Genomic DNA, 229,368 nt, shown 5'->3' on the forward strand with positions numbered 1-229,368 from the left:
AAGAAGTTTTTTCTTCATCAGCGGGGTCCATGGGGATCTGTTTAGGCACCTCAGACTATTGAGGGTAAGTTTCTTATTCATGGTTTGCATAGACGTGTTTTATTTGATACGGGTGCTACACACTCATTTGTAGCTAGGACTTTTGTTACTTTTTCTGGGATGAGGACGAGGATATGCACTAGACCTCAGGGTATTTCTACACCATTGGGTGATACAGCTGTTATACATGAGAGTGATGGGCCTGTGACACTAGATATTGGCAGACTCAGATTTCTAGCCAATCTATTGGTCCTGGACATGCACACTTATGATGTGATACTTGGGATGGATTGGTTGTCTCACTACCATGCCCAAGTTGTTTGTTTTGATAGATCTATTATTTTTACCATACCTGGTCAGGATATGTATGTAGTAGCTATGCCACGTTCTAAAGGGGGCGGTAGCACCTATTTGTTCCATGTGGAGGAGGAAAATGAGGAGGGGATTACTGTGTCATTGGATAACATACCGATTGTACAGGATTTCCCGGATGTATTTCAGGATATTCCAGGGTTGCCACCTAGTCGCGAGATCGATTTTGTGATAGACTTAGCTCCAGGCACTGCGCCTATTGCTAGGGCACCCTATAGGATGGCACCGGTAGAGATGAGAGAGCTGAGGGATCAGATTCAGCAGTTACTCTGCCAGGGTTTTATTCGTAGGAGTACATCACCTTGGGGAGCACCGGTTCTGTTTGTGAAGAAGAAGGATGGTTCGCTTCGCCTGTGTATTGATTACAGGGAGTTGAACAAGGTTACTATTCGTAACAAGTACCCTCTACCCAGGATCGATGATTTGTTTGATCAGTTAAGGGGAGCCACATATTTCTCCAAGATTGATCTGCGTTCTGGGTATCATCAGCTAAGGGTTAGGGAGCAGGATATTCCTAAAACAGCATTTCTCACGAGATATGGTTCTTATGAGTTTCATGTCATGCCATTTGGGACGACTAATGCACCTGCAATGTTCATGGACTTAATGAACAGAGTCTTCCGGGCTTATTTGGATCAGTTTGTTATTGTCTTTATTGATGACATCTTGATCTATTCTCGGTCGGAGGACGATCATGCTAGACATCTTCGCATAGTCTTGCAGACGCTTCGTGAGCACCAGTTATATGCCAAGTTCAAGAAGTGTGAATTTTGGCAGCGGGAGGTGAAATTTCTGGGTCACGTGGTGTCAGAAAAGGGGATAGCAGTGGATCCGGCCAAGGTTTCAGCGGTGGTTGAGTGGGGACAGCCTACATCACCTACTGAGATTCGGAATTTTCTCGGTTTGGCAGGATATTACAGGAGATTCATCCAGGGGTTCTCCAAGATAGCAGGACCACTCACTCATCTGACCAAGAAGGGTATACAGTTCGTGTGGGATGAACACTGTCAGCGAGCTTTTGATGAGCTGAAAAGGAAGCTAACTTCTGCACCGGTTCTGGCTACTCCGCAGAGCGGGATAGAGTATTTTGTTTACACGGATGCTTTGTTGCAGGGTCTTGGATGTGTCTTGATGCAGGAGGAGCGACCGATTTCTTATGGATCCCGGAAGCTTAAGCCTCATGAGATGAACTACCCAACACATGATTTGGAGTTGGCAGCTGTAGTTTTTGCTTTGCGCATTTAGAGGCATTATCTGTTGGGTGAGTCCTTTAGATTATTTAGTGATCACAAGAGTTTGCAGTACTTGTTCACTCGGAGGGAGTTGAATATGAGACAGCGCAGATGGTTGGAGTTTGTCAAAGACAATCATTTTTCTATACAGTATCATCCAGAGAAAGCGAATGTAGTGGCAGATGCACTCAGTCGCCGACCTGTTGGTAGCCTTTCTGCTTTATTCACCACTGAGTGGAATTCTTTGAGGAATGTGGATGAGTTGTCGGATGCTTTTATGGCATGCATGGTAGTTACGCTTTCTATCATTCGTAAGGTTTTACAAGCACAACTCACCGATCAGCAGTGTGTCGATAAGGTCGCAGAGATAGCTTCCGGAGAGATTTCATTCTACTATGTTGGGGCTGATGGAGGTTTAAGGTACAAGGGACGGTTAGTTGTACCTTCTGCTGATGGTTTGAGGAAGGATGTGATGACTGAGACTCACCACTCTGAGTTCTCTGTTCATCCAGGAGGCGATAAGATGTATCAAGATATGAAGCGGCAATTTTGGTGGGCAAGTATGAAGAGGGACATTGCTCTTTTTGTTTCTCAGTGTAGTACTTGTCAGATGGTTAAGATTGATCATCAGAGGCCGTCAGGAGCTCTACTGCCATTACCAATTCCGGAGTGGAAATGGGAGAGCATATCTATGGATTTTGTAGAAGGGTTGCCAAATTCTTTCAAGGGGCATAATTCCATATGGGTCATTGTGGATAGGTTGACCAAGTCAGCTCATTTCTTGCCTATTTGCACTGACTACACTTCGGAGCAGTTGGCAAGGCTTTACATTTCAGAGATTGTGAAGCTACATGGCATTCCATTGTCTATTATATCGGACAGGGATTCGAGCTTTGTATCTAGATTTTGGAAGAGTTTTCAGCAGGCTTTAGGTACGGAGTTACACCTTAGTACTGCTTATCATCCTCAGACTGACGGACAGACTGAGAGGGTGAATCAGATTATGGAAGATATGCTTCGGTCGTGTGTTCTGGATTTCAAGGGCCACTGGGAGGAATATTTGCCACTTGTGGAGTTTGCTTATAACAATAGTTTCCAGAAGACTATTGGTATGGCACCATTTGCGGCATTGTACGGTCGACCGTGTCGGTCACCTATTTGTTGGATGGAGGTTGGAGAAAATCGATTTTTAGGTCCTGAGTTCATCAAGGACACCTCTGAAAAGATTGCTCTTATTCGAGATCGCATGCGTACTGCCTAAAGTAGGCAGAAGAGCTATGCTGATAGTCGCACTCGTGCTTTGGAGTTTCGGGTTGGGGATCAGGTTCTTCTCAAAGTATCTCCTATGAAGGGTGTTATGCGCTTTGGGAAGAAAGGGAAATTGTCACCGTGGTTTGTCGGTCCATTCATGATTACGGATCGAATTGGAACTGTCACTTATCGGTTGGCAATTTCGGATAATTTGGATCGCGTCCATAATGTGTTCCATGTTTCCATGTTGCGAAAATTTCTGCGAGATGAGGATCAGTATCAGCATATCGATGTTGGGGAGATTGAGTTGCAGCCGGATGCAACTTATGTGGAGCCACCGTGTCGTCTTGTCGACCGTCGGGATCAGATCCTTCGTAATAAGGTTATTCCTTTAGTTCGTGTGCCGTGGAGTCATCACAATGAGGCTGAATCCACTTGGGAACGGGAGGATGTCATTCGCTCGCAGTTTCCTGGATTACTAGAAGAAGGTAAGAGCGAATTCCGAGGACGGAATTCCTTTTGTTAGGGGGAAAGAATGTAATACCCCTAATTTTAAAAGGACAGTTCTGGAATTTAATTGTTGTATTTAATTGTATTTTATTTTATTATGTGTCATTTTATTGGATTATTTGCTTGCATTCTTGACTTAATTGATTTAGTTAGACTATTTGTTTTAATTGCCTTATTTGGTTAGTTGTATAATTGATTTAGTTTTAATTGCCTTATTTGGTTAATTGTATAATTGATTTATTTGTTTTAAATTGTCGTGATACTTAGGTGGTTTTAAATTAATCATTTAATCATTAAAAAATTAGAGTTTAATTTTTTTATATGAAATCATGTGTTGGGCCGATCACATTAGGGCTCAGTAGATAATTATACGTGGATTAGGGTTTTGGGAGTAGGCCTATAAAAAAAAACTCTGTTATGCCTTAGCTTAGGGTTTTGGTAAGAGCATAACACAAAACAGTTAAACGTAGGGATAGGTTGTGACAACAGTGAGATACAGAGGGAGAAACATAGAGAAGGATTGCAGAGGCAGAGGATTAGAGGTTCAATCTGAAACTCAAAGGCAAGTTTCTGTTCCGCTCTATTCTCTTTAATCTGTGTTCTGTACATGCGTAGCAAGACTCCAGGAATTAAAATCAGACTTAATTGCATCTTTTCTGCATCTGTAATTAGTGTTTAATTGCATGGAAGTAAATCTGTTAATAGTTGTTTAAAAAAAAAATTCAATCTGAAACTTAACTGCCGTTGTGAAACAACTTATGTTTTAAATGCAATTTGTGTTTTAAATTCATGTCTTGATTTAATATCATTGTGTATGACTAATCTGGAAGAGGATGGGACTTTCAAACATGGATAAAACTAAGTTCAGAGATTTGAATTCACCGGAGTCAGAGAAGACGAGAAGAGAACAGGCTATGGCTCTTAGGGGTGAGAGCAGGCTCAAAAAAACGGAAGGAGCCTGCTCACATAAAGCTAGAGCCGGCTCTCTAGGGTTGAGAGCCGGCTCCCAAGGGTGGGGAGCCGGCTCTCCTTGCCTAAAGAGCAGGCTCATCAATTTCTAGAGCCTGCTCTCTCCTATTTGTGCGTCTATTTTGGATTTTAAGGATTGTTTGGTTAGGACTGATTTTTAAAGCTATCTTAAAGCTACTGGAAGGTGAATTTCACTGATAAAAACTTGTAAAATATTAGTGAAACATTAATTTATAAATTGATTTAATCAAGGAATAACATTCAGTTAGGAAAACTAGTAATCTTCACACTGTCTGGTGGGTTTTATGTTACTGGAATTTGGCAGAGTGTATATATATAATTTAATTATGTATAATCATATATTTTTCCAGCGTAATAAGTATAGTGAATTAATTATGTTTAACTATACTTGAGTTGGATTTACATTGGATACTCAAACGGTTGTAGTTGTATCGTTTTATTGACTGATTTAGACAATAAACTATGTATTGGACTGTGGAATTTCTGTATTATATAATTTACTGTTTTATTGTATTTATACAGAAGTATAAGAATTGTAAGTGCGTGAAACTATCTGTTCTTGATTTGGAATGAATTGATAGGGTTGTTTATAAACTCTATCAATCTAAGGATTTTGTGGAGGATTGGAATACTACGACTTGTATTAGCATTTTAAAAGATTAAAATGTGATATTTGGATTCTGTAATAATTCTTATTGTCTTGGTATATGTTTTAAATGGTATTGATACATATTATGGATAATAGTTGATGATTATTTAATGTTGTTATCAACTATGTTAACCGGAGGATGGTATGTACTGGTATGGGACGGTGACATACTAGGTATGAACTAGATCAAACACTAAGTTCTATCTAACTTGGATTAAGGCATGGATTAATCATAATGGTTAAGTCCATCACCTACATACGTCATATCGATTGTGAATTGAGTGACTTACTATGGATTCAGGATGTAGTGTATACATGTATCAGACCCTTATACAGGTGGATGGTATTATGTATTAGGAGGAGTACGAACTTTATATATATAATGTATGAAGCCGTGGAATGACCTTGAGTGTCATGTCCATGGTTAGGGCGCGTATATTGCCTAGGATGGATAACTGGACATAGGTGTTGTTCCCTGATAGGTCTAGGTACTCATGCCCACCTTAGGGTGCGTATTCGCATGTTGCCTTCTATTCAGGCTGAGACAAACCTATTGGACTAGCGAGCATCCTATTAGTGTGTACTATATAGATATGGACTACTCTAGATATTGTTGAGTCTTCCTAGGATGTATCTGCGTATCGGATTACTGTTTGGATTGTAGTAGATCAGGACTTGCATGTGGGCCTGACCCACTCCTTCATTTTTCAGGTGTTCGTCAGTTCCAGGGTTAGACCTTGGACGTGCAGAGCCGATACAGCTACTTATTTCTCCCACTACGTAGGGATCTACTTTATGTTAGTTTTAGTTTTATTTCTGTTATTTCAGTTTCGGAGTGAGAAGTTTAATAAACGGTCCAATTGATGGATTCCCAAGTTGTAAACTTATGGAGATTTGGATTATCAGTTTTGGATGTTTATTTTAAGGATATTATTTTAGTTCCTTTCAGCTTCTATTGTTTTTATTTCTTAAATCAATTTTGTATTCCGTGTTTGATTTAAAATATTAATTGTTTGATATCCCTCGGGTTTGGGCCTGGGCCTGATCAACCCGTGTCTCGGATCCGAAGGGTATCACAGTTGGTATCAGAGTACTCCAGGTTCAAGTGTTTATAGGATTCTATCGTATAAGACTTCCGCCTAGCGTTCTCTATTGTTTAGAGCTTAAGTTTAGGATTCATTGTATTCTTTTACGGTCCTACTAAGTTGTACTGATGTCTGTTTTATATGTTAACAGCATGGTTAACGCAAGAACTAGACGGAATAATCAGCAGCGAAGGGAAGAGGCACGTAGGCAGCAGGACCTCCTGCGGCGTCAGCAGATGGAGGAAGAGGTTCAGCAGACTCCAGATCAGGGCAGGCATCTAGAGATTCCTCCTCACCTCAATGATTTTGTTGCTCGGGCTATAGAAGCCGGGATAACAGCTGCACTACGGAATCAACCACCGGTTCAGCATGCACCTGTTCTAGCACCGGTTGTTCAGACTAATACTTGGGAGACGGCTAAGAGTTCTTTCACAAAGGGGAGTCCACCTGTGTTTTCAGGCTCCACCGATGCGAAAGCAGCTCACCAATGGAAACAGGATATAGAGCGACATCTTCGACTGGTCCAGTGCACGGACGTTCAGAAGCAGATGCTTGCTACTTTCAAACTGGTTAGGGATGCACTACAGTGGTGGGAGTCAGTTACCACCGTAGAGGAGAGGATGAGTTTGACTTATGAGCAGTTCAGTACTCGCTTTGATGAGAAGTACTTTCCCTATGCAGTTAGGGCGACTATGAAGACTGAATTTCTTAATCTGCAGCAAGGGAATATGACGGTGGCAGAGTATGAGCAGCAGTTCACGCATTTGTCTCTTTTTGCTCCAGAGGAGGTGGATACAGAGGAAAAGAAGCGTAATAGTTTTCTTAAGGGGCTGATGTGGTCCATCAAGCGAGCTATTACAGGGAGTCCAGCTTACACTACCTATGCTCAGGTGGTGGACGTTGCTTTATAACAGTATCAGTTGACTATGGACATCAGACAAGCTCGTGGTGAGAAGCGGGGTGATAAAGACTCTACTAATCAGTCAGCTGAAAAGGGGAATGGCAATGGTCACCGGCAGAATGATAACGGCAAGTTCCAGGGACAACAGCCTTGGAAGAAGCACAAGAGTGGTTCAGATGCTCACTTGAATGGGGCACCTATTCAGAGGCAACATAATGGGGGACCACAGGCAGGACAGGGTCAGCCACAGACTAACCGACAGAGGAGGCCATTTGGTACTTTCCAGGGTAGTTGTTACACTTGTGGAGAGTATAGTCATACCACCAGGCAGTGTCCTAAAGTAGGACAGGGACAGTATGTGCAGCAGGGACAGAGGGCGCCAGTGCCTCTACCAGCTCCACAAGTTCCACGGATTCAGGGACAGACACATCTGGCTTTACTGGCACCACCGCAGACTCAGGGACAGGCACCACAGCAGTTGCATTATGGCAGGGTGTATAGCCCCATGCCACAGGATGTTCAGGCACCTTAGACTATTGAGGGTAAGTTTCTTATTCATGGTTTGCATGGACGTGTTTTATTTGATACGGGTGCTATACACTCATTTGTAGCTAGGACTTTTGTTGCTTTGTCTAGGATGATGACGAGGGTATGCACTAGACCTCAGGGTATTTCTACACCATTGGGTGATACAGCTATTATGATACCCCTCGGATCCGAGACACGGGTTGATCAGGCCCAGGCCCAAACCCAAGGGAATATCAAACAATTAAAGTATTTTAAAACGAGCACAGATGACAAAAAGAACAATAAAGATAGAATAAAACTGAAAGAAACATTAATTATAAAATCCTCCATGTATAACTGAAAATTGAAACTCCAATCCTCCAAAACTTCAAAGTTACAACTTGGGAATCCACTGATGGACCCCTAACTAAAAGTTCAACTGAGAATGAAACTGAAAATAGATAATACTAGAAACATCGAGAGAAGTCCTACGTAATCAGATGAAAGTGAGACTGTCCTCGACAAGCACGATCAAGCTCTAAGGCTGGAACCGTCCTGTACCTGAAAAGAATAATAAAGGAGTGGGTAAGACCCACGAGCAAGTTCTAATCTAACTGCAATCCATACAGTGACCCGATACGCAGATACACCGTAGACACCTCACAATATCTATCTAGTCCATACGTATAAATATATCCACACTAAGGGACATTCACTAGTCTATAATAGGGGTCTCAACCTGAATAGAAGGCAACATGCGAATACGCACCCAAAGGTGGGCATGAGTACCTAGACCTAACAGGGTACACCTCAACCTATTATAACCAGCTACGCATCCACTGCATATACGCACCCTAACCAACAAGTCTGAGACTCAAGCTCAACTCGTGGTACCATAAACATATATATAAAATCCGTCCAAATCCAGGGTAAGCAGTTTAACAATTTATTAAACTGACATACAATAAACCAATTAGTTAGTCACTCAACTTATTCAGTGGATATGACTTAACTACCATCCTTTAATCCAGGAAGTCATCCAACTTGGTTACAGCTGATCTGACTTAGTCACAATTAGGATTCGATATCTTAAAATCCATTCCATTAATCCATTAGGTTAGGTCTTAGCGTTTTGAAGCTAAACCATCCCTAGTATGCCACCGTCCTATACCGGTGCATATAATCCTCCATATCAATGCCAATTACAATATAGAAATCATAATTTAGTAAATTACATTCCAAAACATTATCCAAATAATTGCAGGAAGATATTTGATGTTCTAGCAATTAAAAATCCAAACGATAATCCATATCATTGCAGAAAGTATTTACTATTTCAACAATTAGCCTCCAAAGCATGCATAGATCAACTTCAATACATCAATGACCCTATAATGTATTTAGAACAATTTATAAACATATTAGATCCCACTGGAATGCTCAAAAATAAGCTTGAGCAATTAAGTCTTCTTCCATCCCTTAATCGTGTACAATGTGCATAAATTTTATACAGTTTGTTCCGTTAATTTAGAGGTAAACTTTAATCAATTAAAAGACCTCTTAATACCCAAAGTTAACTTCTTCATCACTATGGCAAGTCCCAATATTTTTTTTTTTAAACAGTTCCCCCACACAACAGCTTCAAACAGTGCATTAAACACCTTCTATAAGCAAACTGAGCGAGAACAGGTTATGAACAAAAGGGGAGCCGGCTCCAATTTTTATTGGAGCCTGCTCTACTTGGGTAGAGCCGGCTCTACACTTCCTAGAGCCGGCTCTACACTAGGGGGGAGCCGGCTCCCTCCTCCATGGAGCCGGCTCTCTCCCTCTCTGAGAGCCGTCTGTCCGTCTGTGACTTCTGCGACCTTCTTCTTTAACGCCGGCCGCTTCCCATCCATTTTATTTAGTTTTAGACTGTTCCCAAGGGTCCTAACTATGTCCAATATAATCCCCATGGAGTGTTTACAACAGTTGAAATCAAAAACAAAAACTACAAGTTCCACAGACAAATCACGCTTAGGAAAACAACTACTGTAATGAACTTAAAAAAAGCCATCACCGAATTCATTCAAGGCAAAGATAAGGTTAAATTGACATATAAAAACATGCTTAATTCAATTATTGATCCATTAGAACCATAGAGTATGTCTAGGTGCACAGAACACAGGCCAACGGGAAAGAGGAAGAAAAGAACTTGCCTGAAGTTTTGGACTCAAAACTTGTCGCCGTCTTCCCAATTTCCGGTAACCACTGCAACACTGTATAGCCTCCTAATACCTCCTTGGTCCTCTCTGTACACTTCCTCTTAAGCCTCACTCTGTTTTCCCCACAACTGCTCTCTGTTTCTCTCTCTGTATCTTTGGTACGTGAATAGGGTTTTTTTTCCAACCCTTGATACAGAGTAACCATATATATATAGGCGTAAAAAAATAAACTCTAATCCGTGTTTAATCAGAGACAGAGCCCTAATTCTAAACCTAGTCGGCCCATGAAACTACCTTTGTTACGGCTTACCTAAATGTGAAATTTCCAACCCCAAAGTTAACTGTAACTTAACACCGCATTAAATAAAAAAACAATTAAATAATTAAATCCGCTTAACTAATTAATTCCAATTAAAAACCCAATTAAATAATTAAAAACACTTAATTCAATTTAAAACACATGACACATAGGTAAACAACAATTAAACCAAATAATCACATAAAACAATTTAATTCAAATTTCAAATAACCAATTAAATAAAAATGCGATAAAGATAATAAAATAAATTAAAAGGCAATACAATAAATATGTTGAAAATGCCGAGACTATCCTTTTTAAAATTAGGGGTATTACATTCTTCCCCCCTAACAAAAGGAATCCCGTCCTCGGAATTCGCTCTGACCTTATTCCAATATTTCAGGAAACTGCGAGCGAATGACATCCTCCCGTTCCCAAGTGGACTCAGCCTCATTGTGATGACTCCACTGCACACGAACCAAAGGGATAACCTTATTGCGAAGGATTTGATCCCGACGGTCAACAATACGATATGGTGGCTCCAAATAAGTTGCATCCGGCTGCAACTCAATCTCCCCAACATCAATATGCTGATACCGATCCTCATCGCGCAGAAATTTCCGCAACATGGACACATGGAATACGTTGTGTACGCGGTCCAAATTATCCGGCAGTGCCAACCGATAAGCAACAGCTCCAACCCGATCCGTAATCATGCATGGACCGACAAACCGCGGAGACAACTTCCCTTTCTTCGCAAAGCGCATAACACCCTTCATAGGAGATACTTTAAGAAGAACCTGATCCCCAACCTGAAACTCCAAAGCACGAGTGCGACGATCAGCATAGCTCTTCTGCCTACTTTGGGCAGTACGCATGCGATCTCGAATAAGAGCAATCTTTTCAGAGGTATCCTTGATGAACTCAGGACCTAAGAATCGATTCTCTCCAACCTCCATCCAACAAACAGGTGATCGACACGGTCGACCGTATAACGCCTCAAAAGGTGCCATCCCAATAGTCTTCTGGAAACTATTGTTATAAGCAAACTCCACAAGTGGCAAATATTCCTCCCAGTGGCCCTTGAAATCCAGAACACACGACCGAAGCATATCTTCCATAATCTGATTCACCCTCTCAGTCTGTCCGTCAGTCTGAGGATGATAAGCAGTACTAAGGTGTAACTCCGTACCTAAAGCCTGCTGAAAACTCTTCCAAAATCTAGATACAAAGCTCGAATCCCTGTCCGATATAATAGACAATGGAATGCCATGTAGCTTCACAATCTCTGAAATGTAAAGCCTCGCCAACTGCTCCGAAGTGTAGTCAGTGCAAATAGGCAAGAAATGAGCTGACTTGGTCAACCTATCCACAATGACCCATATGGAATTATGCCCCTTGAAAGAATTTGGCAACCCTTCCACAAAATCCATAGATATGCTCTCCCATTTCCACTCTGGAATTGGTAGTGACTGTAGAGCTCCTGGTGGCCTCTGATGATCAATCTTAACCATCTGACAAGTACTCCACTGAGAAACAAAAAGAGCAATGTCCCTCTTCATACCTGCCCACCAAAACTGCCGCTTCATATCTTGATACATCTTATCGCCTCCTGGATGAACAGAGAACTCAGAGTGATGAGTCTCAGTCATCACATCCTTCCTCAAATTATCAGCAGAAGGTACCACTAGCCGTCCCTTGTACCTTAAACCTCCATCAGCCCCAACATAGTAGAATGGAACCTCTCCGGAAGCTATCTCTGTGACCTTGTTGACACATTGCTGATCAGTGAGTTGTGCTTGTAAAATCTTACGAATGATGGAAGGTGTAACTACCATGCAAGCCATAAAAGTATCTGACAACTCATCTACATTCTTCAAAGCATTCCACTCAGTAGTGAATAGAGCAGAAAGACTACCAACAAGTCGGCGACTGAGTGCATCCGCCACCACATTCGCTTTCCCTGGATGGTACTGTATAGAAAAATGATAGTCTTTTACAAACTCCAACCATCTGCGCTGTCTCATATTCAGCTCCCGCTGAGTGAACAAGTACTGCAAACTCTTGTGATCACTGAATAATCTGAAGGACTCACCCAACAGATAATGCCTCCAAATACGCAAGGCAAAGACTACTGCTGCCAATTCCAAATCATGTGTTGGATTATTAAGCTCATGAGGCTTAAGTTTCTGAGATCCATAAGAAATCGGTCGCTCCTCCTGCATCAATACACATCCAAGACCCTGCAACGATGCATCCGTGTAAACGAGATACTCTATCCCGCTCTGCGGAGTAGCCAGAACCGGTGTAGAAGTCAGCTTCCTTTTCAGCTCATCAAAAGCTCGCTAACAGTGTTCATCCCACACGAACTGTACACCCTTCTTGGTTAGATGAGTGAGTGGTCCTGCTATCTTGGAGAACCCCTGGATGAATCTCCTGTAATATCCTGCCAGGCCAAGAAAACTCCGAATCTCAGTAGGTGATGTAGGCTGTCCCCACTCAACCACCGCTGAAACCTTGGCCGGATCCACTGCTATCCCCTTTTCTGACACCACGTGACCCAGAAATTTCACCTCCTGCTGCCAAAATTCACACTTCTCGAACTTGGCATATAACTGGTGCTCACGAAGCATCTGCAAGACTATGCGAAGATGTCTAGCATGATCGTCCTCCGACCGAGAATAGATCAAGATGTCATCAATAAAGACAATAACAAACTGATCCAAATAAGCCCGGAAGACTCTATTCATTAAGTCCATGAACACTGCTGGTGCATTAGTCGTCCCAAACGACATAACACGAAACTCATAAGAACCATATCTCGTGAGAAACGCTGTCTTAGGAACATCCTGCTCCCTAACCCTCAGCTGATGATACCCAGAACGCAGATCAATATTGGAGAAGTATGTGGCTCCCCTTAACTGATCAAACAAGTCATCAATCCTGGGCAAAGGATACTTGTTACGAATCGTAACCTTGTTCAACTCCCTGTAATCTATACACAGACGAAGCGAACCATCCTTCTTCTTCACAAACAGAACCGGTGCTCCCCAAGGTGATGTACTCCTACGAATAAAACCCTGGCTGAGTAACTGCTGAATTTGATCCCTCAGCTCTCTCATCTCTACCGGTGCCATTCTATAGGGTGCCCTAGCAATAGGCGCAGTGCCTGGAGCTAAGTCTATCACAAAATCAATCTCGCGACTAGGTGGCAACCCTGGAATCTCCTGAAATACATCCGGGAAATCCTGTACAATTGGTATGTTATCCAATGACACAGTAATCCCCTCGTCCTTTTCCTCCTCCACATGGAACAAATAGGTGCTACCGCCTCCTTTAGAACGTGGCATAGCTACTACGTACATATCCTGACCAGGTATGGTAAAAATAATAGATCTATCAAAATAATCAACTTGGGCATGGTAGTGAGACAACCAATCCATCCCAAGTATCACATCATAAGTGTGCATGTCCAGGACCAGTAGAATGGCTAGAAATCTGAGTCTGCCAATATCTAGTGTCACAGGCCCATCACTCTCATGTATAATAGCTGTATCACCCAATGGTGTAGAAATACCCTGAGGTCTGGTGCATACCCTCGTCCTCATCCCAGATAAAGCAACAAAAGTCCTAGCTACAAATGAGTGTGTAGCACCCGTATCAATTAAAACACGTCCATGTAAACCATGAATAGGAAACTTACCCTCAATAGTCTGAGGTGCCTGAACATCCTGTGGCTTGGGGTTATACACCCTGCCATAATGCAACTGCTATAGTGCATGTCCCTGAGTTTGCGGCGGTGCCGGTAAAGGCAGATGTGTCTGTCCCTGAATCTGTGGAACCTGTGGAGCTGGTAGAGGCACTGGTGCCCTCTGTCCCTGCTGCACATACTGTCTCTGTCCCTGTCCTGCTTTAGGACACTGCCTGGTGGTATGACCATACTCTCCATAAGTGTAACAACTACCCTGGAAAGTACCAAATGGCCTCCTCTGTCGGTTAGCCTGTGGCTGACCCTGTCCTGCCTGTGGTCCTCCATTCTGTTGCCTCTGAATAGGTGCCCCATTCCGGTGAGCATCTGAACCACTCTTGTGCTTTTTCCAAGGCTGTTGCCCTTGGAACTTGCCTTTGTCATTCTGCCGGTGACCATTGCCGTTCCCCTTTTCAGCTGACTGATTAGTAGAGTCTTTATCACCCCGCTTCTCACCACGAGCCTGTCTGATGTCCACAGTCAACTGATACTGTTGTAGCGCGGCGTCTACCACCCGAGCATAGGTAGTATAGGCTGGACTACCTGTAATAGCTCTCTTGATAGACCACATCAGTCCCTTGACAAAACTGTTGCGCTTCTTCTCCTCTGTATCCACCTCCTCCGGTGCAAAGAGAGACAAGCGTGTGAACTGCTGCTCATACTCTGCCACTGTCATGTTTCCCTGCTGCAGACTTAGAAACTCGGTCTTCATAGCTGCCCTGACTGCATAGGGAAAATATTTTTCCTCAAAGCGAGCACTGAACTCATCATAAGTCAATGTCATCCTCTCCTCTGGGGTGGTAACTGACTCCCACCACTGTAGTGCATCCCCAACTAACTTGAAAGTAGCAAGCATCTGCTTCTGAACCTCCGTGCACTGAACCAAACGAAGATGACGCTCAATGTTCTGCTTCCACTGGCGAGCTGCTCTCGCATCGGTGGAGCCTGAGAACACAGGTGGACTCCCCTTTGTGAAAGAGCTCCTAGCCTTTCCCCAAGAATCCGTCTGAACTACTGGTGCTGGTACAGGTGCCTGCTGAACTTGTGGTTGGTTCCGGAGTGCAGCTGTTACCCCAGCCTCTATAGCCCGAGCAACAAGGTCATTGAGGTGTGGAGGAATCTCTGAATCTCTGTCCCGACCCTGAGTCTGTTGAACTTCCTCCTGCTCCTCCTGAAACCCTGGCATTTGCTGCTCTTTTTCCATTTGCCGACGTTGCAGACGTTCCTGCTGTCTACGTGCCGCTCTCCTCCGTCGACTGTTCATGTTCTGTCCTCTTCCAGTGTTGACCATGCTGTTAACATAGAAAGACAGACATCAGTACGAGTTTAAACGAACCGTAAAAGAATTCAACGAATCCTAAACATGAGCTCTATAAAAAAAAAATGCTACGCGGAAGTCTTAATACGAAACGTCCTAGAGACACTTGAACTTGGAGTGCTCTGATACCAACTGGTAATACCCCTAATTTTAAAAAGGATAGTCTCGGCATTTTCAACATATTTATTGTATTGCCTTTTAATTTATTTTATTAGCTTTATCGCATTTTTATTTAATTGGTTATTTGAAATTTGAATTAAATTATTTTATGTGATTATTTGGTTTAATTGTTGTTTACCTATGTGTCATGTGTTTTAAATTGAATTAAGTGTTTTTAATTATTTAATTGGGTTTTTAATTGGAATTAATTAGTTAAGCGGATTTAATTATTTAATTGTTTTTTTATTTAATGCTGTGTTAAGTTACAGTTAACTTTGGGGTTGGAAATTTCACATTTAGGTAAGCCGTAACAAAGGTAGTTTCATGGGCCGACTAGGTTTAGAATTAGGGCTCTGTCTCTTATTAAACACGGATTAGGGTTTATGTTTTTACGCCTATATATATATGGTTACTCTGTATCAAGGGTTGGAAAAAAAACCCTATTCACGTACCAAAGATACAGAGAGAGAAACAGAGAGTAGTTGTGGGGAAAACAGAGTGAGGCTTAAGAGGAAGTGTACAGAGAGGACCAAGGAGGTATTAGGAGGCTAGACAGTGTTGCAGTGGTTATCGGACGTTGGGAAGACGGCGACAAGTTTTGAGTCCAAAACTTCAGGCAAGTTCTTTTCTTCCTCTTTCCCGTTAGCCTGTGTTCTGTGCACCTAGACATACTCTAGGGTTCTAATGGATCAATAATTGAATTAAGCATGTTTTTATATGTCAATTTAACCTTATCTTTGCCTTGAATGAATTCGGTGATGGTTTTTTTTAAGTTCATTACAGTAGTTGTTTTCCTAAGCGTGATTTGTCTATGCAACTTGTAGTTTTTGTTTTTGATTTCAACTGTTGTAAACACTCCATGGGGATTATATTGGACATAGTTAGGACCCTTGGGAACAGTCTAAAACTAAATAAAACGAATGGGAAGCGGCCGGCGTTGAAGAAGAAGGTCGCAGAAGTCACAGACGGACAGACGGCTCTCAGAGAGAGAGAGAGCCGGCTCCATGGAGGAGGGAGCCGGCTCCCCTTTTGTTCATAACCTGTTCTCGCTCAGTTTGCTTCCAGAAGGTGTTTAATGCACTGTTTGAAGCTGTTGTGTGGGGGAACTGTTTAAAAAAAAAATATTGGGACTTGCCATAGTGATTAAGAAGTTAACTTTGGGTATTAAGAGGTCTTTTAATTGATTAAAGTTTACCTCTAAATTAACGGAACAAACTGTATAAAATTTATACACATTGTACACGATTAAGGGATGGAAGAAGACTTAATTGCTCAAGCTTATTTTTGAGCATTCCAGTGGGATCTAATATGTTTATAAATTGTTCTAAATACATTATAGGGTCATTGATGTATTGAAGTTGATCTATGCATGCTTTGGAGGCTAATTGTTGAAATAGTAAATACTTTCTGCAATGATATGGATTATCGTTTGGATTTTTAATTGCTAGAACATCAAATATCTTCCTGCAATTATTTGGATAATGTTTTGGAATGTAATTTACTAAATTATGATTTCTATATTGTAATTGGCATTAATATGGAGGATTATATGCACCGGTATTGGACGGTGGCATACTAGGGATGGTTTAGCTTCAAAACGCTAAGACCTAACCTAATAGATTAATGGAATGGATTGTAAGATATCGAATCCTAATTGTGACTAAGTCAGATCAGCTGTAACCAAGTTGGATGACTTCATGGATTAACGGATGGTAATTAAGTCATATCCACTGAATAAGTTGAGTGACTAACTAGTTGGTTTATTGTAGGTCAGTTTAATAAATTGTTAAACTGCTTACCCTGGATTTGGACGGATTTTATATGTATGTTTATGGTACCACGAGTTGAGCTTGAGTCTCAGACTTGTTGGTTTGGGTGCGTATATGCAGTGGATGCGTAGCTGGTTATAATAGGTTGAGGTGTACCCTGTTAGGTCTAGGTACTCATGCCCACCTTTGGGTGCGTATTCGCATGTTGCCTTCTATTCAGGTTGAGACCCCTATTATAGACTAGTGAATGTCCCTTAGTGTGGATATATTTATACGTATGGACTAGATAGATATTGTGAGGTGTCTACGGTGTATCTGCGTATCGGGTCACTGTATGGATTGCAGTTAGATTAGAACTTGCTCGTAGGTCTTACCCACTCCTTTATTATTCTTTTCAAGTACAGGACGGTTCCAGCCTTAGAGCTTGATCGTGCTTGTCGAGGACAGTCTCACTTTCATCTGATTACGTAGGACTTCTCTCGATGTTTCTAGTATTATCTATTTTCAGTTTCATTCTCAGTTGAACTTTTAGTTAGGGGTCCATCAGTGGATTCCCAAGTTGTAACTTTGAAGTTTTGGAGGATTGGAGTTTCAATTTTCAGTTATACATGGAGGATTTTATAATTAATGTTTATTTCAGTTTTATTCTATCTTTATTGTTCTTTTTGTCATCTGTGTTCGTTTTAAAATACTTTAATTGTTTGATATTCCCTCGGGTTTGGGCCTAGGCCTGATCAACCCGTGTCTCGGATCCGAGGGGTATCACAGCTATTATACATGAGAGTGATGGGCCTATGACACTAGATATTGGCAGACTCAGATTTCTAGCCAATCTATTGGTCCTGGACATGCACACTTATGATGTGATACTTGGGATGGATTTGTTGTCTCACTACCATGCCCAAGTTGTTTGTTTTGATAGATCTATTATTTTTACCATACCTGGTCAGGATATGTATGTAGTAGCTATGCCACGTTCTAAAGGGGGCGGTAGCACCTATTTGTTCAATGCGGAGGAGGAAAATGAGGAGGAAATTACTGTTGTAATATCCCCAGATTTTCGGATGCGGGTTGGCCAAGCCCACGCCCGATTACCCGAGGATATCAAACAAATTAGCAATTAACGAACACAAAGTACAATTTTAAAGTAAATAAGAATAAATAAAATTTGCTGAATAGAAAACTAAAATGATAATCCATTGAATGAAATCCCGAAATAAAATTTCATTAATAAACAACCTTTATGCTACAACTGATCCTCCATATACAACTCGGGAATCCATCTAGTGGACCCCTATTCAAATCCCAACTGTATTCAAAAGAACTGGAAATAAAACTCAATTCTACCACATGAAATACAATCATATGCCAACGGTGGAGTGAATGACTGTATCTGCTCAGCACGATCCAGCTCTATAACTGGAGCTAACGAACACCTGTAAAAAAAATAATAGAAGGGTGGGTCAGGCCCACCAGCAAGTTCTAATCTAACTGCAATCCACACAGTGACCCGATACGCAGATACACCCTAGATATCTCAATAATAGCTAGAGTAGTCCATATATGTATATAATACACACTATAGGACGCTCGCTAGTCCAGTAGGTCTGTCTCAGCCTGAATAGAAGGCAATATACAAATACGCACCCTAAGGTGGGCATGACTACCTAGACCTACCAGGGAACAACACCTATGTCCAGTTATCCATCCCAGACGATATACGCGCCCTAACCATGGTCCTGAGACTCAAGCTCATACCATGGCACGTATATTATATATGTAAAGTCCATACTCCTCCTAATACAAAAATATCAACCATATATATAGGGGTCTGATATATGTATAACAAATCCATCCTGAAACCAAATAGGTCATTCAGTTCTCAATTGATATGACACAAATAGATGATGGACTTAACCATTAGGGTTAATCCATACCTTAATCCAATTTGGGTAGGACTTAGTGTTTTGAACTAATCCATTCCCAATATAGGTAGGTCTTAGTGTTTTGAACTAAGCCATCCCTAATATGACACCGTCCCATACCGGTTCATATACATCCATTTAAGTAGGACTTAACCTTTGTATGGTTAATCCAACTTATTCCAAATTAGGTAGGATTAGTGTTTTAACTAATCCATACCTAGTATGTCACCGTCCCATACTGGTATATACAATCCTCCATATCTATGTAAATTACCACATATATATAATAAGCAAGTAATTTAAATCCAAAACCAAAGCCAAGTAATTGCAGCATCGTTTATACAATATTATAGCAATTTCAGTTCAAAACCCTAATCCAGTTGATTGCAGAATAATATATAAGATTTCACAATTGGCATCCAAACCAAGTAAATTACAACACCTAAATTAAAGTTTAGCAATTTACAGTCCAAACCAATATCCAAACCATTGTAAGAAACTGTTTAAAGTTTCAGTAATCTAAATCCAAACAGTTAACCATATAGTTGCAGGAGATGATTTAATAAATCAACAACTAACATCCAGAGCATGCATAGATCACATCTAACACACCAATGACCCTATAATATATTTAAACCCATTTTATGAATATATTAAATCCCACTGGAATGCCAAAAAAATAAGCTTAAGCATTTAAAACTTCATCCATCCACTAACCGTCTACAATTGTACATAAGTGTTATACAGTTAATAAATTTAAGACTTAATTTAAATTAACCAAACTAGAAATTTAAAACTTAAAATTTAAATTAAGTCTTTCAATTCAGTCCATTCAATTGGCTAACTAAACTAGAAATTTAAGACATTCTCCTTCCTGGACAACATGCACATTAATCTTTTTTTTTTAAAATTCATGATGTCCATTTATATTAACACACTAGCATATACTAACTATTTTAAGGTTTTAATAGGTTAATTTTAAATATCTAAAACCCCACGCCACTTTTCATTAATTTCATTTAAGCCCCTGAAATTAAAAAAACCACAAAAACCCACATACTGGGCATTTAGAAAATTGGAGCCGCCTCCAATTTTAAGTTGAGCCGGCTCCAATTTTAAGTTGAGCCGCCTCAACTCTTTGTGAAGCCGGCTCCACTTCCCCAGCCTCCGTTTTTCACTCTCTGCTTCCTCTGTTCTTCGTCTTCGCTTCCGATGGACATTCCAACGGTCTGTTCTATGTTTCTTAAGAATTTTCAAGGTTCAATTTAAGCCCAAATACTCCTAAAAACTTCTCCAATTCCATCATGAATTAATTGACAAAAATCTAAACTGAAAACAAAAACAGTTTAGGTTTCTCTGTTCGTCTTCCTTGATTCCGGTAAAGTTCCATCCTCTATTCCAAAAGTTTTCTTAAAGTTCCTAAGGTGCAAGATAAGTCCCAACAGTCATAGCAACTCCTCACATTCCTTTATGAATTAATTTACCAGAGTTTAAAACATAATCCAAACAGTTTATGCAAAGAAAGCAAACCTCAGTTATTTATACGTTAATCAGTTTATAGTCCCGCAAATATGCATCAAACACCAGTTTTAAAAATTTAATTAATTCTTGGAGACTATATAGAATGCACAGAACACAAGGTTACAGGAAAGAGATAGAATGAAACTTGCTCTCGAGATTTTTGAATTAAAAATCTCTACATCGTTTTCCTAGATTTTTCGGCAATCACGCACTGTTTTAACTTCTCTGTTTCCTCCTTGGTTCCTCACATGAACAACACTCCTCTTATCCTTCCTTGGTTCAACCCACAGTCCATGGCTGAAATCCCATCTGGTGGTTCTCTCAGTCTCAAACTCCCCTCTGTTTTTCCCTCAAACACCATTACATGCCTCTGTATCTCTCTCTCTCACAATACGTGAATAGGGTTTGGTTTTTTTCCTCACCCTAGCAAACGTAAAAGATTATATATATATAGGCACTTACTAAGACCTAATTTTTTAATTCCCAGCTATCTATAAGTCGGTGATCTAATTATACAAAAACAATAAAACCCTACGACACAAACAACTTATAAAAGCTACCAAATATAAACTACCAAAGACACGTCAATTAAAACCAATAAATCAAAGAAGTAAATTTAATCATAATTAAACAATTAAATAAAACCAACCAACAAATAATTATAATTAACCAATTAAATAAAACAAATACATAATAACTATTAACCAATTAAATTAAAATAAATTCTCACTAAATCAACTAAGCAAATAAACCACATAAGTCACATAATTAAATCAAAATGCTATAAAAACAAAATTAAATTCCCTTTTTATCCTTTTGAAAACTAGGGGTATTACAGAAACTCTGGAGATACAACCAAACAACACGAGAAAAAGTAGATTCAAGTCAAACCTAATAAGAATGGTCTCTGCAACCTCAATTGATGTGGAGCTCTTAGCTACAAAGTTTTGATCTTGGCTGGTCAAAAGACGAACTGAACAGACGACCAATCTACAATTAAAATATGTGGCTGGCAATTTGTGAGATTTGATTCGATTGAACAAAGAACCCTAATACATACGAGTCAAATAAAAGCCAATGGAAAAAGTAAGAAACATATATTTTAGACAGAGAGAAATAAGACGAGGGAGAGAGAGAAAAATATTAGTATTAGAAATGTGAGAGGCTCAGAATAATGGAGCCCAAGAAGCAGTGGTCAAACCAACCATAAACACCCATAGTTTTTTCAATTAAAGATGTTATCAAGTTCTTTCGGCAGTCTTGTCTGATAGGCAATTCTCGGGCAACGCGATAAGCCAAGCAAGAGAGCCATCTTATCTCGAACCAGGTCTCCTACATGCACTGAAACTGGCAGGGGAAATGACCACGCTAACTCCCCTAAAAACCATACACTTTTCCCACCAATTAACAGCCAATGTAAAGGGGATCTCTCTCGTAATCAATTTCATTCCACAGTTGGAAATGCAATTCAAATGTTTTTATGAAGTCTTAGAAAGAGATGGTATATTTTTGTACAACCACCCCCTGGGGGCGTGCGAACTAAGTAATGCCCCCCTAAACTATTTAAAAAATATAATTTAAAGACAAAGCCAACAGGTACCGACACCGAAAATATTAGATTACCATAGTACCCTCGAGTAAAACCATGTCGTTTCACTATTTTAATTACTGTTGTTGATGATGTGTCAATTGCAATCAGAACAGCCAATAACATTGTGACACAACATCACCATATCACAATAACCAGCTAACATTACTTGCCAAAAACCACCTTATACTAAACGAAATACCACCTGTATAGAAGCTAGCCAAACACCACCTCTACAGAGCGCTATTTCTCTCTTTACAATCTCCCTTACGCTCTCGTTCTCTGGCAGTCACGACATTATCGATCAATTGCAACCTACGACATTGCCGACCAGCCCACGACCGTCACCGGTGACAACCACAGACGACTGCTGATATTTTGATTTGGACCTGATTTGGCAAATAAAATAGAATAAATCGCGAAATCAACCTCAATTAAATCATTGATGGAGACGGAGTGAAGCTTTGAATTTTGTTCTTGTTGTTGTTGTTGTTGTTCTCTCCCGGCAGCCATGGCTACTGTTGCTCTATGAATCTTTGGATTCCGAAGCCACCATGGTTGAGTTGTCTACTGTTGTTGGGTTTGAATATTTGGGTAAAAAAGCATTTTTTTGGAGAATTGAAGGTGATGATGGATTGGTGTGGTATGGGGATTATTTTCTTTGTACGTGGGTGATGAGTTTGCAGATTTGTTGATTTGGAACACTCCATGAGCCAGAGTCCATGATTTGATTGTGTTCAGTTGCAATTTGTTTTCCTCTAAAATTCATTTTTTTTTTCATCGTGATTAATGATTCAACCATTTTCAATCTTCTAAGAAATAGCAAAATAAGGATTGAAAGAAGTTATATTATGTGTTTATATATATATTCATGTCTTCCAGCAAGATGCTTTGTTGGTGAGCAAAAAATATTGAGGATTTTTCACTTTACGTATGTCTTTCTTTCTATATAAACATATGGGGAAAAATCTAATAACCCCCTTCTACTATTTTTTTCCATCAAATTGCCCCCAGTAAAATTAAACACCCCCCTCAACTATAAACCGTCATCATATTGCCCCCTTTCCATTCAAACCCGTTAACCTGGCGTTTGAGTAATAGCGCGTGACCAACACGCGCTTATCAAATTTTTTTTTTCCCCTAAAATACCCCTTCCCTATCCTCTTCTGTGTTATATTATATATGTGAGTGTGTTGTGTACTATATATATCTTCTCAAAGACACGAACAAGTCCATATAGCGGTCACCGGCGCGGGGTGCTCCAGTAAAATCCATAGAATCTGGAAACCAACCATGCACAGAGGTGACGTATTAAGGGTATTAGGGAAATGAATTAACTTATGAAATGGTGAAAGTCTTGAGCTTATGTGTCATATAGCAATAGATTGCTGATAAACCTGATATGAAAAAATCCAAAATCAGAGCAACCTCATAAATTGCATAAACAATAACAACAATCTCTTGTAAATTTTCAATTGGAATTAGCTCATTTTGTGGAATATTGTTTTTCTTGACGATTTCAGAGTACTAGGATTCGAATGAATAAGAATTGCTTATTGGACTGTGACTGTGCTTCACATACTCCTTATAGAGGTCTTGATTTTTGGATGAAGAGAATGAGAGAGGATTTAGTGAGAGAAATATTAATTCCAAGGGATTTCAAACAATATGCCTTTTGGATTGCACAAAAGAAAGCAATTTAGAAAGAAAACCAAGCCAGATATGAGGAGAGATGTGACAGTGTATGTGTGTGTGTGAGAGAGAGAGAAAGGAGGGAATGAAGGGAGGCTTTGCAGCCACAAAGAGAGGACTTAGTGTGAGAAATAATATTCCGAATGATGATATCAAACAATGGTACTATGCCCTTTGAAATGCACAACACAGCCCAAAGAAAAAATACTAAAAAAACACCTTATCTCCAAAGACCCCTGTATTCAACCCTCTTTCCACAACGCCACTGCCTGCAATGCCTCCAAGCCATTCCGCCGCCACCTATCCCTCCGCCTCTCCAACTGCTCTGACGATCTCGAAATGTCTATCACCGCCCTCAAATCTCTCTCCACCCTCACCAATCTCGCGTTCATCAACTGCCCCATTTCACTCATTCATTTCCCCTCTAAACTCACATCCAATCTCCACTAGTTCACCTGCATCAACAGCCTCAAGAAGCTCACCGAAGTCTTGCTTGGCTGGATGCTGAACCTCACCGATTTAACCGTCTCCGGCGTGACTGTAAACGCCAGTGGTTCGTCGATCATCTTCGGAAACATGAAGAAGCTCAAATCAGGAAAATCATAAAGAAACATTAAATCTTGTATTTGTAGGTTGATATATATGGAAAATCATTTTCTGTGAACTCTTCCATTGTTTGCGTGTTTATTGTCTAGTACCATGAATTATTTCAGTAAAATTTTGAAGTTACAGGCATTTGTAATACGACCGCGTTTTGTTGCCTCCAAATAATACATTTATTTTGTATTTAAATTTCATATAATATTATGGGGGGTATAGTTGTCATTTCACGGCAGGTTAACAGGTTTAAACGGAAATGGGGCAATATGATGACGGTTTATAGTTGAGGGGGGTGTTTAATTTTAGTGGGGGCAATTTGATGGAAAAAAATAGCAGAGAGGGGTTATCTAATTTTTTCCCTAAACATATATACGCATCATCTGTTTGCTCAACTTCTCCTTAGTTTTAGGATTTTATTTATTTATTTATTTATTTATTTTTTATTTCATACTACAACGGCAATAAGGGTAATCTTGCCATTTTGAAATTACAGCAAGGTCACGTGCCAAATTTTTAAGCAAAACCTACGAAACAGTGTCACCCGGTGTGTTTTTTTTTTTGCAGAAATTGGAATAGTTTAGGGGGTTTTTAAAAAAATTGAAGTTCAGGGGGTTCTTTGGGAGAGAGAGTAAAGTTCGGGGCGGGGCGGGGTTGGGGGGGTGGGGGTTGCACTTTACTCCTTACAATAATATTATAAGTTTTAAATTTAATAATTAAATTATAAGGATAGTTTTATCATTTTATACTTATATAGGGGCAGTTTGATAATATTTTTAGTTTAGGGGGGTTTTAAATTTTAGTGGGTTTTTTTTTTTTTGCACTAATTTGATAGTATAGGGGGATTTTGTGATTTTTTCCCATTTATTATTTGATTAATGGATTAACATATTTATCCGTTTAATAAACAGGTCGGATTAATGTTGAGAATTCTTGATACGAATATTAAATGGGCCGAGTTTGGATTTACCTATTTAGTATAATACATTTATATCGACATGACAAGATTATAACTCACAAACACGAATTGCTACCCCTACAGCCAATGCCTTTCACCACCGACACCGCCTTCCTTTGCCGCAACCACTATCACTACCGCCACCACCTTTCATCACCACCACCGTTATTGCCTTTCACTGTCACTGCCTTATACCGCTACCACTGCTTTCCCCCACCACCTCCACCGCCTTCCATCACCGTCGCTGCCACCACCACTGCCTTCCACTACCTCACTTCCATTGGGTTCCATCACCGCCACTTACACCATTATCTCCTTCCACCACCACACTATTGCCACCGCTTCCCATCATTTCCACCTTTCACCAACACCATTGCCACCGCCGCCACCTACACCACAACTGCTTTCTACCTCCACCACCGCCACTACTACAATTTATTTTTAAAAAATTATAAAAGAATGTTATTTTATTAATTTAATTTATTTTTTAGGAACAGAAAGATAAATTGTTTGAGAGCAATTTTATATTTTGTGAGATTAAACACCACCCCTTTATTTTCTCCGTCTCTCCTAAAATTTTGGCAATAATTTAAAACGTTAAAGGCAATAATTTAAACGTAAAGGTGTTGTATGGTAAATTGGTAATTGGCTTCATATTGTATTATACTCCTTCCATGTATGGTTGTATACCATGTGTAAGCGCGTCATACCACATCTTTTGGTTCCCAGTGCCACCCCCAACCATACCTTCATCCTTAACCCCTTCCCCCCCTCCCCCCCTCTCTCTCTCTCTCTCTGCAAACAAAACAACGAACAGCTACAAGAAGTGAGTAAAATAATAAAAATCTTGTCATTCTTCTTCTTCTAGGACAAGCAGAAAACACAGAGACCCCAAAACACAGCAATGGCGACCACATCTGTCACTCTCCTTCCTCCTCCTATCAGCTTCACCCCGGAGCGTCCGCAACCTCTCTTCCCATCAAGCACCTCCTCAGTTTCTTCTTCTTTCTTCGCTGGTGGGACTAATCTTTGGACACACAAAAGATTTATCTCTCTTTCATCACCATCATCGTCATCTTCTTCTCTATTCAATAAGAAGATATCTGCAAAGCGCTTTGGAACAGTAGTTGCGGCTTCAGCAGATTATTACTCCACTCTTGGGGTTTCTAAATCTGCCAATAGCAAGGAAATCAAGGCTGCTTACCGAAGGTTAGCTCGCCAGGTACTAAAACCCAATTAGGGTTTTTGAATTTTTTGATTATTTGACAACAGCTTGACATTGTTACTTCTCCACGGGTTCCACTTGATTCCCTTCAACTGAAATCTTTAATGAGTAATTTAAAATTTCGTTCTTGTTTCTGTTTGAAGTGCGAATTGAGTTTTTATCTTGGGGTCATTTGAAGTCAACATCAATACGTCACCTCATTGACAGAAAATGAGAAATTTCACTTCTGTGATCATCATCCTTGTCTTTCACATACCAAGTGCAATTTATTTTTGTGTCCATGTCTTCCATTAAACTGGATTGGGTCAGTTTCAGAGGCTTTGTTTTGATAGTTGGTTTGATAGTAGCTGATGATATTACAATGGCAAAAATGGTTTGCTTTTGTTACGGGCAGTCTATATTTGAGATTGAGTCTTAAATATCCTTCGTGATGCACATGGTAGGTCGGTTTCACTAGAAGTGTCTCTCGTTTTTTTTTTTAATGAAAAAGGTAAAATGTGATGGATTTATAAAGAAGCTTTTACTCAAAATTAGGCATCAGATCGAACAGGTAGGAATTAAAGACTCAAGTTAGGCTTTACTGTTCAACCCTGCCTACCAATATAGTTTCAGTTTTTTATAAGAAAATTTAATTTAAATAATAATTTTCTAAGATTTTTGACAATTATCAAACGCGTTGCCAAACTGTTTTCACAATTGTTTCGGGTAGCCCATTTTAATCTGCTCAAAAACAATTTATTGTTTGCTCTGGGATGAGTTATATACATTACATGTTATCATATGAATGATTCCTATACATGCATTTTTATCAAGGATATGAGTCCTTGCACATTTCATACTTTTCTTGTTTTTGGGCTGATGTAAGTTGGCTAATTTGATAGAACTCATAATTAAGTATTTTTGTTAGTAAATTGAATTCACTTCTTTGTTAACACACTCAGATTTCCAAATGTTTCTTAAATGATGAATATTTCTTTACTTAAGTTTTTGAAGCTAAATGCTGTTTGGGTGTTCCTATAGTCAGGCCTGACTCAATTTGGGTGAGGCTGCTTATCATGTTTATGAAAAAGCTAGTTAAAGTTGGTTTGCTTTTACCTAAACACTCTGCTCCTTGAGCATTGTTATATTTATTCAAATTTAATATGAAAACATGGTTCTGCAAGTTCCGATTTAGTGAAAAAAGTTACCAAACTGTGCTCATCTAAAACCCGCCACACTGTATTCAGTTGGCTTGTTTAGGAACTTCCCTGACAGAAACTTGTAGTTAGGACTGAAATAGTCCATCCTCTCTAAATTTTCTCCCATGACTCCTGACATCTTACTTTTGTTATACTCTTGTAGTATCACCCAGATGTGAACAAACAACCTGGAGCAACTGAAAAGTTTAAGGAGATAAGTGCAGCATATGAGGTATGTATCGAGGTCTAACAATTTTAGCTTTATCTTGATGCCGCAAATCATCATTTTTTAATCTCATTTGATTACTTCTCATCATACTCTAGCAATATGGATGGTTGTTTGGTACATTCCCTAATTTGATGAACAATGGTCACTGTTCATCAGTTAATAGGTGGCCGATCTTAAAACTTTTCCATTACTTCTCCATGACAAACTGTATCGTCGCAGTGATCTGACATAAATTTACAGTTGGCTGTGTACCTGTACCAATCCACCTCTTTTTGCATCCAGCCTTGGTACCAGCAATTGGAGAGTCAAGATAACCTGTTTATGATTTATTTCACAACAATGGTCTTGTACTTCTCTCTTTATTTATTTTTTTCCTAATAAAAAAGTAACAAAGATATTCATTCATAAACACATTCAACAAATGAAAACAAGTAGAACAGATCAATATGACAGAGTTAAGGAAATAGGAACTTGATAATTGGTTCAACAATTAAACAATAGTTATATAAAAATCAGTGTTATAGACACACACACACCAAAAAAAGAAAAAAGAAAAAAAAGAAGGTATATAACTATATATGAATAAGTGAAACAGATCAATATAACAGATTTAAGATATAGTAACTTGATAATTGGTTCAATAGTAGTATAGAACAATAGTTATATAAAATTCAGTGTTATAGAAACAAAAATTAAAACAGTATAAATGAACAATTTAATTAAACCAAAGTTATTCTAAACAGGATCCAAGAAAAGACACACATAACAAAAGCACTAAGACCAGATCCAGAAAACAGAGAAATTTTACCAAAAAAATATTTCTCAGCAAATTTGTACTAATAACTGATCACAGCCTATGCACTAAGAGTCTCCATATCAACTACATATAAATGTAAGAATATACAATATTTGATGTTTGTCTATATTTTCGTGCATATATCGATGAGCATGTGTTTTTTGTGTAAAAATAAAGAGAAAAACTTTGCTGGGACTGATAAAGTAAGAAATCGCTGGTTAGTTTAATTTTATTGAGCAAAGATCCTCAATTATATCATGCAAAGATAAAATCTTCTCGATAGTTGGCTATCAAAAATCACTGGTAAAGAGCCCTGTGATTGTTGAACCCCAATTATTTGATATCAAGAATTGAAACAACTTCTGAAGTCAATTGTTCAGATTCTTTAAGAACAAAAGTGGAGGAGGATCTACAGTTCCGACTTCCGGCAGGTGATTTTTGCCGTGGCTAGAGTTTGATTGGTAGTGTTTGAACTTCTATTTATGAGTAATAGATCCGTTTATAATTGTTTATAAGGGATCCGTTCCCCTTTTGAATGCTTTTTTTTTTTTTTTTTAAATACAATCTTACTCTAGGAAGCACGGACACTCCAAAATGGGCGAAGAATCCGTGTCCGACACGTGTCGGACACGGACACGCGTCGGACACGCCAAAAAACGTGTCTGGAATTTTTTTATTTTTTTTTATTTTCGGACACGGCTTGGACACGGCTCAGACAGCTCGGACACGGCTCGGACAGCTCGGACACGGCTCAGACACGGCTCGGACAGACTTTTCTGGAATTTTTTTTTTTTTTTTTTTAATTTTTAATGCTGATATGTTCTATTTTTTTTTTTGTACTACCCTAAAGATGCTGATATATATATATACTAACCTAAAGATGCCACAAATCGCCGTGTCCGTGTCCTAAAGATGCTGATATATATATATACTAGCATATCAGTGATATATATATATATATATTCCAACTTAAACATATCAGTGTTTTTTTTTTTTAAATTATTTATGCTGATATATATATATATATATATATATATATATATATATATATATATACTATTCGCCGTGTCCGTGTCCTAATTTTTTTGGATTTGCCGTGTCGCCGTGTCCGTGTCGTGTCGTATCCGTGTCCCGTATCCGTGTCCGTACTTCTTAGATCTTACTTATCAAATACACACACACACACACACACACACACACACACACACACCTTTGTTTATAATTCAATAGCATATGGTACGTAGCTACTTGTGATATGGTCTTTCATCCATTAAGAATACAATTTGGCTAGCATAAAGGACTTCGTTTCTTTTTCTTAGTTGGTACTCACACACACATGCCTCTACCGACGCTTGAACCGCTGACCTTCCTTTGGGAATTAAGGACTTGATACCGCTAGGCCATTGGCCCGTTGGTTAGGACTTCGTTTCATCCAAAGAAAATATATAGATCGGTTGTTTTTATGAGTCAATATTGACTTGTTATGAGAAATGAAGTGGGATACAACTTAAAGGAGGGAAATGACTCCCCGTGCCAGAATCTTTTACCTAACAAAACATAACATAGTTAACATATATAGTATCAGGTTTTTATTTCTTTTGACCTTTTCTCTGTCTCATTGGAAAATGAACTTTTTCCCGAAGCTGTAATATTTTTCTTCCCTCTGTACGTCAGAAATCATGTTGGCTGACATTTATTACAAAAAAAGAAAATTATCCTGATTTTAGGCACATAATATAGTCCAGGGTGGGCCCATGGGTCCACTTTGGTCTCTTTCCGTCCCTTGAGTTCATATATTTGTATGTGTGTTTGTCTGCACGTGTTATCTACCTAGAATCATCCGTACATGCATAAATTAGTATAATTTGTGCATAACGGCATAAGGTTAAAAGTCTTATTTTTTTATTTTTTATTTTTCCTGAATGTAAGGTTAAAAGTCTTATGCACAAAGGAATAAAGTTCAAATTTCTTGTTTAATTTTAGAGAGCTATCTCTATTAGTGAATGCTGTCCTATGTTAACTTGAATGTGATTAAGGATTTTGATAGGCGGGAATCGGACTTAATGGCCTAAATTGAATTCCGTTTAGGTTCAATTTGAGTTTGTAGGTAGAGTTGGTATTTTTCAATTAGCCTTCTTGCTCTAGTTATGTTGCTTGAGCTTCCAAACCTACTAGTAGTAGCCTATTCTAGTATTTTGTCAGGGAACTTTTAATATTTTATTTCAAAGAGTTATATATATGAGTTTCAACACCCTAATCCTGTTTATATATGTTATAAACTTAATGTTTTCTAATTGCCCAATGGTCCAATCCGTGTGTCTTGTTTATCCCAGTATTTTTGTACTAAATTGTCTTTTGATTTACTTAGAATTGCATTTTTTAATGGGCCTCCAGTTTATGCTTCAATTTTATGGGCAAGATTCTTCTTGATCTAATTTTTGGAAGCATATATAACAGGACATATTTATTCTTGATCTAATTTCTGCTTGCGATCATTCTCAATCATAAATCCGCCTCTATCTATCATCTTAGTTATATTGATTTCCACATATATTTTACTCTTTATCTTACTTTCTTCTCATACCTGGTGCATTCACTTGCATTTTGTTTGCAATAGTTCATTCACTGGCATTTTGTGCACTTAAAGTACTATATCTCAATGTTTTCACATTCATTATATTGTTTTTTTTTTTTTTTTTTTTTTTTTTTTTTTTTTTTTTTTTTTTAATTCTGAAGTACAACATTGTCAGGTGCTATCAGATGATAAAAAGAGGTCTTTGTATGATCAATATGGTGAAGCTGGAGTGAGAAGTACAGTAGGGGGACAGGCTGGTGCTTATACGGTAATACTTTTAGTTGAATTTTTCCTGTTATATATTTCATCTTTAAGAATGTATAGAAGGTAGGTTATTTTTGGAAGAAAAATGTGTAGAAGGTAGGTTGCATATGCTAGAAGCACTGTAGAACTTCAATTGGTCCTCCAGATTGCTGAATTTTGGGTTTATCTAAGAATCATAACCATCGATTTGGTGTTATCTTCTTTCTTTCTTTTGATGTGTAAATAAAAGTACACGTTAAAAGGCTATGAATGGGATTTATTTAAAAAAAAAAAAAAAAAAAAAAAAAAAGAGGCTATGAATGGGGTTCAACCCATGTACACATGTTTTTGTAAATCTCGACCTCAGTAAACTACAGTAAAAAAAAAATCATATTCTCTACAGAATCCAAAGAACTCTTAGGAGAGGGGTTCACCTTCTCCGTCAGTCAACAAAAGAGAATTGCCAAAAGAATGCTCTTCAATCTATGAATGGGCTCCTCTACTTCTTTGAAGACCACGGGCGATTCCATTTCTCCCAAATACACACAGGGGATGCATTCCAAGTCTTTTTCTTCTTCTTGCTAACACTGTCAGCTCTCCAACTAAGCAGCAAATTCCTTATATTGTGGAAAAACCCACAACACCCAGAACAATGCCATCAACACTTCTGTTACTGTACAAGTAATAAGGGGATGGTCCACCAACCGGCCCACATTCATCACCATCACCATTATCCTTTCCTTTATCCTGTACCAATGGGGTCGGCCACATGGATTCTCTTTTTCCAATCTTTTATATTGTAAGCCATTTCTCCTACTAGATTTAATTTTTAAAAACCATTTATTATCACTTCATCCCATGTTAGTTTTGGTTGCCCTCTTTGTCTGTTACCTTCTATGCAAATCAATCTTCCTCTCCTCGCCAGTGCATATATAGGTCGGCCTTGAATACCAATTGGCCAACCTTACACATGCAGAACCAACTCAATAGTACTCTGCCTCCATTTCTTAAATTGTTTATCATAAAGATCTTTTTTTTTCCTAGTTTAATCATTACGATCTTCTCATGCATTCCCGACCAAACAAAAGGATCCACCACGGAGGATCCTTAGAACCCCAGGGACCTTTACAAGAACTGCACTAGTTGCTTGTTCCAAGCAAAAGTTTAGAAAAAGGCACAAACTCAAGAATCCTTGTCGTTCAAGCTAACATATCACTTCATCTCCAAAATCTCACACTGCAGAGTTTCTAGCAACTTGACCATTGCCTCTACACACCAATCAAGAAAAGAGGAGAAATCTGACTTCCAAATTTAACCACCCATGGAGTTTCTTCAATAATCCACCACTAACTTATCTCTATCAACCACCATCCCTTATGAGTCTGGAAATGAATTCTTCAGGCACATCTTCACACCTCTTATTGTGTCCAAACCTCCCCCTATTTCCCTCCACCTCAAAATAAATTAGAAAAATCTCCCTGCTCTTTCTATATACTCTTTCAGAGACTAGGAGGAGAATTCACCTCCATGGAAGTCTTCCCGTGTGTGCCCCTAATACGATTACCACAACCTCCTCCAAAAATACATTTGGGCATAGGCATATCTCTAAAGTCATTTCCTTGGAAGCTTCTAATCAAATAACACGAGATTTCTAATCCAAAAGCCCCATTATGAATTGGGGAGCAGGCCATGTCCGAATTGAGAAAATGATTGTTCAATTCCTTTTCCAACCAGTCCCCAAAAGAAATCCCTGCAATTTTCTAATTCACGTTACCTTTGATCCTGGAATTGTTAATGAAGGCATAAAGTACATTGGGAGGTTAGACTGTTCAGAGTTCCTTCCGTCAGATAAAATATTGCTACTTCTAGTGCCATTACCCACTGTGGTCCCCACCGATTAATCAAGGGTGTTTGGAGGGATGGATTTGATCAAAGCAGACCTAACCATTGGTTTTAATTGCACAAAGTGGTTGCCCTCAAGATTTGAACATGCGTTCTCTTAATGTATACTTTCACTTAGCAATTCCTGGGAAAGTTTTTCATGAAGTTTGATTTAAGCCTTCAAACATCAATTCCTATTCTCATAGCAAGGGTATGCTACATGTGCAATTTCGTTTTTCTATTTGAATGGTGTTGCAGAGTTCTCTTAAATCCAAATTCAACACAGAGTGATTTCTAGTTTTACTATGTAGAAAGAAGGGAACATTCTATGCCACAATGCAGTATGCACATAGTGTTTGCATGTTCATATGTTGCCAATACTAATTATTTATTTATTTATTTTTTTTCCCCACAGACTAATCCCTTTGATCTATTTGAGACATTCTTTGGTCCTAGCATGAGTAGTTTCCCCGGTATGGACCAAACTGGATTTGGGACACGCCGTCGTAATACTGTTACGAAGGGTGAAGATCTACGGTGAGTCAAGATTTGACTTTAATCTTTTAAGAATACTTTGTGGCTCCTTATAACTAATATTTTTATACATAGTGTTGAACCTATCTTTTTATCGTGTGCATGGAGATTCACTTCTGTTAGGAGGACAACTAAGGATTATAATCTCCATCTCATCACTACATTGTGATTTTCTTTATATCCATGATCTGTGAGATTACTCGTTAAGTGTTCTATTTTGGTGAGTTTGGTTCTAATCTTGTAGGAAATAGGAATATGTCAAGAATGCATGATCACCTTTTTCATGGGGACACTTTGCTTATTAAATGTATTGGCAGAGCTTCCTACTTTCTTAACAATAACACTGGGAACCTTTTTTTTTTTTTTTTTTGATAAAGATAACACTGGGAACTTGTTTGTGGAAAATTGGCAACATGGATGCCTGTGAATTACCCAAGCATAAACAACACATTTTCTAGAGTTGAGTACAATGTCTTCTGAATAGTTTATGTTTGAGGAAAGTTCAATACCATGGTTCTCCTGTCCTGTATTAACGTTCTTTGAAGAACCTGCTGTGAGTTGTTTTCGTTGATTGTATGAGCATGTAATACCCCTTTCTGTTACTATACTAAGACTTGTAAACTTAAAATGACACAGATATGCATGATTGCCTACTGTGAGTGGCTTATATAATGTTTTCAGTTCATGCAAAGTGATTCATCTTCACCAATAGTAGAGCGCTTAGCACCTCTCTGTTGCTGTACAAAAGTTTGTAGACATAAAATGAAACAGATATGTACAATTGCCTGCTGCAAATGACTTATATAATATTTTTAGTTCATGCAAGTACTGAAAAAGAAATGTAGATTTATATTAGCATATTTATGGGTTATGACTAATATCTCAGTTTACTAATTAGTGGTTACTTCATTGTACAGTTTAATAGTGTGTTCCATTTTTTGGTTTGTAGTTGTTATGACATACTGAAATTACTTTTGGGAAACCAGTAGAGTTGACTCAAGATGCAAAATATGTTTCAGTTATGATATGACTTTGGAATTTACGGCGGCTATATTTGGAGCAGAAAAAGAATTTGAACTTTCCCATCTTGAAACATGTGAAGTTTGCACTGGTACTGGAGCAAAGATAGGCTCCAAGATGAGGATATGCTCAACTTGCGGTGGCAGGGGTCAAGTTATGCGAACAGAGCAAACGCCGTTTGGCTTGTTTTCACAGGTAATTGAGTAACTGCTTGTTTCTCACCTGTGGGCACTGTAATTGCTTGCTTCAAATGTTATTCCTCATACCATGTGGAAGCTAAAACTAAAGAGAAACACTGGATTTTGCTTGATGAGCATATGCTAATGGAGCTTGTGAATTTTTTTTTTGTTTTGCAATGGGGAAATTTGCTTGCAATTAGGGGTGGGGCAAAGAGTGCTAAACACAAAAGGATATGACTAAGTGATAACCTATCTTATTGCCACCAAAATAGTCTACCACTCTCTTTCTTAACTAAAGATATCAACAATATAGCTCAGTAACTGAAGTACATCCGGAAACATGTTATTACTGTCATATGAGGTAGTTATTGAAATACGTTGCTTTTAAATGGTCAATCAATGACAATTGGAGAAGCCATCTTTCTTCATTGTATATTAAGGAGAATATTATTGCTTGAGTAGTTTAAGTGCTTCAATGGCGTACCAAAAGTTGAGATGTACTATTATTTGTTTTGAGTGGCTATCAAAGCCAGAAAAGCATAGGCTATTGTCGGCTTTCTTGTAGAAAATAAAAAATACTTTACTTTTTTGGTTTCAACTTTAGCAGTCAAAAACTATTGATTAGAAAAGTGAGTTTACTGAATGACAATAAGGGGGGAGTAATAAAAGAGGAAGGCTAAATATAAGAATGAATGCATTCGTGACAAAAGTTAATATGGAAGTATTACTAATTGGGAACAAAGCGGAGTTTTTTGTTGAGATGGTTTGAAAATCTGATAAGATGACAGATATCTGCATTGGCAAATGAGTGATATGTTTCATATTGATAACACTACAAGGACAGGGGATGACCACAGTAAAAAGGTTGAAGTTGTGAAAAAGGGCGTGTTGTGCTATAAATTAAAATATTACAAAAAAATGTAATGATGAGCCAGGTCATGAGTTTACTTCCTATTTTTACTTATTCATGAATATTTTGATAAATTTTTGTACTTAATTTTCTGCATCGGCACGGTTTGCCTTGTTTTGTTCTTATAACTTATTTTGTTAATTTTGTATGCTTAATTTTCTGCATCGTCACTGTTTTCTTTGTTTTGTTCCTACAACTTGACATTAGAGAACAGTCATTGATTATTCCTTGTATTTTTTATATTTCTAATAACTTCAGGTTTCTGTATGTCCGAATTGTGGTGGGGTTGGTGAAGTCATTTCTGAATACTGTCGAAAATGCTCTGGTGAAGGCCGTATCCGCGTTAAGAAAGATATCAAAGTCAAAATTCCTCCTGGAGTCAGCAAGGGCAGTATTCTCAGAGTTGCTGGAGAGGGTGACGCTGGACCAAAGGGGTATGTAGAAGAGTTATACATTCACTATCTTTTAGCTTCAGCTGCAGCTTCAGTATTTTTATTTTATATATATTTTTTTTAAAACCAAGCAGCAGCTTCAGTATTATCTTTGGGTTGTTGCACTTGTATGTCAAAGTTGATATTCAGGTATACTTGTGTATTACTGAATGATAAACGATCATTAGTACATGGCTTCATCATCTGTAATCATGTCCTTTCTTTCATGCTTACATTTAATAATTGAGCAATGCCTGGGGTGTTGCAAAGTAGCAGTTTCCAGGGACCCCAAAAGAGATCTTACCTCCCATTTTCATTGAAATTAGGAAGTCGGCGTTGTTGAAATGCAATCTGTGACAAAAGTTTATGGTAAAAGTTTGGGCTACCAATTGTGAAAACATGGTAAAAGACTGAGTGGCCACTTTTAAATGGTTTGAAAAATTCGGTATGTATCTAGGTCCACCCTTTTGGCACCCTACATAGTAGGACCAATACTAAGTAAAAGATATTTCCCTAAATAGCCTGTTACCTTTTCCTTTACCCTTTTCTCTTAAAAAATAATTATGACTATATTCTTTGCTATTAGGATATTTCCACCATCCGGAATATAATCATTAAGAAAATGGCCATATTTTTTGGTTTTTGAACCAGTCAGCCAAGAGGTTGTTACCCAGTAGGAAATCAAATCTATAGTACTTGTCAGATTTATATTATTCTACGTACAAATTTTTATTACGTTTAGAGTTCTAAAGAAAATAGGGACCTTCAAATGCAGAATCATTCAGATCCTGGTTAAAATGGATGAATAGTGTCAGAGGACCTCTCATTGTCCCACCACATTTTATTTGTTTCAAATAATCATTCAGAGACCTTGTCAAAATAGGATCTCATCTCTAAGTGAAGTCGTTGCTCCATACATATTGGTCAGTTTCAAGATGAGTATGCATAAAATGCCCCCTCTCCCATCTGTTAACTTTCAATATTTTATCTTTATATATAAATTATAGGGTGAATTACAATTTAGGGCCTAATTGCAGGTGGTTTTATGTTTAGCAAAAACCAACACTAAGACCTCTGTCAGAGTTAGTATCATAATGGGCATTAATTTTTCATCTAAGAAGCACGGACACGGATACGGGACACGGATACGACACGACACGGACACGGCGACACGGCAAATTCAAAAAAATTAGGACACGGACACGGCGAATAGTATATATATATATATATATATATATATATATCAGCATTAATAATTTTTTTAAAAAAACACTGATATGTTTAGGTTGGAATATATATATATATCACTGATATGTTAGTATATATATATATCAGCATCTTTAGGACACGGACACGGCGAATTGTGGCATCTTTAGGTTAGTATATATATATATCAGCATCTTTAGGGTAGTACAAAACAAAAAATAGAACATATCAACATTAAAAATAAAAAAAAAAAAAATCCATAAAAGTGTGTCCGAGCCGTGTCTGAGCCGTGTCCGAGCCGTGTCCGAGCTGTCTGAGCCGTGTTCGTGCCGTGTCCGAGCCGTGTCCGAAAATTAAAAAAAATAAAAAAATTCCAGACACGTTTTTTGGCATGTCCGACACGTGTCGGGGCGTGTCCGACGCGTGTCCGTGTCCGACACGTGTCGGACACGGATTCTTCGCCCATTTTGGAGTGTCCGTGCTTCCTAGTTTTTCATGCAAAATTTCATTGTTTCCCTTCATTGTTCTAACAGTATTTTAATAAAAAAAATGTATGGCACGAAAAGAACAAATTACACCTACCTCTCTTTATCCAAAAATTCACAAACGTCTCTCTATTCCCTCTCTTCCCGGTGCCTTTATTCTCTCTCCACTCATTCCTCCATAACGACCGCTACCTTTCTCTTACTTCTCCCATAAACGCTATCTCAGAAGAACCAATTACACACACATAAACAGGACCTTTTCTCTTAACACCATTGCCGGCAACCACTAGCTGCCACCACCACCACCAATGCGCCTTCTTTCCTTTACTCCTCGATTGCCACCATCTCATTTACTCTCTTCTCTCCACCCTTTCACTGCCAGGGCCTCCTCTGTTCTCTTTTTTTCCACCCCTTTACCGCCATGACCCTAATCCATCTCCACCGCCAAGCACTGCCACCTCACTCGTGTTCACCATCTTATCTCGTGTCTCTCACTGCTTCTAGTGTTTCTTAAGCAAAAAGAGATTGTCAAAAAGACCCATCTTTGTGGATTGAAATGTTTAGAAAGATACATCTGGATATGTTGCATGCGTAGGTGTGTTTGTGTGAGAATTCAAAATGACTTGTCTTTGTGGGTGTAAGTGTGATGTGAGAATTGGAGTTAAAAGACTCGACTCTCTACTGTGTGAGTGAATGGTTTAAAACGACCCATCTGATGTGTTCAAAGCACCGTCGTCAGCGACTAATAGAGGGCTTAATGACGTTGGTTTGGGGAACAGAAATTCAAAACACTGTACCAATTTGAATTCTATTCTCGAGAGAATGTAAATATGGATGATTACGTATACACACAGTGGGCCAGAGTTGATGGTTAGATCTGTGAAGATGGTAGAAAGAGAAACAGTTGGGAATTATAGAAAGAGGAGAAAGAAAAAATTGGTGTTTGGATATTATTATTATTTTTTCACAATGTGTCCTTTGCCATGGCCTATCATTATCTGCTCTCTCAAAATCTATACGACAGCTAATCATGATTCCTCCCACAAATTAGCTAGCTTCAAAATATTCCCATAATTTATTCATCTATTCAATCTTGTAAATGGTGATTATGATAAGAACTTGAAGAGGACCACCTCCATTGATCCGGATTTGCATGTAAGGTGTGATTTGATAAGAGGTGAGTAGAAGAGAAGTAGAGATGGAGAATAGAAAGCAAAAGAGTGGATAAAATTGTCCAGTAAATAAGTGTTAATGAGACATTTTTGTCATTTGAAGTCATATTTTAGGGTTTAAAAGGTCTTTTTAGTCAATCAACAGGTAAACATGTCATTTCACAAGGTGTTAAGTTACAGACCTAACAACTAGTTAAAGGGAGGGGGTGGTAGTTTTCAAGCGCCAAACCTTTTTTTCGGTGCTTGTTTAGGTTTTCGCAAAATTTAAAACCTCCTGTAATTAGGCTGTAGCTCAGGGGGTGTCTCTGTAATTTATCCTCAATTATATTTTATGCTCAATTGAATTCTTGTAAGTTAATTTTTACATTTACAACTTTTATGGCATTGTTTCATTATACGTGTATAGGACAAATTAATTTTTAATAGCATATTGTGTTTGTTTTATCATTTTCCCTTTTCTGTGGGATATCCTTTTTTTCCAAGTGTCATATTCATTAGAAAGGAATTTACATGAAAGTAAAGGGGTGGAGGTTTCCTCAGTGATGCTGAATGGACAAAAACTACTAAAGACATGTTGGTTTGAGTAAAGCTAAAACTAAGGTATGTTATTACTGAAAAATATTGATTACCGTCACTTCCCCTCTTGCAAAAGCTTCTGCTGCTTAGCAGTTGCCACTAATAGACATCCAGACAAGATGCATTCAACTGACTGGTCAATTGCTTCCTTGCTGAAAGCTGTAAATATCCAGCATACTTCATAACTTTCTTCAACCTATTTGATAACAATTGAATAATCATCTTCATATTCCAAAAAGAAAGAAAATGGGAAGAACAATCACCTTAAACCAACAGATCTTAATATCCACCATTAGAGGCTTCCTTTGAACTAATCAAAAGTGTATCCAACTTTAGCCTTGAAGCCTGTCGAATAACATGTGTTTTGAGAAGTGAAAATCCTTGCGCACTTGTCTTGTTTTGATCACTTCCTATACCTACTTTTAAAAAGAAAAATAGAAACACTTGTACCTAATTGTCCTTGGTTTTGAACCGAGCAATTATCAAGGTTGACTTTTATGATGTTTATCAGACATGAACGCATTCTAAGACTTATGAGATTATGATGCATGGGACTATAAGTGCCTAGGGGTTCTTTTTGAAGTCTTCATTACCTTTTTGATAGATGCCAGCCCTGAGCTAAAGCTTATGCTCATTTGCTATTAGTTGTTTCTTTTCTTTGTTATTTTTGTTTCATTATATTTTTGTTGAAGGGCGGAATGGAAACATAGGATTCATGACAACATGTAGCCGACCCCAAGTAGTTGGAAAAGGGCTTGTTGTTGTTGTATATTTTTGTTGAAAATAGACCTGTAGCAGCAATCACATCAACCTTCTATAATCAAGTGCTTGCAGTTCTTCCAAAACCACGGAATTGTGAACCCTAGGAGGTGGGTATAAGTATACGTTCTCGGAAAACAAGTTTAAATCTGAGATACAAACTTGTACTAAAGGAACCGATAAGACCTTATGTTTGAACTTTTGTACCTGCCAATTGTATTAGTGTAGAATATTCATTGCATCTAACATGTTTTAGCTATGTTCTTGACAAACTTGCCTTATGAGTTGAGTCTTATGACTAATTTAGAATGTAACGATTCAAACTTTAGAGCAATAAACTGTCTTATTTCTTTTCTTACATGCATGTGCGTGTTCATGTATACTGTAGATATTGTCTTATTTTCTCTCCTCATTCAGATTTTTAATTTCCATAATTAGTTCACATATTCATTCCTACGTGTAAAATTCAAACTGATACACATAATTCATAATATTAACTGCATCTCTTTCCTGCAGGGGCCGTCCTGGAGATCTCTATGTCTACCTTGACATTGAAGAGATACCGGAGATCCAAAGAGATGGCATAAATCTCTGTTCAACAGTTTCAGTTAGCTATCTAGATGCCATATTGGGGGCTGTTGTTGAGGTAAAATTTACTTTTTGATTATAGTTTGTATTTTTAAAATGATAATATGCATGCTTCTGAATGGGCTCTTTGGTTTTTGTTCTGAGCCATAATTATCAAAATCTATAATACAAAGTTTAATTAGATTTAACACTAATATAGCAACTTCGATCGATTGCGGGATCAATTGAAGGCCACTAGGGTACTTTTGATTGGTCGGAAATGGTTTTGATCTAGAGAAATTTGCAGGATAACAATTTCCAAATCTGATTCAAACTCTATTAACTCCAATTTTTTTTTTGCTTCTATATATAAAGATCCCAATTCTTCAGAAAACCTATGCTAAGAGAACACGAGTATATACAAGCATATAGAGAAAATATTGAGCACCATATAGCATATAGAAGATATATTGAGCATCATATAGCAATCCAATTGCTTCACTTCAATTTTTTTTTTTTTTAACAATCAATTGGAGAGGTCAAAACACGGGTTGAAGAGTAGACCGTGTGGGGAGCAAGTTCGTTGGCTGTCTGTCAGCAACAGAGCTTGGGTGGGGCGTTTGATGTGTGTCTGTGATGGTTGAGATTTAAAAATTGGTTGAAGTTTGTTATTTAGTTTTCAAGATGTATACAACCCCTTTATCTGGCCTTGTGTAATTTCTGAGGGATGCATTCCCCTTTTGAATGCCTTTGTTAATACAATCTTACTTGTCGAAAAAAAAAAATGTATTCACTCCCTCTCTAGATCTAGCTTAGGGCACAGCGCACTCTGATTGGCTTACTCTTAGTTTTCAAAAGTTCGTTATTTAGTTTCCAATACTCTTTTTCCAACTTTGTGCCTTTCCTATATATGTAATAAGTTGAAACCTAACTCATACAGTAGGCTTTCTCCAATTTCCATCTCAACTCCCCTTTTCCCTTCTCAAGCCTCTGGCACGACGTACACAGATGAACCCAGGAAATCCTCCACCGGGGAGACAACTGAAAACAGGATTACTGCTGGGTTCCTTCACTTGCAGAGACTAGAGAGCTACTGAAATAAGCATTTTTTTTCCCTTTTAGTCCCTAACTTCTTTAAACTCAATATTTTTGTGCAAACTACGTTTACCGACATTCAAAGCTCGAAAAACAGACCATTGAGTGCAGATCTCTTGCAATTTTCTCTGGCTATTCTGGTTACTAACTATCTGTTTTATTTATTTAATTAATTAAATTTTGGCATTTAAACAGGTTAAGACTGTTGAAGGGATTAATGATCTACAGATCCCTCCGGGTACTCAACCTGGCGATGTGCTTGTCTTGGGGAAGAAAGGTGCACCAAAACTGAACAGACCATCAATACGTGGTGACCACTTATTCACAATTCAAGTTACCATACCAAAACGCATCAGGTATGCTATTGTTCTAGTTATTTTATCTAATTATTCTTATGAATGCATTGCTTTATTATTTCTTTAACTAATCTAATGCAATTAATGGCTCTTAGCTACCATTTCTGTAGTTTTTGCATTTTATCTATATACTTTTGATCTTTATATTTCCTACTTGTTTATTATATAATGCAATAAAACATGTCTCAAATATCATAGATCTTAAGAATGTGCTTCAGAAATAATTGTGTGGGTTGTGGTAAAGGTGATTCACATTTCAATTATGGTTTACATTGTATTTGATTGTGTCCATTGTGTGTTTGATGGCCCTTACAACACTTGCTTCTATATGGGTGCTTCAGGTTTCAAGTTTGCAACAGTACATAGTATATGATTGAATATTATGAGATTTAATTATTAATTTGTAATACTTGTGCTTTTACATTTTGTGTGTAACAGAATGGATTGATCCATCAGATGTTTGGAACTCCCCGAGGATGGTAATTTTTAAAAAATAATAAGCTGCAAAACTCGAAGAAATCAAGAAAGTTATACGTGTGTTATCCTTTCTTAGTGGATAAGTTGACCTATGATTTGTAAGCTGCAGTGCTTTGGAGGAACGTACTTGGACTATTGAAAGTCCTGTATGTTTTTTTAACTTCATTGAAATTTCGGCAGTCTACTCACAAGCAAACGCTACTAATTGCTGATTCTACAGAATCCTTTCAGACTGAAGAATATATATATATATATATATATATATATTCCCTGAATGTGATTATTTTATTGAAACAAGATATACATAAAATACAAGAAAAGAAGTGTGAATCCCTCACAATAATAAAGCAAACCAGCAAGGACAACAGGCTGGAAAACCCAGCCTAGGACAAGCCAAAATAAAACACTGAGCTAGACCAGAAGAGAGCGACTCTCTAGATCAGTCAAATTGAGCCCCAATAACTGTAGGCATTCCAAGCACGAGGCATGGACAAATACCCCCCGCAGTTCTCTTAATGTCTTCATACAGCCTCTTATTTCTTTCACACCATTATACTCAAATGACATGGACAAATAAAGCTCTAGCCACCTTCTTACCAATAACCAAGGGCCTTATGGTCGAGTGGTATCTCCTCTACCTCCCAAAGTGGATGGTGAGGGTTTGAGTCTCCAAAGGAGAAAATTGGGTGTGCACGCGTTTCTTGCCAATGAAAAAAGAAAAGAAAAAAAGAAACCTTCTTACCCATAGATGGGAGGATGGGTAATTCAAGAACCAGTGAACAGCCTGCTGAAGACAGGATAACTGCAGCAACCCCTGCCAATGGTAAACTGAAACAAACCAAGCCCAATTTGATTTAGCCAGAGGGCATCTCCAAAAAAGATGATCCACACTGTCAATATCCATACAACAATTATGACATATACTTGTTAGATCAAAACCATATTAATGGGTTCAACATCGCCTGATATGAGCTGCACCTGGGCACAAAAACTGAGCTATGATCAAATGGTTCCATCTTTATATTTCTTTTCTGGGTATTTTAGAATAAGAAGCTTCTGAAATAAATAAAACCTCGCATTGAAAATCAACTAGGGTCTTTTTTTATAAGTAAATTGTCTTGAGAATTGTGATATTATACAATCCTGGATTGTGGTTTAATTAGCAAATGCTTTCATTCAGGGAGGAAGGCACTGTAATGATGTGAAGTAATGATTGTAGTCTCAACATAGTTTTTTAAATATATTCTGGTCCTAAAAATTTAGCGAGTAACCGATACCATTGTTTGCTTCATACCTGAATTCTGTTCATCATTTCATATGCATCTTTAGATTGTTAGTTCTAAGATCATGGCTTACCCACCCAATAAATTGTTTAAGTCAGCCCCTCTCATGATCACCTCTATGTCAGTTTGGGTCATTTTTCTTTCCCCTCGCGCATGCGCGTACTTTTCATCTTAAACACTGGACTTGTATTGAATGAATATGGGGATGTTGATATGATCTCCCCACCCCTTCCTTCTCAATTTTTGGAGCATTGGTCTCTATTTTTTTTTGGTTTTAATCTAAAACTTAGATAACAGAACTGTTTTGTCATGCTTGAGATCGAATTATCTGCTTTATCCAAAATTATTTGTTCTCTCTATTATAACATGAAGCTACTCTGTCCATTTTGAATTTCTGCTGTGTTCATGTGGTAAAAATCTAGAGAAAATAAATTTTTTCCCTTAGATTTGATATTATTGTACCTGTTTATATTTGCAGTGCCAAAGAGCGGGAACTGCTTGAAGAACTTGCTTTTCTAAATGACACTCCTGGAAGCCGTTCACAAACTCGCCCTAAGGTTAAGCAAACTAGTAAGTAGTTGCTTTTATATTCTTGAATAATTTCATTGAACTGAGTTACAGAAGCATTTATTTCTTTTCCACATGCCAAGAGTTCATTTCTTGGAGCAACCTCAAAGGCTCTGACTGACAAGTGAGGTCATGGGTTTAAGTCTTGGAACACAAACTTATACAAAATAATGCAAAGTTAGGTTTATCTCTACTCTTTCCCTCTCATCATCCTACTTTGGCTGGAATACATGGATATTCTTGCACAAGTGGTGCCATCCCTTTGTTTCTGTACAAGCACTGGAGAACTTCAGTTTAATTTGCCTTCGCATTAAGTTTATAGGTTGATGTAAAAATGAGAAATGTCATCACTCATCTTGCTTGCAGGGTGTTTCTCTTGAAAAATCTAATTTATCTACTCACCGGATTTTGCAACTTGAACAGTGAACATGATGTTTTGATTATTTCAGCTAGTACAGAAAATCAAACGGGTTCTGTTACCGAGAGAGAGAGAAATGAATCAGGAGAAGATGATGTATGGAAGAAGTTAAAAGATTTTGCTGGGTAATTGTCCTCCTCCATTCTTTTACCCATAAATCTTTGCTATTTAGTTTTGATTCCGAAAATGCAGTTAGGTTTGAACCTCCATTGTAGCTATTAACTATTGTGTCTCTATCATAACTAGGGATTGCTTAAATGAATTAAATGTTAATTTGCAATATGGATGTCTAGGCATTTAATGATGCATCTTTTGTATTATCATCTCTTTATCGATGTTTTCATTTTTCTCTCGTACGTTGTATTTACCCTCTCTCGTAAATTTATCCTGCATTGACCTTAAACCTCTTAATATTACAGGTCTGTTGGAAAAGGAGCTCTAAATTGGTTGAAAGGCAACTCCTAGTCTTTCAAACTCATGTCTGCACTTGTGTATTATACAGGCAATAGAGTTTTTGCCCCTCAATATATGGCTGCAAAAGGATGATGCAGTTACCATTCTTAATTCAACCTTCTTGGCTTTTGCTGAAGAAATCGAATGGTAACAACAGTGGATATTCATTAATTCTTTTTTCATCATTGTAAATTATACCACTCGGCTTATGGCAATAGATTCACCTCTTCCAAGTGTATCAACGTGTATGCCTTGAGCATATTAGGAAGGCAACTGCTCGTTAGGCTAGAAGAAATTTTATTTTTTTACATTTACGAATTTTGCAGAAGTCCAACTTGCCCCAATCATTTCAATAGAAATTTCTTGTTTAGCTTTATTTTGATAGCTATGGACCACAGAATTTTGGAGGATTAAAATATGTGGAAGTTATAGAACTAGAATGAGGGCAACCCCAAGGGGATAACCGAATGGCAAAGGCTCTCATCTCACATCCTCCTGAATATCCGGAATTCGAATCCCTTTGAGGTCACACCAGCGAACCTTCCCGATAATTGTCCGATGCTTGTGGGTTGGAGAATTGCATGTTCTCAAATGATAAATGATTATTAAAAGAGGAGGTTTGGTCAAAAGTTCTGATGTTCCTGGCAGGGAAAAGAGGCAGGAAAGACCACCATACCAGTAATTTCAGACTCACACGGCACAGTTTGCTACCATATATGTTACAATTTGCTACCATATATGATATTAAGAATCCAGAGAAGTGTTCATAGAAAGAAATTGCTGGACATTATCATCATAATGGTCACATATCCTCAGTGACCATGCCAAATTCCTAGTCTTTCACTGGTCGCGACTGTGCTTGATCAGAAGCAAAACAGCTACAATAACCGGAGCAGAAATCATGATCAAGGCCAGTAAGATGTTGGGTCTTGTTATCTCTGGGAAGAGGATGCTTCCGTATTTTATTGCAGCTGCACCCGCAACAGAACCAACTCCTAGTTTCCACAGGTAGTTCAACTCCTGCTTAGACAGCGAGAATGCCAAGTATAGTCGTGACTGAAAGAATCTCATAAAACTCCGAATTAATTCAATTAAATCATAAAACCTCGGATTTGATAATGGCTAGACTGGAAAAGAAATATTATCACACGGCAATACGCACACATATTTCTTTTCCCTCAAGCTCCTGTGAAAATGGGATTCACGTTGTCCATTCATTTCCCAGAAGCAAGATTCAATCATTTATAGTTCAAAAGCAACTTAATAGCAATTGTAATTGTAGCTACTAGCTAGTCATTAAATTGGCTCATATATATATATATTTATAATATCTGAATTTTAAATATGAAGATGAATCAGAACAACATTTCTGCAATATTCTTAAAGTAAGAATTGGGCTATTAATAATTAAATAAAGTTCCTAAGATGAATCACCACAATATATATATATATATATATATATATATATATATATAGAAAGAGAGAGAAAGGGAGAGAGAGAAGAGTAGCTGACCGGAGATGTGAAGGTAGCAGGGTCGGAATCATTTACTTGTTGTTCCCTTTGGGGTTCCGAAGCTCGAACGACATGAGTTAGGGTTGGAGTTGTTGCTGGAAAGAGATTTGGGACGCCAAAGGCAATTCTAGTCGCCGTCCGTGAGGCTTTTGGTCGCCGGAGAGCGAAGAACAAGGAAGAGCAAATCGTCGGAAGTCCAGTCACTGCCATATCCGGTAGTAAATGGAATGGACAACAAATCAAAGGGACCTACACCTACCTAAATAACTAAAAAAAAAAAAAAACTTACTTTACATTTATGGTTATTATTAAAATGACCAATTTAGCCCTCTCTATATAACCCCATTTTTTTTTTTTTTTCCCTTAGTTACCCCAATGATTTTCAGTGTGAATTCACTTATCGAAACAAAATCATTTTAAATTTTAAATTTTAAATTTCATCACTTTTACTGAAATTCATCTGTAATGGATATTCAGCACCATAATGGTAACAAATTAAGTATGTAAAAGAGTGTAATAGTGTATTAGTTGGTGTTCTAATTCAATAAAAATTTATGTTTACATTTTTTAATAATATATTTTTAATTCTTTTATATTCAATTTTATTAGTTAAGAATTTTAATTAAAATAGATAACATAGTCCACCACTATTTAATAATTTCTCAGGATTTAAGTGGAGTAGGGACAATAATGCGTGTGTGCCTGGTAGAATTATCTCATTTGTCCATTATCATCCTGCACCATGAGGCACTATCTTACTAAAACAGATTCCTCAAGATGACACCCTTGGATCATCACAAATCATAATCATAACAAAATCGAAGGCTACAATTGCAGGTGTACAATAACAACCTGGAAAACAACCACATAATAACACTCCAAGTTATCCAATGAGATTATATTTCCCAATCTCCACTTATATAATCAATCCCCAGTCTCCCCATAACACTCATACACCATCCCGAGCATGCAGAGCTGTTTGTTTTTCTGTTACTCTCTCTCTCTACATATATACAGAGAGAGAATTTACTTGTCTCTCTTCTCTCTAGAGCTCGGAGTGGTACATAACGTACGCAAAACATGGGACAACGTTATTGTCAGATATGGCGACGGAGATAGTGATTCCGGTGTGTGCCGTGGTCGGAATCGTGTTCTCGTTGGCGGTTGGCCCAGTGGTTGTTGGTCTCTCGCATTAAAGTCTCTCCTGAAACAAACTTCTCCTCGTCGACCAACAACTGTAACAACAATGGGTACGAGGATTCTCTGATTGAAGAAGAGGACGGTATCAATGACCACAACGTTGTCCTTAAATGCGCCGACATACAAACTGCTATCTCCGAAGGTCACTCTCACTCCCTCTGTTTCTGTTTGTTTCCTCAGAAAACGGAGGAAACAAATTGGAAAATTTTGGTTTCTTAAAATTCAAAAATAAAAAAACTTGAATTTTCTGTACTCCACCATCTATTTACTTTGCGGTTGATATCTACTTTATCTCTGGTTTCAATTATAAGAATCCAAAATTCAAATTTTGATATATACACTTTTTTTCTTTCTTACCTTTCTTGATTGGTTGTACTGTATTTTTATTTTTATTTTTTTTCTCTGTGTTCACATTTTTACTTTTTTAAATTTTAAATTTATTTATTTAATTTTATTGCTGTCTGGGTATTGGGGAGATTATATTATTAGATAATGCCATTATTGCCATATGCACCTCCCTCAAATAGGTTTAACTGGGGAAAGTTAATTATTTGCAGTGGTATCTAAATAAAGTTGTTTGGCTTTTATGATATAAATCAATGATTAATATTACTACGTACTAATGTGGAAGAACACGTGTTTAGCCTGAAGACTAATTAGGTTGTCATTACCTGCAGTAAAAAAAAAAAAAAAAAAATTCCCATCCTTTTTATTTAATTAAAAAATTAAAATTTGTCAAATGTCAAAAAATGTACTTGTTAAATAAACATTTAAGGGTAAAATAGATGTAGAGTAAATCTTATGCTAAGTGGAAAGAAACAAAGCTCTTATGACCTTAATTCTAGATTTTTCAGTGATGCCATTTAATTCTAAATTTAGAAGTAATACTACTTATAATTTGTTTGGGACTGCCCATTTGATTTGTTTCTCATTGTACAATTGCATTACTTTGTTTTTCTTCAAGCTCTAGTTCAAAATATGTGGTTATAATACACCATAGGCTTCTTGACTGGTAAGTGCTATCTCTTTTCATGTACCATTGTTGTGTCTGTCATTGTAAGCTTTATATATATATATATATATATATAAATCATTAACTCACTTTTTGAACCTATGGTATTTGTGTATGCGACAGGTGCAACATCCTTTCTATTTACTGAATATCAGTATGTTGGGGTATTCATGGTTGCTTTTGCAATATTGATCTTCGTTTTGCTGGGCTCAGTCGAGAGCTTCAGCACAAAGAGCCAGCCTTGCACTTATAACCCGCAGAAGATGTGCAAGCCGGCACTTGCTACTGCTCTCTTCAGCACCATATCCTTCTTGCTTGGTGCTCTCACCTCAGTCCTGTCTGGTTTTCTTGGGATGAAAATTGCTACCTATGCAAATGCAAGGACAACTTTGGAAGCCAGAGGTGTTGGAAAGGCTTTTCTAGCCGCATTTAGGTCTGGTGCAGTAATGGGTTTTCTCCTAGCTGCAAATGGTCTCCTGGTCCTCTATATTGCCATCAATCTCTTCAAATTGTGCTACGGTGATGATTGGGAAGGCCTTTTTGAGGCCATTACCGGTTATGGCCTTGGTGGATCTTCTATGGCCCTATTTGGAAGAGTTGGTGGAGGTATCTACACTAGGGCTGCCGATGTTGGTGCTGATCTTGTGGGGAAGGTCGACAGGAACATTCCCGAAGATGACCCAAGGAACCCAGCTGTAAACCACATTACTCTCTTGAATTGAAGAAAAAATATATATCATGCTCTTTTTAGGGTTTTGTTAAAGCTATATGTTTGTTCTTGCAGGTGATCGCGGACAACGTTGGTGATAATGTTGGTGATATTGCTGGGATGGGATCTGATCTTTTTGGCTCGTATGCTGAATCATCTTGTGCTGCCCTTGTTGTTGCCTCCATCTCCTCATTTGGGATCAATCATGAATTCACAGCAATGTGTTATACCCTGCTCATTAGTTCCGTAGGCATCCTTGTTTGTTTGATCACCACCCTTTTTGCAACTGATTTCTTTGAAATCAAGGCTGTCAAGGAAATTGAGCCGGCTTTGAAGCAACAGCTTTTTATCTCGACTGTTCTCATGACTATTGGAATTGCAATTGTTAGCTGGATAAAAAATAATATTGATTTGCAGGCAGCTGTTCTTTTGTGTGGCTGTTGGGCTTTGGGCTGGGCTTATTATTGGGTTTGTCACAGAATATTACACCAGCAATGCATACATTCAGAAGAAACTTTACTGACTTCCTCCGACCTTTTTATTTATTGAGAGAAAGAAACTTGGATTGCATGATAAAATATTTATTAATTAAACAAAATCTGTGCAAGAGAAATGCCAATCTCTAAGCATTTTATTATAACATCCCACGCGGGATTATCGATGAATAAAATTAGAACTGAGCGAGCGAAAACCTCCTACATTGTTTCTCAAACATTTCAATTTCTAAATTCTGATGAACTGAGTAATTGATCTATTCCGGATTTGAACTGAGATATGAACACCTTCATGCGAGTCTGTGACTTGTTTTCCGGTCTCACTCTCGCTCTTCAACGGACTGAAGCACAAATAGATTGCTGATTGTACAACCCATTTACCCCATTTGTAAACTGCTGCCTGTTTCTCCTCCGCTTTGTAACAACTACAAATCCTTCAGTGTCGTCGTTCTTATTCTTATTTACATCTACTGTTTTCGGCTGTTCACTTTTACCATTTTGAGAAACCAATTCCGTCTTTCCTTCATTTCCATAAAGAATTTTGATGATTGCACTGTCATTCGCAATTGCTTCCGAAGAATTCTCTGAGTACTCCGGCTTTTTCACACCAGCCGTAGACTTGCTTGCAGGATCCAAGTCATCTTTAACTGACTTTACAATGAAGCTGAGCAGTATCTGCCTTGCTAGCTCTGACTTCTCTGCATCTGTACTGCCTTTTCTCAATCTGTCATTTTCAAAGCCACCAGTAACCTTTTCATCTTGTTTCTCTTCTTCAGAAAACTCCTTATTTGAATTAACCACAGACTCGGGGTCCTTTTCAACTTCTGAATCTTCACTTCCTGCATTTGTTTGCCAAGCTCTTCTCGGCACAAATTCTGGTGCATTGGGATTCATGATTCTTGGAGAACTGAATCCACTTCTTTCCTTGGTGGTACTTTGGGATTTCAAACACCCATGTGTCATGCGGAAAGAATGGCTCGCTCTATAATATAAAGCTGATCTAGGCCCACAAGGAACTCTAGCAGCAACTGGAGGGAATCCCACCGGGTCTGCAAGCATGCCTTGGGTGGCTATTACATCATAAACACTTGTCATCGCAACTGAGTTTAACGGTTGAGTCAAAGGAAGGGCACCTGGATTAAATGGCGGAGCTGCAGCAGAAAGCTTGCTCCCATTTGTTTCTACAGTTTTTTCTTCGTTACTTGAACACGGAGTCTGTTCAAGTTCTGGGGCAGATATTTCCAACTCAGTTCCACTCTCATGAGCATCTTTTGTGTTTTCATTATCTGGTACAGCTTCTTCTAGAGCAACTGCATTGTTTTCATCCTCCTTTGATGTCTCAGTTGGATTATTGCAGACCTGTGTATCAGTTTTTTCCTCTCTCAATTCTTCAAATTTCTCCAAAGGCTTCAAAACTGTACCTGGTGGTGCCACCGCTACCTCCTTATATGACAAAGATTTTGAAGCCATAGCAGTGAGAGTGGCAGGAGTGGGGGAAATTTTGGACTCTGAGATGGGGGAAACTAGGGAACTTGAAGTTTTCACCTGCAGTTTAGTCCAATCCTCTCCAGCACTGAAGCTATGAGCCTTTGGTTGCTTCAGCGAAAACCATTCTGTTGACAAGGTCTTTGGCATTGCCTTTTGTGCCAGTGGAACCGCTTCCTTCCTGTAATTGCTGTCTCTATAATTAGCATGTTCAGAACTGTTTATGTTTAGCTTAGCAAGAACTGGCCGCCTTTGGCCAAACTTTCTGCCAGCATTATTTGTGGACCGCACTTTTGAGTTAGCTTCTTGCCATCCTTCATCAGAGCTTGTTCCTTGGGAAACTTCATTAGTAACGGTAAGATCATATCTAGAGACATCACTGTCCTTGGGTTCTTCAGGAAGAAGTGTGCCCAGCTTATCCTCCTCTGTATTGGTCTTTGCTATTGCCACAGTATCTTCTGTGTCATCACGAGTCACAGTGTCATTGCTTATTGCATCATGCTGCACTTGATGGGATTTATCACTAATCTGCAACACCTAAGAGATAATGAATAAAAGAGAGAGGAGCGTGTCATGTCTTCAGCTTGAGAAACTGGAGCTAATTTGCTTCCTTCCAATAAAAACATATTCGTAATAGCAGCAACTTAAAAATTTTAAAAAAGAAAAAGAAGAATAGAGTGAAATAAGAAAGAGGACAACTTGTTAAGAAGTTTTCATGTTCAAATGAAAAATAGTGGTTAGAATATCAGCAGCTACCACAAAACTCAATTGAATAAATGGGATCCATGAGTTTAGTCTAATAGAGTCACTTAGTAAGGATTATGCACTCTAATTTCCTTTCATCATGGTTCTCCAAAACAATTATCAAATAGGCTTCAACATTAGGATATACAACAGCAACAGGTGATATATTTTTTTTATAAGAACATTCCTATAAAATGCCAAAACTAGAACATTGTCTTTCAAATAGTTAAAATATAGCTATACAAACTGTCCTTTGATTAGTTAAAATATAGCTATGTTGTTCTTTCTATGGGTTATATTTAGTTTTAGTTGAGTTATTCACACGACTCAAGTTAATTTATCTCCACTAATACTCAGTCATAGTCTAAAAGAAAACCATTGAGCTTATAAGTTGATTAGAGCACATACATTTAGTTCACAAGTTCCTGCTGAAATATGAACCAACCGATTGACAAACAGTGATCGTTTGCCTGAATCTAGCCTAAATTTTGTAGTATCTCAAATATCGGAAAAAAACCAAAAATAGTAAGATATGGGAAAGGACATCGGCACTCCAAAAAGATCCCAAGGCAATCCAAATAAAAAGTAGTCGTACTTAACAAAAAGGGAAAATAAGAACAAAAAATAATAATAATAACTAAAAGAAAATTTTGGATCACATGCTGCAGAATTTGACATGGAGATGAAGGATCAGATTTTTGACTGTAAGCAATATGCAACTACCTTCGCTCGTCTTTTCCTTTGTGAGTCTCCTTCCTTCGAATCCTGATCAGGACTTATGTAATCAAGGAGATCTGATACGCTGCAAGAAAGGGATCAAAGGTTTTGGTGTGCAAAGACATAACTCCATGTTTAATAACCAAGTAATTTGGGAATACCATATCAATACCTAAGGTGGCCTTTGCTAGCAATGGATGCATCTGGCTTTGGAGTTCCGTTTCGTGCCACTTCTTGCTGCTCCAGGGCTTTTGATTCAAAATATTCAAGCCATGCAGCAGCGTCCTGCATAAGAACAAACAGCACATTAATATAATAAATCGCTGCTGCAACTTTTTACGATTTTCTTGTGAAAGTTGATTACTTGTTACAAGGCTTATAGTTCAATCAGTTGCAAATTTTTAAAGGAAAATTACTAGGAGCAACCACAATTGGGTATTTGTAAGTGCTTTTAAAATGTAAAAGAGTCCATATTAAGTTGGAACTGTAGCATTTTTGCGACTGACCAAAAATGACATAATTGACAGTAGGGAAATTTATCGGGGTAGTTACTATCTTCAACACTGCTTATAGTTTAAAGGTAGTGATATCATTTTTTAAGGTTGAGAGATTTTAATGTTTTTTATTTTCAAAAAATTGCAATTGTTCAAATGAAGCCATAGGGGCAAAGTTGGGTGTGAGTTTCTTGCCAAGGGAAAAAAATAAAAATAAATAAATGAAGCCCTCTGTGTCAAAACTTTAAGGAATATGGCTTCAGTATGCTAAAACAAAGCAGGAAATTGTACTCTTCCCTTTTACGAATGTTGAAGAAACAGGGAAGCCAAAAAGGCCAGTATCAACTGAATATATAAAACAATAACTAGCTGTTGCAAAATTCGGATTATTAGGGCATAATTAGCACTTATGGTATTTTTGTAAGATATCAAAACAGTGTGGTAACCTGAGTACGAAGATCTTCTTGTCCCAGTTTGGCTTGAAGGATCTGTAGTGTGGTTTGTTCATGCTGCACACTGAGGGAATACGCTTCCATCAATGAAAGAGCTATGGCTATTGCATGATAGCTGGCTGCAGTCTGCCATATGAAAGGATGAGATAGTTTTGTTAGCTCATATAAGAGGCTAAAATATTCTACGTAAATATCATGTGTGTGTGTGAGAGAGAGAGAGAGAGACCTGTATATGATCGGCTCCTAATAATCTTTGATTACATTTAAGAGCTTCATGCAAGTATCTGAGAGCGACATGAACATTTCCCATACCCTCTTCCATCATAGCCACATTTATATAAGTTGCAGCAGTATTTGGATGAGACAATCCACATGTAAAATGGAGAAGGAACAAAGCACGGTTGACATATCTGCCAAAAGTAATGTGATTAATAAAAAGCCGGAAAACAGAAAGAGAATAAACAACAATATGCAGTTCTCTTAATTATGCCAAGAGATCGATAAACTCAAACCTGATTCCAAGAAGAATTATTTATGTAGAATGATAATTACTTCTATGGTTTGGAATATCTGGAGGGCTAGAAATCAAGCTTCATCAAGGTTGTTCTTCAAAGGCCCATCAACTTGCAAGGTTTATTACTTGGAAGTGCAGGATATTATGGGATTAAAGTTATATGATTTTGTCAATGGTATTGGGATTGAGTGATTTGATGTTTTTAATTTTACTTCTGTTATTATCTTCTTATTGGAATAGGAGTTATTCCAATTTTTCACTGTTCAGCAAGGGTATGCCCTCACTTTAATCTTGCCATTCTCTACAACTTTTTATAATGCATGCAAGTCTTCCCATTTAGGGAAAGAAAATTATGTTTAAAGAACGAACACAAATAACACAAGATGGATAAGATTCAATAGGAAGGTTGATGCAGGAAGAGAAGACATTATGGTGTACAATTTCATAGAAACTATTATTCTAAATATATGAAATGTACACTGATTGGAGATAAAATGTAAAAGAAAAAAGGTGGAACAGAATAAATTGGAGTTGTGTAGCTGACTCCAACAGTCGCGACAATGGTTGTTCAGTAAAATGACCTAAATTCAATCTTCTGATGATATTCGTAGTAACAGCAAATTAATTATTAAAATCAAAATGCATAGACATAGTTTTGGCACATCAAGAACACAAATAGAAACATCTTACTTCAAAGCCAATTCGATGTGCTGTAGACGATAGTAAAAAACTGAAAGATCCCCGTAGCTTTTCATTGTATCTGGATGGTCAAGCCCAAGTTCCCTCTCATTGATATCCAAAGCCTTTTGCTGATATATTGTTGCCTAAACAAGGGATAAAAAAAATAAAAATAAAAATAAAAAAACAGAAAATTGATGGTTAAGCAACCTGGCTATTTTCAAACAAGATACGAAGTTCCTAATACTATTTAGTGTTCATAGAAGCCTAAAATGCAGGTGAAAATTCACAAATTGAATTGCCAATATTTGATTGTCATTTGTTCAGCTGAGTTGAGTTCAAAGGTAATTACCCAGAATCTAAGTTACATTGGTGCTTGGAAGTATATACTCTGCAGTTGCACAAATAATATTTGTCTATGGATTTCACATTTCTATAGTGGAATCGGTAATTAATTGAGGATTTTCAAGCTTAAATTTCTACTTAATATCTCCCCACTTTTACAATATATATGAACTCGAATTTTACATAATCATGTACTTTTTCTTCACTTCAAGGATTAGTTCAAATATTAGATTGGTTATCACTGATTCAAGGTATGTATAATTCACACTAAAAAGTAACAAAACAAGTAAATGAATAAAGATTCATAAAAGTGACAATCAGCAAAATTCATCAGTAAAGTTGAAATATTATTCAAAAAGATTGTTGTACCTGATTAAAATCTCCAGTGTGGTAAAGCACTACTGCTAAGAGACTATATGCACTTGCAGTTGCCCGATGATAGGGACCACACACAGCAATCATTTTGGCTAGTGCCTTCAAAATTAAGATGTAAATAAATTAAGATCACCTCATTTTCCCAATTAGAAATAAAATCAAATAAGTTAACTGCGTGGATGATTTTGGTACCTTTGTTCCATAATTAACAGCATCTTCTAACTTTCCTTTATCCAGTGCAATCTTGGATGACTCCAATAAAGTCCGCCCATCAGCAGATGAGCATCCTACATGCTGTAGAGAATGATTGAAACATCTCAGTCATTGCAATTTCATTAATTACTGGACTGTTCAGATGGTAAATATCATGTCAAATGAATTTATTATACACACGCACACACATATATATATAGAGAAAGAGAATCCTACTTTGCAGACAGGAACCATGCTGATAACATCAGATTTCTTGAAAGGGTTAGGGCTTTCCATATCATAGTCTCTTGTAACCAGCTCCAAGCCAACCTGGACAAATCATACATACATAAGAATGTTGTATTCACTAATATGGGTATTGAAAGCAGTAACTGGGATGGTACCTTATGGCAAAGTCCTCGAAGAATTGATAATTTTCTCAACTGTTCAAATTCATCTTTCAGACTATAACCAAATCTTTTGTCCAGAAATGTTCTTAACCATTTCAATTTGAGAACATGATCATCAGTCATGTTCTGTTCGTTATGTTCCCCAAACAAGAAATTCAAGGATGAAGCTACCGCTGCAGATAAGTCCGCCATATTGTCAATGGAAGCAATAACAGCTCTAAGTACATGCTTGAACGCTCGAGTGACCATCTCATGAACACAAAGTGACTGTATATGAGGAAGTTTCTCTGCAAGTTCAACCTAGTTCACATAATGACATCAGAAAAAAAAAAAATAATAAGACATCAGAACAAACAATGGTTACATTGTATCTATAGGCTCTGCTTAATTTTTCTTAATTTCTATAAATAATTTAACTATTAGTCAATTTAGGCAGTAAAATAATTTCCTCGAGAAGCAATATTTTAGAAATAAGAGACTCTTCTCTCACCACACGGCCCAAAGAACACATTTGCAATCCCCTTAGATGCATGAAGTCAGTTAGGGAACGTCCATCAACTGGAGAAAGTTCAAGTGACCCAAAATCTGTTACCTAAACAAAATGAGAGAGTTAGTTTGTACATGATATATAATGGTATGTTTCAATTAAAACAAATTCAATTATGCACTAAATATTACCAGCTTAGGCAAAGCAACTTCATCATAATAACTGTGTGCCATCTTGATGAGCTCATCCACAGACTGTTACAAGAGGCGAATTTAAACACTTATTGCCTTGAAAATCAATTAATAAAGTGTAATTGAAAATAATAACAAGTACAATAACAATAGTAATGAAGCACACTGCTGTGCTGCTAACTTCATCAAACATTAGCAATATATCAATGACAAACTAATTGCTTTTTCACTATTTCCTGACGCTAAAATAAAAGGCAATAATAGCTCATGGCTTTAAGTTACATTACAAAGTGGAAAATGCCAGATACTTGAAAAGTGTGTGTTACAGACCTTTAGATGAAGGCCTGTCCTAGTTTCTTTCAGTCGCAAGAAGGCTTCTTCAGGAATTAACTTCTTCAACTCAGCCTCACTGTTAGACTCGCAATTATTTAGCTCTCCCATGCTGCTTTCCACATTCAGTCTGCTGGCTCTGAAATCATTTTCGACATTATCATCTGTGCTACTCACACTACTTGGCTTCTTTTCCCTCTTATTCAGCATTTTAAATTGCTTCCCAAGTCCTTTAACAACAGGTACAGCCTCATTATCATCCTTGGGGCTTTTAGAACCGTTATCTGTCGGCACTTCCTGCTTTTGTAGATGTTGCACCCAGCAAGAACCAAGTTCCCATCTGATACACCTCTCAGAAACTGCTGGCTTATCTTCCAACTCACTCAAGCTCTCTTTAATTACTTTGTGAACCAGGCATCTCAAAACTTCTAGATCACCAGAATTAGACTGAGGTGAGTGGCCTCCAGATAACTCGGCACTACATGAATCATGTAGCAAAACCCTCAAGCTGTAAAAATTTCAAACCTAATGAGTCCGTTGCATGCAACTTTATTGTGAGGCAACCACACAATTTGCATATTTTCTGAAATACTCATTCTTCAAATGATAATCTGTTTTATAAAATTATTAATCACTGCACTTGCATACTATACTTACTATTGTCTCTCAAAAACTTCGCTCTATTTGCTTTTGGTTTTGCAGTTCTAGTTTTCTTATAAGTACAAGACTAATTTTATGACTTGAAATTAAACAAGACAAAAATGGGCGATTAGCAGAGCCATTAACTAGTGTTTACCACAAGCAGTCACGAATTTAAAGGGTCTAAAGGACAACAACCAAAAGAGCAAACACAAATATATCACTGGAGAAGAACTGAGCGTGAATTTCTTTCATAACTTCCATTATACAAGCAATCCATTCCTGTTATAATGATAATCGCACCACATTTCATCATGGCGTGGAGCACTACTACTGTCTTATAGCACTAGCAGGAAGACATAAAAACACCTTTGTGTCTCACGAAGCATTCTGAAATGACTGGTAGTTAATACAGAAAACAGAGGCATGCTGGATACAAATAAAATCTCAACTTTTAACAGCTTTTTATATCCCTATGTACTGGTAGCTTAGGATCTTACTATGTGTATGTTCTATTTGCAAGCAAATGTGAATTATCCAAACCTGTTAATGTTAAGCGAATTGGCTCCTCCATCTGGTTGATCATCAATTTCAATATCTTGAGCCATGTACTTTCCTTTCTTCACATCACCTATGATCTTTACAGTTGCAGTGTATCCACAATGTCTTACAACAACAACACTCAGTGAGGAAGTATCCTGCAAAAGTCAATGATTTTGCTTCAGTTCTCCTGATGAGAGAAATAATAAACCTAATTACAACAACAACAACAATGACAATAATAGTAGTAATTTTCACTAATTACAACAACAACAATGACAATAATAGTAGTAAGTTTCACTTGAAAATGAGTTTAAGAGTTAAAGAGAATTTCATAATTATATTTTTTCATTTAGATTCTTTAATTCTAAATTTTCCAATTCAATAATTCAATCCAAATTACGAACAATACTTGCATAAAAGATGATATACAACCAACAGGCCAATGGCCTAGCAGTACCGGACCCCTACTTCCCAAAGGGAGGTCAGGGCTTCTAGCCTCAGTGGAGACATGTGTGTATGAGTACCAACTAAGAAAAAAAAAGATGATATACAAAGTTTCAAAATTTAATTTAAACAAGGTTGAAATTGACCGAAAAAAAACAAACTTTGAAGAGCAACGTCTTCCTAGTAATATTGCGAATCTTTTAGATAAAACTCATAAAGAATTAGAAGGCCTAGTATACATTATACAATACTCCAAAATAAAAGGGAGTAACATGAAGCGCAGAATTATGAATGCATTCAATACTCCAAAATAAAAGGGGAAATTGATCTGTGGTCAATCTCATAAAAAATAAATATGAATTTCTAGTAGTACCTCATAAAAAAAGACTACGACAGCATTATTAAATAATATGGCTATATATATCTGAAAAACAAAACTAGATTTGTCTAGCCAACCCCAATGGCTAGGATAAAAATTTATTGAGTTAGTTACCTATAAAAAAGAAAAGAAAGAAAGAAAGAGAGAGGCTTTATCAGGTCAAATTATTCAAGAATGCAACCTGTAACCTAAATTTTTAGTTGGAAAAGAAATTTACTTTTGTAAATAAACATACACGTGCAGAAGTAAATGAAGAACAAGACCTAAAACATCATCCAGACAGTATTCAGGTCAGGCATCCACAACTCAATTATAAAGATAATGGAGTATAGTTGAGGTGTGGCCTCCCTTCATACTAATCTGAAGTTCTAGCTTTAATGGAACTCCTTTAGTACCCAAACAACTTACAAATTAGAAACATGCAGCAAAGAGAAAGTTACTTACATGGACAACTACACTCTCATCGGCAGTCACCCCTTTAAGTAAGTTTCTCTGAGTGACTTTCTTAGAAGAGATACTGGATGATTCACTGCCAATAATCTTTTCAAACTTCAAGCTTGCATCTGCCGCATCTCGTTTTACTGTAATAGACAAGTCCCCTACACGATCCTCATGCAAAATTGAGCCTGTAGAAGAATTCAATGTATCTTTTTCCATCATAGTGGAATCTAGGACTTGGCGTATGGCAGAAACAGCTTTAAAGATTGAGACGTCGACAAATAAGCTATGAAGCAAAAAAGCCTTTCGGTCTCGGACCACCCTCTCCTCCTCAGTCTTGCAAGGAAGGCTTGCCAATATTGCAATATCAGTAGCCCACAGTCTATGATCAAATTCAGCACATCTTCCCTGGCCTCCACCGTTGCCACCCCAATTCTCATCTTCCACTGGTAAGGACATGAGGTTTGATGGAGAATCAACAACAGATGGAGGGACAAGCCATGTATTGGCACGAAAACCATATGGAAGATTACCAAACTGGAGAGAATAAAGCAAACATAAAAACGTATTAGACTGAGAGCTTATTGATCTACTTTCAGTACTAATACATTAGGAAGCTTCTTTACGTAAGTACACGTATGTCACCTTATTGTGTTCTACAAAAGCTTTCATCAAGGATTCATATGCCTGCACACCACATCAATGTATTATTACCAATGACATATTTTTAAAATAAAATTGCAACAAATTACAGCTTAAACAAAGAGCAAACAATTTTAATTGTGCATTAGCTAGTTGATATGGCTTTCAGCACGACCAAGTCAGATACGTCAGCAAATAGATTGATCACTTCACTTGGCCAAATTATTTTAGAAGTTAGCCAAGGTGGATATTCTGGATTTAATGTGATGCCTAAATCTTTTTCTTCTGCCTAAATCCTTTTCTTCTTTTATTTAATTTTTCTTGACATGGAGCCTAAATCAATAAGTAGAAAAAATTAAACAGAAATCATTTAGATTCTCTATCAAAATTTCAGCGCTCTCTTCTAACCCAAAAGGAAAAGAAATGGTGTGAAATCTATTTGGAAACTAAATTTGTCTGTGAGAGGAAAATTCAAGAAATAAGAGTACCAAAACCTTGATTTGAATGGTATGTCCTCCTCAAAGGAGAGGCGAGAGTATAAAAAATAAAAGAAGAAGAAAAGCATATCTTATGGTGTTGACAGTGACACATATGGAATGAAAACTTGGTGTCCTTACATTTGCAAAAGCTCGGCTGAGCTGTTGCAGAAGATCCACAAGGGAGTGGCTTTGTAGAAATTGCTTTCCCAAAGTGTAGAACCCTTTAACTGATGCAGCCACATGTATTAGCTTCCCATTGCATATCTTAATCTGCATAATTAACCACATTATTTAACTCAGTAAACTTAAATGCAGAAGCGAAATATACTTGAAAAAAAACTATATGCATTCTATGCATGTCTCTTTCTCTGAATTTCCAAAACCAACCATTCAAAATATTTATATTGTTTTTTGTGACTAGCATAATTATTTTGTTGATTTAGGAAATGTTTTAAAGTCTTGGGGATAATTTAGGAAAGTTAATTTTTTGTACATTTAGTTTTCAAAAGTGCACATTTATTTTGGTAAATTTTAAATAGGAAAGAGGGATTTTTATTTTAGGACAGAGGGAGTATGTGTGTAGATATGGGAATGCACATGCATAATTTGATGACCTCTCTCCAACAAAACTCTCCTTTCTTTCGTTTTTTCAATTATGATCCAACTTTATATAAATCAACCTACACTTTTGACTTTTCTTACAATTATATATATTTTTCAAGCTAAAAAGGGTTTCACATGTCTTCAGATGAAGACATTTATTCTTATATTGTAGACACAATCAAGATATACAGGAAGCATGTCCAAAAGTGTCGGAGAAGTTTAGGTGTCTGACACCAACTTGGCTCTTCTTAGAAGTGTCCATGATACACGTAAAAATCTAACAAATTTTATAACTACATTATTAAAGACCAAAACTTAGGTATTGGGGCTCCACGGCATATGGTAAAAAGATCTCATAATCACGGGATGTTGCCAAAAATAGTGTTTTTATGTCTTTTTAACTTTAACACAGCCATCAAGATTGATTTTTACTCCATTAAAATGGCATGACGGCGCTGACTCAGATAAATTTTCCAACACTTTTTTTTTTTTAAAAGAAAAAGAAAAGAAAAGGGCACGAGCAAGTATGTAATCTAAATCCTAAACTTCCCGAGAGGTGAGCTTCGAGTCCCCCTTTCCCCAATTTGCCAGGAAAGAAAAAAAAAGTAATCTAGATTCTAAACTCGAGGATCAAACTATTCCTAGATTTTACAAGTAATCACAAAAGCAAACAATTTGTTGACCCTTCTTACCCAACTTGAATTTATTTAACTATTTATTATTTTGGCGTCAAGATGAGGAACCCAACTTGAATCTGAATTCTGGAGTTGTCGGCACCCGAAATTAGGTATTTGAGGATTGAAGAATGAATGGAAATTAAAAATATAAGAAGAAAATGGCGGCTTTACAATTAACCCAATAATTAATAAGGGCCCTTCCATAAAATATCAAATTAAATACTACAGTATTACAGAATTTTGAGCAATGTGAGAGAGATCACCTGCATTTCAAAATAATCGCCGTCGCGCCTCTCTCCCTCATCCTTACGATCCACTCTTTTCAAATCTGCAAACCCACCCAGAGACACAGGGGTTTTCAATCAGATTGTTAGTAAGTTTGATTTTTCATATTAAAATTTTCGACCAAATAAATAAAATTAACCAAAGTAATAGTACTCACGTAGGATAGGAGGAGAGAGGTGAGAGAAAGAGAAGAAGTCGTAAAAATCAGAGAGCTTTGGTATGGGATGAATCGCCGCCATCTCGTAGCAACCCTCTGAAATCGGCTCTGAATTACTGGCTCGGACCACTTCTCCATTGGTCTTCTGGGTCTTCTTGGATCGACCACCCTCTGCGACGGCGGCGGCGATGGCGGGAGCGGCGGCTCTTCCTCCTTTGGGTTTGGCGAACCGAGTTGTGCACGCTACTATGTCCTGTAGCCTCCGCACGTGCGCCACCGCTTGCCCCTCCTCACTGTAGTCCTCTGCAGTATCAGTGGCATTTATGTAAATAATGGGAACTCTATTGGTTATTTTGTATTTACGAAAAGTATTTAAAAAAAAAAAAAGAAATGTGAGTCGCATTTTTGTATCAGGTTATAGTTGAAATTTCACTTAAAAAAAGAAAAAAGAAAAAAGAAATTTCATCATTGGTGAAATTTCAAAACACAAAACCAAGACTTAATAAACGAATGATTTGACGCATCGTGTGGCAGTTGAATTTATTATAAGAGACTTAAATAAATTTGTATTTTTCAAAAACGAATGATTTGACACATCATGTGTTATTGTTGAATATGTTACAAGACATATTTGTATTTTGCACCGCAATCATCGGTCTATTAAAGAGCATCTTGATCACGTTTTTATATGTAGTTTCCACTTTTATTAAGAAAAGAAAAAAATATTTGCTTCCCAAACAATAAGATTATCTTTCACAAGGCAGATCTAATTGTTCATTGCTCAACAAATATATACTCCTTTCGTCTTTTTTTTTTTTTATTGTCCGGCTTATAAATTATAATGCGGACAACAAAAAGAGAAGAAGGTAATAATAAACTAATATTCTTTTACTTATTCACTGCACTTGATATTTTTATATAAAATAAATGAAACAATTCCCCCCATTTATATAATACGAGTACTAGTTTTGAATAATAGTAAATAGTAATATTTTGAAAAAAATAAAATAAAATAAAAAATTGTGAGATATAATGTCAATTTCGACATTTCATACCACGGCTTATTGCAGTGTGACTAAACTCAACTCAAGAGATACACCTTCAGTGAATCAATACGGGAAGCATATTCTTGCACCCACCTTAATTTATTGGATTAAATAATACCCCAATTGACAGTCTTATATAATTATATTGCCATTATAATATTACATATATGTATATATAATGTAATCATTCTGCTAGCTACTTATTGAAGTACCATATAATAATGTACAAATAAATATCTTACAAGTTGTGTTACGCGACATTATAACCTATGTTACATTGGAATAAAAATAAATATAATATGATATGACGAGATAAAAGACAAAATTAATTTCATTGGAACCACCATACCCATAGCTGGAAATAGCAATTCTGTAGCTAATAATTAGTTGCATGTAACACCAAAAAAGTTTGGTGTGGAATCATAACCTACCTTCAACCATTCTCAGCAAACATGGCTTTAGAGACACCACCTCTAACCTATCACTCAGTCTGTGTCCTTTCACCTGTACAAAACATTAATTAATTATATATATATATTCATGGTTTAATGTGTGTGTGTATATATATATATAATTAGTGTGAATTTGGAATAGGAAAATTATAAGCTGACCTCATGAGAGAAAGAATAGTTAGTAAGGTGACATGTCTCTACATTAACACCAAGCAGCTTCCTCACATCAAGTATCTTGTCAGTGGAGATGCCCTTCAATTCCATACAATTACATTAATCAAACAATATATTAATTAGTTTTAAAGTGAAACTAATAAATTCGACAATTTGAATTTGAAGAAAATTTGGTTTTAAATAATTGAAGACGTTGATTCGATAATTACAAACCTTGAGAATGACCTGTGTTTCATATGGGGTGATCACAGTTATGTCAAGAACACTAGGTACAACTGCAAAAGAAGAGTGGGAAAAAATTAAATAAATATGATTGTGAATTACAAGAATCATTAACTATGTAGTACTGTATATAATTGTGTGTGTGTGTGTGTACACATATACAGATATATAGATATATAACCTTTTTCTTCTTTCTTCCTCTTGTCTGATTTAGCTTTATTGGTCTTCCCTCTGCCTGACCTTGGAGCCATTAATTCCACTGAGAGAGCTTTATCTAATTGGAGCCAAGTTCAAGAATTCATTTAGAGCTAATTAAAATTTGATATTGAAAATATGGGTTGTACAAAGAAAGCATGCAAAAGGAGAAGAGAGAGAGAGAGAGAGAGAGAGAGAGAGAGAGAAGTGTAAAAAAGAAAAAAGAAAAGAAGAGAGAGAGAATAATATTGGAAAGGTGGGTTGAAACATGAAAGAGGTTTTAAAGGATAGAAAGTGATGAAGAGGAAATCTAGTGAAGGGTTTGTAGAAGATAGGATAAGGGTTTTGGGTTTACCCTCTTTTGGATTTGTGAGCAATCCTGACCTCTCCTTCCTGCTTGCCTGATTTTCTTCTCTCTCTCTCACACACACAACACACACAGTCTCTCTTTCTCTCTCTAGGTGTTAATCCATGTGATGTCCTTTTAAGGGAGTAGAAGAGAGCACAGCCCATGAATCAAGACAAAACGAAATGGGGGTGGGGCCAGGGAGGTGGACCGTTCAATTTGTGACACGTGGTCGATGCTCTTAACTCGGCATTTTTGTTTTTTCATGTGTTGGGGCCTCGTTTGTCACCACCGGTGGGGTGAAATTAATCTTTTTGAGACTAATAATTTAGCACTTATGATGTGTATCCAATTTTTTACTATTTAATAATTCAATCTCAATGTTGTCACATTTTCCATGGTAATTTAGTGTTTGTTTCTAATCCCACTATAAAAATATACTTTCCATTTAATTAACTCACTCTCTGTATACATATATATATATATATATATATAAATGTATGTGTGCACACAGTACATGTGTGTATGTGTGTGTATATATGTGTTGGTAACAAGTGACAACATTCTGCTGACATTAGAGAATTTGGATGAATCAAATTGTGAATTGACCGTCTATGGGAGTTGACTGGTTTGTCTCGAAGGCTCCGGCATTGGCAATTGGTTCTAGGGTTTTTGTCCTCCATTAGCTGCTGCTTGCTAATGTAATGGAGCACTAAGAAACACGTAGTAAGGACAGTCACATTTACACTGTGTATATATATATTAGGTTTTTTTGGTATATCATGCATAGTCTATGATTTTTACGTACTTACTGCAATATCGTTACCATTCAAAAATAAAAAAAATAATAAAAAAATAAACTGCAATATCGTTGACATATATATATATATCTCACAAGTTTGTAGGTTTGCTAGATCCTATGTTGTGACACGATCATATGCGTAATAGTTGAAAGCAGTTATCATTTAATGATATGATCGTTTTTCATGTGTTTGATGTAATTTGTAATAATTTTCTCAATCCTAATTTCTTCTGGGCTGGCATGGTTCGCGTGTGCCTAATTAATCCAAAAACTTGTCAACCACTTTGGAAAGTACGGAGTAAAAGCTTAAGGATAGTAATGGCCACAGTATAAGTGAGCTTGATTAGACTTGGTTGTGTTGAAGTTAAAATAGGTATGCTAATTAAATATGTTGTGCTTGTGTTTTATATATTATTAATTTGTTTATAATCGTGTAATTAAACATATCGTATTCTCATATTCTAATAATATGAAATTTGAATGAAATGTATACGTCACTTATTTATTAAACATGTTATATTAAGCGCGTTGTGTTGATCCATGTAATAAAAATAAGAACTTAAAACAAGACACACATAATAAGGCTTTGGATGTGGTATCTCATCATAAATTTCTGTGTAGTCTATTGTGTCCCTTAAATAATTAATGATGTCTCATGAAGTATCACGTCTTTGGGAAAACAATTAATTTTTGTTAGGGTACCCACAAGGGTTAAGTTGAAGTTAGGCTAAACCTGGACTTGCCCTGTGCACGTGACTTGTAGGATGTTGCGTGTGTCTTGAGGTGGATTAATCTCACCCGTAAAGTGTGGGATACCTCCTATGTGTGAAAAAAATAATAAAAAATAAATAAAAAATAAAAAATAAAAAATTGAGAGAGCTTTATCAGTAAGATGGTTAGGTCTTGAGAAAACCAGAATTCTGTTAGATTTTGTTTTTTTTGGAGCTTCCTATTATTATACAAGAAAGTAACTTACTGTAATTTGTTATATGTAAATATCATTGCTTTATCAGGAAGATGGTTTGGTCTTGAGAAAACCAGAATTCTGTTAGATTTTGTTTTTTTGGGGGCTTCCTATTATTATACAAGAAAGTAACTTACTGTAATTTGTATCAACTCCAAAACCATCTCTTGAGATGCCTATGGAATCACCATTTGCTTTACTCAATAATTAAACCCCTTTAAAAAGATTTAACCTATCTGTCTTCCATCACATCATTAACCCATTTAAGGACTCATATATATACTTCATCAAGTATAGGGCCAAAAATTCTTTTGCTGTTACTTTTATATAAAACAGAACCCATATTTTTGCATGAAAAAATATACTGTATATGTTTGGTGACAAAAAAGGTTGAACAATTTGCATTGAATTATTCAGAGAAGGTACAACTAAAAAGTTCTCATCAGTAGGAGGACATGTTTACGCAAATCTCAATTTTTGATCCATTTTCTTATGCTTCATGGCTCATGATGGTAAACCTTAGTTGGGTTTAAAATTTCACCTCTAGTTACAATTACAAAGGGTTGAATTTTAAGACTCGAACCCTCGACTTCTTCTTTAAAGAGAAAAAATTATAACATTTGGACTGATGATTTGAATTATCTACCTCAGTGACACTTTGCTTCCTTTGGAAAAACATGATAGAAAAGACAAAGATAATAACATTAGTTAATTATAATAGAAAAAGAAAGGAAAAATGAAAGGAAAAAATATCAACAGTTTTTATTCATGTTTGGGTATATTAAGAAGGATAAAAAATAAAAGGACAGTATTTTTGTTTGAAAAATGTAAAGGAGAGAAAAGAAAACAAAAGATAACAACTAAATTACTATTATACCCTTTTATAAGATGAGACCTAAATGTTATAACAAGTTTCTTCTTTTTATTGTTGAAGGGTAATTTAAGGATTATGAAAGTATTACTTAACTATTAACTTTCTTTTCAAATCTTTCCATTTTTTAGAGTAACATATAGAGATTTGAAAGGATAGCCCCAATCCTTTCTTTTCCCTTCATTTAAGACAATTCAAACACATTTCACACTATTCATTCTTAAACGGAGTCTGATTCACACTACTGCACAAAATGAGCTCGTCTTGAGTTTGGGTGTTGGGAAATTAATACCAATTAGTATTAGAAATATATTAGGCTATTATTTATTAGTATTAAGTTGATTTACTTAATATGTTATTTTCTTGTTTATTTTCTTAATTTTTTTTATATAAAAATGCTATTGTAATAAAATCAGAATATTGTCAAAAGATTATCGGTAGTTAATCTCCAATCAAATGATTAATATAGATTTGAACCATAACATCCATTACCATGAGAGCCGCTGATCATTATCCCCCATATTATATAGTATAATGTAAATATGTAATATGCTACGTACCGTGTACGTATATAAATCATGACATAAAGGAATTGCGAAAGTACTAACAACCCATTTACAACACCCTGTCAATTTTTTAATATGAAAGAGGGATCCAATGATGAAACACTAATCATAGCAATGCAAAACACCATTACATAATAAAGCACGTGCTGCACATGGGGAAACGCAATCAAAAATATCCCAAAAAAATAATTTTAATATATAGATTGCCCAAGTCCACCAGCACGGACTAAAGATTATGTTGGTTAAAGGATAGCAATATAAAGCCCTAACTTCTTACCTATATATATATATATATATATATATATATATAAAGCCCCACCAAGTAAGGAGATATCGACCACCTTTTTTTTTCTTTTTTTCTTTTTTTCGGAAAGTGATCACTTTTTCCACCATGTGTTATGTATGTCTATACATGTAACAGGTCGTGCAACCTTCGCTCTATGATTTTGACTTAATGTATTATACGTTTACCAAAAAAATAATAAATAAACAGTCGCTTTTTGTATGTCCCGAACACTGTTCAAAGGACCCCCTTGAGTAAAAGAAGAGTCAACCCTTCGACCTAATATTTCAGGAGATGCCAAACTCCACCCCTTAAAGTTATTATAAACTTATCAATTAAACTTTATTTCAATTTGAAATTGTGTTGTCGTACTTTACAATCTAAATTTTAATTGCTATATTATATCAAATAAAACCTTAATTTATTTTAAGACCTTTTCAATACTAGAACACAAGTCCTGGGAAGACCAAATAAATTACTGAACCTAAATCCCTATGTCCAATAAAGAGATCCATGAATTTTTTGATGTGATCTTCATTGTCACTCTTATCTTTATCAGCTTTGACATCCTTTTCAGCTGTAGATAGACATTTTGTTGAACTACAAAATCCTATATTTTGTGCAAGTACTTGCCTAACACATGACTCAATATAATAACATTATTCCCCATTGATAATTCTGTAATAAAACTAAAAACAATATAAACATAAGAAGAATGATTAATTCTTCATCAACTAACTTCAGAGCTATCCCAGCCTTTCTCAGTCGTGACCACCCTGACTTTACCAAGAACAGATTAAATGGACAACAATGTCCAAAACCCTTCTTAGAGTTCAAATTAGAACCCTCCTCCTTTATTTACAGGGGAAAAAAAAAAAAAAAAATCCTCCTCAGTGAAAAACGCAATTTTCAGGAAAATTACATGCTTTGAAAGTGATAAGGAAGACAGAAAATAAAACTTTGTTGTTAACTTGGACATACAGAATGAAAAGTTGATATTATCAACGAATAGCTAAATAATTCTATCCGTATTTTCCTAGATAATGTCATGAAAATTAGTTCTCACCTTCTTAAGATGCATTGAACCATCACTTGAAGACCTATGTATTCCTTCCCTGAGAGAGATACTGCTCATAAATCACATAATTTCATCAAAACAGCATGCAAACATCATTTACAAAAAAGATATATTTTTCTCTAGTGTAGTAGTAAGAGGCAGAAATTGATTCTATTTACATTTACAAAAAATATATATTTCTTGTATGAAGAAAGCAAACATAACTTTCGTACAATCAACAGCTCAGAAGCTAAATAATAACGCTTGCACAAGCCCAACTTTGAATGTAAACCGGTGATTTATGCAGCAAGATTAGAGAAAGAATCGCAAAGCATCAACAACTTTCTCAGGCCTGTTAATATAGCATGATCAGAATCTTTTAAAAATGATAAATCGGGTAATAACTATGAATATTATGTTGTAGTTAGTTACCAGTCCTCCTGTGGCATATGGCCAGCACCTTCTATCAACTTCAGCTTGACAATAGTAGGGTTTCCTTTTTGAAATTCTTCCGCTATTGATTGAGGAAGATACTTATCCGATATTCCCCAGGCAACTAATATCGGTTTATCCCATCTGAAGCCAAGAAGCAATTTTTCATATCAAGGAACAGATGAAGAAATGCAGGTCAGCAGCATGAAGAATAGTTTTTAAATGAACTCTTGTAAAATATAAAATACAATTTTGCAGACCATGATCACTATTTGCATGTGTTTTTTATCTAAAGCTTTGGATCTAAAAGACTCTGAGTAAAAAATAAAAGGAAAAACAATGAAATATCTCTGGATTGTTTCGTTCTTTTTTCAGTGTTCAATAAAATGCCTCAAGGAGAAGTCCATTTACTTCCTCTTCACTTTTCGTGTAACTTGACCACAACTACACGACTTTCCCTCAGGAAAAGTTACTTGTGATATATTCCAGCAATCGATTTTATATGGAAATTTTTTCTTTTGAGAAGGTCCTATGATGCTCAGATTGCCATTTTAATATTATATTGCTTCATCCAGCTCAAAATAATGAAGCCATATTCCAAATAACATCAATCCCAGTACCTATATATATTTACTTACAGAAAACTATCCAGAACCATCTGTGCCCGTGTAACGTTACCAATTATGTTTACCTTCCAGACGCAAAGCCAGCTGCAATTTGGCTTGAGATGTCTTTGAAGTTGGCTTTTTTCGCACATTCAAGCAGAGCTGAAACACCAAAACATACCAAAAAAGATTTTTGAAGTTCTAGTGAAGTTCACATTTGCTCACGTACTCATTAAGTTATTAACCAAAAGAGCTCATGTTTAAGAAAAGAGGGTATACTTTAAGAAAAACAAGGAAAAGGTGAACATTATATGTCTATCTGGATGATTATAGATAACTCTCACTAAACATCGACCATTTTGTGCAACTCTATTTGTTACATCTAGTTCACAAAGTAAAATCAATTCATTATTTTTCTCACAATTTTTAGTACAAAATTTAGATGTCTTTTGATAATACAGAAAAAAATAAAGAAAAAAAGACAATGCATGCATGGCAGCAATTTGTGTATGTCAAATAAGTTGAAAACCAAATTGGTCAGTACATGTGGAATTCAGATACGTATAATTTACACCTGTCTACTATGGAAAAACAAAAAACAAAAAACGTCATAACAGTGTAAAAAGCAGGCAGAATTACAAACCAAATCCAGGTCCACTGCTAGACAAATATGGTAGTCGATAAACATCAGCCTTTTCCAGCTTTAGGACATAACTGTCAATAAAATAAATGTTTGAGAGAAATAACATAATAGAAATAGGAAATTTTAACAGCTCAATCTTACCGGATACAAAAGAATAAATAAATGAATAAAACTAATTGAGCTAGTATTAAGCTGTCAAGCAACATTGATGTTCACTCCATACTTCTACTTTTATATCTGGTTAGCAATTAAATGAAATTTTGCACATTTACTGCATGCCTTTTGGATTACCAACGTTTGGCAGAAATGTTTACTCCACCATTTCTACATTGTTGGAGATAACCTCTCCTGAAAACTATTAGCATGCTTTCTCTTTGTGTGATGTAAAGCTTACAAAAATATACTAGGATCTTCAGATTAGATGAAAATTTAATTTCCACTAGAAGTCAATTTTGACACTGAAGAAGGCACACAGATTCATGCGCAAGCAGATTTAAGGACACACCTTGTAAGACCATATACATGATTTATAACATCTAAGAAAGTAAAGTAGAATGCAACATAACAGTTTGAAACATTTTAGGTGCCCGGTTGGTTGGTGCAGTAAACAAAAGAAAATGTAGATGACGACAATGTGAAAGAAGGTATCTTAGCTTCTAGTTGAAGACAGGAACCAAACATGCTTTTAGGTAATGAAATTGGGTGTCGAGATATTCATACATATAGACACACACACACACATATCATTGGCATAGCATGTGACACTTGTACAATAGAAGATGGCAAGACAAGAAATCGAATTTTGATTGTAATCCACACTCATGAGAAAGCTAGAAGCAACACCTTTAAGAAAGACGACAAGAAATTTACAAGATATGGTGGTCATTTACAGTGAACTAGTGACTGTAACAGCGAGGACTGATATGTTCAAATGTGCTAAAAGGACAAGTGACTATGAAAAAAAATTGGGGTGAAGTAAAGAGCATAGAAATGAGATATGTTGCTTTGTTGAAATAATGACCTTAGATCGAGACAAGAGAAGACGAAAACGAAATTATGTGAGGTAGAAAGCATAGAAATGATGACCCATAGTTTTGTTAAAATAGTGGCCTAGGATAGAGTACAATGCCAAAATATATTTGTTTAGACTTTAGGGATCTCAAGAAAATGGTTAGGTCTCATTGAGTTTACTCAACCCACAGAGATGGTTTTTGATATTTTCACTAGGAAGATTACCAATCACCAATTGAAAGAACTAAAATTGTTTATGAAGATGCAAGAAAAATGCTCTCTCAATTTAGAACGAATAATTCTACACTTCAAAAATATTTCGATCCCTTTTCCCTCTATTTTCAGTCTATTTATAAACTGTTACAACCATTCTTGAAGCTTTCTAACTGATTTCCTTTTGATGGGTTGGCCTTTTGAGTTCACCTTTGTTTTGGGCCCATTTCCTTTTGTCTTAGTTCGGGCTTCCAAACTGACCCTCCGGTACTAGGCTTGCTCAGTGAGGACTTGGTTCATTTCAGTTGCTCTTACCCGACCTGTTCCTAGCAATCTAGATCATGCTGGGCCCAGTCTATTTTTGGTGTCCTCGTTTGCCCCCATAATCTCTCCCTAATTAATTAGGGTGAGATTATCGAAAGGACATAATCATGATGTGACGGCTCGAGGTGATGACGTGGGGAAGCGAACGGTTAGTTCAGAGAACGGCGCTTTGAGATTTGCTGCACCATTACTGCCGTGGTTTCTTAGTCGTTGAATCATTTCCTCTTTAAAAACCTTAGCCTCCCATTACTTATCTTTCTTCTATTTCTCTCACCTTCATCCTCAAGCTCCATCTTTTCCAATTATCTCTGTCAACTTCCAGTTTCCTCCGGCAAACTTTCCTTGTCTTCTTCGGTGAGTTTCCCCTTCGTGATTCTTCAACTTTCAAGATGCACTCTGCAAACTTCTTTTCCAAGGTTAGTTCATTTCCCTTGCTAATTTCCTTAGAAAAGAGAAAACTTAAAACTAAGAGATCCCCCATTTTTAATGGCTCTGGATTTGGATGCTCTTCGTTCGAGGAACAATATTCCTAATAACGTTTCCCTTCGAGTTCACCCCACAAACCTGGACGAGAGATCCGGGGAGGGTCTTCTTCCTGGCAAGATCCTATTTTCGGTTCTCCATTTGAATGTAATTAGATTTCCCCTACACCCGTTCTTCTGTTATGTCTTTAGTCAATTAGGGCTTTCCCCTCTTCAAGTCAACCCCAACTTTCTTAGGGTAATATCAATTCTGCTGCTCCTGAACCGTGACAGGAATCTAGATCTAGACATCATAGATCTTCTTCTTTACTATCGAGTCACCAAAATCCAAACCAATGAAATGTACTTTCACCTCTTCCCCGTTGAGAAACGGTCTATATGTACGGACAAACTGTCATCTAAAAAGGGTTGGAGGAAGAACTTAATTGGGATCAGTGGAGATTGGCAAACTCCGCTCGGTCTGACTTTCCCTATCCCAACCATTTTCGGAGAGTGTTCTGTCCCTCTGTATAAGAAATATAAAAAACATTCGGCCGATTGCCCTTGTGAAATTTGCCTTCCTCGTTTCTGCACTTTTCTTTGTCATTGCCTTCACATCGATCATGATGAATTGGTTTATAGCGTTTGCAGGGCCAAACTTGACCTTCTGGAGGAGAGAGTTCTGAACGACATCCCTTCTGCCACCGACCTGCTCACCCCAGACAACCTTTTTGACATATCCATTCTAGGAACCACTATGGAGAATGTCCAGATTCCTTCTTTCAGCAGGAAAAGGCGTTCTGCAGCCACTCCCGCGACTGCACCTGCCACTTCGGTGGCCACTTCGACCGTCCCAGTTACGGCTCAGATCGTTGAGCGGCCTGGACCCTCTGCATCCAACTCAACTAAAGTTCAACCTGTTATGCCGAACGATAAACCCTCCGACACTCCAAACGAAACTTCTCCACCTGCCACCCAGAACGCCGAGGGATCCTCTCCGAATGCCTATGGTTCTTCCCTTGTCTGAACTCACGTTTCGGAGAAGAGCCTAGGCAAACGACCTCATCCTGAAAGCGGCCATAATCAGAGCACCCTTACTCCGGCCCAAAGGGCTCGGTCTTTGAGGGTCACCACGACTCTTCCTTCCCCTCGGGTAGTCATTCCAAAGGGTGAAATAGGCAGAATCTCTGCCTCTTCACCAACAGTGTCTCCATAGCGTCCCTTACTCAGATATGAGGACAGGTCAGTCGTTGCCCCCACAGACTCTTTGTTCAAAGACCCAGTCACCTCATTTGCTTTTTACAAGGGTCTTTGGTCCCCAAAGACATTGAGGTTTAGAACAAAATGACCTTCAATAAAATATATCAACGTTTTCCAGCAGCTACTGTTAAGGTAATTCTTCCTCTTTTTTATATCTTCCGTACCAACCTTCCTTTGTTTTTCCTGTTTTGATTATTTAACACTTGTACTTTCTAAACCACTTGTGTCTTTGTGCAGACTCTATTTGGGATGTTCACATTCCAGAAGAGTATTGAACATGCAAACAAGAAAATCAAATCCTTCTCAGCCGGTCTCAAAAGATCTGTTTACTCAGAAAGGATAACCGAACCCAAAAACACAGAGCTGTTGGTTAAACTGAACGAGTCAGAGAAAGAGATGGACGCTCTGAGGGCTGAGAGGAATGCCCTAATGAACGAGCGAGACTCTTTTCAGGATGAGCTGGACATTCTGAAAATTGAGAAAAATGTCCTGCAGATCGAGAGAGACGCTCTGAGGGCTGAGAAGGGAGACCTTCAGCGTACTCTAATTGTTGAACGGTTGACCCATTTCAATTCTCAGGAGAAGTTCTTAAACAAACGCACCACTCTGCTGAATGTCATTGGCAGAGTTGGTGGTGGCATGAAAGCTCTTCACGCTCGTTTCTCTCGGATTGGGGCTCTGAGTTATGCAAAGGGATACAGAGATGATTTTATTAACTGTTCTCCCCCTGAGGGTGAGTCGAGCACCTATGCGGGCCCAGATGAGCTAGATGCCTCCCTGGACATTGACCCGCCGAACACTTACCAGCATCCACTCCCTGCTCCTGCTGAAAACATATTCATTGAGTGCAATGAGATTGCAACTTCAAGGGAGATCCCACATATTCGTCCTCTAAATGTTCCTCCCATCACCACCATTACTCCAGCCACTGCTGCTGCTACTGTCAGAGATCTACCAACTGATGAGGTCATTCATCTTGACTCTCCCTCCAAAGGCGATGAAGCAGCCAAGGATGATGGAACAGGCAACGGATCAGGCATAGGAGAGGATGCAACATACTAGAGTTCTGCTGGCTTTTGTATTTATCTTCTTTCATTTCAATGTCACTCTTGTACTTCAAAAACTATTTTATGATGATGAATGAAATGACAACTTTGTTTTGCAAAGCTTTTATACTCCATCTGTGCTTAAATGAACTGACAGTTTAATTTTTCTATTTGATTTTCATTTCACACAAGTGTTTGGCGTTTGGCTCGTAGTGCCACTTGCCACTTACTTGGCTTAGTGCTTGGCCCACGGCTAGAATGCCACTTGCCACTTGGCTTTTATTTCGTGCAAGTTTTTGGCGTTTGGCTCGTAGTGCCATTTGCCACTTACTTGGCTAAGTGCTTGGCGCTCGACTAGAATGTCAATTGCCACTTGGCTTTTATTTTGCATAAGTTTTTGGCGTTCGGCTCGTAATACCATTTGCCACTTACTTAGCTAAGTGCTTAGCGCTCGGCTAGAATGCCACTTGCCACTTGCCACTTGGCTTTTATTTTGCGCAAGTTTTTGGCGTTCGGCTCATAGTGCCATTTGTCACTTACTTGGCTGAGTGCTTTTCTGTTCAATCAACCTTTTTTTAAAAAAAAAACATAATGAAATCTTTTTTATAAATCTCAGAGAGTACGTACATTTGTAAAAGCATAATTCTAAATGAACATTGTTCAGAATGGAATTCAACCTTTACTGGTAGTACCTTTTTAGAGATGTGGTATTCCATAGTTTGTTGACCAATCTCCCAGCCATGGTCTCTAAATTGTATGCCCCCTTTCCTATGGCCTCTGCAACTCTGTATGGACCTTCCCAGGGTGACATCATCTTCTTAACAATTCCCACCTTCTTTTTTAGAACTAAATCGCCAGGCGCAAAGCCTCTATGCTTCACCTTTTTGTTGTGACTATTCACAAGGGTGCTGATATAACGAGAGCCTTACAGTCGCTGCATCTCTTTTTTCCTCCAGCAAATCGAGGTTAAATTTCAACATACTATTCACAAAGGTTGGAACTAAATGTTCGACCGGTATTACTGCTTCGGTGCCGTATGCCATAGCGAACGGGCTTTCTCCAGTTGGCCGTCTAGGGGTTGTTCTGTAAGCCCACAAGACATTCGGAAGTTCATCCAACCACTTACCCTTCTCGTCCTCGAGCTTCTTTTTTACGCAGGCGAAGATTGTTCTGTGTGTAATTTCAGCTTGACCGTTCGCCTGCGGATGGCTAACTACCTCCAACTTCTGATTGATTCCATATTCCTCCAGCAATTCCCTCACTTACTTAATGTCAAGATTCGTCCCATTATCCATAACAATCGACTTCGGCACGCCAAAGCGGCAAATGATATTACTCCAAATAAAACGTTTTACTTGAGTCTAGGTCACACTGGGATACGGTTCTGCCTCTACCCATTTGGTGAAATAATCTGTTGCAAGCAGAACGTATTTATTCTGTGATCTCGCGGTCGGGAGAGAACCAACCACATCCATCCCCCATTGCGCGAAAGGCCACGGTTAGGCCATTACATGCAAGTCTTCAGGTGGTTGGTGGATCAGCGGTCCGAACCTTTGACACTTATCGCATCTTCTAGAGAATTCTTCTGCATCTCGCGACATGTTTGGCCAGAAATATCCTTGTGTCATTGTTTTATGCGCTAGAGACCTCCCTCCTGAATGATTGCCACATACACCCTCATGGATTGTTCACAACATCTGCCCAGCCTCCGCGGGGGTTACGTATCTCAAGTACAGTCCTGAGAAAGACCTTCTATACAACTGATTGTGCACAATAGCATACTTTGCAGCATTTGATTTGATTTTCCTTGCCTCATCTTTCCGCTTGGGCAACACACCATCCCGTATGAAAGTTTTGATTAGATCAATCCAGCTCGACTCATATGGTACGACATTAACTTGCCGAGGGTCTGAACCGGATGGTTCCTCAAAAATGGATGGCTGACGTAACACATCAACTGGTATAACCCTTGCCAATGTTTCTCCAGAACTTGATGCACTACAAGCCAACCGATCGGCATCTTCATTATATTCCCTCGGCAATTGGATGAATTTGATCTGGTCGAAGTCTTTTGCTTCTCGCATAACGGCGGTGCGGTATGCCTCCATTGTCTCATCTTTGGTACCATATTCCCCTGTCACTTGCCGGACGATCAGTTGTGAATCACTAAAAGCAACCAGACTTTTGATTTTCAGTTCCTTCGCTAATTTCAATCCTGCCAACAATGCTTCGTACTCTGCTTCGTTATTGGTTGCTCGGAACTCGAGTCTGATTGTTTGACTCAGGGTGTTGCCTTCTGGTGTCTGCAGTTTGATCCCAATTCCTGCCCCCATCTAATTTAAAGAACCATCAACATAAAGCTTCCATGAAGAACCTCTGAGGTATTCTTCTAAATCCTCTACATCACACTCGAGCAAGAAATCAGCCACTGCCTATCCTTTTATTGCCGTTCTGGGTTCATACGTAATATCGAATAAACTCAACTCTATAGCCTACTTTGTCATTCTTCCTAACAGATCTAGCTTATGCAGGATCATCCTTATAAGAAAAGTGGTCAGAACGACGATAGGATGGGATTCAAAATAATGCATGAGTTTCCTTTTTGCATTTACCAATGACAGGATCACTTGTTCGGCCTTTGAGTACCTTCTTTCTGGCTCGGCCATTGTTTTGCTAACGTAGAACACTGGGAACTGCTTATCTTCTTCACAACGCACTAGAACGGCACTTGTTGTAATGCTGGACACACCAAGGAACATAAAAAGCTTTTCACCTGGTTCGGGGGCAGATAAAATTAGAGGGTTCCGCATATATTCTTTCAAGCTGGTCAGTGCATGTCGTTGCTCATCCCCCCAGGCCTGCCTTCCATGGCCTCTTATTGTATCGAAAAACGGTTTGCAGCGATCTGACAGCTTAGAAATGAATCGACTCAGTGCGGCTATTCGACCGGTGAGTGCTTGCACCTCTTTGACCGTTCTTGGTTCTGCATTTTTTATCAAAGCTTCTGCTTGGGCTGGGCTAACTTCAATTCCTCTGTTATTGACCATGTGTCCCAGGAACTACCCAGAACCCACGCCGAACGAGCACTTGAGCTTCATACCATACCTTCTCAGCACCCCAAACACATCTTGCAAATGTTCCAGGTGACTATCTTTCTTCTTAATCTTTACCACCATGTCATCAATATAGGCCTCTACAGTTTTCCCCATTTGATTTTTGAAAATCTTGCTGACCAGCCTTTGATAAGTAGCTCCAGCGTTCTTTAGTCCGAACGGCATGACTTTGTCGCAATACATTCCTTGTTCGGTGACAAAAGAAGTTTTCTCTTCATCGTTCGGGTCCATAGGGATTTGGTTGTAGCCTGATTAAGCATCTAGGAAGGTTAATCGTTCGTACCCAGTAGTGGCATCTACCATTTGATCAATCTTTGGCAACGGAAAGCTATCCTTAGGGCATGTTTTGTTCAAATTGGTGAAGTCAATACAAACTCTCCATTTCCCATTATTCTTCTGCACAACAACTACATTTGAGAGCCAAACCGGGTACTGAACTTTTCTGATGAATCCTGCATCTAGCAATTGGTCAATCTCATCAACTATGATTTGATTGCGTTCTAGGGCGAACCTCTTCTGCTTTTATCTTACAGGCTTGACGTTCAGATCTACATTGAAGGAATGACAAGACACGGAGGGACCGATTCCTGGCATGTCTGAATGGCTCCAAGCAAACATATCTGCGTTCTGAGACAGGAAATCAATTAATTGTTGTTTCTCCCCCTCTGCAAGCCCTGACCCTACCCTTGTGGTTCTGTCTGGCTTATGAGGATCTATCTGTACATCAATGAGGGGCTTTTCGGAAAGAACCAAAGGCTCATCCTCCCCCCCCCCCCCCCCCCAAATCGCTTTGGGGGGAGGTCCCTGTAATTGCTATCTTGGATTGTCAGATCGGGCTGGAGCTTTTCCCTTACTAGCAGTTTTTATTTCCACGGAGTAGCATTCCTTAGCTGCGACCTGATCCCTATGGATGTCAATCACCTTGCTCCCATCCGGGCTTAAACAACTCATCACCTGGTGCAGAGTTGATGAGACACCCTAGACCCTGTGAATCCATCCTGTTCCCATCAAGAGATTGTAAGACGGATGGATCTCGACGACCACAAAGCTCTCTGTCAGAACTCTTTCAGCAACTTGTACTAGCAATTCCACCATACCAATGGGCTCTACCCATTTCCCATCGAACCCCAGCAGTGGATTTCCGGTGGGTTTGAGCTTTTCTAGCTTGATCTCGAGCCGGTCAAACGTTATTCTTAGCATGACATTCGCACTGCTCTGTAATACCCCTAGTTTTAAAAAGTATAAAATTGGACTTTCAATTATCTTTATTGCATTTTTATGTGACTAGTTGCTTAAATGTTTGATTGGTTTATTTGTTTTAAACTGTTAGTTTTGTATTTTGAATTGCCTTATTTGGTTAAGTATATTTTAATTAAATTAATTGTATTTTTGGTTGCTATGCTTACTTTAATTGTATTATTAATTATTTTCTTACATGGACGTAACTGTTTAATTAAATTAAGTGTATGAATTATCTTTTAGGGTTTTAGTATTTTTATGGGCTTGCCGACATAATTACTTAGGATTTACGTTTAGGGTTTTTATTGACTTAGGATTTGGAGTTAGTTATAAATATATAACTTATACGTCCCTAGGGTTTGATAACCCTATTCACGACACAGTGAAAATACAGAGAGTTTGGAGAGAATTGAACGAGAGAAAAACAGAACAAAACTTAGAAGGAGAACAGAGAGGGCCAAGGGAGAGTTGTGGTGGATTAAACCAAAACCATAGGAAGCTTGAAGGTGGTCAGTGGTTGCCAGAAATTAGGAAGACGACAACACAGTTTTGAGACCAAAGCTACAGGCAAGTTCTTCTACTTTCTCCTTCCCTTTGGCTTGTGTTCTGTGCACCTAGGTAGTCTCTAGGGTTAAATAAATTATAAACTAAAACTTACATGTTAATTGTATGTTATATTGATAATCTGTTTGGGTTGTAATCGAATCTATTACAGAATTCGTACACATCTGTTTTCAGTTTTGTTGGAAAAGCTTGTTAGTCCGGTTGTAATTTTAGACTCTAGGGAATTTGTTGAGTCTTAAATGGATCTTGCATGATTATTACATGTCAAATTTCATTATCTGTTGTCTGAGAAATTGGTCTGAAATAAATTCGTTCTTGTCTGTTCCAGTTTTGCTCTTTAAGCATGCTAGTAAATTGCTTAGTTAAATCTCTGTATTTGATTTCAAATTGTTGTTCTAAAACCATTGGGAGTCTGTTTTGGTATTAATAAGACCTTAGGATAAGTTTTAGAAATCAACTGAAGGGTGGACATAGGCCGGAGAAGAAGCAGAAGGACGAGGACGGAGCAAACGAGGACTGGAAGCTCTCAAAGGAGGTGAGAGCCGGCTCCATGGAAGTGGGAGCCGGCTCCCACACTCATTGAGCCGGCTCTAAAGGCCATAGAGCCGGCTCCAGGCTTAAAAAGAGCCTGCTCTTGGAATTTAGAGCAGGCTCTTTCAAATAGTGATTTTTTCTGAATTTTTTTTTTTTTTACGATCTGTTTGCAACTGTTGGAGCATGGGAACTGTTTGGATGGGTCTGGGTTTACACAGAGGTATTAATAAATTTATTTTGGGTGTAATTAAGACCTTAAGTTGATTAAAGTTGACCTCTAAGTCAATGGGACAAACAGTATAAAATTAAAGAATTTTCTATGCTGTTAACGGATGGAAGAGAAATAAATTGCTTAATTAAATTTCAGCAATTGTTATGAGATTTAGTAAGTTATTTAAACTTATTTTATATGCATGGTGAAGTATTTTAATAACCAATTGGACTTGTAGCTGATTGGGGCTCTGTGCTAACCGATTAAATAGAATATCAGTATGCAACTTAGCACGCGGTTACCTGATGGAGAAAATTAAGTTGCTCGAATTAATCTAGCAATTTATGGGACTATAATGTGATTTAAAAACTTATTTTTAGTGCATGATAGAGTCATTGATATATTAGATGTGATCTACGCATGCTATGGATGCTAGTTGTTGAACCTTTAAACCGTTTCCTGCAAATACATGGTTTAACTCTTGGATTTAAATTGCTGAAACTATAAATAGTCTTCTGTAATTATTTGGGATGGTTTTGGATTGTAAATTGCTATACTGTTATTTATAGGTTGTAATTTACATAGTTTGGATGTTAATTGTGGGATCTTAGATATTATCTTACAAGTAATTGGATTATGATTTTGAACTGTAATTGCTGTAGTGTTGTATAAACTATTCTGCAATTACCTGGCTTTTGGTTTTAGTTATTAAATTGCTGTACTGTTATTGATAGTCTGTAATTTTTACATGGTTTTGGATTTAAATTGCTGAATAAATATATTCTGTCAATTACATGGATATGGAGGATTGTATGCACCGGCATGGGACGGTGACATACTAGGGGACGGTTTAGCTCAAAACGCCTAAACCTAACCTAATGGATTAAAGGAATGGATTTAAAAATATTGAATCCTAATTGTGTTAAGTCAAATCAACTGCAACTAAGTTGAGTGGCTTCCTGGATTAATGGATGATAGTTAAGTTATATCAACTGAATAAGTTGATAGACTTACTAGCTTATTTATTGTATGTCAGTTCAATAAATATTTGAACTACATACCCTGGTTTTGGACGGACTTTATATATATGTTTATGATACCACGAGATGAGCTTGAGCCTCAGACTCGTTGGTTAGGGTGCGTATATGCAGTGGATGCGTAGCTGGCTATAGTAGGTTGAGGTGTACCCTGTTAGGTCTAGGTACTCATGCCCACCTTTGGGTGCGTTTTCGCATGTTGCCTTCTATTCAGGTTGAAACCCCTACTGTAGTCCAGTGAATGTCCCTTAGTGTGGATATATATATATGTATGGACTAGATAGCTATTGTTGAGATATCTAGGGTGTATCTGCGTATCGAGTCACTGTTTGGATTGTAGTTAGAGAAGAATTTGCATGTGGGCCTGACCCACTCTTATTTTTACAGGTGTTTGTTAGTTCCAGACTTGGAGCTGGATCGTGCTGAGCAGATACAGTTATTCACTCCACCGATGACCAGGGTTTTATTTCATATTTTAGACTTGGGTTTCATTTCCAATCTTTTGAGTTCAGTGAGATATTTTAGGGGTCCACTAGATGGATTCCCAAGTTGTAATAGAAATGGAGAAGTAGGATGTATCAGAATCATTCTTTGTTAATTAAATTTTATTCTGAGGTTTTTGGATTATTATTCTAGTTTCTTTTCAGCAATTTATTTATTCTTGTTTTTCTTATTTGTATTCTGTGTTCGATTATTACTAATTGATTTGATATCCTCGGGTTATCGGGCGTGGGCCTGGCCAACCCGCATCCGGAAATCCGGGGGTATCACATACTCCCTGGATCAATCAGAACTCTTCGCACCAAGCACTCTGCCACTGTCAAATTGACGACCAGAGGATCTTCATGAGGGATTAGTACGAGCAGCAGATCCATTCTGGCAAACTTTATCTAAACTGATATGCTCTGCTTGTGCAGAGCGTTTACGATGCCTATCGTTCTCTTCATCTGCGCTTGTCGGAGGCGCGTTCAAAGTCGTTCTTCTGACTCCTTGGTCGGCTCAGGTCGGCCGTGAATTGCATTTATTATCCAAACAGGCTGAGCGTTATGGTAGCTCGGCTTTTGATTTCTCTTCACTTGCTTTGCCGGTCGGTTCTGCTCTACTGCTGGCCCTTAAATATATCCTACAAACTCTCCCTTTGCTATTAGCATTTCAACTTACCTCCTTAAGTTCCTGCATTCATTAGTCTGATGACCAAAATCACTATGGAAAGCACAATGTTTAGACTGATCTTTCTGTTCGAGAGGTTGTCGAATTGGTAGGGGAGAGCGACACTTATCTTTGTTCTCCTGATATAACCTCGCCAGAGTGACTTTAAGTGGAGTGACCGACTCCTCCTCTCTAGGCCTCTTCTCTGCTTTCCAGGAGATCTGACGCTATGGTGGAGCTTGTTTTTGCCAGATCTTGGTTTTGGACTTCTCCTCCGTAAAGATTATTGACGTCTTCCTTGCATTAGTTGCTTCTTCTTCTTCCAAACGCATAAAACCATCAGTTCTCTCGTTCAGCTCGTCCATGGTCTTCGGCGTATTTACCACCAGACTTGTGTGGAACGATGTCCCTCAGTTCATTGCTAGTTTGAATGCTTGAACTGCCGTGGATGGATAATATTCTATTACCATGCTCTTGACGAGGTTGAACCTGGTGAGGAAAGCTTGGAGACGCTCCTCTTCGTGCTGCTTCATTGTGAACAGACTTGAAATATCTTTGGCCAGGCGCTTGTTCCCATAATACTGGCTTATGAATTTGTCACATCGACTGAGCCTTTTGCCAAATTCTTGAACCAATTGAGCGCCGGTCCGATCAGGCTTGTAGGAAAGCACTTGCACATCAAAGGATCATTCTCTGTGTTCAGAGCCATTTTCAACTGAATGTGGTAAACGTGATCGATCGGATCACTCGTTCCATCAAACAAAATGAAAACTAGCATGGAAAACTTTCTCAGATTTGGAGCGTTCAAGATCTCATCAGTAAACGGTGAATCAACCGTTTGCGCCGCCGAACGGAGGGCTTCATTCTCCCTTGGATACTTTGAGAATATCTTTTGGTCAGCAAACCCCCTGTCCAAACTTCTATAGTCATATGTGGCCATTGATGGTCGATAAGGAGGATCGTAAAACCATTCCTCCGTTAACTACCTCTGCCATGACGGTGCGGCCTTGTTGCGACCAAACTCCACTGTTTTTTCTCGTCTAACCTTCTCACGTTACGGATCGATCTCTATGAACTTTTCTCTTCTAATCCATTCGTGATGCGGATCCAAATGGACAGATCCTTCCCGATCTTCCATACGATGAACATTTGGCAGAATATAGTTAGGCCTGATCTCTTCGCGACGGAGATCCAGATGTATATTCCCTTCCTGTTCAACCTAGTGCGCAACATTCGTTTGCGTAACTCTCTCGCCTACTGGAGGCAGTCGTGGTATTACCGGCACTTCTCGAAGCTCCATTCCAGCTCTCAATTCCGCATTCTCTCTCCTCAGAACTTCAATTATGCTCATCAATTCGTCGAGCTTTGTTTACTGGTCATTTTCCGGCGGATTAGAACTCTCACCTCCTATCATCGTTCCTGATTGGAGTAGAGTCATCTACCGTGAATTCCTGATCGAATCTGAACTCTGCTAAAGCGGACGCACTAGATCTGGCCTCGAATTAGCTGAATTCCAATCTCCTTCAGCCGGATCTGAATCTTTCCTGCCGCAAACTTGTCAAATCTAGCTTCGCTAAATAGTTCGCGATCGCACAGATTTGACTCCAATCTCCAAAGATCAACTAAAACCAAGACTTTGCAAGACAGACCATGATCTCGCCGATCTGAATCCAACTTCCAGAGATCAAGCTTCGTCTTCACGAATCAGTCTTGATCGAATCAGTCTTCATCGTTTCCCACAGACGGCACCATTGAAGATGCAAGAAAAATGCTCTCTCAATTTAGAAAGAATAATTCTACACTTCAAAAATATTTCGATCCCTTTTCCCTTTATTTTCAGTCTATTTATAGACTGTTACAACCATTCTTGAAGCTTTCTAAATGATTTCCTTTCGATGGGCCGGCCTTTTGAGTTCACCTTTGTTTTGGACCCATTTCCTTTTGTCTTAGTTCGGGCTTCCAAACTGATCCTCCGGTCCTGGGCTTGCTCAGTGAGGACTTGGTTCATTTCAGTTGCTCTTACCCGACCTGTTCCTAGCAATCTGTGTCAAGCTCGGCCCAGTCCATTTTTGGTGTCCTCAGTTTAAGAGTGAACTAGACTTTGTATCTTGTTACATCAATAAGACTTGCATCACAAAAACTCAAGTCTGTAGTTTATTTTAACTTTGATATAGTATTTTTAATAAATAGTTAGATTAGTTGGTTACCTCTTGTCCAAGGGCAGAAAAGAAATTCAAGCTATATACAAGGGCATTCATGCATTCATCAATTAGGGTTTATGTTTAAATTGCAGTCATACAATTAGGGTTTACAAAATTCATAATTTGATTCATTAAAATCCTTTTTGAAATGCATTAAGCTGTTAATTGGACAGGGAAGTTTGATCAATCGAAGGATCCATCGAAGACCACTGGTCATGTTTCAATTGAAACAGGTCTTGATTGACATCCGCGGATTGCAGTTTCCATTTTAAATGGAAAACTGCTAACCCTAATCTCTTGTAGCCTAAAATCTATATATACCCCTCACGTGTTTTGAAAGAGAGAGCATTCATAAACATCTAGGTAGAAGTTACGTTTTTCACATATTCATCAAAGCATCTAGTATGGTGAGTGTGTATTGATGATGAACACAAGCTCTGCTTCAAGTAGTATCAACACCAAAAGCTTAACTACACAATTAACACAAGGATCAAATGACTGGTTTTGGAGATCAGAAATTGATGGAGAAGCAGATTGCATGACAAGCAGATTTGTTGATGGAAAAACAGCATGAAGAGATCTGAGTGGATCTTGCGTAAGTCTGTCAAGAGGTAACTAGGACATTTCTAGTGTTCTAAGGGTCTGGTTAACCTGGTTGTGTAACTTATTTCTTGTAGTGGATTTTGATCAGATGGACTAGGTCCTGTGGATTTTCCCAAAGGGAGGTCAAGGGTTCAAGCCTCCATGGAGGCATGTGTGTGTGAGTACCAACTAAGGAAAAAAAGTCAACATAGAAATTCCGAGGAGATTCTCTTCAAATATCTTCAAATTATAAGATGCCAAAAATAAAAATTGCAGAATGTTAATGCCATTAAAGGTTGTAGAGGTACTCAGAGGTCCAATTAAAAATTACAGTTTCTGAAAGTAGAAGATGCATTTAGATACGTACGCGCTACCTGCTTCAATAAAGCGCTCAGCCATCACAGCATTCTGGCAAGTAAATTCACCTAAAAGAGGAATTCTGGGAGAAAAAATAAAAGGAAAGAAAACATAAAGCTAAGTACATAAACAACATCATATTTATTATGCGTGCAAATGAGCTATAAAAATGAAGAGCCAAGCATGCAGTTCAATTAAATTGTTTATCATAAAGAGCGAAGGAAAATTTCTTAACCAAATAAGAAACTAACAAGGAAATGAAAGTATCCTTTGGGTTGCACATCATTTAAGAAGTAAGGTCAGTATATAACATGTTGCAAGCCAAATAACTTCTCAACTGTTCTGAAACATTTAAATTAAGTTAACCACCTCCTCTACAATTGGCACGTAGAAAAAGGAAATCAGTAAAAACATGTTACAATTCATTTTGGTTTAATGGAACTAATTTTTAATTTGGAATTTCTCTACTCTATACTTAAAGCTGTATTGTGTGTAAGATAATAGCAGATATATCACATGAAATACATTATCCTAGGCTCCAACATTTTCAAGAGACCAATGCCAAAACTACTGTTTATAAATGCTCTGAAGGAAAAGAAGATAACAGTATGCTATATAGATACACGGTAAGCATAAACATAATGATCCATCATATCTAAATTATATAGGTGGCAGATTATGAATAACAAAAGTTCGTGGCTTATTGTAATTGTCGTTGTGTGATCAACCATAAGCATTCTTCTAATAATTATCGTAAATAGCAAACCTGAGCTGTTGAAACAGTCCAGGAATGGGAGATGAAACTGTTAGTGGACTATTCAGGATTGTAAGCTTGGATATCCTGCTTGGGTTTTTCAAAGCCCAAGTTAATCCATACGAACCTACAAGAAATCCCTACAAGAAGCATGTAAAATTTTCAGTTCAGATATGTAGTTTTAGTTAATAGTACCCTTAAAAATAAATATTTATCAGATACAATTGATTGAACATATGACTTCCCAACAAGTATAACCAAATTTAAATGTAGGATTCCTTTATAGATGTAAGTAAATGCTAATTTTTATATAACCAGGGTATGAATTGCCCACATACATATTCATTATAGACCACTGGTAAATCTTTGGACTTTGTCAAAGTTGTTCAAACCTGAACTACAAGATAAAAAGGAGATTTGACCCCCAGGACGTCCAGTAATTTATCAAATTCGGCATGGAATTCCTTCTCTGTCATAATAAATTTGTTAAAGAAAATCAGAATTTGAGCATTGTAGAGCCACAAATACATTATAGTATGATTATCTATTGCAATTAACTTTGTGAAAATCACAGACCAGTGTAGTCAAAACCATATCCTGACTGTGGCTTATCGCTGAAACCAAATCCTATCCAATCAGGTGCAAAGCAGTGGAACCCAGAATCTGCCATCTAGTCAAGAAAAAAATATAGGTTTCAGAGAATACTAATAACAACAACCACACAAGAATGAATTAAATAGCTTAAAGCATCAAATGTACAAGTGAGAGACTGCCCATATCCATTCATATTATGGGATATCTAACAAACATGTTAGTTAGGTATTGGTAATATGAGAGTATATTCTGTCCTGTTCAAAATGGATAATCTTTCCTCTGTTCAGATTGAGACCATACAACTAAATGAGGAATGGGGAAACCATTTATAAAATTGAATTGCTGGCTACAGAATAGCAAATAAAACAGAAGGAAAGGAAAAGGCTAGGTTTTACTGGAGCATCATGGTCCTTCCTTCCCTACAACTCTACCACATCTTAATTTAGTGGTCATAAGAAAAATCAGTAACAAAACCTGAGACATAACAACTCGATAGCTATAAGATTGTGTTGGAGCCCCATGAAGGAAGACGATGGTTGCACGTCTGCTATCAGGCAATCCTGTAAGGCCAAAATTAATTGTCAAAAGTACTACAAAGAAAATAGACTACAACAGTGTTAAGTTTACCTGTTTCTCTCACAAACCATCTGAATTTCCCAGATTTGATGTAAGACCCGTACTCTTTTCCCTTGTCTTCTATCCTCTAAAATTCAAAAAGCATGCATGTTATCATTGTAGTGAAATTTGGTCATTGGAGCACTCAGATACTACTGATCTGTAAATCATAATATAACACTAAATTAAGTGCAATGAAAATATTTTACTATAAATGTCAATGTCAGTGCCAATTGGAAGTAGCGGGTCTAAGCTACTACCAAAAAAGTTTCCAATGGAAATACATTATCTAATCAAATATTGCACGCTGACTGACTTCAAATACAAAGAACTGTGACAGCAATTTAACCTAGCGTTGAGCATAAAAACGTTGCTCACTTCAAAATTTCTGTTTACAAAATAAATTAAACTAGAAGTAAGAGGGATCCAACACTTATCAGATGCAAGCTTCAAGTCTTGTTAATATGGATATCAACATGTGATTTAGACTAACCAAGAAACAAGTTATATGTGAACTGTTCTTAAACATGACACCACGAGAAACTGGGTTATCATCTCTAATTTAGCCAGAATTGACATGATATTTTCATGACTTAAGATGACTCATCAATCAAGGTCTGCTGAGACATAAAGGAGGTCAGTCAGAGAAGATCAACTTGTAAGTAATTAAAATAACTGTGTTGTTTACCAACAGGCCAGTAGCCTAGCAGTACCAAGCCCCTACTTCTCAAAGAGAGGCCAAGGGTTCGAGCCACAGTGGAGGCATGTGTGTGTGAGTACCCAATTAGGAAAAAAAAAAAAAACTGTGTTGTTTCATCAATACACCAGATACGATACCTAGAGTCATGAAGTGCGTTTCTGTTCATCATGCAAGTCCTTTTATTTGTCCAAGTAGACCTTTTAGAGTCCTTCTGCCTATTGTCAGTGATAAGGTGACACAACTTTTGACCCCACAAGAACAGATAGTTCTTAGTTGAAGAAGGATGAACCGAGTACTCACAAAAAATTTAAGCCTTTTTGTGATGTTAATGTTCACATTCCTAGTTCTTATATATCTTCTCAACTGGTTTCCTCTATAAAATCAACTGAGGTTTTAATATGAATGATAAAATTTACTCAAAAGTTTATTGCTGAAATAACCATATCATCACTATATGTCACTGTTTCATTGAAATCCACAGAGTTTAGAAAAGAGTGACTTAAAGATGCAGAACATGTTTCTTAATTCAATATTAAAATGTCACAATAAAGTACATAATTTATTAATTATTATGTTCCTTCATCCATACAAGCAGGGTTGTTGTTGCTTGTTACTTCTCTATATGAATTCAAATAACATTACAAGGAGGCCAAATTGGAATTTGGAGAAGGTGCCACTGTCAAATTTAGGAGCAAGTGAGACTTAGAAGAGATAGAGAGATCAATGAACTGGAAAAAAAATTTAATGCTTTGAATAGAGTAGGAAACATTGGCCAATTAACTTTTAATCAATTAATCTAAAAACTTCCATTTCCAACAATGTATTAACAATTCCAATTACAATGCGCGGATTCTGTGTGGTTCTCCCAAACCCAGTATTAAACAGCTAGGAAATTCAAAAAAGTTATATTTAGCATTGAGTTATGATGACGAGTGTTCAACAGACTGTTCATGTTAATTAAAAGAACAGAAACTGTAACTCTACAACCACCCCCACACGATTAAAATAGCGGAGACTGCTTGAGAAAATAGGATTACAAGATTGGGGAAACAAATGTAAATATCCATGAATATCAATCATATACACTAAAAACGAGAGGATTTTGAATATTGTGTAGACACTGAATGTTATGTGTGGAATTTATGTGTATCTTACATTGAGCATTTGGCCGACATTTCCATCCTCAGCGGGAGATTCGGGAAGCTGAATGGCGCTTCGGCTGGAAGGGTTATCGGTGACGAAGCCAAAAGGATTGAATGCTGGCGTATCATCGTCGTCGTCGCTCTTGGCTGAAGCTTTAACGACGATTCCACTTGCTCTTCTACTTCCATTGTAGTATCTGTTATTGTTGTGTTTGGCAACAGAGATAGTCCTGTTCTTGGTGATTATGTAGTGGGTTGATGATGAAGAAGATGAAGAAGAATAAGAAGAAGAAGAGGTGATTGGGAGAGTGAGAGGAGGAGGGAGAAGAAGAGCCCAAGCCATTCGTTTTGGGTTTTGGAGGTGAACCCAACCGACCAACGCTAACACCACCACTATTGATAATTGAATGTGATTTTGGGTTTTAAAATATATATAGATTTATGAGTAAATTCTCCTGTATTATGTGATCAGGGGCGGAGCAGTGTATCCCGGGCTGGCCCGCCCATAAACATATATGGTAAATATATATATATATATATATATATATATATATATATATATATATATATTAATTTAAATAAACCCAATAATATAATTTTTAAACTACACTCAAAGATAAAAACTACTATCAAATGATTTGTTACTTTTAAATTTCATATTTGTTTCACAAAAAGGGGAATCAAGGATAATAACATATGTAGCACGGATATGGACACCATACGACACGGATATATTGATGCGTCAAATTTTAAAAAAAGTAAGACACCGGTACGGCGTGAATACGCCTACATATAAATATAAATTTTTATTTTTATACATTTATTCAGTAATAATATTATAAAACTTTAATTCATTTATAATTTCTATACTAAGAGTTGATCTGAAATAAATTAGAAAATAAAATTATGTTATTATTGTAATAATTTTTATATCATATATATTATTGTTTCACTACTTTGTCATGAAAGTATTCATATTATTTTCAAGATTACTAGGTAGAGTTGTGTTATAAATGTCCGGTAAGTTTTGGCGAAGTGTATGAAAAGTGTTGGCGAAGTGTCCAAGAAATGTCAACGAAGTGTCCAAAACAATAAAATTAATTTTTATTTATGAACATGTATATGAAGTGTCGGATACATATCTGAGGAGTGTCGGTGCGATAAGTGCATAAAACCTATTATTTTCATGCATCAAAATAAACTTTTAATTAGATTTTTATATTATTTAAATATTCTTATATACTCATTTTGTGTTTTATAGGTGTTAATGTATGAAAAAGAAGAAAATAAATTAAAAATAAAAGTCAACAAGAGAAAGAAGAAGAAGAAATAAAGAAAATAAAAAATAAGAAGAAAAAACTAGTAAACAAAAGTGTGTGCAGGTGAAGAAGAGAAATAAGGAGAGAGAAAGAAGAAAATAAAAGAAAAAGAGAAATGATGAGTTAGAAAATGAAAGAAAAAGTAAAGAAATTAAATGGGGGTAGTTGAAGTCAATCGAGAAAAGAAAGATGAGGAGTGGTGGCGTGTAAGGAAGTAACATGTCAAATTAGGCAATGAAGAGAGTGGCCTCTGATAGAAGAAGTTGGAATAGGCAAGTGGATCCACACACCACTTGTGTTGTTCATCCGGCTATAAATAGGCGATCATCTTGCACAAGAGAGAGAAGGGTTAGAGAGTTACATAGTGAGAGATAGTTATAATTTTTGAGAGTTTATTTCCTTGTATAATTTTCTTTGAAGCTTTCTTTAATTTAATGCAAGTTATTTTCATAAGTTTCATTCTCATTTAAATTCAAGCAAGTTAGTTTAATTAACATGTTTTCATTTCTTGTTGATTCCCATTTAATTGTTTAAAGTTTTGAAATTATAATTTCATTTACATAATTCGTGACAAATCTCAAAATCAATGTTTTTTAAAAGCTCTTGTTCGAAAATAAAAAGTCACTTTAATGCGTGGTTCGATCCTACTTGCCATTAAACATTTTTAGTTAAATGGTTGTAGGTATTTAATCTTGATATGGAGTGTATTTGACAACGACAAGTCCATAAATACATGCCTATCACGGTGTCCGATATGGGTATGACACTGGTATAGCTCCTTCTTAAAAGTGTCCGTGCTTCCAAGATGATAACTTATTTGCTTTTAGATAACAAATATTGAGTATATTTTATTTCTTAGTTGAAAGGTTTATTATTACCCATTTGTTGTATAAATTTATATATTTGTTCCAAATTAAATTGAACCAAGCATTAACGGTTCTGATTTTGATTCCAATTTTTAAGAACAATTAAAATCAGTTCGATTTCGATTTAGTCTAAAACCGACAGTGTGCACTCTAATAATTGCAACATTTTTCACACACACACACACAAAAAATATTATATGTTTGTTTAGATAAACCAAATATATGCGGTTGAAACTGAATCGAACCTGTCTTTTATAATTTGATTCCAAGAATTAACGGTTCTGATTTTGATTATGATTTTTTAAGAACAAATAAAATCTGTTCGATTTTGATTTAGTCTAAAACTGGCAGTGTGCACCCTTAATAATTGCAATATTTTTCACACACAAAAATAATAATAATAATAATAGAAAAATTAACAAACTTATGAGAAGATGGGTTTTAATAGTTACATGAATATGAGCCGGTTTTAGGTTAACCAGGAGACTTGCAAGTTGCAATTTGTTCATCTTAAGTTACTCCATAGGGATTAACCTCAGCCAATAGAGAGGAGCTAAGCCCAATGAGCCAGTTTCAGAGTGTGAGAGAAAACTGTCTTTTACAAATAAACTTTGGGGGCACAGTCCGCTTCGCACACCCACTCTCCCCGCCGGCACCTGTCCGGCGATATCTCCGATCAGATACGCCTCCACCACCACCACCACCACCACCATAACCGCCACTTCTTCTTTCGATTCCAAAGGTAATGTATCTATCTATCCATCCATCTAGATTAAGCAAGGATAATTAAATGGTTTTAGATTTAGTACGACTTTTTATGCATTCCATATGTATATATATATATACACTCTTCAGATGATTTAAATTAGATTACCTCCCTAGAAATAAAAAGCATGCGTGCACAAATTACTGTCTCTTTATGATCCTGCATTTCGTTCACTTTTATATGTAGTTCTTCTAGTCTTCTGCTCATACATTCTATATATATAAGCTGTGGAATATTGATCATCTCTCGGTAATTAATCTGTTACAGCCCCAACCAAATTAGTTTTGTTTTGTTCTTTTAGAAAAAAATTATTACTATTATTCTCTTTTTTGATCCATGATTTTAGTAGAGAAGAATAAATATCTTTTCTAGGAGGCTACCCTTAATGTCATCAATGGTAGTTCTTCACCCCCAAGTGATCGATCAAACCTCTTCTCCCAAATTTAAATTTATTAGGTAAATTTAACTAACCTTCCCTGTGTTTTGGCATAATTATAGGCATCTATTACACTAACAACCCTTGTTAGGGTTTATCAAGTAAATGGGAATTTTCTTTTTCTCTTTTTGATAAGTTGTCAAATAGATAGGATTGAACCTCCAATAATGAAACTTTTGATTGATATTTGACTGGTCTGTATAGTAGCGATTAAATTCAAGCTTTTTCTTTCTTTTCTCTTCTGTTGTCTTCCAGATTAGCATTATTTGTAGTGCTTAGCTACTCTGTCAGTGATGTATGGACAATGTTTTGTTAACTCGAGTCGAGCTTATACTGGGGTTTTGATGGTTGAAATATGGAAGTTCTGAGTTCTCTATCAAAGGATAATGCAACCTGTGAGGGTACCATCGTTTTGTAACTTACAATTTTAGTTTACTTTGAAGGAAAAATAATAATAATGTATATGCGGTAGGAAAGGACCTAGTTCACAAATTGAGTAAAAGAAATGGAACTTACTTTCTTCGGCAAGCCCCTTTATGTTAATGACAAGTCATTTCCTAAGACATTCATATTTCAGTTGAATGCGTTATTTTATACAAATAGTTTAATATGTATAAATGTGTTAAGATCTCTTAAGAAGGAAATGAAGTGGAGGACAACGAAAAAAAAAAAACCCAGAGGCTAACTAAGAAGCGATTAGTTGTAACAACTTTCTAGCATTAATGTTCTGCTTTCAACTGACAAATTCTGTAAAGTCAGCTGAACATAAAACAAAGGAAAAAGTAGTCAAGGAACAAGGAGGATTAATTCCCCTCAATAAGTCAGTAACCACCTGCTTTATTGGAATCGTTAAGGTTGTAACTTGAACTAGAGTTCAGCCTTGATAGAGTCACTTTGATTGTCATGTACAAAACACAAAAAGACTAGTCCTGTAATGACTTTGTGGAAATTTTGAATTCTGAACTATGTGCTCCTATGTTTATTGATCTTAAGAAGAGGGAGGGGGGGGGGGGGGGGGGGGGGGGGGGGGGTGGGGCTGCTTTCCCACTGTTGTTTTATGTCTATTTTCAAGGGAAAGGAATTCTATTGCAACAAAACGAGCTCAGAGTGCGATTAATTAGGGACAATTTATAGGAGCCCATATATAAATAAATACTGTAAATATATTTATGTGTGTTCTTGATTCTCCTAGTCTTAATATCACAATTATTTATCTGTAACCTTTACTTTTTTGACAGTTAAACGTTGTATTCTTTTTCTATTATAGATGGACGAAGTTTCTCTCAACAGTGAACCTGTATATGATGACGAAGCTGATGGATTTGAGATTGAAGGAGACTGCGCTATGACAGACTACATTGGTCAAACCAGTGTGTTTCATGGAGAAAATCCCCTGCCTCCAGCTATTGGAATGGAGTTTGAATCCTACGAAGATGTTTATTGTTTCTACAATTGCTATGCTAAGGAACAAGGATTTGGAGTCAGAGTAAGCAATACATGGTATAGAAAGAGTAAAGAAAGATATAGGGGAAAACTAAGCTGTAGCAATGCAGGGTTCAAAAAGAAAAGTGAAGCAAACCGACCAAGACCAGAAACAAGAACTGGTTGTCCTGCAATGATAAAGTTCAGGTTGATGGACAACAAAAGGTGGAGAATAATTGAAGTTGAGCTGGAGCACAACCATTTGATTAGTCCAGCTAGTGGAAAATTTTATAAATCCCATAAAACTATGGGTGTTGGAACCAAAAGACCAGTGCAATTAAATAGCCCTGAAGAAGTTCAAAAAATAAGGTTGTTTCGAACAGTCATTATTAATTCCGAGGACAATGGAAACTTGTATATTGATGAAGCAGAATCTGGGAATCAAGTTGATCAATCCAATCAATTGAAGCTTAAACAAGGAGATGCACATGCTATAAATAATTCCTTCTGTCATTTGCAGTTGATGAATCCAAACTTTTTTTATGTGATGGATCTCAATGAGAAAGGATATTTGCGAAATGTGTTTTGGGCTGATGCAAGGTCTAAGGGTGCCTATGGTTATTTTGGTGATGTTGTTGCAATTGACACAACATGCTTGATGGACAATTATGATGTGCCACTGGTGGTATTTACTGGAGTTAATCACCACGGACAATCTGTGCTGTTAGGTTGTGGTTTAATTGCAGGCAAGACGGTAGAGTTGTTAACATGGTTGTTAAGAGCATGGCTTACATATATGTTAGGACGCCCTCCACAATCTATCATTATTGACCAAAATGAATCCTTGCAAACTGCTGTCACCGATGTTTTTCCTAGAGCTTCTATTTTACTTTCTTTAACAAATATCATGAAAAGAGTTCCAGAGAAACTGGGAGGGTTGCATGAATATGAAGCAATTAAGGTGACATTGACTAGAGCAGTTTACCACTCTTTGAGGGCAGATGAGTTTGAAGCGGCTTGGGAGGATATGATGCGGCATTATGGAATTAGGGACCATAAGTGGCTTCAGACATTGTACGAAGATCGTAGACAGTGGGTTCCAGTTTATTTGAAGGAGACATTTTTGGCAGGAATGTTTCCTATTTATCAAAGCGAGGGAGTGGCTTCATTTTTTGAGGGATATTTGTATAAACATACTCCATTGAAAGAATTTCTTGATAAGTATGATCAAATTCTGCAGAAAATTTATCAAGAAGAAATCTTAGCAGATTTTGAGTCGAGAACTTCAAGTTCGGTGTTGAAACCGAGATTTTATTTTGAGTTGCAGCTCTCAAAATTGTACACAAATAACATATTTCGGAAATTTCAAAGTGAAGTGGAGGGAATGTACTCTTGTTTTAGCACAAGACAAATAAGTGCTGATGGGCCTGTCATTACATACATAGTCAAAGAACATGCTGAAGTTGCTGAGAATAGGATGGAAACAAGAGATTATGAGGTTATGCACAATATATCTGAAGCAGAGGTTCTTTGCGTATGTGGTTTATTCAACTTCAAGGGATACTTATGCAGGCATGCATTACATGTTCTAAACCAGAATGCCGTGGAGGAAATCCCACCTCAGTACATTCTTTCACGATGGAGAAAGGACATTCGACGTAATTATGTTCTTGATCATGGCTGCAACACTATTGATATTAACAACCCAGTTCACCGGTATGATCATTTATACAAACGTGTTGTGCAGGTTGTGGAGGAAGGGAGGAAATCACAAGACCGGTACAGGTTTGCATTGCAATCGTTGGAGGAGATACTAAACAAGGTTCGTCTTACAGATGATCATCCAATGTAATAATTAAGGCCTTAGATCTATGTGATGAGAGCTTTACATTTTACAAAACATGATCTGTGTGTGTATGTACAATCAATTACCCATGTAAAGTAAGTAATTCACAATAGCATGCTAGAGCCAGCCTATTTTCTCACATTAAACATGTTTTTCAAATTGTTGATTGTTCCGTAGGTTGTGTGCAGGAATTACTTTAACGGGGCAGAATGGTTAGGATGAGTAATTGTGAATTGGAGGGATCATTTCCCTTACTCTCATGGGATTATAATTTTTATGGGAGGTTAAGCATTTTAAAGGACCATTTTATCGAAATAAAAAGCATTAAAATGACCAGATTATCCTTGATTCAGACAACTCAATTCCAATGGAATGAAGTCTCTGTGACTCTGTCTCAGGCTTCAGCCATATGGAATGCAAATCCCAGTTTATCTTCATTGTCTGTATAGGTTTATACTTCCGCATACATAGCATGTCAAAAATGTTTGTTGCAGCATGAGTCAATTTGAGGTCTTAGGCTATAGAAAAATCATTTTGGTGGACAAATATGACTTTAATGTGTTAGGGGGAGAGGTGAGAAAAGGTCGAGAGTAAAATTTGTGTGGGTGGATAAGAAAAAAAAGAAAAGAAAAAGTAATAGTATTTAGAATATATCACTGTAGGCTACCTTGGGCTTTTGAACTATTGAGCTATCGTTTAAGAACAGTTAGTTGATATTTAGTTTTATGATAAGATGGAACTTTTAGGGTTCAAAATTTTCATTTTCTGCATTATTCTTTCTGTTTGTGTGATTTTGAGCTATTGGGGTCAATTAAGGTTAGTTTTGGGGTTATTTACTGCTTCAGATTGATAAGTTCCAAATTCTCAAGTTCTTTGTCCAAGATAAGAGAAGTTAAAAAAAGGGTAAAGTACACTAACACCCCCTGAGGTTTGATAAAAGGACACTCAGATGAAAATTAGGCTATTTTGGGACAAAGACACCCCCTTATCAAATTTACAATCCAAACAGAGCTTAAAATTCCGTGAAAAGTCAATTTTACCCTTCACTATTTAATTAATTATAATTATAAAATATCAAAATAATTAAATGACTAAATTACCCTTGCCCCCTCTCTCTAAAATACAGCGTTTCTCTCTCTCTCTAACATACATTGTCTTTCTCTCTCTATACACAGCCACAAAGAATAGGCACACTCTCTCTCTATACACAGCCGCAAAGAAAAAAATAGACCAAGAAAGAACAACACAACAAATTTCTTCAGTGTATATATATGAAACGAGTGGTATATATATATATAAACACAGAAAAAGAAAATTGGGTATGGCTTTTGGGTGTTAATTTTCAGGTGGGATGGTGTTGAAACGAGTGGTGGTCGGTGGTGGTGGTCCGGTGATGATGCTGGTATATAGGGGTGTGGGAGCGAAGCCAATTGTGTGGCGGTAGTGGTGGTGGTGGGTGTTGTGGCGGCGGCGGCTGCAGTGGGTATTGAAGGAAGAAGAGGATTGTAAGCGCGTGAAGTCCACGCGATTTGCAAATCTGAAAACCACCGTCAGCGCCTTTGTTGCAACCACCGTCGCCGCCTCTGTTACAACCACCGTCGACACCTCTGCCACCGACGCCATCATCATCATCTAATTCACCAGTGTTATTCTCCTTGACGACAGCTCGTCGCCGCCCGTCGCCGCCTTGTATGTGTGGATATATATATGTTTGTATCTGTATACACACACACACACATATGTGTGTGGATATATATGTGTATATGTGTGGATATATATATGTGTGTATGTGTCTATATGTGTGTCTATATATATGTGTGTGTGTGTCTATATGTGTGTATATATATGTGTGTGTGTGTCTATATGTGTGTTGGTGTTGCAGGAGGAGAGAACCGAGAGAGAAGAGAAAAGGAAAGAAATAGATTAGTAAGGTTAGAAAGGTCATTTTAACATTTAAATTAGTCAATTTAAAAGTTAAAGGGCAAAAATGTCAATTCATTACCATTGGGGGTGTCTTTGGTAAGTGTATCAAATTTGAGGGGGTATCTTTGTCCCAAAATAGGATAAGTTTCATTTGTCTGTCCTTTTAGCAAACCTCAAGGGGTGTTAATGTACTTTACCCTAAAAAAAAAAAATACCTGTAGTATTATTTGATAAAGATAAAATATTTAAATGAATTTGATTTTGAGCAGGCACATTTATCACAATTGGATTAAAAAGAGAGAATAAACTTCACAAGTAGCAAGTACAGCACCATTGATTACTGTAGTTCAATTTGGAAAGAAAATCTGTTTCTACATTAAACTATATATCTGTAATGATTTCAAAATATTCATTTCATGAGAAAGGACTCGTTAACCTATATACACTGGGTAAAGAATGTGCTCTCAGAATGAAGCAAAACAAACCAGACTTCTGGGCAGTAAACCACAATGAGTTGGGATTTGTAGCTTCATTTAATTGATGGTGGAATTCATAAATCTATTATAGCTTGTAATCACTGGACCTTGTAGAGCTTTCCAAACAAAACCATCAGAGGTTCGTTATGATATTGTATATTACGAATAAATCCAACATCTAACATGGCACACTTCCACACAGCTGACAATGGGCCACATTCAAATTCGGTCGAACAGGACCTAGGTTTTGTACAAAACCTAGTCTGAAGTAACAAAATGGGATATCAGCCAGATACATAGTACAAAAAACCAGTAAGAAAAAGGGTATATACAGTAATAATGGGGATCAAGAGATGCCAATTAAAATGATTGACGCACTAATCTAACAAGTGATGCATTGAATCCGATCAAACAACCCCTAAAGAGACGATGATGCACTAAACCTAGGAAATTTTCGCAATGGACGAAGAAATGAAGATAACTAGAGATCGGTGACTTTAGTCGGCCTATTGACAGAGACACTACACAAAACACCTAATCTACAAATTAAACATAATACCTCTAAACCTAAATTTCTGTTTTGACAATTGCATTAAAATATTCTAAAGATCCATACTGGAGCCAATCCTTTGCACAAATAAGTGCCTCTAATGTCATAGGGCTCAACGAACTCCGATAGTCATCCATTTTCTTGCTTACAGTGTCAAACACAGAATCCGGAGCAACAGTAGAAACCGGGATTGACAAAATATCAGATGCCATTTTGGAGAGAGCTGGATACTTTAAACGGTTCAGTTTCCACCATCCCAAAACATCAAAATCTTGAGAGCGAGGCAGAAGGGATTCTTCCAGATACTGATCTAGTTCTGATTTCATCTGTTGATTGCTAGAAATCTCAGAGATGTAAACATCGAAATCTGAGAGGCCATCACCACCACAAAGAAGGGATCCTTCTTGAGGTATCTCTGTTTTAGCAAGAACTTCATTTCCTTCTTTCAGAAAGGTTGGTGGAGGAAGTAAGTGCATGATATATTCAAGAAATAGTTCATGAACACCCTCATCAATAATCTTGATCCAGGTCTCAGCATCCTCACCGTATATCCTGGAAAAGCTGAACTCCACAAGCTTCATTTTGAATCTCGGATCCATAACTACAGCAATTGCCAAAACCAGGCTGCTGTCTTTCCAATATTTATCAAACTTTTCTTGCAAAGGTGTGATCAGATTGCTAATCAAGGGATCCTGGCTCATGGCTGCATGCGTCAGCTCAAGCTGAATTTTCCACACTTCATGAAAGAATGTATTGGCAGTTGGATATGTTGTAGCAGTTAGAATGTCAGCCGCATCAAATAAAAGCTTCAAGTATGTACAGATAGTTTCCACCTGTTTCCACTCATCCATAGATATAGTTTCCTTGTAATTTGGATCAGATGTATCCAAGCAATAAAACACTTCCTTCAATTCTGAGGCAGCCACCAGCATGTGATAAGTAGTGTCCCATTTTGTTTTGTTGTCAATGACCAGGCTCTTTGAGCTGGGCACTTGAAGTTGTTGCTTCATATCAACAAAATTTTCTTCCTGGGCTTCTGAAGTTTTCACATACTTGACAATTTCACGAACTTTCCTAATGGTTTCCCTAATTGAACCAAACGCATCTTCTGCAAGTCGACTTAAAACACGAGCATAGCAATTTCCAATTAGCAGTTGACCATTGAGAGTAAGTGGGTTCTTGATCGTGAGTAGACCTCTGAGATTCTCTCTAACAGCTTCATTCGCAAAGGATTGATCAAGAGTTATAGTAAATAGTTTGGTATCCAAATTCCAATCAGTTAGGCATGCAGCAATAGCATGATTGAAAGCAAATTCTGAGTCAGGAGATGAAACTATGATAACATTAAGAATCCGTCGATGCAATTTCCAATCGCCATCAATGAAGTGTCCTGTTAAAAATACATAGCCTAAGCTTTGATCTGAAGTCCATAGATCCACAGTAAGGCTCACTCGTCCAGGAATTCCACCAAGAAAATTAAAAAGGCCTCGCTTCTCCCTAAGGTACACACTAAAACAATCATCTTGCACATTATTGAAGCTCACCATATTAAACCGAGGTTGAAGAGTCCGTACAAAATCAATAAAACCAGAATGTTCCACAATGTGCAGAGGATATTCATGCAGGATGATCATCTTGGCAACTTCATACCTGCAATGGTCCTGATCCAAAGGAATGCTTGCTGATCCAGGAGTTCCACTGTAGCGCTTTCTTGGTGGAGCAGTACCACTTGCATAATATTCAGTTTTGTTACGAGGGGTATATGGAGTCAGTTTATTTTTCTCCTTATTACGGCGGGTTACAGGGCAGATCCCCAAGGCAATGTGTCGTTTGAGATGGCTGGTGCCTGCTTGCTTCGAGCCAGTAATGTAGGCAAATGACTTTTTACACTGCTTACAACAGGCCCTGGTGCAGCCAGCATCAATAGTTTCAATTGTAAAATGTTCCCATACTATGGACTTCTTTCTGCTGGGCTTGTTAGGCTGTGTATCCAAATTGGGTGGGCCACTGTTATCAGTAGGGGTAGCCATCTCTATGCAAAAAGTCCTGCATTAGAGTGAAAAGCGTCATGGGAAACAGTCCTGACACTAAATATGTCCAGACTTGTTCATTCTGTAATTTACTAAATGTGATTTGATTCATTAACTTGGTTAAACATTTGAATAAGGGTAAAGTGCCAAAAAAAACCTTGTAATATAGATATTGTGCATACGACTCCCCTATACTATTTTACTTTTTTTTATTATTTTGTTTAAACCTTCATCTGCTGAAAATAGTTGCATCTCGCACACTTCTGTGCAAAAATGGGGTGCTATATAATCCACAATGTATTATTACCACAAAGTGTAAGAACACCACCTGAATTTAAAGATCTAATCACCAATGTCAAGATGGAGCCACTCAATGATTACAGATCAGTGATAAAGATAAAAATGGGGAAAATCTAATGAAAAATATTAACCAGGGGTTTCTTCTGCACATTGCAGTAGCATTTTTGCATGTCCGATTTGAACATGACTAACTGCATCTACTTTAGCTAATCCCTAACCATGTACTAAATAAAAACAAATAAAGCTTATGGGTAAGTCGTTGAAGATTTGCACCATTACATATTTTTATAAAAAAATATAAGTAAAAAGAGGGGAAGGAGATTTAATAGAAATATGATTAAAGCTACAAAGGTGGCAACCCAAAACTCTCTAAAGACTATATATTCTGATGACATTCCATACTTTCTATATGCCCTGCTGTCCTGCAGCCCCTGATGTAATCCACTTTTATCACGATTGAATAAAACAAAAACATGATATTTGCATTTCATATGATTGATGCATCAAAATTTAACTTGTTAATTCAGAGACAACAGATAAAAAGAAAATGAATTAAAATTTAAAAAGACCCATATGATGTGCAAGTAAAATTTCAATAGATATATAATATTCCATATTTATTCATAAACAATAAGAAAATGAAAAACATTTTCTGGCCTGCATTCTTAGATCCTGCATAATTTTTCAAGGATTCTTCTAAAACAACAGACATAATTTCATAGAAAAACTATAAAATCCAAGAGAACACAAATGTTGAGTACAAAAACTTCTGGAAAATAAATTATTTAGAGAAAAAGAAATCCATTCAAGTCATTTCAATTTCATTGCCAATTGTCCTGGAAACTACACCACGAGGAGAGAGGAAACAGTTGCTCCAAGAAGGTAATACAAACAATTTTGACCTAGAATATTATTTATTCTTTCGTATAAGAGTGCTTCTTGAAGTGGTCCTTTAATCAATGCCATGCAAACACTTCAGAAGTTCAAAACTTTTAATCAAGGAGCCAACATTTTGGAACCATTCCATATACAAATGCTATATGAACCCTGTAGAGTTTGCTTCTCATACGTCTTTTTTCCTAAATCATGCAATAAATTTAGAGGTCCTTCTTGACTAAAAACCTACTGAATAATTTACACAATAAATTCCAAAAGCAACAGATAAAGAGGGTGGAGGAGAACTTCCAATTTTTTCACCAAAAAGGAGGGGGGAAAAAAGCACATATCAGACAATAAAACAGCATTTTGAACTAGAAAGAATTCTTTGAGAATATAACAACTTTAACACAAGCTACTACCAGTACCTACTACTAATGTTCTGAAATCCAGCCTGGAAGGATGATCGGGCCAATGAACCATCACCGGGTAAGAGTTTCCTGCTATGAAAAGTGGTTCATTAGAAAGGTCTTTACAAAACTTCTCTAAAAGTAATTCAGAAGAGAAAAGTTGTTTGGTGAATGCATTTTCTAGAAGTCCTCCAACTTCAGAGAGTGACTTGTAATTGATAATGTTACCCACTTGTCCTTTACCTTTTAACTACCTACATTTTATTTGAAATAAATAAATTAAAGATACAAAAATATAGTAGCATCACACATGAGTTTTACTCATAACTAATTTTTGTTGATGACCAACACATAATCATGTATCAAGCATAAATTAAACCAGATCAATAATTATGCAAAAAAATAATAATAATAATTAATATCCATTGCTATACTTTGAACATGTCTAATTATATTATGATTGCAACTATAAACAGGATTAAAAAAAAAAAAGCATCAAAGTGGCCATAACACAACACATTCCTAAAAGTTCTCCGACTACATAATAATTACATTACATCAACCTTTAAATAGTTGCCCATTTCTACCAGCTCCCTTCATCTTTTTCAGAATAAACAATTTCTTTTTTCTTCCATGTAGAAGGATCCTTGGGCTCAATTTTTTAAACTACTCGAATGGCTAAACATTGACTTCTTATACAGCAGCAAAGAAAATTTGGAAAAATCAGCCATGAAACATGGTTCTGCTCCAGCCTTCTCCAATACCCTTCTTCAAATGAATTCAATCAAAGAGCGTTCATCGAAAAACTGTAAATCTTTGTTTAAATCCCAAGTCCCAACCCACAAAATCCTATTCAGGTTGCAAAGTCTCAAGGCAAGGGAATCCCTTTGTTAAATTCAATAAAGAGATTTTATCTGATTCGAGTTGATAAACATGATCTAATACATTCTTTGTGATGTAATATATTATTATAAAAGTTGTTTAAATGAGCAATTTATTTTATAGGTTCAAAAAGGAAAAAAAAGAAGTGTTTAAAAGGGGGAAAAATAATTTACCCAATTTTCTCCCTGATCTTAAGCAATTTATTATTTTTGTATCTTTAATGCACTTAAGTTGTCATTATGATGTCACAGTTTGACCCCAATTGATCAGCCCCACACATATAACGTATAGAATAGAGACTACCCCGACCTCCCTTGAGGCTTGACCTAATTACCATCGACTTAAAAGTTATGAAAACAAATTTGGTCAACCTCCCCCTTAAGTTTCTTTGAAATAACTCTGATCTTTACTACCATTAGTTAATTGTTAATCTAGTTGAAGTCCATTTTTTTAAAAAAAAAATTAAAATGAAATGCCAAAAATGCAGGAAAAAAAAACTACCACATAAATACATACGTTGTATATGCATACATAATCTAATCAACCATGAACAATCACTGTCATCTTGACAACTGAACAAAGAGACAACATTAATCAAGTGTAAGGGTCCCAATCAATCCTAAGAATTAAAGAAGGCACAAGTCAAAGAGAGGACACAATGGTTGTATTGCCTCCTACACCAGCACTTGAGGCTCATGTACACCCACCACTACTTAAGCTTGCCATAATTGGACTCAAACCCTTTTCGTAAAAAAGTCTTCAAAAGATAGAGAAGTCACCGCCAATGGGATCTCACGGTGGAATTGCAGGCAAGGAGAGATAAAGTTGAACTAAACCTAGCATTACAAAATGTTTAAGGATTTCGGTATAGAAGAGAAAATGTGTCTGTGTGGAGAGAGATAGAAATGGTGTTACCACTCTTAGTTGCTTTTACCATGTTTAGCCAGAAATGCAACCAGAATCTGACACTAGTACTGGAATCCAGAGAGGGATTGGCCCACGAATCACCCAAAGAAGGGGGCAATGATGGTTGTGGAGGAGAGATAGTGGAGTTGTTGGAGGTAGTTCTGGGGAGGATGAATTTAGAGAGAGAAATAGAAGGGCATTGAAAAAGGGGGGAAAAGAGATTGAGATAGGGTAATTTTTTCTACTTTCTGTAGGATAAAATTGTGAACGTGTTTGTGATGTTAAAAGACTCACTTTGACAGGGGTGTCAGAGCAACTTTTGCAAAACTTAAAGTCTTTATTAAGCCAAATTTTAGGCGAAGTCAATGTAATTTACCCTAATGTATATAATCAGAATTGGAAAAACGGTAGATATACCGACTTTCCCTGACATTTGTGTTTATTACACTGTCCTTTCTTGTGTTTTCTCTGATGTTTGTGTTTGGGTAACACTTTACCCCTTTGGTGACAGTCAAAGACGTTGACAATCTAAATGGCTTATGTCACTAACCAGACATTTGGATATTCCATTTTTGCCCTTGAAAAAAGTTGGGAAGACGATATACTTCAATTAATTCAGTGAAATCATGACTTTATCCTTATTATAACAAACATAATTGGACAAATTTGCCATTTTAAATCTCTATTTCTTTACCCAACAACCTTAACCAAATTCTCTACAATGCTAATTCCTCACAACTTTCAGGTGAATTTTCATTTTAATTTTGATTTCATTCCATTTCACAAATAAATATATATTTGATTTGCATTTTATATTACCTCCTCTGTGCCCATGATTTGAGGGGTCTATTTGTGTGCCTATATATATATATATATATATATATACAAAAGTGAGAAAGATGAAGAGATGGGGACAATGAGCAACAAAACCAAGATCATATACCCTCAAAAAGGAAAATTTCCTCTCTTGCTCGCTTGTCTCTTTCAATCAAATGGATGCAAATTGGTGTGTGTGAAGCTTCAAACTCCAAGGGAAAAAGAAAGGTAACTCGTGAAACTATCATAGAATTGGACACATTTATCTCGAAATTGAAACAAATAAAAAGAAATGGAACTATAAAAGTAGAACAGAATGTTACTAAAGCAATATTTATGTATAAGGCCAAAAGTCAACTTAATTATTGATATTGGTTAGCTCTGACTACACCATAGCCATCCTCACCGTCGATTCCTTTCATTCTTCTCTTTGCAATTTTTGTTCTTGATTGCAAACTCAAAAACCTTTTGTCTCTCTTATCATCTCCCACTAATTCCAAACCCTTTCATGCCATCCTCATTGTCGATTCAGTCTCAAAATGGTTCTTGAGAACAAGAATGGATTTGGGGAGTGGGAGTCTCCGTGGAGGGACATTCGGATGGTGAAGGTAACAGTGCTGGGTCGGTGGAAATTGGATTTGGGGGAGGAGAAAGAAGGTTGAGCCGCCGTTGAGGAAATGGTGATATTTGTTAGCAATGGTTCGGGCTTTATTTTGAGCAGAAGTGTAGTAAGTAGAGAGATAGAAACTTAAAAAAACCCTAAGGCTTCTCCCTAAACTGATCAGTACCCTAGTCTTCTCCCCGTTAAACACTAATATTCTAGCGCGCGCGCGCACTCTCTCTTGCATGGGTAGAGTTAGTAAGAAGGGAAGGATATGTTTACATGTTGTTGACTAAAATGCTATGGACTTGGATAGAGCGGGATGGAAAAATAGAATTCAATCCTAAGTTGTTAGAAAAAAAGGCTTTGTTGAGTTAAGTTTAGTTGATTTTTATCTCTCTATATAAATCAAATCGCTGTCTACATATAATCAAATCTTAACAACTCAAAAAAAAAACATTCCTCAATATTAATGAAAGGGGCAAATGAGATGTTTTGCTAGCTATGGTGTCAAAACATAAAAAAGTAATTACAATGTGAGGGTTAAATGGTAAATTCACAAAGTTTTTATCGGTTCAGATCTGGATATTCACCTTAAATAATTTATTCAGATTTATAATCTGCAAGGAGCTCCAACCAAATTATAAAAATCTAAATACTAATCGAATCTGATACATTCCTAACCACAGAACCTTCATGGGCATAAATATCAATCTTTAATAAGGTTTCCGGAAAAACCTTAATTATACAAATATATAGGAATTATAAATAAATAACATTTAATAAGGGGAAAATAAACCACATTATCAAAACCAAACAATGTAACATTCAGCACCACATCTCGAAAAAAAGAAGGAACTACCAGATCCAATAAAAATCAAAATCCTTAAACATTAAGAATAGCGTAAGTTCCGATATATATTCATTTTATATATATATATATATATATATATAAGTTTAGAAAGTGTTACCTTGAAACACAGAGCTTGGAATCAAGATCAATTGCTGATCAGAAGCTCTCTGCAACTACAATTAGGTTTAGGGTTTTCTTTTTTCCCTTTTCCTTAAGAGGTTGGAGGAGGAAGAAGGAGATAATGGGCTTGAAACAGGAAACAAACCCTAGTGGACCCAGGGCTTTGTTTTAGGGCTTTTTAGGTATAAGGAAGACGGAGGAAGGAGAATTGAAGACGTCGAATTGGGTATGGACTTTTGGGGTCCATAACTACTCTGTATTCTTGTCTGATGGACCCTAACCCATCTCCGTCGCCGTACATTTAGCCCACCTATCAATCAAATCTGGAGCGTTTAAGCCACCGCCGCGCAATCTTTTCTCAGTTAATGCCCGCTTTTATAATTTCTTTCGCAAGTCAAATGCACCAAAGCAATTTGTATGTATGTTAAACTCTTTTTTAATAAACTTGACTTAATTACAACAAATGTTTCTGATTGATTCCATATTTACAAAAAAAACCTCTTGAATTATTATTATTTTCTTCAAAAAAGAAAAGATAAGAAAATCTATATTTCCACTTAAATTGCCCCCAACACTCTATTTTATGTCGCATACATAAGTCAAAATTTACTATTCAAAGTAGGGATTGTAACGCGAACGGGACGGAGAACGCCAATTCTATTTTTAATTATAATTCAGTGTTACTCTTGTTTTTATTTTAAATCGTTTATTACACAGGGTGACTATTAGGGTTGGGCAAATAATTTATGAATCCAAACCAATTCAGTTCGGATCGGATTGCTACACCCATAAATTAGTGACAAATTCAATAAAATAGAATTCGTAACTCATGAATCAAATCACGAATTAGGCTTGGGCCATTAAAATTCCAATTCGATTCGTAAAATTTATATATTTTCAAATAATATATTAGTTAATGATAATTTAATGGATTTTAAGGATGTATTAGTTAATAATTATTTAAATATATGAATTAATATTAATAAATTAAAATTTTATCTATTGGGTTATGGTTAAAAGATAAAAAAATAAGAAATAATATTAATTATAAAAATAATAATAAATAATTTAGATAAAACTCAATCCGTGGATCTAATTCAATCCAATCCGTTATTAAACGGATCTGACCGATTCGATTAGTGAGATAACGGATTGGTGGCAAATTAATATTTGTCTAATCCTTTGGGAGCCGATCGGATTAAAATTGATGCCTAATCCGATCCATGACCATCCTTAGTGAGTACTGAACGATATGAAACAAGGTGGGAACGGATTTAGTATAATACTTTTATAATTGTATTATTAATCTAACAAAAACATGATTTGATTTTTCAATTGAAATTTGATACTTAATATTATTGTAAGTATATCAAAATATTATATAAAAAATCTCAAATAACTCAAAAAAAAAAAAAAAAATTGAAATTTGATTTTTATTCTCTATTTCAAATGAATTAAATCCCATTTAAGCTAGGGCACACTTAATTTGAAACACAATACCTCCGTCAACTTATCAAAGCCTTAATGTCTCAAAACATCCACACTAGTCAATAATAATAATAAAATATATAAGGATATTTGCACTCCATTTTTCTCTAATTGCACTACATTTATCAATTTCTTTTAAAAGAAATGACAAGAAAGTCTTTCATTTCAATAATGCACAATTCCTTAATTTATAATGTCATAACTACCCTTTATACAAATTTAGTTTTCTTTTTTTACCTTGTTTACTTGTTTTATTTTATTTTTTTTCATTTCTTTTTGTTTTTCCGGAGATCCTCTCAAAGAAAATAATTTATTCTATACTACTAATTTTATTTTTGGCAGTCAAAAGGGATAATTTATTTTATAATATTTTTTATGTCCCTTATGGGGAGTATAACTTTTTAAGAGAACATATAATTATTGCATTGTCCCTTTTGAAAATTACAAAGATACCCTTTCAAGTATAAATATATATATATATATAATCAAGTTTGAATTTTTTTTTTTTAAATTTTAAGGGTATTTTATGGAAATATGTGAAATATGTTGTTTAAATTTGGTAAGTAGACAAGTATTTTGGAACAATCCAAAAAGGAAAGATGGACAACTATTATGGGATGGGGGTGTATTATTTTTTGGGATCTCAACAACAGAGATAATTTATTCAATAAATATGTTTTTTGGGATTTTTTTTTGTGAAAAGAGATAATTTTTTAAATGGTTACTTTTTTTAGGCAAAAAAGGCAATTTATTCAACATAACAAAATATATATATATTTTTGTCCCTTAAAAAAAGATTTATTCAATTTTTATTTTATTTTATTTGTGTTGTCAAGAGTTACTTAAAATATTAAAGATAGGGCAAAGTATAGAAAACCCCTCTTGATTTGTAACATTTTCCAGTACACCCTCTCTTCTAATTTTTTTATTAAAAAACCCCCCTTAACTTGTAGCCCTTTTCAATAAATCTCTATTATCTAAATTTTTATCAAATAACCCCCTCAACTATTTAAGGGGGTAAAAGAGTTGATATTTGGACCAAAATACAATTTTATTTAAATCTTAATTTTCTTGAACTGAAAAAATTCATTTCTCACAAACCATACATCTAAATATTGCAAATAATATATGCACCGAAAGCTTATAAAATAAGGATTCCAGAAATATAATATTTGTTTAACAAAACTTCAAAACCAAAGAGAAATAGACAATCTAAAAATCTACTGTAAGAATCTTATTTTATTTTTTATAAAATACTCGGACTATTTGCAAGAAAATTTTCAGAAGTATTCATTTTCATATAGAGCATAACATATAAAAAAATTAACTCCAATAGAGACTGAATATTATTATTATTTTTTTAAATGACGAATCTATAAAAGAATGAAAATACTTTGATGCAAAACATGATATCTAATGAAATCAATCTCTGTTGAGGTTAAATTATTTATATATTCGACTCCATATGTAAATGAATAATTCTGAAAATTTATTCCAAATATCTCAAGCATTTTATTTCTTAAAAATAAAATAAGATCGTTGGAGTAGATTTTTAAATTCCTATTTCTCTTTGGTTATGAAGGTTTTTGAAATTTGGGAGAATTAATATTTAGATAAAGGGTATTTTGATCCAAATGTCAACTATTTTACCCCCTTCAGATAGTTGAGGGGGGTTCTTTGGTAAAACATTAAATAAGGAAAATTGATTGGAAAAATGTTACAAATTAAGGAGTTATTTGGTAAAATAATAAATAAGGGATTTATTGAAAGAGGTCACAAATTGAGGGGGGGTTTTTCTGTACTTTGCCCTTAAAGATAAGGGCAATTGTGTCATTTAAAAGTAATATTTATTTACTTTACAAGGTTATGTCTCCCGATATATATATATATATATATATATTGTGGGAGTTGGTAGGTGGCTTTTGAAGTCCAACCTCGCACCCACCTATCTTGATTTTTTGTGTTAAAACCTTTATATTAATGTATGTGCGTGTATTGTTCATTGAAATCAGTGTCCCTCTCAATTATCAACAGAACAGAAGGGAAAATAGAAAATGGGATTGTACGCAACGGTGATGGATTCAATCACGGAGTACAGTGGGCTATCGCCGGCGGCGTTCTTCACCATCGCAGCTCTGATGGTGGTCGTCTACAAAGTTGTCTGCGGAATGTTCGTAGCCGCCGGGGATTACGCGGCCGTCAAAAGGACCAACATCGACTACGCCCCGCGCGAGCCAGTCCAGCTCGGAGATGTTACGGAGGACCAATTGAGGGCCTATGACGGTTCTGATTCCAGCAAGCCCTTGTTGATGGCCATCAAAGGGCAAATTTACGATGTTTCTCGCTCTAGGTACATACCCATCTCACTGTTTACTACTGTCTTTTTGCTTCTTAGTATTTGATAATGAATTAAACCAATTATCATCAATTTAATTGTTTGGTCCTTTGCTTTGCTTGACTATGAAATGGGTAATATTTAAGGGTTGATTTGGTTAAATAATTAGATATGAAATTAAAACAAGTTTGATTCCAAAGTTCTGATTTTAGATTAGAGGTATAGGAGAAATATTTTATTTCTTCGAAAAAAAAATATACGAGTTTCTCAGATCTCGTGCACTGGGCTACAATCTTTGCACATCTTGAATCCTTGTTAGTATGGGTTGTAAATAACTTTTTACATTTCTTACTCAATTGAACCTAAATTTATTGGTTTGCAAGTGAGTGGTTCTTCTTATTTGATACTTGGAAGATGAGTTTCTATATGAATGTCTGCAAATGAAAGTTGTGTAAAGACTTTCACTTTGATAACTTCGTTGACCTTTTATAACATCCATTCACAGACATTATTAATACACTTGGAAAAGATTTGCTACCGATTTTCTTCCCAATAGGAACACCTTTCCTTCCCCTTTGTTGCATGCCGTGAGTCGTGAGTCATGTAACCTATTATTCGAGGGTCTTCAGTTTGATGCCTTTTAGAATGTAGCGGGAGTTGTAATGCATTTTTTGGGTGCACTTCCCTCTGGAAGATGTTTCCGAAAGTTTGTCCTTGCAAATGAGGCTCAAGCAGCAACGGCTTGTTGTAAATCGGGGCCTTAGGCGAAAAGTAAAAGTGACATTAAATAATAATTAATTAAAAATCATCCTTCTTACTTTTTGAGGGTCTTTTCATATCATAATATATTAATTATTAAATAAATAAAATAAAAATCTAGAAAAAGAGAATATGAAAAGTTTTTTTACTTCCTCAACGGCTAAATATTTATTGTAGTGCAATTTATTGAAAAAATATTAAATATATATAGTGCTGGTGTAAAACAAAAAAATGTGTAAAAAAAACGGTATAGGATAGACAAAGAAATAAAATATTAATGAGATATTTTACGAGATAAATAAAAAAAATGAGATATTTTAGGAGATATATAATTTGTCTCTTGGTTAAAGTTTAATGAAAGGAATGAATGATGATGAGAAGTGAGAAAACAAAAAAATAATAATAATAATAATTTGTCTCTTGGTTAAAGCTTAATGAAAGGAATGAATGATGATGAGAAGTGAGGAAAAAAAAAAAAAAAAAACAGACTTATTTTAGGAGATAAATAAATTAGAATTAGTGTTCAATAAAGAAACAATTACAATATATCATATATTAGGCAACTATAATATTTTGAGGCCTTTTTTATTGGCTGGGGCCTTAGGCGGCCGCCTAACTCGCCTAAGGCTAGAGCAGCCCCTGGGCTCAAGGTTCTCGAGACCTCTATCAATGTAATTGATAACAGGATCATCCTTCTATTGATAAGTGTTAGCGCATTTAAATCATGCTGACATGCCCCGAGTGCTATAAAAGCTATTGAAAAGCCATAGCTCCAATCACTTTCAACTATCTATAGAATTGGGTCACGGTTGGTGTACCAATCCTAAACATAACCTTTTAATGAGTGAACAAACTACTCGGTCGTGATATCTTTATTAGTTTTACCATTACTGCATGGCTTATGATACTTCAGGTCGCTTTTGCCAACCTTGGCTGTTGCTAGGTTAGTGTCTTCCTTAACAGTTCACTTCACTAAGACTTGATTTAAGATTTAAAAGTTCCAGAGCACCCTTCAAATGAAGTCATTCAATTTGTTAGTAGAAACTGACTTACCGAAAGAGTCTTGGATGTCTTTCCACAATTCCTTTTGTCTAGATGAACTTTCAGTGGTGTCTTGCACAGTATCTTGTTATATGGGTTGAGTCGCCCCTCATTGCAGAAGGACATTGGTTTGAGCCTCTTGTTTAGAATCATACTCTACATAACTATCAATTGTCGTGCTTACAGATTGTTTTTAGATGAAGTTGACTGAGTTATGCTCTATAACTGGCATAACATCATTGTCACCAGAGTTGATGGAACCCATAAGCCTTGCAGAGATAGATCTAGGATTTCCGTAGATAATGATGGTATAGAGCCTCTCCTAAATCCTTCTTTTATTCCTGCCCAAGCAGAACCTTGTTCCTCAAAGTGAACTTTTAAAACATAATTGGGTACTTTGTCAACCATGGAAGCAGCTTCTTTCCTTGCCTTCAGCAAAAGAAAATTTGGAATCTGAGGTTCGCTTATGTAGTGAAGCTGTTTAAGAAAGAATGGAAACATGCAGCAAACATTTTTTTTGTTTCATGTTTTGAATTATTATGCAAGCAAAACGGTAACTGAAAACAAATGGTTATAAAACAGGCCCTTAAACATATAAACTGTCTATATGATTGACATTGCTTAACCTGCTTGATGAATTTGATAACACCATGTTTAACTTTCATTCTTGCTATATCACCAAGTATATTTTTTTGCAATGTTTTCAAGTTTTGGTCTTCTTTATCCAAAATTACCAATTCGTTCCATTTTGTCTTCTTTATTTAAAATTTAACAATTTCATGTTTGGAAATCTTTCTTTTGATTTTCATAGATTCTTATATGTGTGTGTACGTGTGTGTGTTGCTTCTGGCACTTACAACTTGGAAGGAAGATATTGTGTCTTCCCTTTTCATTATTATTATATGTTCCGTCTTATTATTTGTTTATTGAAATCAAATAGGCACATAAGATATTACTTCACCTTATGTGCAGGATGTTTTATGGTCCTGGTGGACCATATGCCTTGTTTGCTGGTAGGGATGCGAGCAGAGCCTTAGCTCTCATGTCATTTGACCCTCAAGATCTTACTGGGAACATTGACGGTCTCGGTGCTTCTGAGCTTGAAGCTCTGCAGGACTGGGAATATAAATTCATGGAGAAATATGTAAAGGTCGGGCAGCTTGTTGCAGAAAAATCAACCACGGGGAGCACTGAAAGTGTGGATAAATTGCAGGATAGTCAGAAACTCGAAGGAAGCTGAGCACCGCAGAGGCTATATAGAGTGTAATTTTTTACCCAACATTAAATTGATGGGAAGCTTGATTTTTACACACAGTTTATGCTTGCTAAACTGTATCATATATATATAAACATATAATCGATGTACTCTCAAAATTCTGGTGTATGAATCATGTAAGAAATAATTTTTCTCAAGATTGTTCCTCGCTTGTCTCTGAGCGACATAAATGCAACTCTGATGTTCTAGAGCCCCGAGGCATATATGTAAATGTTAGTTACAAAATAAATGGGGTTTCTAAAGTTATTTCTATTTTAGATATCAATGGCATGGATCAATCTTGATGCTGCCATAGTTCCGTGGTGGACTTTGGCAAAAAAATATGGGACTTGTCTAAGAAATATTCTGTAACAAAATGTGTCAATCATACATCTTATTGTATTGTAACTGCCTTTAGGTATTGACAACACTTAACTTCGGTGTTGATGTAGCAAGGAGACTGATAAGATTAGATGTTAGTGGCTATTTGATTCAAATAACCATTTTTCTTTGAAATTAAAACTAAATAAAGTTTAATTGTGTGTGAGAGAGAGAGAAAGTGTGTCTCTGGTCAAGAATGCCCATAGCCTTTAGGATACACAGGAGACGTTTTTGGTGTTGCCCTGCAAGTAGAGACACAAACCTCATTAAGAAGATAAATGAGAGGATATCAAATATAGCTTTCAAAATTATGAAAAATCAATTGAAACCATTCATGCATGTCAGATTAAACACAATTTAAGATTTTAACTAAATAACTGAACAAGCAAACAGAGTCCAAAACTTCTCACACTCTACCATGTTAAACCTGAAGAATAATCCTCCAGAACACATTATTAAGATCATTATATCATTGATATCAATTGAATATTAGACCACTTCCACATAATATCCTACAAAAAAAATTGGCAGCGTTTAACTCGGTACCAAAATCACACAATGCAAGGTATAATGTCCATATACAACAAACTAAAATATTCTTTATTTATACCAAAATAAGTAAATGATGAAAAAGAGGCACGCAAAGAAGCATATACAACAAACTAAAAGATTATTTATTTATAAGAAAAGAACAAGGATTCAACAGGAAGAAGGCACACTTCGACCCCAGTGAAAGCATCTGCTGCTACAAATAAACATCACAACAATTCTATTACAATCTTTTAAAACGTTACATTGCTATACTACTTTGTCAGCCATCAAATCAATGCCATTAATCCCTTTCCGTTGGTTTTTGTGACTACTACTGCCTACCCCTCTTTATGCTGCAAGATGGGCACTTGTATTGCTTTATACTCTCAGCCTTGGCAGGTGTTATCTTCACACACTTTCCATGGAACCACCTCTCACAGATGTCGCAGCCAATCCAAAACTCATCCGCACTGTAATTTCCACCACAGCTTCCGCATAGGGTTTCACTATGTTCATCATCCTCCTCCTCGTAACTTTCATCAACCAACTTAGGGTTGCTTTTCACCTGCCCATCACTTGATCTCTACAGATAAAGAATCCAAGTTAACTACAGGGATATGGATGCATCGGTTTTAAAGGGAAAAAATTTACTGGATAAGTGGAAGAAAAAAAGAATTACTTGTCATTTTCATAAATCAGGTTTAATTCATACATACAATGCATTACTTCAGTATACAACAATAGAACATCATTGTAAATATACACCTCAGTTTACAATATCTTTCAGCACACCTCACCACAAATTTAGTTTGTCTGGACCCTAGAAAATATAGATAATAAGGAAATAATCCAAATCAAGTATGATATATCTCACCTTTGTGCTGCCCCGGGATTTGCTTCCGCTATCTGCACTGGGTTTGTCTTTTGCAGGCTTTCTCTCTGTTACAACCTCAAAAACGGTGGGCAGATCATTGATCAAGCTAAATAGACGTTTCCTGAGAAAACAAGCATGACTCAGAAAATGTTGCATGATACATAAATAATACCCCCCATCCCACCAGAGACACAGCACAAGACAGAGAGCAACATAGCATGAAAGATGTGGGTAAAAATCATTAGGTTTGATACACGTTATGCTGCAAAAACCCAAAGACAGTGGTTGGAGAACGACGAGTGTGGAGAAGACGGAGGTGTATTTTCATACAAGGTCAAATATGTTACCTAGGCAAAGATAGACGAAAGGGAAGGAGATACAATGATGCATTGTTACTCTCAAAGAGAGACAGTTGTCCTACAATATTTTTCCGATTCCTCAGTTTTGAACCTGCTGCTACTGATACATGTGCTTTAATGCAATCATAGTGGCAGTATCCTCGTAGCATCACCTCCTAACTAGCACTTTCTCTTAATCCACAAGCCCAACTCTTTGAAACTGCCTCTTCCTCACTTCCCGGGGATGATATGTCAAGGCATGGTTTGTGAATGACAGCCCATGTGCCAACATGGGAAAGGGTGAGGAGCCCTATGTGTGATGACCTTAGTTCAGACTAGATCCTAAAGGTTAAAGGCAACAAAAGACAAGATGGGGGAAAGGGAACCAGGGATAAAATGATAAAATCCAGGAACAAGATGATTCTTTTGGATGAAGTGGAGCCCGATCAAACAAAACACCCAGGTGTCAAAACAGATTTGACAAGTGGCAGGCAGCTGCCATGAAAATTCCCTGTATAAAAGGGGTAGAGAGAGAGAGAGACAAGGAAGGAAACCAGGGATAAAATGGTAAAATCCAGGAACAAGGTGATTCTTTTGGATGAAGTGGAGCCCGATCAAACGAAACACGGTGTCGAAACAGATTTGACAAGTGGCAGGCGGCTGCCATGAATAAAAGGAGAGAGAGAGAGAGAGAGAGAGAGAGAGAGAGAGAGAGAGAGAGGAGAAGAAGTTGAAGAAGAAGAGAGTAGGATCTAAAGAGAGTGAACTTCTTTCCGACCTCATTATGCGTTTTTTTGTTTTTATGTAGTCAGTGTAATTGTACATCTACATAGGTAATTTAGTGCGTTGAATTATACTGCCATGATAACAGGCAGGTGAACTCATCCTAACATTTTAAACCAATTTTAATACTACTATGGTAATTTTGACATCATGAAATTTTAATATAATGCAATCAATGTCATATGTCACCATAAAAAGGAACAGACTACATCTTTTGTGTGTTAGCCAGGAAAATTCCTACAGGGCAAGTGCACTCATCCTAATAACATTTGAGTTAGTATAGCAAAACAATAAAAGATTCAAAGGATATCCCAGTTGGAGCAAGAATAGATTTACTTAATAAAAATCAAACTAACATCTTGTTCTAGTTATAGACTCCTCTTGTTATGAAATTTGTCAACTAACATATGTCTAAACAAATTGAAGACATGCTAATACGATAATAGATTTACTTAACAAATATCAATCCAAATGTCAAGACAGTGATGCTGACAAACCAAACATTTAACAGGAAAGAATCACTACGAGCTTCTCAAGCATAGCAAGTCTATTATCAACAAGTGCATCAGATTCACTATGGTGTAATTATTGCCGACATCCGCTGAACATAAAAGGAAGAAAAATAATTTACCTTTCATTGCGGTTAAGCCGGGCTCCAAAATAGAATGCCACAGAAAGCAACCAACAATCGCAATGGACAGCAACCAGCGAAAGCCAATCTTTCCGGTCCATGCCATCTCTTGCAAAGTTAATTCCTAATGCTGGCTCTGGAAGCTCTGGAGGAACTTCCTCTGCTGGAAGAGAGACTTCCCAAGTCTCATTTGGATGTCCATACAGGCTTAAATTCTCCTTCTCTAATCAATCAATGAAGAAAATACAGATAAAGAATATATGCAAAAGAACGGGAATGACGGATATAACTAAAGAAAAAAAAAAATGTCAGATGATCTGGTTCATCAACAAAATAATCAAATCAACTAAATTTTCCTTCAGTTCTTGGCAGAACTAAGTTGGGTTTTTTTCCTAGAAACTAAGAGGGTAGGTTCGGTATCAGACAGAACATTTGTTAAAAAAGGAATAAATAGGGCTCCTAAGGAAATCCATACAAATTTGAACTGTACCAAAATGACTTCAAGAAATCTTAAAATTTAAATCTTTCTTAATTGCTCTCCAAGCATCCAACCATTAATTAATCAACAACATTGAGGGCAAAATCTGTCAGTAAATAATCCTCCTAAAAGAGCAAGAAGAGGAAATTGAATACACTTTCCCTTGTTTATTTCCATTATATTTTCAGTTTCATCCAAAATCAAATAGAGTCTAAATCAATCCTCCTATTAACGAATTCAATTATAAACAAACATATACAAAATATTAATTCCGAGGTCAAATAATATCAAGAAAAAAAACTTAAGAAAAATAAAAAATTTGAACAATATAAAGTGAAAACTCGAATCTACGATAAGAAAAAAGTAAATTAAAACTCAAAATCACCTGGATCACAGAGACCACAGAATTCATCAACATCTGAGAGAAGCCAAAGTCGCCAAGTCAGACAAGATTTCAAGAAAGAATAACAAGAATTTAAAGAGAGAGTGGAAAGAAAGTATAAAGCATGAGAGTACCGAAAGTCAAAGCACGAACTACGCCAGTTCTTCGACCGCTATAATCTTTGAAGATTTCTTCTACAGTTCGGGGACTTGAAGAGATTGAAGCCATTTCCATCAAAAATATGATCAAAAGTGAATGGAATGGATCTGAGTTTGTATATGCAGAACGAAAGTATAGGATGAATTCGATTCGCAGAGAGGAGAGTAGGGTGAGGAGAGAGAAAGATCTGGCAGGTAATGTAACGCGAAAGAGACTAAAAACAGAGAGAGCGGAGCGTGTGTAAACGACGCTATCGTTTTGCTTTCGACCAATTACTTCTGAGCTTTTATCATTAATTTTAATTATTAATTAATTAAATAAAAGAATGAACTAAAAAACCAACCCAAAAAAATATCTATATATACATACACACCCCCACGCCAATATTCAAAGAAAAATGATTTTTAGGCCACTAATTAAAGTGAATTCTTTGACGTGCTATTTTTTCAATGTTGATATATGTAAAAATATAAAAAAGCTAGCAAACATAATCAAAACAAGTATATATATATAAATTGACTATCTATATATACGAACAGTTACTTTCGTATATATATAATTATATATATATGGATTCATAGCAGAGAAATATTGATTAACAAATATTAGATGATATATATATAGTAATTATATACATACTTCATATATAGCTGAAATACAATTAAAAAAAAGAAATAAAAGAATTCATAAAATATATATATATATATATAGAAAGAAAATAATAATAATTCATAATAAGAATTTAATTGATATGTATATACACGTATTTATATATGTATACGGATTAACTTAGAAAAGAAAAAATAATTAAAGTGACACTTTTGTCCTATAAATTTATATTTTAAATGTTCCATGATGAAAGGAGACATTTAATTAACTGTAAAATTTTAGGAATCCTAACCAGCAAGGACGGTGGTATATGTTATTGCAATTTGCACTCCTCGTCAAAGGTTATAGGCTGAGGAATTCACTTTAACTGGTCCGCTACCACTGTTCATATTCAAAATGCGAAGGGTTGTGCTTTGTGGTGAGTGCAGACATGACCACTTCAATGTTGCGATGGAATAGAATATTCATTTCAATCATTTTTTTTTTAGTTTAATATAAAATTTTAAGTGGGAATGAACTTTCATTACATAAATAAACTTACGAAAAGATCATTTCATTTTCAAATAAATTTTTTTTTAAAAAAATTTAAGTTCCATAAAAATTGATCATGTTTCAAGTCAAAAAAACATTCATTGCAATCTTGCATTTCACCACCGCCACATCTACCATCGTCACTGCCATCGCCACCATTGTCGCTACCTTTTGCCTCCACCGCCACACGTCGTCGCTGACACCACCACTGACTTCCACCATCACTATCGTCGCTGCATTCCACCATTGTCGCCACCTCCATTGCCTTCCATTACTGTCGTCGGCGTCGCCTTTTACCTAAATCTGAATCGCCTTTCTATCAGAACCACCTCCACTGTCTTCTGTCGCTGCAACCTTCTGCCACCACCACCACCACCTACACCCTTGCCGCCTTCCACCACCACTACCTACACCAATTCCACCGCCTTCTTCCTCCACCAACGTTGTCGCCGCCATTCACCGTCGCCTCCATTTCTTTTAAAAATTATAAAAGAATGGTATTTTATTAATTTAATTTATTTGTCATTGAGAGTGGTATTTTTTATAATTCATTCCATTTTACATTTTAAATTGGTTAAATCAAATATTAGAATGGTTATTATCATTTCATTTCTACATTATTCCATATTCGTAACTAAACAATAGAATGAGAATGATTATTTCACTCCATCTTATTCTCATTTCATTATATTCTTGCATACGAAACACAACATAAGTTTCATGAGTTATATGGTGGAGTCCTGAGTCTATTTAGTCAAAATTTAATATTATATGTGTCAAAAATATATTATTAAATTAATTATATATACGTTGGTGTTTGAATTTGAAGAGGTGTATATTCACAGACAGACACAACTTCTCTTATGGTTATGTCTTACTTAAAAAACATAATTATGAATGTAACCTCTTAGGTTATAAATACAAGTTGGAGTGCATAGATAAGTAATCTAAAATGTTATTGTCAAGTTTATTGATTTGAAGAGTAAGTGCTGATCTTTTGTTATTCGTAGAGTAAGAAAATTAATCCACACTTTTTATATGGACCGTTAAGATTAAATTTAATGGTCATTTTTCAAACACATCTATATTTTTTTATTTTAACACAAAACTACTCTCACCCTGTTTTTAGTTTCTAAACTTAATTTTACCATTATCTTATTTTGTTACAGTTTCAAACCCACCTCTACCCTTTAAATCCAATTTGTGTAATGGTCAAATTAAATATTGAACCAATTTTGTTACAGTTTCAAACCCACCTATACCTTTTATTCATATTGTAATGGTAAAATTAAATATAAAAACTAAGAATAATGCGAGAGTGATTTTGTATTAAAAGAAAAAGAATACAAAAAAAAGATATAGGTGGATTTGAAAAATAACTGTTAAATTTAATCTAATCGGTAATTTATTTTTTTTGTTGTATTTCACAAAAATAAGAAAAGTAAGCTATACACTCAATAATGTGTGAATTTTGGCTGTCTGAATTAATTGTCAGGATATCAAACCTAGTAGTATACTGGTACGTTTTTGCCTTAGAAGTTCAAGTTGTTATAAGAGCAAGTGACTGTATGAATATGTTTATTCCCATTTTTTTTTTTTAAATAAAAAAATAATCGTCTATATAACTCCAATGAGATACTATAATGACAAGTTATGACTTTTTAAAAAAAAATAAAAAAATATAAATTTGGGCAATTGCTTAGAAGTTGGCACAAATAGGACAGGGAATATATTCGATGGTAGACTGAATAAAAATAAAAAATAAAAAAAAAATGTAAAAAGTAAAGGATTAAAGGTTTATTTGGCTTGCCACGTGTTAGGAATTCATAAAAACACAAAAAAAAGTGTTTATATGGAAATAAATTGATTTTTTCTTTAACTGAGTTTTTTTTAGGAAAAAAGTTTCACAAGTTAATCATTTTTGTACAATTTTTTATTTTTTTTCGGTTATCAGAAAACATAAAGCAGGCCTGTTTGAAAAGTATTATGATATTATTATTTTTATATTGGTATCCAAATTTGGACATATATCATGTTTGGCCGACTAATATTGGTATGGAATAATTCATAACATATAAGATTTTTTGACCAAAACTAATATCACTAATTTGGTGATACTGTCCTATTTTAATTATCAAATCATAGATGGTATTCAAAATGATATTTCTGATTTGATAAGTGAATATCTACCCACCATATTTGATTTGATAATTAAAGATCATATGTTAATATATTATTAGTCCACATCTTTGAAATTGGTGATATTATATATTTTGATATTGTAGCAGTTGAACTAAAATAAATTTTTGAATTTTCCAAAACAAAATTTCGTTACTAAATATGTTTCCGATTTCTACAAAAAAAAACACCCCTACAATAAAATGGTTATTTTGATATTGACCAAAATCTGTAACGCTCAAAACACATAACATGCCAAACGGGTCAGTCTTTTTGGTTGTGTTTTCAATAATTATTTATTTGTTTGTCTGTTTGTTTTTTTTTTTTTTCTAAAAACAAAAAATTGGAAATACATACAAACAGAAGATTGGTAGACTGATTCTAAAAACTCAATAAAACAACTAATTTTATTAGAGCGGTCTATTAAATAGTTTTTGGGAACAGTTTCTTGAGAAACAAACTAATTAGGCCTTACAAATTTATACTTTTAAAAATGTATTTCGACAGGTGGTTGTATATGTATAAAGTGTAAAATGTCTTTCATATTCATATCTAATTTAATAATAGTTAAATAAAAAAAACCTGTTAAATCAAAAGATTCTATTACCCTTTTTTTTTTTTTTTTTTTTTTTTTTTTTTTGTGAAAACAATATGAAAGTACACGCGTCACAATCAGGAAAGGTAATAATCAGGAAAGGTTTTTTTTAAAAAATTATGTTCAATAATATTAGTATTACCCAGTTATTATTATTATTTTTCTATAAATAAAGGTATTAATTATAAAAAGCATCACCCAGCGATAGCAACGCCAATTGGCTCTCAGCGGTGGACCACACGAAACCTTGCAGGCCGATCTTCTCCCTGGTTGATGACCTGCACATCGACACCATCGAGTTGTAGTAACCAACAAGTCAGAGAACGAGGGAGAGAAGAGAGGAAGTGAAGTGAGTGTGTGTCTGTGTCTTGGAAACATGGGGGTGGACTACTACAAGCTTCTTCAGGTGGACCGAAACGCCAAAGAGGACGACTTGAAGAAAGCATATCGAAAGCTCGCCATGAAATGGCACCCCGATAAAAACCCTAATAACAAGAAAGACGCCGAAGCCAAGTTCAAACAAATCTCCGAAGCCTACGATGTATGTATATACTCAAATACACACACATCTATATATACATAAACCCTAATTTCTTAGTTTTCAATTTTATTTTTTTGATTCAATTAACAATTGCATTGTATCGTTTATATATATATATATATATATATATATATATTCTCTTTTGGCCGTTTGTACTATATATTGTTAGGTTTTGAGTGATCCACAAAAGCGTGCGGTCTATGACCAGTTCGGGGAGGAAGGATTGAAGGGACAGGTGCCGCCTCCCGGTGCCGGTGGCTTTGGCGGACCATCCGACGGTGGTGGTCCGTCAATGTTCAGATTCAATCCGCGCAATGCCAACGACATATTCTCTGAGTTTTTTGGGTTTTCGAGTCCATTTGGAGGGATGGGGGACGTGGGAGGGTCTCGTGCTAGCACTTCTGGTTTTCCGAGGAGTATGTTTACTGATGAAATGTTTGCTACATTTCGCGGTGGAGGCAGTGAGGGGTCCAGTATTGTGCCTAGGAAGGGGGCGCCAATAGAGCAGCCGCAGCCGTGTAGTTTGGAGGATCTATACAAGGGCGCTAATAAGAAGATGAGGATTTCCAGAGAAGTTATTGATACTAGTGGGTAAGCTACAATGCCAATCTCAATTGATTTGTTGTTTAGTTTTGGGGTTAGTTATTTATGATCTATGATCTATGATATATTGAGTGTTGAAAAACAATGAAGCTTAGATTTAGGGTTCGTGTTAAACACGACTGATTGGACATGCACCCAGTATTTCAAGTTTCCTTTTATTGCATAGAATCAATATTTTTACTCTAGCAAATAAAAGATGAATTTTAATTAATATATTTAGCTGTATCCTAGGCATTCGGCTTTGGGGATTTGATAGTTTGAGACTCAAACACTTAGTTGCGCCTCATACACACACGAGTTCCCATAACTCATTATTATTTATGCATGAAGAAGTTACTTTAATTGGCTTCAAAGAAGTTTGATGTGTGGAATGTTGTATTTAGCTATACTATGTGTTTTGATACATTGCAAAAGTTTAAGATTTAACTATAACTGCAAGACTGGTCATATTCTCACAATAGAGATTCTGCACTGTTTAATTGTTTATAGTAAATTGCTTTTCAGGCATTGAGAATTGATAAGGTATTTATTATTTAAAATAAAGATAACTTCATCCACAAAGTACATGAAAATGAAATAGTTTTATAAAATGTTACTGCAAAAATTAGAGATATGAACAATTATAAGACTTATTTGATCGTGACATGCAAGTCACTTTCTATGGAAATTGCAGTGTGTCTATTTTTTTTATATATATTTTTTGTACTTAAAAGAAAACTTTATTGTGCCTTTTTTTCTTGTTGAACCTGTAATAAAATTCATATTTTTCTTGTGATTTACTTCCTTTTTATGAATTTTCATGGACATGCACAAACGTAAACATGGACCGCGATATAGAGGTTTCATATATGCAGTTGTGACTGTGTCTAGAGTTGTTGAACTTTTGTCCAACACATGACAGTGTTGAAATGGTGACACCTGCATTCCTGTGCATGATATATATACACCTTACACACACACACACACACACATTTATATTAAGTTTCCCTTTTCAGCTATAAGTTTGTTATTCTTTTGTTCTTTGTCTGGTTAATGAAAATTGTGGGAAAAGGAAAGAATGCAGGTCTTCTTACAATGCACTTCCTTAAAACTGAACCTGAAATTAGATATGTAGTTTCATTTCTTTCCTATGGTCATAGTAGCGTGAAAGTTATAAGGATTTTGTTAGAGGTTTACGAATATTTGAAATAGACTGAATCTGTGGAAGCTATAATAATAATTATAATTATTTTTAAAAAATACTCCATACTTTTAGTACTTTCTTGCATTTTTGGTGGGCTTGTAAATGGATGTTCCTGTAATCTTGAAATCCCTTCTGTTTTCTGTATTTTTATATTTTTCTAAATAGTTCTCGTCTAAGAAAAGAAATATAATAATTGTTATGTGATGCATTAACCATAAGTTCATAACTGCATTTTGTTTTTTGTGTTTTGACCTTATGCTTGTTAAATTCTCATATTTGTGGTATCTTAGAACTGATATTACACACACACACACACACACACACAGTGGCATTTAGTTGCTCCCGTCCCGGAGGAATTTGATGTGTGACTAAGATTCTCACCGATGGATGTCATCCAATGGCAAATGTCTAAAACCACTTCAATGCCCTTCCAAAGTTAAAATACTACTAATCATTTGTTCTGGAAAGTGGACCACAGTAACTTTTATCTAGCTGATAGAGTAAAATCCATCGTGAAAATTTCACGTCATCATCTTCAAAGCCTAGATCTTCCCTTAAAAAAAAAAAAGGGATTTGTAATTTCATATTCTCGTCCTTATGGTCGAAGAACAGATTGATCAAACATCTCCTACCCTGGCAAGAGCATAATTGGGTCTCTTCTCAGGAGCATATTGTTGTCTCTTCTTCTTTTTCATTTTGTCTCTTCTCACTCTATAATATCATTTTCTTCCCCCTTTGGAGGTCACTAGCAATTTCGGGTTTTTGCAAGAAACAAAGATCACCACCCACCCCTTGAGAGAAAAATTGTTAGAAGCATAAAGAAATCAATGGGAGGGATTGCAAGTTAAAAAGAAAAAGAAAAACAATTTGTTCATTTTGACATTATTTTTGCAGGGGAAAGAAAATGGGGGTGAACACCATGGAATCTCTTGATGGATTATGGTAATTATAATATTAAATAAGGGTCCTTTTTCTTTTTCTTTCGCTCAAATGTTAAGAGTCTCTTGTATTTTCTGAGGGATTCGATCCCCTTTTGAACGCTTGTCACTACATCTTTAATTATCAAAAAAAAAAAAAATGTTAAAGAGTCTCATTGGTGACTGATGCACAGAGGTAAACAGTGGGTGTAAGTGTTGTAATTGCAGACAAATGTGAAAGCCCATGTAATTAGCTAGGAGGAGAGAGAATTTGACGCTGATTTATATTAACAGCTTCACTCTGTAGCAATCTTTTTCGTTCTATCAAAGAGTGGATTGTGTTCTTTGCTTGCTCTAGAAACATCTTTGACCGAGAGATAAACTCTTAGAGAGAAAGGGAAAAAATTATAGTCCAGAAACAAAGTGAAACTAGAGAGAAGATGCAATTGGCGTGTTCTTGTATTTTTTCTTTCTTTCTTTTTTTTTTTTTTTTAAATTTTTTTGGGGAGAGTTGGGGTTTTTTCTGTAATGAGAAGATAAGGGAAGGTCCATTTAAAGCGATTGGTGATTTTCCAACTTTGGAAAACAGCTAGTGGTATTTTAACTTTGGAAACGTATCGAATTGCTACATTTGAGAGTTGGGGCTTTGTAAATACTCGGAATTGCTACATTTGAGAGTCATGCTATGGCTAAACATTAACTCAGTTGTACTAATCTAGGTTCCGTCTTCTTGTGTATAAACTTCAAAAAACTATACGTATTAAGATGGTGATTTTTCTAATTATGCTTTGTAATTCTATATTCATGTGATTTTTTTTTTTTGAAAGGTGGTGTTCATGTTAGTTGTATAACAACAACAACCATGCCTTTTCTCAGTTATTTGGGGTCGGCTACATGAATCCCATATTTTCATTATGCTCTATTTAAGGCCATAGCCTCAGTCAATCCACATGCTATCATATCTTTCGTCACTAACTATACCCACATTAACTTTAGTCCTCCTCTCCCCCTAGTATTATCCTCAATGTGGACAATGCCACCTTTCCTAAGTTGCATTTAAAGGTCTTCTTTGCACATGTCCAAACCATCTTTACATATTTTCTCTCATTTGATCTTCAATTATTGTTCATGTTAGTTGTGTTTATTAAAAAATAATAGTTTCATTTGGAGAGGAGGCAAAACTTGGATTATACTCTAATAGCCTGTTTCTCTAAATGGATCATTTTTTCTTGCAGAGAAGTAAAAAATGCTGACAGTTGAAAGGTCAGTAGTAATCAGGAATACAATAGTTAAAGCTTTTATCATGAATACATTCATTCTATAAGTACAATCACCCCCCCCCCCCCCCCAAAAAAAATTACCTCTACTCCATACGCAAAGTATCAAATTTGAGCTTTGGCTAAAAGCTTTGTGGTGCCTAAAAGTACTTTTTTGTGCCTACCAAAAACAGCTAACTGTTTATAGGGGGGAGTGCCTTTCTTTTTCTTGTACATGGTTTTTTTATTATTATTATTTTTTCCTATAAAATTGTCTTTCTCAAGAAAATACAGCTAAAACTAAAAGCATTTGTAGCCTGCTGAACCACAACAGCAAATGGAAACTAAGTTTAGCCTGCTGAACCACAAAAGGGAGGCGTATTTGTTGCAGTGATTTATGAGTTACTATTCATATATAGTTAGAATGTATATATATAATTTTTTTTTTGATAAGTTAGAATGTATGTATATAAATACGAAGGATAGTTTGTTCAGGGAGTGATTTGTCCGTCATAAAAGAAAAAGGGGGTTAAGTTCCATTTCTCCCACTTTCGTTCATTGGTTCAGTCATTGTTAAAATGAGATATGCCTATCTCTATCTCACACTACGCCAGGAAATTAATAAACGATAAATCTGGGAAGAGGAATCAAGAAGTTATCGAAAATCATTTTTTCTGCAATTAAAATCTTTAACCTTTTTCCTTCAGAAGATTTTTATAAAGGTCTTGAACTCTTCATTGTTGGACCAAAATATTTGCTCTTATTGCTGTATATGTTGTGCCATTATTCCTTCTTTTTCTTTTTCTCCCCCTTCTTTTAGCTAATACTTATTTGTTTCGCATTGAGATTATGTTTTTTCCCTAGTTAAGTGCTTTTGCTCATTCTTGTGGGTCTGACTTGGGAGATTATATACTGCCAAAGAGTAGCAAAGTATAATAGAGTAGTAGTGGAGGCACAGAGATCTGATTGGCAAGTTAGAGCTATTTTAAACCAAACTCTTTATAATTGTTTGTACATATTTTGTTATTTTTCAATTGATTTTTATTTATGTAATTTATCTTCTGTCCAGGAGACCCACCACAGTTGAAGAAATTCTTACAATTGAGATCAAACCGGGCTGGAAGAAGGGAACAAAAATAACTTTTCCAGAGAAGGGTAATGAACAGAAAGGAGTCATACCCTCAGACCTTGTCTTCATTATTGATGAGAAGCCTCACAGTATCTTCAAGCGGGATGGAAATGATCTGATTGTCACACTAAAGATCTCTCTTGTAGAAGCTCTGACAGGTTACACTGCGCAGCTGACAACCCTTGATGGGCGGAATCTGACAATTCCTATCAATGCTGTTATCAGCCCTACCTATGAAGAAGTTGTTAGAGGAGAAGGGATGCCAATCCCTAGGGAACCTTCCAGAAAAGGGAACTTGAGGATTAAGTTCAATATCAAGTTCCCTTCCAGGCTTACTTCAGAGCAGAAAACCGGTATGAGACGGTTGTTAACATCTTCATGAACGCTAGCAGTAGATCTCTCTATCAAACTGCTGCTTTTATTCTGGGAAGGGAATTCATGCCTCCAGGACAGTTATGAGTTAAACATTTTTTCATTATTTATAAAAATTATATGAGAGAAGATATTGTTTTCCATGTTGGTACTCCCTCTTTCCTTTTCCAGTCTTATGAGAGTTAAATTTCCCCTACCCGATGACTGAAGAACAAAACAGATGCTAAACACCTTTTTATTTTTATTTTTTATAGTTGGTACTCACACACACACTTGTCTCTCGTAAGACTTGAACCTCTGACCTATTTTTGGAAAGTAAGAGGTTAATATCGCTATGCCACTGACACATTGGTATGCTAAACACTTTGATTTTGGTGTCAGCAACAATTGCATTACCCGGAGGCAACACGCCAATCTATTGATTCGACAAAGTTGCTGAGATCATGTTGTTTTGTAGGAAAACCATACGATTAAGTGATGCAAAAGGGAGCTGGTAGAGCAATCTCCATAGATTTTGAGTGGGGCTTGTATGTGTAATGATTTTTCATTTTGGTTGCCATTGCCAGCCCTTGGTTTGAGGTCATACTAAGTCCTGGAATAGGTAAATTTTTTGCTTGTTATTGTAGCTTGAGAACGCATATTAGAGTTAAATATATTGAACTGTAAGAATTTCCTTTGTAGAAGGTTGGTTTGTTGTTTGTTTGTTTGTTTTTGTTATTGTAGCTTGAGAACGCATATTAGAGTTAAATATATTGAACTGTAAGAATTTCCTTTGCAGAAGGTTGGTTTGTTGTTTGTTTGTTTGTTTTTGTTATTGTAGCTTGAGAACTCATATTAGAGTTAAATATATTGAACTGTAAGAATTTCCTTTGTAGAAGGTTGGTTTGTTGTTTGTTTGTTTGTTTTCCCAGTTAAGTCACTGTTGAAATGAAATTATTCTGAGGAAGCAAAGAGAACAACAATGTATAACTAAAAAGCAATGTTCAGCTCTAATTGCATATTTGGACTCAGTCTCGAACAGCTTGGTTCCATTGGGGAACATTCGATTATTATATATTATAAGAATTAGAGTATTTTAACAAAGTTAAGTGATTATTTAGAATTTCAAAGGAGGTCAGAGTAAGTTTATATCAAAATGTAATTATTATTATTTATTATTATTTAAAAAAAACCCTTATCGGTAGAAACAAGAGTAACGTTAAGAGCTTTTATTGCATATGTTTTAAATATAGGATAAAACTGAAGTGCTTATATGACATTCAATATGTCAATATATGCGTGTGTGTATATATTTTGAAAAGTTAAGCAAACATGCATACAGAATCACATCATGACAAAAATGAGTGAGAATATCTTTAAAATAGATTTTCTAACTACTACGTGCAATTATTTGATGGAACTACCATTAATGGGTTCACCTGCACTTGTATAGGTCAGCACACACATAATCAAATGAGGCAGAAAGGGACAAGAAGAATACAGTAATAAGTCGCACTTCGGTTCCATTTCTTCTCTCTCCCACACACGCGCGCGCGCGCACACACACACACCCTCTCTCTATATATATAGGCAGTGCCTTATCTCTTACATTTGCCATTCTATACAGAGGAAAGCTTGCAAGTTAAGCTTTCCTCTGTTTCAATTCGACGAAAGGCGATAGAAGAAAGAGCCATGTTAGTTTGCCGACACATTCCAGGTCTCGACCCTTCTCACAGCGATTCCATCGAACCAACGGAGAAAGAACAATGGCGGAACAGATGGCTGAGTAATGGAAACGGAGTTGGTGGTTTTGCCTGTCTTTCTTTGGCGGAGAAAAGAGAGGAGAGAGAGTTCGCGCCCACCACTGCGCAGCTCTTGGAGCATCCACTCGCGATGGTTGCGTTGGTGCCCAAAGAGGCCGCGCTGTTCGCAGCCGGTGCGGTTGCCGGCGCCGCCGCCAAGACCGTCACAGCACCGCTTGACCGAATCAAACTTCTTATGCAGGTCTGGTTCTAATATTTTGCCCCAAATTTGTTATTTTTTCACTTGTGTTTAGCAATTTAATTTTTGCCCATGGGCTAATTTAGTAATTATTTATTTATTTTTTCCCGCCTGCTCAGATAAGGCTGTGACTTCATTCTCTGTTAATTATGATGCTATTCATGGTCTTTGTACTGCTTTTGTTCTGGAGATCACTGTCATGGCAATCTGGCATATAGGGATGTTTGTTATTATGAACAAAATACTGAAATTAGTGAATGCATTTTTGTTGTTGTTGTTGTTGAAATAGGGTATTTAGAGAGTCTCAATTAGTACATATTTTCTCTTGCCTTGCGGAACTAATGCAGTTCCATTCTTTATTGTTACCAGTTTTATTTTAATTATGAGTTAGAATAATTTTCTAGCTTGTTAATCTCTTTGTTAAAATTTTAAGAGAACATGTATAGTATAAGATGATGCCCCATAACGTGCGTGATCACAGTGTATCTAGATGGAGGAAGAGGGAGAAGCCAGGATGATAAGAGAGAATGGATTGGTTGAGAGAACTATTGCAGTTTCACCCATCGATTAAAAACACAATGAATAACTGTAAGGCTTCTTACTAGAAAGAAAACAAAATTGCTATGGTAACCGACCTTAGCATAAGAAAAAGGAGATAGTAAAGGAAATATATAGAGAAAGAAGGATAAGCAAAAAATGTATTGAGACACCACTCAATGTAAGAGAAGATGGTGGTGCTCTCTTTTGACTTTAGAAGATGATTGGTACTTGCTTCTTCCTTCTTGCATGTACAAGATACTTCAATAAGGGGACATACTATCTTGTCTATGTCAAATGGCAACACTTCTTAGATACTCCGATACTTCCTAAATATATCTGTGGTTTTTTTTAATATATGCATATATATATATATATATATATATTTAATTTCTAACACGCATATGATACTTTTTAGATACACATATTTAACAAGTCTTGTAACTATTTCCGGTATAATATCATACTACAATTGTTTATAAAAGTGTAGAATTTTTCCCAACATGAAGTATTAATATACGTAACATGACTAATTTTTGTCCAAAATTTATCTATGCAATATAACTATCAACTATAAGCTTTTTTTTCATTATTTTTTATAAAGAAATGTTAGAAATAATATAGAACAAAAAACAATTTTTAATTAAATTTATCCAAAGATACATGTATCTATATATACATTAATTTATATACATGTCTGCATTAGAATAATATCTGTTGCCGTATCTGTATCCTATTTTGTAACAATTTTCCGTATTACCATATCAGTGTCTTGTCGTGTCAATATTTTCAGAACCAAGGAAAAGTAGTAGAAGTATGTGTGTCGCCTCAAAACACTACAAGATACAACAAAAGTACTTCTACTACTTTTCCTTAACTCTGCGAAACATGATACTGTTATTAGCAAACCGCATAAAAGACATTTTCCAATGACTCCAACCACCCCTATCAACATTCGTCTTCACATACTGCTCAGCACCTCTGATACCATGATGGAAAGAAAAGGAAAGAGAAGGTCTCCCTGCCTTGAAAGAAGCCTGTTAAGGAACCATTTAAAAGAGTGGAGAAACGCACAATTGAAATTTTCTCCTTCATCCAGCTCCTTTACGTAGCCCCCAAACCCATATTCTCCATGGCATGAAGAAAGAACCTCAATTGATGTGATCATATGTCATCTCATTGTCGAACTTGCAAACAAGTCATACTTCACCACTACTCATCCTAGAATTATTTGGTACAATACTTTTTCTCATCCTCTTTGTTACCTCTAGCTATCTTCTTCAACAAATTGTTTAAATTTTTTTATACTCCTCACCTTTATATAAATTCACTGAGATCTTCGTTTGGAATTTTTTTTATTTGGGATGTATTTGAAAGCTGCTCTTTTCTTTTAAAGGATTATTTTACTTCTTTGCTGAATTATTTTTCCAAGCTTACTCTCGTGCATGTCTACTGGCCACATATTTTATTGTTAAGAGGGTCAATTTGTTTGTTACTTTATTGGGAAATAGGATCTGCTTTTAAAAGCCGACTATAAATGTTCAAAGAGGAACTTTGAAAATGCTATACTTGATTCCAAACTTTTGAAAGCAAAGGAAAAAATAAAAATTCAGTTAAAGAATTTTATTGTAATATCACTTTTCATAAATGTCAAATTTAAAGATTACCATCTGAAAATAAAAGTAAGGATTACTTTATCACAAACCTCTTTCTCAATTAAAGTAAGGAATATATATATTTTTAATCTAGTGTAGCAGGCATAATTATGGAAGTTTTGTGAATCATTTTCACTTCAAACTTAAAGAATGGTCTGAGTAGTTGATCAACCAATTTTTCTTTAATTGTATGTATGAATATGTTTTTTTCTTCTTCTTCTGTTTGTACATTAAGTCATTAACATGTTGTCTGCTAGTTTCATGGGGAATTGTTTGTCTGTTGTCCCAATTGATCTGATCTGTTTGCAGACTCATGGATTAAGAGCTGGGCAGGAAAGTGCAAAGAAGGGAATTGGATTCCTTGAGGTATGTTATTGTTCATCTTGCCATTTCCTAGTTATGCCCACTTGCAACAGTATACAGATTCCATGTAGTTTTCTCTAGTTATACCAGTTAAATATTGTCTTCACTTTCTATCAATTCCTAGTGGGCCTTGGCGCATCAGTAAGGTTGCTCTATTGTGACCTGGAGATCACAGGTTTGAATCAAGGAAATAGCCTCTCCGCATGTGGAGGTAAGGCTGCGTACATCAATGGCAGGAGTCTCATGCACTGGGCTAGCCCCCTTTTTCTATCAATACTCTGTTGAGCCATTTTAAACTTTACCACATTACTATTTCCTGGGCAGGATCTCATTCCTGTTCATTTTTCTGTGTTGCAATGAACGGGTAACCAGATCATCGATGGGATGAGAAATTTCATCAACTGAAACTTAGCATAGATATAATACAACTACTTTCATCAACTGCTGGAGGTACTAGTACACTGGGTAATGCACTTGGGTATTAGTACACTATCCATCTTCTTTTGCAATCTTGATTTGGTAATGTCTTACCTGTACGCCACTTCCCCTTCTAATTATGTTCTCATTCTGCTTCTTAAACTTCTCTTGCTTAGGCAGGAATCAAGATTCAGACCTATTCCTTAATTTTTTTTTTTTTTTTCCTTTCAAAAGCCTTTCTTGTCTTCCATGTTGTGTTAAATGGAATCTCCAATTCTCCCCTCGAGATATTTTATGTCAACACGACATGATATGGGTATGGTGTATGTTATGTGTCTAACACACAAACTTGAAACGGACACTACTATACTCGAAAAGTAATGATGGAAATAGGAAATAAAATCAAATATAATAATAGAGAAGAGTTTACTGCTTTTGAAATAAATGGAGATCCTTTATTTCACCGCATGACATTTAATTAAATTTTAGTTGGGTATATCCTTAAGAAAAATATAATTATAATTTTGTTATCTTATAACATGAAATTTATTTAAGCATGCAGGACATTTCTTTGTTCCTACTTCCAAATTTAAGAGACATTTCAAACCAAGTATCCATATCCTAAGATATGGAATAAGAAGGTCTAACACCTAGACACAACCGCAACGAGAGACCCCCCTTATAACAGGGAAAAACTCACTCACTTAGTAAGGAATCGGTAGGCAGGTTGGGACGATAGTATTGGTTGGGTGGCTGGAAGCTTACTGGTCCGCATCTAGTCATTTCATCCTTCCAGTATTGATTTAGATAGAATTCTAATCAATGAATAAAATGAGCTTTATGAAGCCTACCTTGTTGAAGTTTTCGTAACTCCCAATATACATACTCAAGTCCATGCGACATAGCTTCTAAATTGTCCCTATAACAATGATTTGGACCTCTATTCCTTTTTGAGATCGTGTATTTCTTTCATTCGTCATCAATCATCTGGATGGTGAGTGTTCTTTGATTGTTGATTATCATTAATCCTAGTGCAAGGAGTTCAATGCATTAACACATTCACCCAACAGTTCAAGAATTGGGCGACTAGTAAAGGAGATCAAATCACAAGTTGAACGGCAGAACTCATGAGGAGCTGATTTGTTGATTGCCAACAGCAGAATTCGTGGTTTGTCTAGATCAGAGGTAACTTAGGTGATTCTAGGGTTAGAATCTGATACCTAGGGTTGTGAACCTTCTTCTTCTGGTGGATTTGATATTCCTAGATTAGGTTCCGTGGTTATTCTCCTATGGGGGGTTTTTTACATAAAAATTGGTGTTCTTGTGCGGATTCTTTTATACTATTTTTACATGCTTGGTTAGTTATGATTTAAATTTCAGTTATTCAAGTTGGTTAAAATTTGAATATTTGTTGAAGTTAGTTATTTTTGGTTTCACACCTATTAGTTCAGTGTTTATTAGTCCTATCTCACAATGTGTTCTATGTGACAACACCTTTAAAAAAAAAAAAAAAAAACTGTTAAACTCTGTAATTTTACTGATTGTGCCTACTCGGACATGAATTATAGGCCATAGCAATGATAGGGAAGGAAGAAGGAGTCAAAGGATACTGGAAAGGCAACCTTCCTCAGGTTGTTTGCATCCTCCAATTTCTCTATGAGCGGATAAGAATTTTCTAAATAGTATTTCAAAATTTTTGCGCAAGTTTTCAGATAAGATTTCGATGGAGTTAGACAAAGGTTCATGTCAACTTTTGCAGGTGATACGCATCATACCCTATAGTGCTGTTCAGTTGTTTGCCTATGAAACGTACAAGGTAATAGAGAGAGAGTTATAATTATATCTTGTCCCCATTATATTTTTATTTAGAGTTTATGATGTTAAAAACATCTGACTTGTATTTTACATTCGAATTGCTAGAAACTTTTTAGGGGAAAGGATGGTGAGCTTTCTGTTATTGGCAGACTTGCGGCTGGTGCTTGTGCTGGCATGACTTCGACTTTTGTTAGTAATATAGCAAATGATTTTACCTTTAAATTCTACTTTTAATTTATCTGTTTGTTTGGGTTCTTCTTTTCTGTTTTTCAGATTTTTTCTTTTCAGTCTCATTTTCTATTTTTTTTATACATGTCTATCTATGGGCTCAAATCTTTGGTTCTTTGACTCTCTCTTTAGGTAACCTACCCTCTAGATGTCCTAAGGTTACGATTAGCAGTTGAGCCAGGGCACCTAACTATGTCTCAGGTAAGATAGACCAACTTAAATTGTATTTTTGAGAACGAAACCTCCCTATATGAAGATAAATTCCATTTAACTGTTTTCAGGTTGCCTTGAACATGCTAAGAGAGGAAGGAGTTGCATCATTTTACAATGGTCTTGGACCTTCTCTTATTGGAATAGCTCCTTACATTGCTGTGAACTTTTGCATTTTTGACTTGTGAGCTTACTCATCAGAAAAATAATCTATCTACAGCTTATTGAGGAAAAACACAAATAGAGTCTCTTTTTCATAGAACTTGAATCTACCCGATCAATGTCAGGGTGAAGAAGTCATTGCCAGAGAAGTATCAGAAGAGGACCGAAACATCTCTAGCAACAGCTTTGGTGTCAGCTACTCTTGCCACACTCATGTGCTATCCCTTGGACACAGTGAGAAGACAAATGCAAATGAGGGGTACACCTTACAAGACAGTTTTGGATGCCTTTCCAGGTAAATTGAGTCTGTTGGTTACTAATAATGGTAAACTAATAGAACGGCCATAAATTGCATTATTGAATGCGGATAAATTTTGTATAAATGAAGCTGTGAAATAAGTTTGAAGCATTCCACTTAGACATTCCTTGGTGTTTATATGATTGACAAAACTTTTTTTCTTCAGTTTTAGGATTAAGTCTTCAGTATATAAGTTGGATAGCTTAAAAAGATTGGAACACATTTTGGTGTTTGGGACCTGCAATAAGCTTCCCCTTTTAAATGTTGTCAGTCAGAAATTAACATGGTTGGTGATTCTTAAAAATTCTCTTCAAATTATGAAGATGAGTGTAGTTTTTTCTTCCAAGTATGACGATACCTTACCAGCCTCTATGACTTCCTTACAAATCATATGTGGAAAATTTGAACTTATTGTCGGGATATATATGGTTTTATGCCTTTAAATTATGAAGATTTTGTCAAACGTGTAATCTTGCTTTCATATCCTATGATTTTTGTCTATGGCTTAGGGCTTCTTTCTTACACTCACTCTGTCCTTCCAGCTCCGAGATTAGTGTGTGACCTTGATGCTTGGGTCAGGTATGGGTCCCCTAAACCTTTTTGTTCAGAAGGTGTGGGATGAGTTTACGTTTACTGGAACTTAATTTACAAACCTCAGATTAAAAAATTTAAAAATCCACAGTAGCCAAAATAACAAACCCTGTCCAAAAAACCTGATTATTGTTACGCTGGAAACTTTACATTACATGGTATCTTTCTTGGTAGAAAATACCTCTCTCTCCATCTCCCCCTTTAATTGAACACAACCAATACCAAACTAGAAGGGGAGGGTTCGAGTCGGCTGTGTGAATTTCTTGCCAATGAAAAATAATAATTAAAAAATAAAATAAAATTTGAGCACAACCAATTCCCAGTTTCACCCAAGTTAGCCAATACACCTATAAAGGGATAAACGGGGAGGGAGCACGAATACTCTGTAAGGAACAACATCTAGTTCTCCAAACAAATAACAACTTTAATTGTTCTTAGTCATCCATTGTTAATCACATCGTTCAAAATCATAGGACAACAATTGCACAGCGTAGCACACCAGAAAAGTAATGTAATAGTGTAATACAACAGATTAGGGATGATCCTTGATTATTCTTTATTTAGTGCTAGTTTATTGTTTGGCAGCAATTACAGGTCAATCATAGCTTGTTTTACTTTTTAGTGTAGTTTTACAACCTGGGTCATCCTGTGGTTGAATATTCCTTTCTTTAGGACGCGATTACTATTTGGCAGCAGTTCTAGGTCAGCGGCTACCTGTTCTACTTATTGGTGTACTACCGTTAGATAGGTCATCTGGTTGTCAAAAGTCCTTTCTTTGGGACTAGATTATTGACTGGCAATGACTATCAATTTCTTGCCACCAGTTTCACTTTTGAGAAACTTCTTGTAGTCAATTTCAATCAACTAAAAAATAAAAAAATAATTTCAATCAACTACTCTCAGTTCTATAATGACCAAAATCAACAGTAGTTGTTGATGGTCTACTGCCTTGGATTACATATAGTTGCCGCTCGCACCAGCATGCATATCTCTTCATGGAGGTCACTTCTACTAGATTTTGCGAGGTCTCTTTGCAGGAGTCACCATGCTTTCTTTCTCTTCTCTCTTTTTTCCTTTCCTTTCTCTCCTTCTCTCTTGCTCTGTTCTCTTCCCTCTCTATTTTTTCTTTCTGATTACACTTCATTTTGGCAGCCAAGGGACCTATTTATAGGCGCCCTTGCATGAAGCCTCAGGCGCCACTAGTTATGCCAAGTGTACATTTTTTTTTTGGCTCTTGCATTGATCAATCAATCAAACTCCACTGTGTCACATCAACCTGCCAGCCTGTCTGGCACACCACAACCCTAAGTTGTTTGATCGAACGTCAGTATAATGATCGAATGCTACTGATTTTAGCTTTTGCCCCTCGTTTCCTATATTTCTGTTTAGACCCCAACTTCTTTCCCCATTTCCGCCAAATTTCTCTTGCGTCTGAGCTTATCTTACCCGAAATCTCCTAGGATTTCTGTGTTTAATCCAATGCTTCCATCATCAACCCTTGATTCCTTAATTCTCCTACACTGCCTCGTGATTATTTTCATATCTAGTTAGTTCCCTGCAGAATTTCAAGTTTCTGTTTGAGGCTCATTATGTAAATATGATTTTATTATCATTGCACAGAAAAAAAACATAAAAAATAAAAATAAAAAAAGACTTTTCCTGGTAACACAAGTATACTTATAGACTTCAATATAGGTTTCATTTTGACTGTGGTTATCGTGTGATTTGTTGAAACATCGTATTTCAGGAATAGGGGACTTGTATGTACTATGTACATCAGTGCATCAAGTCTATTTTCTAGAAAAAGGAGTTACTTGTGTACACACATTCTATTTTCTAGAAAAAGGAGTTACTTGTGTACGCACATTCAAATTTCTAAACAAAATAAAACATAACATCCATGCTTGCTTTTGTGATGCATTTCTGTGTATAAAAGAGTCCAATATATATATATATATGTATATATTTTATTTCTCAGCTTTCTGAATATGCATTTGTATCCTGTTTAGTTATGAAGGTCCAGATCAAATTAATCAGGATTACCCTTTCTAGATATTGTTTAATGTTTCTACTGTTGATAATTGCTGTGATCTTTACTAGTCGAAAATTTTTTGCTGTGATTTTCAATTCCCTGTTGGGAGTTTCTTTTTAAGATGAAAGCATTTTTGTCTATTTCTTAACTAGATAAAGCCACCAATCGTTGACTATCTACTTTGATCTTGTTGATGTAGGTATTGTGGCACGTGATGGTTTAATTGGATTGTATAGGGGTTTTGTACCCAATGCATTGAAAAATCTACCAAATAGCAGGTTCAAGTTCCTTCCTGTTGTATCTTCGCTACTGTTCTTCCTCTAGAATTCCTTCTTGTAGTATATTCTTCAGTGGACGACAAGTGTGATGCCAAGCCACCTTACATGCTTTGTCAACAAAAAAGAATCGAGTCGATCTCGTCATTATTCGCCATGTTTCGTTGCATTGTTCTTACCACAGTGCTTGACATTAATCTTTTTTCTTTCCTTTTTCTTAATACAGCATTAGGCTTACCACCTTTGACACAGTCAAACGTGTAATTGCTGCCAGTGAGAAGGAGTTTCAAAGAATCCTGGAGGAAAATCGCAAGAACAAAAATCGGAGCACTAGTGATTAATCAATGTAGAGTTTTGGCTTCGAGATTTCTTTTTTGTCGCCAATTCTTTCGTGGAGATTATTTCCCACAAAAACCGTATCTGTTATGAGAATTATTGAGCAGCCTGTAATTTGTAGCATCGGGGGCTTTGATTTAGAAAGACGTGCTAGACTGGAATTTTTGCGGAGTAGCTTGCTAGGATTATTACACCATCTTTTTGTAACACCTTTGATTTTGAGTGTATTTAATTCTTGGCATAGATATATACTGCATAGTTTGGTCGGTAATATTTAAGTTATTTGTGTTACTAATCCTTGAAGCTTGCCTTTTTTTAAATGATAAGGTTTGTTCGTTTCCTTTCGGTACTTAGCAATCACAGCAAGCTTTTTACTTTAGCTATCCATTTTGGGGTTCGTATGAATGAATGTATGTGCTTGTCTTGCTTTCTGTATTTCACATAAAGCTTTTCAGTGTTAATTTTCTGTTTTGTCAGACAGCTTCACTCCAAAAATTACTCAAAGAAATCAACTTTAGGACTTGCTAATCTGTAAATAATTTGCCAATTTATGATATCAGATAAAAAAAAAAACAGGGACTTGGCTTCTTTATCACAGCACAGCTATGTGTGTTTTTGGTAATTGCAATTCCAAGAAACTAAAGCAAGTCATTCAACTAGCGATGCTCCAAATCCACTCGGAAATGCCAAGAAAGAATATCAAATTACAGAAAGTAACAAACTTTCTATTGTTAATTATTTCAATATATTCATAAAATGGACACAGGGCATACAAAAGCGTTCCCGTGATCACTTCCATGTTGGAGTTCAAAATTTGTATGGAAGATCACTAAAGAAAGTAGAGAAAAATATCAGCTTTTGAAGTAGGAACTGAAGGTAGGCAACTCTGCTAATAGGATAGGGGCCGATCCTTCTAATGTCGGACGGTGGTTACCTCAACTAGCTACAACTATCAACATTATGCCGTCTCCTTGACAGTTGTTTCTCTATACGTAATGCAATACACACGTGATCCAAGATGTTGTACTTCGAGACCAGCGTTCTTGCACCCAGTGAAGAAGAGTGACTCGTCTTCTTTTCCAATTCTGCGTCTCCAACTCATTAAAAATGCTGGCTGGGGCAGCCCCAAGCATGTGTCTGTGGGAAAAAAAGTTAAGACAATGAACAAGCTGTTCAACGATAGTCTCTGCTACGTAAAACTACAGAATCAGATAGCATAGTACCACCATTCTGCTCAATATCCGTGTGAGGAACTGCTTCATTAACTTTTGGCTTGTAAGACTTGAGGATAAAGGAAAGAGTCTTTATTAAGTTCGAGTACTGTTTCACATCTACAAAAACATTAAAAGCGGTACATAATAAGGAACTAAATTGAGCACAATGAGGCGGAAAAATGGTAAATGAAAAACTTGTCTGCTAATTTTTATTTCCAGAGATATATTTCCATGTTCTAGGAAAGCAATTAGTAGGTCATTCCAAGAACTAAAATTGATTGGGTGCCATCCTTTCTTCTTTGTCCCTTTTTTTTTTTTCTTTCCTTTCTTTCTTTTTAAAAGTAGGAAACAAACATCCACTTTGTCCCAACTGGAACTTCAACCCTCAACCTTGTTTGGGAGGTGGAGAATATATCGCTCAAGCTATGTTGGGTGGCATACTTACAGCTACTTTAAGAAATGGATAGAAAAGAAGAAACAACAGTAAGAATACAAAGGAAAGATCTCTCGCTAAAATTCCATATTATATGAAATCAGATACAAGTACTGGGTGCGGGTGCATCTCTAGGTGTAGGACCTTCTCAAATTCCAAATTTTAAGGCACGGGTAAATGTATCCAAAAGTTGGATACAGGTACCTATATACATACTATGTATTTAATCACAATATATCTTGGTGTAATATCAGATATTGTTGTTCTTTAAGAATGCACTTGCTTATAATTTAATTTAATGACATGTGGTCAAGAAAGGAGTTTCCATAAATAGGAAACTTTTTTCAGCTATCAAATTTGAGTTTTTAATTCTTCTTTAATCATCACACGCGAAGGATCTAGGTGTCCAATTTGGTTTTCGTGTCAAACACATATCCAATACCCATACCCATACCCATACTTGTACCCACGTCATGCCATGTCACGACCATAGGAGAATTTCTGTAACACAGCAAAAAATTATAAAGTTTCCCAGTAATCCTCAGAAGTGATTTTAGTTTTGTAGCTAATTTAGGGGCTCATATTATCAATCATTTACAAATAAAGCTCAACAACCAACTAAATTCAAGAAAGTGCTATGTGCTTCTTTTTATTTGAAACCCAGCTAATGAAAGCAATAGTGTGCCTTCCATTACCACTAGAGTGAATGCAAAATTTGCACTCCCTAAGATCCCTCCTAGGAGCAAGCAACTCATCATCATGAGGCAACTCACATAGGCCAATTGACATGAAAAGATGCACTAATAGTTGTTCCTAAATTTGTTATTCAATTTTTCGTGCCAGTTTCCTTGCTATATTTCAGACATTTCATAAATCATAAACGTCTTTCCATTCACGAGTAATTGACAACGAAAGATATTTGAAGCATACGTTTTATCAGGTCAAGTGGGAGACAGAGAGTAAAGTACATTTGCAGAAGCTAATGCAAGATAGGGCACTTACACAATAAAATGTCACTAGCAATAACCAGGTCCCAGTCTGGGTCAGCAGTTGGAAAGGTATCCCCCCATGAATCTGGAAACATAAATAATATACTTATTTTAATAATCCTAAGATGATTGAGAACATCTAATCTCGAAAATATTTTAATACTAGGAAAGAAAAACTTTTCCAGCTATGATGACAAAGGTCAAAAACATCAAATACAAGCATCTTATCTCTCAAGAATCCTTGAAATGGTTTTCTTGGATCCATCTTTTACAACATATAACGATATAAGAGCTAAGGCTTAATTAGAAAAGGAACTAACGCTTTATGTGTTGAAGGACGGGTGCAATTCCATTAACGCTGCAATTGTGAGCTATGTTATCTTCAATTTCCTGATCATCATAATCTGAAGTTGTGATGTCAAGTTGAAACGATTTTTGTAGAAAAATGGCTAAAGCTCCAGTTCCGCTGCAATGAAATAGAAGAATAACCACCAGGAACACAATTTTGAAAGGAAAAAAAACAGTCAAGCTCACATAAAAAATTTATGACTAGGCAAATTGGTCAATTAGCCATCGAGACACTACTGAGGATGCTAAAGTTCTAAGGTCTTTAGCTGGAAGGAATAAAAAATGATTGAGCTAGGCAAAGCTTGAGAGAAATAAAATTTCTATTGAAATAATTGAACCAATAGAATAATCCAGTACTTTAAGTACAATCAACAACATGCCTGCCCAATTCTATGGTGCGCCTTCCTTCTATCCATGACCTGTGTTTAACTAACCACTCTGCAAATGCAAATGTCCCTGGCCAAAGTAAATTAGCATTCAGCTGGTGAAAAGAAAATTCTCGAATAAGCAACTCCTGCAATAAGCCAAAACATATACAGAGATGCTAAGAGCATGATTTCATATCAAACACAAAATATATCCATCCAATATCAAGGGAAAAACATTTGGCCACGGAATAATGATGACTTGAAAACAATAATAACATTCAAGAATACTATATTTCCCAAAAAATAAAAAACAGAACACTATCAGCAGCAGTTTGCACAGAGCTACAATTGTGTGCATCTTAAAATGGTTCAATATTTCCTTTTCTCAATCTCAAGCACCTAAACGAACTAAAAAGAGGCAGATTCCTCCACCAGTTAATAAAAGTCACCAAGAAGCTCCATTCTTTCATATCCTTCTGATTTCTGGCCAACCATAAGTTTCAAAGTTCATTCACTTCCCAAGAGTTCAGAAGTCATAGAGACAACAGTCTATAAAGAACTAGGTCTTTTCATAGCGCTATCTGTTCATCATAGACTTTAAATATGTTAAGAGGATTTATATATTAAAGTTACACTCTCTCTAACAGCTTAAGCTTTTAGAGTAGATGATGCTTAACATGGCACCAGAGTAGGTAAGGTCTTGAGTTAGCACCATAATTAAAATAGAAACAAGTGCAGGACTAAAAAGAAGGCCATTCGTGAAGATGCGTGCTAGAGAGTTTAAATACTAAAGTTACACCCTCCTTAATAACTTAAGTTTTTAGAGTAGATGGTGGTTAACAATATAAATTTTCAAACCAAAATCAATTTTACGATTAATTGTTCCTAGAGTTTGTAACAATTTTTTTACCTTTAAAGCAATTCCCCCAATTATTAACACAAACAAAAAATTTCCTCGCTTCAACAAGGAATAAAATTTGTGACCACAGGAACATATCACCGATATGGGGAAGACTACAAATTCATTCCAACAAATTAAAAAAGAAACTTCTATCATAGCCTATAACAGTAACAAATGTTATCAACCACAAATGATTTTTTTTAGTATAACCTATATATCATCCTTAATTACACCTAATTAACTAAACCTAAAAGGAAACTTAAAAATCAAAATACAAAATCTAGAGAATCATTTTAGAACAGTGATAAGTCAAACCAATATTAAGAAGAAAAGAAATGATTCAAAAAATTGATGGGTAAAGTTAAAGACATAAACAAAATACAAGAAATTGATGCACCACACTGAATCACTACTGTTGTAGATCAAAATGAAAAACAAAATCACCCCAACAATCTGAAATATTAATAACACACTGTTCTTAACCGGTAATGCTGGAAAAAAAAATGTGATTATGCTTACAAATTCAGGGAATTGGTGCCTTCTCTGCACGTAGCTCTGGTCGGTCTTCGTCGTTTGTTCATCTGCAAAGTGCAAACATGACCCAGTAATTATATACACACATCAAGTCGAGGAAGCTAGAGAGAGAAAGTACCATCTGAGCTGACATCCTCGTCGGCGAAAAGCGAAGATGGGGAGAATAGAGCAATATCCATCACCTCTGCTATGCTGAAAATCGGAGGAAGAAGAAAATTGAAATTACTATTACGACTCGGGAAGGCAAGACCAGTCTAAACGTCAGAGCATAACAAATGAGTTGGTCAAGTTATTTTTTAGTAGATATGGATGATTGGGAATTTGGGACCATTGAGTTAGGGTTTTACAAAAAAAAATTAATAAAAAAATTATTAATGTTACTAACGTAGATTATTTTCAGGTTGACTCAGATTAGTTGATTATTTATCATACTTTGAATTTGACTTGAATTATAATTGAGTTAAAAAAATTTTAATCAAAACCTATCTAAGTTATACAATTCTTTTTAAACGAGCAGAATTGGCAAAAAAAAAAAAAAAAAAACACAAAATCTCGTTATTGATACATAATCAATTCCTCCAAAAAAAAAAAAAAAAAAAAAACAGTATCTCTCAAAATAAAAAATAATAATTCTTCAACCCCAACTCTTCCACTTAGCCCGCAACTAGTAATCCAAGTTCATCCTTGGTACCTGAAACAGGAAGGAAGTGAGGCGGGAAAGTCCTAGTAGTTAAAATCATTCCAAGCATTTCAAAGAGTTTAATGAAAAAACAACTTCACAAAAATATACATATACTTTTAAACAAAATATATATATACAAATTTAACAAAATAACAGTTAATAAAAAATTTTAAAAAAATCATTCAAACCATTCAAAATAAGAAGATCCTACACTGTAAAAGAATTCAACACTATGCCATCAACTGCACCGAGTCTCGGCCCCATCTGTGAAATCTCGGCTCACTCTCTGTCCTCAAACTTTCTGTGTCTTTCGTCTAATTTTTTTCTTCATTTCATTCAATCATTACCAGTCACATGGCATCCAATATATTACTTCCGTTTCAAAAAAAAAAGTATCCTTAACGAGGAATTGTTCAATTTGTGAGGAATTGTTCAATTTGTGAGTCACGATTATATAAAAGTGACATTTTTTATTTTATTTTATAGGACGGAGGGAATACAAGCTATCTCCGCCGACACATTTCACATACAGATAACCATCCATTAACAAATATCAAGGGACAAATGAATCAAAAGTAAACCCCGGACCAACTGTTGGGATTTATATGCCATGGCATAGCAAATTCCTGTTTGGATTAAAGGGACATATGTTCCTGACGTTTCTGAAATATTTATGTTTTATACAATTGGTGAATACAATGTATTATATTTCGATTCATTATAGAATTGATAGTGTTCATTTGATTACAAGAGATATTTATATGTATGTATGTAATGGCAATCAATGCATGATATATAAATAGTAATCATAAATGGTTCATAGTCGGTAATTATGGATGGACTTATAATTAATTAAGATTTGAACTGGATCCGCATTAGGTTGAGATATATTGCGAGAGCCGTCGTATGCAATTGCTCCCTATCACCGTCATGACATTTGACTCTTAAGCATGAGAAAATTATAAACTCTTTTATTAATTAATAATTACTTTGATTTATTCGGCGGATTCTTCGGGATCCTTAGACCGACACTTTGGATAGTTATGTAATTAATAATTAGAGGGTTATATTTTCAATATTTGCATCATTACTACTTGTATTTATTTTGTATTGATTATGGTTGATCACAAAGTAAATTCGAAGGCCTTCACGTGTTTTTAGACAAAATGATTTATTATATATTTATTTATTTAAATTATTATTTTTGTCAAACAAATGTTTTATTGTGATCGAGCCAGAAATAATCAATGGTACCAAAATAAATATATTAATTAAGTAGTCGGATTGATGGCTTTATTTATCCAATAACTAATTAAGAATAGAGGGGTCAAAGTGTAATATTGACTTAGAGGTTATTTATTATTTAATTGGAGTTCAATTAATTTCTTTTAGTGGAGTAGAAATTAATTTATGAATTAATTGAATTGGGTCCATAGACCGGGCAGATTATTAATTCATTGTAGCCAATAAAATAATAGGCCTAATGGATTCTCACTCATAGCCCAATTTGATATTGGAATCATATTAGATTTGAGACATATGAATTAGAGATTGAGAAGGATTTGAAATTTCCTTTTCTTTATTTTTATGTTGCCTATAAATATACATGGTCTATGTATATTTTGGGTGTGATTTTTGAAAGAATGAAAAATGAATAAATTTTCTCTCTCTAAAAAATTAGGGTTTATGTTCTCATCTAATGGAGGCTCCTACAAGCTTAATTTTCTAAGGTCATTCATGGAGGTTTATGAGTGATTCCTAAAGGCAAAACAATTACCAAGAAGATAGAGATCTGAGGAGAAGGCATCTTGCTAAGGGATCTACAATAAGTGAGAACATTCACTTTAGAGGAAAGATTTAAAGGTTTGCTCAGACCTTTGATGTAAGTATTCAATCCATTAATTGCATGATACATCATATTTTTATTTTTGCATAAAACTTGTCTCTATGTGATAAATCAAGATTTATGAATCAAAATCCCTCGAAAAGTTTTTAAAACTTGCACGTTTCCCAACAGTGGTATCAGAGTATGGTTTGATTCATTACTAGAGATCATGTTTTTATCAAAATCATCATCATGGATCCAAATTTTATATATATATTGATGTATAATTTAATATACTGATACATGATGATGTATGTATAATTGTGAATGGATGAGGATGTGTGTTTGGGCCATGGATGAAGCTTATAGGTTAATTGAATGTAATTTTATCTTTGGATGACTGTAATTAAGGCTTTGATTTAGCCGTTTGAAAGTTCAATGATGTAATTTAATTTTTTTCATTGTATTTCAAATTGTAAATATTTTAAAAGCCATGTAATATTCATCAAATGATGCTATGAAGCTTCAAGAGGGCCCGAAAGGGTTAAATTATGCTTCAGTAATTTTTTGGAATTTTTCTGAATTTTTTTGGAATTTTTCTATAATTTTTTGAGGCTTAATTTAATTTTCTGGAAATTTTTATTAATTTTTCTGGATTTATTGGCGATTTTCCGGCGACCGGAGAGTCACTGGCGGCAAGGGCAACACCGGAAAGGTGGATGGTTGTTCCAGCGCTTCGCGATGCACCATCATATGGTGCAACCGCAACTTTAGTCACAGGATGTATGATCAGCAACATGAGGAGATCAAGTGTCACGCGGCTTTAGAAGACTCAGTGGACCACCAATGAGCTGGCGCGTGATCATCACGCGCCAGAGACCAAGTCAGCGCCATGTGGCGCGTGGCAGCTCGTGCCACGTGCCACAAACTTGAACAGGCGCGTCCAGGCGCGTAAGGTGCGTGTGGAGCGCGTGCTTGGCATGTACATGCGCGTGATGACGCGCTAATGCTTCCTCAGGCGCGTAACAGTGCGTGGAAGCGCATGTCACGCGCTGTTTTGCTACTTCAGTTCCTGTTTTGACCAATTTATACGCGTACAAGCCTCTGCAAGTGTTCACAAGCCTTTGATTGGTCCTCACGCAATACTTAGAGCATTTAAATGTTAAAAGCGGAATCCATTGGCCATTTAATTTGTTTCTGTCTGTCATTTATTTATTTTTCTGATGCATGGAATAATTAATTGTTGATAATTATTGTTCATGCATTGGATCCATGATATTTAATTAAATGACTTGATTTATATTAATTAAATTATGAAAATTAATTGGATTTGATTATTAATTAATTTGAGGGCACTTATTGGGAAACGAAAAATTTATTTTTGTAAATTATTTTTAAAGTGTGCTTCAAATTAAATATTAATGAATCATTTAAAGTCCAAATATTTTCTAAATTTAATTGGATTAAAATCAAGACGTTTAGCATGCATCATATCATGTATTTGAATAAAATGAAAACCCTAATTATGAATGATTAAAAAAATTGAGTGGGAGCGGGGATTTTTATACATTGCCCCATGGCCTTCGTTATTAACACCATTGTAATTAGATCTTCAAAAATAAGGCCCCACGCATGATTTGAAGAGTCTTAATTTTATAAGAATGGTTATCTCATGAAAATAATAATATTAAATGTTCATTATAATTAGATCTTTAAAAATAAGGCCCTACGCATGATTTAAAGAGTCTAGATTATAATGACAACATATTTAATGTTTTATTTTTCGTTAGAGTATTAATAACGTTATACACTCAATCTAAAATCAATAGTGTTAGCTCCCCAACGGAGTGGTCTACACTAGGTGATTTTAGAAAGGCTAAATAAAATCGGGAAACATTTCATATGATAGACAAGGCATTGTCTTAAGAGATATGGAAATGATGTGATTTGCCTGCCAATAGCAATAATGAACTTCGCCAACCGAATAAGTTATTAGCGTATTGGTTATCCGATTTTTCATGCAGTGGGTAAGGGACCCACATATTATTATTTTAATGGAAGTGCTCACCTAATAGCAAATGAATCTCTACAATAGTAATAATGAACTCCTCCAACAGGATAAGTTATTGACATATTGATTGGTTGATTTATCATGCTACAGAGTTGAGGGACCCGCATTAATTAAAAGGGATTGTTCACCAATAATGATAATGATTTCTTGTTCGATTGAGATTTATTATATTATGTGGTTAACAAACTCATTTTAATTTTAAATATGCATGACAATATTAATAATTCACCTTGCATATTGTATGAATGCATTTATATTCAGACTAATTATGTCTAATCCATTTTATCTGCTTGCTAATTTCAATGTATGTGGACTTCATTTATAATGACTAGAAAAGGAATTTAGATATTTTATTCACAACGTAGTGGTACAAATGTATTTACTACTCCTAAAACCTAATCCTTTTACTTTAAGATACCGAAGAGAACATTAATACTTTGAATAAGTGAAATAAGGCAAATGAGATGAATTGGTGCAATATTCTAGAGTTTACCTCGAATATGCTCCAAAGCTAACATTTACATTATTTTATTTTTTTCAAGCATCATGTTAAATGTCAATAAGATGTTTTGGTGAGATTAGATAGAGAGTATGCCAAAGTACTATATCAGACTTGAATAACATCAAGATAGCCTAAGGAACTCCAGTATGAAATCGAATTTTGGAAAATGATAGTTTATTATTTAAAAAAAAATTAGCTGGAGATCAATAGGGCTGACTTGGGTGGTAAGTTTCAAGTTGACATGATTATTGCCTTATTACCAAACTCGTTCGACTCTTTTATAGTGAACTAAATAAGGAATCAGTTTGAGTTCACACTCGCTGATATTCTTATAGAATTGGTAACAAATGAAAGGATAATCAAATAGTATAAGCATTCCTATCAATCTAACCTAGTCTATACCATCTTCTTCTGGGCCCAAGGTAAAGGGCAAAGTAAAGATGAATGATGATAATAGGACTAGGCTAGCACAAAACATGGGTATCCAAAAGGTTAAAGGGAATAAGGCAGTGTATGTTGAGGGCAAAGAAAATTGTTTCTTTTGTCGCTAACTAAGACACTAAAGGACAAACTGTCTAAGCAATGACGTGGCATAAGAAAATATATATTTAATCATTGAGCCATGTTATGTGGTTGTATCTATTAATTCCTGATGAATAGATTCTGAAGCCACTAAACATGTTTGCAATTCATTGCAAGGATTTCAGGAATTCAGAAGCCTCGATGATATGGAATATATTTGTACTTAACCTAATGTCAAGGTTGTAGCTAAGTCAGTTGGAGTATTACATCTGAAAATAGAGAGTATGGAGATATTAATATTAGAGAACTATCTTTATGCACAGAAGTTAGACGCTATCTTATTCTTGTTTCACTTGTGGTTTATAAAAACTGTGTTGTTATTTTGTAAAATTGGTTTTATAAAATTGAATAGATATGCGATTACTTCTGGTGTATTGAAAGATGGTTAATATACTATAATCACAAACTCTTAAGATTTGCAGGATGTAGAAACTAATGTTACATCTTACAGATTGAATGTTAAGAGAAAAATTGTTATTCCTGACTCATTGTATTTTTAGTGTCTATTTTTGGGTTGTAATCAGTCAAAATGAGATTCAAAGATTGGTCAAAGAAGGTTAATTACCTAGTGAGGCAGAGGAGTCTAAACCAAACTTGTGAATCCTGTTTTGAAGGATTGATAACTCTAAGGGCTTAATCAGCCAAATGAAATAGACATAAAGGACAATTGGAGTCAGTACACACTGACACGTGTGGTCTTATGAACATCCAAGCAAGATTACTCACGTTTTGGATAAGTTTATCTGATGCAACACAAGTCTTAAACTCTTGGTATATTCTGAGAAGGTCAAGACTGACGTGGAGCACAGATTAGATAAACTTATCAAGATACTTCGATCTGATTGAGGAAATGAGTATTTCTTGGGATAGTGCAAAGACTATATGGTCAATGAGGGTGTTGTGTACCAGTTTTCCGCAATTGACGCCAAATGCATTTAGGTGTCAAATAGGAATAACAGAATTCCACTTAACATGGTTAGATCTATGATCAATTATGCTACATTATCTCTTTCATTTAAGAGTTTAGCGTTAATGACACCGATGCGCATTATGAACTGCATTCCATCTTAGTCTGTCTCAAGGATACCGTTGAGCTGTGTTTTTTACTAAATCTTAGTTTGAATCACATGCGCATATGGGGTAGTCTTGCACATGTGCGCTTGATATGGACAAGTAAGTTGGAAACAGATCATACGCATGATAGATTTGATAGCTACTCTAAAAGTCACTAGGACGGATTATTTTATGATCTCAATGATAAAAGTTGATTGTTTACACTCACTGTTTATCTATAGGAGAATCATATTATGAATCACATACCTAGTAGCATAGTGTTAGAGAATATGGTATGAGTACCAGATGTACCACATATGAACACACGTAATATAGAGATTTAGAATTATAGATGAATTCCCTATTGATGCGTCAGTATCGTCTAATACACAGATTCCTTCATCGGTACATTGATATAGTGGGAGGATAATTATCTAATCCGACAGAATCATGTTTTTAGGTGAGACCATTATGGACATCCCTGTTAAACATGAGTTGGACCCAGTAAGTTACACGGAAGCGTGAACCGATATGGATACAGATCGTTTTGGCGAGTTACTATGAAATCAGAGTTGGAATCTATGTATTCTAATAAATTTTGGGATCTTGTAGAACTTTTTAGTAGGGTGATTCTTATGGAAGGCAAGTTAATCTACAAAAAGATACCAGAAGATTTCTTAGTGAATAAATTATGAGTGTACAAGGGAATATCATTATTTTCTGATTCTATATATATTGATGACATCCTACTCATATAGAATGATGTGGAAGGTTTGTCATCAATAAAGAGGTAGTTGTTCAATTACTTTTAAATGAAGGATTTTTCAAGATATAAGCTATATTCCTAGGATCAAGTTTTTGCAAGATCGAGTTAAAAGGAAAATAGGCTTATCTTAATAATCCTACATTGATAAAGTTTTGACCAGGTTTGGTAGGCATAACTCAAAGAATGAGTTCTTGCTTTATTGATATGGATTGCTTTCTCTAGTAAGTAGTTTTTTAAGACTATCAAAGGAGATTGAGCAAATGAGACTGGAACAATATGCTTCGGCATATGAGAGTCTCATATATGCCATGGTCTATACCAAATAGGACATCCGCTACATTGTAAGGATAGTCAGATGATATCAGTCCAATCCTGGACTTGATAAATGGTCTGTTGTGAAAAATATCATTAAGTATCTAAGAAGGACCGAGGATATCATACTCATTTATGGATGTGATGTTATGGTTCTAGTCAGGTATGCTAGTTCTGATTTTCAATCAGAGGTAGATACTATGAGGTTCATGACTTAGTGTATGTTCACTTAATGGAAGGGAAATCAGTTGGTAGATTGTTAAGCAGATTTCAACTGCTGACTCAAACGTACAGGTAGAATATATTGCAGCCTTAAAGGCGGCAAATGAAGCCTATTGGTTTGATCTCACTGATTTGGAGGTTGTGGAGTATACTAGCCTGCCTATTGAGCTATGTTGTGACAATAGTGCAAAAGTAGTCCAAACCAATGACTCAAGGTTCTATAGAGGAACAAGATACATTGAGAGGAAGTATCATGTTCTACATGATATTGTCCGGCAAGAAAATGTACTTGTAGCTAGAACATTGCATTGGAACACAACTTTGTTGATCCATTATCAAAGGTGTGATTGATCAATAATTTTGATCATCATCTGGATAACATTGGAGTTAGGTGCAATTTGAATTGGCTATGAGGGCAAGTGGGAGCTGTTGGGATTTATATGCCCTGGCATAGCAAATTCCTGTTTGGATTAAAGTGACATATGTTCCTGACGTTTCTGAAATATTTATGTTTTATACAATTGGTGAATACAATGTATTATATTTCGATTCATTATAGAATTGATAGTGTCCATTTGATTACAAGAGATATTTATATATATGTATGTAATGGCAATCAATGCATGATATATAAATAGTAATCATAAATGGTTCATAGTCGGTAATTATGGATGGACTCATAATTAATTAAGATTTGAACTGGATCCGCATTAGGTTGAGATATATTGCGAGAACCGTCGTATGCAATTGCTCCCTATCACCGTCATGGCATTTGACTCTTAAGCAGACATTTGACTCTTAAGCATGAGAAAATTATAAACTCTTTTATTAATTAATAATTACTTTGATTTGTTCGGCGAATTCTTCGGGATCCTTAGACCGACACTTTGGATAGTTATGTAATTAATAATTAGATGGTTATATTTTCAATATTTGCATCATTGCTACTTGTATTTATTTTGTATTGATTATGATTGATCACAAAGTAAATTCGAAGGCCTTCATTTGTTTTTAGACAAAATGATTTATTATATATTTATTTATTTAAATTATTATTTTTGTCAAACAAATGTTTTATTGTGATCGAGCCAGAAATAATCAATGGTACCAAAATAAATATATTAATTAAGTAGTCGGATTGATGGCTTTATTTATCCGATAACTAATTAAGAATAGAGGGGTCAAAGTGTAATATTGACTTAGAGGTTATTTATTATTTAATTGGAGTTCAATTAATTTCTTTTAGTGGAGTAGAAATTAATTTATGAATTAATTGAATTGGGTCCATAGACTGGGCCGATTATTAATTCATTGTAGCCAATAAAATAATAGGCCTAATGGATTCTCACTCATAGCCCAATTTAATATTGGAATCATATTAAATTTGAAACATATGAATTAGAGATTGCGAAGGATTTGTTATTTCCTTTTCTTTATTTTTATGTTGCCTATAAATATACATGGTTTATGTATATTTTGGGTGTGATTTTTGAAATAAGGAAAAAGGAATAAATTTTCTCTCTCTAAAAAATTAGGGTTTATGTTCTCATCTAATGGAGGCTCCTACAAGCTTAATTTTCCAAGGTCATTCATGGAGGTTTATGAGTGATTCCTAAAGGCAAAACAATTATCAAGAAGATAGAGATCTGAGGAAAAGGCATCTTGCTAAGGGATCTACTATAAGTGAGAACATTCACTTTAGAGGAAAGATTTAAAGGTTTACTCAGACCTTTGATGTAAGTATTCAATCCATTAATTACATGATACATCATATTTTTATTTTTGTATAAAACTTGTCTCTATATGATGAATCAAGATTTATGAATCAAAATTCCTCTTAAAATTTGCACGTTTCCCAACACCAACATCATATCACCTCCTACTTCGGCAGCCACAAATCCATCTGACATTACATATATATATCTATATAGATATATATATAATATACAATTGTAATAGAACAAACTCAAACCCATTACTTCTCCAACAGCCATACAATGCCACGTGCATGAACCAAGGCCAAAGGAATTTTGCCCAAAAAGTCACCCAGGAGGCCCCGCGAATCATCAAAGTTTCTTTTCTTTTCCTTACTTCGGCTGGCTCCCTTTTCCCTCCTTATCCAACAGATACAATATATATATATATATATATAATATATGCAACAAACTAACCAATTCCTTAAATATCAAGTGAGCCGCCAATACAACACATCATCACAATTTCATTTCTAGGCTGCCTTCTCTTTCAGCAAACAAATCATAATCAAAATATCTTTCCTCTCTCTTTATCATTTTCGGCACCTGCTCTCCTTCTCTTCACTCATTCCATCAAATAAATATATATATATATATATATATATATATACACAAAAATAACCAACTAAATCAAACCCACAAATGACAAAAAAAAAAAAATCAAACCCACAAAATATCTCGTGGGTCCCGCACCAAAACCATCACAATTTTTCATTATTTCTTCTATTCGGCTGGAAGCTTCCATTTTGCTTCCCTCCATCTGCATCAGACATCATAATATATATAGCAACAAAAACTAATTCCAATCCATTAAACATTTTAATTGGATAAATCTACAAATTAAAATTTTAGATACGATTAAAAATTATGAAATAAATATAATTTTAACTCTTAAAAATTTGGATTGTCGCATCTCTACCCCCACTTAAATCAAAACTCAACAGATCAATCTCATTTAGAAAACTTATAAAGAGTCAACAGAAACTTTACTCAAGTTGCAATTCTATAAAAATTCGTGGCACTACCTGGATTGTATCTTTTTTAAATTGGCAAAAAACTCACTTGATCATTTTTCCTGCAAAAACTCAAACTCTAATTTTTCAGTTCAGAAGGTAGAGATATAGTAGATACCATTAGACTATAGCCTGATGGTAGTAGAATCCTCTGCTTGGTGGGCTGATTATTTCCTACAATAAGAATATGAACTACGAAGCTTAGAACTTTATGTACAATGGTCCAATCATATACATAGCGAGGGCAAATTTATATTGACGAAAACATTTCAATAAAAATACAATCTACTCTAACAATATGCAATTAATCCTCATGATATGGCTCATGTTACATAAAAAGGCATTTGATATTCGTTGAATAGCCAAGTTGGCAAGAAAATGTGCAGCTGCAATGAATTTCCTGATGAGAAGTGTAAATCAACATTTCAAATGCACACTTCACACCACGATATTGTCCCTAACAAGGCTCGTCAACCTCCCCTTTGGGGAGGAGATATCAAACTATCCGGACTAATGCCCATTGATCACAAGATCCTACCTTTAGTCACTCGTTAACATTCATCTCCAAAACCCTAATCCTTTAGTCACTCTTATCTTCACCTTGGAAACATCTGTGTCACACTGTCGGAAATACTTAATTGGGTTGTAGTTGCAAAAGTATCATCTACAAATTGCTTGCCTTTATATGCCTGGGAGGATGATGCTTCCTCTGAAGCACTGCCACTCAATTGCCGACTCCGAGAGGTATGCGTCCTATATACTCCTGGCTCTGTTAACAACTTCTCATTCAGGTTCACCTCTTTGGAAAGCATCTCCACTACCTGCTTCATGGCGGGTCTACGGTGAGAAGCTGCTTGGGTACAAAAGAGCGCAACTTTCATGAACCGCAAAACCTCATCCTTGGGGTATTCAGCCAGTTCCGTGTCAACAATGTCTAGAAGCCTTCCTTCTTCTCTCAGCTTCCATGTCTGCAGCAACATTCATATTTCATTTAGGACATAAAAAGAGATAATAACTTGTAACAATCATAAGAATGACTAAAACCCATTTTGCGGTAATTTTGGAGGAATTTTGTCAGCTAAAAGATACTGTATGTTAGTCAACAACCCATGTAGCCTAACAAACTCCTTATCATCAATCTTATTTCCAAGAATAGAGTGGGCTATTGTTGAAATCTCACCACCACCATAACTAACTGTACACCTGTCCTGGATAACCCAAGGACAAAGTCCATACTAAAAGTCTTCCATGATGTATAGTGCCAGCCTTCTTTCTTCCTTTCTCTAACCCATAAATGTGAATTGGGAGACAATTCAAGCAATATCCCCCTTCAGGGATGCCAATGAAATCTGTCCTCAACTAAGGCAACAGCTTGTCCCTAATAAAGTGACCAGCAATTCCTAGTTGGTACCCCACCCCCCAGGAATTGTTTGCACCCAAGAGGAGTCGAACCTTATACCTTATGCTCAAATTATGGAGCCTCTAAGTGATGTTTCGGGAATGCATAACCTAGACACTAGAAATAGATAACCATCTTGAATTACAAAGGCAATATGGTCTCAATGGTTTCCATTTTTTTTTTTACTAGTTAGTACTCAACCGCGCCGTGCCCCGAATTGTTTGCACCTAGCATAAATCGATCCTAAGACCTAATGCTTCATGAGCCACTAGGGCCCAAGTCTTTTCCAACTAGGCCAACCCCTTGGGATTCATGGTTTCCATTCAGGACAAATGGAATACTCATCCTTCCAATTTCCTATTACTGAAAACTCATGGCTTGCAATGATTCGACTAAGATAGCACGCCACTTTGTTTTCTACCTTGCATGGTGGTTAAGAACAAAAGTATGTTCCTGGAAAAATGCAAGTTCCCTTGCATGTCTAGAGCCGCATTTCCTCTAGAATTGAAGAAATTTTAGGCTTGATAATGAACTATGACACAAAATCCCTGAGCTAACAAATAAGCTCTCTAGACCCTACAATGGTGGGAACCTCGTGCCCTGGGCTAGCCCTTAGTAACAAAGTACATATACTACAACATGGAACTTTTCTCATGTTGAGTATTTTTGGTTGGATTTATTGAGTTTTCATAAAAATATGTGACAAGATGACCTTCCTGATCTAAGTCACCTCCAAATACTGTAACTGATGAAAGAAGTTCAAAACCTACCCATTCCACCAGAACCAGCATATCCTCACCAAATGCTGACTTACTACTGCTGCTGCCACTTATTATTTCGAGAATAAGCACCCCAAAGCTATATACATCCGCCTTCTTTGTAAGCTGTCCTAACAAGGCATACTCCGGAGCAAGATATCCTCTGTGGAAAAATATAAGATGAGTAGTGAGTGAGAGGAAGTAAAGGGAAGAAGAACGTGAAAAAAGAAAAGGAGAGAAAAGAAGAGAACATAGCTCGAGACAGCATTACATCCTGCTATGGTACAAGATCTAAATATATGACACGAATAACAATCGTCAAATTTTTCATGAATTACATAATTAGAATATAATGTGTAAGGAAAACAATTGAACTTTTTTAAAAAGTGTCTCTACTCTTGAAATACAATAAACTATCAATTCTCTGGAAACTAGATCCTGTACAAGTCTTCTGGTTAATTATGCCAAGTTCAGCGTCTTCTTCCTTTTCTTTTTTTCTTTCTTTTTTTTTTTTGTCCGCTAAATGGCCAAGTTCAACTTGTTTCCTTGCAATATATCATAGCTAAGAATAAAACTCTTACGCAATTTGCAAATATATTTTTCAGGAAGCCAACATTTGCGAATTTGATGCAGAACTCTACACCATACAACTTGAGTGCATGTTGGTCTATTGGTAACTTTCAGTAATCCCATAAAGCAAGCTATCAAAATAAAAGCTTCAATGGAGCAAGTACATACTATCTAGAATAGGAAAGTCAGCTATGCATCAAAAGCTAGATGAAACATCTGCCAATGTCAATGGTACAAGCTATGGCCATTTGACATTTTATGGAAAAAAGAAGCAACCCGATGCTATAGACAAGATAAATAAAACTCTGAATCTGATTACTCTCGTTTTCTGTTTGTTTATTCTGAATGCGATTACTCTTCTTTTCTACTTTTTTTTTTTTTTCATTAAAGGAAACTCTTTATTTATTAACATTCAATAATATTTACTTCTACTTTCTATGATTTTGTGGTAAACATTTACTGGCCTAGTAGGTAATCCTCAGGGGATCCATTGATATTTCCCAAGTACACAGAATAGTTTTCTGTAACATCTTCTATGTTAGCAAGTGAATATAATCACCTAAATTCCAAATAACTTCAGTAAATTTCCAGAGTAAAATAGTTGATCATGTTTTGGAGAGAGAGAGAGGGAAAAAAAACTCATCTTGTGCAACTTCTGGTACAGGTAAAAAATTCAAGTAGCACGCCAAGAAAGCATATAAGAAGGAAGCAATTCATGCTTACATTGTTCCTGCCACTCGAGTACTAATGTGACTGACATTGTCTGGAAAGAGTTTAGCCAGTCCAAAGTCTCCTATTTTAGGATGAAAGTTCTCATCAAGAAGTATATTACTGGCCTTTATATCTCTGTGGACAATATGCGGTTCAGCTTCCTCATGAAGAAAAGCAAGACCAGAAGCTGTGCCCATACAAATAGCAGCTCTCTGAGGCCAATTTAGAGTAACATGTTTACCTTTTGAACCTGAAATGAAAGATATTAGACTTCGGCTTAGCTCAAAAGTTGATAACTACATAGTCTATTGAGAAATACCTTGACCAGAGAAACTTGGTGGCTTTATAATGTCCAATATCTAAATCCAATTTTACAAATATACATGCATATAGAGATCAATGCTTTCACGCACGCACGCGCGAGGAGTTAAATAGATAAGTAGCTGGTTAGTTTGCTCCATCAAGTGCCATAATTTGGCTAAGGATCCCCTTTTAAGCAACACGCCAGAGCAAACATTCAATTGAAACCAGTTTGCCTAACTTGTTTTGGAAGGTAGGAGTGCGGAAATGGAAAGTTATAGATTAGCTAAATCTTAATATTCACCGTATTCTGTAGATCTTTTTAATATGCATTCATCTCAACTAACATAAAAGCCAACTTCGAATAAAAGTTTAAATGTTCATAATTCAGATATTTACCAAGTAAAACACTGGCAAGGCTGTTGTTCTCAAGATACTCGTATACCAATATCCGGTTACTGCCCTCAACACAACATCCAACAAGTTGGACAAGGTTTGGATGCCGGATATTTGATATCATATTAATCTCTGTCAAGAACTCGCTTGCCCCTTGCTTTGATTCAGCAGAGAGAGACTTGATGGCAACCCGGGTTCCATCCCTTAAAACTCCCTGCAATTGTATACAGTAACACATGTAGGTATCACTACATAAAAAAAAATGGAAAAGGGAAAGTAGACCATAGAATCACATCTGCACACATGTGAGGTACCAGGCAACGCCTTTTCCCGTTTCTCTCTTTCCCCTTTATTGATTTTGTAGGGACTACAAAGTTAACTGATAATATATAATAGTCAGTAACCTCACCCTATGGACAACTCCAAAACCACCACCGCCTATTCTGTTTGATGGATGGAAGTCCCCTGTTGCTGACCTCAATGAATTATAGGAAAAGAGTCTTACATTGTTGGTAGCAAGCTCTAAGCATGCACAAATACGCAACAACACAAGCAAGGAACTCGTCAGGTAAATTTTAACAATAGGGAGAATCTACAGGTAAAAGCAAAGATAAATACAAGTAAAAAGCATCCTCAGAGGCTAAGAACACAAACACAATGAGAAAACCACCATTCCACCACAGAGACCAAAAATCTTTATAATTTGTGCCATCAGTTGAGAACATAAAATTTCAAGGAAAAAAATTCCAACCAAATCATTTTGATAGTTGGGATTAAATGACCAGTATCATTTTGGGACAATCATTTACATATATGATAGAATTAGACTTTTGCTTTTGTCTTTGTCACATGCATGTAAACAACAGAGAGCATATTATTATAAAATTTCAGTTTTACGTCGCTTTCACCCAGAACATTATGAGACTTAAAAATTCACGGGCAGAATTTCCAATTTCTGAAACCTGCAACCAATTTAATTCTGGATACTTAATTCAAAAACATCCTGCCCAAATTCACAAATTCAATTTCATCCATGCCATTCAACAGACTTCAAACAGAACACTTGGTAACATTTCCAGTCTACTACTTCGATAAAAAGTTGACATATAGCAAAAATTAAATGGTCACAGAGGCCAGGATCAAAACCATGGTCCTGCATCTCAAGCTTACATTTTGAAATTACACATTATGTTTTACAGTATATGTGATGAAAGTTCACCTGTAGAAATTAACTCAGTTCAGGCAACAGTGATACAGGGGTGAGGTCAGTGTATTGGGTTCACTTAACCTGACCTAACTTTTACCAATGTTATGAACATTATTAGTTCGGGAACTTCTGAAATATGTAGTAGTTTGGACTATATTATGTAAGTTGACTTTCTGACTCTGACTTTAAGCTGAAGAACTTTTCATACATCCACAAGCTTGATTGGGACTAAGACCAGCTATTTGCCATTGACAAACACAAAACCTCGGGGTGATCACTGTATGGCATCAGAGGGAGATGGTCACAAAGAAAGATGCAATTGGGTATGAGAAAGAGGGAATTGATCTCCAACAGGAGTTTATAGTTTATACAAGTGATACATTCTGCTTAACACATTCAAAGCAAAAACATGTGCCAAAAAGGTTTCGGAACATGCACAGAAAGAATAAAATATTTTTCCCAAATGTCAATTGACCCAAAAAGTTCAATTCCTTATCTCTCCTGAACTACTGATAATTCACAAAACAGACACTCAAATAGAATGTTTTCCATATAAATGGATACAAGTTCAACATTAAGGAAGAAGATATATACTGCTGCAATTAAACAAAAGCAAAGTGATGCCATTAGGAACTTTCTCAAAACACATTACATATGAAATTCATATACATCTTCTTACCTTCTGTCTGGGTTTCGCCACGGCCACGCTTTCCTTTACAAGAATTGAGAGCACCCCAGCAACTAAAAGCCATGGCTTGCACAAAATTACAAGGCCTTGGCGAAAACTAAACCTTCAAACACACCTCTTCTTCAATTCAATACCCACTACCCAAACCCAATAGATCCCAAAAAAAATTACATAAACATAATGAGAAGAAAAATCAGTGACATGACCAAGAACCCATGTTCCCAAAAACCTTAGCAATCACACAACTGGAAAACCCAACCTGAGCTCCGCGTCATAATTGGCGGGAACAGAGGCGGAACCCTACCTGGTGGTGTTGAACGGAGAAAACCCCAATAAGGATTGTGGACATAGAATTGGGAAAGGCCACCCATGATTATATATCCGTATATATAGACACACACTTTGTATACCAAACCAACCGTGGAATCTTTTTTGGTAGTGGAAACGAGGGTGGAATTGCTTTCTTCTGCGTTTTGAGAATTTGACAATAAGAGAAGAAAATCAACCAAGAACAGAAATATATATATATATATATAAGTAGTGAAAGCAACTGATAGGGACTCTGTTATATATATTTTGGCGAGAAAATAAAGCACATCCTCAACCCTCTTCACACTCCCATTGCAGATGTTGAAAAAAGTTGGTGTTTGGTGGTCACCGGTTAGTGGCTATTTTTACCGACCGAAACAGCGCCATCAGGCTATTCATGTCGCTGACCTGGTCCAATCCTTTCCCACTTGGTCACCTCTGATTATTGAAGGCCCACGTCAGCTTAACATAGAAGAACCAGATGGAACTTTAAACACCGAAGAAAAAGAAGAGAATTTGAGTGCCATTGACATTTATACGTGGTTGAAAGTTGCCGCAGCCGATTATGCGTAGTAGTGCGAGGCTTGACAGGGAAGAGTGGAGGGCGACGTGTGGGTGATGGGATTGAGATTATTAGCGGATGGAGCTGTCTGGTGCGAGAGGGGTACGCGAGTAAGTACGGTGTTACCGACTAGCTTAATTAGTAGGGCGTTAAGTTTTTCGGATGTATTTATATTCGAGTCCTTGTCTATTAAATTTGTCCGTAAATTTGCATTAATTTGCTTTACTTTATGTTTAACGTGTAAAAGAGTCATGTTATTCAGAGAGTAATAATACCAAATAAAAAATAAAAAATTGTTCTTAGGGCTATAATTCAAAATTTTATTAAATAATTTATTTCATATTTTGCAAATTTTTTAAAAATTCATTTCAATTCATTGGTCATCAGCTATTCAAAATTGATTTCCATAGTATTTGAAAGTTAATACTTGTTTTTTTCTTCCTTAAAATCAAGTAACCATATAAACACCCTCATTAAAGCTCACATTTTATTGGCTGTTCCTTTTCGGTTGATAAATTGGGAACACACACCAACCTTTCTCTGTGTTCAGGTATGCGGTTTGGCCAAAGCTATAGAACACAAATTATAGATTGCAGGTTAAACTATGAAAAATATAAATAAATAAATAAGAGTAATCAATTTCTTTCTAAATTCCAATAGGTTCAAAACACAAAAATGGTGTTTTATTTTAAATCCAAAATTCAGTTAACTAAAAGAGTAAAGGCAAACATTATCTTTCAAATACAGTGATGTTGTTTGGCAAGCGTTAAATGTCGTAAATGGGGTATTTATAAACCTCTGCTGGTAGGTTACGAGTATGAAGATGCACCTTAGTAACCTAACACCCACAACTCAATGATGACTCTCAAACCAGACTCAATTACTATTATTTGTGAAACTACTAAATATTATATATATGTACATATATATATAGAATGTTCTCAAGAGGGCTTTGTCACCAGAAGAGTTATGAACTCTGTATTAAAATAATTTTTTGAGATTTGTAAATATTCAAATTGATTATTTAATATATCTTTCAATTCATTGTTTAAAATGAAGAACTCATGGCAAGAGGAAGCTTCCTTGAAAACATTATTCATATATATATATATATTAGCTTGCCAAGAAAAGGAAAATTCACACACCCACGTTGTTTTTATAGAGTTTGAATTGAATTATCAAACTTCTATTTTAGAAGGGGGAGGAGTAAATTCTTAAGTGTTTTTTTTCAAATAAGTGGGTGTGTTCTGAGTATCATTTAAAATGGGATAAAATTTTAAGTGACAGAGATATCACTTATTACTGAATATTAAATATTAAAAAATTTAAAAAAAATATACAAAAAATTATTTATATTTTAATTACCACTTAAAATTTCCAGTATTTATAATTATAATTCTTAATATTTTTAGTTTTATTAAATAGTACCTAAATTTTTTACCTAAAATAAAAGAAAAATACCAAAACATGTGTGTGTATTTCTTTTGTTAAAAAAAATATAAAAGATTATTTCCGTGTACAAGATTGTTTTATTTCTTTTTCTATTTCAACATGTAACCTTCATGTCATCATAATAGAGATCCGCAATTCCGCACTAAATAAAATAATAATAATAATAAGTAACACTATAAATTCATTGCACAACACAAGACTAGCAGAAAGTAGTAAGCACTAGCAGAAAATTATGTGTATTAGCCACGGTATTAAGTTACTAATAAAGCATATTTCTCAAGGACAATTATGTTATTTCGTATTTACTTAAACTTTTTTTATAAAAAAACAATTATGTTATTTTATTTATTAAAAAAATAGAAAAAAAAACCTGATAATTAACGGTATTTATTAATATTATAGTAAAGCAAAACCCTAAGGCCCGGTTTGATTGGAGGGTACTGGAAGGAAAAATAAAAATAAAGGTGATGAAGGAAAATCAAATATTGTGTTTGGTATGAATTTTTAAAGGAAAATAAATGAAACAGATGGATTCGGAAGGAAACAAATTATATAGGATGTGTTGTTTTTATTAACCTTCAAAAATGGGAGGAAAAGGAAGGAAATAAAATGAAAGACTAATTTTTTTAATGAAATTTTATTAATACAAATTTGCCCTACTTTTTATAGGCAAAATTTATTAAAAAAAAAATTGTATGATAGTAAATTCATGATAATATTTTTATTTCCTTTATTTCCCAAACATAATTACTATAATTTAATTTATTTTATTAACCAACCAAATACAATAAGTGGTTAACACTATATCCTCTCGTTTTATTTCTTTTCTTTTCACTCATAATTAATCCTATCATTTCTTTTCTTTTTCATTGTACCAAACATAGCCTACGGCAGATAATGATACAGGGGTTTTGACCTCACCGAATTTGGATGGAAAAGAGCTTGAGTATGGGCGGATATGTGTCATGCTCAACAACTTAAGTACCTATCCATTATAATATTCATGTGAACATTTACTATTGCACCTCTCATGGATGGAGAGAAAATTGTGTGAAGGGCAATAGTGTAATTTTTTAATTTTATAGGTATATATATCAAAATTAATAAATTAATAGGGTATATTACTAAAAAAAAAAATGCCTTTGTCACCACACCTCTTGAATTTTTCCTAACTTTTCTACAAAATCTTAAATTTTTCCAAACTTTTTTTAAAAAAATAATAATAATATACATCCACCAACTCCCGTTGAGAAACTTGCTACAACATTGGACGTTCTTGGCAAAAATCACGGAATAGAAGCATTCCCGTGAAAATTTAAGGAGTTACACCATGTTGGGGAAATTCGACATAATTTACAAATTAAAAAATAAAAAATATAATACATCAAGAACCCTATGCAACAAATTTGTTGATCCATGAGTCATAATAACAAGAACACATTAATGATGAATACTGAATTCGTAAAACTTTTTATTAAACTAAATAGAACAATATGAATACAACAATGAATAAGAATTTAACAACATAAATAATTAAAATTAAGAAGAAATAGTAAAATAGTTAACAAAGTACTGGACCCCGTTAACTTTTAGTTGTCCTCTAGCAGCCCCAACCCTGATTTAAAGGGGAAAAAATTTGAAGTGACACTTTCTTTCTTTTTAAGGCAAGTTTTTATGGTTTTGTAGTCCGTGTTATATTTTATATATGTTTATTTAAAATTCCATTGATATTTATCTACTTATGAGTACTTATTGCAGCACAAATAAAGAACATATATTTAGTTGCCTCTGCATTATATTATGCAATTTTGTAGTATAATTATTTCATTTACTTGGAAATTTGTTATGAAACATATTTTTTGTTTTGATGCTTAGTTTATAAATTTGATAAAATGTCAAGACCAAAATATTTATTTGGATGCTTAGCTTTCTCGATAATAAATTCTTAGACTTCATTTTGCATTCAAAAAATACAATTTCAAAAAAATGTTTTGGTCCCCAATGCTATAATTTCATAGCCTTGCAATACTAGACTATCAAGCTCTTGTGTTATCATAGTTGTCAACTTTATAGAGTTAATATTTGTCTGAATTGTAAGTTGGTGGAGATCCGAATTTATTTTGTATTGTTAGGTCGTATCCTCCCTCTCAAATATGATTCTTTTAAGAGAATTCGATTCAAAACTCTAAAATAGGAACACATTTATTTAGTTATGAACGTATCAATATATTATTTTTTGTGTTTTTGCTCTTCACATACTTTAGATCGAATAAATTAATTTGTAATTAAAAATATATAAAATATGCATCTCAATGTTAAGCATCCGTCATACATAAAACTTTAATTTTAGCCACGTGCATTAAACATGCAGTTTTACTGTAGCAAGAAAACTAGCATATTCTCTTAATTTTTACGAGACTTGAATTCTCAATGTTATACTTTATGATGTGAGGAATTACTAAAATCCTTGGTGGTTACTACTATCTAAATTATTGCTAATCTATATACAATTTGTTATATAATTTACTCCTTCAAAATGAAAAAAATAAAGAAAAAACAAATGCACTAATGAGGATAGGACTCCTTTCAATCCTATATTGTATGTATTTTATTTTAATAATTAATTTGTAAAGAGAATTTTTGTGGTTTAACGAGTTTGTCCATATCATCCCAGTTTATGGTTATTATATATAAATAAATATAACTAAAAATGCCTAAACATATTTACGTTTTTCTCGTGTTATATAGGCTTTAAGCCTCGAATTTTATTAAGAGAAGGTAAAAGGCCTGTCATTTTTATTTCATTTTGAACCAATAACCTTTAAATTATAATGGAGGCCCGCTTTCAAATGAAGTTATCAATAAAAATTCAGTGCACAACAAAAGACTAGAGCTTTAATTGTAGTTAAATTATGTAAGAATGTAATTTTGGATAATCACTAAATTATGGTGTTTGGCAATCATTTATGCTTCATGTTTTTTTTGTTTGCTTCATGTAACACGTTTATTTTTTGGTATTTGGTTGTCGATGAAGAATTTTTTTTTATTTTTTTATTTTTTTTTATTTTATTTAATTTAACTAAAATAACTTATCCATAAATTTTCGATAAATTATTTTATAGGCTCCCACCTACTGAATTTGATTTCGATCTCAACCTCAAAACCTAGGCCTTTGCAAAACACTAAACTATAAAAATAAAAGAAAATATTTTTGAAAACAATTTTACATCAAAACAATTGGAGCCGTAGTGTATTTGATAATCTTTGCTGTGATATGAATATAATCGAAAAAAAAAAAAGAGACCAAAACCGAAAGCACCAATTGGTTGCTTTCGCAAGCATTGTATCAATGAACAGTGCATAAAAAAAAAAACATTTATACAACATTTTTTTACCTAGCATATTTTTATGTTTTTTGCTTTAAAAAATCTTACAAAAAATACATATTACCAAATAGTATTGAATTCACTTCAGAGCGAAAACATTGCTTTTGTTCTGGCTTCAAGCAAAAGTACAGACACATCTGTGATTTCCAGGCAAGCCCTAGCCGGAACAGAAAATTATATTATTTTGTATTTACTTAATTCAAAATAGAAGGACAATTACGTTATTTCATTTATTAGAGAAAAGAAAATAGACAATTATGCATAAAACAATAGTAATAATTATGGGTATTTAATACTCAAAAAATAAAGCAAAACCCTAACGCGGACTCTGTAACGCGAATCCGTTATATATAAGACGGCACTGCTGACCTCTAACCCTAGTTCGAGTGAGCGGTCGTTGAGCAGACGAAACATCTCGTATCAAACCCTAGTTATTTGCTCATCTCAATCTTTCGCCTTCAATTTTTGTGGTAAGTTTCTCTTCGCATTTTATCATTTCGATGGCGTTTAGGTTTCTAATTAATCATACCCTTTGTTTGCGAACTGATTTGGAGAATTATTCTGTTAATACGTTTTGATTTTTGTTTTGGTTATTGATGATTATAGTTTAAGGATTTTCGAAGTTCCCAGTGATGTCGGACGAGGAAAGAGAAGAGAAGGAGTTGGATCTCACCTCTCCTGAAGTAGTCACCAAATACAAGAGCGCTGCTGAAATCCTTAACAGTAATTCTCTCCCTGTCTCTCTCTCTCTCTATATATATGATATGTATATTTGCAGCTTAAAATTTACACCTTTGTTATATATATATATTGTTGATATGTATATTTGCAGCTTAAAACTTCCACCTTTGTTTGAGGGGAAAAAAGAACCAAAATGCAGATTGAGGCTATTATTTATGTCCATATTATAAAAAAATGACTTAAAAAATTTAAAAAGGTAAATATAGTAGGTGAAATGGTGTGTAATAGAAAAGATTTTGGAGAGTGAATTCATCTGGCCTACACCATTCATATGGGATTAAGGCAGGCACACAATGGCAACGATTATGTTCATGTTAATTTTGTATTTAGTCCGTGTATGTGTAAGTTTTGCATATAAATATTATTTTTAATTAGAAGTTGTTTTATTTTGGTCATCCAGTTAGAAAAGTTCACTATAACTTGTAAAAAAAAAAATTCATATGCAGAGGCTCTGCAGTTAGTTGTGTCGGAATGCAAACCAAAAGCTAAGGTTGTTGACATTTGCGAGAAGGGGGATTCATTCATCAGAGAGTAAGCTTCACACACACACATGTAATTATGAATTACTAAATTATATTTTGGGTTCTATTGAAACCAATTTGATGCAAATGTATGCTATACAGGCAAACTGGCAATATGTACAAAAATGTTAAGAAGAAGATTGAAAGGGGTGTTGCATTCCCAACATGTATTTCTGTAAACAATACTCTGTGTCATTTCTCTCCACTTGCTAGTGATGAGACAGTGTTAGAAGAAGGTGATATAATAAAGATGTAAGATTTCTTCTAGCTCAATTTATTTTTATTCATCAGTTAATGGTGGAAAACTGACAATAATTTGATTGAATAATGTTGAGTTTTTATTTGGATGCAGTGATATGGGTTGTCACATAGATGGATTCATTGCTGTAGTTGCACACACTCATGTCCTACAGGGAGGTCCAGTGACTGGTAGGATAGCTGATGCTATTGCTGCAGCAAATACTGCTGCTGAAGTTGCATTGAGGCTCGTAAGACCTGGAAGGAAGGTAATTTTATTGTAGATTTTGGGTTTTACTTTTGTTTTTTTTTTTCCAAATACTATACCATTATGGGTTGTAGTTGTCGAATTTTGAGTAATGGTTGACTGTATACAAAAAAAGGAACTCTATAGGGGTAAAGAATTTTGAAAGTACTTAGCTTCTTTTTGATTGATTTCCTTTTCTGTGCACATGCAGGACTTATAGGTGAATTCAAACATGATTCCTGTTCTTTTATATTTATGGAAACATTACATTTCATGCTATGATTTTTTCTAAATCTGGGAACAAACGTAATTCAGTATATTGTTGGATAATGGCCGAGTGTTAAACATGTTCTGAATATTTAAGACATTAAAAACTAGCTGCATATGCCCACCTTCAAACTCTGGATACATTCTTTGTTTTTATGCCAATTTGCGTAGACTAGTAACAACTTCCGTTTGATATGTCCAAAGATCATTATTGGCATTTTTATCTTACTTCCATCAAATATGAAGTGTTTTCAATGATCAAGTACGTTTGAATGATTTGTTGTGCTTATTCACATTCGTCATTTGCCTTCTCTTGTTTGATTCAATTGATTTTTCTGAGGCATCCTTAGAGGACATGATTTCTTATATCTAAAGAAGCCATTGAAAGCTATGGAGCAAGCTGCAAGTGATGCTTTGTGTCCTAGTTACACCGATCAGCCATAATGTACCACTAGATACACCATTAGTGTCTGATTTGGAAATTACAAATAAAAGGTGTGCGCGCTTTTCTACTCTTTCTCACTTCCTAAATGATGAACAAATTTCATAAGCTATGGACTAACATCCAAATGGAGCTGTTTGTCATAGTTACTCTGATAGGCGATATCATGCTCACACAACACAAGTCAGTTATAAGTAGTATAGTGTGTCCTCTAATTACAGTATACTTCTCGGACTTTTTCACAATTTTGCTAACGCTTGGTCTGTGTTCAATAGTATATCATCTGTTTGATTAGGTCATATTGTCACTCATCAGTTGCCTTCTCTTTGTTGAAAGGCCCCCCCCATCCTCGTCTCTCTCTCTCTCTCAAATGTATTCAGAGAACATGATTTCTTCCAATTTAAGATTAAAAGCTACGAAGTAAGCTCCGGATGAAGCTACATTCCATAGTTACAACTTTCCAGATTTGTCATAATGCACCCCTCAACGTGTTGTGTCTTTTATGACAGTAATAATTTTTTTGTTCGATGACATACTTAATGAGTCATCATACTTATATTGCTACAGAATTGACTTAATAATGTACAAATTAATTTTGTTGATCATGATGCTGTTTTTTTTGGTCATTATATATATATTTGATTTGCTTTTCAAATTATCATGATTCTGTTCTTGTCAACTATACCTAGGGATGGCACGAGGCGGATTTGGCTAAACCCTAGCCTCCACCTTGAAAATTTTGTCAACCCATCCCTGTCCCCTGCCTGGGACGGGTTTATACTCCTAGCACCATCTCCGTCTCGACTATGGGGTTAACGCCCTGTCCCCATCCCGTCTCATCCGGTTTCTACCACATTTCCTTTCAAATATCAACAAAAGAGCAATATGCAAGCAAGATTGTACCCGTGTGTATATATATATATGTAAATACACACATGCATATTACAAAGGCAATGTGGAAATACCAGATCACTGATTACGAAAACCTATCACACAGTCGTCTTCTCGAATGGCATTAACAGCACAAATTTGCTTCCTCATCTTTTTCTTGTTCGCCATGAGAAAGAGGGTTCTTGGTAGGTGACTGCCATTGGGGAAGTTGTGAGAGAGGCGCACCCACCAGTGGCAGATTAGGGGTTGGGAGAGGCGTGAATGAGGGAGGTGGCGTTTGTTTGGAGAGGGTTGCATATTAGGGTTTGGGAGTTATATGATATATATATTAATGGCAAAAATGTAAACTAAATAAATACTATATATATTGTAACTTTGGTAGGGTGGGATAACATAAAAGTTAAAACCAATCCCTCCCCGAACCCAAATTAGGTTTTAAAAAATATTACCATACGTGTCCCTAACTCTATAAAGGATATCCCATTTCTGTCATAATAGGGGCAGGGCGGTCCAGCCCGCCGGGTTGGATGAAAATTGAAATTGCCACCCCTAACTATACCCATTTTTTATGAAGTGATTTGGCAAATATATTAGCAAGTTGTTTTTGTTTTTGACTTTTTCATGCTTCCCCTAAATGATGAACAATCTTAATAAGCAATGGACCGATATCCAAATGGAGCTATTTGTCATAGTTACTGTGATAGGGGATGTCATTTTCACACAACTGAACTCCTTTGTATGAAGTCCTGTGTACTTCTGGACCTTTTTCAAGAAATTGCCACCCTTAACTATACCCATTTATTTTCAGGGAAGAAAAATCTATACCCAATTTTTATGTAGTGATTTGGCAAATATATTAGGGAAGTAGTTTTTGTTTTTGACTCTTTCATGCTTCCCCTAAATGATGAACAATCTTAATAAGCTATGGACCAACATCCAAATGGAGCAATTGTCATAGTTACACTGATAGGGGATGTCATTTTCACACAACTCAACTCCTTTGTATGAAGTCATGTGTACTTATTGACCTTTTTCACGAAATTGCCACCCTTAACTACCCATTCATTTTCAGGGAAAAACAACTATACCCATTTTTTATGTAGTGATTTGGCAAATATATTAGGGAAGTTGTTTTTGTTTTTGACTATTTCATGCTTCCCCTAAATGATGAACAATCTTAATAAGCTATGGACCAACATCCAAATGGAGCTATTGTCATAGTTACTCTGATAGGGGATGCCAGTTTCACACAACTCAACTCTGTTGAATTGAATCCTGTGTACTTCTGGACCTTTTTCATGATTTTGCTTGATCTTGGGTTGAGTGTTCAATATTGAGTGCATGTTATTGTCAATGTTTGGCTATCCCAAGAACTGATGTTCAAATTGTTTATGGGTGGTTACATATAAATTTGGGATAATTTTCAGTTTTGTCATCAGAGTTGTCTCCCTTGGCATCTCTCTCTGAAGGTTTCTTCTTGTCTATAAGAATCTCATTTGATTTTTTAATCTTAAATGACTGAAGAAGTTCTAATAACAAGCGAAGTAGCCCAGGGGCTTATCAAAATAATTAAATAAGTGATCCCAAGAATGAAACTTCTGCTGTAGTGCCATCTAAAGCTGCCCTCTGTGCATGTTTGTGTGTTCTGGTTGCGAACTTTGTCTATCATAAGGTTTTCTTGCCTTGGCGTCATTTAATTTTTGTGCGCGGTGTTGACTATAATATTGTATCATGTTTTCATGTAAACCCTATAACTATTTGATTTGGTTAAATGTCTTGACAAATCATCTTATATTTGTATGTATTCCTATTGTGCAAGTCATAAAGGCAGAAATTATAAGAATTGAAGAAATATAAAGCCTAATGTAGTGAGAATATGTTGAATTTGGACAAGTACTGAGGGGTAGTGTTTATAATATGTAGTAATGATAGCATTATTAATTAATAGTAAATGTAGTGAGAATATATTGAATTTGGACCAGTACTGGGGTAGTGTTTAATAATATGTAGTAATAATAGTATTATTATAATTTTTTGATAAGTATAATTATACTATAATAAGTACTACTAATATAATATTGCAAAAAATCTGCAAAAATATCAGCTTTGCTGAGGTAATCAATTACTTGTTGATGTCCTTTTTCCTTGTTGCCTATATTATCTTGGCTATAGTCTGAAGTGTTTTTGGTTGATCCCCCTTCTCAATGGTTGATTCCCATTCTCGCACATGCGCCAACATTTAATATATTCCAGATACGGCAATTAATGTTGTTCTACTGGTATTAGATTTATTGTTTGATATTGTTTAACTCTAATAAGGAGATTTGATATTTTTCTGGATTTGGTTGTTCATTTCTTTAATCCAAACAATGAAGCTACTGGAAATTCATTTTTATTGCCTAATTGTTGCATATTATCCTCAATAAGCAAGATGTTCGCCTGTGAGAGTCTATACTCTTATTGATGAATTTTTAGCAATAATTTAGAAGTTAATGAGTAGATTGTCAGAACTGTTACTGTAATTGTGTAAATGCAGTTTAGGAATTATTCATATAGGAGTGTTCGCTGATTGTTTTTCCTGTTGTAGCCTCTTCACTAATTCTTCTAGCCAGACTTCTATCTTAAGCATGTTTCTGTAAAACATATTAAGGAAGTCCAAAATGGAATTATATAGGAGTCTCTCATGGGTAATTGTTATTGCCATTTTCAGTTGCTTATCTTGATTACCACCTAGACAATCATATATTTATTCAAATCGAAATGTAAAAATGAAAAGAATGTAAATGCCTAGATGCATGTTTTTTAGACAGTAATAAAGGCAACTTTGCCGGGGTGATCTGTTTTGTACTGGTTTCCTCTTTTTCCCTGTTGCCTATATTGTAACTTGCCACATAGTGGAAGTCTGGAATTGTTTTTCAGTCGGTTCACATTCATCCATCTCTGGCCAACATGTTTTCTAGAGATAGCTTTTCCCTTTTACGAAGAAATTACACACAACCTTTTAATATACGAATATGACTGTAAAAGTATTATTCAGGTTGCAATGTAAAAATGAAAAGAATGTAAATGTTTAGATGCGTGCTTTTTAGACTGTAATAAAGGCAACTTTTAATACAAGAATATGAGGGTAAAATATTATTTAGGTTGCAATGTAAAAATGAAAAGAATGTAAATGTTTAGATGCGTGCTTTTTAGACTGTAATAAAGGCAACTTTGCCGAGGTGACCTGCTTGTATGGGTTTCCTCTTTTTCCCTGTTGCCTATATTGTAATAGGCCACATAGTGGAAGCCTGGAATCGGTTTTTCAGTCGGTTCACATTCATCCATCTGTGGCCAACACATACTTGTTGTGGTTGCTTAAAATATGATACATACTTCTTGTGTACTAGCTACATCAGAAACGGTTATGAAGCCAACACATAGGTTACCACGTGGATGTTGCAACACATGGTGGGGGATTTCGATAATACCTACTATTGTGAGGAAAACTTGCTATAATTACCTGCTCAGTGCTTTCCAATTTTATTTTTTACAAGACCTGCATGACTCAGTGTACATCCTTGAATGTATATTTCGACTTGAGCAAGTATTATTGGTTGTGAAATGAGTTTGGGTTGGTTAGTATTAATATTATATGTATATTAATTTAATTTTCTTCTTGTTATATGAAGACTATAGGAGTTGATTAGTGGATCTGAGTACTTCTTTGATCTGATTGTCCCTGAATCTGTTAACTGAGTTTCTTTGGTTATTGCAGAACAAAGATGTAACAGAAGCAATTCAGAAGGTTGCTGCTGCCTATGACTGCAAAATTGTTGAAGGTGTTCTCAGTCATCAACTAAAACAGTTTGTGATTGACGGAAACAAGGTCATATTGAGTGTCTCCAACCCAGACACAAAAGTAGATGATGCCGAATTTGAGGAAAATGAAGTTTACGCAATTGATATAGTCACAAGCACAGGTGATGGCAAGGTTAGTCTTTGTTATCCCAAAAATATATTCTCATGCATCATCTTCTTGCTTTCAGTTCTTAAAATTTTTGGTGCCAAAATTGCAGCCGAAGTTGTTGGATGAAAAACAGACAACCATCTATAAAAGAGCTGTTGACAAGAATTATCACCTAAAGATGAAAACGTCTAGGTTCATTTTCAGTGAAATAAATCAAAAATTTCCCATCATGCCATTTACTGCAAGGTTGGTGTCTTTTTCATATGATTCCTTCATCAAGTATCTTATGTTTTTTACCCTAACATTAAGTGGGTGATGCTTTTCACAACAGGGCCCTAGAAGAGAAGCGGGCTCGGTTAGGACTAGTGGAATGCGTCAATCATGATCTTTTGCAACCTTATCCTGTTCTTCATGAGAAGCCTGGTAAGAGATTATTGGCTTAGGTTTGCAGAAATTTGATTGCATTCTCATTCTGCCATCCAAGTTTAATTTTTGTCTGGTTTAGCAAGTGTAACACCTGATTTTGTACATGTTGTTCCACTTATGTTAAGATATTGGTTACCGTTGGTGCAGGTGATTTTGTTGCTCATATCAAATTTACTGTTCTGCTCATGCCAAATGGGTCAGATCGCATTACATCCCATCCTCTACAGGACATACAGCCGACTAAAACAGTAGATGACCCTGAAATTAAAGCCTGGTTAGCATTGGGCACGAAAACAAAGAAGAAAGGTGGTGGGAAGAAGAAGAAAGGTAATTGGCGTAACAATACGAATACGGTTAATTTTTTAATGGAATTATTTTGCTTATGTACATGGATTCTGATCTTTTGCATTTTTCAGGCAAGAAGGGTGACAAGGGTGAGGAGTCTGCAGAAGCCGTGCCCATGGACGCGACATCCCAAGAATGAGATAATTTAAATATTCTTATCCAATTTTGGCTACTAGTTTGTATCTGGTTGTTTATGGGTTCATTCAGATGGTCATTAAAGATTGATCCTGATTGAGTTTTCCCTAAAAGTGTCCGCTGCATGTACTCGGTTAAATTCTGTATCTTTTTTTATTATAGTTTTCCTAATAGAAAAACAGATTTTGGTAACAATTGGAAGTTTGGAACCCATAAATTTTGCATTTAATAAATCAGTTATTAGTCAGAAACTGCCAAATGCATAAACTCTTTGGATATAAATTATTAGTACACAATTATCATTTAAATCTTTAAAATCTTGAACTTTAGTAGAATTTTTTTGAACCAAAGCAAATAAGTACACAAAACTTAAAAATATTAATTGATATCTCTTCTTTGATTTGGGCTCATGTAACCGCTAAAAAAAAAATAATAAAAAGTAAAATCAAGAAATCAAAATTTAGCAGCAAATTATTCAGATTGGCATTCATTGCCTTCTGAATTAATTGATGCCCTTTGTGGTTTATTAGTTTTGTTTGTGTTTCAGAATTCAATTTGCTAATTTATAATGTTGTGTTAGTGTTCATAATATACTTTTTCATAATAATTGTGATTTGATTTAAATAGAACAAAGTTACAAAATATAAATAATCTAATACTTACTATTATTTAGGGGTTACTAAATGGCGGTAGAGTTGCCTGAACTGGTATGTCATGACTCTACCTGAACTGGTTTGATGCATAGAATTGGGGTGTCATGTTAGAGTTTTCTATTGTAACGAGTCAGCGCCATTTAGTAGTATTACATGTCTACCCATTTATACTCATTTTCATCTGGATTCGATATGGGATAATTCTCTCCTTGTAATATTCTACCCCATTCGAACTCACAACGCTCTCGTTACAGTCGGGCCATTCTACCTACCAAGGTAGCACACTCGGACGCCTTCCGAATCAGTCGGGCCATTCTACCTACCAGGGTAGCACACTCGGACGCTTTCCGAATCGGGCGCTTGGCGTAGTACCGAATCAAGAACAAAAATCTTAAGCCACTTCAGATACGAATCCGACGTGGGACAAGTGAAGCTTGAATCACTCCTATTCAATACCAAGAGGGGCATTTGTAATTAGACGAAAATTGCACACTAAAAATAAAAACATAAAATATGAGTACGGCTTTGTTTCACTTTCACCGGATTAGAAATATCTAATGCTCGTGTGGTTTGATGATCGATCGATTAGTCTAATTTGTCTTCGTTCTTCAACTCTTTGCTTCTCAGCTTCTTCCTTCCAATGGCAACAATCAACCTATCATCATCATCAATACTCACTTCCTCTTCTCTGCGTGTACTCTCTTCCTATTCTCCCCAAAATGCCCCCACAATCTCATTCTATCTCCACCCTAAACCGTCTCTCACCGCCTTCCCTTCTCATTCTCTCAGACTCAAACGCACCTTTAAACCTTGCTCTATAACTACCGTCGTTTCAGCTCTCCCGAAACTTTCGGATGCGGACCTAGTTTCCCTACCGCCGGAATCAGACGACCTCGCCGCACAACTTCCGTCAGATTCCGGCGTCTACGCTGTTTTTGACGGAAACACCGACCTTCAGTTCGTTGGCATATCTCGGAACATTGCGGCCAGCGTTCTCTCGCACCGGAAGTCGGTGCCGGACCTCTGTTCCTCCGTCAAGGTACGTTTGTGATTGTTTTGGATTATTTTAATACGGTCAGGAAAAATGAGAAAATGAAAAATTAAAAGCGAAATTCCCACTCTTTTTTCACCAAAAATATGTGATTATTTATTTATTTATTTAAATTCTTTCTTATTATACACCTTGTCTCCTCCTAGATTTATTATTGTTTTTTTAATTACTTCAAATCATTTGTCAGGTATAAGAAAATTTTGACTTTCTTAAAATCATTTGTTAGATATAAATGCCATCAAAAGTCAATAATTATTTTATTTGATTACTTTATTTAAGTATGCATTTTATTATTGCATTGTGTATATTATATGAATGTCATTTTAATTGTGCTTTAAGGTAATTTATAAAAACAATTTCATTGTGATTATAGAATCATTAAAGAAAAGATAAAAGTGTTTTCGGTTCCTCATAAAGCTTATTTTCTTCTTATTTTATGGGTAGTATTGGGTTGAGTAAAGTTGTGTATAACTTCTTCTTTAGAGATAGTGAATTGCTGCTTTGGACAAGGTCCTGTGCTTTTTACCCATTGGGTTTTTGATGTAAAAAATGTAGCATTTTCTATCCATTTTTACTTGCTTTTAATTTTTGTGTTGAATTCATGTGCTCCGTGCTGATGTGATCAATTGAGAATTAACTTGAAAATCTAAAAGTTGACGACAAGCAATCTCAAATCAAGCAAATAGACCTATGCATACCTCCTCCAGGAGTGACCGAAGTGAATAATTTGATAAGGAAAGAAACATAATGGTAGAATGATGAGATGCAAAATTAAATCAAAGAAAGAGCTTCAAAGAATGATAAAAGATTGAAAAGCAAGAGAACTTAGAAAGGCATATGAAAATTTAAAAATGATACTAAAAAAGGGCATTAAAGAAGTTGTATGAAAAATTAGGTAGAAAATAGGGTGAAGATAAAAATTTCATACTAGCATAATGACTAGAGTATGGATAAGTAAGATGCATTAAGGATATAGACCAAATAATGTTGCTTAAAAATGAAGTCATTTTAGATATAATTGTTTTGGCTCTTACATGAGGAGTATCCTATAGAAGATATTAAGAGCCCTGTTCCTAATATAAGAAGATATTTAAACCAACAAAATGGGAAAAAAAGAAAAAGAAAAAGAAAGAGGAATCTGTAATTCTAGGTTTCCTGTGTCGGCATATTTCGCGAATAGTCTTGGTTTGGTTCATATTGTAGTTTCACCTTTTGAGAGGTTTCTTGCGGCGTCAAATCTGTGATTGTTAATTGAAGACCAAGTTGAAGGATCACATTGAGATCTTGCTTCAAGCTCTTTCAATCACAGTAGGTGACCTAGAAGACTATAGGATTTTGTGATTAATTAACAATTAATCTTGAAAAATTGGTAAAAGTTGGTTTAGAACTAACAAGGAGACATAGTTTGTATAAAAAAGATTTGAAGAAAAGAATTCACCCCTTTCAATTACAATCAATGCAAGGATGATAATGCAGAGAGAGAATAGAGAGAGACCTTATGCGGCAATAAATGGGCCATAGTGCCATACGATGAATTTTGTTAATATTTATATCTTCTGTTGGAGATTTGTGTGGCATCAGAAGCCCACCTAGAATTAGGCAAAGTTGAATGTTTTCACCTGTATTTTGTGGATGAAATTTTTCCCAAGGGCCAAGTCTAACGATGTTGTACTTCTCTAGAAAGCCATAAATGAGTAAAACATAAATTAAAATTACCAATGGGCATTAGCCTAGATGGTATGATCTCTTCTTCCCAAAGGGGATGTTGATTGTTCAAGTCCTGGTAGGGGCAATATATTGGGGGTGTGTGTGCGTTTGCTTGAACTTTGGAAAAAAAAAAACATATAATAAAATTTGAAAAAGAGAAAAAGTAACAAGCAAAAACCTATTCTGGACTCTTCTTGTTCTTTTGTCTAATGAACAGTCTCCCTTCTTAAATTATTTTCTGATTTTTTGTGAGGTCAGGGTGCAGTCCAGGGGGCTATGGTTCTGAATACAAGTCAGTGGTGTTTGAACATTAAAAATATAAAATAAAGAAAAAAGAAAGAAACAGAGAAGTTATTGCATGAGGTTTTTGCTTTTATGGGCAAAGAGGACTCCTGTGGCAGTGGCTTTCCATCTCGATTAGAAGGTGGTGCACTCTATTATATTGTCTCAACTGGAAGGGATATGCTCATTCCTGAAATTTGAAAAGCTCAGGTTTTAAGGAAGCCTGTTTGAGATTGTTGCTTGCCAAAGAACCAAACTTGCTAGGTTGCTGGTGCTAGTTTATTCTTGTTTTGGTGGGTTGGTAAGACAAACACCAAATTCACATGCACATTCACGCATTATTGCCCCTATGGGTAGTTGAATACTCAACTTCCTATGTGACAGGAGGTGATGCCACTTGTGGTGAGTTTATTGTTTCTTTTGTTCTTGCCTTTTTTGTTTGCTTAGAATTAGCTTGGGAGTCTTCCGCTTGGTTCTGTTCAATTGATTTCCAGGACTAGTTTAGACCACGTTACTGGGTAAAGAAGAAATTATAAAAAAAAAAAAAAAAACATGTTACTAGGTAAAGAAGAGCACGGAAAGCTGCAAACTTTGCTGATTGCGTCCAATTTTAGGACATCACAGTATAAAGTTATTAGTAATTGTAGGTTAATGTATAAGCCTATTAGACAATGAAACAAACATCCAGGACAAAATCATATAATCTTATTTTGCTTCTCTAGGAAGTTTTTCCTTTGAGTAAATTTCTGAAATGATTATTGACTGGGGGAAAAAATATTATGAAATAATTTTGTTAATAAAAAGCCACCGAACTATCTCAAATTTTCACAAGCCGAAATAAGTTGAGTTCGCTAGTATTTAAACTAAAAGCCTCTCAAACCTCAAGTTCTGAAGCACAACTTTGTGATTGGTATAGATTAGTCTGTTTATCCACGGTAAGTATATTCTCCTCTAGAAAATTGTTGATCTTGTGTGAATAATAAAGGGTTATTTAGAGTTGTCACTTGCCTTGCAACTATTTCATCACTAAAACTTTTATGCAGGTTGGGGTAGTAGATGAGCCTGACAGAACAGCTCTAGCTCAAGCTTGGAAATCATGGATGGAAGAACATATAGGAGCCACAGGAAAGGTCCCACCGGGTAACCAATCAGGGAACACCACATGGGTCCGTCAGCCACCAAAGAAGAAGCCTGATCTCCGGTTAACACCTGGCCGCCACGTCCAGCTGACAGTCCCACTGGAGGAACTCATTGATCGGTTGGTGAAAGAGAACAAGGTGGTGGCGTTCATCAAGGGATCAAGAAGTGCCCCATTATGTGGATTCTCAGAGAGGGTGGTGGGGATTCTCGAAAGTGAAGGGGTGGATTACGAGAGTGTTGATGTGCTTGATGAAGAGTATAATCATGGATTGAGGGAAACACTTAAGAAGTATAGTAACTGGCCTACATTCCCACAGGTTTTTGCGAACGGTGAATTGGTTGGGGGATGTGATATTTTGTCCTCCTTGCATGAGAAGGGTGAGCTTGCTGGTTTGTTAAAGAATTAGATGAATTTCAGTTTTGTATGATTGGGGGTGGTTTTGAACACACATGGGAAAATGAGATTATCCATTGGCTTTATGGCTCACCATGTATTGGTAGATGCTCAAGAGATCAATGGAGTTTAGCCTCAGAGACTGTTTCTAATAACAATGGAACATATTTGATTGAGCATGAATTCACAGTTTTTACTTTTGTGAATTTCCTCTTGGTAGGGCACTTCTCTCTCTCTCTTGAAGGTTAATGTGATTTTTTCAGATAGTTAGCCTTGTGTTAATGGAGGCTATTAACAAAGATTGTAACTCAGTTTGTTTATTATAGGCAAAAAAAAATAATAGTAAAAATAAAAATGTTGATTATAGGTAAAATACCAAAATTTCCTTCAACTTTCTCATATTTGTAAACAACACCCCTATACTATCAATTTGACAAAAAAAACCCCTCTAATACTATAAAATCCTGTAGATTAGCCCTTTTGTTAAATTTTCGTTAAAAAAAGGGCCAAAATGCGTTATATTTTGACTAATATGCCATTTTCTTTAAACCAAATTGTTACCAAAATTTTTGGAATTCGGACAAAGAAAAAAAAAATTAGTGTAGTTATTTCAGCAGTAGATCATGATCTCTTAACTCAATTTTGGATATTTTTTTTGCAAAATATAATTTTTAATATACTTTTTCATACTAGTTATGTAGTTTCATCAAGTTGAATGATGGTGAAAATGGTCATTGTAATAATAATAATAATAAAAAACAATGGTTTTGAGATGTCGGTGGCAACATGTTAATGTGGGCCGAGCATATTATTAGTACATAAAAACAATAATTTTTTTTTTCTTTTTCCGGAAATACAGAAACAATATTGTTGGAACAAACATGTATGAATAGAACATTATTGGGTGTTTGCCTGACAAGGCAATGTCCGTTATTTCAAATCATTAGGGTTAAAAAGGTCATTTTGATCTGGTTGTTACGATTAATTAGTTAAAAATAAGTCTTTGGAGCTGACGAGTTGTTGATGTTGAATTCCTCATCTCTTCAAAATCAATAAATGACTCATCTATTGATCACACGAACTTTCTAGGGTTCTCTATTTTGATCCAACAATCTCTTAATGGAGATTGAAGCATCTTCAGCTCATTTCAAGCTATGGAACCAGTTGGAGTTACAAGAATTTCAAGACAAGTTTCTGATCAAATCCGTTGAATCGCCCAGTCAAGGCTTCTCCATCGCTCGTTCTGATGGCAACATCGAACCACTTAACAGTTAGTGTTCTAATTCAACACACACACACACACACACACACACCCACATGTTTAAATGCTTTGTGTTTTGTTTGGTTGCTTAAAACTTACCTAAATAAATGGTTTGGTTGCTTAGAAATTGTAGATAAAGAAACATTATTGAAACTCAAAATAGATTTTTGGAACCCAAAACAAACTAAAAGATATGATGGTTCCAAACTAAAAGACATGATTAAAAAATTTCCCATTTATGATCTCTTTTAATTTTCTCAGAAATTTTGATTGGGGCTTTTTTTTAACTGTATTAGTGCGAGGTTGTTCATTATGAGTTTAGTTAAATGATCACTTAATTGAGTATAATGGTTTCTCTACATGTACATGTTTGTTTTTACATGAGTACACTGTTGTCAAACTTATTGTAGTTATCCCATCAATAATAGTTGGCACGAGTTATTTAGTAACATTTGAGATTGATAATTTTTTGATGAGCATTGGTTATTGTGATTATCGTGTAATGCTGATTATCTTTTAGTTTGTGTGGTGAACCACTTGACCCATTTTTCTATTACATGGTATAACTTCCAAGTGATTATTTTTTTATGTAGTTTTGGTAGAGTATTAATAAAAATGATTATAAAAAATTGCTAAAACATCAAGGGTTTGAAAAAAAATACTCGAGCCTATAAAACTTGCCTTATACTAATTGCAATTAGCAGAATGCTGTTAAAGGCTTCTTGTTATTATTACTTTTTGATTCACTAGCCTCAAAGACTTAATGTATTGATTATTGTAACAGGTGATACTTGTTCCGAGACTCCTTCCAAAATCTCTACAATATATGGGGTGGCTGGAACTATTAGGTTACTTGCAGGTAAATTCTTGGGCGCTTTTGATTGTAGCCTATATATTGCTATGCTGGGGCATGTGTTGGGCAAGTCATGTGAGTGTGATGTCTGCCTTAGTCCTTAGCCGGTCCCTTTATATACTTTATGTGAGAGAAGTAATAAAGGTTGGGAATTTAGTCATATATATGGTTTTACCTTATCCCTTTTTGTGCTTTGTGTGGTGTGTTTGGCTAAGACTTGGTGTGATCAAGTGCCATCACAAAGGCAAAAAGTTGGGTGAAACTTGACCCCTCTAACAACACCCATGACGAACCTTGGCAAAGTATCTGACGCAACCATAACTCATATTTTTGTTCATATCCTAACATGTTTTGGAATAGAATTTGCCAATCATTCAAAAATTAAATAACAAATTGATGTACACATTTCTTGAAAATATTGATTAATCTTAAATTTCAACCTTTCGATAATCAAAACTAGGTCATGGGAAGTCCAACCAAGTAATTTCTTAATCCAACACAGATTCCTTTGTCCACTAAGTTTTCATTCTACCTTAACCTAGATATTTTATTGAGCTTCGACAAAATTTATCTTCGCTGCTGTTTCATCTTCATCATCTTTGGCTGCAGACAAACTAACTCGAGATATTTAGTTCAAATTATAACCCTAGATTTGTGAAGGAATTTGCCAACACATGACTCATTAGTGTAACAGTATCTCCTACCACCAAAAGGGGAGGTGCAGAGTTCACGTTGTGGTTGACACACAGGTTGCATTTCACTTACCAGCAAATAATTAAAGAAATAAAGTACTCCCTCCGTCCCACAAAAAATGTCCACCCTTCCATTTTTGGCTGTCCCAAAATAATTTTCCCATTTCAAAATCCAATGTACTATTATTTTAATATTCCCAATTTACCCTCCTTGCCTTGAAGTTATAAAAGCATGTGGACCCACCATAAAAGGGTATATTTGGAAATTCATTCCCTACCACTATAATTAAAAAAAGAAAAAGAACTACCCTCTTAAAAGTTAGGTTCCCAAAAAGGGACATTTTTTGTGGGACGGAGGGAGTTATACGTCGGGACTTAATATTTCTGAATTGGCTCAGTTGGAAGGACTTAATTGAAGCTTTAAATTGATGAAATTAAGAGAAGAAGAATTTATGGGAGAAGATACTGCTCCCATGGACAAATTTTAGAAGTTTGAGTGAGAAAATTGATAATGGTCATGAATTCAGTGGTTATCGCATCATTTAGATTATGACAGATGATATTCGAGGGCTCTTTCCATTAATGTGTTTATGAAGCTTGGCAACAATAGCATCAGGGGTAAGAGAGATGAAAAAACAGGAAATGCCTTGTTGAAGCCCATACTTTAATTTGATTTGTTAGAAAATCTGGTTGCGCATCTGAGCCTCTAGGTGCTTCTGGTTTTGCTAGGATATGGATTGAGCAAACTAGCAGGCATGAATATGACATAATGGGAGAAATGGAAGTGAGAGATGATGCTTTATATGTTTTCTTGTTCAATTGGATTTCTGTACTCATTCTTTGAGTTTTGGTGTAGGAACATATGTGCTAGTGATAACTTCTCGGAAAGAAGTTGGAACTTATCTAGGTTTCCCTGTTTTCTGCGTGATGTCTATGAAGTTCTTGTACTGCAACGATGCTTTAAGACTTTTGAATTCTCAAGAAGTATGGTTCGAACTAGAAGTATATTGCACATCCCCTTGAAGTTATTAAATTTCCTACTGTTGCCTAAACCTTGTTAAACTATCTGTTGTGCAGAAAAGAGATGAGGCTTATTTCATGAATTTGTTGAAAATTGTGGAATCAACTCCAGGGTTGTATTATTCGTATGAAACAGATATAACATTGAAGTAAGTTAATTTAACATACACGGTGCTCTTTAATTTTATTGTTTCTGGTATCTATATGGTTTGTGCTTTACTTCTGTTATTACTTTAACATATGACTTCATATCATGTTTTCTGATGCCATTCCCAGCTTGCAAAGAAGATTCAAATTGGCTGAAGGGTGGATGAGTAAACCGATTTGGAAGCAGGTTTGTTGGCCAGATTGGGGTTGTCAGCTATTAATTTGAAGTAACCCAAATCTCTGTGTGTGTGTGAGGTGCTACCAGGCATAGGGAACAAATGGATTGGGGTCTGTGCGGTCCTTAATAGCCAATATCTATGTTGTACTAGGATTGTAATGAGTCAGATTTGAGTTCGTATATAGATTTGGGTATTCATTATGGTATTCAAGTTCGTACCTTGTCAAATTGGCACCAAGTCTGACCTGGAAACCTCTTGACGCTTTCCCCACCCACACAACCATGATACGGCCTAAGGAGGATTGAATAACTGAAACAGTCTGTGGAACTTAATTTATTTTTTCCCCACTTCATTTCTGTCATTTATTTGTTTTTCTGAGGCTTGAACCTAAATGTTCTAATTTTCCATGTGTGTTTAAGGCTGATCCGCGTTTTGTTTGGAACAAGAATATATTGGAGGATCTCATTGAGAAAAAGGTTAGTTGTTCTTTCTTTTCAGAGGATGGCATGTTAGGTTAGTACACTGGAATTACCTTTTTTATATTTTATTCTTTTCTTCTTTAGTTTCAAACCTTACTTCTTTTTTCCTATTTTCATTTTTTTTTTTTCAAATATCTTTTCTTTTCCTTTTATGTTATAATTTTTCCTAGAAAAAAGAAAAAAGATGGGTAAGTTCTTTGATGAGTTTAACCATTACTCCCTCCGGATTAATAGTCCATCTTTCCTTTTTTGGCTGTCCCAAAATAGTTGTCCCATATTAAAAGTTAAGATAAGTTGAATGCATCTTTCCAACACTATCCTTTAATTTTTTAAAATTTATGAACTTGATACTCTATATATTTAAACTTCAAAGGGTCACTTTAGAATTTTAAAAGGGGACAATGCATTACCCCTGAAAAAAATAAAAAACCCAAAATGGACAATTAAAATGGGAAAGGGGAATTAATTGCTAGTCAATGTCTTAAATGTAGTAAGTAAAAATTCTTTTGCTAATATATCATATTTCTTTTGGAACAGCTTGACGGGTTCATCATCCCTGTATTACAAGGAAATATCCTAAAAACTTCTCATTCATTATGCTTTCAGATTTCTCTGTCTCGCTGTTTGTGTTTGTGCCTTTGTGGTGTGTATGGACACTTGTTCATTTTTGTGTATGTTTATGCTACTCCATGTATGTTCATCGATAGGTAATTGAAGATAAGAGTAGTTTTAGTTTTAAGTGCCGACCAGAAAAAGAAGAGTGTTTTCACTTAACCAGGAGCTAAGCTTTCAGGCTGGACAGCTCAAGCTAAAGAATACCGCTGCCAAAATTACATTAATTTCAAGGAGGTGTACACGGCGTCTAGGTACGGCAATGTACATGTTTTTTTTTTTTGGCTGATATGTCTATGTGAAATCATTTAAAAGGTAACCAATTATAACTTAGGAACAAGGATGTGGAGAAGAGGAGCTAACCTTGAAGGAGACGTTGCTAATTTTATTGAAACTGAGCAGTTACTGGAGTGTGAAGGTTTTAGGTCCTCATATTTGCAGGTAAATCTTGTGGTACAGATGGGCCTTCCAATAAATGATTGTTTCCTTCTTTTATTATCTTTCTTGTTATAGTCAATGTTTGGAGTGAATCAGCTACGGATTTTCCTTCTTTAAAGTATGGCAGTATTCAATCCCTTTTTATTTTTATTTTTATTTTTATTTTTTATGTTTATAAGTATGGAAATATTGAACCTTGATGGGTAAATCAACAGACCAAAATTGTCTGAATGCTGTTTGTGACATTATAAATCTAGTGGTGGAGCCATCGTTTTGTTCAAGGGGTAAGCAACAACTGCTTACCCCAATTTTCCTTCTATGCTCTAATACAGAAAAAATGATGGAAATCAAGATATGGTTGGCTACCCAAAAGTCCCAACCACTTGAATACCGTTTAGCTAGAATTTTCCATTCACATATCAGGGTGACTTGCCTAACTGCCCCTATAGGTTATTTAATCACCACCAGGAGGAAGGTTTGCAAAGATTTAGAGAAAATTATGGTTTGTGATTTTTTGTTTTATATCCCTATTGTTTGTCATGTTTAATGACAAGCAGCCACACAAATACTATTGTATATTTTATGGAAAAAATAATTAACTTCAATATAATAGATCACTTTTGTTGATAAACTGTCCTGATTCTATTATTCCATTCTTTAGTATTTAAATTTGTAGGACAATCTAACATTATGACGATAACCTAAAATAGAGTATTACAATGAGATGCTAAACCACATCAACTGAAGCTGAATTTCTAACTTGTAATTTGTAGGACAATCATGTGGTGCTATGACAAGCTCATCTTTATCTTCCTTCCTTTGCTAATGTTTTAATCTGTGCCCCTTGATGATGAATGAGTTGTGTAAATACAGAGAGCAAATGAAGCTTATTAGCTCAATGTGAAAAGACTGTTTTACTAGGTTTTCTTTTATGAATTTACATAGTTAGTTCTACGTAATAGAATAGAGATATTTGGACGTGCAAGGCAATGCATCATTAACATGTGTAGATGTTGGCTAATAATTCTCACATCCTTCTATGGATGTAGATCCTTTTTTTTTTTTCCTAGTTGGGAAACTCACACACACTGCCTCCACTGAGGTTCGAACCCTTGACCTCCCTTTGGGAGATAAGAGCCTTGTACCGCTAGGCCACATGCCTGTTGGTTTCTATGGATGTAGATCTATTAAATTATTTCTTATCTTAATTTGTAACAGCTACTTTTTACCTGTTTTCAGATTCGAGGTTCGATCCCACTACTTTGGGAGCAAATTGTTGATTTGAGCTATAAACCACAACTTAAAATTATTAATCATGAGCAGACAGTATGTATTTTCTCCAAGATGTAGCTTTTTTTTTTTTTTTTTTTTTTTTTTTTTTTTTTTTTTTTTTTTCTAAATTGTACAATGACGAGCATCTCTTGTATATTTATATATAATTATTTGCTTCCAGTCAGAGGTTGTGGCACGCCATTTCTATGATCTCGTACAAAGATATGGAGACACTGTAGCAGTTGACCTAACTGATAAAGTAAGATTCTCTCTCTGTCTCTCTCACAAACACATACGCACCCATGCACACTTGCACATGCTTGCAGACATGCACATTCGTTAATCTCATCATATACAATAGGACTATCTTTTCCTTGAGCTGCCCGGGAAGCTGAAAAATCTGGCTAGTCAAATGTGAATTCAATACATTCCCTAAAAAAATTAATTTGGTATGAACAATAGCTCTTTATGAAGTTTCATAAATTTTTGGAAATCTTTATGGAAGTGTCTGAATTTTGAAACGAATTAGTTAGCCCATTATATGTAATTCCAAACATGAACTTTACGTGTTTCCTCTCTACGTACAGCTCCTCTTGGGTTGTCTTTCTCTCTCTAATTTTTACTTACCAAAAAAAACTTTATATGTTGAGGCTAAGATTGTTTCCTATCATCCATATCTGTAGATATTTCATCTCTGTTTCTCTTACTACTGTAGCATGGCGATGAAGGTACACTAAATGCGGTATTTGCTGCTGAAATGGAAAAGCTGCCAAATGTGAGGTGACTCTTTATTCGTACTTCACATGTGTATACCTTGAGATGTACATAAATACAGTGATTTCTATCCCCGTTCTTCCATAATTATTTTAAAAAGGTAAACAGAAGAGAACAAAAAAAAGAAATAATATGCTACTTACACTAACTATCCAATTTTACAGTGATGCTTAGTTTAGCATGTTTTTCTAAACCTTTAAACACTTGCTGAAAATTTAACTGCAATCTCTACATATATTCTTGGAAATAACACAAGTGAAAGGCCATCATATTATAATTCCTTAAGACAGTGATGTATCATTTCCTCCTTTTGCTTAAAGTTTCCAGTGGTTATTGGATGAGGTTGTCATGTGCTTGTCCTCACACTTCAGATTATGCTATATTCCTGATAAATTTAGAAGTTGTCTTATATAGGGTGCGTTTAGTAACGTTTTCGTTTTCTGTTTTTGCAGTCTTAAGAAAGCAGAAACATGATTTTGTTTTCTTGAGTGAAAATAGAAAACAAAAATGATGTTTATTAACACTTATTGTTGCCAGAAATTTGAAAATATAAAATAATAATTGTGTTTAGTAATACAACATATTTGTTACAAAATGTATGTAATATTCTTTTATTTTTTTATTTTTTATTTTATTTTATTTTTTTTCATGACAAGAATTTTAGGAGTTAGTGATTAGATGGGAGTGTAGATGACTTGAACACGAACTCTCGGACACAGGAGCAACTCAACCACTCAAGCACGACACTTGCTTCCATTAATATCAAAAAGTCATAAATCTAAAAAATCTAAATTAAAATTATAAATCTTAAAAATACCTAAGACATCATAGGTACAAAATTAGATATACCAAGACAAAAACATTCCTACCAATTATGTATATAAATACATATATATGCATGCTGTATACATTTATGATGTGATATATAATATATTTAGCATATGATAATTTATTATGAATAAAAAATATTAAATAATATATCTTATATGTAATAAAATATATATTGTGTTATAATATTGTAAATTAATTTTAATTTAATATTTACATATAATATAATATAGATATGATATATAATAATATAAAATTATCTACTGCTTAATAATTTAATAACATCATATTCTATATCAAAAATTATTTTGTCACAAAAAATCATTTACATTATTATTTAATATATTATATATTAAAATATATTTTTATCAAATAAAAAATAATATACAATATTTAATTTATTCTATATTAAAAATATATATTTTTATTAACATTTAATATGCAACTTAGTATATAACACAAATAATATGAATTTTATTTGAAACATTAGTGAAAACGTTTCTCTGCTACAGTATCGAAAACATAAGAAACATCATTTTGATGTTTTCTCTTTTCTTCACAAAAATTGAAAACGTTTTTTGTTATAGAAAAATAAAAACATTTTATTGAACTTGATTTTTGTTTTCGTTTTGCCTTTTTAGAAGTTGACAACAGAAAACAAGAAACGTTTCTTGTTACTAAACGCAGCCTTAGTGAGACTGAAACTGGAAGCATGACCTAGTTGTGTTTAACTGCATACGTTCTTATGGCTTTATTGCTTTGCTGTTGATGAGGAACTCTTATAGTGACCCATACTGAAACTCTACTAAAAACTTAATACATTGTGTCCCATTACAATATGAAGATATCACATTTTATCAATTTCCTATCATGTCATAAGACTCATAACCAAGTGCCACAATTTTTTTGCTCAGTCTTTCTTGGTAATATATTCTAGTGTTAATGGAATAGGTTTCACCTAGTGTAAATTGAAGACATTTTATTAACATGTTGCCCTAAACACTATTATATGAATGTTGTAAGCAGTAAATCAGGAAGTAGAGCAATCTTTTGATTTTTGAACAATTCACCAACCTATAGCTGGTCCATTATCTGGTGATTCAACCATCTGGGTGAACAGGTTGATTCATGATGTCATGTGGCACTATTTATATAAGTAGGGTAAAATACACTGACCTCCCTTGAAATAAATCGAAATTACACTCGGTATCCAAGTTTGAAAAAGGTAACACCTTGGTCCCCTGAATTTTGTCGTAATTCTTTGAAAGAAATTGTATATATTCACCCAAATGCCCTTCAACCTGCTTGAAATGACATTGTTCCCTAAAAATGTTATGAAATTACAAAAAGTCTGTCATTCACAGACATTTACCTTTCTCTCTCTCTCCACCCACCGCCCCCAACCTCCACCACCACCCATTTGGGTATGCATCAATCAAAAACCCATTTGGGACTCCAATCATCCGAGGAGTGCTTGGAAGGCGTTAAAGACACCATATTGATTCACATGACCACTACTCCAATAAAAACTTAGTTGCTAGAATTGAAATCAAGATGGGTCTGCTATAGGAGTCTGGACGAGTTTCCAAGTACTTATCGCAAAACTATATATTCCTTTCAATTTGATTACTACTGGCTCTTGTTTCATATGACAGCAACATTCGTGAACTTTTGACCCCAGCTCTGTTTTCATTTAGTTTATTCCTGGAGGAAGTGGGTTGTATTTAAGGACAACCTATTTCTTTTCTGAATTTTATTTTTTTGGTTATTGATTCAGATATGTGTCCTTTGACTTTCATCAATGTTGTGGCAACTCAAACTTTGATAACATACAACTTTTGTACGATCAAATCTCCGAGGACTTTGAAAAGCAAGGGTAATCAACAGAATTGGAGTATGATTTTTAGTAGCTTTTCTATATAAGACGCCACAGTACACGTGTGCTGGTTTTCCATAATATTGTTTTTAATCGTTACTATTCCAGCTGAGCAGATACTTCCTTGTAGACGCAGAATGCGAGGTACTAAAAGAGCAGAAAGGAGTTATTAGATCTAACTGTATTGATTGCCTTGATCGAACAAATGTTACTCAGGTTTGAGGAAATATACTATTTTGTTAATTACTTGAAGCAATCGAAGAGTTAGGGATGAAGTGATTCATCTTAAATTATATATATATATATATATATATATATATTTTCCTTTTACAATTTCTTGACAACCAAATGTATGATGCCTTTATTATTTTGAGGATTTCTGTGAAGAATTGTTCTAATCAATGTTCATGTCTTGTTTTGTCAGAGTTACCTAGGTCAGCAATCTTTGAATTCCCAACTCCAGAGAATCGGAATACTTTCTTCTACTGAAGACATTTCTATGTTTACTGAAGATCATGAAAATTTCAAGATACGTATGGAAGCTTCACAATTGTCATTCTATATTTAATTTCTGAGTTGAAAATTCACTTTCATTACTTTTCTGATTAGTCTGAACTTTATGTAATTTATTTATTTTGGTAGTGTGGGTGGATCAAGGTGATGAGATAAGCCTTGAATATTGTGGGACTCATGCACTGAAACGGGACATGGTCAGGTACTATTTACAAGATTGACATTATCTGGATCTTAAATTCTCGTGTCCTTTTTTGATGCTTCATCGACAATACTGCAGATATGGAAAACAGACAATGGCAGGACTATTCAGAGATGGGATGAGTGCAATTTCAAGATATTATTTGAACAATTTTCATGATGGAGTTCGACAGGCAAGCTATCTAATAGTCATTTTGACAATTAAATACTGTTCAGTTACTTTGAAAGGGAGTCAGAGCCCTCCAGAAGATGGTTGGTTGAATTTACTTGATTGAATCTTATGTATTTTCAGGATGCAATTGATCTCGTTAGTGGCCATTATACTGTCAACAGAAATGGTCCTTCCCCATCCCAGCTAAACGGTTTCGAATCAATGTCTGTAAGTAATTTTAATGCCTATCTTATAACTGAAGTGGTATTTTTGTATATCCATCTCATAGAATCTGAAGCACTTCATACATCTGCCTCTTTGAATTGGGTAAATGCATTGTTTACTTTTACAGTCATTAGAAATAAAAGGACATTTCTCATTCTTATCAAACCAATTACATTGTTGACAACCATTTTCTTAGCCTCATTATAAGATTGTAAATCTGTTTATTTATTATTATTATTACTTTTTTTCGGATTGTAAATCTGTTAACAAGTTGAAAAGTTAAAGCTTAATGACATTAACAAAATTATTAGAATTATTATAAACTTATTGAAGGCCTATAGTTAAAAACACACAAAAATTGGCATTCCATGTTGCCTAAAAATGTCTCAATTCCAGGGCTTTGTTAAGTTTAGATAAACTGAGATGGGTTGGGAACTATTTACAATGATAAAATAATGAAATATAAGAACTTAATTCATCTCTTGAAATATTCAACTCCTCTTTCAGTACATCTACCTTCTGCATTCGAACCAAAAAGTGGATCGCATTGTACAAAAATAAGTGTCAATCAGCCGTGTCCATCTTTTGTTTGTCGGCTTAGATTTGCATATCTTGGCAAATGTGACTGGGTCATGTTTATAGTAGATGACTCATTGGACGTCTTCTGGGCGTGTTACATTTCTAACTAGATTGATATGGATAAACTGGATATTTTGCAGTATCTGCCGGTAGCGTCAGCTTTATTAGTTGGAGGATTGACATTGACATCCGTCACACTTAATCAAGGTAGTGCGATTATTTCCGTCTGTCATCAATGCTAAATATATGTGATACTAGGTTATATGATGGTCACTAAGATATTGAGCTATCTAGCTTCTTTTGTAGCGGGACGAAATGCACAGCATTTTGTGTCATCTGTGGTCTGTGCTGGTGTAACTGCTGGAGTGATGGCATTGGTCAAAAGCAACGGAAGGCAGCTCTGTTCTAGGCCACGCTTGTGTGGCCTTTTGTAAAATGTAAACCATTCTAAATAAACTCAGAGTATAGATTATATGAATGTTGTATGAAGCTTTTAACTTAAAATGTTCAATAACTTGTAGTTAACATATGAAAAATGTTTCTGTATGATGTCTTCTTCAGTTTAATTGTAAAGAACTTGTTCACTGAACCAAGTGATGTATGGTCTGAATCAATCAATAAGATTTTGTAATGTTGGGCTTTGAGGAAAATTTTGTCAATCATTACCTAAAACTCACTCTTATATTATGTTAGCATTTGAAAGCTCGAATCGTCGTCTTGTCCAAATCAAAGATACCGCAAGACAAAAAAAAAAAAAAAAAATGTGTGCATGAGTTTCTTGAAAAAAAAAAAAACAGAGGGGCTTCTAGATCCTGTGTAAATGTTATTCATCCGTCTTGTCACCATGTATTGTGAATCAATTGATCTGATGGTTCAGAACTCATGTAATACATGTAATAGGAGTGTAATAGTACGGTGATGATATTTTCTCTTCTGAAAAAAATAAAAAATAAAAATCTATCATCGTGAAGATAAAAACAAGTTGGGGCATGTAATTGCATCCACCGGCCAAATAAAAAGCGGGTTTTTTAAGCAATGACATACTTTTCAAGTTGCACATAAAATTATATTCCAAGTCGTTTTGGACCCTTTTGGTGGTATTTGTGATTCCATTCCCATACTATATTTGCACACGTTGAAGGGCAAATGCATGCATAAATGAATTTTTAGGAGTTCATAAATTTGTAATCATTTCATTTTAGAGTAATGACATAATGAATTTTTTTTTTTTTTTTTTTTTCCTTTCTAATTATTATTATTATTATTTTATTGCGGGTAGCCATTTATATATATGACTGTATGTCTAAAAGAGTGGGGTGGGACTAATAGGAAGATAAGAGATGGAGAATGACATAAAAGAATAAGGCATCTCTTGACGGCTACACACAAGGAATATGAAAGAAAAATACAGGGGAATGGCTTTAAACCGTATAAATCTTTTTCCCATTAAGGCCATGTGAGCCCTAAAAGTGAGAAAAGATGGGTAATTGTTGGAGGTAATTCTCACATATGTAACACATTTAATTGATATTTTTGTTTGAATTCTTTAGATCTCTCAAGAATTTTTCTGATAATTGCTGGGTGCAAATAAAACGAAGGATTACGTGTGTTTGGTGACAAATGAAGAGTTGCTCTAAGAGGCTTAACATCACCATTTAGACCGATTTGTCTGGCCTAAGGGTTTTAACCTTTGATGTTAGTGGATGAAACCTATACTTGAGTTTATCCACCACATCAAACTGATAAAAACAATTTAGACTAGACAAATTGGCCTGACAAATTCACCTAAAGTATTACTCAAGAAAAATTAAAATAAAAAAATCTTTTTGGTATGTAGAACCCACATTTTAATTACTTCTTTGACTGTCCATTGCTTATTGTTCTCTATATAAACTACAGAGAACACGACTTCACAAAATCATTCCTTTAAATGGCTTGCATTGCCTCCTCTACGTGCATCAATGAAGAAGTGGTGTGCCAAACCCCAGAGAGTCCAAAAAGTGACACACTCCAAAATGTTGCAAAACAGCTTCAATACTACACATCATTAACTACTGCAAAAGAAGAAACTCATCAGAATGAAGATGAACATGGTACAAGCTCAAATCCCATCGCCGTCGAGTCTGCACCAGCTAAAATCAGTGATCAGTTTTCTTGTGCTGATTCTAGAAACAGGAGAGCAGCAGTTCTAGTATGCATTTTCGTAGGACAGGAAGGCGAGCTACGCGTAGTTCTCACCAAAAGATCCATGAAGTTGTTCTCTCACCCAGGTACTGCCACTTCTACATATATATATATATATATATAACTATTTATATAGGTTTGAGACTTCGTACATTTGACTCTCTCCAGACTTTACAATACTAGAAGCCTCGTGTACTGAACTGACTAACCCCTTGAATATTGACCTGCTCAAACATTAAAACATGAACTACTTCCACAAGGTTCTAATTTTGTTTGGTTTCGAGTTAAATCCAAATTTTAAAACATGCAATAGAATTGGCAATGATGTCAAGGGCCTTTGTGATCACTTTGATTTATACTAATTAATGGATACATGAACCAAGAATTGTTCTAGCTAGTCATGTTTGACTGTTTGAGGCATGAACAGGATTTGTAAGGGTTATATGAATATATACATGAATAGGTGTGTGATAATTACTTTTACTGAAGAAAATGGAAAAGGAGATGGAAGATGATGATGAGATGTTTATATATATATATATATATATGCAAATTTACTATTGTAATTCTTCTTTTTGTTGGGAGAAGTTTTCACTTTGAATATTGATGTTGCACTTCTACTTCATTAATTTTTCTTCTTGACTTGGAAACAAATGAATGAAGTTCAAGCAGACATATTAGTTGATTTCCATCTGCATGTGATGCAGGAGAGGTAGCACTGCCTGGTGGAAAGATGGAGGAAATAGATGCCGATGACTACTCTGCAACCGCGCTGAGAGAAGCCATGGAAGAGATCGGATTGGATCCTGATCTAGTTCAAGTTGTTGCCAATCTAGAGCCATTTTTTTCCCAGGTATTACTCATTTGTTATTTATATATCTAGTTTTTTTCTGTTGGTTTGTTCTGTGATTTATATATACAATTATTGAACCTACTATATATAACCATCATGTGTATATGTGCTATATATGCAGCACCTACTCATGGTTGTTCCTGTGCTGGGATTACTGGCCAGGATAGAAGATTTCAAGCCAGTGCTCAATACTGAGGAAGTTGATGCTATTTTTGATGTCCCATTGGAGATGTTTCTCAAGGTTTATACATACTCTTTATCTGTCACTATATTTTTGAACCTCTTTAACAAGGTTTAATTAGGTATTATAGCATTTCTTGTAGCTTCTTGAACTATATTGCATAAACTAAATAAAATTGCTATAATCTGCGTAGTGACCTCTGATTCACTTCAATATTATTGCAGTAATCCAATTCAATTTTGTAGGAAAATAGTCATAGATGTGAAGAGAGGGAATGGCAACAATGGAAGTACGCGGTCCATTTATTTGATTATGAATCAGAACAAGGAGCTTTCTTGATATGGGGCTTAACTGCAAGCATCCTTATTCGAGCTGCCTCCATCGTCTACCAGCGCTCTCCACCTTTCGCCAAACATCTCCCCGACTTCCAGCAATTGCAACTGGCCTTGAATACTGTGGCATAATGTCAAATTCAATTCTTCCGACGCATCAAAGTGAGACACACGTTGTAAAACATTACTCGAAAACCAAGCTATAATTTGCATTGAATGAATCATTATACAGGGAAGCCAAACATGCCTTTGTTTGGAAGATTTGCTTACATATGTTATAATTCAAGCTAAGTAGTCAGTTTTTACACTCACAGAAATGTTACACCATGTCCATTTGGGGACTATCTCACAATGTGTCACACATTGAACTTTTTAGAAGCATTTCGTGCTACTTAATTCGAACACTTTGTCATCCTGCAACCATCACATTCATGCTAAAAGCTTCCGTAATCATCTGAGGTGTTGCTGGTGCTATTGATGCCACTCTCTCATCTCACCGGCATAGCAAACTCCACTACTAGTGTTTTTCTTCTCAGAGGAGTTGATGTCGAATAGAGGTGATTTGCAGGCTATAGGTATGCTTGGACCTCTGTAAGCCTTGCAGACATACGCTACAAAATTCCGGTAATCCTGCATAAAGAAAAGAAAAGTTCTCTATGAGTATGTGTGTGTTTGTGTGTGTGTGAGAGAGAGAGAGGGATTTGAGACTCACCACTCCAATTGGGACATTATTAACAAGCACCCATGGTACATATTGATGAGGTGGATTAAGACGAGCAGTTTCATCAGCGTATCTTCGTTCAAGCTGCACCGTTGATTAATTTGCATTGAGTGATTGAATTAGCAGTAGAAAAGATCTGTTAAAAGCTCAAAATATTACACAGTTGACAATGCAAAAAATCAACCAGAAATCCAAGTCCAGTGTTATAGCAATCTGCAATTGGTTTCGGGTTCAGCCCCCCTGTTCTGAAACAAGATTGCCACTCGGTGTGCCTGTTCTCCAGATTTAGACGCTCAACGCAGCGAATGAACCTGAAATGTGTTCCCTGCATCAAAATTCAAGATTGCACACAACATAAACATTTACAAATTAAGTTGATTACATACATTATTATTCCATAGCTGAACATGTTTGAATTACCAGTGATCAGCTGTTAAGTAATTAATATGTCTTACCAGGTCATGCACATTAATGGCACATGCTTCAACAGTATCTAGCAGGCATTCGTCTGGACCATGCTGCATATTTAATCAGTCATCAATGCATTTGAAAATGACAAAACATATATACATATATATATGCGTGTGTGTGTGTGTGTGTGTGTAAACAAACTATGTTTTTGAAGAATTGTGTACAAATAAAGTTGAAAATTTTGCATAGATATATATGACAGAAAATAAGCTTCTTAAAAATAATCGAGGGCAAAGGGTAATGACTGATCGTCTCTCTGTATTCAACCAAGCCTCGGCTCAACCCAATCAATGAACCACATTTTATTTGCACGAAACACTAATAGGTGAATACGCAAGGAGAAGATAAATTGAAAATTAAGCAATGGTGTTTGATGGATTTTATATATTGAATCCATTTTAATTGTTTTGGCAAAATTACTTAGTTTTACTCACACACACACACACACACACACACACACTTCCTTGGAAGAACAGAACATCGAACAAATTGGCAAATTAAGCATCGATCAAAATGCAGATGAATTAGAAAATGAGAAAAATAAATAAATAAAGGCAGATATATATATATATAGAGAGAGAGAGAGAGAGAGAGAGACCTGGCAAGCCCAAGTTTTGTCATCTTTGAAAGCAGCGTTACCCCAAGGGACCAGTCTGAGGTTGAGGATAGAGAGTAGATCGGTGGTGAGGATCTTCTGCAGATCATTGACAATGAAGTTGGCACAGTACGGACACAGAGCTTCATAGTACAGTGACATGCTAACCTTGCTACTTGTATCATCTGAAGAAGCATGAGATGTAATAGCTATCACCAACATGCTCACAAACACTAGTTGACGACAATCCATCGCTTCACACGCACTAGTTCAAGCTCCCCTTGTAGTAGTGTGTGTTCTTCATATGTGTATACTTGCATATATACACACACAGATCTCTGCCTCTTTCAATGAATAATAAATTTTCTGTCTGGTTGTAAAAAAAAAATCACAGCTACTTCAAATGTTTATCTTTCTATTTCCTTCTTTTTTTAATTATCTTTAATATTATAAAAAAAAGTAATACGACTTGTAGGATAGAAATTACTAAAGAGTCGAGTATTATTCTTTTATAGTTTTTATTAAATGCTAATTAGATTTATTTATTTAAACCGAAATGCATTAATTAGTTAAAGAGTGGTTTGTGGGAGTCACTTTTGTAATTCTCTTTTATCAGGTTTTGATTCTTTGAATCAACTTTATGACTTTATCTTTTTCAAGTTTGCGTTCCCTTTCACATTATTCCACAACCATCAGGAATGAACAAAGAGCAATATCAGATTCTTAATTAATTGATTGTTTTATCTCCACAGTTTGGTGTAATGTAACTAATTAGCTGTTAGAGAAAGAATAGATATTCAGTGTATCCGGTGCTCTACTCAGAACGAAAAAATATTCAGCAGTGCGACTGGTGCACCAGGCTAATAAAGCCGTCCAGGGACCATCATGACTTTGGTTCCAAACAAAAGTAAAATTCATTGTAGTTAGTTAGTAATTAGGTGTGCTCATTAAATAGTGGTGTTGTATTGTGAGAGGCATCAATTATTTCCTTCAGAAACTAGTGTATGAGATAAGAATAAAAACTGACGTGGGTCACATTCATATAACATCAATAGTAAGGCAATTTTATCTGCCAACTATGAAAACAGTGATAAGTGGTGTCTAAAGTAGAAAAAGTTTCACAATAAAGAGTTGGCTTTTGAGCCCACATACATGTGTTGCTCTAAACAAAGGCTCCCATTACTGCAGGTCAATGTGATCCATCCAAGTACCACAAACCATCATACCTTTGTCAACTCTCTCTCTCTCTCTCTCACACACGCGCTAGGAAGTATACTGTATATATATATATATAATTATTATTATTTTCTTGGACAAATTAGGAAAAAAGGAGACTCGAACACGGGAAGAAAGAAGATAATAATAATAATAAAACCTTTCCTAGATAAATAAAAATTATGCACCGAACATCCTTACTGTTCATTCTGTATAGAACCCATTAAACTTTCGAAACTTTGTTCTATGATGGTATATTTATGAATATTAAGCAATAAGCAAATGTTTTAATGCACTTGCTGGTAGTACCTGGCATACCAATGGCTTATGAGAAATAAATTAAGCCAAATGATTTTGACGACGACTTTGAACCCTAAAAACTATGTAACCAAAGTTTCAAAAAAAGCTCTCATCATGCCAAGATGTTATTGAGATTATCCTCAGCAAAGCTCAAGAAGTAGTCAACTTTTTGTAACTAATCTGAATTCCAAGTCACTTTTGAACAAGGGTTTACCAAGGAAAATTGGAGATAAATTTTCAAATTTCTGCGACTCTTGAATACTATAGAAATAAAGTCCCTAAAAAGAAATCAAGGGACTTTTCTACCTCTACTTGAACAATAAGGTTTTATCCCCAATTTCACAATGCATTTCCACCTCTACTCCAAAATTAATACTAAAAATTCAATTTCACCTTGACAACATTGACATCAAAGCATTTAAACTCTACTTTCTGGGGAAAAAAGTAAATAAAAGAAGAGTATTTAAACTTCAATATTGTTATTGTCATTAAACTCACAAACTGTAGCCGATGAATAAATTCTATAAAGCAGGCTAACTCTAAGAAGCAACCCTAATTGGTTTGTGTATGTAAATGACAGTTTGATTCAATTCAACACCTGACTGAATTATGGTTATCTAAGATTCAACCAAGAACCATAACCATGGCAAAAATTTCTTATGATCAATAACATAACGAAATCCTTAATTGTACAGCCATGGAGCCAAAAAGGAATTTAAAAACATATAGAAAGAAGATGATATAGATGACCAACAAACCACTGATTATTGGATTCATAAACTAAGTAAAGTTCCTTAGCAATAGCAGGACTTTCCAACTCATAGAAAGCTTCAATCTAGTGGCCTCAAATGCCCAAAAAAACAAATGCCTTTCCAATTCATGAAAAGCGGATCATAGAACATTTCAAAGATTCAGAAACTTCTAACTGCAATGCAAAAGACACAAGGATGCAATACATCAAACCTGTTTTGAATACACTGACATCCTTGACCTTCATGAAAAGAAAGAAAAAGAAGCCCATTTCATGAACGAACAGAAGCTAGTAAGAAATGACAATTTTTACCCATAGACAGAAAAAACACGCCCAATCATCCCTTGGGTCCAAGTCGCAGTCTCCTTGAGCTGTTTATCATTGGATTGAAGGCACTCGCCCAAAAACTCCATACAGAATTCACGATCCTTGAACAGTATCTTGACATTTGAACCGAGTGCATCTGCAAGATCTCCCAACACTGCGACTGCTGCTTGTGTCACACTCTCCTCCCTACACAGTAAGATAGCCAGTAATAAGTCAACATGGTAATAAGTCTGTTAGAATGATGTAGAATATACACAAAGCCAGTAACTCCACCACGACTTGGAGTCATGAAAGGAAAATGTATGTAATCAACAATACCTCTTTTTGTCTCTGGAAACCAACTCTATGAATTGCAAGAGATGGGGAGCATGGGGCAACATCAAATCAGGCTTGGAATTCTTGAATCCCTGAAGAATTCCAGAATAAGCTTCAAAGATGCTGCGGCTGAGCTGGTTTCGGTATTCTGCCATCTCCTCATCACTGTTGTCCATCTGTGCACAAACCTCAGCAGCTCTCTGCATCACTGGTATTGCGTAAGGAATGTACTTTTCGAAGTGTTCTCCGATAGTAAGAGCAACATCACCAAAGCAGGAAAATATTGGAGGTTTGACAGACCGATGAAGTTCGCTGCTAGATAGATCCCTGAGAAGGAGGGTCATGATTCCATCGCAATATGGTAAGATCTTGTCTTCCAAGGCACGGCAAATGTCACCTACCACACCAACTGAGATTGTGCAGACCTGGTATTCCTCAAAATTCTGCAAACCCATCTCCAAATACTTGTAAAACTGGGTCATATACTTCCCAAACTCTGGTCCAGTGGCGTAAGCCAAAGCACCAATGGCAAGCATTGCTTCTTCATGCACTGTAGAACTACGACAAGCAAAAACCATGAGGAACAATACCATGATCTGATCGGCAGCCTGCAGTATTATGGATTTGGTCTCATCAGTACTGCCAAGCTTCTGGATGATAACCTGGAGAACACCACAAAGAAGAGCTTGCGAATCTCCTTGTTTTTCCAGATCATCTGATGAAACAATCTGAAGCTCTATAGTCTGTCCCAGCTTATTCATGATGACAGGGAGAAGTTGTGCTATGATTTGAGACGTTTCCATAAGATTAGAACACCTAATCACCTCATTCAAGGTTTCATATGCAGCAGATCTGAGTTTAGAGTCGCTACAATCTGTTCGATCAGCAGTTTCAAGAAGACAACTTACAATGTCTGGAATGTATGGAGTGAGGGCAGCAGAGCTTGTACCAGCATCATCATACCCCTGAGCAAGGTATAAGATAGCCCCACAGACCTTCTCAGCTACATGGGGAGCATCCTTAATGCTCTCCAACAAAATTTCCACAACACGTTGGAGGTTGGCAGGAGAAAGCACAGAAAATCCAGTAGATGGAGTGTGCAACAACTCGAAAATACGACTAAGAGTCCAAGCAGTTGTGTCCTTCACGTGGCTGTTTTCATCCTTCATCGCATTAAGCAGAAAATCCAAGCCGGCATAAACCATTGGGGAAAGCTTCTCAATGCTCGGGCCTTCAAGGATAGAGCCAAATGCATATGTGGCTGCCTCACGACATCGCCAGTCTGTCTTCAAAATATTAGCCTCCACAAAAGGCATTACAAGAGCCACAATAGCATCCCCAACAGTCCTAGAAATAAGACCTAGACATGTCCCACCAGCCATGGAGAGATTCCAGATACCATCATCTTGGTGCTGATCCTCTTCTTGCTTCAGCAATGTCTCTAGCAACATAGGAACTAGCGATGACAGAGCCTTCTCAATGAAGCAGGAATGCGGATGAGCAGAATCCCCACTCTCAGGGACCTCAAAATCTTGAAGCTGTAACTCTTCATCACATATGGAACTCCAAAACTCAATTGCCTGGAGGGCAACAGCCTCTTCATCATCCTTAACTGCATTAGATGTAAGCTCAAAGATAGTCTGCATGTAAGGTTCAAGCACCTCATAGTATGTTGATGCTATTGAAACAAGGCATTCAAAAGCTGCTTGTCTGATCTCTGCCTCCTTGGCCATAGCCGTCTCGCAAACCACCTTCATTATGTAATTGCGCTCCATCTCATTCTCGAAATTAGTCTGCGCAAAATCAAGGGCATTATATAAAGCCCTGGTTGCTGAAAGGCGAACCTCAGGGCACTGCTCAGTAACGTTCATGCCCTGGACTACAGCAGTGAGGACAGAATTCACTTCATCTTGAACAAGATCCTGGTGAGATATCTCCTCACAAACATATCCAAATGTTTCCAAGGTTGCCTGTTTCAATGAAGCAGGCATATCTTGCTGGGTCATATTGGCAAGCAACACACTGATGAGTTCAGGCCACTCCTTCCGGGGAATTTCAATTGAAGCAATTTTGGCAATTACTTGGGCAGAAGTATGCCATGCTTCAGCCGCAGAAGATCCAAGAGTCTTCAAGAGCAGGTCTTTGATTTGGGATTTGACAGAAATATCAACTGCCACCCACTGTTGAACAAGATGTTCCTTCTTAGCAGCATCTTTGGCATCTAATGAATTTTTAAGCAGAATACCAGCCAATCTACGGGATTCAATTGGTTTGTTATTGTTTGAGAGCTCAAATGATAGAGACAGAAGAAAATATGTTAGGTTTTGCTCTTGGAACTGCCTCAAGCTACCCTCTGCCTCCGTCCGGACCTTTGCGTCCGCCGATTGAGCGGACAAAAGAAATTGGGTGATCTCGAAGGCCATTCTTTCTCTCACTACAATGGACAAAATTATACATATGATATTAAAATCATATACAGAAAATGCAATAAATGAATGAAAACCTAGGATGCATCAGATATCAACTCAACCAAATACTAAACATCAAGAATATTATTTCAGGCAAAAAAAAAATGCTTGGAAAAGTAAGCATAAGATGCACATCAGCTCCATTTGGAGTACATAAAGTGCAGATTAGAAAAATGGTACTGAAAAACCATCCTTAGGCCAATTTACTTTGATGACCATATACAATAATGAATGGTGGTGATGAGTAATTACACATTTGGTTTCAGAAAATGGTTGCATTTGATGTCATCAACACCGAGCTTGCAGCCATGAGAATCTGTGTTTTGCCGATGTCAATTCAAACCTTCATGATAATGATAAGTGGGTTTCTATCTCAGATTTAGGGATGCCAATTCCAGGACAAATTGTGAAATCCCTGTTTTTCTCTTTGGTTGGTAGTTTTATTCTTCTCATGCTATGCCTTTTGTAACGAAATTGAAACAAAGAAACCCATCTCTCTAAGATAAATCACAACTTCTCAACACGTGTGAATACAAAAATCCCTTGACAATTCAACTCGCTTCAACAAAAATTGTTTGGGGAAACTTTTTTGCTTGTTTTAAATTTTCTTTCCTTTTTTCAAATTAAACACCAGGGAAACTATTTTCCTGGGAAGAAATGGGACGAATAAATTATGAGATAGAGAAAAAGGGCAGAAACAGAGAACTAGTATAAATATAAAGACTTGGAAGCTCAATCCCTCAATCCAAAGCCAAAAACAACAATCGGACAACCGAGTGAGGGCCAAACGAACAAGTAAAATCCATACACAAATTAGAGCATAGAAACAAGTCAAAACCAAATCCGAATAGCTATCGATTTCATTATCAGGAAACGTAAAACCCTAGATCTGTGTTTTGTCCAGAGAATAGAAATCTCAAATCCCATAAGTTAATAACAAAGATAGAGATTGAGATAGAGATATACCTTATACGAAAAACACCAGAGAAAAGAAACAGACGAGCTAGGGTTTCTGCACTTCCTCTCCCAACTCTGAATTTGTTTCTCTCCGCTTTATCGAGAGAAGCCAAGTCGTAAGTGAATGAGAGATTCAAATTCTTGAATAGTAGAGAATACAGATCTCGATTTATGTTTGTGCATGTGTGTGTATTATATATATATAGTATAAGCGTCTATGTATATAAAACCATTTTGAATGCTTGAAATAAGCGGGATAGATATGGCAACTGCAAACTATTTGAGCCGAGCCAAACCGGCCGAGTTTTCGACGGTTCTGAGTCCGAGATTGGGTGTGATTATTGAGCTCAAGTGAGTTCATGTATAAGAATATTATTTGTATAGTTAAAATTCGAGCTTAAAATCAAAATTGTTAAAGAAAAATACTAATTATAACATAAAATAGTTATGTTTACGGATAAATATTTCTCGGTAATCAGGGTCATCAATGAATTATATCATGTCACATGGGAAAAAAAATACATTTACTTAGTGGGTTGTTTCACTATTAATATTTAAGTTGATTCTTTACCAAATGAATTTAAAATTTGAACTCAAATTAAATCCAAGATATTTTTTTTTTGCCTGCAACCCTACTAGGATCCTTGCAACTTTATTCTATTTTGTTTTTACTAAATATTTTTTAACTAATATTTTTCTTATGGTGTATCAATTGGTCACACTCGAAATTGAATCGAGAGTCTAATGGATAATTAAAAGTAGAGGGATCTAATTAAAGTGTCGAATTATCATCATTCTTGTCTTAATCACATCACTCAATTTGTAATGTTCCGTAATATCCTTGTTGCAATCAAAAACTCAAAATTGACATGATACCAAATAAACAATTAAGTCTTACTTTAATACCTTAGTAGTTTTCCCATCCAGCGTTGGATCTCAAACACTGGGATATTTGTTGTTTGATTGATTTTTCTTCTTAACAAAAAATTTGGTCAACCAACCATGAATTTAATAGAGCATACCGATCATTCACAAGGACACAGAATATTTTTACTTCAAAAATTCCGAAAGAGAAAAAAAAAGAAAAAGGAATCTTTTCAAAATCAAAGATCAACTTACTGTAGAAATTGACTACAATTCCCAATAAGTTAGCGTAATTCCCAATATGTTTGTGTTGATTTCCTCGAAAGTACCATCTTTTGTTCAATCGTTTCTCTCATAAGTCTCTCTCTTTCGGAAACATGATTTCAAGAGTTATGAGAGAGACTTATTAGCGCAAACATATTGGAATAGACCCATAATAGTATATGAGAATTGATGACAAAACTTGAACAAAAAGCATTCAAAATGGTTGTGGTTATCTCGGTGCTACTTTGTGTTTAAGGAGGAAAACTTTCTTTGCATTCATTGCATCATGTAACATGTGACGGCATGTTTAGACTGTGTTATACATATTTTTACACGTATGTTACATATGCTGATAATAAAAGGTTGGATGTGTCGTAACACGATATAGCGGGCGTTAATAATAAAAGGTTGGGGCGGTGATAATAAAAGGTTGAATGCACTCGTGGTATGATGCTACGAGTGCAATGAAAATATTTTCGTGTTTAAGACACTATTCCTTCTGTCCTAACTTAATTGTTCATTTTTTTTACCGTTCCAAAATAATTGTTCTATTTTAACAGTCAAAAGAAGATAAATGTATCTTTTTCATATATACTTATTAAGTTTTCAAAAATATTAACTTGATTACATATAATCATTCAAACTTAAAAGAATAATTTAATTATTTTAAAAGAGAATAATGTATTAGTCTATTTTTAGGAAAAGAGAGGAGTAAAATTTTGTATTCATCAAAAGACTAGAAACCAAAAGTTTTGGATACGAGAGTTAGTTGTTCTATTGGTGTATGCCACTTGGTTCTACAAGTTAAGAATTAAGAAAAAAATAAAATAAAATGAAATTTTATAAAAAAAATTGTTGAAGATACTTACAAATTGTGTTTTTCTGATATTAATTTTACAATTTGTAAATTTTGGTGTCAAAACGTGTAGGATCGAGTTCTAATTTTATTTTATTTTTGAATTTTAATAATAAAACCGTTTTTTTTTTTAATTTCAATGACAAAATAAACGGCACCTTAGTCAGGTATGTGTGAAGGACAAGCAAAATTAAAAACCTATGCATTTAAAAGATTTTCAAAATATTTATTTTCATAAATTACATTATGTCTCTGCGAAACTGACTGCATATAAATGGAATCGGATACGCTTTGAAAACTAATGGTACATTTTGAGGAAGCTTGACAACACGAACTCAAATTGGTCTTCTCTCTGTCACATTTTCAGCAAATTGCTTATAGCAACCCTTTTCGAACCAGGCCAGCTGGCCAATAAAATCATACCTCAACATCAACCAGCGCCTAAATGCAGTCCCATTTTTAGACAAAAAGGAATAAAATTAAGCAACCCTTTTTCGAACCATGCCAGCTGGCCCCTTATTATCATTGTTCACCTTGGTTCGAATTGTACTATCTATCGATATACTTTTGGAAATTACTATCTTACCACATTTGCTATCCCAATTCCCAACATTTGCCACCCATGAACATCATTCGAATTTGAGGATTGTGTAGAAAATTATAGCATGTTCTAAGGTACACCGTACACCAAATGACACTTATTTTACAAGGAATTTAGTTGTAGAGAATGATTAGCTACAATTACCATGAATGATTTTTGTAAAAAATACATATTAGAGATGGTAAAAAATATACATTAGAGACGAATATATTTAATAGCAGAGAAGAATGGTAGTAGTGACAGAAATAATTTATAACAAATAAATGTATTAGTGACGGAACCATTTTTTAACAAATAATTGTATTTGTGACCGGAACTCAATTTTGGAGGTTAAAATTTTCTTTTCTTTTTTTGTTTTTTTGTTAAAAAGTAACAAAACAAAATGCAGTAACAAAAGAAAAGGTATGTTACCTAGTTAACCCAACTAATTAGTAACCGTAGAAATTTAGTTTGACCATATGCATCTCACTATCTCAGTCACCATCAGTTGTTGGCATTGCAAGAGCGAAACATATATACATGTACACACACATACATACACATATAAGAGTTCAGAAACTATAGAAGTAGCCTGGAATTTTTTAAGTACCTTCAATGAATATTTACTCTTTTTGAGCAGATTCAGGATTCAAGATCAGACCTGAAATATGTATCTTTTCTGGAATGTTTTTAATTGCTTGCTAGGATTACTTTTGTAACCCATGACATGTACTCATTAAATGCAGTACAACTTAGGAATATTGATTCTGTAGTTTTAATGTCTTTAAGTCAATTCAAACTCCAAACACATACATACATACGATCCTCCATAAAAAAAATTATCAGAAGATGAGAATAGACACAACAAGGAGTACTACTACTTGGCCATGGCAAAGAAACTCCATATAGCTTGCAGCTTCCATTGCCTTGTCATAGGCATCTTCTTCATGGTGTTAGTCATTGCCACCATTTTTCTTAGCAAAGAGAGCAAAAGAGTACCTCCGAATTCATTGTCGTCGACGCCCATAAGTCATGTAAGTTCATTTTCAAAAAACCAGGAATCAGAATGGTGGGATATTTTCTTTGACATCTATGAATGTTCATTTTGGACACCAACTCTTTTTTTTTTTTTTTTTTTTTTTTTTTTTTTTTTTTTGTGTGTGTGTGTGTGTGTGTGTGTGTGTGTGCAGGGGTGTGATTTGTTTTCGGGCAAATGGGTATTTGATAACAAGTCTTACCCTTTGTACAAAGATCATCAGTGTCCCTACATGTTTGATGATTTGGCTTGTGAGAAGTTTGGGAGGAAGGACTTGAAGTATCAGCATTGGAGGTGGCAACCCCATGATTGTGACATCCCAAGGTCTCTCATTTTACTAGCTAGTGTGTTTGTGTTGGTGTGGGCGAAAATATAAACATATATGTCTGTTTTATTTATTTATTTTTTAAATGAATGCAAGGTAGATTTAATGGCAAAGCATTGCTGGAGAGACTAAGGGACAAGAGGCTTGTTTTCGTGGGGGATTCAGTGAACAGAAACCAATGGGTGTCAATGGTGTGTCTGGTCCAGTCATCCATTCCTCAAGGATTCAAATTTATGCGCTTAAATGACTCCTTGTACACTTTCAAGGCCACTGTAAGTTTTTTCGATAACCGATTTATTCGGGGCTTTATCCCGACTAATCTCGAAGACATTGTGCAAAGCATCTAATTGTTTGTTATGTGATATTTGCAACTAAATGAAGGAATACAATGCATCGATCGATTTTTACTGGGCTCCATTGCTAGTGGAGTCTAACGCTGATGATCCATCAAAACATCGATCTGACAATCCAATTGTTAGAACTGATGCTATTGAAAAGCACGCAAGGCATTGGAGTGATGCAGACATACTCGTCTTTAATTCCTATCTTTGGTGGAGAATTCCCAAATTCAAAGTTCTGTAAGTACAACATTTGACCCTAATTCACCAGCATTTTGTATCAATTGTTCTTTAATCTGTTCTCTAATATTTCAAAATGGATACACGGATTATTAGGTTGGGATCATTTGAAAGTCCTAAAAAAGCCTACAAAGAAGTCGAGACGCCAAATTGCTACAAGATGGTTCTCGAGACATGGGCAGATTGGTTGAACACCCACGTCAATCGTACCAAGAGTAGATTATATTTTGTCAGCATGACCGCAACTCACCACTTGTATGAAAAACATGCATTTATTTCATTATATTCAATTGATTTACTTACATTTTTACATATAGACTTTTAGAAAAAGATGTTACGGCAATTAGGAGATAGAAGAGAGTGTGTGAGATCCACCACCTCACATCCCTATCTCTTAATTGGTATCGCAATGTCGTCAATTATAGACTTTCCCTTTAGAAAACTGTCAATAGCGAGAGGACGGTTTTCGTGTATAATTGGTGTATATTGCAGGGGTGAAGATTGGGGCATGCATGGGGATCAAAATTGCATGAATGAAAGAGAGCCAATTATGGAAGAGGGATATTGGGGAAGTGGATCAGATCCCAAAATGATGGGAATTGTGGAGGAAGTGATTAGAAGAATGAAAACAAAAGGTGTAGAGATACAATATCTGAATGTAACACAACTCTCAGAATATAGGAAGGATGCTCATCCATCCATATACAGGAAGCAATGGAGGCCACTAACCAAACAGCAATTGTCAAATCCCTTGAGCTATGCTGATTGCACACATTGGTGCCTTCCTGGAGTGCCTGATGTTTGGAATGAACTCCTCTATGCCTACATTGTCCACTTTTGATTAATTTGAACTATATACACCCCCACCAAAAGTACAAAAAGTATAGATTTATGATGATTCCACTACCTTTTTTAGAGAAGGTCCTGAAAATCGAACTTAATTTCTGATTAGATCAATGATATTCGCACTCTATTAGTCTTTTTATTTTGTTTTAACAAAAGAATATATATGACATAATTATCTTTCAAAAATATATCCATTCTATACAATATGTTTTGATGGGTAATTTTGCCATTTCAATTAGTGAAATTTTTAAATGGAAGTACAAGTGGTGGAATGTGAAAATCCATTCCATTTTGATAATTGTATTTTGTTTGAGAAAATCCTAATTTTGGTGCTCTATTATTTGAATATTTATTAAATGTTGTAGTTTAGCAGTACTCGTTTGCTTTTCAAAATAGGTCCAAGGTTTTAAAAAAGTACTATCTCATTCGTGCATGTAATTAAATAAAGAACGTTAAAGTTACAGTTAGCCATTCAATTTGTAAAAGCTGGCATTATTTTAATTTGTAATTTTTTTTTTTAGTTTTTAGATTGTGGCTCATTAGGTTAGAAAACTCAAATATTATTCATTCATAATGTCACAATATTTGGATCTGCTTGAAGATTTTGGAATGATTTCTAGAATGTTGTTTCTACAGAATAAATATATAACAATTTTTTTTCTAAATTGTAATAAAAATTAGACAGTAAACACAACTCATATAACTAATCGATTTGCAAATAGATATATTTTTTTCAAAGTAAAACAGAAATTAAAATATATTATAGAAAAAATAAAGAGTAAAGAGAGAACACTTCTAACTCTAACTTGAGAAAAGGAATGTAAGAGAAGTGGAGAAAATTTCTAACTTTAAGGAGTTCAGAAAATTTGAGATAATAAGATATAGAAATGTAATTCTTCCACCATTTTACCTTCTCTCTTGTGTAGAAGAGAAAAATTAGACTTTTTTTATTTTTAACTTCAAGAGTGTAGGTGCAGAATTTCTCTTATCCAAAAATGAATTAAAGAAAAAATACAACTCACTCGAAAAAAAAAAAAAATATATTAACAAGAACTATTGAGAGAAAAGCATATACTGTTCGATATATCTCATTGGAGGATTAAGCATCTATTTATATACAAAAAGTGGTGGAATTATGGTAAGACTCGCCTTGCTTGTTGTTACAGGGCTAAATTACACCACGAATTTTTGCCTCTGTAATGGCACTTGGGGCCACCAAGTCTCAGCCAACACTACAACACAATTCACACAGTATAGAAATATAAAGAAGGCACACACAGTTTACAGGGACAAGCCCCAACCTTTGCTCATATTAAACATATTACAAAGGAACATGAGTTCGTACAAGGAACCAAGGCTCACACCTTCTTCTCTGTCCCCTCTATAAAGCCCACCTTAGCATTATATAGGCCACTCTCAAAACCGCCCATTAAGATGATGGATGACACCCCCGTCCACCTAGGGTCGTGCTGGCACCCTCTAGATGTGCCAGCACTATAATGCAGTTGACAAGCCCAACTGCTAGACTTGTTGGCATGTTCTGCTCATGCCACATAACCACAAGAAGTTACATTCTGCATAGTGGAAGAAACCACCCTTAACCGCCTGTGTGTTGGTCCTCTCATAATTGTGCCACATGCTTGGGAGGTTACTTAGCACTCCCCCACTTCCCATGATGAATGGGAAGTGCTAGTAACTTCCCCCAACCAACCGAGCCCATTAAGCCACCACCTCTTGTAACCGCAAGCCATGACTTTGTGTTGTCCATGCTCTAACCACATCTGAGTCAACCTTGTGAACCTAGCCCAAGCCAAGTCCACCAATCTGCACCCACATATATATGTCTCTGAGTGCACGGCGTGCCAAGCCATGCACGCCCATGCGCACGCTCTGGTGCATGCCAAAGTGCACGTCGGCGCACACACTAGTGCCCTTCTACACGCGCCATGTTTGAACCCTCTTGCGTCCGTGGCTGTATGCCCGCCTGGACGCCCGTGCGCATACCGAGCTAGACGCTTGCGCGCACTAGGTTGGACGCCTGCCCGCGCGTCCACCTGCATGCCAGCACGCGCGCCGCTGCACACTAGCGCGCGTGTCGGTGCCCATTTGTTTGCCCTTCAATATCTTGGATGTTCCCCACTTGTGCAACCATCTTGGAGTGGTGCAACACGTGCCCATGCACGTTGGTTAAGCCCTCTAAGCAAGCCATGCCATAGCCCAACCGATGTGCTCAACAGGCCCCTCCCTAGTATAGTCTTAAGGAAATCCAGCACTCTGACAGGAGTAAATATCACCCATGCTTGAGGAGTCATAATGGCCTTTCAGGCCTTTCCCGACATCCAAATTGAGTGCCGTCTGCGCCAACCGGCTTCTATGGACTCAAGATACTTCCCATAAAGATCCCGAGTCAAAACTCCAAGTTTCATTTTTCACCATATTTACGAAAGTGCCATTTCATTTTTCACCATATTTACGAAAGTGCCACTGGGCACCCCCAGTGCACGCCGAGCATCCTTTTAAGCATCCTATGTGCACGCTGAGCATCTTGTGCACGTTGACAACCCACTGAGCATCCTCATGACTGTCTAACCAAAGCCAAAGTATTCCTAAGACATGGCATGGCCTTGAAATGCCCATGTCTTCCCTTGGACAACCGTCAAGGGGCTAACACTTGTCCTCTAATTAATTCCATATACAATTCTTTACTAATTAAATTACTGCATTTTACAGTTATCTCCATGTCAAATTCTTCCTTTTGTAGAACTTTCTTTTTATGTAAGATCCTTTGCTTAGTAGAAGTCATTCATTCTCAAATAGTTTGGATCGGATACATCTTGGGCCAACCGAGCTTGATTAATGGGCTGGAAGGCTAGTGCTAGCGATCTTGGTCTAAAGGAAAACTCAATTTGGGCTCGACCCGGATTGGACTTCCGCAATTTGGGTTCGACTCGGATTGGGCTCTTACACTATATCAAAGGATCGAAAGTATAAATTTGTATTGAGATGACGTAAACGGCTCTTATTGGAGGGGGATTTTTCCCTCCAAAAAAAGGTTTGGCCATTTCGAGTGGGGAATATAAAAAATTCAGAAATAAATAAATAAATTTAAACAGTGATTAGAGATAATAAGGGAAGATATTGTTAAAGGAATGATCCAATACGCCTTTGAAATAGTCTTATAAACTCACCCAAACATCAAAGATTTACATGTGAAGGATGAAGGAGTCATTAATAGAATTCTTTATGTAGTTTCAAGATATAAATATTTATTTATATATATGGGTGGTCCTACAAGTTTTGCTAAATTAATTCTACTTCACATGTATAAAGGAGGTTTACTTGTTAACAATTAAATTTGACATGGGTTGAGTGCAAAAAAAATCCCCTGCTTTATAGGATTTGTACAGAAATAGTCTTTATTTTTTAAAAATGTGTATTTCAGTTTATAAAATTCAAAAAAGGTACAAATAAGTCCCTTTGACCACTTTTTGGGCAAAATTGACATAAAATAAATTCAAAAATCCTATTTTGTCCTTGGGTTAAGTGCAAAAATCCCCCTATGCTATCGATATAGTGCAAAACAGTCCCTGTGTGGTATAAAACCCCCCTTTACTATCAATTTGGTGCAATTACCCTCCTGTTCGCATAAAAAAACATTAATACACTCTCTAATATGAATGAAATAATATTAAAAACAAATAGGCAATATAAAATTACCATTTTAGATAATTTATAATTTTTTTTTTTTTTTTCCTCCTTTGTATTTGGTTGATTGATTTATAAGTTGTGGTGGTGGAGGGTTTAGAGGTGGCGGAGGTGATGGAGGGAGAGGAGGAAGGGGCTACAGATCAGAGGAGGAAGAAGCCTCGGAGGCCGTAGAGGTGGTGGCGACTTTAGAAGTCGCGGAGGCAGTAGAGGTGATGAAGGGACAGAGGTGGCTGCGGTAGAAGTGATGGAGGGAGAGGTGATGAAGAGAGAGGAAGGGGCAGAGGTGGTCGTCGTCTTAGCGTCGTAGAATGAGACCTTAACCTTTTACCAACCAAACTCCAGCAGCAAGCTTTCATCCTTACTGGATGACAAACACCAACAGATTCAGACCCTTCTCATCAGTTGTCATCACCGATGACACATTAACAGCGTCCTGAACTCGTCGTCCTTCACTGTCGCCAACAGCCACCAATGGTTGGGTTTGTGATGTGATTTTGTTTGATGATGCATTGAGTTAACTCAACAGATCGGCGTTGAACTTTGGTTATGTGGTTGAAATGAATGCCAGAATAAACATAGTGATGGTGGTGGTGGAGTGTAGGAGAGAAGGGTAGAATAGGAAGAAAAAAAAAGGGCAAAATAGGATTTTTGAATTTATTTTATGTCAATATTGACCAAAAAGTGGTCAGAGGGGCTTATTTGCACCTTTTTTGAATTTTATGTATTGAAATACACATTTTCAAAAAGTAGAGACTATTTATGCACAAACCCTATATATCAGAGGTTTTTTGCACTTAACCCAGAAATTTATAGTAAAGAGGGTATTAATGTCTTTTTATGCGAACAGGGGTGTAATTGTACCAAATTAATAGTATAGGGGAGTTTTACACCACACAGGGACTGTTTTGCACTATGTCGATAGCAGAGGGATATTTTTGCACTTCCCATTTGATATTTGCTTCAAATTGATATAGTACTGACTCTTATAGAGTTAATTCATTAACTGAATCTAATTATAAAAAAAAATTCAAAGTTAGAGAAATATATTTTTACATCACATATCCAACAGAATACTAAAATTATACTATACTACCTAAAACTAACACTTCGCCCACGATTTACACATCTTGATCCCATGCTCAATCTTCAGAAAATAGTCGTTGGTAGAGATTTTTCCATTTCTAAATTTGCATCACATTCACAACTACAATATTCTTCTTCTTCAAATTGAGCAACCATAGAAACTTGATGGGATTGTTGACATGATTCAATGTTGATGGAGCTTTGCATTTTCACCCATGAATCCTACAGACCAAAATGAAAGAAATAATATTTAAATTGCTAGAATGGATTTTGAAATTTTATATATATATATATAAAAATAAAAGAGGTTATAAATTTTAAAAATATATATTTACCTTTTTATGGATCTTTCCATCTTCTTCAACATGCCACCCAGCTTCCTCACAAACAGCCTTCAACAAGTCATTATTATCAGCATGTTTTGGGAGCTGGTAGTTTCCATGAGCTCGAAGTCCAGCAAAAATTTTGTGGGCTACTGCTCGCCTTTTACGCTCCCTCTCCTTGTTGTTCTGACGCTCTCTATCAGAAGGGAATCGGAGCTTGGTGAAGACACCACCATCTTTGGAGGTTCTGTGAATCACCCAAGGTCCTTTGCTAGACTTGATGCAACCTCTAAGAACACTTTTCTTCTCTCCAGCCATTACCCCTTTCTCAAACTTGTTCCTCACTTTTTTACTTTGTGCTCAACTTTCCCCCAACACTGTCTATATATAGTGACAATGTAGAGACAAAAGCATGCCAAAAAGACTGTACATATATTTTATTCCTCCAGACAATATCAACTTTGGTATGGTGTATACGGTGTGTTGCTTCCATATTCTTCTTTAGGCTTCTATCTTCTACAATAGCTGAGCCAACAATGCTTTTGAAATTTGTACATTGTGGACAAAATTATCCCACTGTTTGATACATTAGATGCATGTGAACTGATTGATGATCCATGATCCTAATAGTCCCTGCAATTGCACCAAGGAACCAAGGGGCAATTTTGACATTATATCTATATATCTACCTTTCATTTAAGATATCATTTTCAATTAATTTTGTAAAAGCCAGATATTATATTCTCTGCCGAGAGATTTCATGGAATGTTTGTGCCTCTGATGGCAATTTTTTCATTCCCCTGCAGAAGAGGACAGGTTGTTGCTTCTGGCAAACAAAATATTCGATGCCTCATGGGAACGAAGATATATTACTAGGAATGATTTTTAGTTCATACTAGAACCGAGTGTAAGGTATCACAATTTTTAGCCACTTGTCAAGTATGATAAAACAAAATCTGAAATAATATACTGTAAATTGTCGTATTTCTTTCTTTATAATTGAACCTTTTTTTTTTTCTTTATAATTGTACTTTTAGCAGACAAAAGGTTTATGTGATTTGCCTTAATTAAAAATAAAAATTCTTAGTATATATTCTTATTCTTAACATAAGAGCCTATAAATCCGAACAATTCTCTCAATATAGACTGTAATTTTTCTTTTTTTTCTTTTTTTTTTTTTCCCCACTCTATATGTATGTTAATTAGCTTAACCTGGTTGCTAATAAACCTTGAGAAAATTAAATGAGAAAAATGAAGTTATACGTTTTCCAATTTTGAGTAAACTGATGCCAAATAGTTGTACAAAACTCCCTAGTTTTGTTGAATTTCCTAGTATCAAAACATCTGAAATATGGATAGAACTGAATATACACGCACAAATCTCAGATGTTAATTACCCAAATATAAATACAAATATATATATATATATATATATATATATATATATATATATATATATGAAGTTGTGGAGAAGAGTATTTATTCTTTTGCAATCACATCTAGATCAGAGTTACATTAGAAACCTCTTATAGGTAAATTGTTTGAAAATTAATGTAATGCTAGAGTGTGTGTCAATATGTGTATTGATGGTGTTGGAATTTTTGTTCAGGGACTTTTCAGAAGAGCTGAAACCAGATGCCTTCATGCATGTTACAGATCCTCTTGTAGCAAAATGACAAATGCTCAAATGACACAATAACTCGTAGATTAGCTAAATATCGTCACATGGAGCTGCAAATGAATCGAATTATTTACAAGTAACTCAAATAACTCGGCTCTACTCGAAATTTAAACAAACATAGTTTGAGCTCGATTTTTAGACTCGTTTAGTAAACGAGTCAATCCAATACAATATTGGACTCTGCTCAAAAACTCAGTGACGGACTCATAAACTTTATTAAGAGGTGACACCATTGAAGTTTTTTTGTAATTTCATTGGGGCATTGTCAAAATTTTACAAAATTTATAGGTACATAATGCAAAAAATAAAAAAATAATAAAAAAATAATAATAATCAGTGGGGGCATCTCTACATGGGTCTGCGCCTATATAAACTCGTGTAGGTTCATATACATGAACATGTTTATAAAAATAGGTTTGTATAAATTCTTGAACTTGTAAATTTTTGCAGGCTTGTATAAGTTCATAAATAAATCAAAACGATTTAGAACAAAAGTTCAGATTGAGTTTGAATAACTTTTGTTATTAACGAATTAAGCCTGAACTTTTCAATATGATAAAACGAATTGAGTCCAAGTTCAACTTTTTGTGCTTATCTCGATTCCGAGTCAAGCTCGAGTTGAGCTCCCAACCAAACAAACAAAGCCCGACCAAACTCAAGCTAGATTCAACTTGATTCATTTGCAACTCTACCAAAAACAAGTGATTTGTTTTTTTGGTTTTGTTTTTTTATTTAAAAAAAAGGCAAATCAGGGTAATGATATAAAACAAGCCTTGTGAAGAGTAAGGATCAACTATCAGAATTGGTATAAAAATTCACTCAAAAGTATTCTGGAAGAAGCCAAGTGGGCAAGAAACACAGGATCGATCTCAATTTGCCCTCGAATACAATTTACCAAGTAAACATTATTGTTTTCATTGTAACGAAAATAATTATTATATACAAAATAAAAGGTGGCAAAAATTAACAAAGAAACCGCTGTAGCCAATTAGGAAATTAATTCTGTCAAAAGAAAATAGCAAAAGATGACCAAAATCAACAGTGACAAACATACTAACAGTGCAATGTGCAATTAGAACGTGTCCCAACAGGTGAGGTCCACTTGGAAGAACAAATAAATGTCTCTCTCGACCAATCTTAACTGCTGCTAAATAGTTAGCATACGGGGTTATTATGATCCAAGACCCATGGGTAAATGGATACCTTTAGAATACTCCATATAATGTAGGTCAGCTTGGAGACTGTTTCTACACATCATTAGTAAAAGAGATCCTGAAAGATCAACCATTACGCTATGATTGATTGGAAGGAAGGATTGAGAAAGGATGGAAGAGAGGAGGTACAAAAGAAGCTTCTCTTCTTTCCATGGTAGGAACAGAATGGATTAAGTAAGGAGAGATGAAGAATCTCACCTAACACGTTTTTTCATCTGTCTAACCAAACAAAATAAGGTGTCACATTGTCCGTCCTTTCCATTATTATCCCTCGAGACACCATCCCTTTCACAGGGATACCTCATCCATCCATCCCTCCTCCTCTCCCTTCCATCCATTTTTTCATTCCTCCTATCAAACGGAGCATTAATGATGTTCCGATTAGTCTAGAAAGTAGCACCTCATAAGTTTAGCACGTCACAGGCAGAAAAATTAAATAAAATCCTTCACATTATCATAGTTGTTATGACCTCAAATTATCATACAGATAAAGTTTCTTCCATGAATAGCATCGAGTTCATGACAATGTCAAGATAGCACACCAGATGTATGAGCAGAATCTAAAAGGTAGACCCATTCCATCCGAAGTTGGAGCCCTGCAAAAATAAATGAAAGTTTCAGTGCCGTGAAGAGTCAGTGTATCACATGAAATGACTCCAAATAAATATGTGGAAAATGAAAAGAAAAAGCAAATATATTGTATTTAAAACGATATTTTAAGAAATAAAAAAACTGGTATAAGTTTCATTCATGATTTCAGATATTCTTGAGTTTGTTGGGCCTAAACAAACAGGAAGAATGCAATGCGCAACACAAATGCTTGGCAATGACCCATTTAGCGACAACTTATGAAGCTGAGATGGCTTGCCTTAGTATCATAGAATTTCAGGAAGAATCGTGACTTGGGAACAGACAACTTGGTTTCAAGAATCGCAGCAATTGCGGCACTCAGCTTCTTGTTTACATCAGTGTTAAGACCCCCAATGGACACCAACTCACCATAAGCTGCTGGCTCCTCATTCCCACCAAATGATATTGGTACCGATCCTTTCAACACAATCATCACATACTGCATAAAAACAAACACAAAGTTGCTAATGGCTTATTAACAGGAGAAAGTGATGGAATAACTAACTTAATCAAAATTCACAGCTATTTATTTCTGTAGGCGAAATCGTAGTTTATAATATATGACCAAAGATCTTCTATGCCTGTGAACTAATATTCATTGAAAGAATTAGGCTGCTTCAAATTATGAAGATGGGAACAGCATTCCACACTTGCAGAGCATGCCCTTTTTCCACTTTAACATGAATTTGCAAATTTTGAGATCCTTATGAAATTATAGATTATATTTAATATGGGTTATTCACACCCTTTTGCTTTTTCCTCCGCTAGTAATTTATAGGCTCTTGGTGGGGGTGATAAACGAGGGAACCAAGAGAACCTCCATACACATGCACACAACCAATAAAAAAAGAACTAGAAAGCCTCACAGAGAACAGAACAGAACAGAACAGAACAGAACGCTAAAGTAAGAGCCATCTACGAAAGGCATCTTTTAGCCTGAAAATTCTATTCATTGCATTGAAGAGACAGAATAGTAATATATAATTACACTGGATATTAAATAAATAAGGGGCAAAACGAAATACCCGTTAGACTGGTATACACAATTACTATTTACTGTTTAAATAGGGTAATTTACACAGACCTCCCCTATAGTTTGCCATAATTACAGGCAGCACCCTTCCTGTTCCGGAAATTACTCTGACCTCCCCTACTTTTGAAAATATCCTACACGGACCTCCCTTATGTGTGACGGACCGTTAAATACACTAACGGACCTGTCAAAATTACTGAAATACCCTCAACTTTCAATGATAAATGACTTAAATACCCTAATGTGTGTGTATATATATATATATACATATATATATTAATGAATTTCCAATTTCAGAGGCAACAAAGAGCACAGTAGGTCCGATGAACCACAATTCAAGTATGGTTAGTTGATTTCAATCCAGCAAGTGATCAGAAAAGTACTGCAGCAACAAAGAATTTCAGTTCGGTGAAGAGCTTCACAAGTTTCAGTTTCGGTGCGATCTAATCTCAGCCCTCACGATACTCACACATTGTAAATTGCCAAACCACAGAACTTTAGTTGTTTTTTCGGCAACAGAAATTACATCGTTGATCGTCGCCGCCATCGTTGTCGCCGATCGTCACTGCTAGATCAATCTGCCGATGAAGACCATCTATTGAACCAAAACGAGTACCATTTGGGCACAAATTCAGCTAAGAAACAATTTCAATTAAGAAAAAAAGCAACGCCTGTGTCCCAATTTCAAATAACATAAGTCCCAATTTCAAATAATAGGGGATAAAAAAAAAAAATTCGCACAAAATAAGAAACAGAAAACAAATTGTGAAATGTAATGAACACTGATTAGAGAATTGACTCACTGTATGCAGCGGAAGTCTTGAGCAGTTCGAGACCGGAAACACTTAACGCCTTTGATTCGGTCCTATCATGGTGAACTGAAGCGTCCAAAGCAACCCTAACCTCACAAGTAGGGTTCAAAGAAAGTGGTCTCTTGGAAACCATTGTTTCAACTTTCAACGGCTTCTTATTGCAAAATTGAATAGAAGAAGGAACAAAAGAAGGCGTTGAAGAATAGGAAGGGGAGGCACTGCAACCAAGGAGTGTTGTAGAACCCATATTCTGATTCATCTTCAACTTCGCCAAAGAGGTCGCGAAACAACTCACGACCGCCATGGGAACGGCGGCTAACGAGCTTCAAAACCCTAATATCAGAGCAGGTAGAGGTGAAAATTTGAGATTTGAGAGAGACATAGAGTTCAACGATATTTTCAAACGTCGGTTTGACTAAGACATTCTTCGACTTTCTACATTCATCTCACGTTGCCGATTTGGTAAACGCGTCTGGTCCTCTTTCTCTCTCTCGCACACACGCACTGAATTGAAAAACAAGTTTTTGAACATTTATGTCAAAGATGGTTTGCTCACCGTCTCAAACCCACCACCACAACTCGTTGCCATCACAGATACCCACCACCACATCCTCTCGCCGCCACAGATCCTCGCCGCCATCACCACTAACTTAACCAGATTAAGGCTTGTTATATATATATATATATATATATATATATATATATATATATATCTTTTAAATATAATATTTATTTAATTATATAGACAAGGGTATTTTAAGAATTTTAATAAAAATAGTAGCTGACGTCATCAATTTCCGTCGTTGACCATAACGGAAGGGAGGTCCGTGTAGGATATTTTCAAAAGTAGGGGAGGTCTGCGTAATTTCCGGAACAGGAAGAGTGCCGCCTATAATTATGGCAAACCATAGGGGAGGTCTATATAAATTAACAGTTTAAATATTATGCCAAAAGAAACCCTCATTTAAATATCCACCATTCTTGTGTTCGGGATAGCAACTTGCCCAGGGGTTCAGAGGAGGAGCTAAACAGCTTAAATGGGCCGAGCAATTCTCATCATCCAAGCCATAATTTATTCAACCATGTCACTCAGAGTTCACAAAGTAATAGAATCCATCAAATTTTAGTAGCAAAATGAAATGTATGCCTAAATAATCAAGAAATCGAATGCATTTATCAGGCTCAGAATACCAAACAGTGATAATTAATAATTAATACAAAATCAAATGAGAAGGTGCATTGCCTTCACAAACCAATCATTTCAGCCAAAAAGGGTCATTGAAAGCTAAAGGTTATGTATTTTTTAACCACAAATGAGACAGCAGACAAATTAACATACAGAAAATTATCCCCATTTCAAAATTAAAATCAAATGAAAAAAAATTCAAACCTCAAAGTCAAAATCTAATAATTCCTAATCGCTATGGTTTATAAATTGAACCCTGAAATGGATTTTTTCTTGAATTAATAGTTGGTTGCACAACACCCATAATGGCTTTTGCTACATACAAACTATGCTCACATTTGAGAAATTGCGAGGGCATAATAACAACGGAAATTTCAAATTCACTGATAATAATTAATCTAAACACAAGTACGATATGTATGTACATAAACATAGAAGAAAATGTATAATATAAATATATATGTGTATATTTAGAGAGAGAGTATATACATTCTCAGGTTTGCCGATGAGCTTGGCGACAGAGGAAGTGGCTTCAGAGAGTATGGAGGAGGTATCGACGCCCTCCAGGCCCATTAGTCGACAGGTTCAGGCAAGGCATTTTTGTAGTCGGTTAGGTCAAAAACCCTAATTTTTTGCTGTGTGTCTCCCACTCTCACACTCACTCTCACTCGCAGTCCTCAATTCTCATCTAATAATGCATTTTAGGGGTCGCAATTAGTGGTTTTCTACTTAAAGAGCTCAACCTGATAGTTGCGTAAGATCCATTTAATAATTGTATCAAGAATCATTAATACTGATTTAATTAATTTATTAAAGAGGTTACATTACCCATTTAATAACTTATTTAATAAAATTAAATATATTATTATTTAAATTATTAATAATACGCTATAAAATATTAAATATTAAAAAAATATAAGTTTCAATCCAACCAAATTATTAAATAATTTCTAATCTATAAAAGATTTGGAAGTTAAATAAAAATTTGCTTATAACACTTATAATTAAAAGGATATAAACGGGTTACATTGGTTGAATTCTTCAATTCAAACATGACACGATTAACTAAACAGGTTAATCGTGTCTACCTGTTTACGACCCGAATCTATTTAAGGTCAGCCCATACCCGTTTAACTTGTGTCGTATTGACTGGTCATGTCAAATTTTACCACCCCTAATTAAGGGTGGCAATTCGTGTTTATGAGTCGCGTTCATGTCGATGTAAGGGTGTTATACTAAATAAATAAACTCAAACCTTACCCATTTAATAATCGTGTCAAGAATCCTCAACACTAAATAAATTAACGGGTTAACCCATTTAATGGCCTGTTTATCAAAACGAGACATTTAATATTTAATCAAATACTAAATAATAAAAAAAAAATTGTCTTAATTAATCAAAATATTCAAAAAAAAAAAAAAAAAAAAATCATAAGGTATAGACAATGTTTATATTGAAATGACTTAACTATCCATAATAATTAAATTTAAACAGGTAACATATCCATAAGTCAAATTCATGATTATAACATGAATTAAATGGATTATAGACGAGTTACATGAGTTGAACCCCTCAACCTTAACCCGACACGGTTAAGTAAATGGGTTAATCATGTCGACTCTTTTATGACCAAAATCCGTTTATACCAAATCCAACCTTTTTAATTTGTATCGTGTTCGTTTGGTAATTTTCCACCCCTACCCCTAATGCATTTGCTTTCTCCTTAAATGTCCAAAATGTCCCCACGCTTAATTACCGAAAATGTCCTTTTATTTTAAGGGTTTTTAAAGCAACTACGGAGTACTACTTTTTTTGAAAAAATGTTTTGCTCCATTGTGTTTCAAGAAAATCAAGGGCCTCCTCTTCCATGTCATTTCATTTTTCATTGCTTTCGTTTCAGTTTCCCTTTTTCTATTATTTTGAATGAAAACTGTGAAAATTAGAAAAGGGTTGAATTTGACATCCTTTTTTGCTTTTTTAATGGCTCAGAACCTTAAAATAGCAAAAGAAGACAACCATGCAAAATTGACAAACAAACAACAGAATTAAAAGAACAAATAATTTTCTTTCTGGACCAATCTTAAGTGCTGATAAATAGTTAACATATGGGCTATAGCAACTTAATCAAAATTCACAGCTATTTATTTCTGTAGACGAAAACGTAGTTTATAATATATGACCAAAATATCTTCTATGCCTGTGAACTAATATGCATTGAAAGAATTAGGCTGCTTCAAATTATGAAGATTGGAACAGCATTCCACACTTGCAGAGCATGCCTTTTTTCCACTTTAACATGAATTTGTAAAATGAGAGATGCTCAAATGGCAGTGAATCTAATAACTCATAGATTAGCTAAATATGCAGAGCAGATAAGATGAATGCAGGTGAATTTAAGAGCTTGCCAAACAGTGATTTGCTGATTGAATAAAATATATATTTATTTGCCATGGAAAAAAAGAAAAAGAACTAACACTTAAAGGAAACAACAACAATTTTCATCATTTGTTCTTGTTTATGAATCTTTTCTGCATATTCCAAATATGCGTGATTTACATTCATTTCAACAGTCTACATAAACCATCCTATTTACATGATAGGTAGATTGACTAAGAGAACCACGAATCAAACGATTCTGGCTCCCCTACACCAAAACAGTGATTGGTACTTGAGAAATCAAGACTGTTCCCCAAACCTGAACCAATATCTTCAAAGATTTCCTGCAGATTGGTGTATGAATTCTGGAACTCATAGGAGGGACTGGCAGGCAACCCATAACGCAATTCCCCTTCATCATAGCACCCGGATTGATAAAATTCAAAATTTGTTCCTTGTCTCAATCCAAAGTGATCACTGTCATTTGTCCTAAAAGACTTGTCTTCAAATATTTCTTCTGTGGACAAATTCTGCAAGTTACATTGTCCGTCAACAAGTTTATGACCACCATTCTTCAAGAAAAGGTCTTCATTAGATGATTTCATTTCACCAAAATCATTCTGTCCTTCTTGTTGCCTCACTTTACAATCATCTGTGCTAGTTTCTTCCGAAGGCTCAATCTCAAAAGTGCCTTCAGTAATAATCTTCCGCAAGTATTCCACTTCCTCTGGGTTATTCAATAGGTCAGATAGATCAAACTGATTTTCATTACCCAATTGGCCTTTATCTATTTCTCCGAATTGAACTGACCTATGGTGTTTGTCCAGTCCCAAATCAGAGTTACTGGTGCATGCAGTTTCAACAGCCTCAATGCCAAATGTGTCGTCTATTATAAAGCAATCAAGTCCATCAGGATTCTGCGAATTGTGATCATCAGAAAGCCCAAATTGACCACAAGGGCAGCTTCTATCTTGTATAAAATCCGAATCATCTGAGCTGATCGCGGTTGAAGGTTTAGCGTCCACCGTTTCTTCTGCAGGCAAATTCTGCAAGTAGTAATTGTCTTTCTGAGCATTTTGCAACTCAATAGAGTGACTAAATGGTCTACCCTGCAAGCATTCCTCATCAGTGCTTATTGCCCCCAGAGGCTTGACATCAGGTGTTTCTTCCTTGATCTCTTTCTGGTAATCACATCCGTTGTTGGAGCTACTAAAATCCGTAACACCAATTTCTTCCTCCATTATTACATTCTTTTTGTCAAATAGTTTATCTTCGCCAATATTTTTCTCCATCACATTCTCTTTGTTGAGTAATTTAGCTTCAGTGTCATTGAAAGGTTCGATACTATTTGATGTTGTGGGTGTTGAATCAGCAACATCTCTGCACTCTCTCTCAAACCCCTCAAGCTTAACCTTTGATATTTCATTCCCATAAGCCTCAGGACTATTGGGTTTCATCTCCACAGCATACTCAGGTTTAATCTTGATTCCCTCAACCATATTAACATCACAGCAAATACTTGATATATCCATAGCATCAGACTCAGCATCCAGTTTGATCTTCTTTGTAGGTGGTGGTGTTGATGTGTTAATTGAATTAGTAGTACTAATTGAAGACGTGGGGTCATCAGAGAACTCCATTGGTTGTGCACAATGTTGAGGAAAGTTCAGAATGGCATAAGAAGAACCATACATAGCCCTTGCAGCCACATCATAAGCAAGGGCTGCTTCAACGGCAGTTTGAAAAGTCCCCAACCAGAGTCTTCTTGACCTGCTGGGTTGCCCAATTTCGCGAACCGGCACTCGAATTTCAGCAACCCACTTGCCCCAAGTCCTCTGTCTAACACCTCTGTAGCTGAAATCCGAGTTCTTGGGCCCGCCTTTACCGCGCATACACCCCTTCTTCGAGCCCTTGACGGGGACCTTGCGCCTGCTTCCATTGTCTGCCGAATCAAGCTGTTGGTTGTAACTTTGCCATTTTAGTAGAGTTTCCTCCACAGTTTCACGCCCCTCACGCCTCATTCGCAATTTCCTGTTGCAAGAATTATAAGCATCATGAAATTTAGAAAAATTACTATGATTTAGAAAAATAAAATCATGTATATATGGTGCTTCAATCTGATGAACTTAAATTTCATAAGAATTAACAAATTAGGCCGATATGTGAAATCTATACACAATTTCAAAACAAACTATCATATATATATATATATAGAAATATATATGTATTGCTCAAAAAATCTAAATCATACAGAGTACCACAAAGCATATCAAGACTTAGGGCGCAAAAGATCGAAGATCATGCGTATGCATATATGCGTGTGTGAATAAAAAAATTATATGTTTGTGGGTAATTGAGAAGAGGAATTTACCTATCGGTGGTCTCAGTCGACATGCACTGCTGTATGTTGTTTTCGAAGAAAATCTAGGGTTTGTTGTTTCTGTGTGTGTGTGTGTGCGTTTTTTTGGCGAACTCTTGGGGACGAAGGAACCTTTGGCGGCGGAGCGTAGGTAGCTTTAAATCGTACTTATAGTGACGATTGCAATCTTGGAGATATATATAGGACTTGGGTGAAGTGGCGAATTAGTTGTTAAATGAGGGGTGTCTTAGGAAGTTTCGTGACACGTTGGAAACCAAAGCCTTTAATTTAATGGATTTGATTGGCTGAGGCAACCAATCTGTCTTGGGGACCAAGACTTTCCTTTTAAGCTATTTATTTTATTTATTAAATCTGTGCTCTATGGCCAGGAATGGAAGTAAATCCTAAGTGGAAAAGGAAAAGAATGGAAAGACAGAGGGAGACTGTTCTACACCAATCTCACAGTTGGCGGGCCCATCCTGTGATGGTGGAGCCCACAATTTATGAGAGAATCCAATAGTTCAAATACACTCTCTCTTGTATAAACACTCTTCAAATAATAACAATAATTTTACATGGTACCAAATGCGAATATATATATATATATATATATATATATATATTACAACATACTCGTAAATTATAAGAAAAATAGTAATTTTAATATAAACGACTCCTAAACTTACACGAAATTTACTTTTAAAATCATTCGAAATTCAGAGCCGAACAAATACCCAATTAAACAAAGTATTTAGTCATCTCTAATAAAATACATATACTAAGCAAATATATAATATGAAAAGTGTTTGATAGAGATGCCCTTAGTAAGATCCTGCCTTCATCATCGTATCGTCATATGGGGTTGCAAATGAATCCAGTTGTTTATATGGGGTTGCAACTCAGCTTTGCTTGAATTTCTTTGTTAAGGAAACAAGCACATCTTGAGCTCGATTTTTAGGCTCGTTTAGTAAACAAGTCAATCTTAAACAACATTGGGCTCGACTCATGAACATGAACTCAGTGGCGGATCAAGAAACTTTATTAAGAGAGGGCACCATTGAAGTTTTTTCGTAATTTCATTTGGGGCATTGTAAAAAATTTACAAAATTTATAGGTACATAATGAAAAAAAAAAAAAAAAAATTCAATGGGGGCGGCTGCCCAGCTGGTCTCTACATGGGTCTGTGCCTACATAAACTCGTGTATGTTCGTATATGTTCAAGAACATTGTTTATAAAAATAGATTTGTATGAATTCTTGAACTTCTAGGTTTGTATAAATTGTTGAAGTTATAAGTTTGTGCAAGCTTATATAGGTTCATGAACACGCCTAAACGATCTTGAACAAAAGTTCAGATTGAGTTTGAATGACTTTTGTTATTAAACGAGTAAAGCATGAATTTTTCAATATAATATAACGAATTGAGTCTAAGTTCAACCTTTTGAGCTCATCACGATTCCCAGTCAAGCTCGATTTGAGCTCCCAACCGAAAGAATTGAGCCCGACCAAGCTCAAACTAGATTCAGCTTTATTCATTTGCAACTCTACCCAACTATTAACACAAGTTATGCAATCAACCAATAGTGAGAGCCTGCACTCAGTGAGACCTTTCTTTTTTTCCTTCTTATTCTTTTTTTTATTTCTTTTTCAAAAAGGCCAATCAGGATAAGATATATACAAGCTTGTGAAGAGTAAGATCAACTATCAGAATTGGTACAAAAATTCACTCAAAATATTCTGGAAGAAGCCAAGTGGGCAAGAAACACAATCTTTCCCTCAATTTGCCCTCGAATACAGGTTACCAAGTAAACATTGTTGTTTTCATTGTAAAGAAAATTATTGTTATGTATAAAATAAAAGGTGGCAAAAATTAACAAAAAAAACCGCTGTAGCCAATTAGGAAATTAATTCTGTCAAAAAAAAAAAGAAAAAAAAAAAAGAAGAGAAAAATTAATTTACATGGTTTGCTTCAAGCTCCGGGTTCAAGCCCAAGCAGGAAAAACTTTCTTCTAAACAGTCCTTGGGCCGGTGAATTTATAATGTCCACATGAATTTATAATGTCCACATGAATTTATAATGTCCACGCTTGTGGACTCGTGATTTTAGATTGCCCAGTTAATTATCTTGGTTGCCCACATACT

General features: G+C 35.7%; 20 protein-coding genes and 2 pseudogenes across 31 annotated transcripts; 11 read left to right on the top strand and 11 right to left on the bottom strand.

Moving 5' to 3' along the window:
- The first annotated feature begins 26,070 nt into the window (after positions 1-26,070).
- On the top strand, positions 26,071-46,304 carry LOC132285570 (uncharacterized). The gene is made up of 11 exons (XM_059787762.1): positions 26,071-26,535; positions 27,880-27,948; positions 31,492-31,584; positions 33,856-33,977; positions 34,994-35,189; positions 36,342-36,517; positions 41,229-41,358; positions 42,570-42,730; positions 44,969-45,060; positions 45,507-45,600; positions 45,895-46,304. The coding sequence occupies exons 1-11, from the start codon at positions 26,218-26,220 to the stop codon at positions 45,938-45,940; spliced, it is 1,497 nt and encodes a 498-aa protein (XP_059643745.1). The 5' UTR covers positions 26,071-26,217; the 3' UTR covers positions 45,941-46,304.
- Positions 46,305-46,645: 341 nt separating this feature from the next.
- LOC132285571 (uncharacterized) lies at positions 46,646-47,694 on the bottom strand. 2 transcript variants are annotated; one of them, XM_059787763.1, is made up of 2 exons: positions 47,442-47,694; positions 46,646-46,984 (listed from the first exon to the last, which is right to left on the bottom strand). In XM_059787763.1, exons 1-2 carry the CDS (start codon positions 47,649-47,651, stop codon positions 46,769-46,771), a joined length of 426 nt encoding a protein of 141 aa, XP_059643746.1. In that variant the 5' UTR covers positions 47,652-47,694; the 3' UTR covers positions 46,646-46,768. The 2 variants fall into 2 exon arrangements, with proteins under 2 accessions (XP_059643746.1, XP_059643748.1); XM_059787765.1 differs by having other exon boundaries at positions 46,646-46,948; positions 47,442-47,693.
- An 850-nt stretch (positions 47,695-48,544) lies between these two features.
- On the top strand, positions 48,545-50,916 carry LOC132281911 (pyrophosphate-energized vacuolar membrane proton pump-like; annotated as a pseudogene).
- Positions 50,917-50,964: 48 nt separating this feature from the next.
- LOC132286680 (protein REDUCED CHLOROPLAST COVERAGE 3) lies at positions 50,965-66,103 on the bottom strand. 2 transcript variants are annotated; one of them, XM_059789042.1, is made up of 24 exons: positions 66,001-66,103; positions 65,632-65,724; positions 65,442-65,503; positions 65,214-65,306; positions 65,034-65,106; positions 63,557-63,859; positions 63,378-63,442; positions 61,973-62,104; positions 61,359-61,400; positions 60,720-61,250; positions 59,453-59,607; positions 58,271-58,778; positions 57,941-58,003; positions 57,753-57,854; positions 57,257-57,562; positions 57,090-57,182; positions 56,853-56,954; positions 56,655-56,759; positions 55,953-56,086; positions 54,975-55,158; positions 54,743-54,874; positions 53,975-54,087; positions 53,809-53,887; positions 50,965-52,878 (listed from the first exon to the last, which is right to left on the bottom strand). In XM_059789042.1, the coding sequence occupies exons 2-24, from the start codon at positions 65,699-65,701 to the stop codon at positions 51,190-51,192; spliced, it is 5,136 nt and encodes a 1,711-aa protein (XP_059645025.1). In that variant the 5' UTR covers positions 65,702-65,724; positions 66,001-66,103; the 3' UTR covers positions 50,965-51,189. The 2 variants fall into 2 exon arrangements, with proteins under 2 accessions (XP_059645025.1, XP_059645026.1); XM_059789043.1 differs by lacking the exon at positions 66,001-66,103 and having other exon boundaries at positions 50,965-52,869; positions 65,632-65,940.
- A 4,502-nt stretch (positions 66,104-70,605) lies between these two features.
- Positions 70,606-91,730, bottom strand: LOC132283137 (uncharacterized). Of its 2 annotated transcripts, XM_059785044.1 has the most exons (11): positions 91,335-91,730; positions 89,492-89,567; positions 89,339-89,424; positions 88,847-88,940; positions 88,663-88,739; positions 88,283-88,410; positions 87,527-87,598; positions 72,215-72,285; positions 71,658-71,733; positions 70,967-71,110; positions 70,606-70,886 (listed from the first exon to the last, which is right to left on the bottom strand). In XM_059785044.1, the coding sequence occupies exons 1-11, from the start codon at positions 91,662-91,664 to the stop codon at positions 70,847-70,849; spliced, it is 1,194 nt and encodes a 397-aa protein (XP_059641027.1). In that variant the 5' UTR covers positions 91,665-91,730; the 3' UTR covers positions 70,606-70,846. The 2 variants fall into 2 exon arrangements, with proteins under 2 accessions (XP_059641027.1, XP_059641028.1); XM_059785045.1 differs by lacking the exon at positions 70,606-70,886 and having other exon boundaries at positions 70,972-71,110; positions 71,605-71,733.
- A 2,327-nt stretch (positions 91,731-94,057) lies between these two features.
- Positions 94,058-98,681, top strand: LOC132285008 (protein FAR1-RELATED SEQUENCE 6-like). Its single transcript, XM_059787166.1, has 2 exons — positions 94,058-94,248; positions 95,976-98,681. The coding sequence occupies exon 2, from the start codon at positions 95,976-95,978 to the stop codon at positions 97,980-97,982; it is 2,007 nt and encodes a 668-aa protein (XP_059643149.1). The 5' UTR covers positions 94,058-94,248; the 3' UTR covers positions 97,983-98,681.
- A 1,811-nt stretch (positions 98,682-100,492) lies between these two features.
- Positions 100,493-109,106, bottom strand: LOC132283578 (zinc finger BED domain-containing protein DAYSLEEPER-like). Of its 4 annotated transcripts, none has more exons than XM_059785554.1 (3): positions 108,718-109,106; positions 104,564-104,631; positions 100,493-102,971 (listed from the first exon to the last, which is right to left on the bottom strand). In XM_059785554.1, the coding sequence occupies exon 3, from the start codon at positions 102,953-102,955 to the stop codon at positions 100,943-100,945; it is 2,013 nt and encodes a 670-aa protein (XP_059641537.1). In that variant the 5' UTR covers positions 102,956-102,971; positions 104,564-104,631; positions 108,718-109,106; the 3' UTR covers positions 100,493-100,942. The 4 variants fall into 4 exon arrangements, with proteins under 4 accessions (XP_059641537.1, XP_059641535.1, XP_059641536.1 ...); XM_059785552.1 differs by having other exon boundaries at positions 104,560-104,631; XM_059785553.1 differs by having other exon boundaries at positions 104,560-104,634.
- A 3,014-nt stretch (positions 109,107-112,120) lies between these two features.
- Positions 112,121-115,875, top strand: LOC132287015 (membrane steroid-binding protein 2-like). Its single transcript, XM_059789476.1, has 2 exons — positions 112,121-112,557; positions 115,315-115,875. Exons 1-2 carry the CDS (start codon positions 112,262-112,264, stop codon positions 115,580-115,582), a joined length of 564 nt encoding a protein of 187 aa, XP_059645459.1. The 5' UTR covers positions 112,121-112,261; the 3' UTR covers positions 115,583-115,875.
- Positions 115,876-116,631: 756 nt separating this feature from the next.
- Positions 116,632-120,405, bottom strand: LOC132287014 (PHD finger protein ALFIN-LIKE 1-like). Its single transcript, XM_059789475.1, has 5 exons — positions 120,130-120,405; positions 119,999-120,031; positions 119,136-119,358; positions 117,384-117,504; positions 116,632-117,092 (listed from the first exon to the last, which is right to left on the bottom strand). The coding sequence occupies exons 1-5, from the start codon at positions 120,227-120,229 to the stop codon at positions 116,841-116,843; spliced, it is 729 nt and encodes a 242-aa protein (XP_059645458.1). The 5' UTR covers positions 120,230-120,405; the 3' UTR covers positions 116,632-116,840.
- Positions 120,406-124,254: 3,849 nt separating this feature from the next.
- LOC132283521 (uncharacterized) lies at positions 124,255-130,848 on the top strand. The gene is made up of 3 exons (XM_059785478.1): positions 124,255-124,608; positions 124,778-125,199; positions 129,637-130,848. Exons 1-3 carry the CDS (start codon positions 124,444-124,446, stop codon positions 130,076-130,078), a joined length of 1,029 nt encoding a protein of 342 aa, XP_059641461.1. The 5' UTR covers positions 124,255-124,443; the 3' UTR covers positions 130,079-130,848.
- Positions 130,849-131,591: 743 nt separating this feature from the next.
- On the top strand, positions 131,592-141,264 carry LOC132283520 (thylakoid ADP,ATP carrier protein, chloroplastic). The gene is made up of 10 exons (XM_059785477.1): positions 131,592-132,051; positions 134,550-134,606; positions 136,589-136,651; positions 136,780-136,836; positions 136,941-137,024; positions 137,196-137,264; positions 137,345-137,457; positions 137,561-137,730; positions 140,556-140,634; positions 140,858-141,264. Exons 1-10 carry the CDS (start codon positions 131,740-131,742, stop codon positions 140,970-140,972), a joined length of 1,119 nt encoding a protein of 372 aa, XP_059641460.1. The 5' UTR covers positions 131,592-131,739; the 3' UTR covers positions 140,973-141,264.
- A 387-nt stretch (positions 141,265-141,651) lies between these two features.
- LOC132283523 (protein N-terminal and lysine N-methyltransferase EFM7) lies at positions 141,652-146,046 on the bottom strand. Of its 2 annotated transcripts, none has more exons than XM_059785480.1 (7): positions 145,873-146,046; positions 145,740-145,801; positions 144,332-144,465; positions 143,924-144,069; positions 143,617-143,688; positions 142,194-142,298; positions 141,652-142,104 (listed from the first exon to the last, which is right to left on the bottom strand). In XM_059785480.1, exons 1-7 carry the CDS (start codon positions 145,931-145,933, stop codon positions 141,926-141,928), a joined length of 759 nt encoding a protein of 252 aa, XP_059641463.1. In that variant the 5' UTR covers positions 145,934-146,046; the 3' UTR covers positions 141,652-141,925. The 2 variants fall into 2 exon arrangements, with proteins under 2 accessions (XP_059641463.1, XP_059641462.1); XM_059785479.1 differs by having other exon boundaries at positions 142,191-142,298; positions 145,873-146,044.
- A 10,676-nt stretch (positions 146,047-156,722) lies between these two features.
- On the bottom strand, positions 156,723-163,599 carry LOC132283574 (putative serine/threonine-protein kinase). The gene is made up of 6 exons (XM_059785548.1): positions 162,557-163,599; positions 161,080-161,192; positions 160,674-160,884; positions 159,987-160,224; positions 158,706-158,856; positions 156,723-157,504 (listed from the first exon to the last, which is right to left on the bottom strand). The coding sequence occupies exons 1-6, from the start codon at positions 162,627-162,629 to the stop codon at positions 157,133-157,135; spliced, it is 1,158 nt and encodes a 385-aa protein (XP_059641531.1). The 5' UTR covers positions 162,630-163,599; the 3' UTR covers positions 156,723-157,132.
- A 4,980-nt stretch (positions 163,600-168,579) lies between these two features.
- On the top strand, positions 168,580-176,670 carry LOC132281344 (ERBB-3 BINDING PROTEIN 1). The gene is made up of 10 exons (XM_059783058.1): positions 168,580-168,744; positions 168,881-168,997; positions 169,462-169,546; positions 169,639-169,788; positions 169,889-170,042; positions 175,378-175,593; positions 175,679-175,815; positions 175,901-175,992; positions 176,143-176,322; positions 176,412-176,670. Exons 2-10 carry the CDS (start codon positions 168,907-168,909, stop codon positions 176,477-176,479), a joined length of 1,173 nt encoding a protein of 390 aa, XP_059639041.1. The 5' UTR covers positions 168,580-168,744; positions 168,881-168,906; the 3' UTR covers positions 176,480-176,670.
- A 1,018-nt stretch (positions 176,671-177,688) lies between these two features.
- On the top strand, positions 177,689-181,908 carry LOC132281345 (bifunctional monothiol glutaredoxin-S16, chloroplastic). The gene is made up of 2 exons (XM_059783059.1): positions 177,689-178,167; positions 181,212-181,908. The coding sequence occupies exons 1-2, from the start codon at positions 177,769-177,771 to the stop codon at positions 181,713-181,715; spliced, it is 903 nt and encodes a 300-aa protein (XP_059639042.1). The 5' UTR covers positions 177,689-177,768; the 3' UTR covers positions 181,716-181,908.
- Positions 181,909-182,699: 791 nt separating this feature from the next.
- On the top strand, positions 182,700-194,452 carry LOC132281343 (phosphoinositide phosphatase SAC8). Of its 5 annotated transcripts, none has more exons than XM_059783053.1 (20): positions 182,703-182,972; positions 183,748-183,822; positions 185,365-185,492; positions 185,586-185,677; positions 185,805-185,862; positions 186,274-186,330; positions 186,871-186,902; positions 187,117-187,199; positions 187,280-187,386; positions 188,623-188,709; positions 188,837-188,914; positions 189,371-189,435; positions 192,035-192,133; positions 192,250-192,349; positions 192,558-192,666; positions 192,776-192,848; positions 192,927-193,020; positions 193,140-193,226; positions 193,943-194,009; positions 194,097-194,452. In XM_059783053.1, the coding sequence occupies exons 1-20, from the start codon at positions 182,822-182,824 to the stop codon at positions 194,234-194,236; spliced, it is 1,782 nt and encodes a 593-aa protein (XP_059639036.1). In that variant the 5' UTR covers positions 182,703-182,821; the 3' UTR covers positions 194,237-194,452. The 5 variants fall into 5 exon arrangements, with proteins under 5 accessions (XP_059639039.1, XP_059639040.1, XP_059639036.1 ...); XM_059783054.1 differs by having other exon boundaries at positions 194,109-194,452; XM_059783055.1 differs by lacking the exon at positions 185,365-185,492 and having other exon boundaries at positions 182,809-182,972.
- Positions 194,453-195,704: 1,252 nt separating this feature from the next.
- On the top strand, positions 195,705-197,621 carry LOC132284786 (nudix hydrolase 11-like). The gene is made up of 4 exons (XM_059786914.1): positions 195,705-196,072; positions 196,694-196,839; positions 196,961-197,080; positions 197,266-197,621. Exons 1-4 carry the CDS (start codon positions 195,733-195,735, stop codon positions 197,482-197,484), a joined length of 825 nt encoding a protein of 274 aa, XP_059642897.1. The 5' UTR covers positions 195,705-195,732; the 3' UTR covers positions 197,485-197,621.
- LOC132284787 (gamma-interferon-responsive lysosomal thiol protein-like) lies at positions 197,537-199,529 on the bottom strand. The gene is made up of 5 exons (XM_059786915.1): positions 199,143-199,529; positions 198,529-198,591; positions 198,258-198,398; positions 198,065-198,157; positions 197,537-197,982 (listed from the first exon to the last, which is right to left on the bottom strand). The coding sequence occupies exons 1-5, from the start codon at positions 199,389-199,391 to the stop codon at positions 197,824-197,826; spliced, it is 705 nt and encodes a 234-aa protein (XP_059642898.1). The 5' UTR covers positions 199,392-199,529; the 3' UTR covers positions 197,537-197,823.
- Positions 199,530-201,375: 1,846 nt separating this feature from the next.
- LOC132285819 (importin subunit beta-1-like) lies at positions 201,376-205,673 on the bottom strand. Its single transcript, XM_059788045.1, has 3 exons — positions 205,482-205,673; positions 202,051-204,481; positions 201,376-201,918 (listed from the first exon to the last, which is right to left on the bottom strand). The coding sequence occupies exons 2-3, from the start codon at positions 204,468-204,470 to the stop codon at positions 201,714-201,716; spliced, it is 2,625 nt and encodes an 874-aa protein (XP_059644028.1). The 5' UTR covers positions 204,471-204,481; positions 205,482-205,673; the 3' UTR covers positions 201,376-201,713.
- Positions 205,674-209,050: 3,377 nt separating this feature from the next.
- On the top strand, positions 209,051-210,816 carry LOC132281912 (protein trichome birefringence-like 34). Its single transcript, XM_059783566.1, has 5 exons — positions 209,051-209,396; positions 209,498-209,669; positions 209,779-209,975; positions 210,072-210,230; positions 210,468-210,816. Exons 1-5 carry the CDS (start codon positions 209,305-209,307, stop codon positions 210,814-210,816), a joined length of 969 nt encoding a protein of 322 aa, XP_059639549.1. The 5' UTR covers positions 209,051-209,304.
- Positions 210,817-215,496: 4,680 nt separating this feature from the next.
- On the bottom strand, positions 215,497-216,273 carry LOC132286205 (BES1/BZR1 homolog protein 3-like). The gene is made up of 2 exons (XM_059788481.1): positions 215,948-216,273; positions 215,497-215,834 (listed from the first exon to the last, which is right to left on the bottom strand). The coding sequence occupies exons 1-2, from the start codon at positions 216,251-216,253 to the stop codon at positions 215,676-215,678; spliced, it is 465 nt and encodes a 154-aa protein (XP_059644464.1). The 5' UTR covers positions 216,254-216,273; the 3' UTR covers positions 215,497-215,675.
- A 2,600-nt stretch (positions 216,274-218,873) lies between these two features.
- On the bottom strand, positions 218,874-223,199 carry LOC132285983 (uncharacterized; annotated as a pseudogene).
- Positions 223,200-229,368: the final 6,169 nt, after the last annotated feature.

The sequence above is a fragment of the Cornus florida genome, unplaced genomic scaffold (genome assembly GCF_030987335.1).
Source record: "Cornus florida cultivar Cherokee Brave unplaced genomic scaffold, ASM3098733v1 CherokeeBrave_3.0.0_Hap2_Chr11, whole genome shotgun sequence".
NCBI classification, from domain to species: Eukaryota; Viridiplantae; Streptophyta; class Magnoliopsida; order Cornales; family Cornaceae; genus Cornus; species Cornus florida.

Excerpts from the sequence above, each read along its gene's own strand:
- LOC132285570 (XM_059787762.1), top strand. The coding sequence starts at position 26,218 with ATGGCGACCACATCTGTCACTCTCCTTCCTCCTCCTATCAGCTTCACC. Across the intron at positions 41,359-42,569 it reads TATTGGGGGCTGTTGTTGAG|GTTAAGACTGTTGAAGGGAT; the intron begins GTAAAATTTACT and ends GCATTTAAACAG. Across the intron at positions 45,601-45,894 it reads AAGTTAAAAGATTTTGCTGG|GTCTGTTGGAAAAGGAGCTC; the intron begins GTAATTGTCCTC and ends TTAATATTACAG.
- LOC132284787 (XM_059786915.1), bottom strand. The coding sequence starts at position 199,391 with ATGGATTGTCGTCAACTAGTGTTTGTGAGCATGTTGGTGATAGCTATT. Across the intron at positions 198,158-198,257 it reads ACACTGGACTTGGATTTCTG|CTTGAACGAAGATACGCTGA; the intron begins GTTGATTTTTTG and ends TCAACGGTGCAG. Across the intron at positions 197,983-198,064 it reads ATAATGTCCCAATTGGAGTG|GATTACCGGAATTTTGTAGC; the intron begins GTGAGTCTCAAA and ends TTCTTTATGCAG.
- LOC132283521 (XM_059785478.1), top strand. The coding sequence starts at position 124,444 with ATGGGGGTGGACTACTACAAGCTTCTTCAGGTGGACCGAAACGCCAAA. Across the intron at positions 124,609-124,777 it reads AAATCTCCGAAGCCTACGAT|GTTTTGAGTGATCCACAAAA; the intron begins GTATGTATATAC and ends ATATATTGTTAG. Across the intron at positions 125,200-129,636 it reads GAAGTTATTGATACTAGTGG|GAGACCCACCACAGTTGAAG; the intron begins GTAAGCTACAAT and ends TCTTCTGTCCAG.
- LOC132283137 (XM_059785044.1), bottom strand. The coding sequence starts at position 91,664 with ATGGCTTGGGCTCTTCTTCTCCCTCCTCCTCTCACTCTCCCAATCACC. Across the intron at positions 89,568-91,334 it reads ATGTCGGCCAAATGCTCAAT|AGGATAGAAGACAAGGGAAA; the intron begins GTAAGATACACA and ends TTTGAATTTTAG. Across the intron at positions 88,740-88,846 it reads ATATGGTTTTGACTACACTG|AGAAGGAATTCCATGCCGAA; the intron begins GTCTGTGATTTT and ends TTATTATGACAG.
- LOC132283578 (XM_059785555.1), bottom strand. The coding sequence starts at position 102,955 with ATGGCTACCCCTACTGATAACAGTGGCCCACCCAATTTGGATACACAG.
- LOC132281344 (XM_059783058.1), top strand. The coding sequence starts at position 168,907 with ATGTCGGACGAGGAAAGAGAAGAGAAGGAGTTGGATCTCACCTCTCCT. Across the intron at positions 169,547-169,638 it reads GGGGATTCATTCATCAGAGA|GCAAACTGGCAATATGTACA; the intron begins GTAAGCTTCACA and ends TATGCTATACAG. Across the intron at positions 175,993-176,142 it reads TGTTCTTCATGAGAAGCCTG|GTGATTTTGTTGCTCATATC; the intron begins GTAAGAGATTAT and ends CCGTTGGTGCAG.
- LOC132281345 (XM_059783059.1), top strand. The coding sequence starts at position 177,769 with ATGGCAACAATCAACCTATCATCATCATCAATACTCACTTCCTCTTCT. Across the intron at positions 178,168-181,211 it reads ACCTCTGTTCCTCCGTCAAG|GTTGGGGTAGTAGATGAGCC; the intron begins GTACGTTTGTGA and ends ACTTTTATGCAG.
- LOC132287015 (XM_059789476.1), top strand. The coding sequence starts at position 112,262 with ATGGGATTGTACGCAACGGTGATGGATTCAATCACGGAGTACAGTGGG. Across the intron at positions 112,558-115,314 it reads TACGATGTTTCTCGCTCTAG|GATGTTTTATGGTCCTGGTG; the intron begins GTACATACCCAT and ends CCTTATGTGCAG.
- LOC132286205 (XM_059788481.1), bottom strand. The coding sequence starts at position 216,253 with ATGGCTGGAGAGAAGAAAAGTGTTCTTAGAGGTTGCATCAAGTCTAGC. Across the intron at positions 215,835-215,947 it reads ATGGAAAGATCCATAAAAAG|GATTCATGGGTGAAAATGCA; the intron begins GTAAATATATAT and ends TTTGGTCTGTAG.
- LOC132283523 (XM_059785479.1), bottom strand. The coding sequence starts at position 145,933 with ATGGATATTGCTCTATTCTCCCCATCTTCGCTTTTCGCCGACGAGGAT. Across the intron at positions 145,802-145,872 it reads CGAGGATGTCAGCTCAGATG|ATGAACAAACGACGAAGACC; the intron begins GTACTTTCTCTC and ends TGCACTTTGCAG. Across the intron at positions 142,299-143,616 it reads TGCTAGTGACATTTTATTGT|ATGTGAAACAGTACTCGAAC; the intron begins GTAAGTGCCCTA and ends ATGTTTTTGTAG.
- LOC132281912 (XM_059783566.1), top strand. The coding sequence starts at position 209,305 with ATGTTTGATGATTTGGCTTGTGAGAAGTTTGGGAGGAAGGACTTGAAG. Across the intron at positions 209,397-209,497 it reads CATGATTGTGACATCCCAAG|ATTTAATGGCAAAGCATTGC; the intron begins GTCTCTCATTTT and ends AATGCAAGGTAG. Across the intron at positions 209,976-210,071 it reads ATTCCCAAATTCAAAGTTCT|GTTGGGATCATTTGAAAGTC; the intron begins GTAAGTACAACA and ends ACGGATTATTAG.
- LOC132285819 (XM_059788045.1), bottom strand. The coding sequence starts at position 204,470 with ATGGCCTTCGAGATCACCCAATTTCTTTTGTCCGCTCAATCGGCGGAC. Across the intron at positions 201,919-202,050 it reads GTTTCCAGAGACAAAAAGAG|GGAGGAGAGTGTGACACAAG; the intron begins GTATTGTTGATT and ends CTTACTGTGTAG.
- LOC132281343 (XM_059783053.1), top strand. The coding sequence starts at position 182,822 with ATGGAGATTGAAGCATCTTCAGCTCATTTCAAGCTATGGAACCAGTTG. Across the intron at positions 192,350-192,557 it reads ATCGAACAAATGTTACTCAG|AGTTACCTAGGTCAGCAATC; the intron begins GTTTGAGGAAAT and ends TTGTTTTGTCAG. Across the intron at positions 193,227-193,942 it reads ACGGTTTCGAATCAATGTCT|TATCTGCCGGTAGCGTCAGC; the intron begins GTAAGTAATTTT and ends GATATTTTGCAG.
- LOC132285008 (XM_059787166.1), top strand. The coding sequence starts at position 95,976 with ATGGACGAAGTTTCTCTCAACAGTGAACCTGTATATGATGACGAAGCT.
- LOC132284786 (XM_059786914.1), top strand. The coding sequence starts at position 195,733 with ATGGCTTGCATTGCCTCCTCTACGTGCATCAATGAAGAAGTGGTGTGC. Across the intron at positions 196,073-196,693 it reads GAAGTTGTTCTCTCACCCAG|GAGAGGTAGCACTGCCTGGT; the intron begins GTACTGCCACTT and ends CATGTGATGCAG. Across the intron at positions 196,840-196,960 it reads TAGAGCCATTTTTTTCCCAG|CACCTACTCATGGTTGTTCC; the intron begins GTATTACTCATT and ends CTATATATGCAG.
- LOC132283520 (XM_059785477.1), top strand. The coding sequence starts at position 131,740 with ATGTTAGTTTGCCGACACATTCCAGGTCTCGACCCTTCTCACAGCGAT. Across the intron at positions 134,607-136,588 it reads AGGGAATTGGATTCCTTGAG|GCCATAGCAATGATAGGGAA; the intron begins GTATGTTATTGT and ends CATGAATTATAG. Across the intron at positions 136,652-136,779 it reads GGAAAGGCAACCTTCCTCAG|GTGATACGCATCATACCCTA; the intron begins GTTGTTTGCATC and ends CAACTTTTGCAG.
- LOC132285571 (XM_059787763.1), bottom strand. The coding sequence starts at position 47,651 with ATGGCAGTGACTGGACTTCCGACGATTTGCTCTTCCTTGTTCTTCGCT. Across the intron at positions 46,985-47,441 it reads CTGCTACCTTCACATCTCCG|TCACGACTATACTTGGCATT; the intron begins GTCAGCTACTCT and ends AGATTCTTTCAG.
- LOC132283574 (XM_059785548.1), bottom strand. The coding sequence starts at position 162,629 with ATGGCTTTTAGTTGCTGGGGTGCTCTCAATTCTTGTAAAGGAAAGCGT. Across the intron at positions 160,225-160,673 it reads CCTTGCCAGTGTTTTACTTG|GTTCAAAAGGTAAACATGTT; the intron begins GTAAATATCTGA and ends CTTTCATTTCAG. Across the intron at positions 158,857-159,986 it reads ACTCGAGTGGCAGGAACAAT|AGGATATCTTGCTCCGGAGT; the intron begins GTAAGCATGAAT and ends ATTTTTCCACAG.
- LOC132287014 (XM_059789475.1), bottom strand. The coding sequence starts at position 120,229 with ATGGAAATGGCTTCAATCTCTTCAAGTCCCCGAACTGTAGAAGAAATC. Across the intron at positions 120,032-120,129 it reads AGTTCGTGCTTTGACTTTCG|ATGTTGATGAATTCTGTGGT; the intron begins GTACTCTCATGC and ends GGCTTCTCTCAG. Across the intron at positions 119,359-119,998 it reads CTGTGGTCTCTGTGATCCAG|AGAAGGAGAATTTAAGCCTG; the intron begins GTGATTTTGAGT and ends TTGATTGATTAG.
- LOC132286680 (XM_059789042.1), bottom strand. The coding sequence starts at position 65,701 with ATGGCTCCAAGGTCAGGCAGAGGGAAGACCAATAAAGCTAAATCAGAC. Across the intron at positions 57,855-57,940 it reads AAGTTGCTTTGCCTAAGCTG|GTAACAGATTTTGGGTCACT; the intron begins GTAATATTTAGT and ends CATTTTGTTTAG. Across the intron at positions 54,088-54,742 it reads AAGAAGATCTTCGTACTCAG|GACGCTGCTGCATGGCTTGA; the intron begins GTTACCACACTG and ends GTTCTTATGCAG.